Source organism: Oryx dammah, unplaced genomic scaffold (assembly GCF_014754425.2).
Source record: "Oryx dammah isolate SB20612 unplaced genomic scaffold, SCBI_Odam_1.1 HiC_scaffold_12, whole genome shotgun sequence".
Taxonomy (NCBI): domain Eukaryota; kingdom Metazoa; phylum Chordata; class Mammalia; order Artiodactyla; family Bovidae; genus Oryx; species Oryx dammah.
The window spans coordinates 57,008,645-57,297,002 of record NW_024070196.1 but is presented as its reverse complement, the minus strand read 5'-3'; the positions used below and the strand labels follow the sequence as shown (position 1 = coordinate 57,297,002).

The 288,358-nt window shown below is 48.7% G+C and overlaps 3 protein-coding genes, 1 long non-coding RNA gene and 1 other non-coding gene across 6 annotated transcripts in view; 1 reads left to right on the top strand and 4 right to left on the bottom strand.

Moving 5' to 3' along the window:
• Positions 1–5,385, bottom strand: part of TESC (tescalcin) — a 60,301-nt gene extending 54,916 nt beyond the window's left edge. The window contains exon 1 of the mRNA XM_040251630.1: positions 5,197–5,385. Coding sequence (XP_040107564.1) covers positions 5,197–5,254 — 58 coding nt within the window. The 5' untranslated portion in view covers positions 5,255–5,385. The remainder of the gene's footprint in view (positions 1–5,196) is intronic.
• Positions 5,386–21,791: 16,406 nt separating this feature from the next.
• FBXO21 (F-box protein 21) lies at positions 21,792–60,130 on the bottom strand. 2 transcript variants are annotated; one of them, XM_040251627.1, is made up of 12 exons: positions 59,824–60,130; positions 58,812–58,947; positions 56,838–56,932; positions 49,801–49,922; positions 46,656–46,802; positions 46,220–46,356; positions 45,104–45,240; positions 41,532–41,711; positions 39,657–39,789; positions 33,975–34,186; positions 32,459–32,616; positions 21,792–25,580 (listed from the first exon to the last, which is right to left on the bottom strand). In XM_040251627.1, the coding sequence occupies exons 1-12, from the start codon at positions 60,060–60,062 to the stop codon at positions 25,393–25,395; spliced, it is 1,884 nt and encodes a 627-aa protein (XP_040107561.1). In that variant the 5' UTR covers positions 60,063–60,130; the 3' UTR covers positions 21,792–25,392. The 2 variants fall into 2 exon arrangements, with proteins under 2 accessions (XP_040107561.1, XP_040107562.1); XM_040251628.1 differs by having other exon boundaries at positions 23,117–25,580; positions 33,975–34,165; positions 59,824–60,116.
• Positions 60,131–71,760: 11,630 nt separating this feature from the next.
• On the bottom strand, positions 71,761–263,661 carry NOS1 (nitric oxide synthase 1). The gene is made up of 30 exons (XM_040251626.1): positions 263,381–263,661; positions 163,224–164,381; positions 149,198–149,324; positions 131,725–131,853; positions 129,697–129,842; positions 128,244–128,406; positions 126,894–126,985; positions 123,856–123,997; positions 120,945–121,084; positions 117,825–117,999; positions 114,761–114,862; positions 112,510–112,704; positions 111,834–111,919; positions 109,436–109,580; positions 108,152–108,256; positions 107,552–107,610; positions 106,069–106,170; positions 103,439–103,555; positions 98,829–99,003; positions 97,930–98,068; positions 97,320–97,398; positions 90,339–90,532; positions 88,182–88,351; positions 86,129–86,339; positions 85,179–85,266; positions 83,539–83,660; positions 82,116–82,264; positions 80,453–80,647; positions 78,587–78,705; positions 71,761–77,602 (listed from the first exon to the last, which is right to left on the bottom strand). Exons 2-30 carry the CDS (start codon positions 163,946–163,948, stop codon positions 77,587–77,589), a joined length of 4,407 nt encoding a protein of 1,468 aa, XP_040107560.1. The 5' UTR covers positions 163,949–164,381; positions 263,381–263,661; the 3' UTR covers positions 71,761–77,586.
• TRNAG-CCC lies at positions 101,159–101,231 on the bottom strand. The gene has a single exon. It is a non-coding gene; the product is annotated as a tRNA-Gly (tRNA).
• Positions 256,754–258,896, top strand: LOC120871575. Its single transcript, XR_005723053.1, has 2 exons — positions 256,754–257,022; positions 258,667–258,896. It is a non-coding gene; the product is annotated as an uncharacterized LOC120871575 (long non-coding RNA).
• Positions 263,662–288,358: the final 24,697 nt, after the last annotated feature.

Genomic DNA, 288,358 nt, shown 5'->3' with positions numbered 1-288,358 from the left:
TACAACTAAAGAAACGCCCACACAGCAATGAGGACCCAGCCCAGCCAAAAAATAAATGAAATAAACTTTTTTTTTTTAATGAAAACAAACCATAATCTACCCCCAGAGAAAATGGAAAGGGAGCTGGGTGGGTCTTGTTTGGCCATTTAGCTTCACAAGCCTTGATGACAACAGGAAGAATACAATGGTACCTGCTGGCCCGCCCTAACCCCTCAAGGCCCCTTCAGGAGGGCAGAGGAGGCATCTGTTGCATGGGAGAAGTTGGTGAAGGGGCTGAGGCCACAGTCTGGGGCTTCTTGAAGGCTTTATAATCCAGGAGTATTGCCCAGCAGGGAGATTTTGGTGGAAAATGTACTGTGTCACCCCTAGAAGCAGGCCCAGGCCGCACAGGACTCCCTCATCTCTGGTTCCCTCCCCAAAGGATGACGTCTGGGGGTCAGACCAGAAACTGAATCCCGCCTCTGCTTCTCAGTGGCCTGTGGCCCTGGTCTGTCACGTCCTCTCCTCGGCCTTGACTTGCCCATCTACGGAACAAGGAGGCCACAGGGTCCCTGGGAGGATTCCGTGAGCCTCCACGGGGGAACATCCTGGCTCATCCCGGCGTCTGGCAGATGACGGGTGCCCGATAAACACGAGCTCCGGCCATCATGAGGTCTGAACTCCCAATCTGTGAGATTGTTTTTTCTTCTCCCTTCTGGCAGCTTCTTGGCATCTATATAGACGTGCCTGTGGAGCTGTTTTGGAGCCTGAAGGAAAAAAAAACAGACCCTTCCACCTTTCCCAGAATCCTACTCTTATTGTTTCCTTTCCAGTTCCAGGAGCAGACACCGGGCGGGGGGACGGGAAGCGGGGCCACCTCCACGCCAGCTCCAGGTGGTGACGGGGGACACGTGTCTCCTAAGGAGCTTTTCCTCCCGTCCAGGGCCCATGTCACACCCCAGGACACACACGCTGGGCTTGACTGCACACCTCCCACGGAGAAAGGCAAGCTCACCACTCAGACACACAACAAGGATGCCTTCGCTGGGGTTTTTAATAGGAATGTTAACCAACTAGGTAGTTGGCTTTGCTGGCGCAGCAAAGATGTTTGGGAATACTTGCTTGTGTTTTAAATCAACCGATGAGGCTCTTAGAGGAAAGGAGAGGTGGGTGTGCAGACCTGAGGATGCCCTCTGTGGGCGAGCTTGCACTCAGGCCTATTTTGGGGGCTGGCATGGCCCGGGCTGGCTGCTGGGGTGGTGCTAGATTTTACACCGGACACACGCTCCTGGGCTATACTGCTTGGGTTATAAAGTCCCCAGGGCCTTCACCCCCTCAACGTGAACCTCTTGTGTTCCCAGTGAGTACAAAGGTGAACAAGACCATCTTCCTCACTCTCGAGGAGCTCCAAGTTTCGAGGGGGTGGCAGGTGACAAAGCTGACAATTACAACAGGCTGTGATGCTATTACGGGAGGCAACGCAGGAGCTGCTGGAGCGCTGGGGACTGGCATTTAACACACCAAGGTTGGAAGGAGGGTAGCCAGGGAAGGCTCTCTGGGAGGAAACAATAGCTAAGCTGAGCTCTGAACTAAGAGCAAGAGTTTCATAAAGAGATGAGGAGAAGAGGAGCCACGCTCCGTCTCCTGGGTGATGGTTACTGCCACATGCAAATGCTGAATTACCTGAAATGGAAAGAGTGCTCCGGGGCACAGGGAACAGATTGTGCAAAGGCCTGGAGGTGAGAAAAACGTATGGCAGCCTGTTCCTACCCTTTCTGAGTTCCTAGAAATCTGCAAGGCGATGAAACAGTGAGGGCACAGTGGTGGCAGGACAGTGAACCCCAGGGATGCTGGGATCCCCTACTCCTTTGCTTATGCACTGTGGGATGGCAGGCAAGTTGCTTGAGCCCTCTGAGCCTCGGTTTCCTCATCTGAATTGGCCACAGTACCACCTTCCCTGGAGGATTACTATGAGGATTCCTTGAGGGTGCATGCAAAGGGATCAGGCTGATTCTTCCAATCAGGGACCATCTTGGCGCTCAGAGAGGCAGGGGTAACCTAGCAACCCCGCGGGCACCGCCTGTCCTTTGGCTGCCCTGGTCTGAGGCTCTGTTCCCTTCTCAGGGATGCTTCCCAAGGGTTCTGACGGGAACACTCCACCCAGCCCGCGGGATCCTGGGAGCTGATGTCCCTACACCAAGTCAGGCATTGCCACACACACATACATCATGTGGTTCAATCTATACCTCCACCCCAGGATCCAGGGGGGTGTATTAACAGTCAGAGAGGTAAAACAACTTGCTTCAGGTCACACAGCTCTGAAGAAGTGGGACCAAGACTTAACTCTTACTTGTGGCTCAGAGCGACCAGGATCTATCAATGTGTTTAAAGCAAGACTGAGAATATTAAATACTTGTTCTACATGTGTGCATAGTCGCTCAGTAGTGTCTCTCTGTGACCGCATGGACTATAGCCTGCTAGGCTCCTTTGTCCATGGAATTTCCCAGGCAAAAATACTGAAGTAGGTTGTCATGCCCTCTTCCAGGGAATCTTCCCAAACCCAAGAACTGAACCCAAGTCTCCTGAGTCTCCTGCACTGGCAGGCGGATTCTTTACCACTGCGCCACCTGGCAAGCTGCTTGTTCTAAATATTTTGCATATATTCACTCATTTAATCCTTCCTAACAACTCAGAAGAAGGTATGACTTCTATTCTGACTTCACAGTGCATGAAACTGAGGCACTCAGGGCATGAATGACTTGCCCAAGTCCACATACCTAGCAAGACCCCTTAAATCAGGGTCCTGTCCCAACTTGAGCCCTATGTCTGTGTCCTCACCTCAAACAAACCTCACTCATTGTCTTCCCTCTGTTCCTGCCAAAGGACCTTTGCATTTGCTGCGCCCTCTGCCCCCAGTGCATTTCCCACTGGTCTTCACACAGCTTGCTCCTTCTTATTTGGGTCTGCTCCATTATCACCTCCTCTGAGAAGCCCTCCAGGTTGACCCTAAAAAAATGTTTCCTTGTCCCATCCCAGCTCTCAAGCCATTGGGTTGTACCTTCTTCCCAGAACTACGGATTGATTTGTTCATACTGTACGTCTATCCTCTGCAATATCAGTCTCTCAGGTCTGAATGGGTAAAAGAGCTCAGACCGTGCCACCCCTTTTCACAGAAATAGGGGAGCTTTCCACCTACTTAAAGTTCAGATAACAGAAGGCAGGCGTTCATCCATCCCTCTAGTCTGATCTCAGAACACCCCTTCCTGGCTCTCCTCTGTCTCCCCTGTCTCTTTGGGGTGTGAAATCCGAGTTTTGAGCAGCAAGAAGGGAAGCCATATCTGGGAAAGCAACAGAGCATGGAACACTCAGCGTCTGTCATCCCTGTAGGAGGCTGGACCCAGGAAACTGACAAGATTCCCAGCATGCTCTGCGGCCCCATCACCTGTCAAACTGCACAAGCAGATGGAATTCCCCCAGACTGCCTGGCGTGGGGGCTGCCTGAGAGACTATAGCCAGTAGAGCCCACACTTCCTGCAGAGATCCCAGCCTCAGAGAATCCTACTTCTATCCATCCAGACTCCAGGCAGCCAGCGGGCACTCAAGAAATACAATAGAAACGGGAAGCCCAAGAAAGTCAGGTCATGGTCCTACCTGCTCTCTCACGCGAGCCTTGGGGATGAACTAGACTTCGTAAAACTTTCTGAAGAAATAGTCACACATGATTCAAAATGAAAATGTAAAAAAGTTAACAGTGAAAGGCTCACTCCTCCATCCTTTCTACCAAATCCCCTGGTAAGTATTCATTATTCTTCCTTGATGGAAATGAAACAGTTACCAAAATATACTCTTCTCTTTAAAAAGAAAGAAAGAAAGGAAGGAAGAAAGAAAGGGGTTCCATATTATGTAGATGGACCACACCTTTTTTTCCCTCCCACTGAAGACAGCTCTATATTTGTACACAGGAAGGTGTCTGTATACATGTCTGTGTATGTATGTACCTGTATACACACACACAACTAATTAAGGGCTTTCTGTAATTTTCACCCAATTCTTCTGGAAAGAGGTATTTAGATTGGGGGTCAGCAGGGGTCATTTTTCAGCCCAGGCACAAATGGCTGGATGGCTCCCTCCAGCTGATCAACCATGGACTTTGTCTGCATTAAACTCCAAGCAGGCACCAGGAGCCTGCTGCTTGGAAATAACATCTGTGGCTCCCGTTTTCATGGCCATCTAGTCTACCAGATACTAGCAGAAATCCCATTCTAGAAAGAAATAGAGACTCAGAGGAGTAAAGTGACTAGCCCAAGGTCACAAAGCCAGGAAGTGGAGCTGGCAGGGATCAAACACCATCTGCCCACTGTCAAAGCCAGTCTACCCACTCACCTAGCCTTTCATGGTCCTCAGTACACAGTCCGCTTCACAGCCTCGTAACAGAACCAGCGGCCCAGAGGTCATGGCCTACGGTCAAGTTCCCAGCCCTGCAGGACTTGGGCGGTCAGGCGCTTCCGCCATCACTTCCCTGCGGTCAGCTCGGCCCGCAGCCCGGCCTCCTGGTGCGCCCTGCCCGGGCGGACGCTGGCCGCGCAGCCTCTGCGGGGCCCCGGGAGTCCGGGCCAGCTCGAGGAAGGTCGCCGGGCTCCCGCAAAGTGCTCCTCGGGCGCTGCCTCGCTTAATCCTCCCAGTTACCCATGGAGCGGGACCCACCTGAACCCATTTCACAGACGGGAGGCGCAGAGACCTGCGCAGCCGCCAAAGGTCACGCAGCCCGGCTCGTACCCAGCTGCCGCCGATTTCAAAACTTTCCTCCCCCAGCGCATCGCGAAGCCAACGATTTTCAGGTGCGGGGCGCGCACAACAGCTGAGCGCGCCCGGGCGCTCGCTCTCCCGGGCGCCTGCTCTGCCCTGGGCCGGGACAGCCAGGACCCTGCTCCCTCCCGGGTCTGCAGTCCCAGGCGGGGCTTACTGGCCAACTCCGAGGGCGCCGGGGCACAGCGGCCCCGGCACTTACTCAGCATCGTCGCAGCCTGCAAAGCGGCCGGCGGGGAACCCATTTGAAGGAAGGGGAGACTGAGGCGCCCTGAGAGCCAGCTACTAGCCCAAGGTCACACAGCGCGGGGGCCCAGAGCCGAGCGGCCGGCCGTGGGCTGGGAACCCCAGGGCCAGCCGGCCGGCGGTCCCCGCCCCTGTCCCCGCGCGCGCGCCCCGCGGGATACTCACAGCCAGTCTTGCCCTCCAGCTCCCGCACCTCCTCGGACGCGGAGTGGGCAGCGCCCATGGTGCCCGCGGCGGGGTGGGGTCCCGGGACGCTCGTCCGTCCCAGGCCCTGGACTGGCGTTAGCTGCGCCGCGGCCGCACCGGCCTCGGGTCCAACACCGGTCGGGACGCCAGGAACGGGTCTGAGCCGCGGGTTCCGCGTGGGGCGCGAGCGCAGCCTCTTATAGCGGCGGCGGGCGGAGCGCCACGGTCCTAGCGCGCGCCGGCTTCGCGCACGGCCGGGAGTGGGCAGCGCCCCGCCCCGGACGGGGAACCCAGGTTCCTCAGTCCTTGCAGCAGCCGCCGTGCTCATCCCTTCTAAACCCGTGCCGGCCCTGGGAAGAAGCAGGTATGAGCAGAGTTGGGGTATACAGGTAGGAGGGATCAGAACGAATGGAGGTTCCACGCCCACCCCCACCCCAACCCCGGTTCCACTACACCTCCCAATTCTCAGAAAGGAAACTCCCTGGGAACAGTGAAGAAGGACAGTGTTAATTAGCTCTACGGTGAACAGCAATAAAGATAATATGATAATAATAACAATCCAGCTTGAATGCACATGGAGGGGGTGCTTTACTTAGCTTATTCCAGGAGAGCCCAACATGATGAAGTGGACACCCCCACAGACAACACTAACCAGTCCTAGACGCTCAGCCTAGTAGCTTAGGGTGGGGACCTTCTCAAACTTGAGGTTCAGGGACTCAGGCAGCACCCAGGAGGCTGCATTTCAACCTGAGAATGCAATCCTGGGAGAAGTTCTGACCTAGGCTGGCTGTAGGGAGTTGGGTTTCATTAACCAGGCTGGGTGACCCCAGCCAGTCCCACCAGCTGTTTAACTGTGACTCCTCCTCAAGATGGGGATAATAATAATTGATGAGAACCTCCATCAGAAGGGCCTGGCCTGGGCCACAGTGCAAAGGCAGTTGCTGTGGAATCATGTCCACTTCACAACAAAGGAACTGGTTCTCAGAAAGGTCACACAGCCAGGGCAGAAATTCGAAGTCAGCATATTCCCAGTCTCAAGCCCAGACCACTGCACTCCACGGTGCCTGGTGACGTGTGTTATTAGCATGTATTTGGGGGCTGTCCTGGGTGCCAGGCTCTGTTGATAGTGCTTGCTGGGGGAGACTTGAGCAGGCCCACTTACATCTATGTCATAGGAGGCTGGGGAGAGGGTGCTCAAACCAACTGCTCATATGTGCAGACCACAGGTCCAAGCTGAGGGTCACAGCCCTTTCAGAGTAGAGGAGCTGTTTAGAGTCACCAAGGAGCTTCCTGAAAACTACCAGAGCAGAGAATCAGCCCCCGCCTGGTTGAAAATCCGGCTCCCTTCACACTCTTGTTACTCACAGAGCAGGGGCTGCACCTGGAATATGCATTTGCAAAAGCTTGGCAGGGCTGAGATCTTGCCAAGCTGGGGAAATGTTGGCTGCGGGGCATCGGCTGGTCCTAGTAAACTGGAAAGTCGCCTAGGAGGCTGCACGTCAGATCAGAAGGAATCTAGAAACCCGGGCTGCCCTCTGGAACAGGAAAGGGGTCCCGGGGAACCTTGGGAATTACCCGAGGCTGCCGGACACAGTGTTGTTCTGACTTAAAATATCTGTTCCTGGAATTTTATTCTATTGAATTATCCAGTGATTTTATGCTGGGGCTTTTTGCTGGGGAGAGAGAAAATGATGTTCTCATGCATCTCCTCCCCTTGGCACGGTTGCTCTCAGAGCTGGTTCAGTGCGGGTGGGTGGGGGTGAAAGCCCTGAAACAGTGCCCAGGAGCAGGGAGGGTCACATGGCTTTGCTCTGGCCCTTGGGTGACCGCCCAGAGACCCCCCAGTGTATGGGGTGAAGGGAGGTGGTCTTTATTCCATCACCCGTCTACACGGTCAACTTCATCTCAAGCCCCGCTGGCCACTGTCAGCTCCTAGACAAGCATTTGTGCTCGTCCCTTCTGCCTGAAACTCTCCTCCCTTCCCTCCTCCCATGGCAGGTTCCTGAATCTCAGTGTAAACATCACCTCCTTGGAGAGTCCTTCTCAGGGCCCCCATCCACTGTTCTCAGTCTACTGCCAAACATGCCACCTTCACCAGCCAGCAGGAGCTGGGAGGCTGGGCTATGATGACCATGGGAAATGTACTCCTGGATGGCAGGGCTTGGAGGAGTCAAGAACTCCAGGCACCAGGGAGGCAGTGTGCAGGTTTGCTTGTTCATTCATTTATCCACTGCCCATTTATCCAGGGCCTGCTGTGTATAGGGGCCGGCATGGGTCCTGGAGCCACAACCAGGAATAACTGAGAGCCTTACTTCTGCTCTTGAGAGAGTCCTGGAGGAGTGGGAGATGGACACACAGGAGGTGACAATGCAGCGGGGTAAACAAGGCCCCTGGAGATCGGGATTGATCCAGCCAGAATGGCCCCTGGAGAGATTCTGTTACACCCTAAGCTGAGCTTTGGGGAATCTGGGACTGTCCCCAACTGTGCTCCCAAAGGGACACGTCAGAGGCACATACGGCTAGACAGGTTTGGGGGCCCTGCGGTCACCCACCCTCTGCCTGGGCTTTGCCTTGTTCTCTGGCCGTGATGCCCACACACCGCAGGGCTCTCTGCACACAAGCCTGCTGCCACTGCTCTGGGACGTCAGGCCTTTAATTCGATCCAGCTAATGGCGTCAGAGCATGCAGGAGGCCTGGAGTGCTGCATGGGGTCTGGCTGGGCTGACTGGCTCTGTGGTCTGGAGCCCTGGAAGTGGGGGCGCCCCCTGTGGCGACCTTTATCCTCCCCCTCACTCAGCGTGACCTTCTTCGGAGGGCCAGGAAAACACTTTGGTCACCAGGCAACTGCTTCTCTTCTCCCAGAGGAGCTGATTAAAAACAGTGGCGGTGAGAACAACTGGTACCTGTGAGGCCACGATGGGCAGCCGAGCCCAGGGATGGCGAAGGCCGTCCCCGTTCACCTAAGTGAAGCAGACCATCGAACCACTCGTGGGCAGGTGGCTTTGCTCCCTGGGCCTCGGCTTCCCATCTGTAGAGTGGGATAATAATGGTGCCATCTCACGATGCTTGCATGGAGTCGTAATGTGAAGACTGGCTGACACAGGAAGTGGCATCCAGCAGGGTGCAGGCGAACAGGCTCTGAGGAAGCAGAGGGGAAGCTCGACTTTACAACATTGTCCATTGCCCTCATGTATCAACACTCCCACCACAGTCGGTTTCAAGCTACCAGTAACTGAACAATGGGCTTGCAAAACTCTTGAATGTTTAATCATTTGTTCTCACAAGCTGGTCTGCGATAACTCGGTACACCACTAAAGTTGGCTGTTATGATTCTTATGTTCATCTGTCCAGTCATTCATTCATCCACCCATTCACTACTGAGTGCTGGGCATTCCGATACTAGAGCGAGGTCATTGGTCTCTGACCTCCGAGTCTGGAAGGAAAGAAAGAGGAACAGACCATCACTAGTGGGTATCCAATACAAGCCCATTCTATTGATAGGAAAACCAAGGTGTTCAGAATGGATGGTAAACCAGAATCAGAGCACATATATGGAACTGTGTAAACAGCAGTTCCTATAATTCACCTGTACTGCCCTCCTGTCTCTCTCATCACTTAGCTTGGGGGATCTCCCCCAAGACCTGGCAATGTTCTGGGAACAACAAAACACTTTTAACTTGGGGACCACTGACCCTAAGAAAGCTACAGGGATTTCAAGAGCCATCTTGCTTGGCCTCTGACTTAGAGACCACCACACCTAAGTCACTTCAAACAAGGAAGGAAGTGGTGCTCTCATAAAATACATCCGGGAAAGGAAACCCCAGAAATGGCTACACCAGCATCTCGACTCTGAAACAATTTTCCTCTTACCCTCATTTAAGTTCCTTACTGCTGCTAAGTCACTTCAGTCATGTCTGACTCTATGCGACCCCATAGACAGTAGCCCACCAGGCTCCCCCGTCCCTGGGATTCTCCAGGCAAGAACACTGGAGTGGGTTGCCATTTCTTCTCCAATGCATGGAAATGAAAAGTCAAAGTGAAGTCGCTCAGTTGTGTCCAACTCTTCGCGACCCATGGACTGCAGCCTACCAGGCTCCTCTGCCCATGGGATTTCCCAGGCAGGAGTACTGGCGTGGGGTGCCATTGCCTTCTCCGTAAGTTCCTTACACTGGTCTCATATATTTGGGCCTCTTGGTTTCAGTGTGAATGGAATGAGAGAAGAATCAACCCCAATTTGCATTTTGAATTAAAGTTGGCCTTTTGGTAATCTGTTAAACAATCCCTTCTCACCCAAGGCACCTTAATCTTTGAAGCTAACCTTGGGTGACAGTGCCCTGTAGGAGATGGATTCAGATCTGAGTTGCATCCAGGCCCTGCCACTCCCCAGGTAGAGTATGGCCTTGGGTTGGTTCCTTTGCAGCGCTGAACCTTGATGTCCTCTTCTGTATAATGGGTCCACAATCCCATCTCTATAAATAGGATTCAGCAAGGGGGTTTCATGGCCGGGGTGGATCCACTGGGGGTGGGTGCTGAGCAGGCCACCTTGGCGACCACAAACTTGACCAATCAGGCAATACCACTGGCTGGGATCCTACCACCTGGCTCATCTTAGCACCTCCCTCGCCAAGAGGAGGGCGTGGGGGCAGACACAGCTATCTCTGCCCTCTCCCCCTCCATCCTCTCACTCCTGGAGTGGCTGAAAGTACAAGCAGGACCCAACTGAGGGCCTGGGCGGTAGGGTGATAAATATATGCTGGGGTGCAGAGCCAGTGCAGTCGATAATTTGGAGCTGATTTGGGACAGGATGGAGCAGGTTACCTCCCATCTGGGCCAGACGGAGGGCAGAGACAGGCTGGGGCGGATGGGGTTGAAGGTGGAGGTGAGAGGTAGGCCCAGGTGCCCCGCCCCACGCTCCCCTCCCCAGGCTGTGCTGACTTGGCAGCACCCGGGGCGCTCCCGCTCACTGGGCATGCTTCCCAGATGTCCACCCAGCAGTGTCCTCAGGCTGCGGACAGCAGGGATGGGAACCGCATCCAGCTCTACCCTTCGTGGAGAATTACGTGGATGTGAAGCAGAGACAGGCAGCCCTCCGGCTGTTCTTTCGAGACTCCTTAAGTAGAGGAGGCATCCCCTCTGCCTGAGACACTCCAGGGCAGGGTAGGGGATGGCTGGGAGAGAAAGGTGCTTTGGGGGCTTCTGGGTTCCTCGCTGCATGTAGTAGAGGCAGCTGAAAATCCTGGGCAGGGTTGAGTGTTCTGACCTGGCAGAGGGGCTGCTGGGGGGAAAAACTCGGGGAGGAGGGGCCCCCCTCCTTCTCCCACAACGGAGGGAGCCGAGTTGGGGGCGGCTCCAGGAGGGATCAAAAGGCCCCTGGGAATGGGAGGAAGCTCAGAGAGGTCAAGGTCACGGGGATCTAAGGCCCAAAGAGGGAGGGCATGCAGAGAGGACCACGGGCCTCAAGCCCAACCACCAGATATCACAGGGTGAGGGGAGGCCTGGGGGTCCTGGGGAGGGGGCGGCCGGCGCAGACAGCAGGGAACTCACCTCTGTGGAGCCCCTGGGCTTGCTGGTCAGCAGAACAGCAGAGCCCGTGCTGGGCAGGGGTTCAGGAGAGGGGCTTCTGGAAAGAGCCATCCTTCCCGGGGGAACTCGGTCACCCTGAGGCCAGGGCAGACGGTGGAGGCACAAGTGACACAGCGCTGGGACTGCCCTGAAACCCGTGGGGCTCAGACACTGCCCTGTGCCCTCGGGGCTGAGGAGCCAGGACCCTCCAGAGGCTTAGGGTGAGGCCTGGGGCTTGGCTGACCACAGAGGTCCCCTCTCCCATCTCTGTCTTCATGCTCTACAGACTGAGCCTTTATTTCCTGCTCAGGAAGGTGCAGCCAGAGGACGCATCGCTTTGGATCACCTTCTTGACATTCAAAAGTCAAGAGCAGAATTTTCTCGAGATGCAGAGAGAGAGATTTAGAAACAGCAGCGCAAGGCTACAGTCTCTCCGGGGAGGACTTGGGACCTGCAGGGTGGCCCTGGCTGCTGGGGATCGGGTGGCCAAGAGACCAGGTGCAGAATGAACCACAGCAGCGTCCTCAGATGTGGCCGCACCTCTGAACCACCAGTGTGTGTGCGTTTAGTTGCTCAGTCCTGTCCGACTCTTTTGCAATCCTGTGGACTGTAGCCCGCCAGGCTCCTCTGTCCATGGGATTTCCCAGGCAAGAATACTGAGGTAGGCAGCCATTTCCTCTTCCAGGGGATCTTCCCGACCCAGGAATCGAACCTACATCTCCTACAAGGGTAGGCTGGGTTCTTTACCAAGCCACGTGGGAAGTGTTGATAAACCCCTAATGCTCAAGCCACACCCCAGACCCCAGTTAAAGCAAGCTGGGGATGGGGATCTGAATTTTAATCCCCCAGGTGATTCCAAGACATTACCAAGTTGCAGGCGCACTGTCTCCACCCTAGCTGTGGTGACGTACAGCTGGGGAGGTTATTGCCTGCAATCAGAATCCCTGGGGGTGCCCAGCTGTTGGTGCTTTTATACAGTGGAGTATGATGAACCACATGGACAGGGCGGTGTGACTCCTGGGCCACCTGGGTGCACAGGTGCGCCTGTGTTTTCTTGGAAAGTCCTGGTAGCATGACCTTCGGCTGAGACCGTCGCTTGGCAGCTGTGCAGAAAGACGCAGCTCGTTAACTGTGCATCCAGAGACAAGAGCCTTGAGGGCTGTATCACCAGTGCACCCAGGGACGGCTCACAGGTGGCACCATGTTAGCCCTTCTCCAGGGCCGGTCACCTAACCTCCGCCTCTTTAACCCAGGGAACATCTGGGGCCTCCCAGGGAGAGCCGCTCTCGGTAGGGACAATTCTGGTTAAGGAAGCCTCAGGAACGTAGGGAGAACATCAGGGTGCCCTTGGGCAAGTCGCTCTCTGGCTTCAGTGTTTCCTTTGTTTTTTAAAAAAGACTGACTTGCCCTTTGCCCCTCCTTGAAGGATGAGAGTGAATGCTTGGGGCTCTCTGAGTGTCAGATGCAAAGAGTTTTTAAAAGATGGTTTCTCCAGCCCCTCCTAGATGTCAGAAGACAAAAACTGAACTTCAGAAAGGGGGAAACTGAGGCTTGGGGTGGGGGCTCAGTTTTGTGGAGCCAGGGTGCAAGGTCAACAACAGATGCAGCCACAATAACCCCAAAGATCCCCCTGTGGACATAAACTATGAACCGCACAGTTTCATGCACAGGCCTGGCGCGGTAAAGATGCAGAATGTATACATGCAAACGCCCAGTTACATACCGCGCAGGAGCGCCGGCAAGACATAATTTAAAGAGTGTATTTTAAGTTGGCACTTCCTTTTTCTCTCTCCCCTCTAGTACTTCCACTGAAAGCTCACAGCTCTTGGCGAGGAGCCATAGTTTAACCTCAGTTTGACTTAATCTTTGTACTTTCTCTCTACCCAGAATTTATGAACTTCAGAAAAAGTCAGCGGTTACCTGCTCGGGCTTGGAGCAAGCTCTGGAATGGAGTCCTCCTTCCCTTAAACAGCAGGAGCTCCCACACTCAGGAGCGAATGAGAATCCCTCCGCGATGGGCTGGGCTGGGTGCCTAGGGTCTACACTTGTTAGAGGTCCCTCAGGAGCCAGTGAGGCCGGGGGTTGGTGGGGGGCGGCCCGCAGGATGGAGGCACCTGAGCCCTCTTGCTGCCCAGGAAGCATCTAAATCCAAAGCGGCCAGGGACCGCCGGCCTCTCCCCTGCTGACCTCTGCTCTCCGTCCCCAGTCTACTGGTCAAGTGGCCAGCGTGCAGCCAGCAGCGGAGTGGTGAGGCGGGAAAGTGACAGGTTGGATCGGCTTCTTGACATTCAAAAGTCAAGAACAAATTCCATCATGGTAATCACCTGGCCCCGTTCCAACCCTCCAGTGAATTCCCCAGGCTCAGCGCATCCCTCTGGAAGGGGGCGGGGGTGGGCAGTGAGGCTGTTCCGGCAGCTGTTATCCCCCACCGCCCCCCGAGATGCTGCTGCTCTGCTCTGAAGTCACCAGAAAACATCTCCCGTCAGGCCTAGGCAGCTATTCTTAGTCTGGAGAACACACCTCTGCCTGTTACAAGTCTCTAGACTTGAGCAGGCTTTTTATAAATCACTTAGAAACTTGCAGCCTGCCGGGCGCTGGTTAAGTACTTCTTTCTTGTACGCAGGATGTTCGACCATCTCAGGGGTGGGCGCACCCCGCCCCCTCCCTCCCCCGGGAACCTTGCAGACAATGTCATTACATCAGCAGTGATCACTTCCAGCAACTGAACTTGCACGAAGCTCTTCAGTACTAGCAGCAAACTGGGGGTGTGTTTTGTGTGTGGAGCAGCGTGTGAGTGATTTCAGGGTACAGAGCGGCTGGAAGATCTGGTTCAAATCCTGCCGGCTGGTCATGTGACCAAGAGGCGTTCACTTTGCGTGTCTTTGCGGCTGGGGACCCAGGATGCTCACCATCGCCAGGGCGCTGGGCTGCTGCGAAGGTGCTCCCACTGCTGGCGCTGCCCGGTGGACAGCAGGCCGCCAAGGCTTCTCTGTCCGCGCGATTTTCCAGGCAAGAATACTGGAGTGGGTGGCCATTTCCTACTCCAGGGGAATCTTCCCTCGCCAGGGGATCGAACCCGAGTCTCCTGCATCTCCCTGCATTAGCAGGTGGAGTCTTTATCACGAGTGCCACCTGGGAAGTCCAAAGCGAAGATGTCTAGACCTTAAACACCGAGTCTCGGAGCTAGGTGAGCCCTCGGGGATCTGCTGCTCCTGACGCGAAGGTGAGTAACACGCTCCACCGAGGTCCTCGTCTCTCTGCCAGCCCAGTGGAAACAGAGACGCCGCTGCAGGCTAAATGACCAGCCCACGCTAGTTAGTAACAGAAGCCTCTCTGGAACTTGAGTCTGGTCCACTGCAAAGCAAGGTCAGTTATGACGCTCTGCTGCCCCCTAGGGCCTGGGGGGAATCAGACACCATTGCGGGGTTCCCAGCCTCTCTCAACCTGTAACCAAAGGAAAATCAGTGCCGCTCAGTCCCGCGTCCCCTGGGGGAGCCATCCTCCTCCACCACGTGGTTCTTTCCCCTTTGAGATCTGGAGTGCCTTGTCACTGAGCCTCAGTTTCTTCATCTGTAAAGCGGGTTGATAATAACAGCATCCGCTCTGCAGAGTAGCACGAGGACTAAATGATGGGGCTTTTCTGAAGGCACAGTCCCCTGTCTTCTCCTCTTGGCCCCATCAGGCTGGGGGGCATTGTCAGCCTCCTGGATGAGGCAGCCCCCCAGCCCTCACCCCACAAGACCAACTGATCTCCAAGATGTGCTAAGGCTGGGAACACTCAAGTCTTTTTCTGGATCTCCTCACAGACCTCTGGGTGTCCTCTTAGGCACAGATCCTCTGGGGATTCGTACTGTTCTGTTGTTAGGGTGTGTGACTGCCTCCCTCGATAAGACACTGAGGCTTGGTGATGACCTCACAGAAGCAGGTGTCCAGGAGAATCAGAATGATGCTGGTTTCCGTCTGCTCCCCTCACCCCCAGCCCCACAGGCTTGGTGAGGCTCCATCTGGGGACTTGATCCAGGTGTTTCCCACATTTTTTCACATCTGCGAGGGACACCACCCTTGCTGAACTCACTTGCCAGCACCTCCTGCCGGCTCCAGGAGGGAGTGCGGAGCAAAGAATGCACAGTGACACACACCCCGGGGTCTCGTCCAGGCCCCTCCAGTCTGGCAGGTTCCATTTATCAAGGGGGCTCCTCACTCCATTTCTGACCTGATGAAGGTTGAAACGTGAGTCAAAGGGGTGAACCCTTCATCCAACAATCAGGACTCAGCAGACCCCTCCTGAGACAGGAGGCAGTCCTCATTTCCTTGTCTGCACTTCCCTGACACAGGGTGGGAGACCACACAGCCAGTTTCCTTCCTAAGCCCCCTCGATTCATCCCATGAGACCACCGTCTCCTCCTCGTGCCTCCCACAGCCATGGATGGGGAGATGGCAGGGCACTCCTGAAGCCCGGATGGCTCTACGCCCAGGGAGACACAGCCGGCCCTGGTCCTTGGGGCTGTGGGGACAAGGAACTGAGTGCCGGTTCCTGAGTCACTTACTGGAGCCAAGGAAGGGCAGGCTTGCTCAGCAAACATGATCCCAAAGAGAGCATTTCGGAAGCTACTGCCCCTCTCCTGTGACTTTTCCCAGCCCGTTGTGTTCTCGTGGAATTGTGGCAGCGATGTGTGGCTGAAACCTCACCCCCGAGACCTGCCCATCCCTGGACTAAGGGAGGGGCACTTCCATTTAAAATGAAAGGACCACAGAGACGCAGCGTCTCCAGGCGAACAAGCAGGGCCCTGGCAGATGCGAGGTGGAGAGGAGGGCAGATCGCAGAAAGAACGGATCAGGAGGTGGAGTGGGTGTGGAGAAGTCTCCCTCAGCCTTCAATCTGCGCTGCTCAGCAAGAGAAATGACAGTAGTAGTAAAACAAGCTGGGAACAGATTTTGCTTTCTTCTGAGTCACCCAGGGAAGGAAAATGGAAAATTACCACTCTCTCTCTCTGTGGGAACACGGGTTACTCGGAGAGGACAGCGGAGCCTGGGGTGTGCGACCAGCTGGCAGGATCCCTGGGCCATCCTGAGTGGCGGCCGCCCCATCCTGGCTGTCTCCGTGCGCCTGTTCCGTGTCTTCAAGTCCTGGCGGGTCACACGGTGCTGGAGCTTAATGCGCGTTTAAGGCTAGGGGTACAGTTGGCCTTGGGGAGCTGTGCCTCCTGATTGGGGGTGACATGCTGGATGCACCTTGCCCAGACAGTGACACTTAGCAGAATCTGTCACTCCTAGAGCAAACTACAAAACATATGCCCCAGCCCCCCTCACCCCAGAACCATCTGTCTCTATTACCGCAGGAGGATGCTGCTGAGGGAGACTTCCACCTCCTCTCCCTCCAGTGGGGCTCACTGTGGAGAACTGCAGCTTCACACATCAGACGTGTGCACCTCAGCCCCAAGAACCAGCCCTCTGTCCTCCCCTCACCCCCACCCTCAAGCTCCAAGCAGAAGGCAAAGCAAACCAGAGTCAGAAAGCCAGGATAAATGGTGCTTGGACGATTTCTAATTGAGAGAAAAGTCACATGCAAGACTTAATACGCAAGGAGAAAATTTAGCTGTAGATACATAACACACCCATATAAACGTGTGACCGAGTCACCATCTTGAGAAACCAAGGACTCAACAGGCAGTCCTCTGAGCATCTTTGGCTGGCAGCTGCTAATCCCTCGAAAGGCTAAAGGTGTTGAATGCACAAGGAAATCACACTTTGCCAGGCGGTCACACAGTGTGTGCCCTGAGACCACCCTTCTGACCTTTACCAACTCCACCCGCCTGTTCTCGCTGAAACTTTCTCACAGGGAACGTCACTGAAGGCCGTCGACATCTCTAATGGGAGGGTTGCCTTTTTTCTGTTTCCGGGAGAGCTGTTATTTTAGTTTGGGCTGCTTTAGCAAAAACACCAACAGACTGGGTGGCTTCAACAACGAACACTTACTGTTCTGGAGACGAGGAAGGCCAAGGTGCTGGCAGATTTGGTGTCTGGTGAAGAGCAGGTGTCCTGGTTTGGAGTTGGCCAGCTTCTTGCTGTGTCCTCATATGATGGCGGGGGTGAGGGAACAGTCTGAGGTCCCTTTTTATAAGGGCACTAATTCTACCACGAGGGCTCCACCCTCGTGACCTAATCACCTCCCAGAGGCCCCACCTGCTAACACTCCCACCAAATGGAAGATGTGAACTACATCATGACCACAAACAAGGAGTCCTCCAGACCTACAAGTGTCCAGGGATGGACAGGTAACACCTGTGACATCACCCATTACCTCACCGCCACCCAATCAGAGAACTGTGCACTAGCTGATCACAGACCCTGGGATGCCCCCGTGTCACCTGGCCTTCAAAAATGCTGTCTTGAACCCTATCAGAGAGTTTGGGGTTTGGGGGCAGCAGCTGTCCTGGAAGTCCTTGCTTGACACCTACAATAAACGCTGCACTTCCCTTCACCACCACCTGGTGGCACTAGATGGGCTTTACTGCGCATGAGCAAGCCCCCGATTTGGTTCAGTAACACGCACATGGGCAAAGCTGAGGTTTTGGGGAATGAAAACCCCAAAGCCCAAAGGGATAAAGGGAAACTTTTGGAAATGATGGATCTGTTTATCACAGGGATTGTGGTGATGGGAACACAAGTGGATGCATATATCCAAAGTCAGCAAATTGTGCACGTGAATTACGTGCAGTTTTTAGTATACCTGTTATATACCTCACAAAGGCTGGAGGAGTGAAAAGCAGCTTCCTTGCAAAAGTCTCTACCACCTTGGAATAGGGTATCCCAACTTCAAGAGCACACATTGCTGGGATGGGGAGGGAGAATAACACGTCCTCATTTTCCGTCAACAGAGTCAATGCAAGTGAAACAGAGTGGCTGAAGGTGACCAGGTGGTTGTCACAGCACAGTTGGCAAAGAAATAACAAGGTTCTGAATCCCAAATAATGAGATGGTATTACTAGTAAGGCGTTTTCTGAGGTTAAGTCTGAAGGCCCAGGCTCTAGTCCCTGCTTCGAGACCCACACCAGATCAAGTCACTTGAACCTCAGTGGGCCTTATTACTTCTCTCTGTAAAATACCAGGAGCCGGGGTTCTAGCAGCTGATTCTTCAGAGGTCCTTTAGCTTTCAAATTCTCTGAGGAGGCAATTTAGGACATAGTGGCAAACAAAGGCGGCCATTACTCAGAAAACTTTATAACTACATTTAAAAAAAATCCTACTTTTATAAGAGGCAAATAACTCTCTAATAGTTTGTTGTTTTGTTTTTTTTAAGGAACACGTTCTAAGAGATATTGGTTAAAGTGTTAGTCGCTCAGGAGTGTCTGACTCTTGGTGACCCCATGGACTGTCGTCTGCCAGGTTCCTCTGGCCCACTGGGATTCTCCAGGCAAGAATGCTGGAGCAGGTTGCCATTCCCTTCTCTAGGGGATCTTCCTGGCCTGGGGATCGAAGCCCTATGTCCTGTACTGCAGGCAGATTCTTTACTGTCTGAGCCACCAGGAGATTGTGGGGTCAAGTCAATATACTAAGCAAAGACTATTATGCAATACATATCAAGAAAGTTCTCTGGAATACACATTTTGGCACTTGCAGATGACATAAATTTACTTCTGTATTCACTACAGCTCCTGGCACAAAGATGGGCACACTAAAAGACACTCCAAGACAAGACAGCAGTGGTCAAGTAGGAAGGGACAGATGGACTTTTCCCAATGCTGCCTCCCAGGTGGGAGTGAAAGAACAATTACTCTTGATGGACAGATACACATACGACACCTCAGTGGATATACAATCTGGTATTAAAATTTCATAGCAGTTTGCAGCGGCTCTATTTACAGGGGTTAAAAAATGAAAACAACGCAAGTGTCCAGCGTCAGCTGAATTGATAAACAGAGTGTGGTCCATGCATAAATATTACTTGGCCATAGAAAGGAATACTGCTTCATGCTACAGACTGGTTGGACTTTGAAAACATGAGGCTACGTGAAATAAACCAGTCCCCAAAGGTCCCTATATGATTCTCTTTATATGAAATGTCGAGAATAGATAAGCCCACAGAGAGAGAAAGCAGACTGGGGTGGTGGGGGGCAGGGAGGAGAAACAGGGAGTGGTGGTTTCACCGGGTCAGTGTTTTGTTCTGAGGCAGTCAAATGTTTACATCTAGATAAAGGTGGTGGCTGCCCAATATAGTGAATGTGCTAAACGCCACTGACTGTATACTTCAAAATGGTGAGGGACTGCCCTGGCAGTCTAGTGGTTAAGACTTTATGCTTCCAATGCAGGGTGCGTGGGTTTGATCCCAGGTTGGGGAATTAAGATCCCACGTGCTGTGTGGCATGGCCAAAAGATTAAAAAAATAAAAAAATAAATTGAAATAAAGTGCTGAATTTTATGTTCTATGAATTTCACCTCAATTTTTCAAAAAGAGGTCAAAACTATTTCATGGGGTGAGGGCGTTTAGGAAAAAATTAAGTAAAAAGGGTCCTGGAGCAGGGCGGGGAGAAATTACTGGGAAAACAAAGCTGAGAAGCACTGGGGTGGAGACAGGCAAGAGACACTGAGGGGAAGCCACCTGTGCAGGAGCAGCCAGGAACGACCGTCGTGATGGCAGATTATGAAAGACCCTCACCACCTTGAGAAGACTGGTGTTCTGCAAACAGGGAAAACTCAGAACTCTCAAAATGCTCTCAAATTGCTCCCAGATTCAACAACTTAAAATACCAACACTTCCATTAAGAATTCTGTCATGTTTAAAAGTAGATGGAAATTTGATCTAACCACACAAGGAGTCTAGAATGAACTGGCTCTTCCCCTCTACATTTTTCTTTATTCTGTACAACTTCTTTTCCAAAGTTTCCAAAACAATGTGCTGTATAGCTCTTTCTACTCCCCAGAAGACACTGACATCACTGTCTTCAGTTTGTCTTTTTTTTTTTTTTTTCCCCACAGTCAAACAGGAAATAGAGCTTCCTCTGGAAAAATTAGCCCACTTTGAACTTAAAACCAAAACGAAGAAATCCCCCCAGAAACCAACACTTGAAAGAACTGCTGTGCCAAACCCCACACTACACGGTGTCAGCAGCTGGGTGCCTGGGAGGCTGGATCACGGTGCTGGGGGTTATATTTGGTGAAATTGCTGCTTACAACTTGCAAGGTGGAGCCGCAGGCACTGCAGGAGGTCTAGGGGAAGTCGTCAAAGACACTTGAAGACAGGGTGCTGGTTGCTCTTTGCAGCTGATAGCAAGGTACCAGAGGGATACTCAGGCCAAAACATGCTGGTTTAGGCCCCAAACAGAAGAGTCAGAACTCCCAGGCTCCCTTTGTTGGGAACGTCACTGTTTCAGGACACTGCGGCAAGAGAGGAGGATGGAAATCAGTTTGAGCCACAAAGGCCCCTTAGACACTTGCCTGTTACAGTGAGACTCAGCTCCGGCCAGTAGCAGAGTCAGGTGGCTGCCATCTACATCAGGAAGAAGGGACAGGCACTGGGCAGAGAAGCGAGGAAAGAAAGCGGATTTCTGGAAAAGAACCTGACCGGCAGAGGTAGCCTGCTAAGTTTTTGAGGGAATTGTTGCCGGAGGTATCAAAAGCTTGTAGAAACAAATGGACATCTTGGAGTGGAGCTGTGAAGAACACACAGCTTGCAGGAAGGGGGCACCCCCAGCACCCACTAGTGAAGTGACCAGAGAGGATGGGCCCCAGAAGGCAGGATGGGGCGAGGGAGGCAGTGGACGAGGGAGTCCCTCCCGGAGGCGCCACCACCCCCCGACACACCCTGCAGGGAGGGGGGCCTCACCCACCGGCCCCGCAGCATTTCATCACCCAGGCCCAGGGCCCGCTGTCTCTTTCTTCCTCCAAGTGGCAGTTTCCACTGCACTTGCCCTGTCCCTGCTTCCCCAGTGAATGGGCACTGGGAGCGGGGTGTGGACTGGTGGGGAGGACAGCTGAGCTCCGAGAGAGCCGAGAGCTGGGCAGGAAGTGGCTGAGAGGCACAGATAAGGCGGGGACCCCACACACCTTTCACTGTCCCCACCTCCTCTGGAATTAGGCTGTGTGTCAGTGACCTGAGTTCTCGCTACGGAGGCAGGAGTTCTGGGCGTGACTCACCTCGTGAAGTCTGCGCTCCTCCCCCTGAGGCCATCTGTCGCAGGGACGATGGGTCTGAGGTGGCAGAGTGGCCAGCAGGAACACCCACTGCTGGTGGTCACGCTGGGCCAGGAGCCAGCAAGGCAATTCTGGACTGGGCCGCCTGACTGCAGCGGCCAGCTCCCTGGGGATGGGCACACCCAGAGCAACAACCAGCTGGCCACCTCTGTCCCCTCACCTCCATCCTGGCCTCCCTGCAGGAAGGACAGGGGAAGCAGTGAGCGCCACTGCCCGCTTCAGCGCAAGGACCCTGCATCCCAGGGCCCTTCCAGACAAGTCCCTCCATGCTCCCTACTCCTACTGGATGGCAGGGGGCCCGGGGGCTTCGGGAAGCCAAGTGTGGTGGTCCTGGGTCCTTAGGTGATGGCGTGTAGGGCCGCCCACCAACCCACTCCCCCTGCCCCGTGTTATGTCAGCCAAGAAAGTTCTTCTGTGTTCAAGCCATTGTACATTTCTGGGTCTATTTATTACAGAACTAGCGTGACCCTAATACAATCATTGCTATATGGCCGTAATACATCTTTTCTGTATTTGCACATAAATTTTATTTACCGAAGGAATGTTCTTTTCTCTCAGGACTCTCTTAAATTTTCAGAACTGAAACATGGGAAGTTAAGGGTGCGGCAAGGCAGAGGGTCGAGACGTTTGTGAGGTAGCTGCTGAGGTTGTCTGCAGCACGGCTGCGGGGAGCTGGAGCTCGGAGGCCGGGCTCTCCACCTGGGAGCGGTCCGCTCGGGGAACTCGGCGGGCCTATGCCTCAGTGGGGTTCAGCGAACTATAGCCCACGGCCATCTGGCCCCCTCGAGCCTGCCGCCTCACAGCCCTCAAGCTAAGAATGCTTTTTTTCCTTACATTTTTCCAACCAAGAAGAATATGTGACAGAGACTTTACACAGCCCGCAAAAATATTCACCGCCCGGCCCGCATCCTAAAGGATTCCTGTGAGGGTTATAAACAGTTGTGCCTGGTGCCCGGCCTGACGTAATACAAGGTAATACATGCAATACGGCTGTTTTCTCCAAAACCAAACCATCATGGAGCCAAATTCTCCATTTCTTCTAGGTGAACAGTCTCTCCTTCCCTTCAAAAAAAAGAAAAAACCGCCAAACAAAAACCACAAAGAGCAACAACAGCTTGATTATTATGACCACGAAACACTTCCCAAAGAAAAGGCTTCTGACAGTCCGGCTTCATAGAGGAAGGAAAGACACATCCCTCACCTCCCCCTTTACAGCAAATGGGCCTGGTGGTAGCAGACCAGCGCTCAGGACACTAAAGCACGACTCAGTGTATACGTTAAGACTCGGACGGTTTAAAAGTAGAAACAAGACTTTAAGCGGATATTCAAAAACATAAAGCTGATTGAGGGAGAGTATTAACACAGGTTTTTGAAGTAACACGAATTTGCAGTGTGAGTGTCACTTCCAATGGAGATCTGTGAGGCTCTGGCAGACAGGCCACAAAGCCAGCCTCTCAAACTGCGATTAGATGGATCGTACTTTCAAATGAGATGCTTGGCCAGACTGGTCTACTGGTGACATGAACGAGGTTGGGTGTAACTGACACCTCGCTGAAAGTGTTTCCCAAAGCATGCCTGCAAAGCTTGGGCCTCAGGGTGGGCAGGGAGGGTTGCAGTGAGTATGCAGGTGTGTTGCGGCAGGAAAGCTCTAGGACCTGAGCAGTTGGGAAGACACCACCACAGGCCCCTTCTGGGGAGTGACAATGAACAATAGCATGTGAAAGGTTCCGAGTGTGCAAACCTGGGGACTACTCAGCTGCGACGAGTGACAGCATGCGTGTGACCCCAGGGGAGACACAGTGCTCGGTGCGAAGCTGTGGACGTGCAGCTGTGGGGTCAGCATCGACACCCTGAGAACCTGGGTTTCCCTCACAAGGCATCCACAGCTCTTGCTTCAAGACATGTGGCTTGATGTCATTAAAAAGCTGCAATCTTTGTGTTACAACCACTCTCAAGGTGAGCAGCCAGCTCAGGTTAACATTTGGCAGGGAAATCACAGTATAAAGGTACTCTGTTCGCTGACGGATGTTAGAAAAAGGCAGGAGAGTCAATTCTAGCCCATTTCAATCAATGAGAACCAAGCAAGACTCTGCTGTTGTCATGGCTGGGCTGTCTACCTGGAACGAAACCCGGCAGGCCATTTGTGTGGTTTCTCTGGATAAGTTCCATTTATTAATTATTGTACAAAAAAATCTTGGCATTCATTGGAAGAGAAAAGAAGTTACTATATCCAAAGAGTGAGGATTTCAACATTGTGAAAGTTCTACTTTTATAACAGGGCTTTTTTTTTTTAAGTGGAGAAAACATTTGGAAAAATTTTAAAAAGAAACTTATGATTTATTAGAGTACAGGATCCAAAACACGTTTTTAGAAAAATATAAAGTGCCCAAAGACCAACTTACACAGGTGTCACAGGCTTCCTGGAGCCAAATGAAGCATTCATGGAGAAACACATTTAGAAACAGTCTAGATACATATTTACATCAGGTCAGTCAAGGTAAAACCATCTTTCTTGGCTTCAGTGTCACTCTAAGAAAAAAGGAAATCAAACCAGAAAACCAACAATTTTAACTCTCAGCATGCGCCACAGATTCTTAGTAAAGCATCTCATTAATATTAATGCCATAGTATCTAATTTTCACCTTTAAATGAGAGTAGTGTAAAACGCCCCTAACCTTGGGCAGGCCAGGTGTTGTGAGTAGTCACAATCTCCAATGCGCGTCCAGACCATCTGACTTTGGATTGGACCAATGAGGAACATGGGCCCTGGACCAGAGCTAATTGGGGCGGGAAGGAGCTGGCTAGCCAAATCCCCATCTCTTTCTACTAACTGCTCAGGAACTGTCACTAGCTGGGAAGTGGTCTCAGGTGGCTTCTCCAAACCTCAGTCATCCCAGGGTTTCCGAAGGGTAAACGAGAAGCGGTCACCAAACGTAGTATGGAAACACTGCGTGCAAAGGGACAGATGGGCGGCGAGGCGGGGCTGGGTCACGGCCCCCCGAGCTTCTTTCACTAGAGCAACTGGAGATCTTTCAACTTAAGAGAGCAGAGTAACTAGGTCCTAACTTCAGAAGTTAGCTACTACAGTAGGTCAACTACAAGGCTGGCCCACTGGAGAAGGGGCAGGTGGAGAACGGCAGGAGTCCACAGCTGCGTTAGGACAAGGTGCCTTCCTGCTTGGGGACCACAAACGTGGAAAAGATGGGTGCCGGCAGCACCTGGGTGTGAAGCCGGAATCCCGGGGCTTGAGCACAGGCTTCCTCCTGCTGCTGTCATGGCAACGGTGACTCGAGCATGCCGGCCACGCTGTCTCCTTTCCCACTGAGCTCGCGCTCTTACACCGGAGATACGTCACTTACTTCTACCCTGCCACGTTCAAAAAGGCCTTGAAATGATTCTAAGGGAGAACAGGGAGCATGAGGCCTCCCCTTCCCTTTTTAGTTTCTAAGCTTCATTATTTCTTCTTGTTTCTGGTTATAAAAGTAAAACCTCATTTTCAGGTCTTTGGAGACCACGGAGCATGGTTTCTAAAAAGCAGACATTTTAACAGCAGATTGTACTTTCCTACTACAAAGAGAACTCATTGCTGATTTAAGATCTACTTACGATTCTGGAGTAGATTAAAAAAAAAAAACCCACTTGTTTTTAAGGGAGGAATAGTAGATGAAAGTGGGAAAACCCATTCACAAAGACTATTACTATGCATTTCTTCAAAGAATTTTATGTAATAAAATTAAAAAACCTAATGATTCTTAAGAGATATGAGCGTAAATCCGAGAGATGAATCTGGGAAAGCAGAACTGTGCCATGCTCTCAATTCATATAAAGAAAAAGATAAAATGCCAGAAATCGGAAAAAAAATTCGAATGATTCTGATTACTGTTAGTTTGTTAATGACTCCAGATCCACTATGCGGCCAAGATCACTTAGAGCTTCAGCCCTGGGTAAAAGGACAGACCATCCTGACCGAGGAGCACACACGGTTCACAAAGAGATCAGAGAGAAACGATTGCAAACGGACAACTCCACCTGCCCAGCAAGCGAAACGCTCTGAGATGACGTAGACAGACATGATGCGGGGTGGGGAAGGCGTGTGAGGAAAAAGAACGGTTGTAAGTGTCAACGGTGAGACGTCATGAAGACAGCATGTTACAAACGGTCACCACAGGACAAGCATACAAGCCATGCCACTGAGACAGTGCCTGTCAAATGAATCACTAGTGTAGGCGGAGAGCAACATTGTCTTTGCAGCTGGCGCAGAGAGCACACGTGATTTCCACTTGGTAGGAGGCAACCAGCGTGACCAGTTGAGTGGCCTGCCCGGTGGTCTGAGTCCAGAGGGATCCAAGGGGACGTCTGCACCCCGAACCCCGTCGTCTTGGAAAAGAGCAGCAGCAGCAAAGGTCTGACGTCCCCGAGACTCTACTCCGCGTTCTCTTTCTTTGCGCTGTAAATGTTCTGCACCGTCTCATACACAGACTCCAGGTCCTCTGGGTACCGGATCTCTAGCTCTGCGTTAGGGATGTAGTGAGTGCCTGTGAACTCCGAGAAGTAGCGTCCAACATCGGGGTGGGAGATCTCCTGAGGCTCCACGTTATACTCCAGGTTCTCTGTTGGCAGAGAGGCACACGGACATTCTCATTAAAACATCTTTTCTCCAGAGGACCTCTGGAGAAGTCTCTGAGTGCATTTTTGAGGTGGCGGGGGTGGGAGAAAGAAACAGATGTTTTTGGAAGTTGGGAGAGAAGAGGTAGAGGTGGGGGGGCACTGGAGGATGGAGGGAGGGGGCACGGGGCCCCTGCCAGCTCTGCACAGAACACCAATGTTTTCCTCCTCTCTGAGCGGAACTCCAGCAGCCCTTCGGGGTCTGCAAGCTAGAGGTGCAGAGGGCTTGTCTCACCTGATCCAACACACACACACACAGCGGGGCGAAGGTGTCCTAGCCTGTTCTGTTTTCACGAGTGAAGTTTCTGAAGCCTTCACAGCACTAGGTCACAGGTCTCTCCCTGCATCCTCTGTCGCACACCCCCTTGGCCCCGCCACCCCAGAGCACCCTGCAGTGCTGGCTCCTGCTTCCGAGGGTGAGGGCCCAGCTCCCGGGGCTGATGTGGGGTCCGGGGAGGAGTGGAAAAGTGGCTCGCGCCCCTAGACCCTAGAGGGTAGGGGTTATGCCATCTGTATCAGCTCTTAGGAAAACCATGCCCCCTCCCTTCTCTGCTCCATGTTTTGCCACTAGAGACAGCAATAGAAAATGACTCCTTTAAAAATGGAAATAATAAAAAGAGGTGACAGCATGTGTGAGGTATTTTAAAGACCGACATCCTTTCAGATGGCTTCTCCCTCCCCAAGCTATCTGAGCAACGGCTCCTCCGTGGACCCAATGAGAAGACGGTGGGTTGTGGGCCCTTCCCCCGAGCCATGGAGGCCTGGCCTAGACTGGTTGTGGGCCCCCAGCCAGGAGGGCCCAGCCCCGTCCTCCATGACCTGGACCAGAAAGCAGCTAGCCAGGCAGGCCTGCCTGCTCTGACTGCATCCCAGGGTGCTCTTGGTTCTGATCAATGAGTCACAATCAATTCAGGGAGTCCCTGCGCACACCCAGTCGACTGGCTAACTAACACCAATGGTGCAGCAGGTTATCTCTTACACCGCTCGTTAAACATCCTGAAACACACCTGCAGGCCCTTCAGCGCCCTGCACCCCGAGAACACAGGATAAACACCACAGGATAAACACGAGTGCCTCCCAGAAACACTGCCTGTGACTTGTAATTGATGCTTTGTCTTTCAGGAGAGGGGGAAAGAGTTTGTAATTCAATCTGTAACATATTTCTTCAACCCAAGAAGGAACATTTAGAGAACTTCTGTGCTTATAGCTGTTTAAGGCTCATTCTTCAGATTACGTGGGGACATACCAGTTTGAGAAATCACATACCAATTACAAGCAAAGACGGATATCCACAGACTACCTCAGCATCGCTCAGGAGAGCAGAAGAAAAGAAAAAAAAAAGGCAGCAACAGTCTACACGTCCACCTGCAGGTCACTGTGTAAATAAACAACGGCACGTTAACTCAGTACATCCCAGGCAGCCAGGAAAATGAGCAACGACGCAATGGGGGAAGCGGGAGTAAAAACACATCTTATAAAAGGGTAGGAAGGCCAAACACCTGCACTGCTGCGTGACACGTGCATACAGCTACACGTTTTAAGTGACCTCTTTTAAACTGGGCATGTACGGTGCGCCAGGCACCACGAGACCTGCCTGGGCTCCAGCTCCTGTGACCCTCTCACAGGGCTCCGCGAGAGGCCCCACTCACGATGCCCTCTAGCGGCTGGGCCAACAGCAGCAAGAGTGAAGACTCAGCCCAAGGCCTCCACCGGGGCTGGGGAAGCAGACCAAGAGCGGCGCCCCTGTGCACTGTCCTGCCAGCAGCAGTCAGGGAGAACGGGCTGGGACAGACCCCAGGGCCCGGAGAGGCTGCCTCGGAAGGCAGGCTGCAGGACAGGCGCCTGGGGAGTCCAAGAGGAGACTGGGGGCTCTGCTAACTGGTTTCTCCCTGCTGTGACCGCCAGAGTGTGGAGATGACTTCACTTCCTTCTTTACACTTGTTTTCGACATTACAACAAAGTTGGACTTTCTAAAATGCCGCCAACTGAAAAAATCTGCTGTCCTGCCCATGCGGCCCTCCTGCAGTGAGTGAGGGGTCACAGGCGTACCCGCCTTGGGGAGGCCAATGGGGATGCGAACACGGCCACGGACCCTAACCTGGCCAGCTGCCTCCCTGTTGGCTTTTCTTGCCCCAGAGATATTCAAGATGATGGCAGGGAATCTGGGATCACCAACAAGAGATCAAAGTCCCTTTTGTTCTCATCTGAGGGCCACTCTGCCTCACACAGGATGCTCGGCAATGTCTGAAGACATTTCTGGCTGTCACGATTGGGGCCTGTCATGATCTCATGGGCAGGGGCCAGGATGACAGGAAATCCCCCCAACACAGAACTGTCTGGACCACAATATGTCCAGCACCTGCTCAGAAGAAAGTCAGACATGTGCTTCAGCACCGCTTCTTTCCCCCTCTTTTTCTAGGGATCACTAAGCAGCAGCTTGGTGTTGGCTGACACTTGGCATCTGAGTGTTGGCAGGAGGGCAGAAAGGTTGCTGTCAGGCCATGATCACCCATCTGCTTAAGGACGGCACGACTGGGCAGGTGCACGGAATTCTGAACATGGGCCCAAAACAAGAGGCAAGGGGCAGTGAGAGTCCACGGGGTGCTTTCTGCCCCACTCCAAGCTGTCCACCAGGAGCACAGACTGAATGTGGTGTGTTTGCCTGCCTGGGCTCCCAGTAAAACAGGAAAACTGTACTAACAAAAGACACTTTTTTTAGGAGAAAACCAGACGCTGAAGTTGGCAGCTACGAGTTATGAGGGGAAGATAATTCCCAATCCACTATATGAGTTAAACAATTTTTTTTGAAGTTTTAAAAAATTTTGAAGGAAGAAATCTAAGTGAAATAAAACTTAAGAAAGAGCCAACTATTAAACAGGGACTACTTAAAATGGCTGGAAAAATCGTGGGAAGAATTTGATTCCCCCAATATTTTCTGAGAAATGTTTCTGATTGTATTTAAAATTTTCAGCTACCTACATCAAAATATACACATACCTCCCTGTAAAAGCCTAGAAACAGTACCCATGAGTCCTCTGGGGGCACCTGTCAGGCCCTCCCAAGAGGAAACCACTAGGACTGCGGGTCTAACTTCCCAGTCCTTGTATAAACACATATACGTGCAGTTAAATATACTTTAATGCACTCAGAAGGTAACTCCGTGTTGTCTAGCGTGTGTTTATTCATACAAAGCATCCAGTAAGCACTGACCTGCACGTGGTTTACTTGGCTGCAGCTTAGCGTACCCAAGTTTGGATACACCTCCACTGACCAGGTGAGGCCCATGCATGACTGTTTCTCTGTCATAACAAGGGGACCGCAGGCCCCGTGTGAGGATGTCTCTAGTGGAGGGACCGACTGGGGGAGCTGCCAGGTCAGAGAAAAACGGGCACTTGAGATTCTGACAACTTAAAAGACAGCAACAAACCGCCCTCTGAGTTGGCTGCAAATTTACACTCCAGCCCCAACATGGGGAATCATTGCAGTTAACAGCGCGTGCAGACTGCTGCAGGTGGTGTCCATGCAGGGGTGGGGTGGAGGGCTGTGGAGGCAACTTTAGTTTGGAAGTGGAGGACAAATCATGGAGAATGAAACTGACGCTGGCTGGGGGTGCACTTGGACCCAAGCATTCAACCAGGTGATTTACCGTCACACACAAAGCACGCAAGAACCAGGTTTTCACAGCACAGCCCAATTCCTGACTTTGCAGTGTGGCAGCTGGCTTAAATTCAGAGCATCTGGGATAGTCACTTTCTCCAGGATCTAAAAAGCATGCAGGGAAGCTGAGACAGGAGTTCCTGCTATCAGAAAAATACTAAAGCACGCCTCCTAGTGGTAGGAAAAATTACAAACACGCAAAATGCTGTAGAGCCTATTAAAATACTGATGGAAAACATCTTTTAATGCTGCTGGCTAAAACTATTTGAGGATGGCACATACATATGTGGCTTATAACTCACTCTTTTGTGGAGAGCGAAGAGAAAGGCATTCATTAATGGGCTCTGCCCAGATTACTAGGATCAATGCAGCCAAAGGTTGAAAATTTAGAAGATAAAAGTTTAAAAATAATTTAATGCAAATGTATTAACTCATAAATGTTCAAAAATATATTTAAATAAGTGCTTTTAAAATGTAGCCTCTCAAGATCACTCCCTGGCTAAATATGGGCTAACCTGAGCATAAAATTGTTCCAAATGATTATAACACATTGACTAAACAAAAAATCCAGCAATCCTTGGGAGGAGGCGGGAAAGAGAGAGAGAGGAGACAGCAAGGGAAAGGAGAGGGGAGAGAGGTGGCGGCGGAGAGGAAAGCGAGAGGAGGCAAAGCTCTGCTTCACTAGAGGGCACACTCACAGCAGAAAATCACCATTTTGCAACTTTCATATCATGATTTAGGCAGGAAGAGCCACCAGGAGCTAAAACAAACATAAGGACAAAGGTCATCACTGGGGAACAGGTTATACCCAGGATTGGGTCATAGTTTGACCCCATGGATTTCTTGTTAACTGCAGATGTAACACTATCCCTTACAGGGTGTCACTGTCTTGGCCAAGTGACCAAACTCCGCCTCCCTGACAGTGGACATGGAACCCCACAGCCTCTGGATGAGACGCAACATGAAACACATAGCACCCGAGAGCAAGCTCGCCAGGCAAAAACCCCAACTCCATCTAACACAACCTGAGATTAACTTCTGGTTTACAGACAATACGCAAAGAAACAGCGAGACAAATCCAGATTGGTAAGACAATTTATAAGCCAACTGGTCTGGACTCTTCAAAAAAGTGAAAGTCATGTAAAAAGCGGGGAAAGATGAGAACAGAGGAACTGTTCTTTACCAAGAGAACAGAGACATAACAACCAAACACAACCATTAAGGACACCATGGGAGTGAAGGGCAGGCCTGGGAAGAACCCTGAGGAGAGGGCCCCTCGGGCAGGGCGAGCTGGCCTCCAGGGGCTGACAGAGCTCCTCCTCAGCGCTGAACGCCAGAGCCCAGCACCCTCGGGCACACATGTGCTGGGCAAATGCAGACCTCAGGCCAGCAAAGCACTAGCAGGCATCACACAGGAATGCCCACGCTCAGTCCTAAGAGTTTCCTGCAAGTCCCAGCATCTAACCTTAAAAAGGGCAATTTGCTACCTTTACCCATGATCCTTCAATCTCAGTTTTAGAGAGTGCGAAACTGATAAGCAGATACTACATTTATAAAACAACAATGTCGTTACAGTATCCTTGCAGGGAGCCTTATAGCACATGCTGGCCCCAGATATGATTAGGACGCATTCCTGAATAGCTGGGACACTGGACAAATTCAGAACACCTTGAAACCAAACACCCAGCTTTACCTACTCTAAAAAGCCTGTTTCAAAGTTAATATGGCTGTTTCTAGACACCCAAATATCAGATACTACAAGTCTTCATATCAACCCCATGTAATGGGCAACGACCGGATAAGGTGCGGGCGCAGACACGGCCCCCAGAGCTGACAGTGTCCTCTATTCTCGTGACATGCTCCATGACGTGCAGTGTGAAATGTGCACTGAGTGATTGGTGGGGGTGCAAACCGGCCATGAATCATTCAGCAATTCCCAAATAACTTGATTGCTAACATTTGTAGGGTTTTTTTTTCTGACACAGCTTCTTATGTTAAATAAAACCACTCTCAGTATCTCCGTCTGACATGGGGTACACGCTGACCCCTCTCATAACTCCCCTTGTGCTGATGGAGGTTAGGTGACCTCTGGTCTCAATAAAGGGAAGTTCTCTTTTATAAGATCCTCTCTCATAGCCTGATGAATTAATAGTAATTAACATGAGCCCTTTTCTAGTCTTGTTGGCACTTCTGGGATTTTTATACATCCAACATTTCTATTACTGGATTTACCAGAACATAATACTGACTTAGGTCAAACCTTATGTTTTAGGTGAGATGCAAAAAGGTTCAGCATGATGGTTAGGGAGAAGGCTCTTTGCCAAGGTGCCTGTGTTCGTACTCTGTAAAATTTACACATCTCTACATGCTTCAATTTCCTAGCGTATCAAATGCGTATGACAACAACGATGACAGCAATTTAGAGTTCTCAGAGAAGTTAATACACATCAGAAGGCTGCTGTCACAGAGCAGCACTGCAAAGCATTTGTGTTAATTTTTATGAATAAAACCAACAATGTGGATGCCTTGACAGGCAGGCATGCAATAAACTCATCCCATTAAATGGAGAGACAAAGACGACGAGGGCCCTGGGTGAGCACCCGTCAGGGCTGGCAGTGGCCCCTAACACCTACTGAGCACCTACCTGCTGACTCCCAGCTGCTCTCAGAGCCAGAGCTGTGACCTGCAGTTCCCACGATGGCCACTGGGGGTGTAGCTCTCCCAAGCACAGCTTAACTGGCTGCCAGTTTCAGGGTGCCAGGGCGGCTCCCCCAACAGAGCCCATTCTGTGCCCTCCAGTTCAGGTAGGCAGTACGAGCAGGGCAAAAACTGACCCTCCTTGCCTGGAGGGAGCCAAAGGCAGTGGCTAGGAAACAGGACTTTCACAAACTAGGGCTGGCAGAGGCAATGACCAATCAGAAGAGAAGTGGGCAACAGCTTGGAACAGGGGTGCAGTGGTGATCAGGGGGAAGACCCTGGGGCAGTGACCAGCTAACTGGTCGATATGGCTGCAAAAATACATACCCCACCTACGTTTAGCTGAGTATCAGCCCTGATGAGGCTGATGGCTGTGTGACAACTGCCGACTCTCAAACCGACCACCTCTGCCCGCAGTATCCGAGTGCTCAAACGTGTGCCTGAGGTACAGACAGAGCCCGCCACTCACCCTGGGCGGCGTACCGACAGGACCCGTCCTCCACCAGGACGTTGTAGAAGGGCTGATGGTGGCCGTGAGGCAGGCTGTGGACATTCATGTTCCGGATCCACTCGTGGCCCATCATGCAGGTGGGGTCCCAGCCGTAGATGACACAGTTATAGCCGTACCTGATCAACACAAGGGCAGCCACACGTCAGCTTCCTGTCGTGGGGGAGTGGGACGCAGAGGCGATGGTGTGGCTTCTCGAGGCTCGTTCTTACGGATCTACCTGCCTTCACTCTACGCTGAATCAATTTCACTCCTGACCTCTTTAAGAACCCCTCTTACTGACAAGCTCACTCTATCTCGTTGCCGCTGCTGTTCAGTTGCTAAGTCATGTCCGACTCTTTGTGACCCCACGGACTGCAGCAAGCCAGGTTTCCCTGTCCTTCACTGTCTTTCAGAGTTTGCTCAGAGAGTAGTACAACTGGGGAAACACCAAAGTCCCACTAGATTTTTGATGAGGTTAACAAACTTGATTTTTTTCTGAATTATGACAACAAAATGGTAAACGTCTTTTGAAAAAAAAAAAAAGAGAGATCCCTTACCTTTTTAGTGCTACTAAAATAACTACAGATGAAATGACCTCTGGTATTTGCTCCAGGGAGGAGGAGAGTCAGGGGGTGGAGGTGAAATGAAAACTGACCTCATAATGATAACCTTTGAAGCTGGACACGGGAACATCACCTGGTTCATTACACTCCTCTCTCTACTCTCACATACACTTGAAAACTTCACAACAAAGTTAAAAAAAAAAAAAAGAATGCAGTAAAAGAATGGAAAACACTGACCAAAAAATGAGAAGAGACATTTGCAATTTATCTGCCCATAGAGACTAATACACAGAATAAAGAAACTGCAAATCAGTAACACTAACAACTCAACTGAAAAACACGCCAAACGCCCGAAGAGGCACTTAATCAGAGGAAACTTGAAAGGCCAGTAAACACAGGAAAAGAACTTCGATCTGCGTGGCAACCAGGAAAATGAAAATTAAAACCACAACGAAATGCCATTTGCCACTTACTACAGAAGCACACTTTTCAAGGGCTGGCACTGCCACAAGGTGGCGAGGCTCAAGCCTCTCAGCGCCTGGCCTGCTGGTGGGATGTGAATCAGCACAGGTGCTCTGGGGGACAGCTTAACTGTGCCTCGTCCACCAGCCATAGGACCCACCAGGTAAGTCCCTACCGAACTCAGATCCAAGGAGCTGAGACAGCGGGACAGAGAGGCTGATGAATAGGGGAAGCATCCGGCCAACAGGACTTCCACTCCCTAGAGACGGGATGCTACAATCGTTATAAGAGCTCCCGGTTAGGAAAGCCAGTCGCTTCTTAACAAACAAAAAGGTCAGATACATGGTTTGGTCTTCGGTCCTTGCCGCGATGGGCCTTGGTCTCTGCTGCACCGAGTCAGGTCCCCACAGCTCACGGCGCTGTGTCCTCGGCAGCCACACGGGGTGGGGGCGGGCGCCAGGAGCACTCACCTCTTGTGCTTCATAATGAGCCCAATGGAGTAGCAGACGTCCCTGTGCTTCTCGTGGGAGCGAAGCTTGACCTCCACCCCCACCTCCTCCTTTTTCCGCTCAATGTGCTCCAGCGTGTGCTGCACCAGGTAACCCACTGCCCCGTGCTGCCCCGGGTCTAGGGTCTGGATGTGCTGGAGGATGTCAAGCACCTTCAAGACAAGACAGAAAGACTAGGAGATAATATTTTCATTTAGGCCTTTTCGGTTTCCTGGCGATAGATTTAAACCTGAATAACCTGATGAAAGGCGGCAAGGTGGGCTGGGCTAACAGCCTGAGTCTCTGTGACCCACAGGGGTCTCTCCCTAATGGTGCCATGTACACCCAGAGTCACTTCATGTGCTGGGAGCTGACCCCGGCATCCGAGTCCAACCAACCTGAGTAGGAGGAACTCTATTTAAAACATGAGGCGCTGGGGCCCACACAGGACGGGGAGGCCAGGGCTGTCATCCGTGAATGCACTGAGGCCAGGTGAAGCCTAACAGGTCCACACATTCCTGGGCAGTGGGGGGACTCGATGTCTTATACACAGAAAGGAAACCTTTTCAACCTGCCGCTCATGAATTGGAAAAAGAAATGCAAAGCTGCTTCAATCAAGATGGAAAGGCTGAGTGCAGAGTGGCCTCGGGGCTGCAGGAGAGGGGAGGGGTCACAGAGAGGGCATGGGGAGATGGACGCACATCAGCACAGCACGTTTATGATGCTCTATATAAGAAGGAAGGCGTGTAGGTCCAGGGCTTGGAGAGCCTACGGGTCGTGTCAAGTACGCTAACTCAGTGGACTTTAGTGTTCAGGAGAACAGGGAGAAAGCCCTCTCCTTGGGAGTTACGTGATGAGCTGGCAGAGCAGAACTGCCTGAGCCGGAGGTTCTATTCTCTTTACGGCACTCAGTGCCTCTATGGAAAAATACAAGTTCAAGGAAAGCTAACTCACGTGAGCAATTACCAAGCGCCTACTGTCTCAGCTGTCAGATGAGGGTCTCTGATGCGTTTCTGTTTTAGAAAAGGATCTCTTCCTATTTATTGACACTGGATTCTAGCCCCAAATCTGCCAAACTCAACTGCTTTTGTCTTTGAATTAGTTTATCTACTTATCAAATAATGATTAAAAACTCCCCTATTTCCTGACACACAGTGAGCCTGTAAAAGTGCTGTGAAAACTGCAGTTTTCTGCAACGCAAGGTATTATTTTAAAACCCAATCTTGTCTTCCAGAATGAGATTTGCAAGATATCAGTATTTCCTGAATATTCTTCTCCTGCTGGTTCACTGTGCCAAGCCTGTCACACGTCTTTCTTAACTTCATTTAATCCTCCCAACCTGGAGGTCAGCAGTCCAGTCACTGCCAATTTCCAGAAGAACCAGGCTTAGAGAAGTTAAGCAAGGTGCCTGAGGTCACGGGGTTATGGAGACATGCAGTGAAAACGTGGACCTGGCGCTGACTTGCAGCCCCAGGTCTCAGTCGCCTTCACACCAAAGCAGGAAGAAGAGGATTGTAATTAACTGTTAGGTAAATTCTCAAACACGTATCAGGTGGACAGAACGGCACGACCCCAAGTAGCAGACCCAGCTCGGAGCCGATCCCATCCACCCGCCACCCCCAGCGGCAGCCTTGTCATGCAGGGGCACTAGCAACAGTTCTGCCTTGTAGCTAAAAGCATCGGATTTCACAGTAAGCTTCTTGTGTGCCCCCCTGCAGTTCCAACTAATTACTTCTGACAAGTTTTCTATAGACACAGACTTCCTCTCCTTCCTGGCAGCCCCTTCCTACCAGATAAGTGAAAGAAATGTTAACTTGGAATCTTCAAAGCACAAACGAAGTCTTGAACTCAGAGTGTCAGCGAAGAAGATAAGGTTCAGGGGTAACTACGTCCTTCCCTTGGTGGGAGGGGGGAATGATGGGGTGAAGGGGGAGGCCAGAAACGGAGAAGGTGCCATAAGACATGCCCAGTGTGTCCTGAAGGCCTGTGCTGACGTTGGGCCACCATGACATCTCCAGCTAAATGTCCAGGCTAACGAATCCCGTCATTTCTTATTCATTCAAATAAAAATTCTGTGAGTACCTACTGGGTGGGAGGAATTATGTTGTGAGCCAAGGGAATAACTATAGTAAGGAACAAAACAAGGACGTCCCTGGTGGTCCAGGGGCTTAAGAGTCTGTGCTGCCAATGCAGGGAGCTCCTGTTGACCCCTGGTCAGACACCTAGATCCCACAAGTCCCAGTTAAGAGTTCACATGCTGCAACTAAAGATCCCTCCTGCCACAACAAAGACTGGAGGTCTTGTGTCCTGTAACTAAGACATGGGACAAAAAAAAAAAAAAAACGAACAAAGCAGAAGGTCCCGGTCCTTAAAAAGCACCGTCTAGTGTGGAAGCTTGGGTGAACAAGCAGCTTCAGACACCATGCATGAGCATGTGGAAGAGCGAGCACAGGGCACAGCGTGGAGAGCTGGAGGGGGTTCAGAAGCGAGAGCTAGGCTGACATCTCGTCTCAGCAGCCGTGAGCTGCAGAGCTGAGGGACAGGAAGGAAGCTCTAGGCAGAGCTGCAGCGTGTGCAGAGGAAGAATGCAAGAGCACGGGGGTGGGAGGACGACGCAGCCCGGAAAGTGCAGAGTGGACGTGAGGAAGCACAGGCTGGTGGAGCCAGGCCACCAAGAACCTGGCAGGCCTCGGCAGAGAGTGGGAGCCCTGACCTTGTAGGCAAGGAGGGAGCCACTCGGAGGGTCCCAAGCAGGGAAAGGCTACGAGTGACATTTGGTTACGGTTACTCTGACTCCAGTGCTTAAAATGCGTTCAAGGGGTCTAAGAGGAGAAGGAAGGAGACTGCGCAGGCAGCCTCTGTGGTCACAGAGGGAACACAGGCGCTGGCAGATGTGTGGTGGACGTCTGCTGGCGTGGCACCCAGGGTCCAGGCAGGAGGGCAGGGATTCAGGAGCCATCGGCCTACAGAGGGGAACGGAGGACTGGAGAGCTGGTATGATCGCCAAGGGGAACGGCAGAAGGAAGTCTAGAAACTGCCCCACCCCCCCTCCCCGCCCCCTTGCCCGCTGTGTGGAGCCTTTAATGGAGACCGGGAGGACAGGAACTAGATTCAAAAGAACAGAGCTTTCTGAGTGGTGGGGAAGTGGCCTCCATGATGGAGAGAGACAAGCAAAGACGAGTATCCACTGCATTTGGCAACAAGGAGAAAAGTTTAACAAGAGGGGTCATGGACTTCCAGTTCACGTGGAGGAGGGGTGGGAACAGAGCCCCGGGTTCTGAGCAGCGGGAGGAGGCGAAGGGGAGGTCAGCCCCAGGACCCTGGCCAGGCTGGGAGCAGATAAGGTGGAGCCACCGGGCAAAGCAGAGGGCTGCCGTGGGAGGCTTTGTCTTTTCTTTTTTCAAAGATGAAGAGAGACCTGAGTGTGTTTAATGCTGACAAGAGAAGTAGAGACAGGGACCTGCAGATCCAGGAAAAGAAGCAAAGGTGGCTTAGCAGTCCCTAGACAGGCAGCAGGCTGGACCCAGAGCCCGGGGGTATGCACCTTGGGAAACCGAGGGGCTTCTTTTCCACTGAAATGTGGAGAATGGAGGCAGGAATAACTGGATCACAAGGATGCAGGTTTGGCAGCAGGAAGTGCAAAGTGCCTGTCTATTGGCTTCTTTAGAGACCATTTCGCCTGTCCCGGTCCACAGGGGTGAAGTGTGTGGGTGGGCTTGGAATCTGAATACCTGGTGCCATCAGCTCCCGTAGGAACCCCTGGCAGGTCAGTAAACTTCTCTCAATGCCTGTTTCATTATTTACAAAAGGGCAAAAAAGCTTGTAACCACCCCGAGGGGCTGGCAGGTGTGGGAAGCATGAAGCCTAAGCTCTCTAGCTGTCGCCACCCCCAGCCCTGGAGGAACCTACTCCTTGCTCTGAAATCCTTCCCAGGCCTTCCAGGGGCACCTCAAACCTTCCTCTGGAGCAGACCCTCTTCTAACTGCTCTGCACCCCTGGGTGTCTTCCTTACTGGGGGCCCAGCATTCCTTTCTTGCTGCAGCTGGAGTACAGTTCACGGAGCTGGGGAGGTGAGCTGTGGGAAAGGAAACGGCCACTTTTCCCCTCCTGATCTCAGACATGGAGCAGAGGGGGCTCGGGGTACGGGGGGAATCCCAGCAGCCCACGTCAAGGAGAATAATGTTGTGTGAGACAGGTTTTGGAACTTGGTCCAGTGACATCTGCTTGGCAGGAAGGCAATCTTGGCCATCTGAGGAGGAAGCTGAGGAAACTCCCCGGAAATGGCAGAGGAGCCCTAAACGGAGCCCAGCATTAAAAGAAGGGCGCCACGGCTTTGGCAGGCGCTCCTCACAGAGGGGACATCAACCCCTCTCCTCCTAAGGCTGATGTGTGATTTCAATACAGAATCTACTTGGGAGGAACAACACTTTGAAAGCATCTATAAGTCTCACAAACTATCATGAAATTCCTTAACCAACATACAGTAAAAAGTGACAGGAATTAGTTATGTATATACTGGTATAAAAAATAAAGTAAAAAGATAAAAATCAACTGTTCAATTCTGGACAAGGTGCTAGGAGGCAGGTGGTGACTTGGGGGGGGGAGTCTCATTTTCCTCTATTGGGTCCCATGGGGATCCTGAGAAGATAGATGGTTGCTGTCTGGGCTGGAGGCAACATCTTAAGATAGGAGCCCAGGACTTTTCCTACTGCCGCGTCCTTTCCCAGAACTACGGCAGATGTGTGATGCTATGAATACACAAGACGCCATAAATCTAAGCTGTGCTGAGTCACTGAGACTATTTCCTTTCTTACGGAAGGCTTTCCCACTCTCCAGTGACAGGGCTGACGATTTCTTGCTGTTGGTCCTGAGAGTGCTCAGAAGTCAATTCTCTCACCAGGCTGTCCAAACAAAGTGGACTATGACCATATTCTCAGGGACATGCAAGGGCGGGACGGGAGTGAGCAGCTGCCCCAGCACATGCATTGCACCTGGAAGCCACACATGCTGCACCCCCAGCTCGCCAGGAGCAGGGCTGACCGCAAACATGGTCAGGAGGCGCTGACAGGGCTTTCTGCTGGCCAAGGGGGCGTCACCAGCCTGCAAGATCCACATGGAATGGTTTCAAAACCCAACAGCTTCCAAAGGTGTGCACTATCCTTACTGCACCCAGCAGCTAGACCTGAGCAAATCTGAGATCTCCTTTTCCTACATCTCCAGGTCGGTTTAGTCTCTAATAGCACAGCTGGAGGATGAACATTTCAAACTTCTGCTTCCCCTTGAGGAGGGGGACTTGGGGAAAAGACATCTTTGGGCTACCAGAGATGGTGGCCCTTGCATGTCCCTGAGAATATGGTCATAGTCCACTTTGTTTGGACAACCTGGTGAAAGAATTGACTTCTGAGCGCTCTCAGGACCAAGCCACCATCTTTGGGAGTTTAAGATGCTGATCACAAAAGAGAATGGGCAACTCCTGGCAGGATAGCCAATTTTCAGGAGAATAAAAGGAGACAAAAAATTCAGTCGATGGGTCAAAACTGTGACGCTTTGAGTAAATCTGTGTTTATCCCCCAGGTTAATCCAAGGATAAACTGGTAAGTGCCGCCTTTCAATTAGGATTTCTCTCTCTATGGCAAGGGGAGAGCATCAAGATAAAATAATTACCTTCTCTGGCCAGATGCCCAGGTGGAAGTAAAGCCTGGCTTGGAGGAGGAGCAGCTGCACCTGGTCAGGGTACATCGCCAAGTACAGGTCCAGAGAGTCCCTCAGGAGCTGGTAGGACTGGTCGATGCCCTCCCTATGAGGAAGAAAGCTTCATATTAGCCTGCTGGCTTCCGAGTTAGGGTCTGCTTTTTCAAAGACCAGGTTTTAAAACGAATGAGACACAAATCCCACATGTTCTCTGATTCTGATACTTCCTCTCTGTTTAGCAAAGTTATAGTGCTCTTAATAAAAAGAAGAGACAGAAATTTTGTACCCCACTAATTTAAAATTGTCAAGTGCTTTCCTTGGAAGTCACCTCAACAGCACCATACATAAATTAGAAGCGGATTCTGAATAGGTGGTGCACGGAGGTCTTTCAGGACAGCGAAACTATTCTGGACGCTGCTATAGTGGCGGGCGGGTGTCATCACACAGTTGTCAAAATCCACAGACTGGACACCATCTCGAGCAAACCCTAATGTAAACGATGGTAGGTTCACCAACTCTAACAAATGCCTCTGGAGGGGATGCTGACTCGAGGGAGGCTGTGCGTGTCTGGAGGCAGGGGGTAACTATTCGGGACTTTTTGCTCAGGTTTTGCTGTAAACCTAAAACTGCTTTTTTTTTGGATCCAGACCATTTTTAAAGTCTTTACTGTATTTGTTACAATATTGCTTCTTCTTCTTCTTTTTTTTTTTTAATGTGTGGCATGTGGGATCTTCGCTCCCTGACCAGGGACCTGCATTAGGAGGTGTAGTCTTAACCACTGGAACACTTTAGAAAAGTGGACTTTATGGGAAGTCCCCCTAAAACTGATTTTTGTTTCTTTTTCTTTTTTAAAGAAGACTAAAGTCTATTTTTTTTTAAAATTCTACCATTAGAAAACTATGACTCCAATGTATAAATTTCTTTTTTCCCTGTAAGACAATTTTCTTTGGACTCAGAAGCCAGACTGTTTTGTATTTTTGCTTGTTTCCTTAACTGCTGCTGCTGCTGCTAAGTCGCTTCAGTTGTGTCCGACTCTGTGCGACCCCATAGACGGCAGCCCATCAGGCTCCCCCATCCCTGGGATTCTCCAGGCAAGAACACTGGAACAGTTTGCCATTTCCTTCTCCAGCATGAAAGTGAAAAGTGAAAGTGAAGTCGCTCAGTCGTGTCAGACTCTTTGCAATCCGATGGACTGCAGCCCACCAGGCTCCTCCATCCATGGGGTTTTCCAGGCCAGAGTGCTGGAGTGGGGCGCCACTGCCTTCTCCGGTTCCCTTAACTGAGTGATCGGTATTGTTATTCAGTCACCAAGTCATGTCCGACTCTTTGCAACCCCAAAGACTGCAGAACATCAGACTTTTCTGTCCTTCATCTTCCAAAGTTTGCTCAAAACTCGTGTCCATTGAGTTGGTGATGCCATCTAATCATCTCATCCTCTGTTGCCCCCTTCTCCTGCCCTCAATCTTTCCCATCATCAGAGTCTTTTCCAATGAGTCAGCTCTTTGCATCAGGTGGCCAAAGTACTGGAGCTTCTGCATCAGCATCAGTTCTTCCAATTGCCAGTCTAAAATGTTTTTGTTACAGGAGAATGCGTTCAGCTTTTATAAAAGAGCCCTTGTCTAAGTCCATTGCAAAGACCTCAAGGAAAAGTCACTGAGCACATCCAAAGTCTGGACAGTATTATGTCATGGGAACTGGTTCCTCCCCTGTGGTCCCAATGGTGCTGAGCAGCATCCAATGCTTCTCAGTATGGCAGGCAGGCTCGTGAAATAAAATTCTCTGTAAGGCAATTTGCGTCTCCAAAGATGCACACTCTACAAAAGAACTGGAAAATCGAGAAAACCTTACCGCTTCCCCAGACTTAACAGGTTTCCCACCATTCGCTGCAACACCTTCTTCACGTTCACCACCCCATACAGTGCTGCGGTCACGTGCTGGCCGATCAGGTATTCACACTCTTTCACTGTCAGCTGCTTGCCTTTCCCAAAAGCATCTATGTAGATGTAGTCGAAGATGTCCAGGGTCGTCCTGCCCGAAGAGCAGCAATGTAGTGAGCTGTCGCTCAGGCTGGAGCTGAACCAGTCAAAACCCCCTAATAAACAGCTCAAATCAGAGACAGAATGTTAACACAGTTGCATTTCTGCTGAAAATATCAAGGCCTTGTTCAAAGTCTGAAAGCTGACCTTTATACATACTCTGATGGAATAAGATGCTGATACACTGGTATTTAAGAAACAGCACTGGTTTGTGCCATTTAATATAGGTTTTTAGAGACAGTAATCCTGAAAACTCACTGTCAGGTAGATCTATCCAAAATCCAGTTGAGAGAGGTAATTCTGGAATGCCTGAGGCAGTCAATAAATTCCACAGAGCAGCAGTTACTATGTGTGGAGCCCGGGCCCCTCGAGGCTGTGATGAAAGTTAGAGGAGTCTGGAGCCACAAGGGTTCTGGCCTCAGCTCTGCAGACACCCTCAAGCAGCTCAGGTGAGAACCTGCTCCCGACCACAGAGAGCTGTGTCCCTGGACTCCATCTCCACTCCTCCCTTGGAACTGCTCTGCACGAACCCAGCTCTCGCATGAGGTGGCGGGGTGAGGTGGGGGTGGGGGGTGGCTAGCAACATCAGAGCCAGGCAGGGAGGTGGTCCTAGGAGGCGCGTTCTTACTGCCATACCTCTAACTACACGACATTTACCCGAGGAGGATGCCTGAAGGGCTGGGGTGGGACTCTCAGGGAAAGCTGTGTTTTCTCCTTTGAGCAACTATTTCACTTTGATCTTATGCTGACTGCAAATCATGCAAGAGACTTTCTCTTGGGCTGCTAGAAAGTTGTCAGATTTCTTCCTTGAGTCATATCAATAGCCCAGCTTTAGCAAGACATATATAAATGTTCCAGAAATAAGGAATGCTCTTCAATCCCTTTTTAGTCTAGGAGAACCACACAAATGGACACAAGTTTATGGGCAAAAATTCTAAATACAATATGACCAAATCAAATACAGTGATGTATGATCAAAATCTGTATGACTGAGTTAGATGTTCCCTAAGAATGAAACGAGGGTTGAATGCTAAAAAACTTCAGCACATGCAGACTACAAGAGCAAAACTATATGATTGTATCTGTAGACACAGAAAAGAAATTTGAGGGGATAAAAATCCTAGTTATTAATAAAACTCTCAGGAAATTACAATTTTAGAAGGTAGTTTTGATCATCTCAATGAAAGGTACTGCTTCCAAACATCATGTCTGAGGTGAAACTGTAACGTCACACCCAAGACAGAGTGCCTGCTATCACTGTTTCTATTCACTGTGTTCAAGAGGACCTAGCCAGCACAGTAAGTGAAAGAGACAAAAACATATAACAGCTGGGGGAAAAAAAAGAAACAAAACGTCATGATTCAGAAAATATGATTATCTACATAGAAAGGCTGAAAAACCTAACAAATTATTATCACTAATAATTGATTCAGCAGAGGGGCCAACAATCAACCCAGATTTATACCCCTGTACACCACCAATACATAAAAAGTGTCATTTAAACAATGACCATTTTCAATAGCAACAAAAAAGTGAAGGTACCCAGGAATAACTAATAAGATGTCAAAGAGCTGGCTATAGAAAAGAGTGAAATCCTTTGAAGGACATTAAAGATGACTGCAACGTGGAAGCAGATGTGCTCACAGATAGACAGACGGAGCAGGGACACTCACAGCATGCTCCTCACGTGAATCCGTGAGTCCAGAGAACCTCTGGGGCCAGCTGCCACACTAGAGCTTCAAGGGCCTGACCACGGACTCTAACGCTGTGTGTGGGCTTCAGGCTTAGAGGAGCCAGGGCAATTTTGAAGGACTGCACGCGGGTCTCAGCCGCCTGGTTTTTAAGACTCACGATACGGTCACAGTCAGCAAGCACTATGGTCTCGGTGCAGACATGGAGGCTGAGGGCCTAGCAGGCGCGCGCGCCCCCATGGGCCACAACTTCACGGGTCTCAGTGTCTGCCAGGTGTCTGTGGTGCTAACAAACCCCTTCACTGTTCGTCTGCAATGTGGTGTACACTCACTGGAGCCTAAACAAGGACACACAATCCTGTTGGCACACGCAAACGTGCCCAGCAATGGGTTACTGTGGTCAATAACACGGTAATTGGTGTTTTAAATGCTCTGTATCATGCGGAAGTCCTTAGTGGACCATTAAATAATATAAACATTTAAGGATGTTTTAGATATTTGGGGAAATTGGTTGAGTTACTCAGGGAGAGGGAATGGGCTGGAAAAGCATTTTTTTCATTTAAAATAATGGAAAATGGGTGCCTACTCTCCCACAGAGAAACTATCCAATACATCTTAAGAAACAGATTATATTTGGGAAACAAGGGAAGCCTGTACTTCCTATTTAAGGAAACACACACATGTCATAGAATATAAAAATATGCATGGAAATAACAAATACTTTCAAACTAACCTCTAGAAAGGAGAAGAGGGAGAAAAGAATGGAGAATACCACCAAGGAGGTGTTTTATTTCCCAAATCCAGAGGTGGAAACACAGAGACCAGCGTCAGAATTCCACCACTTGTGCAAAGCATTTGGGTTCTCTCACTGAACCCTCCAAACCACAGTATGAAAAACATCGGCCCCATTTTACAGAGGAAGAAACTTAAGCCCAGAGGAAGCTGAGGTCTGAACCCAGTCGAACTTCAAAGCTCAGCTACTTTCTTTCATTCTGCTCATCACTTCAGCAAAGGGTACCAGGGCCAGTCATCAGGAAGTAGTCTCAAATAACAGGATGTAATCAAATAACTTTGTTTCTTTTCCCTCTAAAGGGCACTTTTAAAGAGAGGGCATCTCTACCCATTTGATGAACTGCTTTCCAAAAAGCTAGACTACTGCTGTAAAGGAGCTTTACGTCCAAGAGGACAGCAGGTTTAAAAAAAAAGAGAACAAAACAGAACTCTTTAACCTGGTCTGCAAAACAGGCACTAACCTTGCCTGAAGGAGCTCCCCTGCTGAGAACATGCCTATTGGCTTTTGCAAATGAAGAACCTGGCAGCCCAGTTCCCTCTGCGTCCCCCACCCCACCCCCACCTCCCTTCTGTGGGAGGTTTTATGGAAGACTGGGAAGAAACAGCTTAAGAATTCTTTGTCACTGATTTGCTTTGGAACAAAGAGACTGAGATTCATACAAGACTCTAAACTGTTAGTCCTTCAAAAGTAAACTGTTTTCTTTGAGATAACTGGAGAGTCACACACCCCTTGGGAGAAACAAGGCAGAAGAATGCACACTGCCCTTCTCCCCCGAAACAGATTATGGACCTGGATACAATCAAGAGCAAACCAGCTCTCACCACCCTGGTCCCCTTGATAACTTCTGCTGCTACACTTCTCTTAGCACAGGGCAATCACGTGGGGTCGGAGATGGCTTACCCTTCTGCACCTTGGCACCACCTTAGTAAGAAGTGGCTGGGGAAGTTGACAGGCTCCAGTGGGACCCCCAACTGCCGGGCAATTGTCAGGTAGAGCAGAGACATGCTGATGGGGATTCCTGTTCTGCGGATTAACACCTAGGGAAGAAAGCAGGCTTTAGCTTCACACAGAAAACCACACCTTCTCACCTCTTCCACATGCCTTCCCAGTCGGCGCCCATTGTGTAGCAGGTGCGAGGATAGGTTTTCAGACTTAAATGGATGAGTATTTTATTCATTTAGATCACGGCTCTGCAGGCTACAGTCCACATCAGACCGACCAGCTGTTTTTGGATTGCCTGCTTAAGAAGAATTTTAGCGTTTTTTTAATGTTTACAAGAAGTTGACCGAACACTATTTCATAAAATGTGAAAACTGAGAAATTTACGTGTCCACGTCCACACACACAGTTTTATGGGGACACAGCCACACTCCTCTGTTTCTGGATGGTTTGCATTTTCCTTCACATGACTAGGGCAGAACTGAGCGGTTAGGACAGAGGGCATTTGGCCTGAGGAGCCAGGTCGAGAGAAGTCACCGTCTGGCCTTCACAGCCAAAGTCTATAGACCTATGGTTAGGCCCTCCTTTTTCTAGGAAGAACTTAAGGGTATTTCAAAGAAAAGTGTGTAAGATATGACAAAAGAAAATACAGGTCTGAGAGAGAGCAACAGAACAGATATAAAAACAGAGACAGGTAGAATGCAAACAAAAAATAAGCATCGATGGCACAGTTGGTCACTCATTTCCTCCAGTCTTCCTGGAGGCTACTGCAGAAAGGGAGACCTGCTTAGTTTCACTGTTTACTGTTCACAAGAAGCTATCTGACCACACTGAGTCAGAGGCGTACCTATTTCTAGCCAGGAATTTACTTCCAGGGTTTTCAGACAAAAGGGTGCTCTGTGATGAATCAGATAAAATCCACAGCAATACCCTCATAGGAAAGGCAAAAAATGAGTTTCACCAGGCATTGGCAGACCAACAAAATCTAGTCCTTGCCCTCAAACACTGTACGATTCATCAGAGATAAGCTCCACCTACATATATTATAACAGTATTTTCTCGCACCCCCACATTTACCTGGTGCATATATAAGTTCAAGGCGTTGTAGTAATCCATTCGGTTCCCCTTAAACTTCAGCTGGTCATATAGGACGTGGTTCATGGCATCCAGCACCTGACTCTGGAGCTCTATTTCCATGATCATGGAGGATTCGCCTGAAACACAGAGACCTACTCTGAGGACACAAGCACATATAACGCCGTGAGGAGTGTCCCCAACAACCCGACGTGCAGACACTGGCCACGTCCTAGGAAAGCTCATCAGGTGTTGCCAATGCTGGGTGGAAAAGAGACTATGTTTTTGAAGCCCCTGACATCATTCGGGTGAACAGGTGGTTGTGTTATCTATCGCTTTGAGGGGACATAATGGGAACGCAGTGCAGAATTTTCCAAATTAACCAATCACTCTAGGTTTTTCTTTTACAAATACAGCTGGATCCAAAGCAATTCCACACCTGCCTTGAAGGCCAAGCTGGGGTGGCGACTGTTTATGCCCCGGAGGGTTTTGCAAACAAGCTCCACGATGCTGTCAATCTGAGCCTGGATGTCCTTGAGACTGATGTCAGAGAGAGGGTTGCAGTACTGGTCAATATACACCGCGCCTGAAACGAATAAGAATCACGGGATAAGTTCTTACATTTGCCTTTTCTTAACAGTGGTCATTCGTCCCAGACTCCTGAGGCCATACTCCTCGGATGGTTCCTATCCTGGATGTCAGGCCTGGCTTCTAATCCACTGAGAAGGGGCAACGTGCTTACAACCAAGGAGCTGACATTTCATTATTAATATACCAAAACTCTCAGAGGTCAAGGACTTACTCTGACACATATACCCATGGTCTACTGCCAAGAGAGATAAATACCATAAAGGAGCTCTTTTCAGGCTACTTCTCTCCCCCTCTTAATTATAATTCAAAATCCCAACAACTCTTGAGAATTCAATAGTATATGACAGCATTTTGACTTGGAAAAAAAAAAAATCATTGAAAGTCCACAATGTCAGATATGCCATTTCCACAAACTATTCCCCTGAAAGGTAAGCCAGTAAATGGACTTTGGAGATAACTGGAGTTTGAAGTTAAACAGTTACACTCAAGAAACCCACAGCTAAAAAGTTGTACAGAGCACACCAGAGACACTGTTTGTCAAAAATCATTACTTTACTGCCTCAGGTCACTTTTTAACCCTAGAATCGAATAACTAACTTGCTTATTTGTCATAGGATATTTTCACTTGGGAAGTTGTGGAGCCCCTTAAAATCCACAAGGTCTCAAACCAGCTCAGGACCCAGATTCCCTAACTTGATCCCCAAGTGACCAGGGTATCAAGTGACCAGGACCCCAGTTCTGGTTTTTCCACCAGCCCAGGCCTGGCTCCTGGGCCTCCTTGGGACTGAGATCCCTGTCAGCCAGGTGACAAGGCTTCTGCTGCATGGCTCTGGGATCCGCCATGTCTGACTGCTGCTCCCTAGACCTCATCAATGGCATCAGACGATTCTAGTCTGCCACTCAGAACCAGGATCCTGGAGCCAACCTCTATTCACTCAACTACTTAAAATATCACTGCAGATGTAACTGCAGCCATGAAATTAAAAGACACTTGCTCCTTGGGAAAAAAGCTATGACTAACCTAGACAGTATATTAAAAATCAGAGACATTACTTTGCTGGCAGGTCCATCAAAGCTATGGTTTTTCCAGTAGTCACGTATGGATATGACAGTTAGACCATAAAGAAAGCTGAGTGCCGAAGAATTGATGCTTTTGAACTGAAGTGTTGGAGAAGACTCTTTTAAGAGTCCCTTGGACTGCAAGATGATCAAACCAGTCAATCCTAAAGGAAATAAGTCCTGAATATTCGTTGGAAGGACTGATGCTGAAGCTCCAATACTTTGGCCATCTGATGTGAAGAAATGATTCAGTGGAAAAGACCCTGATGCTGGGAAAGACTGAGTGCAGGAGAAGAAGGGGATGACAGAGAATGAGATGGCTGGATGTCATCAGACTCAATGGACATGAGTCTGAGCAAGATCCAGAAGTTGGTGAGAGACAGTGAAGGCTGGCGTGCTATAGTCCATGGTGTTGCAAAGAGTCAGACAGGACTGAGCGACTGAACTTAAAAAAATGATATTACTTTATAATATTATAAAGATGAAAGAGAAGTTAATTGTTTTCATAAATTAAGCTCATCAAGTTATTCTTGACTGTGGAATAAACAAAAGATGACTCTCAACTCCAGGACACATATGCGAAGACTCCAGGGCACTGAAGATATTTTAGTGAACTGAAGCAGTCACTTCAACTCCTTCTGGATAGCATAACCAACAAGATCAATCAGCAAGAGCTTGCGCACAGCACTGCGGAGTAGATCTTGATTCTAAGGCCAAAGAACCGAGAAATACAGTGACCACTGGAGAAAGGATGGGCAGGGTTTACCAGCCACTGCGGCTGTGTTAGGCAGGAAGAAGCAAAATCGGCAAGTGCTGCAGCCATCAGAGAAACTTCATGCAAATGAAACCTGGAATGAGCCTGGAGGGCGAGTAGGACATAGAATGGAATCCTAAAGAAAAGGGATACCATCCATGAGGAAGTGAAGCCAGGTACCTGTGCATAGGGTGCCAGTAAGGAGAGTGGCCTGGCTGGAGCAAATGGCACATTTTGGAGAGTGATGGAGAAAGGCCTGACCAAACTAAGGAGGGGACTGAAAGCAGGCAGAGAATTTTAAAAAGGACGTCAGCAGGCCATGCGGCAATATCACGGGGATTGCAGGGAAGGCTGGGTTTCAGACGGGGCCGGCACTGTATGCTGGTGCCTTGGGAGCGAGAAGGGGCGATGCCCATGAAAGCAAGTATTGCTTAGAAAGCTGCTGCTGGGAGAGGCAGGGAGGCCTGCAGGAGACCAGGAAGAGAATGGAGACGTGACTATGAGCAAGGGAAAAAAAAAAAAAAACTAATGTACTGGGTATATCACTGGGAGTAGGGAATGAAAGTGAATGAAGAGTCACACATATATTTCATAACCATAATCTGTGGGAGTGTCTGGGTAATATGTTAGGAATTTAAAATCGTTTTTAAAAAATGAAGTCACATTGTGTTCTTGTCCAACTGGACAGGAACACAAAGTTCTACCCATCATCTTGCCTGTCCACAGGACTTCTTTCCACTCACTGCTCATTATGGACGGGCAGACTCACTGACGTGCAGGAACATTTTGTCCTCATTAAACTCCAACCAGAAAGGTTAAGGGATTTGCTCAAGGTCGCGTGGAGACAAAACTGGACACTTTTGTTTCTGATGTGGAAATGAGACTTGAAAACTTAGAAAAACCGGAATTAACCTCCTTAGCTAAAAAATCAGCTTCATACTTTGAACTGACAGTGCATCTTTAGAAAACACTCTTTAGCTGACAGCTGAAGATTCTGACCAGATCTTAGCTCTAAACGCAATCATTTTGCTTAGCTAACTGATCAGACCACATATCCCAACCTCCAGAAGCCCGTGCAGTGCCGTTTCCTTCTCCACTGCTGCTTCATCAGGGCCACTTTCCACCGCTGCTCTTAAGGGCAACTTAGCTGACTATCACAATATCAGTGCTGAAGTCTCACCTTCAAGATATGATTCATAGTCATCAGGCTGTTGAAGAAAAGCCTTAAGATTATTTAAAATTTTCTGTTGTCGTAGGTAATAAAGGATTTTTTTGGCATAGTATTTCCAGGTCAAAGCTTTTCTGGAAAAAACAAACAAGTTAGCAATAAGTCAATAAGAATTAAGATATTAAAACTTTCCATTATCCATTTCTTTATGTCATACTAATCATACTGTGTTAAGAGTCTTCTTAACAATAAAAGTATAACTGGCTCACAAGCACAGAGTACTTATCATGGAAACAGCAGAATTTAGGACTTGGAATTTGTAATTTACCACTAAATTAGCTGTGCTGGAGTTCAAGAAACAGTTATCCATTTGGCTTCAGATATACTAACAGGAAATGAAAGAGAAACCTGAAAAGTCAGGGGAATTGGGTGAGTCTCAGGAGACAGGCGTGAGGCATTTGAAAGCTTGCTGGCCACTTGGCACCTGCCAGCGGTTAACTCGGGCCTCAGGCTGCAGCTGTCTCATCCATTCTCATGGCTTCAGACGCCATCCATACCGACAGCCCCCGATTTATTTTCCAGAATGCATTTCTTCCCTCAACTCCACACGTGTATATCCAACTGCTACAGTGATATCCCACCTCAGAATCTGATGAGAGCTTAACTTTCTTCCCTTCCTAGGGTCAGGCCCATCTCAGGTGGCGGCAACTCCATCATTCCAGGTAGGCCGAACCTTTGGAGTCACCCTTGACTCTCTGCTTTTTCTCACAGTCATATTCAATCAATCTGCCAATAGTTATTAGTCTTACCATCCAAATGTACCGGAAACATAAACATGTCTCACTGACTCAACTAAGCCACCACCCTCTTTCATCTGTTTCATAGCAGCTTCTGCTTTGAACAGTCGTAGTCAATGTTCAACAGGAGAGCGAGAGGACTCCAGCTGACATGTGAAGTCAGCACAAAAATCCTCTGCCCCAAATTCTCCAACGGTTTTCCACCTTGCTCAAAGTAAAAATCCACGTCCCCATGATGACCGAACGGTCCTTTACACTCTTGCCCCAGTTGCCTATCGACCCCTTGGTTCCTGTATCACGCCCCACCCCACTCAGTCCAGTCACCGGCCGTGGGGGCTTTCTGACCCTCCCTTTATCCCAGCTGGTGGAGCTCACACTAGGCTCCCTCACCCTTAGGCACTCAGTTCCTCCTGACTAGAACATCCTTTCCCTGGAGATCTGCAATCTGGGCCCTCATCTCCTTTCAGGTTTTGATTCAAATGTCACTTTGAGTAAGGCTCTCTCCAACCACTCTTGTTTAAAACTGGACCCCCCCGCCGCCCCCACGACTCACTCACCCTCTTCCCTGGTTAACAGTTCTCTAAACACTTCTCATTTCCTAATAAATATTTTACGTTGTTCAGCACCTCTCTTCTCCACTCGAGTGTGAGCTCCCTGAGGGCAAGGTTTTTAAGTGTGGCTCACTGCTGTATCCTCAGCACCCAGAGTAATGTCTGACACCACAGATGCTCAGTAAATAACTGCTGAGCAACTGAATTTCTCTACCAGATCTTTCAAATACACACAGGGATTGTGGGAAGTAGCAGGGAGTTAATGATTATCTTATCTGCCTGGCTTCATAAATAAAGGACTCTTCAGTTTTTAGGGAGTAAATGAAAATCAGCAGAGGTTTTACCAGCTTTTTAATCTTTGGGTTGTAAAATATTGCAATTGAGAAAATCACATGAATCAAATAAATAACTTAATTACTATAAGGGAAACACCCCTGGATCCTCCACTCAGGCCAAGAAACAGAACTCTGAAGAAGCCCTGGAAGCCCTCCACGAGCCCTCCCCTCCGCCTCCCCCCCACCCCGTGACGACGATCACAATCTGCGCCCTATGATCATCACTACTTTGCTTTTCTCCAGAGCTTTCGCAAACATGCACCCCTAAAAACTCCAGACTAGTCTGGTAAGATTCCTTTTAAGTCACTTAAAATTCACAGGCTTCCCCTTCATCTTTTTTTCCCCTCGTATTTTATTTGTTGAAGAAACCTGGTTGTTTGACCTGTACTTTCCCATAGTCTGGAATTTGCTGACTGCATCTACGTGGTGTAGCTGAACATGTTGTTTTCTAAACTCCTGTAAACTAGATGTAAAGGCTTGATCAGATTCAGATTCCATTTACTCTTCATAGGTGGTAGTGAGTTCTGTAAGAAGGCAATCGTGCCTCGGGTGTCTCTTTCTGTGATGTCAGCAGTGATTGCTACTCAAAGGCCCAGGTCCACTCATTCACCAAAGGCCCTAAAGTGGTGATATTCTAATTCAACTATCCCTTTTCATTACTAGCTAGAATATTTTACCATAAAGAATAACTTCCCCTCACCTATTATCTGCTCCCCCAGTGGCAGCGTATGTAGGAAAAGGCAGAATAAATGCTCACTACTTTCATCAGATCCCAAAACAATACTTTGGGTTGTTATTATCCTCCAAAGGTGACCAATTAATTAGTTGTTGTTAAGTATTATGAGTTTACGTTCTAGTTACTGTCCATGTGGATGACTGAATCATCACATCTCTGACCAAAGGAAGCCTCCTCATGCTGGCTCATGAACACTTCTGGCGTGAAACACTGTTTACTTGTCTAAAGGAAGCCTCCTGTCCATCAATACTTCTGACATGAAATACTGTTACTTTCCTTGCTATCTGGCTCCAGGCTTCCAAGATGCTCCCGGGTCATCTTTTACATTTCCTGCTCTGGACCTAGAATCAGCCGTTTCTCCAGAAACCCTGGCTGCTTTTGTGGGAAGTACTGACAGAAGACCACCATCTGAGGACTCCTGATGATTGTTTCTGCTGGGCTGGCGCTTGCTTCCGGACCGTTTCAGTGAGTCTAGCGTGTGTGTGCACATGTGCATACATATATACCTAACACACATTTCAGTACCAAGTATCTTATGAGTTCATACTGATACATCTAATTTAAACTCACAATTATACAGTTTTTAGCTTCTATTATATATATATATATATATATAAAAATATCTCTTTTTTCTTCCAGGAGAATCCTATTTCTTCAGGATACCGGGGATGAATCAGAATGTCACATGATCACTTATGTATTTTATTCCACATCTCTCTCTCTTTCATACATGCACACACACACACACACACACACCAGCCTCGGAATAACAAAACCAACATTCGCATCACCTTGATGGTTCCTGAAAACAGGGAAACATTTTGCTCATACTCTCCCCCATTGTCTGTTCGTTTCTTTTGGAGAGGTGTACTGTATCTACACAGAGCTTACAGCCACCACATACAATACCTTTGTCCCTATCAACTGTCACTTGGATTTAATTCTACAAGTAAACCTATACTTAATATTCACCACTAGTCCTTGTATTAGGATCTCTCTGGTTATTTCAGTTGTTTGAAGCTTATTTTCTAGCACATTTTTCAGGCAGAGCTCCAAAGTCCGAGTTACTGCAAGTGGATAGGTTTCTCCACAGCTCTTACATCTGGAAATCAATTTGGCTGGATATAAAAATCCTTGGCTGACATTCTCCATCCTTGGATATCTTAAATGTGTTACTCTTTTTCTCTGGAATAGACTACTCCTGTTGAAAAGTCTGATGGTATTCTGACTTATTCTCCCTATAACTGGCTTCATCTTTTTTGCTTGGATTCTCAAAGGACTTTCCTGTCTTTAAAGTTCAATCTTTTTACTGAAATATGCTTCAGTGTTGGTCATTCTGGGTCAGTCGTCTTAACTATGGTGTATGCTCTTCTAATATGCTGCTTCGAATCTTTATTTACTCCTTTTTAAGACCACGAAGAATGTAAATGTAAACTGTTTTCAAATATCCAGGGATTAGTGCCTTAGCATTTATGGAAACTATGCTTCTTCCTTCCTATGCCTTCCATATCGAAACAACAAGCCATTTGCCAAGAATGAATATAAATGGGGTCATTTATGAAAACCAGTGGGAGAAGGCAATGGCACTCTCCTCTCCAGTACTCTTGCCTGGAAAATCCCATGGATGGAGGAGCCTGGTGGGCTGCAGTCCATGGGGTCGATAAGAGTTGGACACGACTGAGCGACTTCACTTTTACTTTTCACTTTCTTGCACTGGAGAAGGAAACGGCAACCCACTCCAGTGTTCTTGCCTGAAGAATCCCAGGGACGGAGGAGCCTGGTGGGCTGCCATCTATGGGGTCGCACAGAATCGGACACCGCTGAAGCAACTTAGCAGCAGCATGAAAACCAGCACCGCAAAATATTTACAAACATGAAAGTATTCTCTGTTATTAAAAAACAACCTGCTTTACGTTTAAAATATTTGTCAGGCTAAAAAGTAACATATTTATGATATTTTATTTCTTAAAAAAACTATAATAATATACTTTTTGCTGGCTATTCATATTTAGTCTTTGTAACCAATCTGGTAAGTAAAAAAGCAGTACTTCATTATTATCTAACATGATCTGAATGAATTTAAAAGTATTTTTACTAGACTGTCAGTGCCTGGACTTGCTTTCCTGAGAATGTTGTCCTCTTATCCTTTGTACATTTTAAAATTTCTTTTCAGAAATTTTAAGTATTCTACTGACTTTCTTTACAGTTCCTTTGGTCATACAAATCTTTTTTTTTTAACTGCAAAATCATATCTTTTTTTTTAAGTGCCTTTGCATTACCAGTCATGGTTCAGAAGGAATTCCTAGATTGCACAAAGTCTCCTGTTTTCTTGAAATTTTCATGTGATAATTTAAAATTTCAGATTGTTTAATCTCAGAATTTAATTTTTGTACATGATGCAAGTTTTACTTTCTTCCAGATGGATATTCAGTTATGTCCAATACCATTCATTAAATAATCCATCTTCTCCCCTCTGAGCTTGAATACATTATCTTTTATGCTGGGACATGGCTTTGAAATATCCTCTGCCACTGATGGAGCTATCCATTTTTATTCAAATTTTGTAATGTTTGATAACAGGTAGCATTATAATGGGTTTTAATATCAAGTGGTGGAAGTTTTCTGTTGTGTGCATGTGTTCAGTCACTCACTCGTGCCCAGCTGTTTGTGTTCCCATGGACTGCAGCCTGCCAGGCTCCTCTGTCCATGGGATTTCCCAGGCAAGAATACTGGAGTGGGTTGCTATTTCCTATTCCAGAAGTTTCCCATTGTGATTATTTAAAAACTGTTTTTTTCTGGCTCTTCTTGTGAATGTATTCTTCTGTGTATATTTTATGACAATACTATCCATTTAAGACACACAAAACTCTTGTTGGATCCTAAATGGAACAGCACTAAGTTTATGTACTAATTTTGGAAAAACTGACATTTTTGTGATAGTAAGTCTTATTCAAGGACATGCTCTGCCTTGTGTACTTAGGCACTGAGTTGTGTCCAATTCTTTACAACCCCATGGACTGTAGCCTACCAGGCTCCTGTGTCCATGGGATTTCCCAGGCAAGAATACCAGAGTGGGTTGCCATTTCCTTCTCCAAGGGATCTTCCCAATCCAGGGATTGAACCTGCATCTCTTATGTCTCCTATGCACTGCCTTATGTTTTTCAAACAACATTCTACAGTCTAACTTAAGAAACTCACTCCTAGGAACTAATACTTAGAAATGAAAACACTAGAAACATCACTCTCCACAGTAACACAAAATAGAGAAGAAAGTGGTTATTATCAATAGAGGGATGGTTAAATAAGTCATGGTATATACTACAAAAAAGCAGGCAGTCATTATTAAAGGTGAATTTGATTTTTACCAATTGATCAGGACAGATTTCCACAGCGTAATGTTGAATGAGGAAAAAGAGATATTTATTGAAAAGTACCTATTATATGATCTCAGTTTTGTAAGGTAATGATCCCCTCAATCCTCATGTATATCATATTAGCTACAATCTAGGTTGTCATCATAAATTATGGGAGTGGGGCAGGGAAGGCCAATGCAAATGGAGGGAGAAGAGAGGAAGGAAAAGCCACATAAATAGGAAAAAAAAAACAAAGTCTGCACTAAACATCCAACCAAACCCAAACAACCAATAAACTCAGTATGTATTGACTATTTATGTATTTAAAAGTCTCTATGTATATATGCAAAAAAGAGAGGTCGACTTTTATTTTTAAAGCTGCACAATACTATTAGATCACACTTCAATTCATTTATAGATAAACCAAAATAGAAACAGAAAAATGACCTCTGCATCAGGACTCATCCAAGGCCTAGAATAGTGACACATCTTACCTCTCCTCACAGTTGTTCCACTGATAGATATTTCGCTCTCCTAAAGCCCTTTAAAGAAAAATGCCTTACGCCTTGTTTGTGAGCTATTTCACAATGAGCTCTCTTAAGGAAGATGTTAAAATAGCATTCTTATCTTCCATCTCAAGTCAAGTTTCCAGAACTTTTAGAGCAGAAAATATTTTTCATAGGTAAGTCAGGCTAGAAGCCAAGTCATCTTTCAGGTAAACTAGAAATTAACCTTCACAGCAGAAAATACAAAGCATAAAAAACTTTAAGCAACAACCAAGACACAAAGGGTTCTTCTTGATCAGGAGAGATGAACAACTCTACCAGATATCTACAATGTCCACAGCTAAAGTAAGACCACGTCTTACCAGAATTTAGAAACTATGAAAAATTATCCATTAAATACGACATGCCTCTAAGAAAAATATTTTTTTTAATTCAACTCACAACAGGCAAGTTTGGCGGTGACAACAAAGAAAGGATAATTTCTGTTACCCAAATGACATAATAGACACAAGTACCCAGAGCACAGTATTTGACACCCAGGAGGAATAAATACTAATTCTCCCACAAGGATTTTTGCACCATTTCTTTAAATATTAATTGTCTTGGTGTATTTACCTTGTATACAAAGAATTTTTCAAAAACATACTACAGCGACATGAATGTAACATGAAACATTTGAAATACACGTCTCATTGTTCACCCACACACCTATTACAGCAATTAATCCTGGGGTTATTAGTAAAACAAACTCCTGATAGAACTACAGCTTACCTTCCTTCCATATTTAGGATACACACCAGCTCATCCTCAAAAAATATCTCGGGGCCCTCAAGATTCTCAATGTCACTGAAACCATTACAAGGGACCTATGAAGAAGACAGACACACAGAGGCCTCAGTAAGGAGTAGCAATGCTGTTGTCTCTCACACACAAAGTTACAAGCAAAGCTGTTCACTTCCAAGGAAGCGGTAACACCTCTCCCACACTATCTGGCACCACCCACCCACTAGGGGAGAAAAGGAACCTGTGGGTAACAGTAATTTGTTCAAATCATATTATTAGCTGCAAATGAATTATATTTGGAATTTATAGACTGGAATTTCTGAAAGTGATAACCCAGAGTTCTCACCTAAGGAAAAACAACTCTGAAAGGAGGACTAAAAATATATAAATCATGTCTTTCATAGTACCTATTCTGTGCTGGCAACACTGTATTCAACTAGGAGTCCAGGGCCAGAGAGAGAAGTCTAGGGGTCTGGGTGACTCTGAAAGTCGAGGCATGTTTTCTCCTCTGTAAGTTGAGGTGGTGGTGCCCATGAGCTGTAAGATCCCCACCCCCCTGGTTTAAAAATTTGATTCCTTTTCCCACTTTTCTTTCTGAAAGTAAGCAGGAAATTTCTTGTCAGCCTGTGTGCACGTGGAAAACACAGGAGCACAAGGGTCCTGAGCCAAAGTAATCATCTACCCACAGATCAATCCTAAGTACAGTCCTGCTATGTTCAAAGTCCTCAACACACTTCTAATCACACAGAGGTGCAGGGAAAGACGGATCTGGGGAAAGACAGATCTGGGGAAAGACACAACAATGCACCATTACTGGACAAAGGCTCGGCTGTTAAACATGCGCACAAGACCACCTGGACTGTAAGCAGAGGCTGCAAACGAGTGGCTCGTGTCCAGTGCATCAAGCACATCCAGCACCCCCACGTGTATGTGTGCAAACATGTTTAGACCAGTGTGGAATATCTGCGACTATGAGCGCTTTTAGCCAGCATATGGCTTATCCCAAATAGGACACAAATTCAGGTCATTCTGACATCAACAAACACTTGTTTATAGAAACAAATTACACTGGAGAACACCTAAGCTCTATTCTTTATAGGGAGAGATATTCAAATCCATGCCACATTCGAATTTTCCCTTTCAAAAACTTGAAAGGGACTGTGTGAACTCATTAAAAGTAATTAAAATTAGAAATCAGAATTAATGTTCAGTAAATCAGGATAAATCAGACTGGTTCCATTTCTGGACCTCCAATCAGAAATAAAATATTAGTGCTGTCTCTTTTCCAGAATGTGCAAAAAGTTAAGAATCAGGACCTCAGACAGAAACTTCTGTGAGACATTTTGTGGAAGGGAAACCAAACAAACCCATGCACTTTAACAACATTAAAAACAAACATTAAAAACCCCACAACTTTTCAGAAATAATGCATATGAGATGGGATCAGAGGGAGTAATAATTCTCGCTTTATGGGTAGCTTTTAATCCTCTGTTACTTTAACAAATAATGCATTCACCACTGGTTTGAACATGCAAAGCCAGAGAGAAGAACTGTATTAATTTTGTCAACCATTCTGGGAAAACTACTGGGTGAAATTTGTAGTGTTCAATCATGGATGATACCCCCAATCATGTAGAGATTGCAAAAAATACTGTCTAACCCCTTGAAAGAGAAATAGTGCTGATCTGGATTCCCTCCACATTGCGTGTGGGTCCCTCCCTCTCCATCCCTCCCCCCATTCTCTCTGGCTTTAGAAAAGTAAAGCTGGCAGGGACAAATGGCTCCGTGTTGTTGGATAGGAGGAAAGGACACAATGATTCTTGCAGCCATCTAAGTGAGGAAGGGACTGTGAGCGCAATGAACAGGGAGGTAGCAAAAAGCTGGATGAGCTAATGCCTACAGACCCAGACGCAGACCACCGCTAGCAGGCAAATGCTTAGAGCTCCATCAACGGATCCTTACGTGCTCTGAAAAGAACCTCTTTGAGAACGAGGCTACAATCTTCCGGGCTTCTAACCCAGCTTTTTGCCGAACTTTGTACTCCTCCAACCAATTGACGTAGTCGGTGGGGCTGTAGTGTTTCATAAGGGAAGGCCACCTACAAGGAGAAGAACACCCCCTCAGCTTAACAGAGACGCAAAGGCAGAAGAAACAGGAATCAAAAGCAGCTTTGGAAAACAGCGAAAGCGGTTGGGTTTAGGGATCAGGGACGGCCCTAGCGAGGGACCCAGTTCAAATCTTTACCCGGCGCGCACGCACTCGCATACACCGTGACCTTGGCTTAGCAATATCAATACTGTGTCTCCACTCCCCACTTATAAAATGGGGACAGTCGTAGCAACAACAATCACAGTGATCGCAATCACAGTTAACATTAATTGTGCGCCTCCTAAGAGCGGGGCCCTGTGTAAGGCTCCCCATGTATCAGCTCATCTAACCACCACAGTAAAAGATAGGTCTTCATCACAACACCATTTAAAGTCGATACATGAGGCTCCAAAAAGGGGAGCTGCTACCCGCAAGGTCACACGGTGAGTATGCCAGGGCCAGATTTTATCCCGGGTCCTAACCGAAATCTGTGCTCTCGGCCAACCGCCAAAGGGATGCTGCGCCCGCTTCCCTCAAAGGGCCGTTAGGATCACTGCATCACCGGGTCCGTGTAAACATTTTAGCACGGAGTCGGGCACAAAAGCGCGCAGGATGGATCAGCGGTGATAACCACGGTCGTCATCCTTGATGGGGGGCCAGGCTGCAGGGCGCTTCCCGAGACGCAATCTGGGCATCCGCGGGTCCGCCTGGCGTGGACGGAGGGGCCAGCGGCCTGGAGGCCTTTGTGTCTCTGTCCGCGGGAAGGGGTCCTCCCGGGGGTGGGGTCCGCGAGCCGGCAGGGAGGCGGCGGCGGCTCGGAGCAGCCAGGCCGGGGCCCCCGGGTGGGGTGGGGGGCGCGCAGAGAGAGGGGGGAGCGCAGGCTCACCTCACCCGGAACTGCTCCTTCCACACCTTCCCACTACCCTGGCACAGCTCGCGAAGCCGCCGGCAGGTGCTGGAGACGCGGCCGATGTCAGCGGCCGTCAGCGAGCCGCTACACAGGATGTACTCCAGCACCTCTCCGGGCAGGTTGACGAGGCAGCTGAGGCCCGCCGCCTCGGGCGCGGCCTCCTCCACCAGCGCCGGCACCACCTCCATCGCGCTGTCGACCGCTGCCGCCGCCATCTTGTCCGCGTACCTGGGGCCCTGCGCGCGCGCGCGCGCGTTTGCTCGCGCCTGGGCGCCCCCTTGGCCCCGCCTACCCGGCTCGAGGGGCGGGGGCCGAGGTCCCCCCCCGCCCGGCTCCCCACGCCCCGCCCAAGCCTGTGGCCACAGCCCTGTCTGGCCCCGCCCACTCGCCTCGAGGGGCGGGTGCCAGAGTCCCCCCTCTCCCGCTCTGCTCAGGCCCGTGGCCACACCCCTCTCAGCTCCTCTCCCCCTCTTGGCCCCGCCCACCCACCTCGAGGGGCGGGCGCTGGGGTCCCCCCACCCCCACCACAGCCCAGGCCCGTGGCCACACCCCCTCAGCCCTAGCAGCTCCGGGAGGGCTGCGCCCCTGGCCAAGGGAAGGAAATGCGTCTTGGAAAATAACGCCGCTGTGGGCCTGGGAGCTATAAGCGGGCAGTATTAGTAGCTTCCATCCTCCGCAATCACCCTAAGAACTGTTCTTCTTCCCAAGTTACAGATGGGGAAACTGAGGTTCAGGGAGATAAATGGACTTGTTGGGAGTCCCTTGTCCTAGATTCTAACCCAGATCTGCTTGACTCTGCTTGACTGGATGCTAAACCAGTATGCTCTAATAATAAAACTCATGAGTGGGTGCTGTGCCAAGCATTGTAAGCACGTTCTTCATGGCAGCCTATGTGAGCCCGGCTGTGACAGGTACCATATTTATATTTGATCTACAGATAAGGAAGACCTAGTTCACAGAGATGAGCGTACTCATTAAAAGTGACAGAGACAAAAAGTGGTCAAATCTGGATTTGAATCCTCCAAACAGGAGTTCCCATTCAGCTATGGGCAGGCACTCTCTTTTTTTCCACACCTGCACCTATTTAAGTTTTTCAGCTCAGTTTCGTGCCAGGCCCTGTACTGTGTGCCTTGGGGACACAGAGGTGGATAAGACAGTGTCCTTGTCTCCCAGGAGCTCAAAGTCCTCACCCCCTCCCCCAAGTTTACCATGTCTCTTTCCCAGTGGTTCCTGCCTTGGAAGGGGCTACCCATCCATGCATTCCTGCAAAACTGGAACCTGTTGCCATTCTTCTCACTTCTCTCTCCCTCACCATCTCGGTCCAAATGCCCAGTAGAGCATAACATCTCCAAGCCTCTGCCTTCACATCTATGAAATGGGGATAACAATAGGTCTTCCTTTTAAATGAAACAATGCACATACATCAGTTCCCGTCGCTGAGTAAGAGGTAAATCCAAAACCTAGGAGATGGAAACAACCTTGTTTCTGTGCTCTTAGTTTGGTAGGCCAGGAAACGGGGAAGAGCTTAGCTGAACAACTCTGAGTTGGAATCAGGTGGTGGCTCCAGATTTGAAGCTTTCAACCACTGCGCATGCTAACCGCGGTTAGATCCCACAGGACCTGGAAAAAGCGTTGAGCTATGTGCTAGCATACACTATTTGTATTCAGATGCCCAATACAGGTTAAGATTTCTGTGCCTCAGTTACTTCAAAGAAGCTTTTCTGCAGGGAAACAGGGAAGCAGTTTCTTGTCTGAATGATCATTCTTAATATCCATCAAATCCGTCTCTTCTCTCTCTCCAGCCACTGTCTCTGTCCATCTCTCTACTGCGGCTCCGAACAGTCCAGCCCTGGCTCCGAGAAGGTGAACATCAGCCTTGGTGACACTCAGACCTTGGCAAAGTTTCCAGCCTGTGAGGTAGAAGCTGTTTTTATGAATGACTCTTGCTTTCTGATCAATGACAAATCAAAATTAAATTCTCCTCTGCCAATCCAGAGAATCCTCCCCAAGCCCTAGGAAAGAAGAACATTTTTATTTTTGAACATGCATTAAACCAGATGGTGATATACATCACAGGTAACCCGCTAATGAGATCACAGAGAGAAATCCCACCGTTTTATAGACAGCCAAGCATTGGAGCATGTACATGCTCCCGAGATTAGTGGTGGCTTGTAAATTACCATTCACTTAAAAAGTGAGAGGATCTGAGACTTCTCTGTTGACCTAGTGGCTAAGACTCCATTCTCCTGATGCAGGGGACCTGGGTTCGATCCCTGGTTGGGGAACTAGATTCCACATGCCTCAACTAAGACCCAGCACAGCCTAAATAAATAAATAAGTGTTTTTTGTTTTTTAATAAAAGCACTAAAATGTAAGAGTCTGATTGCACTTTCCCTAGCCCAGTTCATGCTAAGGTCACCTGCTATGTGGAGCATACATTATACTACCTGCCTTTGTCTCGAGGAATAGTAAAATTTCTCATCTTTGTGATAAGCTGGCAGTTACAGTATAAATAAATACAAGTGCTCAAACTCCCACATGGCTGGGAGACAAGGACACAACCTTCCTTGACATTTACATTTCAAAGAGATGACTCCCATGCCCTTAAAAGAAGCAGTCCTGGGTTGTGATATTGGCCAGGAGGCATATTTGCAAAATGTAGTGTAGACACAGTGGAGTAATACTCAGCCATACAAAGGAATGAAGCACTGACATGTGCTACAACACGGGTAAACCCTGAGAACATGATGCTAAGTGGAAGCAGCTGCATGTGAGGGACTTCCCTGGTGGTCCAGTGGCTAAGACTCTGAGCTCTCAATGTGTAGGGGGCTCGGGTTCAGACCCTGGCCAGGGAACTAGATTCCGCATGCCGCAACTAAAGATCCCATATGCTATAACTAAGACCTGGTGCAGCTGAGTTAATTAATTTAAAAAAGAAGCCACACTCAAAAGGGCAGCTATTGTATGATCACACGTCTATGAAACATATAGAATAGGCAAATTCTTGGAGACAGAATGTAGATTAGAGGTTTACCAAGGGCTGGGAGGGAGGAGAGAATCGGGGATTCTTGCTGAATGGGTACCAAGTTTCTGTCTAGGGTGATGAGAAAGTTCTGGAAAGAGATAGTGGTTGACAGTTACACAGCATGAACGCCCTCCATGCCATTGAATTTATACTTAAAAATAGTTGAATTATAAATTTCCTGTTGTGTATAGTATGCCATAGTATTAAAAAAAATAGAACCCACAGAAAAGATTCACATCCCTATGAAAGAGACAGAGGAGGGACTTCCCTGGTGGACCAGTGGTAAAGACTCCGTGCTTCCAATGCAGGGAGCGTGGGTTAGATCCCTGATCAAGGAACTAAGATCCCACAATCCTGCGGCATGGCCAAAAAAAAAAAAGGGAGAGAGACAGAGGAAAGATTTACACATATAGAATTTATAAAGGAAATGCTCTAAGAAAGAAAAGAGGGAATGGGTCTCTTTTCCTTTTGGTGACAGGCAAGATTCTAAGTCTTTAATGTACCTTTCTGCTGAACTGCTGACTGTATTTAACCCAAAGATGGTCCCCACTACCTGTGTGTGCATGCTGTCACTTCAGTCGTGTCCGACTCTAGGCAACGCTATGGACTGTCGCCCGCCAGGCTCCTCTGTCCATGGGATTCTCCAGGCATGAATACTAGAGTGGGTTCCCATGCCCTCCTCCAGGGGATCTTTCTGACCCAGGCATCTAACCCATGTCTTTTATGGTTCTTTACCATTAGCGCCACCTGGGAAGCCACCGCCCACCCATCCCCCACCCACCCCACTCCCCTGACTACCTGAGTTCCTATTTAAAATCCCCTCACACAAGCCCCAATCCTTGACTAACCTGGCTCCCCAGAGTTCCTCCTGGGTGTCCTAACCTGATATAGCAAGAGAATATCTTCATGGACCATCAAGTGTATTTCTGGTTATCTTTGGCTGGAGGACTTCAAAATTCCTTTCCCATGAGACCACCACAGCCCAGCTAGAGAGACTATATCTCAACCCCCCTCAACATCTTCTATGGTCTTCCTTGTTCTCAAAATAAATAAACGCATCCTTTCTCTTCTGGTCCAGCCACTAGATTCTCTCTCCCACCTGCTAATCCAGGGCCACTTTCCTGGACTGTCTGCAGTTTCTACTCATCCTTTAGCTCCAACTCAAGAACTTGCCTGCAGGAACACACACCTGCTGATCACAGACTAAGCCTGCTTCTCTCTCCTGCCCTCGCAGAACCCCCTTTCATTCATTCGGTACATAGCTCAGCTGGTAAAGAATCTACCTGGACTGCAGGAAACCCTGGTTCGATTCCTGGGTCGGGAACATTCCCTGGAGAAGGGATAGGCTACCCACTCCACTATTTTTGGGCTTCCCTGGTGGCTCAGATGGTAGAGAATCTGCCCGCAATGGTGGAGATCTGGGTTCGATCCCTGGGTGGAGAAGATCCCCTGGAGGAGGGCATGGCAACTCCAGTATTCTTGCCTGGAGAATCCCCATGGACAAAGGAGCCTGGTGGGCTACAGTCTGTAGGGTTGCGAAGAGTCAGATATGACTGAGCAACTGAGCACACACATACTCCTAAACTGCTGTAATACATACATTGGCATATCGGATTCATCCACGGGCATGGCTGATTCAGGCTTTGTGGGGTGTGGACAAAGAACACTGCCTCCCGTTTCAATAAACAAAGAATGCTGCCACCCTCAAGCCAGCGCTGCCTGGATGGTGCACCTGAGGGGAATTCAGGATGGAGGAACACATGGTACCGGCCCCACATCCTTAGAGATGCCTATCAAAGGGATGATTTCCATGGGCCCGGCCTCTTGCATCTTTCCATACAGAGAAAAGCGCTAAAATCATTAACTTGAGATGTCTGCTTTTGGTTGTCGTTTTTGTTTTTTTGTGTGTGTGATTAGCAGCAATCTTTTGATGTTTGACTAATTTTTGTTCTTTTCCCTCCAGCAAAAACTCCTATGTACCCTGGCTCCTCCCTTTTTACTTTGGAACAGTTCCTCAGAGCTGAGAGGCTGACTTCCTAGGCTAGAGTCCTCAATAAGGTCCCCAAATAAAATGTAAGTTGATACTTCGGCCACCTGATGCAAAGAACTGACTCATTTGAAAAGACCCTGATGCTGGGAAAGATTGAAGGCAGGAGGAGAAGGGGACGACAGAGGATGAGATGGTTGTGTGGCATCACCGACTCAATGGACATGAGTTTGAGTAAACTCCAGGAGCTGGTGATGGACAGGGAGGCCTGGTGTGCTGCAGTCCATGGGGTCGCAAAGAGTCTGACATGACTTAGTGAGTAAACGACAACACTCCATAGGAATGACTGATTAAATCATTGGGCATTGACAGTTGATTCAACCTCCAGCCCCTCTTCCCTCTGAGGAGCTCAGGGGTATAGGACCAAAAGATCCAACCCTCTAATCACCCTGGTTGGTTCCCCTGGCAACCAGCCCCCCACCTCAGGTGCTTTCCAAAAGTCACCATAGTAACATAAACGCAGGTGTGGTTGAAAGCGGCTTGTTAGGAATAACAAGACACCTTCATCACTCTTACCATAGGAGATTCCAAGAATTCTAGGAGCTCTGAGCCAGACATGGGACGGAGACCAAATGTGTAGCATAGCATGCATGCTCAGTCATGTCTGGCTCTTTGTGACCCCGTGTACCGTAACCCAGGAGGCTCCTCTGTCCATGGCGTTCCCCAGGCAAGAATGCTGGAGAGGGTTGCCATTTTCACTGGGGAAGCCTGAGAGCAAATATATTCCTTACTATAAACCACAATATCACAGGTATCTTACACAGCAAAAGGGACTTTGCAGATGGAATCAAGTTAGGAATCTTGAGATGCAGAGATAATCCCAGACAATCCTGTGGGCTCAGTGTAATCACAAGGGTCCTTATCAGACAGGCAGGTGACTTTCCTGGTGGTCCAGTGGCCAAGACTCTGAAATCCCAATGCAGGAGGCCCCAGGTTCGATCCCTGGTCTGGGAACTAGATCCCACATGCTGCAACTAAGGGCTCACATGCCACAATAAAGATCCCGCATGCCACAATGAACCCTGAAGATCTTGAGTGCCATAACCTAGGGTCAGCACAGCCACATATATATATATATATATAGTTACATGCACGCATGCTCAGTAGCTTCAGTCGTCTCTGACTCTTTGCAACCCCATGGACTTCAGCCCACCAGGCTCGCCTATGGGATTCTCTAGGCAAGAATACTGGAGTGGGTTGCCATGCCCTCCTCCAGGGGACCTTCCTGACCCAGGAATCAAACCCATGTTTCCTGCATCTCCAGCAATGCAGGCAGATTCTTTACTGCTGAGCCACCTGGGAAGCCTTTTATATATATATAAAAGAGGGGCACAGGAGGGTTGGAGTCAGAGAGAGGGGATGTGATGATGGATACAGAAGTTGGAGTGATGTTGGGCTGTAAGCCAAGAAATGTGGACAGCTTTCTAAAAGCTAGAAAACCTAAGGAAATAGATTCTTCCTTAGATCAGTAGCAATGAGAAATTAATACAGATTTAATACAGATTTTACTTTTCTACTGCTGCTGTCACAAATTACCACAACTTAGGGTCTTAAAACCATACCAACGTGTGATTTTATTGCCCTGGATGTCAGAGTCTCAAGCGAGTCTTAGGAGACCGAAGATCAAGACACAGCAGAGCTCTGTTCCGTGTGGAGGCTCTGGGTGAAACACTCTCTGGCTTGTAGAGGCTACTTGAATCCCCTGGCTCATAGCATGACTCCAACCTCTGCAGCAATAAAGTAGCATGCCAGGGAGATGTTGTGAGTGTTTGTTAGGCAGCTTTATTGTGGCAATAGATACTGGATATGCAGAAGCAGGTAAAACAGACACACACACACACACAGTTGCAAAGCAGTACCTCCACTATGCCAAGCGATTGGTACAGGCAGGAGATATGGCTGGACGGCGGAGGAGGGCTTCCCTGAAAAGGCAGTGTTTGAATCCTGCCCTCAGCAATGGAGGTGGGATCAGCAGAAATGAGAGGGCAGGGTGGGCTCTCTAGGTGAGGAGCATGGCAGAAGCAAAGGCAAGCTAGAAAGAAAATAAAAGCTGTGTTTAGAGCCCTTGGGGGCAAATCAGAAGACTGGGTGGTTTGGGTGGAGCAGCGGCTGAAACAGAAACGCAAAAGGCTGCTTGTGGCCAGAGCAGGCACTAGCGCTGGCCAGAGGGGTTGGTCTTCCTGCTCTGGCCCCTGATGGTCCCAAAGGCCTTTATGCAAAGGCGAAGAGGACTGAAAGAGACGGTTCTGGAGAGGGCAATCTGGGGGCAATGTGTGCTTTTCAAGGAAGGTGACATTATTAGCACCAGCTTAGAGGAGCGAGGAACAGGTGTCTTTCCCCACAGATTTTCCCTGAGGCTTTTCTGCTAATAACTATATTTCCATTAGCGATTCTTTTCAAAGCCTTCGAAACAGAACTGACTCAGTTACTCACTGCTTAATGGCACAGATACTACAATTTGAGGTGGTAGTGTGTCTTAGAGGCTTTCTTGCCTTTAAGAGTTTCTTTTCCCCAATATATCCTTATGGCACGTGGGACTCATCACCCTTGAAGATCTCAAAATTCCTGGAAACAGTAAATTAGGGAGGAGAGAGTGGGGCTTCCAACATCAACTTCCAACCTCAACTCTGACTTCCAGCCGAGAAAACGAAGATGCCAAGATGCCGGGAGACCCATCTACCCTTGTCCTCTTACCCTGCCCCCACCCAGCTCTAGTAATCTAAAAGATTTGCGTCTTAAAAAAAAATCACTTTACTAATTTACTATTTAGTCTGGTTTTAATCTTCTGCTATTTGATTAACTTAATCTTATTTTCCTTCAGAGGTTATTGCTAAAGTGATTTCCTTCTACTGATGTGGGTTAAGCTCTGTATTGATTGTAAATACGCTCCCTTGTTTTCTGCCTCCTCAGCGGTTTTGCAAAAGGTACAATGAAAAACAGAAGTACATTTTTTTACTATTCAACTGACTGCGAAGTCCATATTCTGTATTGATCTGCTGTAACTCAAAATTCCTTTTTTTCCTTCCTCCACTTGTTTCCCGCCCCTTTCTCCTTTTGATTTGTGGTTGGGAAGGTTCTGTTTCGGTGTAAACTTGGATTTTTCACCTGGTTGCCAGGCAACAGAAGCCACCCCAGCCGGGAGGCACATAAATGTTGAATTCTCCCCAGCCACCTCTTGAGGCTGGGCCTGTCAAAACTCCAGTGTGTGTACGGGTCACATGGAGGAACTGGTTAAAAATGCGGCGATGTCAAACCTAAATCCCCAGCGAGCACTAGTAAGCAGGTGTGGGGAGAGGCCAAGATTTGGTTTTTAAAACCAGTGGCCCCTGTGATGGCAGGTGGGCTGGGAAACCCAGCGCCTAAGTGTCAAATGGCAAACAGCAACAAGTGGGGCTGTTTTGAGTTTCAATGAGGAAAAAGGACTGGGACCTCCCTGGTGGCCCAGCGGTTAGGAATCCGCCTGACAATGCAGGAGACAAGGGTTCAAGCCCTGTTCCAGGAAGATCCCACATGCCATGGAGCAGCTAAGCCCGCGTGCCGCAGCTACTGAGCCCGTGCTCTGGAGCCCTTGAGCCCCGACTACTGAAGCCACGTGCCCTAGAGCCCCGCGCTCTGCAACAGGAAGCCTCCACAGTGAGAAGCCCACACACTGCAACTAGAGAGCAGCCCCTGCTCGCTGCAAACAGAGAAAGCCCACGCACAGCAATGAAGACCTAGCACAGCAACAAATAAATACATGGAGAAAAGCAATGGGAAAGTTGGAAGGGACCAGAGCTAGTTTACTCATGTATAGGACTACTTTATTCTGTCCTATTCTATTCCATTCCATGCTGTTATGTTCCGTGAGTGTTGTATACGTCAACTCACTTAATCCTATCAAAAGGCAATGAAGTAAAAATCATCACAACCTATTTTACAGTGAAGAAATGAAGGCACAGAGAGGTTAGGCAACTTATCCAAAGTTGCACAGCTCAGAATTGGACGAGCCCAGATTTGAACTGTGACAGTCTCTTAGCAGCAGCATTGTATCAACTGGAAAAAAAAAAAAAGGCACAACCTAAAAGATTGCCAGGAGAAATATCAATAACCTCAGATATGCAGATGACACCACCCTTATGGCAGAAAGTGAAGAGGAACTAAAGAGCCTCTTGATGAAAGTGAAAGAGGAGAGTGCCTTAAAGCTCAACATTCAGAAAACGAAGATCATGGCATCCGGTCCCATCACTTCATGGCAAATAGATGGGGAAGCAGTGGAAACAGTGGCTGACTTTATTTTGGGGGGCTCCAAAATCACTGCAGATGGTGACTGCAGCCATGAAATTATAAGACGCTTACTCCTTGGAAAGAAAATTATAACCAACCTAGACAGCATATTAAAAAGCAGAGATGTTACTTTGCCAACAAAGGTCTGTCTAGTCAAGGCTATGGTTTTTCCAGTAGTTATGTATAGATGTGAGAGTTGGACTATAACGAAAGCTGAGCGCCAAAGAATTGATGCTTTTGAACTGTGGTGTTGAAGAAGACTCTTGAGAGTCCCGTGGACTGCAAGGAGATCCAACCAGTCCATTCTAAAGGAAATCAGTCCTGGGTATTCTTTGGAAGGACTGATGTTGAAGCTGAAACTCCAATACTTAGGCCACCTCATGCGAAGAGCTGACTCATTGGAAAAGACCCTGATCCTGGGAAAGACTGAAGACAGGAGGAGAAGGGGACGACAGAGGATGAGATGGTTGAATGGCATCACTAACTCAATGGACATGGGTTTGGGTGAACTCTGGGAGTTGGTGATGGATAGGGAGGCCTGGCGTGCTACAGTTTATGGGGTCCCAAAGAGTTGGACACAACTGAGCAACTGAACTGAACTGAAAAGTTAAGAATTATGTTTTATGTGGGACCTTGCTGAGAACTCTAGCCTGGGAAAGGCAACATCTCAGATTGGTCTGAGGAACTGTTCCAGGGAAGAAAGGGGGAAACTGGGGTAGGTAGGCATTTTTGCTGAAGACAAATGGACACAAAGTGGAACATCAAAAGATTGCTGCTAGTCACACACATGCACAAAACCCAAGCCCTCTGAAGTTAATGATTTTAGCGCTGTTCTATGCATGGGAAGATGTAAGAGTCTAGGTGCACTGAAATTACTCCTCAAATATGTATCTTTTAGCAGCAGCAACTATCTAGGGTCAGCGTTCTGGTTTTCTCTGTCCTGACTCCCCATCTGGGTGCACTGAGGGGGAGGGGCGGGTTGTCCAGTTGTTTATACAGGAATGGCAGTAACTGTCTTTGTTTACTGAAATGGCAGGCGGCATTTCTTTTTTTTTTTTTTTTTTTTTTTGGTCTGAAACCAGGTGGTGGTTAAAAATGCAGATTCTCAAGCCAGACAGTCTGGGCTCAAACTCCATTTCTAATACTTACTGGCTGTGTTGACTGGTTGAGCTGCTTACACCTTGAAAGTGAAAGTGTTAGTTACTCAGTCGTGTCCAACTCTTTGTGAACCCATGGACTGCAGCCGCCAGGCTTCTCTCTCCATGGAGTTCTCCAGGCAAGAATACTGGAGTGGGTAGCCATTCCCTTCTCCAGGGGATTCTTTCTGACCCAGGGTTTGAACCTGGGCCTCCGAGTTCAATTGCAGGCAGATTCTTTACCATTTGAGCCACCGGGAAAGCCCCAAGCTCTTGCCTTAGCTTCCCAAGTTTTAAAGTGCGGAGAGCAATGGTAACATGTCAGAGTATTCTTGTAAAGACTGGCATTTGATAACTGTTAGCCATTATTTTAGTTCATTTCTGAAGAGCAGTGTGGATCGAGTGCTGACTTTCTGCTTCCTTGCTGATCAGCATCTCCTGTTTGAACTTGGCCCTGAGGCTCAGAGATGGGGCAGAAGAGTCAGGAACAGTGTTAAGGGTATCTTTGCTGTTGGATAAATAACTTTGTAATTTAAAAGGTTGAGTACCTAATAGCTTATGCTTTTTGGCTGGGAAATAGGTGTGAAGGTCAAACTGGCGACAACATCTAAATGGCCACGTCCAAAAGGGCTTGATAAAGGCCACCGTTTGCTTGATCCTTTCATAGCAGCCACTCCATCAAGGTATTTGGGGTTGCTTCTTTTCATCTGTCCTTTAAATACTTTTTGGTTGTTTTTTTTTTTTTGATGTGGACCAATTTTAAAGTCTTTACTGAATTTGTTACAACATTGTTTCTATCTTTTGTTTTTTTTGGCCAAGAGGCATGTAGGATCTTACCTCCCAGACCAGGGATTGAACCCACATCCCCTGCATTGGAAGGCAAAGTCTTAACCACTGGACCTCTGGGGATGTCCCCTTTTATTGCTTTGGAAGTCTCTTCCCTTTGGAATCGAGTCTGAAGTCAGTCAGGGCCTCGGGCTCGTGTGTACAGGGAGAGAGGGCTGAGGGAGAAGGCGATACTCTCCCTTTGGGGTCCTTTCTAGGGATGCAGCCGTGATAGGGGCAAAGGTGTCAGGAGGAGGGTGGACAGGACTCTGAGAATTGCCCTCCAGATCTGTGTCAGGAGTCCGCAGCTCTTCCTCTGGACTCTGAGAATGCCCTCATGCCCTTGGGAGATGGCTTCAGCTGCAGAGCGCCAGGGCTCCTTGTCCTATATTGGGGACAGCCCTGCAAGGCCATCTTTGGAATTCCCGGCAGGGTTGGAGGAAGTTTCTGTTGAGACAACGTGGCAGCTCAGGTTCCCTCCCCGCCCCATCCCCATCCATCAGCCTCCTGCCACCTCCATCTCAGACTAGGTTTCCTGGGGGCACCCGGCCAGCCGCACGCAGTGGGCAACAGGCATGAGAAATTCTAGGCCAAACAAAAGACCACAACCAGTCAAGTTGAGTCCACTTTTTAATATTTTGACCATGATGCAAACAGGCATAAATAGACTTTTGTTGAATTTCATCAAATTAGAAGAATGATACAGAAGAAGAGCATGCGGCGAGCACAGCCTGGACAACCTCGCAGAGCGCGTTCTGGGAAGGTGCTGGAGCGCATGGGACACTTGGCGGCGTTAGCAGCATCGAGAGCTCAGAGGTAGGGGGAGGTCCGAGTTTTCTGACGGTGCAGTGTGGCGAGAGGCGACGACATGCGCTCGGCCCACCTCCCCGGCTCCCCAGACCCGGAACAGAAACCCACCACGTGCACAGTGACACAGGGCGACCCCCACCCACAAACCCGTCCGGTGCCGCCTGGAAAACCACTGCTGAGCCCGGAGTGGGTCTTACAATCACAATGACAAGTTGACAGCAAGGACAGAAGGGTGGAGGCGGGGAGGAGGGTGGGCACGGGAGGGCACTGGGCCTCCATGAGTCTTCGTCCAAACTCTGGACGCCAAGGGCACAGTATCTTACTCCATCGGGGCTGTCAACTTTCTGTCCTGGGAGGGAGTTGGTGAAACTGTACTTTTCCATTTCCTCTTGAAATCCTTCGAGTCTCCGTTGGGCAGCAGATAATGGAAGGAAAACCAGAGGGCTGAGAAATGCCTTGCTTATTCTAGAAGGTGGATGGTAAGAAGGCCTGGGGCAGCCAGTAGAGAGTCTGTTGTCCTCAGGGTTCATCTGGCAAGGTCTGAAGACACAGTTGGTTGTCACGACTTTCGGGGGGGAGGTCGGGGGGGTGGGTGGAGGCCAGGGATGCTGGCCAACATCCTACAAAGCCCTGGGCAGCCCCCCACCCAGAGAATTCTCCAGCCCAAAATGTCAACAGTACTGAGGTTGACGGACTCTGGACTAGAGCCTCCGAGCATCTCCTAGGAGCCAAGTCAGGGCACTTTGATGTCCTGGAGCCAATTTCTAGAAGACTCTGGAAAGCTCTATCTTTGGGCAGATTTGTTCCCGCCTGCCAGGGCCACCTGCTTAAGAACGGTCTCTGCTTGGGACCAGACACGCATGCCCTGCTTGCTCAGATATTCTAGGAAATAGTGAATTCAGAAACATGCTGAGGTGTGTTTACTCCCAATCACCTCCCGTGCACACGACTCAGACAGTATTAATAGGGAACAGACACCCCTCACCCTGCAAACAGTTCCTGCTTTCCTGGCGTAAGAGTTTACCTGAGTCCTTGGACCTGAGACACATCCGTGTGTTTGTGCCGCCAGGCAGAGACTGGCAGGTGGACCAAGGTCCGGGAGGGTGTGGGAGAAAGAGGAGAGGCCAGGCTGCTGTTAGTCCCCCAAGGCTTCAGGTTTGTGGGGACCATCTCTGGTGAGTCCCTAGGGAGGGGGGCAAGGTTGTTTTCACAGCCTCTCAGATTCCTTATCCTCCATCCCTGCTTTTGGCCTTTCATCCTTGAGTCGAATGGCACACTTAGATGCAGGAGAGGGCTGGGAGAAGCAGGGAGTGGGGGCAGGTCCCAAGGGAAGCCCAGATTAATATTTCTTTTTCCTCGTCTCTGGCAGGTGGTCTCAGATTAACGTGCCTATTCAGACAGCAGTCTTCGAGGGTAAGGTGGGCACAGCGCCATGCTGGATATTGGTGGCAGGGGCGATGGAAATATACAAGGAAACACGGCCAGCCTAAGATCTTAAGTCTACACTTTTCCAAATGGCATGAATTAAAGGGACCAGAGCCATGGTGATGAGGAGTCCAGACATCGGCTTGCTGATAATCATTCTGGCACCGTGATCTGGGTCAGAGAATCTTGCTTGTGGCAAACCTGACTTAGGGCAAAACCTGACCTCCTTTTGGAAGTCCCCAAGCAGGTGGCTGCAAAGAGTGTTTGGCAAGAAATTCCTGTGTTCTCGGGCCGATGTCTGGCGGCCTGGGGTCAGTTCTCTTTCTGCCCATCTTGGTGTGGAGCACCCTGTTGACTTGAGGTGGGGGGAACCTGGCTCCCCTGTCACCTCTGAAAACTCAGTTCTCCTTGGGGCCTGTTTTTCCCTCCTGAGACCTGTTTCTCAGCCTAGAGGCAAAACTCTTGACTTTGCGTTTGTTCTCCTTGTCCACACCAGGTCGGAGTCCAGGTCCTGGTAATTCAACCCCTGGAATGTCTTTATCGCTATAATCTGCCCCCTTCCCTCATTCAAGTCTTGGCTTTCTGCAATAACTAGCCAATAGTTCAACAGGTCAGCAGTCTATGCTCTATGCTGTAGCCAGAACATTTTTTTCCAAGCATAACTCCCATCAGCTCATCTTCCCCTTAAAAAAAAAAAAAAACACTCCTAAGCACTCTGTGTTGCCTACCAAATAAAGACAAAATCCCTTGACAAAATTCCATCTGTTCCCCGCCTGTCTCTGCTGTGTACCTCCATCTTCCTCAGCCTCCCAAAGCCAGACTATGTCAGAAGCCAGACCTGATCCCCATCCTGCGTGCTCTCCATCATGCTTCACCCCTGCTCCCCTGACCTCCTACATCCTGGCAATCTCATTTCCCCAAACCTGCCAGGGGAATCCTGGCGATCACTCAAACCGCAGGCCTGAACATTGATTCTAAGACCTGTGTCTCTACATCACAGATCCTAACCTTCTGTAAGAGAGGAACTGTGTTTTGCTCTGTACACTTGACTGTGCCTTCCAGATACCGGAGAGGTAAGACATGACACCGATTAAGTGAAACAAGATTCTGTTGCTCATCATGGGCCAGGTATGGTAACTGGGGCATTTTCTGGACAGTATCTCATCTAGTCCACTTTGTGATAAAGGGGGCTATGTATACTCAGAAAGATTAGGTCACCAGCTCAGGGCTGTCTGCAGAAATGACGGCAGAGTTACTGTTTGGATTCAGGGCTGCTTTTAAAACTCCACTTTGGTGGATCTGAAGCATTGCCCCCAAAGCAAAGACACCTGACTGTCTCACTCCATAGAAGCCAAGGGGAAGCCTGTATCCTCTTTGGGAAGTTAATGACTTCCGCTTCTTTTGCAGCACAACCATAGGAATAGGATTCACAAGGACAACCAGAGAGCATGGCTGTCCCACTTTCCTGTGGCAGGGGATTTCGTGTCCCTCCAGGCCAAACTCACTTTTGTTAAATCGAGTTGGAGTTACTTCTGGCCAGCTCGAGAGGGAGGGGTAAATAAGAGACCTACAACTAGGGTGAACCTCGCCCCTGCCAAATCAAATGCCCAGCCAACCCCATATTTGCTCACTAATTGTTAACACCAAAATTTGCAGGCTACTGGGACTGAACTACACAGACCACAAGAGGGCAGTGTTTAGCTATTGTGGATCAGAGCTGAGCCTGAAATCAGGGTCCCACTCCTGGGCTCATTACAGAGAGGCTTTGGGTATCAGAGATTCTGTCAAATGAGAGACACACATCAGACTAATCTCCTGTCCTCTAGCCAGCAGTTATGAATCAGCTTGAGTTGAGGGTTGAAAGGAACTTACTTAAAAACCAAACCAATCATTCTTGGGAAGAAAGATAAATCCTGGTGATATGATTATTTCTTTAGGCTACCTGATAGAACAAGATGCTATTTCCCTCACCCTGCCTGCTACTAGATGAGCAGGGCTATATGAGGAAGGTGCCTGGCATGGAATAAGTGCTCTTAAGTATTTATCTGGCGATGGAAAAGCATTTGTGCATGAAACTTGATTTGGAAAGGGGAGCACTGGTTCATTTCTCTGTGATGGGGGTCAAACACAGCAGTTCAGTCCCCCAGAAGCTAGTGACATCTTAGGAGCTATCTCCAAAGGGCTCAGATGGCTGGAAAGAAAGCTGCTGGGAGGAGAGCTACTAGCCAGGATCGTGTTTGCAGGAAAGAAAGGATTTAAAATGGGCTTCCCTCCAGGTCAGAGAGGGTCAGCTGAGCATGCTGAGCGCTTGGTCTCTGTACCATGGAAGCCTGAGCAGGAGAAAATAGGATTAAAGGCAGGCAGGGTAATCAGAACTGGCATGAAGTTGAACTCCGAGTGCCAGGGATATGACACCAGCGGGGGCTGCCAGGAAGGGTGGAAAAAGGGAGACAGAGTTTACCCTTTGTCTTTAAGGGCACCTCCTGGGGACACCTCTGGCATCCCAAATCTAAGGCCCTTCCAGAGAAGGCCAGGGCTCTCTCCCTTTGGCAGAGAAAGAAAGAAAGAAATGCTTGTGTACTGTATAGAAAGAAAAGGGCTAGCTTTCTGTAGGACAAGACAAAATGAAATAAGATGGAAGTTCCAAACTGGCTGACTGCTTGTCTTTTAACCTTGGGGAAGGGGTTCTTGGGAGCATCAGCTGTCTCTGGGCACTGCTTACCATTGACTTTTAGCATGTAAGTGTAGAAAGGGACCTTTCCATCCCATTTCCTCGGAGAAGGTGAACTCAGCAGGTTGTCTGCCTGGGAGAAACAGTACCCACCTTGATGCTTGCCAATGACTTTGCTGCCTGTTTTTTTTTAATCTGAGTTGAGAATAATTTGTCAAGATGATCTTATCAGGTTAAAAAATGGGGGGACTCTCTTTCAGAAGACCAAAGCATGAAGGCAGATCCTCCCCACCCTGGCTCTAGAGGGAGCTGTGAGATGCCTCATGACAGATTCCTTCTCCAACCTATCTGCCTTCACTGGCTTCCATGACTTTATCCCCAGGGGTGAAACAGCAAGCCCCATGTGGGAGAATTAAAAAATATATATATAAGTGATATTCTTCCTTGATATTGTTTCCAGTTTTCACAACTTTAAAGTTTGATCCATTCACACTTTTTAGCTTCATAACATTACGATTAGGGGAAATTAAGCAACAACTAGTGTTTCCAAAGTTACCCAGCGGCAAAGACAGGAAGACCCTTATTTCCAGCTCATTCCCTTGGATGATGTTACTTCCGGTCTTGGGTGAGAGTGCCCAAGAGGGCCAATTAAGTGATCCTGGCTGCGGTGGGTGGGGCTGGGAAGTGGGTTTGCCCAATCCATCAGATGGGTTAATCTCCCAGTAAGAGCTCCGCTAACTGGTGCCACTACCTAAATGCATCTAATGCCCTCTTTCACTAGGGATTTCTCCCTTGGTCATCAAACCCCACGTCCATGCCCTGACCCTTTATAACCAGGACAATTAGGATGCGTCCATGTGTTTCAGGCATACTGGCACAGACCCTTAATTATGGATGTGTGAGGCTCCAATACGGGTTGGGGCATATTTCTTGGCACCGAGGGTCTGGAGGCAACATGCTTCCACAGGCAAGAGGACAGAGGGTGACCCAGGCCCATCAAGCATGCGCGCGCACGCACGCGCACACACACACACACACACACACATACACACACGCGTGCGGGCGCACGCACAACCGGAACGTCATCATGAAAAAGGATCAGGTGGGATTCAAATGGCTGAGGGACTAGCTCAAAAACCTCTTCTGTCTGGTCCCTGCAGCCTCTCCAGGACAAACCCCAGAAAACACCCTAACGCGAGCCCTGGCCATGTTCCAGTGGTTTCATGCACCTGTGATTTGCCCTTGTCGGAAAGAGAGGGAGAGGGAGACGGTTTTGTAAGAGCCACTGCGGATTATAAAGGCATTGCACTGCAGCACGAAAACTCAAGGAGAAAACCCAAGAGGGCCGGGAAACCACTGAGAGGTGAGGACCCGGGGGAGGAGGACCAGGACGCAGCGACAGGACGAGAGGCAGAGCGGGGGCCACGTGGGCTGCCCGAAGGGGAGGCTCAGCAGTGTCCGTGCTCGCAAAAGCAGCCGCCCCGGCCGCGCGCAATGGGGCGGCCGCCCTGCCATCCGTCTGGGCAAGAGGGTCCAGTTAGGAGCTGAAAACCCTGTAGGAGGAGAAGTGGGGAGGGAGTTAGTGCCCGAGGAGCAAGGCTGCTCTGCTTCCTTAAAGAGACTCAGGGAAAAGCTCCTGAGCTCTGGACTTCGTCTCTTTCACTTCCTCGGCAGCCCCAGTGACGGGGACAGGCCCTGGCACCCAGGTGGGACTCATCTTGAGCGAATGAAGAATGAATCAATTAACAGATGAATGGGCCTGGCTCAGCCACACAAGAGGCCAGGATGAGCTGTGATCTTCAAGGCAATAATGCCAGCTTGCTAGACCCCAAATTTTGTTTTCAAGACTGCTGTGTTGTCATAAGGGGGAAAACGACGAGGAAGCTTAGGAAATGGAGTGTGTGCGCCCTAGCCTGCTGAAAACACAGCAACTGAATTCCCACCTAATTTAAAGGGCACTTGGTGGTGGTTTTGAGGCAGACAGTGCAGGGAGTGAGCTTACAATCAAGGGTGACGTGTTATGGCATTATTGTAAGGTTTAAAGAGTTACGCTCAATCCCAGTTGTGTGGTATACCTCAGACCATTTCCAGCAATTTCTAGAGGACAAATGGAATCGTCAAAATAATAGCGATTGGAATTTGCATCCATGAGAATGCTAGCAGCATTTGAGGGGTGAGGGAGGTAGTATAAACCCTAGGAGAAGTGAATAGGAACACAAATCTTGCAGTGGCAAGAGCCATCATTCAACTTGGGGCTGCCCCGGTGGAAGTTGACATCCATAGCCACGGTTCCCACACTTGAGGGGAACTCAGAATGCCCTGCAGGGGTCGTAAAAACACCAACTGCTCAGTGCCCTGACCCCAGAGATTCAGATTCAGCCGGGCTGGGGCAGCCTGGGAATTTGGATTTGTAACACATTCCCAGGAGACGCTGGTGCTGCTGGTCTGGGGCCCCAGCGTGGGAAAGCCATGGAGTCAGACATCTCTGTCTGTCAGGGCTCTGCCCGCCCCTTACCCCTGGGAAGGAGCCAGCTTACTCATCGGTGTCTTTTTTGCTCTCCTCAATGAAGGCAATGGATTCAGATCTAAGGCGGTTGGTCACTTCATATGTGCGCAGGGTGACCCCGAAAATGTCCTCATGGTAGCGGTTGTCATCCTAGGCAACAGAAACAAGCAGGGATCAGATTCCAAATGCCAGCCGACGGCATGGAGAAGGGTGGACACATGGACATCCTGGAAGGGAACATCTGTGGAGAAGATGGTTCCTGAAGATACCGGGCACAGGGAGTTCCCTGGCGGTTCAGCGGTTAGGACTCAGTGCTTCCATGGAGGGGCCTGGGTTCATCCCTGGTCAGAGAACTAAGGCTTTGCAAGCCCTGCGGCATGCCAAAAAAAAAAAAAAGAAAGAGAGAAGATATGAGATGTAACTCAGGGCCCCCTGAAGACCCCTCTGGTCTCCAAGACTGTGTTTTAGCAAGAGCCTCTGCCCTGTAGGGCATGAGGTCTCTCTAAGCCCAGCTGGCAAGAAACATTTTTGTTCCCAGCCAGAGAGAGTGCTGCTGCTTTGTGGGTGCAAGGACAGAAGAGCTGAGGGGGTCCAGGGGACCCCATTTCCCCATTTCCTCCCTCTTCCTTGTTCCTGCCAGTTCAGATCTGGGGCTCGGCTGGGTTTAGTGTGAAACATCACTGTCCGTAGAGACCAGCAGCGATGGAAAAAAGGCCAAAGTGCCCACTTAGCATTCAGAGAACACCACAGTTGCCAAAGTGGAGACTTCTCCGGACATAGTTTATCTGATGATGAGTATCTTAGCTCAGCTAAACAAACAAAAAAGAAAAGTCGAGAAACACCATGAGTGAGGATGAACTTAGGGCATCCAAGGGTTTTTTGGAGCGCCTGGAGCTCCTTTGGCAGAACTGACGGATGGGCATTAAGGAGATCCCATAGGGCAGTGTCGCTGAGAATTAAACAAGGGGGTAAGGTGTCCCCCTACCCCTTGCTGAGGAAAGACAGTGTTTGGGGAATACACATTGAGCAGAGTTTCTGGCATCCATAGTCCCAAAGGTTTTGAAGAAACTTGACCATCTGTAGAGTGGATTCATTTTAAGTTGGGGTGGTTTTTTGACCTTCTTCTGCAGAATCTATGAAAATGTGTCCCAAGGACTTACAGCAAAGAGACAGAGTGGTAGGGCACTCTGCAGTTCTCCAGGGTGCTCTGGTATTTCTACTGGAAAGCTGTTGTTACTGTTTTAACCTAGTAGGGGTTTAGTATCAAAATTAGAGCAAGGGCTTCTTCTGAAAAAATGTTTGATTGCTGCTCATTTAGGGAAGCAGGGAGAAGAATGGGGTCACATTTGGAGATTTGTGGAGGCCTGGGACTTAGTTTATTCTATTTGGGGCAGTTGACCACAGAGTTGGGACTTTGCTTCCTGGGCTGCTACTAGCCTTTTTGCAAATTAGGAAAAGACACCCCTCCTTCTGGGAGGAGCACAGTTCCATGCCAAGGCGTGCTGCTTGGGAGGCCAAGCCTGGTGGTGACTTTCATCCCCTACTTGCCCCCTTTGGACAAACCCTTTTGTGCAGGGCAGTCGTGCAGCTTGGTTCTGGGCATAGGAATGGTTGGGTTAGGATCGTTTCTGTCTAACTACTAGTGGTCCACCCGCTTTGTCATTTTCATACATCACAGCTCCCCATTCTATTTAATATACACACTGCATGCCCAGCTATCTTTCCTTCTCTCTCTACTATGGTTTGGGGTCACCTGCATCCTCTACCCCCAAGTCATAAATGGGAAGATGGGAGCAGGGATGTCATCATGGGTCCTCTGAGTCACTGAGACAGGTAAGATGAGGAAGAGGAGACAGGATGCCAGAAAAGGGCTCCCAGGAGCCAGCCCATCGCTCACCCTCAGCCTGCTGATGAACACGCCAGCGTCCTCCACCGAGAGCTTGCCCTTCTGGGTCATGATGCGCTGGATGGCTTTGAGGACATCGGCCGCCATGGTGACATCCCCGCACACGTAGATGTGGCCCCCTTGCTCCTTCAGGGCTCGATACACGGGTTCTGCCAGCTGCTCTTGTAGGATGTCTTGCACATACTTCTGCGGGGGTGTAGGGGGTTGGTGAGAGGAGGACTGGTGAGGAGGAGCCAGGCTGTGTAGCTCACCCCCCTCCCCCCACCACCCTGGGAACAGAGCCTGACCCAGGGGCTTGGGGGCAGGTCTGTGTTTTGTGCAGCGATGCAGGAGACTGGGAAGAAGGAAGCAGGGGAAGAGGGACTGTCCATCTGAGAGAGTGATGAGCTGCGCCTCTGCTCTGCAGCTCGCCTCTGCTGAGGACCCTCGAGGGAGCCATGCCGCCCACGCTCCAGAGCTGTCTGCCGGAGGCAGAAGAGTGGGGTATTCTCTACCAGCTCCTCTCTCCCTGGCCAGTGGTCACCCCGGGGGTGTTTACACTCATGCACCTCTAGGTGTGGGGCTGGTACTGCAGGCATCCTAGGCCTGGGTGCAGGAGAAGCCCCAGACAGACAGCAGGAAATGGGGTAGGGGCTCGCAGGTGACACCTGCACAAAGCCAGCTGCTGCAGGAGTTGCTGCAATAAACAGTGGGCTAAGGAAATATCGGGTGGGCACAAAGGGTGTCCAGTGCAGCCTCTAGGGAATTTGTCTGGGTTGCTCAGGAAGCTTCCCCCAGGCGAGCCTGGTGTTCAGTTGCTACTTTCAGGCACCACCGTGCCAGCTGCTGAGACACTGATGAACTCTCATGCCAGGTGCCTAGTAGCTGCTGCTCGGGCCCTCTGGGTACCCCTTCCCCAGCTGTCCTGGGTCCTTTCCTGGGATGCCCCTGGGGGTGCAGTTGAAGTTCCCCAAGATCCAGCAGGGATGTGCCCCTGTCTTGTAGCCCATATCCACTCTGACTTGGAGTGCCTCTTATGGCCTGTTTAATTTTTTACTGGGGTGGGGAGGTGCTGTTTAACTTTTAAAAATTAATATTTAATTATTTTAAAAGTTTGTTTTTTGGCCTTGAGGCATGTGGGATCTTAGTTCCTTGACCAGGGATTGAACCCGTGTCCCCTGCACTGGAAGCATGGAGTCTTAACCACTGGACCACCAGGAAAGTCCCTTTTAATTCATTTTATAAATATTTTTATTGTGATTAAAATAAACATAATGTAAAATGCAGGTGTGTTTTAAAGTGTGCAGCCCGATGCAGTGGGATTGAGCACACTCACGGTGTTGAACAACCACCCCCTATCTAGCTCCACAAGCCTTCCCTCTGCCCCACAAGGATGCCCTGTACCCATTAAGTGCCACTCCCCATTCCCCACTTCCCACAGCCCTTGGTGACCACAAACTAGCCTTCTCTCTATGGATCTGGCTGTTCTGGATATTTCATGTAAGTGGCATGACAGAGTATGGGCTGTTAAATATTTTAGGTCGCATGTTTATGCCTCATGCTTCCTGAAGTTCAGAGCAATGTCATGGAGGAGAATTCAGAAGGGGTGAGGGTGTTTCGGGAACAGGGTGTGCGTGTGTGGACGGGCACATGTGTGTGACGGGCTGGGGCTTACCTTTGGTTTGTCTGGCTCCCGGGAGTAGGCTGTGTACAGTTCTCTGAAGACCCCCTTGCTCTTGGCCTGCAGGGTCTCCTCCCTGTAGATGTGGTCTATCTTGGACTGCCGGCACCCGAAGACCAGGACCATGGGGCAGGGGCTCATTCCTAGGGGCGGGGAAACCTGTCACCACCAGCTCTGAGGCCGGATGTGGGGGTGCCGGGGCGCTGGGAACTTTAGCACGCGTGACATAGGCAGAGGCATGCAGACGCTGGGGCAGGGGTACATGTTCTCTCACACACATGCACACATGTACACACACATGCACACATGCACACACACATGCACACACTGACGGAAGTAGGCAAAGTGTGTTCAGACTTCAGCAGACCACTTTTCTCTGGGTCTCAGTCGTTCCTCTGCCCCTCTCCCACACGGGTAGCACCAAACCCCCAGACTTGGAAGCTAGACTGCCTGGGTTCAAATCCCAGCTCTGTGTGATGCTGAGGGACGAACTTTCTATTTCTCCGTGTTGCCATGTGAAAAATGGAAGTAATAACAGCATCTAACCTCATAGGGTTATTTTAAGAAGTAAATGTACATCAGACCCCTGCCCAGTACATAGTGAAGTCCTTTGGTATCCCAAGGGGTCACTTCCAGGACCCACCCCGATACCAAAATCCACTGATGCTCAAGTGCTATAGTTGGTCCCCTGAACCCACTGGTCCTCTGTATCTGTGGTTCCACATCCATGGGCTCTCAGCTGGCCTCGGATGGTATATATGGATTTAATGACAAAAACTTTTATGAAAGTTGACCCACGCAATTTCCATGTCTGTCAAGGGTCAACTGTACTTTGTGAATCTATGTTTGCTATTCCACTAGAATGACACCTCCCTGGGCAAGTGTGTGTGTGTGTGTTTCCAGTTGTTTCTGCCTTGTTCATTGCTACGCCTCTAGCACCTACAATAGTGTTTGGCATCCATGAGATGCTCAGTAAATCTCTCTTTAATGCATGTCAGAACTGTGGGTTTTTTTCCCCTCTCTCGTCCCAAAGCTGATCTGTTGTGTTTCTTGCACAGCAACCGCCTCTGTGACCATCCCAGAAACACACATCCATTGGATAAGGCTTAATGCACACCCCTTCTAGGATTGCTTACATTTTAAGATGGGGGCCCTATCTTAACAGTCCAGGAAATGTCTTCTGGGGATGGGCTTTCAGGCCTTGCAACAAGTTGTGTGGATGACTTGTTTGGATGGGTCCTTGGAGTTGCACCATGAACTTCACCTGTGGATCTGGCTGCTACAGTATTCCCCGCCCCTCCTCCGGCAGTGATGCAAAGGAGACGGAACAGCGTCACGCCTCCTGGCCACTGGGATACAGGCGGCCCTCCCAGGATCCAGGGGGAGGAAATCATGTGCTTGCTGGACCTCAACCCACCTTTGTGCTGGATATCAAATTGCCGCTGCTGCCAGAAGCTCCGGAAGGGGGCGATGCCAGTGCCTGGGCCAACCAGGATACAGGGCACTTGGGGATTTTGGGGCAGGTGGAAGCTGGGTGCTCTGGACAAGGAAGGGAGAGTCAGGAGGCTGGCTGAGTTCAGATCTGATCAAGAACTGTTGGATATCTGCTGTATACACCAACAGAGATCCAACGGTTCTTGATCAGATTTGAGCTCAGCAACAGCACTGTGAAACAATCATCCTCCAATAAAAAAATTAAAAAAAAAAAAAGAAAATCCCTGTTGGATCTTAGGTAAACCAGATGGCCGTCCTGGCTAGAAATACAATGGGACTTAAAGCTCTTCAGCTGTGGTCAGGTGGCCCTTTTCATGGTTGGGAGGGCCCATAAATTTGGGGAATTTCCCCAAACAGGAGCTCCTCAGGGTCTGCCTATTGCTCTACTTTCTAATTATCCCCATTAGCTGAGCTAAGCCACAAAGGGAGTGGGATGGATCAAATGCAGGGCTTCCCTACCTCAGCCCTCCTGACATTGGGGGCTGCATAATTCTCTGTATACAGTCCCACGACCAAGAGGTGGGGGCTGTCCTGGGCACTGTAGGATACAGACTAGTGCCCAGGCCTCTATCTATTAGAAGTCAAGAGAACCCTCCAGCTGTGATAGCCAAAAATATCTCCAGACTTTGCCAAGGGCCCCTGGGGGGCAAAATCACCCTTGGCTGAGAACCACTGAATTAACCATCTATGAGATTTTCCAAATCTGGGAGCTGCAAATGTCAGTGTACAAAAGAATCACATGGGGATATTCAAAGAGGGTGTAGATTGTTGGCGATGCAGTAAGTCTAGGCTCAGGACTCAGCATTTTTGAAGCACCCCAGGGGAGTCTGGTGCTGGTGGTATGTGGACCACACTATGACCATTCTACCCTTCACAGCTGAGAAAGATGACTGTCCAAGTCCACAGTTTAGGTCGGGAAGTTATCAGTTGATAAAGCAGGTAAGTACAGAGGGCCTAAGCTCAGGCATATCAGTGATTTTTTAATTTCTATGTTTTTAAGGCTATATTTTTCTTATTTGATTGACTGATTATGGTAGGAACACTTAACACGAAAATAATCCTTGTAACATGTTTTTAACTGTACAATACAGTACTGTTACCTGAGGGCAGAAATATCCTTTAAAACTGAGTTTGGAAGGGGAAGGTGATTGACAGGGAGGGTGGTTAAATCTTCCTGGTCTCTAAGAAACTGGGAACCCATGGGGTGGCCAGCAGGCTTCGGATAGGAATTTCATTGGCCTGAAAAGTCCATTAAGGCTGAAACTGCCTTTGCCTGGTTGGCTGCGGTGGCCCCAGCTGGCACAGGACACGCACTTGATAAATATCTGTTGCGCTGACCTGAATTTGACTAGAGGACTTGCTTAGTTCCTGCTAGGCTGCTCTGCCCCCATGAGCCAGTTGCCTAATAGCTGGGAGTGATGCCGAATGTTGATCTCAGCCTTGCCTGATTCAGCCACCTCTCTAGAACCCTTCCGGCTGGTCCACTGGCCCCACCCACCCCATCTTAGGACCTCAAGATGCAGATTTGGGATGGCTGCTTCTCTCTCTTCATTTGCTACTCACCCTCTCACGAAACAGGGCACCACTTCGTCAGCCTGGATCCGGTTGAGCCAGGAGGAGCACACGCCGTGGTGAATTGGTCCTTCTCCATCTACCAGGATAACCGAGGCGCTCTGGCTCACCTACTGTCCCTCACGCTACCCCACCCCTGGCCTCCCCAGTCCTCCAGCACAGAAGGCTCACAGCCCTGACGCCAAGCTTCTGCCTTAGGGCTCCCTGTCTGGATCCCTTGCTCTGATGGCGAAGAGGAAATGGTAAAGCTGGGGTGGGCCTGTGGCTGTGAAACCGTTGGGTGGGGGCGGGCTGGATTCCAATCCTGTCCACTGCAAGGGCCTTGGTCCATGTGCTCTCTGTGGCCTGCCAGGACACTGGTCTCAGCACTCTCTCAGGCACCACATACTTTTTTTCCTTTGGCTGTGCCTCGTGGCTTACAGGAGCTCAGTTCCCCGACCAGGGATTGAACCCAGGCCCCAGCAGTAAAAGCCCACAGTCCCAACCATTGGACCGCCAGGGAATTTCCAGGCACCATGCATTTTCACCTCTTTACCAAGGATGGAAAACACAGGCACAGAGGTCAGGGTATCTGGCTGCCCTACAACCAGCTGGGTGTCATAGAGCACAGAGCTCCCCTCTCTGAGGGAAAAGAGGGTGGCGGTTTGTTCTAGCTGCTGCCTTGCGGGTACAAAGGGAGGAAGGGAGTAGAAGGGGGTCTCGGGCTTTGGGAGCAGAGGCTTCCAAATGCACAGCTCATTTCTTTCCTAATTCTGCACAGAGCTGGCTCTGCCTAAGGGGCAGTTTGCTGCACTGCTTCTCGCAGCTTTCCTGACCTTGGAGAGGGGTGGGTCTCCTCCCCGGGGTTTGGGTCTTGGCAGAGGTTTAGGCAGCTGTTCAGGGGCCCCTGGAAGCAGGGTGAGAAATGCAGAGCCGGGGGCTCTCCCAGCGCCTCTGCCCACCTCGGGTGCGGTAGGAGACAATGGCCACGGTGAGGTGCACCTCGTCGGGGTACATGTCCGGGGAGGAGCTGATGGAATAGTAGCGAGGCTGCAGCAGGGACAGCTGGGTCAGGAGCAGGGTGGAGGGCATCTGGATGGACGGGAACTCCTCCAGCACCTCCACGATGGTGGGGTTCTTGCCCCATTTCCACTCCTCGTACTCCTGCAGACCCTGAACCGTGGACAGGGACAGAAGGCAACTTGCAGCCAGACCCTGGAGTGACTTTCAAGGCAGGCTTGCTCGCGGAAGTTCAGGGAGAAGGGAAATTAAAAAGTAGTCATAGTTAAGTCTTACATAGGAATTATCCTGTGCCAAGTTTTCACTGTTGCAAGGATATTGTGAAATAAGCCTGGTTGTCACCCCTATTTTATTGATGGGGAAACTGAGGGATATAGAGATCACACAGCTACGAGGTGGTGGCAAGTTTAGCCCACAAGCCACCTGCTCATATGGTCTGTGAACTAAGAGTTGTTTTTATATGTTTTAATGGCTGGAGGTAGAGAATCAAACGAACAATACTATCATCTGATGTGAAGAACTGACTCATTGGAAAAGACCCTGATGCTGGGAAAGATTGAGGGCAGGAGGAGAAGGGGACGGCAGAGGACGAGATGGTTGGGTGGCATCATTGACTCAATGGATATGAGTTTGAGCAAGCTCTGGGAGATAGTGAAGGACAGGGAAGCCTGGCGTGCTGCAGTCTGTGGGGTCGGGGTCACAAAGAGTTGAACACAACTAAGCGACTGAACAATAAGGGTTCCAAAGGAAGGAGAAAAAAGCGTTAGCAATTTCTACTGCCGTCAGAGAACTTAGAGATTCAATGGGGTTGCTCAAAATCACTGCAGATGGTGACTGCAGCCATGAAATTAAAAGACGCTTACTCCTTGGAAGAAAAGTTATGACCAACCTAGGTAGCATATTCAAAAGCAGAGACATTACTTTGCCGACTAAGGTCCGTCTAGTCAAGGCTATGGCTTTTCCTGTGGTCATGTATGGATGTGAGAGTTGGACTGTGAAGAAGGCTGAGCGCCGAAGAATTGATGCGTTTGAACTGTGGTGTTGGAGAAGACTCTTGAGAGTCCCTTGGATTGCAAGGAGATCCAACCAGTCCATTCTGAAGGAGATCAGCCCTGGGATTTCTTTGGAAGGAATGATGCTAAAGCTGAAACTCCAATACTTTGGCCACCTCATGCGAAGAGCTGACTCATTGGAAAAGACCCTGATGCTAGGAGGGATTGGAGGCAGGAGGAGAAGGGGACGACAGAGGATGAGATGGCTGGATGGCATCAGTGACTTGATGGAGGTGAGTCTGAGTGAACTCCGGGAGTTGGTGATGGATAGGAAGGCCCGGCGTGCTGCGATTCATGGGGTTGCAAAGAGTCGGACACGACTGAGCGACTGAACTGAACTGAAGCGACTGAACAATAGGGTTCCAAAGGAAGGAGAAAAAAGCGTTAGCAATTTCTACTGCCGTCAGAGAACCTGGAGATTCAATGGGGTTGCTCTTTTGTTCTGTTAGACCTCTGTTAGAAGGAGGGGAGATGGCCAGGTCTAGCCTTGCCTGGAGAATCCCAGGGACGGGGGAGCCTGGTGGGCTGCCATCTATGGGGTCACACAGAGTCGGACACGACTGAAGTGACTTAGCAGCAGCAGCCAAAATGGATTAGTTAATATGGTGACCTGCAAACTAGACCGTGGCAGCCCTCACTCAAGGCTGCCATCTGCTGAAACACTGCTGCAATAACCATACAGAGAAGAAGTGAAGTTGCTTAGTCATGTCCGACCCTCTGCGACCCCATGAACTGTGGCCTGCCAGTCTCCTCTGTCCATGGGATTTTCCAGGCAAGAATCCTGGAGTGGGTTGCTATTTCCTTCTCCAGGGGATCTTCCTAACCCAGGGATTGAACCCGGGTCTCCTGCATTGCGGGCAGACTCCTTACCAGCTGAGCCACGAGGGAAGCATAAAATTCTCCAAGGAGCAGGTGGTGAGATTGAATGAGGCCAGGGACCCACCTTGCTGAGGACCAGCAGACGCTGCCTCTCCTTCTCACTGGTGGCCAGGGAGGCGAACTGCTGCAGCTGCAGTGGCGTCGGAGGTGTAGTGATGTCCAGGTAGTACCTGAAGGCCTGGAAGATGGTGCAGGGCGGCAGGCGGTGCTCATCGGTCCAGTTACTGATAACCCCTGCAGAGGTACAACAGAGGTGAGAGATGGGTCGGGGAGGGACAGTGTGGGCTCTGAGGGTTTGGGTCCAAGTCAGGGAGGCCAGACCTGCTCCTGGAGCAGAGGATGGGGCCCAAAGAACCGACTGCCCCAGAGCCAACTGACCCCTTGGCTGGCCACCTCCATCCCACATCTGCAGCCAGGTTTCCTGGGGACCCTGTGATCACCTCCTGTACGCAAGGAGCATGTCCAAAATCAGCTGAGCAAACTAGTGCCAGAATTTAAGAGTAAATATTAAAATAGCGTGAGACCGTCCCTTGATATTCTGAGCAATGCTCCACCAACTGAGCACGAACTATGAGTCCATTTTTTCCTCCGTCTCTCTTCTCATGGTGTCAGCCTTTCACCCCTCTGAGTGGGATTCTAGCATTTAAAATGACAAAAATGCCAAACACTTACCTAGCCCTTTCTATGTACCATGTCGTTTCCTCAGCACTTTCTATTAGTAACTCTTTTAATCCTTGCCACAATCCTAGGTGGTGGGTACTATTATTATCTCCATTTTGCAGTTGAGAAAATGGAAGCACAGAGGGGTTAAGAATTTGCCCAAGGTCACCAGGGGGCACCAGTGAAAATACAGGAGATGTGGGTTCCATCTCTGGTTTGGGAAGATCCCCTAGAGAAGGGAATGGCAACCTGTTCCACAGTATTCTTGCCTGGAGAATCCCATGGACAGAGGAGGCTGGTGGGCTACAGTCCCTAGGGTCACAGAGAGTCAGACACGACCGAGGGACTGAGCTCAACAGCAACACAGCTCAAATCCATAAAGTCAGGCAGTACTGCTCCAGCCCATGTTTGAACTACTGCCTCTGTGTACTTTAGTCCAATAGAGGCCCTAAACACAAGCCTCTGCTTCATCAGGCGCTCAAGATATAAAGCACTGTTCCAATATGGAGGAAGAACTGGCTGGGTTGGATTTCATAAGAGAAGGAGCGTCTCTCCTAAGCAGGGTTTCGACTACGTACTGTTTTCACATTCTGCGCTGACTTTATGTCCTGGCTCCCTTGTAGAGGAGATGTGTCCCTGTATCATGGGCTACCACGGGCGGTCATCGCAGTTCCTTAAGTCCTAAGCTCACTCACGGTTACTGAGATCAAGCATGCAGACCCATTTGCCTTGCAAAGTTCTTTAATAGGAATGTCAACCTGCTGCTGCTGCTGCTGCTAAGTCACTTCAGTCGTATCCGACTCTGTGCAACCCTGTAGACGGCAGCCCACCAGGCTCCCCCGTCCCTGGGATTCTCCAGGCAAGAACACTGGAGTGGGTTGCCATTTCCTTCTCCAATGCATTAAAGTGAAAAGTGAAAGGGAAGTCGCTCAGTCATGTCTGACTCGTAGTGACCCCATGGACTGCAGCCCACCAGGCTCCTCCGTCCATGGGGTTTTCCAGGCAAGAGTACTGGAGTGGGGTGCCATCGCCTTCTCTAAGGAATGTCAAGGCTGGCCCCCAAACAGGTTGGGACTTGATCTAATGATATCAGAAATCGGGTTCAATCCCAATGGGCCACCGACCTTCATTTAGATGCTTTTAGATTCTAAGAGAAGGCAGGAGTGGACTTCAGCTGCTATTCCCTTGATGGGCGGTGAGGCTGGGGTGAGGAAGGAAGTCAGACAAGTAGCCTTTGCTAAGATCGGTGTCTAGCTGATGAAGGAAGGTAAGACTCTTTCCCTCAAGGGTGAACCATCAGTGTCCTGGCTTAAATGGACACTTGCTCAGCTAGTTGGGTCAAGGCTGTTCAGCCATGAGGAAGGGGAGCCTTCGTTCTCATAAGCTGAGGGTGACAGAGACCCAGTCTCCTGCCTGGACTGGCAACTGGGCAGAAGAATGGGTTTCCTTTCCCCTGGACACCCGCGGGGGAAGGGAAGGCCCAGACAGCCTCTGGGACTCCTAGGAGAAGGAGAGGGCCCTTGGGAGTGGCTGGGTGGGGTACTAGCATGGCCGTAGTTACCCAAAGCCGTGTTCCGCTCCTCCAGCAGCTCCACCTTCACCAGCTGGTTGGCAGGGGGGGCGTCCTCCAGCCGCTCAATCAGGGCATTCACCAGGTCCTCGTGGTTGCCGGGGAAGACGCCCAGGTGGTCCCCGGGCTGGTACTGCAGCTCCTGATTCCCGTTGGTGTGGAGACGCACGAAGATGGTCGATCGACTGGAGGGAAGGGTGGGGGAACAATGGGGTGAGGGCCACCAGCTTGTGCCCCTTTTCCTTGCCCCTTTGTCTGTCTTTGTGGCTACACCTCCCCTCCTTCCATTTTCCTTGTGGCTCAGGCCAATCAGACTTGCACCCTCATCAATTCCACAGGGCAGGTTTTAGCAAGGTCACCCATGAGATCCTCTTTGCAAACCCAACAGCCAGCTCCCAGCGCTCACTGTGGTCATCAGGGCAGTACTGGTCGTGGCTTCTCACTTCTTCCTTCTCAGTCCCCTTCTCTTGAGCTCCCCAGGCTCTCCTGGTCTCTTTCCTGGCTGCTCTTCCTCGGTCCCCTGTTGGTTCCTTCTCATCTCCCCTAACTCTGGACATTGGAGCACCCCGAGATTCAGTCCCCAGATCTCTTTGCTTTTTTGACTTTCTGTCCCTGCTCTCCTTTTCTCCATAGTGCTTACCAACCTCCACAGAATGGAGAGTTCACTCCATCCTATGGCATGTGGTCTGCCCCTCTGCCTGCCCCTTCCTCATCCCCACCCTGAGGACAATAGAGGGGACTAGGAATCTGTCTAAACTCTAGAGGGCGAGGAACTTTTCTATTTTCTCCACTGCTCTATTCTAGCACTTAGGACAGTGCATGACACATAGTAGATACTCAAGAAATATTTATCGATTGAAGGAACCTCAGATCCTAGGGTTAACCAGATGCTCGAATAGGCTCTATTTTTGATACCAGATTTCTACCAGGAACCACTAAACCCCACAGGAGCCATGGCAGTGATGTCCCCGTTCTGTGAAATTCTACCTCTCCTGGGAATCCCAAGTTCCACCTCCATTTACAACTGGGGTCTTCACCTTGTCCTGGAAAAGGGAAAAGGGCTTGACCTTAAGCTCAGGTTCTTATTATCCCCAGTCCTCTGATACTATAAAGTTTATAGAACAAAGGAGAAAACCCAGAGGGAAACTTGTTTAGGCCTGCCGAGTCATGCCCTTTCCTTTGATAGTTGGATTTCAAGTGCAGGAGGTCTATGAATGAATCCTTAGAATAGGATTATTCTGGTTCCTTTAAAGTTTTAGTATCAATACACTGCATTTTTATGCCTGAAAACTTTGGGATTGATGACTACACTTGGGTAAATCAAATCTTTTTGTATTCTTGGAGTTACATTCGCATTTTCAGATCCACTTTTTCTTCCTTGCCAATTGGTTTTCAGTTGATAGAGACACTTGATATTCAACATGAAGTTTCTACATTCTCCGTGGTATGTAAATCAGCACTTGAATAGACCAATGGGACTCGCTATTTGAAGGAGTTTTTGGCACAACCAAAAGTTCTTTTGTGCTGCAAATAGCCACCATTATTAAAAATAGTTGTGCTGGCATCTCTGCTTTTTTGGGTGTATTTTCTTGAAACATGACACCCCTGTCCTTAGTAGGGTGGGGAACTCTGTGACTGAGCTTGTGAATGATGGTGGTGGGGGCCTGAGCTCCCACTCTCCTTCCCTGGGCAGATTTTGCCCTCCCTCGGGCACTGATCTTATCTATTAAATGGGCTTGTGTGAATGACTCTGCTCTGAGCTCATGCCAATCTGTTGGTTCCTGGAGAGCGAGAGAGATATCGTCACCCCCTGCCAGCTCCAGGAAGGGAACAAGCAGAGGCTGACAGCCAGCAGGGGGCGCTGTGGGGTTGTGAATTTGGGAACCTCCAGTGCCAACCACGGGAAGCCTTTGAAAGGCCCGCAAATCAATTCCTACTTTCTCCCTGATCATCACGAGTCTTTTTTTTTTTTTCAGAAGTATATTTGCCTCCGTTCCAATGGCCGGTACAAAATAGAAACGTGGAGGCCCCAAACTTGCTGAGCTGGCTCGTGCTCACAGCCTTTTCCCCTAAGTCCTCTTGAACACAGCTGAGGGTGGTCAGGCAGAGAAGGGCCAGGGATAAGAATGGAGCTGGCCTGTGGGCCATGAGGTGGGCGCAGGCTCTGCTGGGAGGTGGACCACGGACGCTGTATGCCTCTGACTGGAGAACCCAGCCCTGAATGGCTGCATGGCCCGAGCACCCCTCCGTGAGCTGTCCTTGAAGCTTTGCTGGGAGCTGATCCTCCAGTGGGTAGCACTAGCCTGCAGACCTACTGTCTTATATCTCTGTTCTGCTGGGGGTTTCTAAGTATAGGATTTTCTAACCTTCTCCCTTTAAAAAAAAAAAAAGGCTTGGGATATACATGGGTTGTCAGAAAGTATTAGGGGAAAGACTTCCCTGGAAGTCTAGTGATTAAGATTCCACACTTCGACTGCAGGGGGCATGAGTTCAATCCCTGGTTGGGGAAAGAAGATCCCGCATGCCACGTGGCATGGGCAAAAAAAAAAAAAAAAAAAAAAGTCCTTTCCCAAGCTTAAAAAAAAAGTAAGTATTTGGAAAGGGGAAAAAAGGTAGCATTGGAAAGGCAACAGCCATTCAAATGCCTGCCCCCTGAGTATGGCTTGCTTGTGATATATTTACATCCACCTACAGCAATATCGTAGGCACACACACTCACTCGTGCACATATACAATCAGCAATGGTTCAATGACAGGTTCACAGGGGAAAGAACAGTCTGCTAACATCCAGCATTAAAAGGGGGACGGGGTGGGAGACAGCTCATATTCGTTTGTTCGTCAATGAAAAGAGTAAGCATGGTCTCTTGTGAGCAGTTTGAGGTGATAAGGCTTCAATGAATTTGTTGACACTTTCTAGGCACTGGTGAGACAGTGATGGATAAAGAAAACACAGGGCCCTATTCTCATTAAGAAGCACCTGAAAAAGATCATGGATGGGGCTAGTGATATGGATGGGTGGGTGCTGACAGGTTGGGGGCAGTGGGCTCAGTGACCAGCAGATTAGGATGGTCGGGGAGGCCTTGCTGGTGATTTGATGTTGGAGCAGAGATCTGAACAATGAGGAGGAGGGGACGTGCAAAGATTTGGGGGAAGAGTGTTCCCGAAAGGGGAAGAGCGTTCCCGAAAGGTGAAGCAGTACATGCCAAGGCCCCGAGGTTGGAAAAAGCATGGCATGTCTGAGGACGGGAAAGAAGGCTGGAGGATTTGGAAGAGGGGTCAACACAGGGCTGACTGGCACAGGAGGAGGTCAGAGAGCTAGGAAGAGGCCAGATCAGGAGGGTCTCATTGTAATCTGTCCAGGCAAGGAGTTTAGACTGGCACAGGAGGCGGTCAGAGAGCTAGGAAGAGGCCAGATCAGGAGGGTCTCATTGTAATCTGTCCAGGCAAGGAGTTTAGAGTTTAGTGGGAAGCCACTGGAGGGTGTGAAGCTGCAGGAGGATGGGCTTCCATTTACGTTCGTAAAAGATTAGCCTGGCTGCTATTTGGAAGATGAATCTTTGAGAGAAAAGGCAGAAAACAAGGAAGACAAGTTAGGTGATTTGGGGAGGCCCTCAGAGCACAGATGATTGTGGTCTTTCTTATGGTGGCGGCTGTAGATCTGAAATGTATTTGAAAGACAAGCCCACAGTATCAGCTGAGAGTTGGATGGATATTAGGAGGGAGACGGAGGAGGCAGAGAGGGAGCCTGAGTTTGGGGCTTACACTGTGTGTTGATGTCCTATGTTGAGATGGGGAAGGCTGGAAAGAAGTGATTTTATCCAAGAGGAGCTGGGAATTGAGAGTACTTCCATGCAGAACTCTCCATTACAGTGTCCCCTCTTTCTCTGATACACCCCAGCACTCAGGCCCTTTCAGCATCTTTGCTCCTACATGGCCCTGTCAGTTCTCTATCTTATCTAAAGCTGACCCTGTGTCTCCCCTCCTCCTCCTGACTTCTAGGACTTACAGGGCCCACACCCCACCCATTAGTGCTCCATTATACTCTTTTCTGTATTGTTTGCTAATTGCCTCACACAGAAAAGTTTATTTCCTGGCCAGGCAGTAACTGCGGTCAGGCGCTTTTCTCTTTAGAGTTGCAAGGATCACCCTCAAAAAGTGGTTTATTTCCTCTTAAGCACTTTGCTTACTTAAGGGTCTCTTGCTATGGGTGGGAGCAGGGTGGGGAGAGTGTTTTGTAATATGTTTATGTGGTCTCCTGGCTCAAACATCCTGACTTTGGCTGTGGGCAGGGGAAGATGGGAGAAAGGGTCATACTTTTTTACTCAATCCTTAAACACACACACACACCCCTTATAAAGCTGGAAAGGGTAGTAAGGCCTGAAAATAGGTAGTGCTGTGGAGTCTGGTTTTAAAGGGTTAAATACCGAGACCCCATTTGATTCTTTTAAAGCTAATCTGTAACTGATTTTCATACTATCTTCTGGTTACTAACCTTTCTGAAATGCCCTCTTGCAAGTCGCTCAGCACAGAGTCAGCTGCCCTTTCCAGAGGTGGATGGTTTGGTGGGGGTAGAGGGCATTTATTCTGGGACTTGGTCCAACTTAGCATAAAAACATTTGCAAATTATCTTGCTTTTTATGTACTGTGGTTTGGGAGTAATTTTTATGATCTGGTCTTTCATGGTTGGTCACTGAGAGAAACATCCAGTAGATTCTTAGTCCCTTCTTCTCCAATGCCACTGAGATTGTACTTTTCCATGGGACAGAAATGGGGAGTAAGATGTGTATTTCAAATATAGTCCCTTTCTATTGAGTTGGCCAGAAAGTTCGTTCACATTTGGGCCAACCCAATATATCAGAGATTATTATGCTCTGAATATTACATGTAACAAATTCTTCAATTTATTAATTCCCCAATCCATTTCTTCGGCGTTTGAGGGTCTGGGGGAGAACACACGTGCCCTGGGGCTCCATCCTGTTGACCATATTGACCACTTTATCGTAAGTTTTACATTGGGCACAGAGAAGAGACTTGTGTTGCCAAGGGGGTGAGGGGTTTGGGGGGATGGAGCGGGAGGCTGGGGGTCACAGAAGCAGCTTTTATATGTAGAATGGCTAAACAAGTTCCTACTGTATGGCACAGGGGATTATTTTCAATATCCCATGATAAACCATAATAGGAAAGGATATTTAAAAAGAATGTGTGTATATATGTATAACTGAAGCACTTTACTGTACAGCAGAAATTAATGCAACATTGTCAATCAACTATAGTTTAATTGAAGAAAAGTTTTATACCCACGTAGAAAGCACACATATTAAAATGTGCAGATGTATGAAACTGGGATGGGTAAGAAACAGCAACACAAACAGCATACCCTAGCTGCTCTGTGTGTGTTGTCTTTAATATAGCAGTCTTGTGATGCTGTTGATGCCACAGGTATAGCCATTGGGAGTTTTTGACTTTGGAGTCAGAGAACTGAGTCTGTGTGACCTTAAAAAGGCCACTTGCATTTTCTAATTGTCATTTTTCCTATTTAAAACATGGGTGATAACAGTACCTATTTCCTGGGCTGTTCCGAACTCTGGGAGAGCCCGCAGAGAGAGAACTCAAAACTGTGCTCGGAACACAGAAAATACTAGATAAGTACTAGTTCTCATTTTAGGTAAGGAGACAGGTGTTCTGAAGACCTAAGGGACTTGTCCAAGGTCACATGGCTGGGGGGTGGCAGCACTGGGGTAAGAACCCAGGGTTGTCTGGCTCGAGAGGCCACCCTTTGCACCATGCCGTGCAAAGAACGAAAGATCTCAAAAGATCTTCATGGGCTAGAACCGCTAAGTGAAGAAGATTCCATTCAATGGGGATCCAGGCAAAGACTTTCATAACTGCTAAAAAATGTACTTATACATGGAGTGATGCAGAGATCTGGCTTGATCATTTTGAAAAGACTTCAGGTCTGAGAGCAGAAAGGACATAAGCTTAATGGAAGAGCGGCAAGGCTGTTAGGACAACCCCGGGCTGCTTTGGCACCTCCTGTCCGGATTGAGAATGGTAATAATAGCCTCGGCCCACTTGGTAGTGATCACAGGACCTCCACTGCTCTGTGACCGGGTCTGAGAATGACACTTCCAGTAGGACAGCGTGTCCTTCTACTATAGCCAAAGGTTTGGGAAACCAGGTCTCAAGAGAAACAGCTGGAAGGAACGAGGATCAGGGAGAGTGGCTGCTGTCCTTGGCTATTGGCAGCTCTCTTGTTTGAAAGAACTGACTTTGTTTTGGGTGTCACTGGAGACTGTAACATAGGATCGAAATGGAAGTGCTAGGAACACATGCTTTGGTCATAAACAATAGGAAGAGAATTTCTAACAACTGGGACCTCAGAATGCAGAAGGGGCTTTTCTGTAGGTTAATAAACCTCCCGTCATCCCAAAGGCCTTAATGTAGAGACTGAGCAGGCATTTCTCAGGACACCAGAGAAGAATTATCTGCAAAGAGGAGCTGTCTGGACTAAGTGATTTCTGACTAAGGTGCACGTTAGAGTGAATATTAGCAGTTCGACAAAGGTGTGGTCTCTATTAAAACAAATTCCTCACAAAACCTTTCTCTTTCCCCTTTCCACAGAGATCATCACTGTTCATTTTTTTTCTTTTCTTTTTGGCTGTACTGAGTGGCTTGTGGGATCTTAGCTCCTTGACCATGGATCAAACTTACACCCCCTGCTGTGGAAACCTGAGGTCTTAACCACTGTATCACCAGGGATGTCCCAACCATTTACTTTTTTCATCCCTGCAGGTTGGAGCTTGGCAAATGGAAAGCAGTAAGCCAAGAGGCTGCAAGGCAGCAAAGTGGGTCTGGAGGACCCTTCCAATGGTAATAGGAAGTCAGTCCTCGGAGTCAACAAGGGTTCATTCCTTGCCGTGGGTGGCATCCAGGGCAGAGGTGGGGAACCTGAAGGGACCAGGGTGTTCCTACCTGGATTTTGGACTCTGAAGGTTTTGGCGGCTGAGGAGTCGAGCGGCTGAGACCCGCTTTTTGTGGACATTGGATAGACCTAGGGGGAGAAGAACAGAGGTGCTCCTGAGATGGGGTAAAACAGTTGTCAATACAGAGTCTCCAGCTTCTCCTGACCCTCTGGAGTGAAACGAAGAGATAAAAGAATAGAGGTCAGGCAGGCATTGGGGTGGGTGGTTGTGGATACAGTCGAACAGAAAGCAAACCTGGCTGAACTTAGCAGAGAAGAGGAGGTTTAGGGTAACATGCTGCCGGGCTGGAGAGAGAGCCCAGAGCAGCAACAGTGTGTTTATTTGGGTGGCCTGCACTACAGGGTGGAGGTGGGCACAGCAACCCGCTCCAGTATTCTTGCCAGGAGAATCCCATGGACAGGGGAGCCGGTGGGCTGCGGTGCATGGGGTTGCACAGAGCCGGACATGACTGAAGCGACTGAGAACACACGCAGGTACTCCAAGGCAGACATAAGCAACGAAGCCCGCCTTCTCTAGGGACCTTTCGGAGGTGAGAACAGCCGTCTCCCGTCCCCACCCCCGGGTCCTGGATGTCTCCCCGGGCGGGTGCTAGGAGGTACCTTGTGTGAGCTCCGGAGCTTCTGCCACGTAGGTGAGACGGAACTTGTTCCTCTTCCAGCTGCGGTCATTGCTGATGAGGGAGTTGTTCGCCTTCTCAATGTTGACGTCATCACCCACGCAGAACACATCACAGGCTGCCTGTGGCACACATCACACCCGTTAGGAGGCGCTCCCATCTTCCTCTCCCCTCCTCCCCCGCCCCTGGGGACCACTAGCCTACTCCGAGTCTCTCTGAAGTTGCCTGTTCTGGACGTTTCGTGTACGTGGACTCAGACAGTGTCCTTTTGTGTCTGGCTTCTTCCACGTTTTCAAGATTCATCCATGCCGTAGCATGCTTCAGCACTTCATCCCTTGTTGTGCCTGAACATTCCATTGCAGGGACACGCTACATTTTGTTCATCCACTCATCATATGTAATGCTAACCAGTTTACATTTAAATCTACATGGCCACGTGTGGCCAGTGGCTACTGTACAGGTCACTGGAGATCTAGCACAAGAGCAACAAGACTGTCAAAGCAGACAGATTGGTGAGATCTGAGATCCAGCCCGAGGCATGGCCCCCTGGGTTGGTTAACCAACTGTATGTTTTTTATTTACTTGTCTATGGAATGTGAGTGAAGGATGGGTTCCTCCCAGCTCTAAAATTCCAAGGCTCTGTAATTTTTTATAGACCAACTCTTTACCCTTAATACAGGAGGCTGGATTCCAGGTGGAAAATGTGTCTTAGGACCACCCAAAGTCATCTGACTTGTTTAAAGCTGTCTCCTGGTTGGATACATAAGGGATAGTACCAAAGATTTTCTCAAGTTTTTTCTATTTCTGATGGTTCAGGTGATCTGTCCTTGGGGGTCCCATGGGGATTCCTCATAGGTCTCTAAGACTGGGGCAGATGGTTACCTTGAAGACCTTCTTAGCCCAGGTCCTGAAAGCCTCTTCCTGCCCACAAAGCTCGTCCCCCTCCCTCATCTTCAGTATCCTCTCTCCTCCAAGCTCTTCCAGGAGGGTGTCCACGGCGTGTCCAAAGGCGCAGAAGTGAGGGTATGCCCGCGAGCCAAGGCCGAACACAGAGAACCTGCCAAGAAGACAACAGAGGCTCTAGAAGAGGGGGCTGGGGGGAACGTGGCAGGGGTTCCAGGGTCACGGACTGTTACGTCCCCCTAAGTGCACATGTGACGCCCTGTCCCCCAGTGTGACTGTATTTGGAGATGGGGCCTTCAAGGAGGCAACTGAGATCAAACGAGGTCATAAGGGTGGGGCCCTAATCCTTCTAAGAAGAGGGAGAGACACCTGAGAGCTCTCTCCTCCACCCCCAGTGACAGGCCCTCAGAGGAAAGGCCACGTGAGGACGCAGCAAGAAGGCGGATGTCTGCAAGCCAGGAGGACAGGCCTCACCAGAAACCTTGAGCTTGGACTTGCAGCTTCCAGAAGTGTTAGAAACAAGTTTCTGTTGTTGAGGCCCCCAGCCTGTGGTACGTTGTGATGGCTGCCCAAGCAGATAAAGACAACTGGTACCTCAGAAGGGCAGACCACCCCACACCTATTTGGGGAAGGCCATCTTTAAGCCTGAGAACCCCTAAACCCTGCTCTCCCTTCCTTCTGGTCTCTGCTAGGTACCACTGTCCTCAGGAGAAAACTCCCAGTTGGTCCTTAGGAGGATGGGTGACCCAGAACCACTGGCTGTTTCTTGAGTGTCCCTTTCTAAGCTAGACTAATTGGGAAAATGAATCTACTGGATTAGCCAAAAAGTTCGTTTGGGTTTTTCTATAAGACGTCACGGAAAAGCCTGAACGAACTTTTTGGCCAACTCAATACATCAGTGAAAGACTTGACTCTACTCAGCATACAACTAAATTAGTTTCAAGTACAAAGAAAACGAAAACTCTAGCATAGCAATTCTTAGGGACCTGTGCTAACGAGGAGATCAGAAGAACTTGTCATTAATACATCCAGTGCTGGTGTGTAAACAGGTTCTTCTAAAAGGAATTGAAAGATTTATATATATGCTGGCTCCACCCTTTGCAGCGTCTGTGAAATTGATTTGTTTCACAAAGCCTCTTTGCTTGGAATGGACATATACACTCTGCTATATTTAAAATGAATACAACAAGGACCTACCATAGAGCACATGGAATGCTGCTCAATGTTATGTGGCAGCCTGGATGAGAGGGGAGTTTGGGGGAGAATGGATCCGTGTATATGTATGCCTCAGTCCCTTCCCTGTTCACCTGAAACCATCACAACACTGTTGGTTAATTGGCCATACCCCAGGACAAAATAAAAAAGTTTAATTTAAAAAAATGTCTGTTTGCATAGATGCCACAAGAAAATGTTGGTGTTTGAATCAATGGGGGTCAAGTTAATGAGAATTTTCTAAAGTCTGGGAAGTGGAGGGCTGTGTCCCAGAGGACCCCTCACTCCAGCAGAGACTTGACATCATACTTCCAGGACTTGGTCCTGGCTGTGGGTCTTGACCTCACTGGTCCTAGATGGACAAGTGAACAAGTGGGATACGAACACCACCACAACTTGCATTTTTTTTCCAGGTTGGAATATGACTATCCTATGGGCAACTGTCATTTCAGACAAGTCAAGGAGTGGAGCTATTTAACTTGCTCCTTCCAGAGTCTGACTCCGTCCCTGAATCTTTCTTATTAAAGAATGATGGAGCCAGCCATCACATGAAAGACTGCAATGGGGGTGAGGGGAAAACAGCAGGGCAAGTTGGGAAGGGCCCTCTTGTTACTGGAGAATGAGTTTGAGATGGGGTCCAGGTGTCTCAGAGATCATGTGAAAGTTAACACAGATTAACATCCCCGCCTCTGAAATCCACATGGATGCTTCTTCATCTTATTCTCCTGCCCTTCTTTCGGGGGCTCCAGTCTTCCCAAGGGAGGGATGTAGGATTAGGTAGCATGTTTCCCCATCACTCCTTCACCCACAATCCTCCTTTACCAAGATTCCTCACCTTCTCCCTGCAGGTGGTGAGAACTGGTGGCCAGCATGGGGCTGCTTGGATGGGGGCCAAGAAGCTGCACTCCTGCCCCCAGCCGTCGCCCTTAGCCTAATGCAGGTTTGAAAACTCAGTGCTAGTCAAGCCTTGTGGTTAGGGAGTTGTTCCCCAAACCCCTACTATTTATTTACTTATTTTAATATTTATTTGTTTATCTGGATGCACTGGGTCTTAGTTGTGGCACATAGGATCTTTAGTTGTGACATGTGGGATCTAGTTCCCTGACTAGGGATTGAACCCAGGCCCCCTGGATTGGGAGTGCAGAGTTTTAGCCACTGAACCACCAGGGAAGTCCCTCCAATATTGATTATGTTTGAGATACTCGCCGTACTCTCACACTGTTATTTACTTAATAGTTGCTATTTAATCTGCTTTTAATTTGCACTCTATTTGCACAAATTATTTGTACAGTTATTTGTACTAGCTATGCAAACCCACTGGTGTTCACTAAGAGATGGCCCGGGGAATTAACTCATTAACATGCTTCCCAATCTCTGAAGGCCTGTGTCGCAGTCATCTCCTATTTCACATTTCATCACAGGCTAAACCTTGTGATTGTAAAATTCCTATTTCAAGCTTTCAAACCAGAAAACCTGGCAAAATTATTATAATTGGAGCCAGATAGTAAATATTTTCAGGCTTGCAGGCTAAGAAGCAAAATTGATACTATTATGCAGATATCTGTATAACAAGGAAGAAAATAAATTTCTGCATGCTTTTGGATAAAATTAAAAATATGATAGCAATAGTTATGGGGTACATTTTTCTAGTTATATATAGCTACTAATGAGAAGACTGGAACTCTTTTTTGAGAAGGGTATAGCATTCTGCTTAATTGGGGCTCGAAGGGAATATTTTCTATCATCAAATAAATGGTAGAAGGTCATCTGTAAAAACCATCCTGGGTTGTACAGAAATATACAGTGGCTGGGCTGGATTCAGCCAATGGGCTGCAGTTTGCCAACCCCTGCTCTTAAGAATGATAGATTTAATAAGGAAAAAATGGGTCTGAATGTCAAACCATGGATGTTTCAATGTCAAGCTAAAGAACATGAACTGATGTCAAAACCCATCAGTTCGAGGGTGAACCAAGGGGGAACCCTAATGTAAACTACGGGCCCTGGGTGACAATGATGTGTCAATATAGGTTCATTGACTTTATAAATGTATCACCATGGTAGGGGATGGAGGGGTGGGGGTGGGGGTGTGGGTGTGGGGGGGTGTGTGTGTGTGGAGGGGTGTGTGTGGAGGGGGGTGTGTGTGTGTGTGGAGGTGTGTGTGTGTGGAGGAGTGTGTGTGTGTGCATGCACGTGCGCGTGCACTGAGGGTTGGACAGGTAGTGCATGCAAAATCTCTGTGTCTTCCCTTCAATTTTGCTGTGAATCTAAAGCTACTTTAAAAAAATAAAGTTTATTAAAAAGTGTGCTGATGGGGAATTCCCTGGTGGTCCAGTGGTTAGGTCTTTGTTGTACAGTCGCTCAGTAAAGTCTGACTCTTTGCGACCCCATGACTGCGACACGCCAGGTTTCCCTGTCCTTCACCATCTCCCAGAGCTTGCGCAAACTCATGCCCATTGAGGCGGTGATGCCAACCAATCAAGTTACATGGCATGGCCAAAAAAGGAAAAAAGTGTACTGATAGAAACAGTACTTGAATATCTAGGAACCCTGTGATCTCTGTCATCTTCTAAGCATTACCCTGAGCCGGTATGGAGGAGGTTGCATTGGTGACTGTCTAAGAGTTTCCTGGCCGGGCCTGAACACTGCTTACAGAGTAGCCTCGTCTTGACCAGTATCTATGAAACCAAGGGTTTGACATCCAGTTTTCTTCCTTTCCAAATACCCACGAAACTGAATCCACAACCACTGAAGTAGAAAATATCTGTCCACATACTGTCTAAAATGTTCTTGTGGGATGTGACTATGCTTTGGGAAACAAGGAGTCGTGACAATATTTTTTGAATCTGACTGTACACTGGAGGCAATTAGGGAAACTGAATAATAAAAAACGAGCAAACCCTGGGTCCAAGTTTAGACCCAACTATACCAAAGTCTCCGGAGGTGGGGCTCAGGCATCTGTACACTGTAAACATTTCCAAGTGATTCTGAGGAGCACCCAAGGTTGGGAACCACTGGGTCACGGTGGGGTGTCCCCAGAAGCTTCTAATATATAAGGTGTCATAGCACTTATGAAGGGAACTTGCTGAGTTACATCTGGGGGATTAGCATCCTTTAGCACAAATGATATGAAATTCATGCAAAGAGGTGATGGGGGCTCTGAAGGAGTGTGATTTTGGAAGAGGTCATAGGAGGGGGTCCAGGTAATGTGCTTTAATGAAGCAGGGGGACATCCCCAAACAGCGAGAGTGCAGCTGGTTATTCAAGGGATGAACGGACACGGAAGGGAGACCCCTCCCCAAACAGAGAGCCCACTTTGTTACTCTGTCCAGCTCCCCAGGAGCCTTCATCATCCCTGATGCCCCAGGCACCTCTCTCACCTCACGTTGGCCAGGGGTCCAGTGCTCTCAAAGTTGTCTCTGAGGTCTGGCCCATCACCCGATGATTTGCGGGAGTCAGAGTACGAGGAAACGCTGTTGAAACGCACCTTGTAGCTCCTGCCAAGATGAAAGAGAGTCTGTGAACTCTGGTTCAGAGCCCCCGTCCTGGGGTCAGCACCCCCGTGGCTGGCTCTATTACCAGTCCTGGTTCTAGGACCTTCCCTTGAGTGTTGAGTGAGATCATAACACATCCATGGCCTTGACTAGAAGATATCAACTCACCCTCGCCCACCACATGGACACCTAGACATCATCTGATGCTGTGCGTATTGCAAAGGTTTCAGCAGAAACAGAATCCTGGACACACAGACAACAGCCTGGTGGGTGCCGAGGTGGAGGGGGTGGCAGAGGGATGGAATGGGAGGGTGAGGTGGGCAGGGGTAAGCTTTCACACAGAGAAAGGATAAACAACGAGGTCCTATGGTACAGCACAGGGAACTATATTCAATAGCCTATGATAAGCCATAATGGGAAAGAAAATTTAAAAAAGAATGATTATATATAACTGAATCACTTTGCTGTACAGCAGAAATTAATACAACATTGTAAATCCACTATACTTCAATTAAAAAATATTAAAACTGAAAAGATTTAGACCACATTAATTGTCCATTCCTTAACCCATTAGACCATGTTTCCTTACTTCCCACATGTTATCCAGGACAAGAATCATTCTGGGATCTTGTTAAGATGCAGATCCTGACTCAGTAGGTCCAGGGTAGGGCCTATGGTGCTGCATTTCTGAGAAGTTCCCAGGAGATGCCATTGGTCCCCAAACCTCACACTGACTAGTGAAGAATTACACTCCTGCTGTCTGCTATAGTAACCATGAAAGAATTACATTTCTGCTGTCTGCTACAGTAGCCATGGGTTGTGTGTGACTATTTAAATTCATTCAGATTGGATACGATGAAACATTCTGCTCCCCATGTGCACTAAACTCATGTCAAGGGCTTAACAGCCATATGCGGCCAGTGGCTGCTGTACAGGACGACATAGGTATAGAACATTTACGTGCTCATAGAAAGGCTTATTGGGCAGTGCAGGACTGTCTCACTCAATATTCTCTCTTCTTTTTCCTATTCAAAAAAATTGAAGTATAGTGGATATACAGTATTATATAAGTTACAGGTGTACAATATAGTGATTCACAATTTTTAAAGGTTATACTCCATTTATGAGCTTCCCTGGTGCCTCAGTGGTAAAGAATTCGCCTACCAATCCAACATACGCGGTTCAATCCCTAGGTCAGGAAGATTCTCTGGAGAAGGAAATGACAACCCACTCCAGTATTCTTGCTTAGGAAAGCCCATGGACACAGGAGCCTGGTGGGCTACAGTCTACAGGGTCAAAAAAGAGGTCAACACCATTTGGTGACTAAACAACAGCTCCATTTATAGTTATTATAAAATATTGACTACACTCCCTGTGTTATACAATACAACATTGCAGCTTATTTTACACATAATAGCTTGTACCTCTTAATCCTCTACCCCTATTTTACCCCTTCCCTCTCTCCACTGGTAACCACTACAACATTCTTTTTCAATAAAGCTATCATCTTTAGACATTTCAAGGGTCTTTCACATTTCTCATTTCAAATAAACATGAAAAATGTTCAGACACAGCCTGGAAAGAGATTGGATTTCTTATGACATTGTTTCAAAGAAGGAGAAAAATGCCACTGGGACTCAAACCTCGGCATCGGAGGCTCAGGAGCCTCAAAATTAAAAAAAAAAACAAAAACGGTTTCCCAGTTTTCTTCTAAAAGTGGTAAGTTCTGTTCTCAGATAAGGCAAAAACCAAACCAAACCAATAAACCTCCAAGACCAACAAAACAAAACAAACCCCCAAACAACAACAACAAAAGACTTCCATAAAACCCTCAAATCAAAACCCAAAACACAAAAACTCAACACACAAATCTGAGTGCAAAAGACAAAAAAAGAAATTGCGCATTCTGGCAGCAGGGTTTCTAAGCTGGATGTTCTTCAAAGTTTTTGCTCCAGCATCAGGAAAGTTCTAAATATATGTAAGTGTATTTTCTGCCCTAAAATAGTCTCACATTGAGTCACATCTCCAAATAAGTCCTGTAACATATCAGGGGGTGGCTGTGTTGTTAGTGTGGGAGGTAGGGTTGATGGTTGTGGGGTAAAAATATCAGCACATGTATTTGTATGAGGTTTGAGGCTTTTCCAAATGTGTTCCTCTTTGTTATCATCCTTCGATCCCTGCACCAGCTCCCAGAGATGGTTGGGGCAGAGATAGTTTCTCCCTATTTGGAAGGTGAGAAAGACGGAGAAGCCCAGAGAGGTCAAGTAACAAGCTCAAGGCGACTCGGCGTGTTAGTGGCATGGCCTGCGTTAGAACTCGGGTTTCCTTGAGACCGGGGCGTGGCCTTCGATGCTGCAGCACTGGGCATGCGCACGTACATACTCATCGCCATGCGCGCGAGCGCTTACACCATTCACGCACGCACATGAACGCCGTGCAAACGCAATCACACAGGTGTATCCTACACGTGCATGTGAGCACACACACACACACACGTGCACATACAGATGCTCTACCTGCGCTGGCTGTCACGAACTGCAGCCAGACCGTGGACTTCCGTGTCACCACGGGAGAGGGGAGGCCCTTTACGGGGAAAGAAACGCAAGGGTTCCGGGTACCTAGAGGGGAGAATGGATGGTGCCCTATCTCTCCCTGGAGGAGGGGTGAGGGGGACCTGCTGAAGGCCACCAGGATCGGGTGGGGAGGAGAGAGGCAGAGAGGGTGAGGAATAAGATGCTGGTCTTAAAATCAGGAGGGCTGACCACCAGGGACTCAGCTATCCCCTGGGTATGGGATATAGGCAAGTTTGGCAACGTGTGCTTGGCTGAAAGAGAACAAAGAGGGATATTCTGCAGAACACAGCCTCTGAACGCCAGTCAGGGAATTCCCTGGCAGTCCAGTGGTTAAGACTACACCTCCACACGCAAGGGTGCAGGCTCGATTCTTGGTCAGGGAGCCAAGATCTCACGTGCCTTTTGGCCAAAAAACCAAAACATGAAACAGAAGCAGTACTGTAGCAAATTCTATAAAGACTTTAAAAACAGTCCACATTAAAAAAAAAACAAACAAAATAAACGACAAATAAAATGCCAGCCAGCGATGACATCCAGTCCTCAGCTTAAGACCTGCTCCATGGTGGAGGCAACACCACGTGTGATGCTCTCAAAGAAAGGCAGCTTATTACTCACAGGTTATATGTTCTCTGCTTTGAGGGGATTTAAGGGCTTTTCAAGGGTAATTTTGGTTACGAGTGTTTGTCACCTTATGAAATATCTGTAGAACCCAACCCCATGTTAGGTGCAGTTTTACCAGTAACATCTTTTGGCCTCAGGCATTTTTTTTTTTGGCCTTAGGAGGTATCTTGTTTGAAGTCAGCCTCCACGTTAGTGCATGCAACTCCACCATGAACATCAGATGGAAAAGTTCTAGGGAAAGAAGCTCACTGATTCTGAATGTAAGCTTCCAAAGGGTGGAGTAATAAGAACTATATTTACATGGCATTCAACTTCTCACGGGGCGTCCCTGATGGCACAAGCACTAAAGCCCCTGCCTGCAATGCAGGAGATCTGGGTTCCATCCCGGGGGTCAGGAAGATCCTCTGGAGAGGAAATGGCAATCCACTCCAGTATTCTTGCCTGGGAAATCCCTTGGAGGAACCTGGCAGGCTACCGTCCGTTGGGCTGCAGAGTTGGACATGACCAAGCACACGTGCACAGCTTCTCACAGGATGCTGATATCTATTTTTTACCTTGATTCTTACAAATTAGAAAGTTCACGCAGGTAGAATAAACCCAACTTGATGGAAAAAGAAACTGAGGCACAGGGCTGTAAGGTGATTAAAGACCAGAATGCCACAGACACCCACTGGCTAAAATAAGTCACAGATGGACTTCAGGTCACAAAAGTATCCAGAGCTCAGAGCTGAATCCCAGATGCCAAGAGACAACTTTTGGTTTCCCCCACAGAGTGTCAGGGGACACTGGTGGGTCGTTTACTTACTTCCTTTCCTCGTGCACAGAGTTAGGGTTCCTCATTTCCATCAAAGCACAGCCAAATTTCTGGAGGTCGAAAGACACAAGCAGGATGTGAGGCAGATATGATTAAATTGGGAATGGGTTTGGGCAGAGGGTCTGGGGGTCCCGACTGGCAAAAGAGGAGCCTGATGCCTGGGGGCCAGAGTGTCAGGGGCTCGGGCCAGGCAGCAGTGGTGTGAGTGGAAGAGGACTGTTTATAAAGGGCTATAAGTGTGGATGCCCCCCGCCCCCACCTCAGCATGCAAATTCCCTTTGTGATGGTTTTCTACAAAATATTGTCCCTGCTTCTCTCAGTCTGGAGCAGGGGACACCAAGCACTTGACTGGAGCATCCATTCCAAAGTAGTGAGCTCAGGTGACAACATTTTCAGGAGGGCTCGGCTGGTCAGCGGACGCCAGCAGACTGAGGACTTGGAGTTGTCCAGTCTTGGCACAACCTGGACCCAAATCGAGGTCACTGGCTTTGAGACTCTGGGAGGATCTGCTACTGAAGAGCAGGGCAGGTGTCACTGCTGCCCCTCTTCTCTGCAGGTGGAAACAGGTGCCAGAATAGGAGCTCATCTCACCTCCCCATTCTCAGGGGGGTCTCCATTGCCAAAGGTGCTGGTAACCACCAGGACCAGAGTTTCATGTTCCAGGTGTACAATGTCATATTCTTCCATGGACATCACCTAGGTGGGAGAACGAGACGGGAGAAGAAGGGAGAAGGTGATGAGGAGAGAGAAGGGGTCAGAGAGAAAAGGTGATGGGGGAAGAGAAGAGAGGAAGAAGAGGAGTTATCTTGAGCCATCTCCTTAGGACAGAGATCCAAAGGTTCTGGGTGCCTCTGTTTCAATGGGCTCAAGTGGGTAGAACTAAAACCTTGTTGGTAGTATGGGCTGCCTTTGGCCTGAAGGACCACAGAGAGTCTGGGGCAAATGCATTGACTGCCAGTAGAGACGGATCTTGACTGGGACTCCTGGGCTTCTTACAACCAATGGATGCTGGAGTCTTCTTGACCACATGTAGGCTGGGAGTGGCCCAGCTGGATCTGACTAACTGTGTGCTCAGGTCCCTTTCCAATCCTCCATTCAGCAGTGAGGAGGACCTGGGCCAAACACATCTGTGTGCTAAGTCGCTTCACCCTATAACTGTTTACAACCCTATGGACTGTAGCCCACCAGGCTCCTCTAACCCAGGGATTCTCCAGGCAAGAATAGTGGAGTAGGTTACCATGCCCTCCTCCAGGGGATCTTCCGACCCAAGGATCAAACCTATGTCTCTTAAGTCCTGCACTGGTAGGCAGGTTTTTTTGTTGTTGTTGTTTTTTGTTTTTTAAACCATGAGCACCACCTGGGAAGCCCACTGTAAAGACTGCTTTGCCCTATCTCTTAGAATTCCTTGGGTACCATTTCTCAAAGTAGATCCTAGGAAAACAGTGTCTCCTTAGATGTGCTTTAAAAATAAGTGAGCCATAAGCAAACATCTTTGGGATACATTTATTTTCTCTCCTTTCCTCTTTTGGAGATGGTAACACACATGTGCAGAGTAAAGGCTCTGAGAATTCCTGCAGCAAAGAAACCCACTGAATTGTATGAAATGCGGGGCTTCCCAGACTGACTTCCAGATTTGTTTTTTCAGAAACTCTCTAACATTTTGGTCTAGAACTGGGGGTTATGATTCCTGAACTCCTGGAGAGTTCACGGGGAGAGAAGCATCACTGTCCCTTGAAATATGTGCAGGTGGGCTGATGGGCGTCTCTAGATGGGCTGCTACCCACTCTCAAAGGGTTCTTCTCTGCTGACTTCCTCTGTCCCCTCCCCAGCTTCACCAGGAGGGCCCAAAGAGCATGGGAACCGCCTGCTACCCACCTTGGCATCAAAGGCATGTTTGAAGATCTCACACAGGGTTTTGGCATAAGCCTGCGACTTGCCCGTCTCTGTGGCATAAAGGATGGTAGCCTTGACCCTCTTGGCCATAGCCTGCCCCATCAGTTTGGCTGAGAACTTGACTGCTCTGTGGGGGAAGAGGGTTGAGAGAAAGACGGGAAATGTAGAAGGGAGGGAGGGTGTCAGGCTGGGACTTGGGGGCAAGAACCACGATCCACGAGATACAACAGGAGGGAACATACTCTCCTCGTCTCTGATGGCATCAGGGATACTCAAAGTGTGAGTTGAGGCGCCATATTGATTCCTTTCTTAAGTCCCTCCAGAGCAACTAGTCATGAGCTAACATGGGTTGTGAGCTTTGCTAGTTTGTTACTTGATGGATTGATCTCAGCCGTGAGAACCTTGGTTTGCCAAGCATTGCCCCCAAAGATGACCATTCATTCATTCACTCACTCATTTGGCTATTCATCAGGTGTTTTGCTGAGGCCTAGCTATGTGCCAGGCATTGTTATAGGAATGGAAAAACAGAGAAATGGCTGTCACGGGGCTTCCATTCTTATGTGTGTGTGAGAGAGACGGAGAGAGAAAACGAATCACTAATAAATGAACAGGCATTGAACTTGAGGGGATTTCAGAGGTTTATAACTCCACAAAAGAAGGACCAGGTCTGGTGTAGTCAGCCATGCACATCCAGGGTTTTGCACAGGGTGATTCTTAATAGGCACTAAGTATCTATCAGGAGCAGGAATGGATTTTAAACCTGCTGCTACCACCAAAGCCCCGGGGAGCTTAAATGTCAAGTCGGGGCTCTTTCTGGTTAAATGGAGAGTCAAGAAATAATGTTTTCTTCCTTCCCATCTATGAGGGTGTAGGCTTGGCAGGTGGGCCAGAGGCTCAGGAATGCCTGGGTTCACCTTCCAAGAAGCATCCCTGTTCAAAGTAGGAATCTCTTTGAGTATATAAATTGCTAATTTACCCCCACCCGGGGATTATTGGTGGTAAATTCATCATTTTTTAGACTCAAGGAAACCACCCACTCTGCCTGAGAGTTAAGAGGGAGAAACAGAAAAGAATAAAAGGCACCTGGAGGGTTCCCTTTGAATAATCGGAGCAGAAAAAAGCATCTGTAATTAACTCCCATTGTTTCTACCTCAAACTTAATAGTGCAATTAATGCTTTAGATTTTTCCCTCCCTTCTTCCCTCAGAGACAGGTTGAACGGAACTGAAGCCAAAGGCTGCTATGCCCGAGAACTGGTGATGCTCTCGTTAGAGAAGGGATGGCTGCTAATGTGGTCCAGCTTGGCTGGAAGATAACTGTTAGGCAGAAGGAGATGGGGGAGGGAGGGAAGGGGAGATCCCGTGGGCCATACGGGTGGAGCCAGGACCTAGGTTTCAGTCCCTGCAAGATCTACCAGTCACCTGTAGAGAACAGAGAGTTCTAGAAACGAGCGGCTGAGGAAAGTGAATGAGTAGCTTGGTGCACAATAGCTCCTCTGCCAAAAAGTGAGCTTCAAATAAGGGGTCTGTGAGGAGTGGATCAGGGAGTTCTCTGTCTTTAGACAGAAGGCAGGCATTCCCATTTAAGCATCTCAGTCAGCCCCACCCCACTTGTCCCTGGCTGACCACAGGTTCTTCAGGTCAATGACTCTTCAGTAGCCTTGGTCCCTAATCCTCTCCCCTCCCTCCTGTTCTCAGTGAAATCTTATTAATTTCATTCATTAACTCAATTGGCATCTCCTGAAGCAAGCCCCCTTTGACCTCTCAGACGCAGTGGCGTCTATATTAGGCTTCCATGACCCCTTCCTCGAGGGTGGCTGTGAGCTTCATGCGGGCAGGATCACGTTATTAGGCTTGTCATGGCATCTCTGGGGCCCAGCACAGTGCCTGGCACTGAGTATCCATTTTTGTTGGCCAGATGAGTGAACTGAATGAGCGAGATGAGATTCAGCCCTGATGAGCACCACTCTAGGCAGTGGCGTGCTGGAGCCAGCTCATCCCAGCTCCTCCTGACTCTGGCTTCAGTGACTTCCTGTTGGGAGCTTGAAACTGGCTATAGCAGGAATACAAATGTTACATCTATTAATGTTATTATTACTGTGGCCACAATCATCATTAGGAGAGCTGATTTATCAACACAACACTGCCTCCAGGACAAGAATTTGGGAACCTGTGGGTGGGAAGAGAGGTTGGGAAGGAGAAGGGTCATGGCAATGTTTACATCCCAGATCTGGGGCAAAGGAGGGACAGGAATGTTGGAGACAATGGAGAAGTCACGTCACACAAGAGACAGAGGCACAGCATCCTCCTAGCCTTCTTTTCTGGGGCTTTCTGAATTTGGGGACACATCCATCCACCCCCCTCCAGCTTTAGGAGACTTACTCTGCCAGCTTCTTGAAGCCGATGGCTCGCCGCTTTGTGGGGGTCCCGTTGGTGCCTTTCCAGACATGGGTGTTCCAAGGGTCAGGCTGGGGAGAGAGGAGCATGGTCACTATAGTGAGGGAGACTGGTTCCCCTTGGGAGATGCCCAGGATCCCTGGAGGCTTCTGGCTGCCCGGCCACGCCCAACCCTTAGCCCTCGAAGGGGGTGAGTCTGCTGGTGGTGACCCCAGGGAACCTGGCAGAGCGGCTGGCCCAGCCTCCCTGCACTGTCCTGCTAGACCTTCCCACTCAGAACCTCTCTGACTCATGACCCCTGACTATTTGTTTCCGTTTCATTCGTCTTTCAGCTCGAGCTGTATTGTCCAATCTGATGGCCGCACTGAGAGTCTGAAACGCAAGTCTGAACTGAGGTGTGCTCTAAGCCAGCAGACCCCAGCCTTTTGGGCACCAGTTTTGTAGAAGGCAATTCTCCCACAGACCCGGGTGGGCAGGGGATGGTTTGGGGATGATTCAAGCACACTCCATTCACTGCGCACTTTATTTCTATTATTATTACATCAGCTCCACCTCAGCTCACCGGACATTCAATCCCGGAGTCTGGGGACCCCTGCTCTAGTTGTAACACGCACACTGGCTACTGAAGATTTAGGACCAAAGAGGCAGAGAGGGGCAGGACCTGGTATTCGAAGGAGGGTGTGAGCCGGTAGTTGAGCATCTCCTGGTGGAAGACGGGGGTGATACTGCCGGACATGGGGGGCACGATCCACACCCAGTCAGCGGGGCAGCCCCCCCGGCAGCGGTACTCGTTCTCCATGTGCTTAATGAAGGACTCGGTGGCGGAGTGGTGGTCGACGATGGTCACCTTGTCACTCTGTGAGAGGAGAGGACACTGGGGAGTCAGGAGGAAAGACGAGCCGGGCTGTTTCAGGCTCCCTCACCCCCAGAGCATGTTTCCCGAAGGCTGGTCCTGGGGATGATTCTAGGCAGTGTAAAGTGATTCTCTGTGTGTTTTTTTTTTTTTTTTTTATCCTGATCATATCCAGGAGAAAGACTTTGCTGTGCTTAGTCACTCAGTTGTGTCTGACTCTTTGTGACCCCATGGACTGCAGCCCACCAGGCTCTTCTGTCCTTGGGGATTCTCCAGGCAAGAATACAGGAGTGGGTAGCCTTTCTCTTCTCCAGGGGATCTTCCCAACCCAGGGATCGACCCCAGATCTCTCTCATTGCAGGCGGATTCTTTACTGTCTGAGCCACCAGGGAAGCCCAGAAAGACTCTATTTGATGCTAACTCATTTTTAACATTTTTCTTGCCAATATTCCTCTCTCCTTCCTCCCTCCATTTTTTTTTTTAAACAAGAGAGGAAACTCAGGCAACTAGAATCTGACAACTTTGTGCTGTTTCCCTTGTGTGTATTTGTTTATATATTTATTTAAATTTACCATTCTCTTCTGTTTATGGCAAATGATACTGGTTCTCCATTTGTGAAAGTGACACAAAATCCTTTTTTTAAAATTGGAGTATAATTACTTACAATGTTGTGTTAGTTTCTGCTGTACAGCAAAGTGAATCAGCCATTCGTATACATAGAGCCCCTCCCTCCTGAGCCTCCCTTCCTCCCCATCCTCCCCCTCTAGGTCATCACAAAGCACGGAGCTGAGCTCCCTGTGCTTGACAGCAAGTTCCCACTAACTACCCGTTTTACACACAGTATATGTGTCCTCTCACATCTCTGCTGTCTCTGGCTCGCCAACCTTCACACCAGTCCACCAGACCCCCAGAGCATCTGCCTTCATTTTCAACAACTCCCCAAACTTCACTCCTCCATGGTCAAGAGTGAAGGGAGGGGGCTTCTTGCCCCTTCAACCCCATCTCACCTGGTTTCTCCCCTGGGATATACATCTCCCAGTTTGCCCAGTCTCCCTGTTCCTGACATGGGGACCTATGGTTCATATTCAGATCTTTATATGACTTGATATGCTCCTTCTACTGCCTGTGGGTGCCTCCCACGTATGCATCCTAGAAGACAGAGCTGGTCTCACTATAGGAAGTGACCTCGATTCGATGGGTCTCCTGCTTTGCCCAGGAGAATCCCACCACAATTATTAGTGGTGCCTCCACTTTGCTCTCTAAAGGGTCATGGTTTAGCAGAGAATCTTTTACTGGCTGTGCTGCATGGCATATGCAGGATCTCAGTTCCCTGACCAGGGACTGAGCCTGGGGCCCCTGCAGTGGAAGCTGGGAGTCCTAACCACTAGACCACCAGGGGATTTCCTAGCTGATAATTTTTAAAACCATCATACTATATATATATATATAAAATGGGCTTCCCTGGTGGCTCAGTGGCAAAGAATCCACCTGCCAATGCAGGAGACACAGGTTTGATCCCTGGGTCAGGAAGATCCCCTGGAGAAGAAAATGACAACCCACTCCAGTATTCTTGCCTGGAGAATCCCATGGGCAAAGGAGCCTGGTGGGCTACAGTCCATGAGGTTTCAGAGAGTCAGACATGACTTAGCAACTAAACAACAACTCAACTATGTATATTTTAGCATTTACCACGGAGCCACATGCACTGGGGGGCCTATATGCCTCTGATCATGATGATGAATATTTGTCTCTGCTATGTGAAAGTCTGAGTGTCTAAGAGGTCAAGACACAGAGGATGTTTACCATTTCAATTCTAAAAAAATCAAGCAACAAGTCACAAGCCCTCTATCTTTTTGTCTCTCCCTCAAATGGTCCCCCTCCTCCCAAGTTCCCTGATGGAGAGTCAGGCATACATGATGGGAAGGACACCTCACTTATGAGCAGAGCCCTGCAAACAAGGTTCCTGGGAGCTGGACCCTTGATTTTCTGCCCTAAGACTCTGCAAAGTTTTAGTTCGCCTTTTGCTGCTTGGCAGCTGGGAGGCGTGTCCTGGTGCTACCTGGAAGCTGTACAGAACCGCGATATTGATCTCCACCAGTGCCTGGTCCTTCCACAGAGAGGATGTCTTCCTCATGTCCAAGTTCATCTTCTTGGCCACATCCTGAAAGGGGAAGGAAACACAGACTCACAGGCTGGGCTACCTCTGGGTTTTAGACTAAAGAGGGACTGGGCTAGCATCACCAATTAAATTCTTCATTAATTAATGAACTCATATGCAGACTAATTCACTAAACTTTTTTTTTTTTATTGAGGACATACTGGTGGCAGGAAACTAGAGGGACTTGACTGGCCCTTTGGTTACTGAGCTTACCTTCTAGAGCGGGGAGAGACAGAAAATAATACAGTGATGAGTGTCAATTCCTAGGAAGAAAATAAGGCAAGGAACTAGGAGAAAGAGGGATATAGGGGCAGGATGAATTGAACCAGGATAGTTACTGAAGGACCACTGCAAAGGTGGCACACACATGAGATCCAAATGATGAGAAGAAGCAAGACATTTGAAAATCTTGGGAGGAAATGTTCTAGGCAGAAAGAACAGTATGTGCAAAGACCCTGGGGTGGGATCAGGCTGGTGTTGAGATACAAAAAGAAGGTCAATGTATTTGAATGGTAGGGAGTCAAGGGGACGCAGGACTCTGATGAAAAAGAGAGATGCAGGACTGGATTATGCAGGGTGTGCAAAGTGGTCAGGATTTTATTTCAAATATGATAAGGAGAGTCTTTGAAGGGCTTTAAGGAGCTATGTGGGTCTGGGAGTGATAGCAGTTGCTTTCTATCTTTTTAAAAAAATTCTTCTTTTTCTTTCTTATCATCACTACTTTCTATTGGGGAAAGCTCTCCACCGATTCCGTTTCATCTCCGGAGCGGCGACTACTTGGAATCTAGATCATGAGTATTTTGAGTTTATGGAGACACCTGTCGACTCCATTTGACAGATGAGGAAACTGAGGTTCAGACTGCTGCACAGACTTGCTTGCAGCCTGCAGAGCCAGTTGGCCTCATAGCTGGAGCCAGGCAGCTGAGTAACACCCAAGACCTGGGAGCGGCTCCCCAGTCAGCCGACTCCTTTGGCAAAACTGCTTGGCAAAAACAACCCCTGACATTTAAGTTACGGCTCCAGCTCCAGTAGGAGCTGATGTCAGGAGCAGGGAAGACCCAACAGCAAATCCATTAATTAGAGCCTGGCTTCTCACTTCCTCTGTCAATTCTAATCATTTGTGGGAACCTAGGTCTCATTATGGGGCTAGAATGTGACAATTTCTCAAGTTTGAGTAAATTGCTTCGCAGGCCCAGCTGTCAACATTTGTGCATGATGGCAGTTAGAGTCGGAAGGCTGGGGCGGGAGTCAGTCTCATTTAAGTTACCCAGTGACTACTTTTTGCAATCCAAATGTGAACCTGAGTCATGAAAGCAGGCATTAATTTACTCTTTGGAGAATGGGGCGTTAGGTTCTGTTTGGGGTCTTTTAGCGGTGACACAAATGCAAAGAGTAAGAAATTGGCTGCTTTACATAAATACATACAAAACGAGTTATTTTATAAAAGAGAGTGTGTACAATCAGTCATGCTGCTATTGTTATTTCTACCACATTATTTTGGTTAAAACAATAGAAATTAGTTGCAGTGTCATCTAATGACTTCTTTTAAGTCATATGTATTAAGTCAAACATATATGACTTAAAAAAATCCCCAAACATGACTTGAGCCACATCTCTGGAAATTGCCTAGAACTGTTTTTTCCTTTCCTGTCAGGAGTTTGTATAGATCAAGTGTCAGAGGTATTGGTTTGATAACATTTATATGTTGCAGTATAATTACTGCTGTAGGGTGACTTAACACCTCTATCCAGTCACATAATTACCATTTCTTTTTTTGTGGTGAGATTAAGATATAGTTTCTCTGCAACTGTGAAATTCATAACACAGTATCATTATTGACTATAATAACTACCTGTGCATTAGATCTCCAGGACTTATCTGCAAGTTGTCAGTCTGTACACATCAACAAACATCTTTCCCAGTTCTCCTGCTGCCTCCCCCTGCCAACCACCCTCCCCGCGCCCCTCTTACAGCCCCTGGTAACCACCACTCTCCTCTCTGTTTTATGGAGTGTGGCTTTTTTTAGATTCCATATAGAAGTGAGATCACCCAGTATCTGTCTTTTTATGTCTGATTTATCTCATCAGCATAATGCCCTCAAGGTCCACGCAGGTGAATGTCCATGGTTTTTAACACTAAAAACCTAAAGCTTGACTCTGGATGCAAACTTTGCTCTCTGCTTTGTTTACTGTGTGACAGAGGCTCAGTGCTTAACTTCTCTGTTTCTCAGTGTTTTCTTCTGAAATAAGGCCAACCACAGCAGACTGTTGTTAGAAACAGCATTTGCTGACAAAACCACAGCGCTGCTGACACATTCAGCAAAGCGGAGCTCCAGGGAGCAGTCCGCCCCAGCAATGTTCAGTGGATGAAGATGACTCAGCCCAGGGTGGGGGTAGAAGGGGAATGGGGGGTGGGGAGTCAGACCCTCCACTGAGAAATGCACATAGTGGGAAAAATCACTGCCAACCCTCCCTCCTTGTTGTTTCAGAAAAGAGACCAAAAATGCCCCAAGTTCATGCCCCTTCCCAAAGCTTCTAACCAGGTTTGACCTTGACAGGCAGGGCAGTAAAATGGTAATGAACTTGGGTCATAATACCAGCCTGGGTTCACACCCCAGCTCTGCCACTCCCTAGCTGTGTGACTCTGAACTTGTCATGTTAATCCGCCAAAAGGCCTCAGTTTCCTCACCTGTGAAGGGGGCATTTTCACACCCAGAGGATGTGATGAAGATCAAATGAGCATACAGTAATCTCCAAAGCGCTTGGAGTGGCACTCAGCATATAGCACACGTACTCTTAATGCCACGGAAGCCTTCAGAAAGGCCAGGGGCTTCCTTATAGCTGCAGGTTCTGTGTTAACCTCTTCCAGTTTCTGAGCCCCAGAGCTCAGCTGTGGGGAAGGACCACTGAGCCCACGCCCTCCACCCCATGCATTCCCCGTCAGGATGGCCCGGGAGGGGCTTCACCTCCAGGATGTTGTATCGGGAGCTGTCGCAGTAGTCGCGGACGCCAATCTCTGTGCCCATGTACCAGCCGCTGAAGGGACAGGCGCTGAACTCCAGGCCGCCGATCTCCAGGAGCATGTTGGACACAGCAGGGAGGCCGTACCACTTCAGTCCCAGATCCTTGAACCACTCGAACCTGTGGAGAGCAACATAGCCCAGCTCACTGTGGGATGTGGGGCGGGAGCCTCAGGGAAAGACACGTGGGCGGGATCTCCTTAGCCTGGGGATGCCGAAATGCCCGCAACTGACTGGGGCTTACTTCTTTGGAACCTGATTCCTGGGCTCACGTCTGACCTGTGGAATCACACTGCCATCCACATCAGAGGCCTGAGAATATTCACTTTCACTTATTTCCCAGGTGATCTGCATGGATATCCAGGCCTGGGAACCACTGCCAAGGGCTGCTATTTATCCCCTAAACTCACCTGGAAGGTGAATTCAGGAGAAAGTGAGCATCTCTGAGTTCCTTTTTCTTTTTTTTAAATTAACTTTTTGTTTTGTATTAGGGTATAGCCAATTAACAATGTTGTGATAATTTCAGGTGAACAGTGAAGAGACTCAGCCATACATTTACAGGTATCCATTCTCCCCCAAACTCCCCTCCCATCCAGGCTGCCACATAACATTGAGCAGAGTTCCCTATGCTACTCAGGAGGTCCTTGTTGGTTATCCATTTTAAAAATAGAGCCGCTGAGTTCCTTCTGACCTCAGGGCCTTTGCATGGCAGTTCCTTTCTGCTCTTTTCGCTTTGTGTCTGTCCAGCTCTTACACTTTCATTCTCAGCTAAAATGCTGCTTACTCTGGAAGCCTTCTCTGATGCCCAGTCTGGGTTGGGTCAGGCAGCTTTACGCCTCTAGGTACCATAACATTATTTTGCAACACTCGATTGGAATTAAGTGGTTTATTTGGGTAACCAATCTCCTCTTTGAAATTGAAAGCACCACAGAGGTGGGGACCAAGTCAGTGACGAAGGCCTGCACAATGCATGACCCAGAGTGGGAATAATAAACAGTTTTGAATGACAAGTGAATGAATGAATGAAGGCCAAGTTTCACCACTGAAGCTGGTTGAGATCCTAGATACCTGGCAGTGTTTGGAGCCTTAGGACACTTGCTCCATCTCCAGGACCTGGACCAGGATGGGGCAAGTAAGGCACTGGCTGTGGGCGCAAAATTGAGGAGCACCAGCAAACCCAGTAATCAAGATCAAATATTCTAAATTAATTCAGTGTCTCAAAAAAAATTAACACAAAACCGCCATGATGAGCAAAACGTCAAAGCTTTACATAAAGACAGGATCCCACTCTGCACTTGTATACTTTACGTCAGTTGCTTACCCTAATCTCAGCCCTGAACTGGTCCTTGTTTGAGAATTCTGATACATTATGCATCATGGATTTAAAAAGCTAATCTTGATTTTTTTAAACTACATTAAAATACTATTAATTTGATGGTTGATTATTTTTGGTGCTTCCTCCATCAATTTTGCTCCTGAGGCCAGGTCTTATTGTGGAGTTCTTTTACTCTCAAAAAGTGTAAATTTTATTTGTGTTGCTAGCCTCAGCCCTCACAGCCCCATCCCAACTCCAAACTACTTTTGAACTTGAGCTGCATCAGGTCACATAGAGTTTTTAATGGTTCCCTCTATTTAAAATTCGCACCCATAACAATACAGGAAGCGCTTCTGCTCTTTTGCCCTTTGTGTGTGTGTGTGTGCGTGTTGATCGCTTCAGTCATGTCTGACTCTTTGTGACCCCATGGACTATAGACCACCAGGCTACTCTGTCCATGAGATTCTCTAGGCAAGAACACTGGAGTGGGTTGCCATTCCCTTCTCCAATTTCGGCCCTTAGTGTTGGAAAATGGATAGGTCCAGGTTGATGGCTTAAAAGAAGTGGAGTAAAGAGGGAAATTTTTAAAGAACTGAAGTATAGTCAATATATATTATTATATATTATAATATGTAATGTGTACAATATAGTGAAAGACATATATAATCACTATAATATGTAAGGTGTACAATATAGTGACTCACAATTTTTAAAGGTTATATTCCATTTATAGGAATGGAATGTTGTAAAATACTGGCTATATTGGGGCTTCCCTGGTGGCTCAGACAGTAAAGAATCTGCCTGCAATGTGGGAGACCTGGGTTCAACCCCTGGTAGGGAAGATCCCCTGGAGGAGGGCATGGCAACCCACTCCAGTATTCTTGCCTGGAGAATCCCATGGACAGAGGAGCCTGGTGGGCTACAGTCCATGGGGTCACAAAGAGTTGGACAGACTGAGTGACTCAGCACAAAGCACTGGCTATATTCCCTATGTTGTAGAGTATATTCTTGTAGCTTATTTATTTTATCCATAATGGTTTTTACCTCTTTATCCCCTATCCCTTTATTGCCCCTCACCTATTCCATCTCCCCACTGGGACCCCTAGTTTATTCTATCTGTATTCTCTATGTTCTGTATACCTGTATTCTCTATCTCCTTCTTTTTTGTTATATACACTAGCTTGTTGTATTTTTTAGGTTCTATGACTAAGTGATATCATATAGTATTTGTCTTTCTCTATCTGACTTATAAGGAGGGGAATTTTGATTCAGAAAATATGATGGTCCTTCAGTGGAGAAGGCAATGGCACCCCACTCAAGTACTCTTGCCTGGAAAATCCCATGGACGGAGGAGCCTGGTGGGCTGCAGTCCATGGGGTCTCTAAGAGTCGGACGCGACTAAGCGACTTCACTTTCAGTTTTCACTTTCCACTTTCATGCATTGGAGAAGGAAATGGCAACCCACTCCAGTGTTCTTGCCTGGAGAATCCCAGGGACGGGGGAGCCTGGTGGGCTGCCGTCTAGGGTCACACAGAGTCAGACACAACTGAAGTGACTTAGCAGCAGCAGCAGCAGCAGCAGCTGCTAAAGGAGGAATTACTGATCTCGAGGGAACCTGCTTTGCCTTGGCCCCATGGTAAGGATAGGAACCAAGACCCCCTTTTAGCCTCTGTCTGGGCTGGAGAGACAGGAGGGGGACACTGGATAAACCACTCCCCTTCCCTCACCCTCCCCACGCCAGGCCCTCTTACTTGGGGTGCCTGATGGGGACTTCCAGTACCAACTCTGGAGGGATCTGGAAGAGCTCTGGGTCGTTGCCGTTCGCCTGGAGCAGGAGCGGCAGGACATCGAAGCGGCTTCGTGGGGGTTTCCAGCCCTGCTGTATGCAGATCTGCAAGCAGAGCCACCAGGTCAGACCACTGAGCCCCAGGCCCTCCAGGGGCAACAGGGGTGCGGGGAGGGGCAGAGGGCCCAGGGCCCGCCCCTCAGCGGCCCCTTCCTCTGGAGGCTCCGGGCCACGCCACCTCCTACATGAAGTTCTCCCTGATATCATCACGTAACTAGTACAACTTCCCGTGGTTCCACAGGACAGAAGACAAACCCGTCCTCCGGCCCCCGACTTGGTGATGTTTTCTGGGCCTTCCCTGACCTCTGGGAACTCCCGGAGCAAGGGTTGAACTGACACTTGCATTGGAAGTATCTGCACTCCGTGCCCTGAGTGCAAAGACACGAAGAAAATGTACCAGATTGGATGAGGACAGATCTCTCAGAATGACCACAGAAAAATGCACCTGTTAGAGCAGCTATCCATTGAAATATAAAGCCAGCCATGTAAGTAATTTAAAAATTTCCAGCAGACACATTTTAAAACGTATTAAAAAAAACACCCCAAAACCCTAAAGCAAAACCAGACAAAGATAAATTTAAATAATATATTCATTTGAAACAGTTTAAATTTCAATAATATTTAATTAAATAGTTATTAATTTCAACATTATATTATTAATATTTATATAAAATATTAATGATATAGAAATATTATGTAATATTGATAGCATATATAACTATACACTATAATATTAATATTTTAATAGGGGCACAGTGGTAAAGAATCCACATGCCAATGCAGGAGACAAAAGAGTCAGACATGACTGAATGAGCATGTGCACACAAGCGTGCGTGTGCGCACACACACACACACACACGTGGTGTGGTTCAGTCACTAAGTTGTGAATGACTCTTCTGTGACCTCATGGACTGTAGCCCACCAGGCTCCTCTGTCCATGGCATTTCCCAGGCAAGAATACTGAAGTGCATTGCCATTTCCTTCTCTGGGAGATCTTCCCAACCCAGGAATTGAACCCATCTTTCTTGCAATGGCAGACAGATTCTTGATCCCTGAGGGAAACCTTATTAACAGTATATTTGGCACTAAAATTAAATATGAAATATATTTATTAATCCAATAAAATATAAAAATATATAATTAAAACACCATTAACTGATTAATGATAAATAATTAATATTAATATATTCAACAAAATTAACTATATGTGTTAATACAATAAATGTATTAATTTATTAATAAATAGAAATAGATTAGTCCAATATTACCCACAACATTATTTTTCAGCAGGTAATCAAGATACAGATTACTAATGAGACCTTTCCACTCCTTTTTTGTTCTCCATCTCAGAGACCGTGTACCTTACAGTTAGGGCCTGTTTCATTTGGACTCACAACATTTCATGTGGTCACTGGCTAGGTGCAGCCAGTGGCTGCCATGCTGGGGCTTTCAAAAGTTACAGTTATGTGGTTATGTTTGGGGTGATTCCCTCTGCTGGGCTAGTAGACAGAGGAAGCACAGAAGTATGGGTTTAGGAGAACATGTGGTATCTGAGGTTTCTGGGGACAGAAGGAGAGGAAGAGGCTGTGGCATGTCTCCACAAGGACAAGGTGAGCCAAGCATACAGTTAGAGCTCAGCCAGGTGGAGCAGAGAGTCTGGCTAAGCCTAAACGGCACAGGTGTGACTCCTGTTCGCCTTGCTTACAACCCCCTCCCTGGGATAATAACATTTTAGTAAGAAAAGCTCCCTGCAAATGAAGTCAGCAGCCATGAGAGTGGGGGCAGCCCCCTCATGGGGAAGGTACTGGGGTGGAGCATGAAGGTGGTTTGAGGAAAGAACAAGATGAAGCAGAATGGCTGCTGAGTTGGTGACAAATAAAAGGGGAACCAGGCCTGTATGCCTGAGGTGTTCCAGGCGTGGGGTCTGCCTATGATACCTCCTGTGGGCATAGATGCTGGAAGCTTCCAGGCCTTACCTGTGCTACCTGTGTACATCACCACCTGGAAGGAACCTGGATGGGGAGAAGGTGGGGTTCGTGTTCCCAGTGGCTTGCATGAACTGACTTGGGCTGCCAGCAATAGTGGGGTGCTGGAGAGTCAAGTTCATGCAGAGAGGGGTTGCGTCGGTGGGCAGCAATGTTGTACAGAGAAATGAATGAATGGATGAAGGGGATGAGGCTGACATACACCTCACTCAGAAAAGGTGGCACCAGGGACTCCCTGGTGGCTAGGACTCTGCACTGCCAATGCAGGAGGCTCGAGTTCAATCCCTGGTCAGGGAACTAGATCCTACATGCCGCAACTAGGAGTTTGCATGGCACAACTTAAGATTCCACATCGACTAAAAGATCCCACATGCAGCAACTAAGACCCAGTGCAGCCAAATAAATATGTATTTTTTAAAAAAGAAAAGAAAAGATGATGCTAGATATGACTTCCACATATTAGTTCCCCCCGCTCCTGGGGGAAGGCAGGAGATTTGGCCTGTACTTCTAGCTTTCCCTTTGCTATTGCAGTAGCCTTGGATAATGCATTTGGCCAGTCTGAGTGTGACTCAGTCTACTCATCTGTGAAATGGGACAACAGTTCCCATCATGAGGGTTGGGTGAGGTAATGACATGAAAATGACCAGCTGTAACAGGACCAGCTGTAACAGGACCAGCTGGACTGCAGGCAGACAGAGCAGGAGGTCTGGAGATGAGTAAGCTGCACCTACTGCCTGCTCTCTCTATGATGATATTAAACCAAGAAAAGTCTGGGGATAAAGAGAGTTTGGGGGATGAGAGTTTGGGTGGGGGAGAGGTGGGGGCACCTACCTCCGTGAACTCCACGTTGGCTGGGTCCCCCAGGATGGAGCCATCAGGCTGCTTGTAGCCAGCATAGCGGATGAGTTGGGAGTTCCAAACGCGGAAGTCGTGCTTGCCGTCGGTCCTCTGGGGAAATATGGTGATCGCAGATCTGTGGTGGAGAGAGGGGGACATTTGGCATCGGGGCTGGGCTTGCACTTCAGAGAAAGGCTGAAAGAGGAGCTGCTCAGGTCAGCTGTGCACAAGGCTCAGGGTGGATTCACATCTGCTCCGAGGCCCCCAGGGCCCATGGAGCAGCTGTTGGAAGGGGTGGGACTCTGCTCTGTCCCTCCACTGACCACTAGGTGAGGAAGGGTAGAGGAAGGGACGCCCCGGGCCAGCTCGCAGAAGGAAACAAATGCTTCTCCAACTGGAGTCTTTTGAACAATCTTGACTTGGGCCATTTTTCCAGAAAGTTCTTTTGCAGCAGGTAATCCTCAGGGGGAGAAAAATCATCAGGCTCTGTTTCCCCTTAAGAACTCAGCACTGATTCCCAGTTTCAGTCTTTCTTTTACCACCATCATTATTGCCCCAGTTGCTCACCCCCTCTACAGATTTATGATTAATAGGGGATCAACTTTCATTTGTACTGATATTTATTTATTTAAAAACAGTGAAGACTGCCCCTGGCCTCACTCACCCAAGCAGGCAACTGTGAGACCCTGTATTATTAGCAAATTGAAGAAAGACGTTGTTGCCTGCAGAAGGCACCTCACTGGAGCCCTGCCCTCTTTTTTGTTAAATGGGAGACCAGCAGTTTGGAGAGATGTTCATGATGCGTTATTCTCTTTGGCACCATCAGAAAGACTGAAAAGAAGGAGAGTAACTTTTTCACAAAGTGATTCAATGTAGGGACCACCCTGGTGGTCCAGTGGTTAGGATTCCGTGCGCCCAAAGCAGGGGGCCCGGGTTCAATCCCTGGTCAGGGAACTAGATGCCACATTCCACAGCTAAAAGCCAGTGTGGCCAAATTAAAAAAAAAAAAAAAAAGAGTGGTTCAATGTTATCTCTTGCCAGGAGCTCTTGTCACCTGGACTCATCAGTTCCATCCATGGACCAAACCCGAGGCTATGGAAGCCATGTCCTGGCTTATGTCAACATGGGGGTGACACCACAGGTCCAACTCCATGCTCACAGGTCTGCTCCCATTCATGTCTTGCCCTGGAGCCCTGCTTCCGTTGCCTGCCTTGGTTGGGGAGTACGTTTCTGCTGTCATGTACCTGATTTCAAGGCCCAACTCAAATCTGCCTTCTTCACACAGCATCGCCTGTCCTATCTGGTTCCCAGGGCCTCCTCTGTGAGCACATTTAGATCTTGCTATCTGCACAAGACCGCATTGCATTTAATTCTGCAGGGAGTGGTGTGTCCCACCTTGGGGTGAATCTGGAACCCAGGCTGAAGGTGGAGTCACAGAGGGCCAAAGGCGCTCTTAAGAATCTCTTGGCAAGGGTGCTGCATTGTAGATGGACACAGACTGAGTAAAATTGTCAGCCTTTCCCTCCAGTGTTAAAACACATGGCTGTTTGGCTGAGCAGCAGATAACACGTGTTTGTGTTTGTTTGTATTTGTTTGTTTACATCTATTTTAAAAGTATGTTTAGAAACTCCAGAATGACACGCAGTGGGATGGGATGCTTACTGTGTGCAAGAATGAGCCTGGAGGAGGACATGGGACAGCTTTACACCTCCTGTCTCCCAAGTCTCCTGAGCTTGTCATGAAGTGGCAAGTCAAATGCCCCATCCTGTTTAAATTTCATCTCTCTCCCTCTCTTCCTCCCTCTCTTATTTTAGATTATTTCTATATATGGCATATATATATGGCACATTCTCTTACAGCCTCTCATTGTGTCCAGATGTGTAGTTTAAAACTTGTTTAAAAAAATCAGCTGAATATTTCATCAATAGAAGGTCTCATTTAGACCTCCACCAATAGAAAATTGAAAAAAGTAAAGGTGCACTGCCTGGCCTGATGACCCCCATCCCAAATCACTCCATCACAGCATCATTTGAAAACTATCAAAATAACTCACAAGCTCTTTGAGGCTAAGACCTTGGCTAGGCCATGCTTTAACACTTAGGATATGCAGTTGAAGGGAGTTCTTTGTTGTTCTCTGAGGGGCAAGGTCTTTTCGGAAAAAGATCTGAATACTAATTTCCCTAGCAGGCCTTAAATGACAGGCTCTTTTCCCACTGGTGGGCTCAGGTGGTAAACACAATTTCCTTCTCAAGGAAGAGACACGTCCAAGAAAAGCCATGCTTAATGCCAATAAGCCACTTCATGGATGAGCTCAGCACAGCCCAAGGGCTTGTGGGAAAATCTTTGCAGTGGTCCTGTACAGCCCCAAGGTGAGGCTGGTCCTCAGCTGCTGGGAACAGATGCAGGGGCAGGACGGAGGGAGTATGATTAACAAGTGTCACCGCCTGTCTGTGGGGCCTCAGCTGTTCCTTCTCAGCTGTTCCTCTCCCAGCTGAGACTTGCCAGCATGGAAGCCACTAGCTCACATCAGCACCTGTCTGCTTTGGCCTGCACCCTGCAGCTTTGTTCTTGGTGGGAGGTAAGAGAAGTCCCAGATGTGGCTCAGCTTGGTGAAACCGGAAATGGTAGTCCCCATGGCAAAGGGAAGAGATGTTGCATTTGAAACCCTGGAAACCTCGGAGGCAGCTCCAGGCAATAGAGGAGGTGCTGGTGAAAGCAGGTCACCACCAGCAAGGAGGTTTTCCTCTTCCTGGGAATCTGAAACATCTCATCCTGCTTCCTCTAGAGGTTGATATGAAACGGTGGGATGAACGTGACTGTGGTTGCTATACTTCTGCAAACCACGGGGGAGTCTGTGTCTCCTGGGAGAGAAGGCACATGGAGGTCAGAATGAGGAGGCCAGGCCAGCTCTCCCCACGTGGCAACGGCCCTGAGGAAAGAGGGGGAGCAATTCCATGGCAGGGGAGCCAGCTGATTCAAGGGTCCGCACTGTGGGGGCGCCAGATTCCCTTTCGCCCAGCTGGTCGGCTCACCTGAGGTTCCCTTTGTTCGTGGCATACTTGATGTGGTTGCAGATGTAGTTGAACATCCCATGGGCAGTGGCGCAGTCTCGGGCATCAAACACCTGTAAGGAGTACAATGCGGTGACGAGCACCTCCTCTTTCCCCTTTCAGCCCTGCCCAGGGCAGCCCCCCTGACTGGAGAAGCGCGCAGAGCCCACCCTAGCTGCTGCCCCTTAGGGGTAGTGAGCATTTCACTACTGAGCCCACCCCCACTGTGTTTATAGTATCTTTTTATATTCTAATAACCATGGCTAATCAAACCAGGAAAAATCCCCTAAAAGTAGGCACGGGGTGTAAGTGACCATGGGAAGGGAATGCTGAGCAGAGGAGTGACTCGTAATGGGCTGCCTGTATCTCCCGTGAGGTTGCTAGGGATTAGGGACTTCGTCACTTTGCCAACAATGGTCCGTACAGTCAAAGCTATGGTTTTTCCAGTAGTCATGTATGGATGTGAGAGTTGGACCATAAAGAAGGCTTGAGGGTGGAAGAATCGGTGCTTTGAAATTGTGGTGCTCAAGGGACTCTTGAGAGTCCCTTGGACAGCAAGGAGATCAAACCAGTCAATCCTGAAATAAATTAACCCTGGATATTCATTGGAAGGACTGATGCTGAAGCTGAAGCTCCAGTACTTTGGCCCCCTATTGAGAACAGATGACTCATTGGAAAAGACCTTGATGCTGGGAAAGATTGAGGGCAAGAGGAAAAGGGGGTGACAGAGGATGAGATGGTTGGATGGCATCATCGACTCAATGGACCTGAGTTTGAGCAAACTCTGGGAGATAATGAAAGACAGGCAAGCTTGACATGCTTCAGTCCATGGGGTTGCAAAGAATCATACGACTTGGTGACTGAACAACAGCAATAGGGACTTAAAAATAAAACAAACAAAAATCAGACAAACTCCCCCCGAGACCGATAACTAATCCATTTCCAACTTACAACTATTCTCCAAGGGAAAAAAAATCATACCAGGAGACGCAGAATCTGATGCTTTCAAGGAGTAAGCAAATAACGTAAATAAGGAAGGAGAGTAGGTGTAAGACAAAAGGGAGGAATGGGGTCTGTGGTAAACTGGAGAGTATAAGCCCTACCTAGAGACGTCAAATTCAGTTTTTAAAAAAGATTGCTCTGGCTGAATAAAACATGACGACAAGCCAGATTTGGTCATGATCTGAGAGTCTGGGACCCCATGATGACCATCTGATAGCTCCCCATGGCCACCAAGGGCCCTTGGTAGAAGCTGACCACTTTTAAAGCTCATTTCCCCTCCACTGGCTCCCACCAAAGGGCTCTTCACAATATCTGAGCCTGACTGCCCACCTGCAGCTTGGACCACTGGATCCTGCCGACGCAGCGGGAGGCATTCCGCCAGGCGTGCTTGGCCCCGTAGATGAGCTCTGTGTCCTTGAGCTGGTAGGTGCTGGTGGTTTCGATCTCTTTGTTCACCTCTTCCAGCCTCTCCATGTGGGCTTTGGAGCCAAACCTGAGGGAAGAGGGAAGGGACACAGGAACATTACTTTCTCTCCTCAATTAGAGGTTGGTAGAAGGAGTGAGCTATTACAGGAGGCCAGAAGCCACGGAGAGTCTGTGATATCCAGACATGATAGTTTGTGCATAAAGCAGAGGCTGGCAAATTCAAATGCCTTCAAAGGCCCAAACATGGGACTGACCTGGCTGGGTGGGGACTGTGGCAAACAGGCCAGCCCAAGCCTAGTCCCCAGAGGGCAGCCTCAACTTTGTTCCAGACTGCTGTTGTCTGATCGGGGGCCGGTATTGCCAGGTCTTCTATTTATAGAAGATAAATCTGATTTTTAAAGGGAACTCGTCCTTTTTCTAAACAAAAATTTAAATTCGTTTTAAAATAAATTCACTTGGAGAAAGTTAAAAAAACGTTATGAAAAGTTGCAGGCTGACAAAAGGTGTAGAAAATAATGAACATCTGTGTCCCAAGCCTGAGAAATCACTAATAAACAAGAAAATATTTTACAATTCCTTGGGGACTACTCCTTACCATAGCTCACTTTCTTTCCAGAAGTGGTTGCTATTTTGAATGTGGCATTTAGCATTCTCATGCTTTTGTCTAGATTTTTGCCACTTGAGCATTTGGTTGACCAAAAAGTTTGTTCAGGTTTTCTGACGTTATGAGAAAATGAATGAACTTTCTGGCCAGCCCAATATATATCCCCCTAAATCATGTATAGTATTATTTTTTATGAATGGTGCTGTCCTAAATGTATCTTCTATAATAGATACACTGTGTCTATTGAGTAGAATGTATCTATCTTTTCTTCCCTTTGCTCAAAGTTATTTGTGAGCTTCATTTCCATGAACACACAGAGCTTTAACATGCTCATTTTCATAGCTGTATGGTATTCCATTACAGAAACTGCCACAGTTCACTTACACATTCTCCTAACAATGAAGTTGAGGTCATTTCCAGCTGGGTGCTTAATTTCATTTTTTCCCATAATAGCTATGCTTCAGTGAACATTCTTATGCTGACCTTCTTGTGAAGAGGTGTGAGAGTTTCTTTAGGGAATATACCCAGGTGTGAAATTGCTTGAAGAGTTTCAAATTTAAGAGACACTCTTCAGGCTAAACAAAAACATTTCTAGGGGCCAGATCTGGCCCTTGTACAGGATCAGGCCCAATTTTCAACCTTTGTGCATGGCGGGCAGAGGTGCTATGCTCAGTCTTGGTTCAACTGTCTGCAGAGTTGGACCTGAAGTCTTTGTACCCAGTACGGGGCACCCCAGTGTAGACATGAACTTGCCTTTTAATTGATGAGTAGTACTGATCAATGAACTCTTTGGCAAGAGGAAAGAGCTGTTCTTTTGTGCGGACGTCTTCAGGCTTTCGTATTTGCTGAGAAGGGAGCATGACGGACCCCATACAGATGTGCTCAGTACATCCCGTTCCCTGGAAGGAAAAGAGGTTTGGGCTGTTACCTAGTTTCGCCCAAGTGTGGCACGTGGAGGGCTGTGGACTTGGCTAGACATTCGTGGTAGAGTTTCCCCAGCCTTTAATTCCCAAAGTGAATTTCTCACATACCAGCTTCCAGTCACTGTTGTACCTGGTGACTAGCCCAGGTGAGGAAAAGATAACCAGCATTTTAGTGTGTGTGTTAGTCACTGAGTCATGTCTGACTCTTCGAGACCTCATGGACTGTAGTCCATCAGGCTCCTCTGTCCATGCTCCACAGGCAAGAATACTGGAGTGGGTTGCTGTTTCTTCTCCAGGGTATCTTCCTGACCCAGGTATTGAACCCAGGTGTCTTTCATTTCAGACAGACTCTTTCCCATCTGAGTCACATCTGAGTTAGGGGACGCCCTAACCAGCATTTTAAGGTTCTGTAATTATTTGCTCCACTCAGTGAGGCGGGGTGAGGAGAGGGGCTTTATGACTGTCATTCTCTGGGAATCAGAACCATTGATGCTGAATCTCCCAATATTTAAAAATAATTTTTTTTTTTTTTGGCTGCACCATGCAGCATGTAAGATCTTAGTTATCAACCAGGGATCGAACCCATGTCCCTTCATTGGAAGCATAGAGTCGTAACCACTGGGCCATCAGTGGAGACCTCTCCCAACTATTTTTTGATCCCATGTTGATCAAGAAGGACTAGTAGAGTGATCACAGTAGCTCTTTTGAACAGGTCTACAGGATGTTGATTGCAGAAAATCGCCCCAATTCTTCCCCTCCATCTATTCACGCCCTTTACTATGTGACTTTACAGCAATTCTCATCAAGAGGTGAAGCCTCCTCCCTCTCCTTTTGAATCTGAGCTGGTTTGGGCCAACAGAAAATGGCAGAGGTGACACTGTGCCCATTCTGATTCTAGGCCTCGAGGTATCTTATATGTTTCTGCTCATTCTCTCAGGACCCTGCATCCAGGGCATGGAGGAGACCAAGCTACTTTACTGGAGGCTGAGAGGCCCCATGGCACAGAGCTGCCCCCTCAGATAATCACAGAAGCATGAAATCAGCAGAAGCATGAGAACCACCCTGCCAATCTGTAGGTCCTGGAAAATAAGAGTAGTAGTTGCTTTCAGTTCAGTTCAGTTCAGTCGCTCAGTCATGTCCGACTCTTTGTGAGTAGTTGCTTTAGGTCATTAATTTTGGGGTGGTTTGTTACACTGTGATAGCTTACTGATATAACATTCCTCCTAGCGTTAGTTGCTCAGTCACGCCTGACTCTTTGTGACCCCATGGACTGCAGCCCACCAGGGTCCTCTGTCCATGGGATTTTCCAGGCAAGGATACTGGAGTAGGTTCCCATTTCCTTCTCTAGGAGATCTTCCCGATCCAGGGACAGAACCCAGGTCTCCTGCACTGGAGGCAGATTCTTTACCGACTGAGCTATGAGGGAAGCCCGCTTTCTACAATATAAAGAAACTGATTGATTGACTTTAAAATATATAAAAATCTAGAGGACAGATTGATAACTAAGAAGGGTTTGTTCAAAACTCCATCAGTGGTTGGATTGTGAGATGTAAAAAGAGTATACTTAGCAGCAGCAATCCCCTTTTGGGTACAGGGACAGAAATAAATAGTATTTGCACAGCTAAGTATCTACCAGTGGTCCTCAAATGGGGGTGGATTTCCCACCCAGGGCACATCTAACAATATCTGGAGACATATTTGGTTGTCACAACTGGCATCTGGTGGGCACAGGTCAGGGGTGATGCTCAACATTCCACAATGCACAGGATGGTCCCCACAACGAGAATTCTCCCATCCCATGTGTGGATATTTCTGGGGTTGAGAAAAGCCTGGTCTCCCCCCATGCTGGGACACTCACCAACGTGCTCTTGAGGTGGAGGGTGTCAGAGAGAACCACATCGGTCTCCCAGTTCTTGACCTTGAGGAAGCGAGGGCACTTGGAGGGGCTGCCATTCTTCGTGGGAGACTGTTTCCCCGAGGCAGGGGGCTGGAAGAGAGAATGAAGATGCATATTAGGCACTGGAAGGTTGTCTCCACTGGGCTGGGAAGAGGCGGTGTTCTTCCTGGAACCTGCCCCTAGTTACCGCCTGCCTGTGACTCTCTGGGGTAGGCATGCGCAACGTGCCTGGGACCTGGTCCCTCTGCCCGTACAGGAGGAGGTGCCATGGAAGACTGTCTCACGTTTTGTCCTGGGGAGAGGTGTCAGGAGCTCAGAGGCTGGTCTCTCTGGCCTCTAGCACAGGGTCTGGCACGTAGCTGGGACTCTGTGAATGCTTGTTGAATGAATGAGTGACTGAAAGAACACTGTCAGTCTCTCAAAATGGTAACAGCCCTCAGGGCTGAGGAATCAAACGTGAGGTTGGGTCAAGTTACTTGGATTTTTGGGCTTTCTTGCCATAATCCAAACTCACCATTTTTGGCAAATACTAGGGAAACAAGAAGTTTAAGTGAGAAAGGTTTGAAGCATAGCATGCTCAGCCATGTCTGACTCTTTGTGACCCCATGGCTTATCCTGCCAGGCTCCTCTGTCCATGGGATTCTCCAGGCCAGAATACTGAAGTGTGTAGCAGTTCCCTTCTCCAGGGGATCTTCCTGACCCAGGGATTGAACTCTGGTCTCCTGCATTGGCAGGTGAACTCTTTCCCACCGTGCCCCCTGGGAAGCCCTTGAAGCATAGGATACCTTCCTCCAATTCCAGGTTTCTGTTTTTCAAAAAGGCCAAGCATGTCCCTGCTCAGGGCCTTTGCACATACTGTCCTCTCCATCTTGAACATCTTCAGCCCCCCATTTGTCTTCACCTCTGTAAGCAAATTTCCCAGTAGGTGAGAGGGGAAAGGCCTGGCTGACAAATGTTGCCCATCCATTTTAAGCCTCACTGATAAGGATTGCCTTCTGTTCCTGGGTCTTTCTGAGCGGTCGTCTACCAGCCTGGAGACAGGTGTGCTCGCGCATCAGAAGAGCATCAGCAGCTCTAAGGGAGAGGTGTCAGGCACACCCTGAGGCAACAGCTGAGCAAGGGAGGAGAGAGGATGAGACAGTGCTGAGAGACACTCATGCCTAAGAGTGGCGTAGTGGTCAGTGACCTAGAGCCAGGGTATTCACAGATTCAGATTGTATCTCTTGAGCACCTACTATGTGCTAGGCACTGCTAGGTGCTGGGGACACCGAGGTGAACAAGGCAGTCAGGATCCTTGTTCTTCTGGAGCACTGTTTTTGGAGAAGTGGAGATAAATAATAAGTAAACTAATACATGGATAATATAATTTCAGGAGGTGATAAGAATACAATATAGAGAGAAGTAATGGTGACAAAGTGGAGCGGGTGGGGGAGAGGGGAAGGCACATTTTGCAAAGGCCCTGAGGCAGGGATGAGCTTGTAAGCTTAAAGGACCAGCAAGGAGGCCAGTGTGGCTGGGGTGTTTGAGTGTGAATGAATACAAAGGAGATGAAGTCAGAAAGGAGGCAGGATCCACATCTCATCAGCATGGAGGTGCTCAGGCTGCTGAGAGAGCTATGAATTAGGACTGAACTGGGTTAAGTCTGGGACAGAAATCACAGAGAAGCCTGAAGGACAGCTACTGAAAACTAACATCCACTGGACACTTGCTATGTGCCAAGCAACCACCTTATCACCCCCATTTTACAGATGAGGAAACTGAGGCACAGAGAAGTTAACCAAGTTGAACAAGATTGCAGAACTAATAAAGTGGAGCCAGGAGTCAAATCCTGGCAGCCTGGCTTTCTAACCATGCCCTCCACTGTTTGACCACTCTGCCTCTTGGCCATCATGTACAATTCCCTCCCTCCCTCACGCATTCGTTCGTTCACCCAGCCCAGGTTTACTGAGTATCTCCCATGTTCCAGGCAAGTCAGTAAGGGCAAGGGCTACAGTAACAAACCCAACAGACATGATCTGTGCCCTCATGGAGTTTATGTGGCCCAGTGGGGATGGTGATTGAATGAGCTGTCATCGTTGAATGAAATGAGCACCACAACCTGGGATGTCGGCAGTGTGCAGGGGACTGTGAAAGCACTCAGAAGGGCATCTGACCGGGGTCATTTGACTTCTAAGTCGAGACCTGTTGATCAGGTCAAGAAGAGGGAGCAGAGTCTTGTTGGTAGAGAAGTGAGAGGCACAGCCACCTTTCTGCCAGTGGAGTGCTCTGCTGAAGCATCCGTGCCACCATGTTGGATTTTGGGGAACGGGAGGCAAGTGACAGCATGCCGCCACTAAAGACTGCCAGACAGTGCAGGGAGCGAGAGCAAAGAACAAAAGGAAGGTACCATGACTCATGATCTTCCAGATCCGCTTGTCCCCAGCGGCTCTCATCTCGGTGCCGGGTACCAGCATCCACCCACCACCTGTGCACGCCACAGGAAGGAACTGTCCTGAATATCATCTTTTTTATCCCCCACACCCAGACCATCCCTGACTCCCATCCATTTAGCCTTCTAAATGGCTCCAGAATCCTCATTCTCTCCATCTACTGTGTAGCACTCTATCCAAGCTTCCACCACCTTTCATTCGGGTGATTGCAACAGCCTCCTAAATGTTAGCCACTCCTCATCACCGTTGGTGTCATTATTCTACCACTAGTACAACTTGAAGTCCTACTGCAGCTGTGCATGCGTGCTAAATCACTTCAGTCGTGTCCAGCTCTTTGCAACCCCCATGGACTGTGGCCCACAAGACTCCTCTGTCCATGGGGATTCTCCAGGCCGGAATACTGGAGTGGGTTGCCATGCCCTCCTCCAGGGCATCTTCCCGATCCGGGGATTGAACCCACGCCTCTTACGTCTCCTGCATTGGCAGGTGGGTTCTTTACCGCTAGCGCCACCTGGGAAGCCCTGTTATGACTGCTACTGCTTTACATGTTACCACTATCACCCTGGGAGCAGGAGAAGTATTGGAATGAATTCTTCCCTCCATTCCCTATCTGCCCTTCTATCCCGCTAAACTCTTAAGTTCTTTCACTTATGTCCCCACACAAAGCCATGTACAGACGACTCTACTTCCTTTGAAGGTCTAGACATCCTGAACTTCTTTATTTAGGATTTTATTTCCACTCCCGTCTCTCCCAGCAGATGTCCAGGTGATGGAGGTTGCCTCTAGGTGGGCCTTTCTGATTAGAAATTCCTCTGATCATGCTGGCAATCTGCATCCTTAGGAAAATAAAATCCTCCCTTGTCCATATGGGAGACACCCTAGCCATCCTCCCTAAATACTGGGCATCACTTAGCCAGTAAAGAAACTCTCTCTTGACACCCCAAAGTTTGAGGAGCAGCTGCAATCCCAGAGTGGCATTTGGGGTCAGGCCCAGGGTCCGTGGAGGTGACAGAGGGGCAGAAGGCAGCGGTGAGGGGAGCCTGACAAGGTGGGAGGAAGCCGGAAGTCTTCACAGGCAGGGTGGATGGAGCGAGATATAGGCAATCAAAGAGGCCATCTGTTGAGGGTCCAGATGTACGAGGGGTGGTCATTACGAGACAACTAATTGGGGGCCCAGGCATGAGCCGTGCCACTCTCCGCCCCGGGCTGTGTGAAGGGCACACTTGAAACCAGGTATTAGGAGGCCTCTGGCAGGGCTGTTGTACTTGAGTTTTGATGTTTTAATTAGCCAGCAGTAATACTGGATGACTCAGAAGGGGACAAACGAGGAGATTAATATAGCAGTCGGGGGCCCGGCGTGGGGGATGCAAATAACTTTTCTGAGTGGGGACTGAAGTGCTTGGTCTAAAAACTCAGGATAGTGGCACTTGTGGGTTGTTAGGCTGGCGACAGGGCACTAGCGGGCTTGGTAACACAGTGTATTCTTCCCTGGATTTGGGTTCAGGGTAGACAGTGGAAGCTTTTCAGGTGGTGGGAGACACTGACTCGACTTCAGTGGGTTCAACAGGAGGACTCCTGAGTGCCTGCTCCTAAATTTGAAAGCAGGCTCTGAGCTCCTGGGCATTTCAAAGGCTTTGTCAACATCTCTTCACTCTGGGCGTCTTTAGAGAGGTCCTGAGGAAATGGAAGGAAATGATCTTGCAGCCCGAGAGGAGACAGCAGGTGAGGTGTTGTCAGCCTTGGGCTCTGAGCCAGGAATTCAGCTTGTAGGATCCCTGGCAACTTGATTTCCACACCCCCTCCATGCCTCCCTCCCTTCTCTCTTTCAGCAAATACACACTGAGTACCCACCGTGTGCTATGGACTTGTGTTCTAGGCTCTACCGTGATCCCCACTCTCTTGGCAGCAGCATCTTGCAGCCACATGCTCTGAAGCAGGGGTTTGCAGATGGTGGCCCATGGGCCACATCTGGTCTACCCTCTCTTTTGGTATAGTCCATGGGCTAAGATGGAGAAGGCAATGGCACCCCACTCCAGTACTCTTGCCTGGAAAATCCTATGGACGGAGGAACCTGGTAGGCTGCAGTCCATGGGGTCTCAAAGAGTCGGACACGACTGAGTGACTTCGCTTTCACTTTTCACTTTCATGCATTGGAGAAGGAAATGGCAACCCACTCCAGTGTTCTTGCCTGGAAAACCCCAGAGACAGGGGATCCTAGTGGGAGGCCATCTATGGGGTCACACAGAGTCGGACACGACTGAAGAGACTTAGCAGCAGCAGCATGGGCTAAGAATGGTTTTCCCATTTTAAACTTGTTGAATAAAACAGTCAAAAGAAGGATAATGCTCCATGACATGTGAAAGTTAGATGATGCTTGAATTTCTGTGTCTGTAAATAAAGCTTTATTGGCGCCCAGCCACCCTCATTTGTTTCCATATTGCCTATGGCTGCTTTTGAGATACAATGGCAGAGTGGGGGTAGTTGAGATGGAGATTCAGATGGAATGGCCCACAAAGTCACATATATTTCCTATTACCTCCTATCCAGGAAAACTTTGCAGACTCCTGATCAAAAGGATTGAATTCCAGTGGCTGAAAGCTAACCTATCTTACTTAGGTCTCCATTAACTTAAACATTAGTTATCTGTTTTATACATGTGAAAGTGAAAATGTTAGTTACTCAGTGGTGTCTGACTCTTTGCGACCCCAGGGACAGAGGAGCCTGGCAGGCTACAGTCCATGGGATTTTCCAGGCAAGAATACTGGAGTGGGCTGCCATTCCCTTCTCCAAGGAATCTTTCTGACTCAGGGATCAAACCTGCATCTCTTATGTCTCCCGTATTGGCAGGCGGGTTCTTTACCAGTAGTGGATATATGTCAATCCCAATCTCCCAATTCTTCCCACCCCTTTTCCCCCTTGGTATCCATACATTTGTTCTCTACATCTGTGTCTCTATTTCTGCTTTGCAAATAAGATCATCTCTAAAATTTTCTAGATTCCATATATATGTGTTAATATACTATATTTGTTTTTTCCTTTCTGACTCACTTCACTTTGTATGACAGTCTCTAGCTAGGTCAATTCACATCTCTACAAATGACCCAATTCCATTCCTTTTTATGGCTGAGTAATATTCCAGTGTGTGTGTGTGTATGTGTGTGTGTGTGTGTGTGTATACACACATATCTTCTTTATACATATATCTTTATAGATGTTTGTATATAGATACCACTTTTTGCCAACACATCATTCACTTTGCTCTACCTCCAGTGCCAAGCCGGAGAAGGCAATGGCAACCCACTCCAGTACTCTTGCCTGGAAAATCCCATGGACAGAGGAACCTGGTAGGCTTCAGTCCATGGGGTCGCTAAGAATCAGACACGACTGAGCGACTTCACTTTCACTCTTCACTTTTATGCATTGGAGAAGGAAATGGCACCCCACTCCAGTGTTCTTGCCTGGAGAATCCCAGGGACGGGGAAGCCTGGTGGGGTGCCGTCTATGGGATCGCACAGAATCGGACATGACTGAAGTGACTTAGCAGTAGCAGCAGCAGTGCCTGTTCAACAAACATTTGAGGTCTGCTATGAAGTGAACTGTATCGTCTCAAATTTGTATGTTGAAGCTCCAGCTCCCATTGTGACATATTTGGAGATAGGGCTTTTAGAAGGTAATTAAGGTTAAATGAGGTCACAAGGGTGGACCCCTAATCTGATAGGATTAGGGGTCTTTTATGAATAGGAAGAGACAGCTATTTCTCTGAGTGCACAGGCTGTTTAAGGACACAATGAAGGTGGCTGTCTACAAACCAGGAAGAGAGCTCTCACCGAATGTGACCACACTGGTACCCTGACTTTGTTTGTTTGTTTGTTTGGTACCCTGACTTTGGATCTCTACCCTCCATAACTGTGAGAAATAATTTTCTATTGTTTAAGCTGCTGGGTCTATGGTATATTATTATGGCAGCCTGAGCTATTTAACATAAGATCTAAGTGTATTTCTAAATTGTGGAGTCCCTTAAATGCTAAGCTGAAAGCTTTGGCCTGGAATGAGCAGACAGTAAGAACCCCTGAAGCTGCCCGGTGAAGAGGGTGGCCTTATCAAAGCCATTTTAGGAAATACATGAGTGCAAGGACTGTAGGAGGGAGAGGGTAGAGGCTGAGAGACCCAAGAGGGGGCAGCTGCACCAGTGCAGGAGGCCAGGAGAGTGGAAGATACGGCAGTGGGAGCAGATGACAGGAAGGGAGGAGATGGGAGTCGGGGCGTCAGGAGCAGGACAAGAGCTCTGTGGCTTGAGAGGACGGGAGAGAAAAGACCAAGTCAACACTGACGCAGAGACTTCCCATCTGGGTAAGTGGGAGGATGTGAGGCTTTTAGCAGAAGTTGGGAAGTAAGGAGCTGAGGTGAGGGGAATGTGGAGGATTTTAAGGCTGGAAGATAGACACTAGACATCAGAATCTTGGTGGTCTACAAAAAGAGGGCAGGCACCCTGTCCTCCTTCAATTGTGGGCAGGAGGCTCACAATGAAATTGTGACAAGAGCTTGACAGAAAGGAGAGAGGGAGGTACCTGTGCACCGCAGAACATCATAGGGTGTCCCTCCAGTGCATACGTTGATGTCCTAATCCCCAGGATCTCCAAATGTGAGAGTCTTGAAAGAGGCAGTTAAGTTAAAACAAGGTCGTTAAAGTGGCCCTAATCCAATGTGACTTGTGTCCTTACAAAAAGGGGGAAATTAGGAGACAGACGTGTACACAGGGAGAATGCCACATGAACATGAAGACTGTCATCTACGAGCCAAGGAGAGAAGCCTGGAGCAGAACCTTTGCTCACAGCCCTCAGAAGGAACGAACCCTGTAGCCACTTTGATCTCAGACTTCTGGGTTTCCAGACTCAGACAATAAATTCTGATTGTTGAAGCCACACAGTTTATGGTGCTTCCTCTAGAAAACAGCTCGAGGAGATGAATCCAGGCGCTGGGGCCCAAACCTGTTCAAAGCGAGCCAGTTCTTATTTCTTTCACAGTTGGTACCAGCGCCAGCTCCTCCCTCTGAGGCCTGCAGCAACTTGCCCTGCTTGGCTTGCTCTAAAATGAGGGCAGCACGTTGGGGCTGAGCCGGGCAGCAGGCCATCCACACCAGGGGCCAGATGCCACACACCATGCCACAGCCCCTTCGCTGCAGCTCTAGGCAGTGCTGCTCCAATCTGTGGGCACCACCTTTTAGAGCAGCGAGCATACCTATTAGGAGCTGTGGCAGCTCAGGTTCTAGAACCACAGGCCTGCAAACCAGCAGGTACGCACCCATCCATGCAATTAAAAAATTGCTACCTATGAAACTTAACCAACAGTGTTAAGTAAACTGGAGTATAATTTCCTTGTAGTGTATTCAAAGCATGATTTCTAAAGTGATTCATTCTTTATAATAACTCCACAGAAGCTTGAAATCGCTTATTCTTCACCCCTCCTCTGTCTTTCCCCCCTATTCAATGGTCCATGTTCTCTATGGAGGATGGTTACAGAAGGGAGTGCTCGGGAGTCAGACTCATCATGGTTTGGGTTCACAGACAAGAGCCTCTGGAGATGAGGATTTTTGTTTGTTTGTTTTGGCCATCCTGTGGCATGCAGGATCTTAGTTCCTCAACCAGGGATTGAACTCATGCCCCCAGCAGCAGAAGCACTGGGTCTTAACCACTGGACCCAAGGGATCTTTAAGTTAGATTGTTGATGCTTTCTCTAAATGAGGTGATGCTTACAATCATGATGATCTCACAAGATAATGAGATTATTAGACAACTTTAAACCTGATCCCATTACCAGATCAGAATGTACACGTGCATTATGAATTAATTTTGAGAAATCCTGTGATTATCTTGGGGCCCATCCCTCTTATATTGCATTGTACCGTGTGTGTTGATTAAAAGCATTACACTGCTGAGTGTAAATATTTAAAATGTATAGCAGAAATAGAGACAGAGATGTAGAAAACAAACTTATGGATGCCATGGGGGCAGGGGTGAGTGGGATAAATTAGGGGATTGGGATTGATGTATATACACTACTATGTACAAACCATATAATTAATGAGAACCTACTGTATAAACCCTACTCGATGCTCTGTGGCGACCTAAATGGGAAGGAAATTTTAAAAAAGAGGGGATATATGTATACATAGAGCTGATTCACTTTGCTGTACAGTGAAAAGTAACACAACCTTGTAAGGCAACTATACTGCAAAAAAATTTTTTTAATTAAAAAAAAATGCACAACAAGCTTTGTGATTATGTTTTGGACTTTTAACCTTTTAAAACATCCTGGGACCCTCAGAAAATAGAAGTGGGTTGTGGCTCTGTGGGCCTCTGAGAATCTCCGTGTGAAGGGAGTTTTGACAACTGATATCCATTTGTAAAGAGAGGAAGGAAAAAATGACTTTGATCAAGGGAAAGAATCTGAATATGGTTTGAAGCAATAAATGAGCATACAGAATGTCACTGTCCTTCTCAGACAACACTCAAACAGCCTGCGTTAAATATGCACGCTCAGTCACTCCAGTTGTGTCCAACTCTGCGACCCCATGGACTGTAGCGCACCAGACTCCTCTGTCCATGGCACTTCCCAGGCAAGAACAGTGGAGGGGGCTGGGCTGCCATTCCTTCTCCAGGGGGCCTTTCAGACCCAGGGATGGAACCTGGGTCTCCTGCATTGGCAGGCGGATTCTTTACCACTGTGCCATCTGGGAAGCCCCTCCATTGAACATGCTCACTGTTAAAATAAACAGGTAGCAAAATATGTGGAAATTCCAGAAGGGCTGAACCCAAACACCTGTCAATTCAGGCCCCACTTCCTGGTTCCACCCTGCCTCTGACGGGAACAGGTGGAAGGGACATGGAAGGCTGGTCCCCTGATTAAGTGACCTGTAAAGACCCTGGGAGGTCACTGGGCAGGTGATGGTCCAAGTGGAGGGATGGGAAACATCAGCAAGACTGGGATTCTGTGCCAGTGGGAACTGAGGGACTTGGTTCAATCTAAATTCCTGGAAAGCATACCTTTGTGCCTGTTTGAGGGTGCTCCAGAAACCCTCAAACAGGTGGAGGAAGGGGTAGAACATGCTTTTTGGAAAATCTGACCTGAGTGTCTCACTTCAGCCACGAGCCACATCAAGGCCAAGGATATCTGACCAGATACAGTTGGGGGCAGAAAAGGGCTTAATCGCAGCTTCTAGTAGGGATTGGGACACTCTCACAGAGAGAAATGAGGTTCAAAATAGAGGAGGTCTCTCAAGTACTTAGAGACAGGCTTAGCGCAGGGAGTAGTGAGCAGGCGCCCCCAAGGTGTCAACGTAAATGCGGCCGACGGAATCTGCTGGAGCCAGGCAGGGGGCACCCTGTATGGCATGTCTGCGCATGATTCTAGAGAACCCCCAAAATCACGGTGTGCCGCCTACTGTGTATGTGTCTGTGTCTGGAGCTTGTCTAGGGAGTGGGAGTTTCTGGACACTGAGACAAATATGTATGTTTTAGTTCTGAACTAATGTCTAGGTTCTGAACTCGAGGGCTGTGATTTCAATTTCATTTTGAGTGACATTTATTAACTACCTATTGTGTGCCTCCTCTCGGCTAGGCCACTGCGTACCCACTGGTTCCTGGATTCCTCATGGTAACCCATTTTTCAGATGAGGAAATGGAGGCTCTGAGATGTAAAGTGACTGTCCCTAAATTAATAACTGACAGGCCACAGAGCTGGGCATGGACTCCAGGCCCTTGAAGTTCCCATTTTTTCCCCCATCCAGGTCTTTACTGCCTCCCCCCTCTGCATATTCCTAGAGTCTGGCCCCAGAAGATAAAGACTGAATGCTACATTGGCCTGAATGATTGACAAGGATGACGATGTCGCCATAAAGACAAAGAGGTGTGCCTTTGCCACCAAGACTCCGCGGGTGGTCACCTTCCCTTTCTGGGCCATAAGGGTGTCTCCTTCAGCCTCACATGAGCAATATAACCATTGGCAACACTTCTTTACCTAAATACACAGTATGATGCCTAGATCAGCAATATGATAATTAGCCAAATAACAATAATGAACTTTGTATGGAGCACTTATTCTGTGCAAGGCCTTGTAGAGTTGAGAGTGGGCTGTAGGGATCTATGGCCTGGGTTCAAGTCCCATCTTGCCCACTTACAAGTCAAGTGACCTTCCTCAAGTTATTAAACTCTCTGGGCCTCAGTTTATTCATCTGTAAAATGGGAGCAGTAATAGTACTCCATTGGGTTGGGTTGGCGATTAAATGAGATTGTGGATCTAATCTGCTTGACACAATGTCTGCCATTGCTCAACATATATTATTTCTTATCATGAATAGCAGATGCAATCATTTTGTATGGTATCTTATTTCTTCTTCCTCACAACTCCACGAGCCTATTATCCACTATGAGCTTCAGTGTGGATGCTAATCAGCTGTTTGACCAAGGTCACCGGGAGGAGGAGACCAAACCCGGGTTGACCCCTGAGCTGAGATCATGACCCCAGTGCTGGTGGGTGAGCCCAGGGAATAGAACGGCCGCACCCCCACAAGGTGGTATTGTTGTCAGCATTATTGTTATTTTTATCCTGACATCATTAGCGTGCAGTGAGTCAGGGCTGACTTAGAAAGCTTCCCTGAAGCATGCTGGGTTGTTGCTGAGAAGCAGAGGGTTGGGCTGGTTTGCCTTCATCCAGACACAGCTTGGAGGGGTCTGGCTGCCTGCTTTCGGTCTTCAGCAAAGCCAGCAGTACTGGCCGCTTGGGGTGCTTGCTCCTGAAGAGAGGAGCCCTGGACACCTCTGACCCTCTGAAGATTGGGAACCCATAAGCACTCCCCTTTATGCCTTATAATTTGGAGCTCTGCAGAGAGGCTAGTCGGGGAGCCGACACTTCCCTGGAAGAAGGGAAAAGCTTCTCAACAGATTTTGACATTTTGAAAGGCAACAAGCCCTATGTCCCCAGGGGTGAGGAAATGCCAGGTTGCTGATGAGGTGGTGGGGATGGGGCGGGCAGGGAGATTTTGAAATGAAAATCAACTCTCTGACTATCTGGCTGCCTTTGTCAGCAAGAGGCTGGAGAGAGGGGCAGTGGGCTAAGTAAGAAAGAAGAACCCAAATGGAAATGCCACTTCCCCCAGACCCAAGACCTCTCACACTCACTAAGGGTTGGATGGATACTTAATTTGTATATGAAAATAGACATTCTACCTCCAAGCATGACACAGTTCCACTCCTACCCCTTAGGAAAGCAAATCAGGAAGGCAAGAGAAATAGGTGCTTAATAAGAAAGGAAGCAGAGAAGGGTTTGAATCAGATCCTAAGGTTTTGTGGGAAGAATGAACACATAGCACTTTCTTACTAATCTAGGGGAACGTTTCCACTTAGGAGGGTTATTATGTATGGGGCTTTGAAAATGGTGTCAAAACTCAAAGTGGCTCAGGTGGAATTAGCATCAGAGACAACCTCAGCAATCAAATAACAATCCTTAGTATGAAAAAGAAACATAATTTGTCCGCCCTGGCGGTTTCTTTTAAAACTATAATGCTTTCCCCAACTTTCTTCTAGGCAAACTCCTACATGATCTTCAAAACCCAGATCAAAAGGTCCCCTCTTCTGGTAAATCTTTTCTTATGCCTGCCGAGGTATCTATGGCCCCATAGTGTATTGTGCCCCTCTCTATTTTAGGATTAATTGCACTGTCCGTGTGTGTTATCTCCCCACATGCATCCATGAAGGTCTTGAGGGCAGGGAGGGCGAAGTTTGCTCGCTTATGCTTCTACCCTAGAGTTGTGCGTGTGGCAGTATTGAGTGACTATGTATCTGTGTGATGGGTGAACGGATTCATTCTATCCACCAGTGCAGGCCAGATACAACTTGTCAGGGGATGTTAAAGATGAGCATCCCCAAGTCATTCATACACTATGTTCTAGTGACCAGGAATTTGGGTCTCACTGGCTCTACCCACTGCTGACCCAACAAGAGAGATGACCACTAGGTATAGGTATGCATCTCAGATTTCTGAGGCTAACTTAAGAGAAGGTGCTTCTACGGCAGAATTTCTGTTGAATTTGGCCAAACGAGAGTATCAAGGAGAATGGGGCAGACCATAATATTCCTTCAGGGACCTAATAGTTGTCTGAGTCAGGAAGTCCTTTCTCATGTCTATCCTGCATCTCTCCCACTTTACCTGCGCTCTGTTGCCTTTTGCCAAGTCTTTGCCGGGAAAATGCAGACCAGCTGCCTCCTCCACCAGCTCCTACTGGCAGGTAGTAGCTGGGCCTCTCTTTGTGTTATTAACAATGCTCACCCCCTCCCTGGATTTCTAAAAAGCAGCAAATGTGGGTTACAACTGGACAGAAGGGAGCCGATTCCAGGTGCTACAGGTAAAGTGGCTTTGAGCAGATAGAGAAGAGGCTGAACATAGGAGCTGGTCTTCTAGGCCAGAAAGAAAATCATTGGGTTTCCTATTAATTTGCTTCACCTGGGAAATGTTTCTGAGCCCTATGGCTATGGAGGTGTCTAGCAGGAGGTAGCTGAGCTGTTTGCTTAGCTCTGGGACTTCAATATAACTGAGCACTTGGGTCTCTGCTTCCTTTTAGCTCTATTTCTGAAAGGCATTTGGAAAATTGAGTCTCAAACAGCAGAGCCTGGATAATCTCACAGGCCAGTGATTTCAAAGCTTATTTTGGGTCACAGACTAACAGCAGGGACTTGATAACATTCAAGGAGTAAGTCCAAGCACTACTGGTCTGCATGTCACAGTTCCAGGAGCTCCCATGTCTAAAACTGTTTGGCCGTCTTAACCTCAGGAAGACTATCTTTTCCCCTTTTCTCCAGCACCCTTTCTCCTCCACAGAAATGGAGTTTCCATTTTAGAGGCAGCCTTAAGGCAAGTTCTCAGCACCTCCTCCTAATTGCTATGGATTGAATGTTTATGCCCCTCCTCCGCCAAATTCATCTGTTGAAACCTAACCTTTGTGTGATGGTATGTGGAGGTGGGGCCTTTGGGAGATGATGAAGTGATGAGGGTGGAGTGCTCATGAATGGGATTAGTGCCCTTATAAAAGAGATCCAGAGAGATACTTTGCTCTTCTGCCACGTGAGGGCACAGTCATAGGAAGCAGGCCTGCACAGAATGTAGAGTCTACCGGTGCCAGCCTCCAGAACAGTGACAAATATATTTCTGTTTTTTATAAGCCACCTGGTCTATGGTATTCTGTTATAGCAGCCCAGACAGACTAAGACACTGATCATTTCATCATGATACCCCACAAAAGTCCCTGGGCCTATTAAACCCCCTGTCCTGTCCTCAGTATTGAGCCCTACTACTCAGGCTTGAAGTTCGAGGTTATGTTTTTTAACTGGTCACTGTCTGACCAAGGTGAAAGGAAACAGTCATCGGACTACAATGGCTCAGATTTCAGCAGGACGATAAGGGTCTTTCTGGTGGGCTCAAGGCCTCCTCTGCTTCTTCCCTACACCCCAGATCTCAGGAGTTACTGCAAACTCTGATACCTAGAGCAGGTAGGTAAGGTAAATCAGTAAAGCCAGCTGGGTAATCTTGAGACAGAACACTTGGTTGCATAGCAAACACATAAGAATATTCTTCATTCTTACAAAACATGAACTCTTTCTCATCTTCCCTGAAATGTGTGAATCTCTTGGTCCATACCTACCTACCACTTATTCTATTATAAGAAAACCAACAGTACTAATGTTTTGATAAATGACAATGAACAGTTGGTGGTAATGAGAGGGGCACACTAGGGAGTGGTGGAGATTGTGGCAAATTGGAGAGCCCATGCCCTGCGTAGTGGGAGCAGCGGTTCCTCAGTATGAGCAGACTATTTCCCCATAAGAATATAGGCTCAATGTGGTCAGATTGTCCATATTTGTAAGAGAAGTTGCAAATATGATAGTTACATAAAAAACTGAAACACTGGCAATAAATTCAAAGTATAAATATAAGTTGTCTATAGGACAATATAGTGCAAGCCTAACAAATCACGTCTACAGCCTGGATCTCGCCTGAGTCTGCCTCTCTGTGCCCTTCTTTGTCTTGGGAGGGGTTGCACTATGGCAACACCCTTTACTTTCAATTGAGAAAATATGAAGAAAACTCAAGCTCTATTTGTTCACTTAATCATTGATGGATAACAACAGTCCTCACACTCACAATACGGCCTGGACTTTTGAGGACAGCATAATAGAGAACTGAAATGGTGCCTTGTCCACCAAACATTCCCAGGTGTCACTGCAGCAGTCAGAGAGCTTGGCCACTGACCTACTATGGGATCCTGATGTCCTTCTTTTCCTGGCCAACCCCTGGCAGCTAAGGACAGCAAGTTCCACTGACACTCTGGAGTGTCCCATCCTCCCCCATGAAGCTACATACAGAGGCTCTGAGTCACTGCTTACATGAGTTGGTGGTGAAAAGTGCTGTCCCAACACTAAGCACCGAAAGAAAGAGCTTGGCAACCTGGCCTGTGCCATCCAAGGCTTGCGGTGGGTGGAGGGAAGGAAGAAGACGGCCATTCCATAGTACTCTGCTGCGGTGCAGGGGAGGGATGGGAAACTCACATGCTTCACCAGGGTTGCTCTGTTACCTGCCTGGGCAGGTGAGAAACAGGCTCTGCTAATCTCTAGCCAGATCTAGACACTCTCAGGAAACCATATTGACTCTGCTGTTAAAACACTCCTCAACAAATTGGCCAAGTCTGGTAACACTCCAAGCTGGGAAGGCTGTGGTGAAATAGTCATTCTCCTACTTAGCAGATAAGAATGGTGCAACCTCTGTGGTGAGCAATCTGGCCATTTCTGCCCAAGTCACAGCTGTATATGACCTTTGACTCAACAGCTGCTTCTAGGAGTTTATTCTTTTGATAAGCCCACCCATGTGCCAATGAGGTATTAGCACAAGGTCATTCATTATAGAGATGTCGTGGCAAAATATTGGTGATGGGCCACGTGTTCATTTTGGAGGCCTGGTTCAATAAATAAATAAAAGGGAATATTATGCAGCCATGAAAAAAGAACAGGACTCTTCAACTACCAACTAGGAATAGTCTCCAAGATACATTGATACCTGAAAGAACAAGGTACAAAACAATACAGGCATACGGTGGAGATAGTGTAGGTTCACTTCTGGACCAATCGTAATCCAGCAAATATCACAATAAAGTGAGTCACATGAGCTTTTTGGCTTCCCAGTGAATATAAAAGTTACATGCATTTTTACACTGTACTAAGCGTGTGTGCATCTTAGTCGCTTCAGTAGTATCTGACTCTCTGTGAGCCCGTGGACTGTAACCCACCAGGCTCCTCTGTCCGTGAGATTCTCCAGGCAAGAATACTGGACTAGGTTGCCATACCCTCCTCCAGGGGATCTTCCCAACCCAGGGATCAAACCTGCATCTCTTACATCTCCTGCATTGGCAGGCGGGTTCTTTACCACTAGCGCCACCTGGGAAGCCCATTCTGTACTTCTTACACTGTAGTCTGTATGCTGTGTAATAACCTTTTGTCTAAAAATGCACATACTTTAGCTTAAAAATAATGCAATCAAAACCACAATGAGTTACCATCTCACGCCAGTCAGAATGGCTGCTATCAAAAAATCTACAAAAAATAAATGCTGGAGAGGGTGTGGAGAAAAGGGAACCCTCTTACACTGTTGGTGGGAATGCAAACTAGTACAGCCACTATGGAGAACAGTGTATGGAGATCCCTTAAGAAAAACTGGAAATAGAACTGCCATACGATCCAGCAATCCCACTGCTGGGCATACACATTGAGGAAACCAGAATTGAAAGAGACACGTGTACCCCAATGTTCATCGCAGCACTGTTTACAAAACCCAGGGCATGGAAGCAATCTGATGTCCATCGGCAGACAAACGGACAAGAAAGCTGTGGTACGTATACACAATGCAATATCACTCAGCCATTAAAAAGAATGCATTTGAATTATTTCTAATGAGGTGGATGAAACTGGAGCCTATTATACAGAGTGAAGTAAGTCAGAAAGAAAAACACCAATACAGTATACTAACACATATATTTGGAATTTAGAAAGATGGTAACGATAACCCTGTATGTGAGACAGCAAAAGAGACACAGATGTATAGAAAGACTGTTGGACTCTGTGGGAGAAGGTGAAGGTGGGATGATTTGAGAGACCAGCATTGAAACATGTATATTATCATATGTGAAATAGATCGCCAGTCCAGGTTCGATGCATGAGGCAGGGTGCTCAGGGCTGGTGCACTGGGATGACCCTGAGGGATGGGATGGGGAGGGAGGTGGGAGGGAGGGTCAGGATGGGGAACACATGTACACCCATGGCTGATTCATGTGAATGTATGGCAAAAACCACCACAATATTATAAAGTAATTAGCCTCCAATTAAAAAAATGCAATTGGAAAAATGGCACCAGTAGACTTGCTCAATGCAGGGTTGCCACAAACCTTCAATTCATACACACAAACATACACACAAATAATACATGTAATAAAATGAAGTGCAATAGCATGAGGTTTGCCTGTATGTATGATGTGTTCTCATTTGTGTAAAAACATATGAAAATAATGTGTATGTATTTGCTTGTTTATGCATAAAACTGCTAAAAGGACCACAAAAATGATGGATAATGAATACTGCTTGCTTCTGGGGAGTGAAGCTGTGTGGCTGGGATGAGGGAAGAGAGAAGAAGCTTTTACCACCTATCTTTTTTACCTTTTAAATTCAGAATCACGTGAATACCTTTCTTGGTAGAAACAATGAAAATTTGAAAACAGGCACGCTAGCAAACAAAACCCACCAAATCAAAGCCCAAAGCCACAGTCCAGGGTAAGTGCTGCTGGCTTAGCCCCCACGCCATTTCTCCAGCCACAATGGCTGGTTTTCTCCCCAAGGTGGTTTGGCACTTGTCTTCCCAAGAACATTCAGGGAACCGTGGAGTGTAGGCACCAGGCTGACACCGCCACTTACCTGCTCCTTCTCGGAGTACGGGTTGTTGAGGACGACAGGCATGTTGCCCTTCCCCCACAGGTCATTGAAGACGCGGTCGTTCTCCACGCCGAGAGGCAGAGGTTTGTGTGACTTGCCGTCCAGGTCTCTGAAAGGCAAGGCAGGAGAGGTTGAGGAAGACGCAACACCTGGAGTGGCCGGCTGGTCACCCTGGTCTGAAAGTCCTGAGTCTGTGAAGAACCCTCAGGGTTCACCCACATGACCCTCCACGGAGCCAGTGAGCTTTGGGTCCGCAGTCTGCCGCTTCGTAGGATCAAGCGTGAAGGTGAGCTTACTTGACTTGACACCCCTGGCTGGCACATACCTGTTGTACAGAGATAGTTTCAGGACGTCTGTGACAGAGACTTTGTTCCTCCCTCCCCTGCCCCCGATTTCCTGATCTAGGAAGCCAGGAGGCCTCTCTCCTAGCAGAATCCCATGCAGAACCCCTGGACAGCTTAGCATCCATGAAACCTAATGGTGGAAGATACAGGAAGCAGGAGGGATAGGTCAGAAAACCAGTCCTGTGGGCCAGGGTGGTGAGTCACACCAACGGCAACTAGAGCACTGATCACAAGGCTAATGGTACCAGCCCAGGATACACAGGAATGATTCTGAAAATAAGGGGAACACAGCGACAAAAACTATTAATACCGTTGGTGTTGATTAAGCACTTACTGGTGTGTCAAGCACTTAACATATGTTTTAGTGAATTTAGTCCTTGGGACAACCTGATGAGGTCGGTATGAATGTTTGTCACTGCTGTGCAGATGGCATAAGTGAGACAGAAGCTAAGTCACTCAAGGTCACAGTATTGCAGTCTGTCGCTGTTGTTCAGTTGCTAAGTCCAACTCTTTGTGACCCCATGGACTGGAGCACACCAGGCTTCCTTGTCGTCCACTATCTCCCAGAGTTTGGTCGAATTCATGTCCATGGAGTTGGTTTTCCAGCCTGCTCTTCACATTTATTCTGAAGTGGAGGCTGTTACTATCACCCTCACTTATCATCACCACCATCAGCACCATCATTCTCACGACTGTCAACACCACCACCCAATGTTTCCTTATCAGCATCAGCATCACTGTCACCACAGCCATAAGTGTGCACATCAACACCAATGCTGACATCATTTTCATTATCGCCAACATTATTGCCAAAATCATTCTCATCCTTCTCATCACCACCACCTTCATCCCATCAGAATCTTCATGCCCATCACCATGTTCATCACCACCTTGCACTCATTATCAGACGCGGAAACTGAGGCTCAGAGAGGTTAAACCACTCACCTAAGTCTCACAGTCAGGGTTGAAGGAGTTGGGGTTCAAACCCAGGCTTATTCCTGACTCTAACCGTGAAGCTTTCCTGGCTCTCTGCCCTTGAACTCGGATAGGTTCAGGAAGAGGCTATCTTGGCTGGACAGGCTGACCATCCTCTGAGCTGGAGGGAAGTCGTGGCTGAGATGGGACTGACTGTATCAAAACCCAGACCTCCCCACCTGCCTCACCTCACCTCCATCCTTCTGCCCTCCTGCTTTCTAACCGTCCGCCTCTTTCTAACCCTCCCACCCAATTTCACTCGATGGCACCTGTCTGTTCCCCAGCTTTGGGCAATGCGGCTTGCTCTGTGGTCCATCTCACTTTTGGTCCCAGGGGTGGAGGCGGGCCGTATCCAGCTCTCCATCCTATGTTCCCAGCTGTGGGGACTCTTGGCTCCATAAATTCCCCCAGCTCCCAACCTGGTGCTGATGGTCATTTGGGATGAATCAGAGGCCAGGGCCCAAACTCTGAGTGTGAGGCCCTAAGTGGCCCCTCTGGCTGCTCGGATGGGGCTACCCAGAATCTCCTCCTTGCTTTGTCTCACAGCGTCCTGGGGGCCCACGCTGAAGCCACTTCTGCTCATCTTGCTTGGAGAGGTCTGCAGTTTTAAAAGGGAACATTATGTTTTACTCTCTTAAAAATGTCTCCAAAACACACCAGGAGTGGTTCTTGATTACAGATATTTCCCAAGTCAATGGTTTACCTACGTGGTAATAAACAGAGGCATTGTCTGTGGAGACGGCTGTTCTAAATGTCACGCAGCCCCTCTCAGCGCTAAAACTCCAGTTCCTAGGATGTCATGTGACCATAAGTGGGGAATCAGCAGAGAAGAGAGGAGTTTAGTGCTGTTTGAGTGTTGGTAATACACCAGGTAACAGCACAGAAGTTATTTCACTTCCTCTCAGCAGATATTAAAAACTTCCCTATTTTACAGATGCAAAAACTGAGATCAGAGAGGTTATGTCAATTTCCCAAGGTTTCTCAGCAAACACAAAGCAGAGCTGGGATTTGAAACTAGGTCTGACTGATGCTCGGCCCAGATCCTTCCTTTTTTGTAAACAGACTGGGAAAATGATTCAGGATAAGTAGGATAAGCCAGAGGCTAAAGAGCTAGGAATCCAGCATCTCTCACTGAATGAGGCCAGTTTACAAAGATTACAGGGTACGATTGCCCAGATGACTCTTAAATGGCTCACACGGCTTGTCTTGTGTGGATCTGCAGGGAGAGGTCCTTTTATCATCATCCTTTGCTTTTTTAATTTTTTTTAAAAGCCTTTAACACTTTTGTTTAAATAATATATTTGAAGTGTTTTGTCAACACAGACAAAAGAGCCCTGTGATGAGCTGGGGAAGAATACTTTTATTTGAGACAACTGTCATGAGGTGAATGAAACTAGAGCCTGATATACAGAGTAAAGTCAGTTAGAAAGAGAAAAGCAAATGTTATGCGTTAACTAACACACATCTACAGAACCTAGAAAAATGGTACTGATGAGCCCGTTAGCTTGGCAGGAATAGAGATGCAGAAGTAGATGATGGTCTTGAGGACATAGCAGGGGAAGGAGAGGGTGGGAAGGATAGAAGAGAGTCGGATGGACATATATACACCACCACGCGTGAGAGAGACAGCTAATGGAAGCTGCTGGACGACGCAGCGAGTGATGACCCAGAGGAGTGCGATGGGGACGGATGGGAGGGAGGCTCCGGAAGGAGGGGATACGGCTTGCTCTATCGTACAGCAGAAACCGACACAACATTGGAAAGCAATCATCCTCCAATTTAAAACAAGAATGTTTTTAACATGGGACCACAGGGAACATCCTTCAGCATCTGACAAGGAGTTATTTTGCCTCTCTGCACCCAGGGACAAAATCAGGAATAGATTTAGGTAGACTCTAAATTCCCACTCCCCACCCCCAGTTTTCAGTAAAAGTCAGCTCTGAGGGAGATAAGCAGTTTATTGCCATGAATTTTCTCAGCCTGGGACGTATCTGTTTGCTAGGTTTGAATGGGCAGTGCGATCCACGGGCTGCGGATTGGGTGGAGCTCGGTTCAACTCTCAGCTTTGCTGGTTGTAAGCTGTGTGACTTTGGATATTTTGGCTACTTAACCTTTCTAATTCTCAGTATACTCATCTCTAAAATAGTGTTGATAATAAAACCCAGTTCCCGGGGTTACTGCAACAATTACAGGAGGTAAGGCTCACAGCACTTAGCCTGTGGCATCTGCTATTGCTTTGACTACTGATGTGTTTGTAGGCTGATCAGACAGAAACAGAGGAAGGAAAATGCTAGTTCTTTCTAAAACAGTCAAGATTCCTCTAACTCAGCATGGTCTAGGAGAACTTTCTGAGTCAATGGAAACATTCCACGTCTGCTTGCGTTTTGGGTATTTTAGCCATGGCCCACATAAAGCAGCTGAATACTTGAAATGTGCTTAGGAACTTCCCTCGTCATCCAGTGGTTAAGACTCTGTGCTTCCACTGTAGAGGTCATGAGTTCAATCCCTTGGTGGGGCACAAAGCGCCCCTGTGTGGCTTGGCTGAAAAAAAGCACCTATTGTCACTGAGGAATTAGTTGAATTTTTAATTTCATTTCACTTTAATTAGCCATATATAGTTAGTGGCTATAGCGCTGGGTGGTGCTGGCCAAAGCCTTAATGTCTCTAAAGCCTGAAGGCACGTATGGCTCCTGAGAAAGGGGTGTCTTCCCTGGGGGCTTATGGGGACACAGGCAGGGATGTCTGCACTCAGACACTTCTTTTTTAATCGAAGGAGAGTCGACTTACAATCCTGGATTAGTTTCAAGTGTATAGCACAGTGATTCAGTTATACATACATATACTGCTATTGTTTAATCACTAAGTCGTATCCGACTCTTTCAGGACTCCATGCACTGTCGTCTGCCAGGGTGCTCTGTCCCTGGGGTTTCCCTGGCAAGGATATTGGAGTGGGTTGCCATTTCTTTTTCATGGGTTCATATACATATATATGTGTATATATATTATACATTATATATTTGTACATATACGTAGAAATGCACATATGTTACATACAAGGCTTCCCAGGTGGCTCAGTAGTAAAAAAAACCTGCCTGCCAGTGCAGGAGCTTTAGGACCCATGGGTTTGATCCCTGGGCTGAAAAGATCCCCTGGTGTAGGAAACGGCAACCCACTCCAGTATTCTTGCCTAGAGAATCCTGTGGACAGAGGGGCCTGGCAGGCTGTAGTCTATGGGGTCACAAAAACTCAGACATCACTGAGCTACTAAGCACAACAGAGAGTATATCTGATTTACAATGTTGTGTTAGTTCAGGTGTAGCAAATCAATTCAGTGATACACACACACACACACATTTTCAGATTCCTTTCCATCATAGGTTATTATAAGATATTAAGTATAGTTTCCTGTGTTATGCGGTACAACCTTGTTTTTAAAAACTATTTTCTATACAGTAGTGTGCAAATGTTAATCCCACACTCTTACTTTATCTCCCCCCTCCCACTAGATGTTTGCTTTCTATACCTGTGAGTCTATTTCTGCTTTGTAAATAAGCTCATTTGTATCACTTTTTTAGATCCCACATATAAGGGGTATTATATAGTATTTGTCTTTGTCTGACTTACTTCACTCAGTATGATAATCTCTGGGTCCATCCATGTTGCTGCAAATGGCATTGTCTCATTCTTTTTTATGGCTGAGTAATTGCCCATTGAGCTATTATGTCTTGTTCACAGAGCCCAGGAATCTGGGAATTCTCTGCTTCCTTTCCAGACTCCCCCCTTCCATCACTCTTAGCCCCGACCTCCACTCTCCTCTCTTCCCAGGGAGTATACCGTGTCCATCCTTGCCCTTCCTGGAATGCCCTTTCATCTCCCCTCTGTCAAGAGTCAACTCCTACTCACCCTTACAAGGCCCACTTCACACACCCCCTCTCCTGGGGGTTAAATAAGATCATGCTTGTCAAATGCCTAGTATACAGTCAGCTCTGACCAAACATGAACTGTATTTGATCCCCGGGTCAGGAAGATCCCCTGGAGAAGAGAATGGCTACCCATTCCAGTATTCTTGCCTGGAGAATCCCATGGAGAGAGGAACCTGGTGGGCTACAGTCCACGGGGTTGCAAACAGCTGGACACAACTGAGTGACTAACATTTAACTTGTGGCGACTGAAGTCCAGAGAGATTAGGTAACTTGTCAAGATCACAGCACCAGTGAGAAGCAGAGGAAATTTTGCAATTAAATGTCTCCTCCTCGCTGCCCTCCTCATTGAGAATCACTGAGAACAGGGCTTGGGGGCGGGGCATTTGATTGGATTTCACACTCATGAAGAACCTCAAATTTAGATGTCGAATGTTTCCCCCCAAATGAGGTGATGGTAGTGAATGTGTTTATCCAGTAAATGCAATTCTGCTAACTCCAGGTTATCATTTCTTCATTTAAGCAAATACACCGGGAGCCCGCAGATGGAGGTAGATGGGGCCTGGCTTGACTTCTGAGCTGCCTGAATGGTGACTCTCCTTGGCCAGTACTTTTGAGTCTTGGTCCTGCCCAGCTGTCTGAAGGATTTTGGTTTAGATCAGAAATTCTCAGCCTGTAACTACCGATATTTGGGTTCAGATAATTCTTTGTGGTGGGGACTGCCCTGTGCATTGGAGAATGTTTAACAGCATCCTTGGTCTCTCCTCACTAGACACCAGTAACATCTCCATCACCAGCTGTGACAATGGAAAACATCCCAGGAGATCAATCAATGTCCCCGTGGGGAGGGGAGGAATTAGACTCCTCCCTACTGAGCAGCAGGCTTAGCTTCAATCAAGGACCCAAACCCATGCTTCCCAGCTCTCCCATCCCTGTTCTACACCCACCCAGGGGGTCTATGAGGATTTATTTACTAGTTGTTCCTTGTTCCCAGACGGGACTGAGAAACCTGCCTTCGCTCAGTGGCTCCCACATCTGCTTAGTGTCCTTATTCTCCTGAAAAGACATCCTCCAGTGAACCTGGCATTGTGGCAGACCAGCGAGGCCAGAGCCATCCTGCGGTCAAGCTTGGTGGTTCTCCAACATCAGGGTGCATCAGAATCAATTGAGGGGGGCTTGTTAAAATTCCTCCCAGCCCATCTCCAGAGAGCCTGAAATAGTGGGAAGCCTGGAATCTGCATTGTCAAAAGCACCCACATCGGCCAAGGACACCTGTGAAGACCGGTTTCCCTGGGAGAGCTCTAAGCTAGGCTCGTGCAGTGAGCAGCCAGGTGCCTTCCTGGCTAGGGGTGCTCTCTTCCCCCAGCTCTTCTCCTCCCCCTGCCTTAGTGTGAGGCTCTCCCTCCTACCTGGCGAGCATCTTCTGTGCTTCTTGGCAAGAACTAAACTAAAGCCCTTTCCTTCCACTTCACTAGTTGGATCCTCAAACTCAAGCCAAGAGCCGGTCTAGCATCTCTAAACCTTCTGAGGATCTTTGCCAAATCCTTCCAACCGAGGCTCCCCGATCTCTCGGGTACAAGGATGGTGGTCCCAGGCCAGACTCCACAGGCAGTTTGCACATGTGTCGGTTGGCCCCATGCTGACCACTAACCTCCCCTGACCAAGGACCCAGGATGGGGAGCAGGTGGGCCAGGCCTGGGTGCAGGGCGCAGCCTGGAGGTGGGGGCCACCCACTCTGGCCCAACCAGGCGAGGAGGCTGCCGAGTAGCAGCTGGTCCTGGCAGGAAGCCCTGCTCGCATCTCTCGGCAGACACCATGCTCTCTCCAACTCCCCTCCTCGCCCTCCACACTCCAATGGTCTTTGGCTTCTGCTTCTACCTGGTTGCAGATTCTGCGAGCTGAGTTGGAGCAGGAAGATTTTGGGGGCTGTGCAAGCGGGTGTGGCGTCTCTGTGCAGCTTTCCTTCTAGATTCCATCATGCTGGAGTTTGGGGGGTTGGTTCTTGATAAAGGTATGCTCTTCAGAGCAGGAATTCCATGGTGAGTGTTGTAGCTGAGAAGTGAGGCGAGGGCCTCTGGGCTCCAAAACAACCACGACTCTCTTTCCTAAAATCACAAAAGCTGGGCAGGATTCTCCAACTCATGTCTGTAGGCCCCAGGCTAGGGGGGATGGGGCTGAATTTGGGTTCCAGCTCCTAAGGCCAACTGTCTTACTGGGATGTGACTTCTTGCTAACAGCCCCTCTGATATATCTTTTTTTTTTTTTTTTTTTGAGAGGCTGGGAATAGGTTTTAATGTAAAATATCCTGATGTATCTATTTTGCCACAAATTCACTTTTGAAGAAAAAGTTTTTTGGCCATGCCCCATGGCATGTGGGATCTTAGTGCCCCGAGCAGGGATTGAACCCACGTCCCTTGCATTGTAAGGTGGATTCTTAACCACTGAACCACCAGGGAAGTTCCAAGGTGTGTTGTTTTAAGGCACCAAGGTTGTGGTCATTTGTTAACAGCAGCCACAGGAATGATGGCAGATACAATGAGCGGGTGTTGGGATGGTTGATGGCCCTGCCCCTGTGTCTATGTCTGATCTCACTGCCTATCGCTCTCCTCCTACTTGCTACACTCAAGGCCTCCCTTTAGTTCCTTGAACATCCCAATCTCGTTCCTGCCTCAGGACCTTTGCTCCTGCTGTGCCTCTTCCAGGAACACCCTTGCCTAGACTTCGCAAGGTTCTCACCTTCTGGCCTTGGTACAAATGCCTGCAGAGAGGTTTTCCCCAACCTTCCAGTCTAACGTGCTACCCAACCCCAAGCCACTTGTCTGGAAGTCACTGCATCATCTCCTTCACAGCACATACTGCTATCTAAAACGACTGCACGTGTCTAGTCATTATTCCTTGCGTGTGGTCTATGAGATGACTCTGTAGTGGATCATCAGCGGGTCCCCAGCTCTGAGGACAGTACCTGAGGCAGAATAAATGCTCCATATATATCCAGTGACTGAGAGATGCTGAGAAGCCCTCAGTTACATGCAGTGTGAGGTGGGTGAGCTTATTTCCCTTCCAGAATGAGGGGCTGGGTGCCCACTAGGCCAGGTGGCAGGGACATGCATGGGAGAGGTCACAGAGCAAGTGCATTAACTGGTGTAAACAGGACCCCCTGTCCCCTGCCTGGGAAAGAATGCATGGTGACGGGGGCAGGGCAGTGCTGGAAGTCACTCACACTCAGACAGTCAGGGTGAGAATGAAAAGTTGCTCCCAGATTCTGCATGACGGCAAAGTTACCAGAGTTAATTCCTGAGTTGAAAAATGCCAAAAAAGAAAGAGAAAGAATCTAAAAAAAACAGTAGAAAAGAAAAAATGAAAAGGCCACCAGAGTGATCCACAGCCATGAGAAAGGTCAAGTGCAGCCTAGGAGGAGGGTCTCTAAGGCATCAGTGCTGACCTTGGTTGATCCGAGGTCATCTCTCTAGGGAGGCTGTCTTTAGCAGACAGCAACCTCAGGGCCTTGGTTTCCCCTCCAGTCTGAGAAAATACTCTGATAGCCTCAGGAAGTTGACGGCTAGTGGTTAAGGGCACTGTGGCCAACAGCGCAATCTACAAGCTTCGTAGAGGTCAAGAACATGGGCTTAAGGTCAAGTTCTGGCTTTGCTGCAGGCTGGCTGTGTGACCTCGCGCAAGTGACTACACCTCTCTGAGCCTTGGTTTCCTATCAGGAAAATGGGGTGCTATGTGGAGGAAGTGAATTACTTGATGTGAAGACCATAGCCTGGGGCCAGGCCCACCTGGAGTGCTCAGCAGAGGCTGGCTAACATGATGGGGATGAAACTCAGGCTTGTCACAGGAGGAGGCCTCTCCCCCCAAAAAGCTGATTCTCTAGGGTTAAAATTGACTTGTGTTCCTCCAGCCACATTCACTTGTCTGGTTTCTTTTTAAACTCTAGACACTGTGAGATTGCTAGGCAGAACCTGGATAGAACCCTGTGGGCAGTGCTGTGTGACCCTGGGCAACTAGCTTCACCTCTCTGAGCTTCAGTTCCTTCCTCTATAGGTGGGAGCTAGAACCACAGGTCCTACTTCAGGAGCTGCATTCGTACAGGTTCTAAAGAGGTGACTGTTGTGAAGGTACTCCTATAAGTAATCAAGGGAGGGCCCTGCAAGCGGATGAGGAGTTATCAGAGCGCAGGGCGAGGTGGCTGGCCGGCTGGTCCAGATGGAGGCTGGACCGCGGACCTTGGCCTCTTTAGAACCCTCCTTCAGGGCAGCAAGCTGAGCAACCTGGATATCCTCTGACATGCAGCATTTTAAAGTGACCGCTCCCAAGTACAGAAGGCCCCGAATTTGCCGCCTCCCTTCCTGATCACCCTTCACCTGCTGTCACTGCCTGCTCAGGGCCCCTTCCCTCCTCCTGGGATGAAGGCAGGAGACTGTGTCTCAGATCAACATCACTTATCTCCCCAAACACGGGCCGACACTCCAAACAACAGGACAGGGGTGCCCCCTGAGGGAAAGGGACTAGCTGGAGCAGGGGAATAAGTCCAGGTCCAAGAGGAAAGAAGGACGGAAGGAGGAAAATAAGGCCAAGAGAGCAGAGGAGTCAAGGTCGCTGCTGAGAACCAGTGATGGTCCAGCCTCTGCTCAGACCCAGAAGCCACGGATGCCGAGTGGGACCCGGATGTGGGGCTCTGGGCCCAGTGGGCTGCTGGCTTCACTGTCACCCCGCATCTAGGATGCTAGTCTGACCCCACCCCCAAAAGCAGCCTGGAGGGAGAGGGGCCTGGGAGGATGAGTCGTTTCCAGGCACCTGTGTGTGCTGTGAGGCTTGAACATTCCCAGGCCAGCAGCCCCGAGACTGGCTCTGAACAACATGCTGCCTCTGGGGTTGCGTTTCCTGACTTGGGACACTGATTCGTAACGAGACACTTATTTTAGCCGTGAGCAAACAGCTTTGCAATCTGTGGGGGTGCTTTTGTGGTTGTTACGACGATGGCCGATGCTTCTGACATCACAGTGGAAGGGAGGTGATGTCAGGGGTGAAGGACACCCTGGCAACACAAATGACAAAGCCACTCACGGAGGAAGGGTCCTGACTGCCTCGCAAACTTTGGACATCTGCTTAGATTAAAAACAAAAACACGAAACACGCTTCAATTTCTCAGCCAAAATCTCAATGTGGGTTTATGTATAAATTCGGCTTTAAATCCTACTGAACTTGCAACTAGTGGGAAATCAAAGACAGGACATCGTTTTACCAGGAATCATTCACCATTTGGGAAAATCACGTCACCAAGGCGACGCGGTGCCGCAGGTGGTGTCTGAGTCGGCAACACAACACACCTGTGTCAATCTGCATCGTGTTTGCCTCCATTCTATCCTTAGGTGCCAACACATGACATTCTGGTGGGGCTGTGCCTATGCGCTGATGCGTTAAGTTATAGGCTCTTTTATTATAAATGACTTTTATGCTCTATAGCCTTGATTTTATCGTTAGGGCATTATACTGATTTAAAAAATGTAAAGTGTGGGTAGGCTACATGCTCCATGAAGGAGCTTCTGGTTAGTGAAGGGGGCATTTCAAAATATGTTAAAAAAAAAAAAAAACAGAGTGAAGGGGGAGAGCTGTGCATCAAGCCATGGAGCCGGGGTGGCAGGGGGACCACAGTATTACTCATCCTTAGAACCATTCATCTCAGTGGGTTTCATGGAGGCATATACTTGCCCTGGGTCACTTTCTCCCAAAACATATCTCCACCAAAGCAGTTTTTTCGGCTACTTGTGGTCAATCACACTGCAGGTGATGCAAGGTCTCTGGAGGGAGGACCCTGATGGATGAGGGCGGCTGAGAGCTCAGATGTCACCTCCTGAGGCGGGAAATGGGTCTGTGAGAGCAGTGCCCCAGGGCAGACAGTTCTATCTCGCCCTCATTCTTGGGGACTCAAAGGCTGCTTCCCCAAGATGGTGTTTGGAGAGGCCACTTGGGGCCTGGCTACCAAGTGGGCTCCCATTAAAGCTCATGGGACTCAAGGACCTCATCCCAGCCTGGGGTCCTGTCCGCAGCCTTTATGTCTTGGACTGCAGGCTAGGAGAGGGTTATTTGCTAGTATTTGCTCCTTGGATAGAGCGTGCAGTTCCCAACTATAGAAGGTACTTCTCTACAACATAACCAGAGAGTCAGACTCCCAGGCCCGGGTGGGGCTGAAACAGAGCCCTCGGGGTTCTGAGGCTCACACCCTATGCCTAGCTGAGAATCAGAACCAAGTATACGGGACATTAGAGCCAGGGGTTCCACTGTCATGCAAGGTGAGACGGTCCTATTCATGGACTCACTGCTGCTTCTGCAAGAGGTGGTGCTGAGGATGGGCGGGGCACGTAAAGGATGGGGTAGGGGGAGAGGCCAGGCCCAGGAGCCTCTGATGGGCACTTCTGATGCCGTCTAGAAAAGAAGGCCAGTGATTGATTCTGGAGTGTCTAGCTGCCTTAGAATTCAAGCCCACGGGGTGAGACTTGGGAGTGCCTATTGGCTGCCCAGAAACTACCTCACGGCTACACCGGCCATCTCCACCAAGTATGTCACAGTGGGGACCCCTGGGAAGTGGGTTCTAGCCTGGGGGGGGAGCTCCTGTGCTGGTTGTGGGAGAATGAGGTGCCAGGTCACTGCCACTGGGAGAACCCTGAGCATGTGATTCTGGCCTCCAGCTCTGGAAATGGACATTAGGCCACTGGGGACCCCCAATCATCTGTCCCACCAAGAGGGTCACACCATGCCCTGTGTATGTGGCCTAAGACTCGCGGTCTCTCATGGAGATGGGACCCAGGGTGTGGCAGAGACTCCAGGGTGTCTGTGGGGAGCTTGCAGGAGAGAGGAGGAGTGGGTGGGAGGGGGGAGCTGGGCAGGCAGGAGGTGCCCTCTGTTGCCCTCTGCCCAGGCCTTCCGACAGAGCCTCCACTTTCCTCCTTGGGGGTCTTGCTGGCATTGGCTCAGTTTTTAGCCAGGCGTGAGATGCTGGAAAAGCCCCAGGATGCAATGGTGGCCAGGGTGGGCTTCCACATACTGGGGGTGCACAGTGGGTGGTCTGGGGGCTGCCCTGCCAGGGCTGGGCCCCATGCAGGCACAAGTGCACCTCAGGACCTTCGCACCTGCTGCTCCCTCTGCCTCGACACCCCTCCCTCTTGCAGCTGTGAGCCTCCCCCAGCCCCTTCCTCCGGGTCCTCCCACGTTGCCTTCCTAGTGTGGCCTGCCAGCTTCCCACCTGCAATGTTACCCTCCCCAACACTTCCTAGCTCTTCCCCCCTCTATTTATCTCCTCAGTGCATATGACTAATGGTTTACAGCGTTAACCTCTCGCTTCTTCTTTGGCTTCCCCACTGTACTGCAAGTTCCCCAAGTCAGGGGGTTTGTCTATTTCAGTCACTCCCCCAAAGCCAGAGGACTTGTCCATTCATTGCTCTAGCCCAGGGCCCAGAAGAGTATCTACACAGAGTAGGTCCTCTGTGAACACTTCCTATATGAATACACGCAGGGGCCTGGGAGCTAGTCAATTCAGGCCCCCACAGGATTTCCCAGTGACCTCTAAATGCCCTTGGGACTCTCAGGGGTCCTTGAGAAGAGGACTGGGAGAGCTTGGCCTGGATTTCTGGGGACCTCAGGCCTGAGCCTCCCTCTGTGGCTCCTAGGATCTGCCTCGTAACATTGTGGGCTGTAGCGTCAGTGCTAGACCTTAGAGGGGAGTGGAAGAAGGCAGAGAGAAAACCTGCCCTCTCCAAGTATGTGTTTGCTCAGTCGCTCAGTCGTGACCCACTCTCTTTGCTATCTTTTGGACTGCAGCCTGCCAGGCTCCTCTATCCATGGGATTTTTCAGGCAGGGATACTGGAGTGGGTTGCCATTTTCCTACTCCAGGGGATCTTCCCAACCCAAGATCAAACTCGTGTCTCCTGGGTCTCCTATTTCCCCACCACCTGGCCCATCTGCTCGTCACCGACTGTGCAGCCAGCCCTCCTTCCCCGGAGGGTCGGAAAATGCCAATCCAGCAAATACAGAGGGGCTGGTACCCAGTTCTATTTTTTTTTTTTTTTTGCCACACCACTTGGCATGAGGGATCTTAGTTCCCTGACCAGGCATTTAAGCTGTGGCCTCTTCAGGGGAAGCATGGGGCCCTAACCATTGGACCCAGGGAAGTCTCTGGTATCCTGTTCTTCAACTGCTGGCCTTAGCTTCCATGTAATCGGAGCAATGCCAGAGTTTTGGGGAATGGGGACTAATTCTCTACTTTGTCTCCAGTTTCTCTTTTGAAGTTTTCTTGCCCTGGATGGGCTGCCCCCAGGAGAGAGCCAATTTGGGCTGAGGGTCGCCTAGCACCCAGCTCTTCCTCGCTCTCCCCAGATTCTAAGCATCCATCCACACCCAGGTCGGCCATGCCCAGGCACCTCTCCTCATGCAGTGACCTCAGGGAAGGCCCCACCATCTGAGCCTTAGTCTTCTCACTCTTGAAATGTGGGTTGCAAAAATACCCACCTTATGAGGGTGCTGGAAGATGGGGCCTCAGCTACCATGATTATGAGCTCTGGGTTTCATGGCAAGACATACGCACTAGACGTGCCCATTCCATTCCAGGCAATTTCAGGGCAATGGCAATTCCAGGGCAAGAGGCAAGGGGGGTTGAGCGGGTGTATGTGTGCTTGGATGCCTGAGACACTCAGCTTGGCTCCCGGGCTGTGAGACCATGCATGCTCGCATACAACACATGTGCGCGCACAGGCCCCCCTGCAGCTTACCTGTCCACCTGGACTTCCACGTCCTTGGTCTCTGTCTTGGCAGGTCCTCCTCCGTTGATCGCTTTGCCCCCACTGGTGAGAAGGTTCAGGACAGGCTCTATCTCTTTGAGCAGTTTATTGTTCTCCCCGCTGCCCTGGAGGGCGACCCCAGTGCTTTTCTTGGCTGGGTCCTGGCCTGGGGGCCTGGCAGCCAGGCCGTTGGCTTGGGTGAGAGAGCTGGCTTCCTGCCCTGGATCTGGCGCATGCTGGGGACCATTTCCGGGACCCGTGGCCCCGTCCACCGCCAGCGTCTGCTCTCTGCCGGCCGACGCTTGGTGGGACAGGTCAACGGCTGCTGTGGAGGGACCCAGGGGCCGGGTCACCCGGATGGTCTTGGGGGTCCCGTCCCCGGTGAAGGTGGTCTCCAGGTGTGTGGTGAAACCCTCGGGGCCCCTGAGGATGAGAACCACGTGGGTCTCGGAGGCAATCCCCCTGAGCACCTCCAGGGCGCTGTCGTAGCTCAGGTCCACCAAGGGCTGGCCGTTGACGGCGAGAATGATGTCCCCGGCCTGGATGAGGCCGCTCTGCTCCGCGGCGCCCCCTCGGATCAGGTCAGAGATAATCACGGGCGGCTTGCTCACCCTCTCCTTCACCAGGAACCCCAGGCCCCCAACTTTGCGCTTGAAGAGGCGGACAGAAATGACGTTGGGTTGGATCTGCTGAACGCTGAACATGTGGCTCTCCATGGTGTCTAGTGTCCCAGAGTCCACAGACCTCAAAACGGGTCCGGCCGAGGTCAGGTCCCCAGGAGTGGCCGGGCTTCAGGCGGCGCCGGGAGGAGAAGCCGGAGGCTGGTGCTGCGGGGCTGCAGCCTGGCTCGGGAGCTGCTCTCGGTGCTGGCCTTCCGTGCCTCTGACGTCAACTCGGCGTCACTCGCTCATTGCTGTCGGGCCGTTGGTGGCATGATTTCCTGCGTCTGCCTCCTTCCTCGGTCTCTAAGGAAGCAATGGTTGATCAGGCAGACGTCAGGGGAAGCGGTGGGATGAGTCCCTATGCCACAGGTCAGGCGGATCTGGGAGGAGACGTGTCTGGTGGCTGTGCCTAGGGGTGACGCATGCTAGCATGGACTATCCACTCGGCATCGTCAGCCCGTCAGAGGCAGATCTGATCCAGGTCTTCCTGAGGTCAAGAGAAGGAACAGGGAGGGGAGGAAAAGGATTAAAAAAAAGAGAGAGATGGATGTGGGATGCCCAAGACCACCTTTAAAACTAACATGGGAAACAGCCAACTGAGAAGTCAAGCCATAAGATGCTCTGGAGTTCTGAAGATAACTAGACAAAAAATTCTTCTTCTTCCAGGGGGACACACTCGTAGGTGGCTGCATATTGCCTGGTTTCATTTCCATGATCAAAGCCCTGTGAGACCGGGGGGCTCTTTGGGGAAACCACTGAGGCGTCAGCCCCAGAAATCAAATGGCAAGAACCCTAAGACCTCTCATCTTTTTTTCACCGGAAGAAGTCAGCACTCCAACCCTGTCATGCAGCCTTTGCCTCTCTGCTTTTTGCAACATTTTTCCATCCTCAGGTCAGGAGCTTGGCCAACAAGGATCGTGGGGTGTGGGGCTCTCCATTCCCACCAATCCCAAAGCCCCCATCACAAACCCATCAATAGGAAATGATGTCACCTTCTACAGAACTACGGATGAGGGAGGTCAGCTGGACTTCAGGACCGTCATTTTTGTAATGATTCACTTATTTCAGGTTCAAAAGGACAGACTTGGCCATACTCCATCCCATGATAAGCCAAAATTGGTATAAGAAATACCAAAGACACAGGTCCACGTCAAACTCTGGAGGGCATTTGTGTATCGCAGACTGTCTGAAATCCTAACAGAGAAACATTAGGAGGTGTGGACTGTGTCCCCCTAGGATTAGATAAACACAGAGCTGGTGCGCAACAAATATTTGTGGAACAAGAAAAAGCCCAAAAGACGGCGGACACTCATTGAGTGCATATGTTCTTACTGTGTATTTTTTTCCTCCTTTGATCTTCACAGTTAACCCTTCCACAGACGAGAAGACTGAAACTTGGGAAGGTTCAGGGACTTGTCCAAGGTCAGGTGGAGAAGGATGGTGGGGGGAGGATTTGAACTCAGATCTGCTCTATTCTCGAGTCTGAGCTTTTAAAAAAATACTCTAGTTTTTAACAATTTATAATCTAGTGATTTTTGCAACTCCCACCTGCTTCACCAGACTCAGAGAAGCGGCTGGAGTGCCGAAGAACCACAGGGAGGCCAAGTGAAGACGCAGTAGCCCAGGTGAGGTGCGTGCGCCCAGCACCCACGGCATGAGCCCAAGCAGCTATGGAAGCACATCTTATGCGTCTGGGCTGGGGCAGGTGACCTGTGGGTTACAGGTGGAGTGGGGCAGGGTGGGAGGTAGCAGAAAATCCCTTCATCTCTGTTCCTACCCCCCAGCTCCAGCCGCAGTTTCCTCTCTGCCCTGGCACCCCTTGTCATCAGCATCCTCAAAACTCCTTCACCCAAGGAGGGAGCCCTTACCCGCCACTACTGACAAAGTGACACTCCTTTGTTTCCCTTTCAGCGGCTTTCCGGGGTCACCCCAGGGCTGAGGCAGCGGATAAACTCCTGCCGCCTCTGAAAGCAGGGGGTGGGTGAGGATAACTCTCCCCGCACCCCAAGAAAGAGGCGCTACCTCCCAGATCCCTCACAAGGGAGGGCGGTGGTTAGCAAGTTCAGCCTCTCCCTTTTGCAGCTTGCGTTATGTAACTCCGCCAGCCCCTCTGTGTGGGTGAGGGAGTCATGAATACCCAGACCCAGCCTGGGCTGCTTTCTCCATCTGGCGTCGCTGTGTGTGTGTGTGTGCGCGTGTGTGTCTCTCTGTGTATTCATGCATCGCCCTCCTGCTGTGTCATTTCCCTGCTGTGTGTATGAGCCTGTGTGGCCCGTGTGTTGACAGGCTGAGTGTCTTTCGGCATCTTGCTGCCGGCCTTCTGGCTTGCAGAGAAAACCAGCCCAAACTGCTATGTCCTTCCTCACTGGGGAGGATTGGTCCACCTCCCTACCCGCCCCACTCTGGGCTCTGGTTTCTTAAGTCTCCCGGAGCTCTCGTGGTACCCATTTCTTCTGGGTACCAAACCCAGGATTTAGTTGAAGGCAGAGACAGCTGGGACCTCCAGATCTCTTGAGTGTTCTAGTTTGGCACTAGGCTCCGTTCTTTAATTCAAGAAGGGACTTGAAGGTGAGCTCTTTGGGAGGTGGAGGCCCCCAGCTTGCTTCTACCCCATACTGGCTTCAGCCAGAACTTACCAAAGGGACTTTCCTGGTGGCTCAGTGGTAAAGAATCCACAGATGACATGAGTTCAATCCCTGATCTGGGAAGACCCCATGTGCCGTAGAACAACTAAGCCCGTGCACCACAACTACAGAGTCTGTGCTCCAGAGCCTGGGAACCGCAACCACTGAGCCCACGTGCCACAATTACTGAAGAACCCCCGGCTCTGCAGTGGGAGAACCACCACAATGAGAAGCCTGCACCGCAGCTAGAGAGTAGCCCCCACTCCTCGCAACCAGAGAAAAGCCCTCACAGCAACGAAGACCCAACACAGCCAAAAATAAATAAAATTATTAAGAAAAATAACTAGTTGAGGCATCACATTAAAAAAACACTGCATTAAAAAATAAATGCTGGAGAGGGTGTGGAGAAAAGGGAACGCTCTTGCACTGTTGGTGAGAATGTAAACTGATAAAGCCACTATGGAAAACAGTATGGAGAGTCCTTAAAAAACTAGGAATAAAACCACCATATGACCCAGCAATCCCGCTCCGAGGGACATATCCTGAGGGAACCAAAATTGAAAGAGACAAATGTATCCCATTGTTCACTGCAGCACTATTTACAATAGTTAGGACGTGGAAGCAACCTAGATGTCCACTGACACATGAATGGATAAAGAAGTTGTGGTGCAGATACACGGTGGCTCAGTGGTAAAGAATCCGCCCACCAACGCGGCAGATGCAGGAGACGCGGGTGTGATCCCTGGAGGAGGAGATGGCAACCCACTCCAGAATTCTTGTCTGCGAAATTCCATGGACAGAGGAGCCTGGCGAGCTATAGTCCATGGGGTCGCAAACAAGTCGGACACAATTGAGTGACATGGAATATTACTCAGCCATAAAAGGGAACTCATTTGAGTGAGTTCTAATGAGGTGGATGAACCTAGAACCTATTATACAGAGTGAAGTGAGTCAGAAAGAGAAAGATAAATACCATATTCTAACGCATTCTAGAAAAATGGTACTGAAGGATTTTCTTTTTTTTTTTGCAGGGCAACAATGGAGAAACAGACATAGAGAACAGATCTATGGACATGGGGATGGGGGAGGAGAGGGTGAGATGTATGGAAAGAGTAACATGGAAACTCACATTACCATATGTAAAATAGATAGCCAATGGGAATTTGCTGCATGGCTCAGGAAACTCAAACAGGGGCTCTGGATCAACCTAGAGGGGTGAGATGAGGAGGAAGATGGGAGGGAGGTTCAAGAGGGAGGGGATATATGTGTATCTATGGCTGATTCATGTCGAGGATTGACAGAAAACAATAAAATTCCGTAAAGCAATTATCCTCCAATAAAAAATAAATAAGTAAAACACAACTTACCAAAGGACAGAGCTGGGACTTGGCTTAAGAAAAAAGAAACAAGGCAAACCCGCAGATCTCCCTGGTCACTCCTAGCTTCTCCGCTCTTTCTCAGCTGCTTTCTAAATCAGCAGCAGGGAGGGGGGGTGGGGGTGAGGCTGCTGGCTGGCTGGGAATTGGGAAATTGAAGTGCTGTTTTTTAGACCTTGGCCCTAGAAAGACAACTTGATCTTTAGAAGGAATGGAAAGAGGCAGGGCTTCAAAGAGGCAGTGAAATTCAGTGTCTACTGAGACAGGGTGGGGTAAATAAGCTCTAGGTCTAAGCAAGTGGATTCTGAGCCTCCATCAGGGTCAATCCTAATCTTAATGACAACCCGCCCTAATAATATCCCTCTTTTCCCTCCCCAAACACATCTTCACCCCCATCCTGACCAGGATCAGGTTTGACATCTGCAAAGAATGTACTAAGATGCCAGATGGAGACACGTTCTGTCCTGCTTTGTGAATGTCCAGTATCCACAGTGTCTCCTCAAACCTGGGCCTCCAGGATGGCTGGCCACCCTTCTGCCACAGGGAAGATTTTTAAGGCCCTTTCTGGCTCTATCTGTGTGTTTCTGGGTGAGTTCTTTATTTTCTCTGAACCTCAGTTTCTGTATGTGTAAAATGGGCTCCTTAAGTAATTCTTCACATCCTGGGTAACTGGGAGGACTGAATAAAATAGTTAAGTGCATGGGTTTCAGTAATGTCACAGAAGGAATGCTCAGAAGAAATGTCTTCTTACCACTGTCGTGTAACATGTAATAGGTGTTCCGCTTCCTGGCCCTTGACTCAGGGCACTTGCTACTCTGTGGCAGCCTCTCCAAAGGCACATCATGTGCCAGGAGGGGGCCGATGCTTGAAAGCACAGAGAAATCTCACGCCGCTCATGATACGAGGCGCTGAATACAGGGAGACGGGTGCTGGGTATCCTGCCAACCCAGCCTCCGACTCTTGGAGCTTTGATTTTAAACACGGCACGTGCGCACGCACACCACGGCATATACCATGGAAACAATACTTGGACCCAGGCCTCCCTGGAGTAGTTCAGTGGTTTCGGGAGTACCTTGCTGTGGAGGAAATTCACGGCTGACTTTCGAGGACGACTGCCAGGGAGAAGGAGGGAGCCAAAACAGGCCAACGTCTGCTACTACCATCTCACTGTGTGACCTTGGGCACGCCACCCCCGCCCCATTCTGGGCCCACGTCTGCATCCAGAATGGTGGTGGGAGCAGTTCCCAGGGATGGAGAGTTTAGCCTGCCAGTGCAGGAGACGTAAGAGACATGGGTTCACTTCCTGGGTCAGGAAGATCTCCTGGAGGAAGGCATGGCAACCCACTCCAGTATTCTTGCCTGGAGACTCCCATGGACAGAGGAGCCCGGTGGGCTCCAGTCCAGGGACACAGAGTCAGACATGACTGAGCATGCACGCAAGCACAGCACTGAGTCTTCCACACGGGTGTCTTATTTCATCCTGACAGTGACCATGTAAACCACATGTCATTTTTACTCCCGTTTTACAGAAAGACAGGCTTCCCAGCTGGCTCAGCAGGAAAAAAATCTGCCAGTGAAGCAGGAGATACAGGTTCAATCCCTGGGTTGGGAAGATTCCCCTGGAGAAGGATATGGCAACCCATTCCAGTATTCTTGCCTTGGATATCCCGTAGACAGAGGAGTCTTGTAGGCTACAGTCTTTGGGGTCGCAAGAGTCCGACATGACTGAGCAACTAAACTACAACAATTACAGAAAGACAAGGTGACGGGTTCAGAGAAGCAAACTGGAAGACTGCCCTGGCTCTAAGCGAGTGGGAGCTGGGTACACACCTAATCCTAAAGATGATACCCTAAGACGATGCCTCCCCCCAACACACTCTCATTGGCTGCCATACTTTTTATTCTCACCCTGATTCATCACATTCAATGGTCTCCATTTTACAGAGGTTGAGATTAAGCTACCCACTCATTTCATTTTTAGCACTGAAAGTCCACGGACACGAGGATGATGAAGAGCCATTAAAATCCAAAAGACTGTCCAACTCCCACACTCAAAAATAAGGAAATAGAGGCCTGGAGAAGGGAGGAGGGTACTCATTCAACATGGATCGGCCATAGTTGGGGTGTCAAGAGCTGTCTGTCCAATAGGGCAGCCACCAGCCACATGTGGCCATTGAACCCCTAAACTGTGACTGGTTCCTGGAGATGTGACCTAAGGGTGAAATCTACATGGGGTCTTGAAGACTAGGAGGGAAAAAAAGAATGTCAAATAGCTCAATAATTTTGCAATATTGACCACATGTTGAAAGGATAATACTTTGGGTATACTGGATTAAGCATAGTTATTATGAAAAAATAATTTCAACGGTTGCTTTTGATGCTTTTATATGCAACTACTGTACAGTTAAAAAGTCAGATATGTGCTCACATTGTATTGCCGTTGGGTAGTGGAGGTCTAGAGTCTGACCCTCATGGTGCCTGGACCAGAGGGCTTCCCTGCACCCCACTGCCCCTTAGGTCCCCTCAAGCATCTACTGATAACCTAGGCAGGAAGAAGATAATTATGCTTTCTAAAGAAGTCAGAAAATGACATAGAGGGTAAAAGCAAACATCTTGCCATTTTTTAAGGTTGACCACTGGATAGCAGGAGTCGGAGGAGAAAGAAAACCTACCTCTAACCATGTAAAGAGAGAGAGTAGGGTGTCACCTAGGCTGGTTGTCCAGAACCCAACAGCTTGCTGTCTGAATGTCATTTGAAATCTAACCCACCTGTGCAACAAATGTTTCATTTAAAAAGTGACACAGATCTCTTTTTACAGGTGGGATATGAGCTCCAAGATATACCACTAGGTGAAAAAAGAATAGTGCAAAGGCATATATTCTGTACAGGTAAGTGGAGAGAATGTTCTGGAAGGAATGGGTGTCACTGGCTACATCTTAGATGGAATTCTGGACATCACTAGTAGGAGGGAGGGAGACATTTTACACTGACTACTTTGACAGATTTTATTTTCTTGGGCTCCAAAATCACTGCTGATGGTCACACAGCCATGAAGTGATGCTTGTTCCTTGGAAGAAATGCTATGACAAACCTAGACAGTATATTAAAAACCAAAGACACTTTGTGACAAAGGTCCATATAGTCAAAGCTATGGTTTTTCTAGCAGTCATGTACAGATGTGAGAGGTGGACCATAAAGAAAGCTGAGTGCCAAAGAATTAATGCTTTTGAACTGTGGTGTTGGAGAAGACTCTTGAGAGTCCCTTGGACTGCAAGGAGATCAAACCAGTCCATCCTAAAGAAAATCAACTCTGAATATTCGTTAGAAGGACTGATGCTGAAGCGCCAATACTTTGGCCACCTGATGCGAAGAGCTGACTCACTGGAAAAGACCCTGATGCTGGGAGAAGGGGACGACAGAGGGTGAGATGGTTGGAGAGCATCACCGACTCAACGGACATGAGGTTTAGCAAACTCCGGGAGATAGTGAAAGAAAGGGAAGCCTGGTGTGCTACAGTCCATGGGGTCACAAAGACAACTTAGCAACTGAACAACAACAAATTATTACTTTAAAATCATCTAAATGTGTATACCATTAAATATTAAAAGGAAATGACACTCAGCCTGTAAACTGGCTGTTTTCACTTCAAGCACCCACAAAATCTCTAAAGGAGTCACAACTCTGGTTCCCATGTCCCTCCAATCTCATTTAAAAACAAATCCCAAGCCCTTCATGTCTTGAAAAGCAAAACAGGATACTGCCACCCGCAACACAAACAAAAGACCAAAACTGTAACCCAATTGTGCTCTTAAAAAAAAAAAACACAAAACACCAAACCACAAAACACAGCAACCAACCGACTTCCTTACATCTCCTGAACTGCTAATTTGCAGTCTTTCCCCAGAGAGAACACCCCCCGGGGAATCAAAATGACGTGCTTTCTCCCACGCTGGCAAGTCATAGCTACAAATCCTCCAACCTCTGCAAGCTGCTGGCGGGGGGTAGGGGTAGGTTGGCATTCTGTGTCTTGGGGATCCCAGAGACACAAACACCCTGGTGCCAGGGGGCTCTCCCCAGTCACATAATTCCCCAGTTTCATGGCTACAGTTTGTTCCTGATCGTCTCAGATCTAATGCTCACAGATCACTGGGGCAGGAAGGAGCATCATTTAGTCAGGAGCATGAGGATGAAGGACCGTTTAGAGTCTGACAGTACACTCTGATGTGAGGCTTTGAGAAATTTACACTCTCATCTATCGTGCCTTGTATAGCCTCTTTGTACAGCAGATTGACAGTTATCTACACCAAAATTGAAAACGCATGCATTGTTGGCCTGGCAATTCAATTCTTAGGATAAACTGGAAGGAACATCCTTACACACACATACACACAACACACACACACACACACAGGGTTGTTCAGAATATCAAGAGACTAGAAAATCTGAGTATCCATTAATAGGGAACTGCTACATAAACTATGGCACATCCATGCAATGGACTACCGTGCAGGCATTAAATAAGGGGAGATTAGATCTATAAGGACCAATAAGGGGGCACTTCCCTGGCCATCCAGTGGTTAAGCCTCCCAGCTTCCAATTTAGGGGGCGCTGGTTGGATCCCTAGTTGGGGAACTAGGATCCCACATGTTGTGTGGCACAGCCAATAATAATAATAAACAATAAAGGACCAATGGGGAATGATTCTTAAGACATAGTTAAATTAAAAAGCAAGGTAGAGAACACCAATACATAAATATATTTGTAGACCCATTGCACGTATTCGTCTATACTTCCATGTAAGCTTGGAGATGTACTCAATATCTCTGGAAAAACACTCAAGATGTTGGTCACAGGTGGCTGCTGGGAAAGGAGACCGGGAGGCAAAAGGTTAGGTGGGAGGAGGAAGTTCACTTTTATTATATATTCTTTCATATTGTTTATTTTTTACTATGCTTTTGTATCAGCTTTAATAAAAGGACAAATCTAAACTCCAATGAACAAAAAGATTGTTAGTGAACTTAGACAAATAACTATATTGTTATGAAAATAAGAATACTCAGTCTCTGAATTCTGGGGTGGGGGGATCAGGTAGGGAAAAAAATAAAAATGTTTCATCATTTTCCCAAAGATACGTTTTATCCAATTGCTGTAAATCAGAGATAGCTTAAGAGAAAAGAGAAAAAGGTTTCCTTAAATCTGGAAAAACAAAACATTTAAAAAATCAGCAATATTTTAGAAAATATAATTTTTTAAAAAACTTAAATAGAAGTCAGATTATTTTGTATTTGAACCCTAGCTTCTCCATGTAGCTTTGTGATGGTCAGCAAGTTACTTAACCTCTTTGAGTCACGGTTTTTCATCTATGAAATGGGAGTGATAATAGCATTTCCTCAGGGCGTGTGTGTGTGTGAGGATGGCATGAGATAATAATGAGTGTTTTCCGAGTTCTTACAATGCACCATACAGAATGGTAAGTGCTCAGTAAATGGGTCCTCCCCCGCCTCACTTCTTTTACCAATTATTAAAATGCAAACAGATGTTATTCTACTGGCTGGCTGGAGCATCCAATGGACATATGTTGCTTAAAGTCCTTTGTGCAGGAGGACCAGGTCAGTGCTGTGGACACACAGGTTGGTCCTGCTTGCCAATGGAATGGGAGCCTGTCACGGGCTCCTTTTTTGGAATACCAAGAGAACGAGATTTGTTGTGTCGGAATGTGGCACTCGAGAGACAGCCAGGAAATCGGGCCCTGGGACTTCGTGATGAGTCATCACCAGTGGGAGGGGGGTGGGGTATCACTGGTCCAGTCCATCATCAGGAGGGAGTTTCACAGCTGTCAACCCCGTGTTGGAATAGATCTGGGGAATTATGAAACCTTCATTCCTCTTCATTTTGCAAAGCTCATTTTTATGAACAAGTTCAGCCGGCTGTAGAACACTATATCCATCACACAGACTGAAAATTCCAGGGTTTGGGGCTGGGGTCTTAAATTCTTCCATCTGTGGACCCCTCAGGGGCGCAAAGTCCACAAGAATGTACCTCTGCCCCTGTCCTTGCCAGACACATCCCACCACCGACATTGTCAGGTAGAGGCTGAAGGCATTTGCACTGTGGTTGCAAAGACAAGGGTTTGTGACCCTTCTCCACCACATATTAGCCTCAGATTCCTCATCCGTCAAGCAGGAGAAATAAGTTACATGGAATAACTGGCTGGAAAACATCTGATGGGATAGTCCACGTAAAGTGCATGGTGCTTCTATTATTTTAAGAGTCACTTTAGATGACACCTCAAGGAAAATGAAGTATGTCAGCCCAGATAGGTGAACAGAATCATGGGCAAGAGGACAGCCTCCTTACTATAAAAAAGAAACAAACTGGGACTCCCCTGGTGGTCCAGTGGCTAAGACTATGCTTTCCATGCAGGGGGCCTCAGTTCGATCCCTGGTCAGGGAACTATTAACAAGTTCCACAACTAAAGGTTCAAATGCCACAACTAAAGATCCCCAGTGCCATAACCAAGATCTGGTATAAATTTTTTTAAAGGAAACATATATTACCCGTGGTCTCTGAAACATTTCTTAAGAATCATTACAAGAAGATGGCACATATTTCCTAACCTCAATAAACCTTACCCTCTTTTACTTTCTTTTCTTCTTCCACTTCTTTTTGCTCCTTCCCTTCCTCTCTTCTTTCCTTTGTCATTCACATCATCTAGTCGTTCACTAACCCTTACGAAGATCTCAACTGGGCCAGCAAGAAGCTTGGCACTGAGAATGTAAGGTAGACAAGACAGACAGCATTCCTACCCTCGGATCTCCCAAGCCAGGAGGGAAGCCGGGAGTGGAGAGAGAGATTAATGACAAGTATAGTGAGTAGGACAAAGTGGAAAAACAGGGTGCTAATGGGAGCACGGGGGGACACTTAACATAGTCAGAATGGTGGTAGTCAGGGAAGGCTTCCTGGAGGAAGAGTCAGGAATACAGAATTGGCCAGATGAAAGGGTGGGTGGTGGGAGCAAAGGATGGGAGAGACAAAGCACTGAGGTGTGGGAGGGAGCAGGTTGGAGGCACTGGACAAAGTCCACTGTGACAGGAGAAGAAAGCCAAGGTCTTATAAAGCTGGAGCGATCTCCAGGAGCTAGATCATGCAGTTATCTTGAGGGCCAAGAGAAAGATTTTGGATCTTATTTTCACGGCGATGGCAAACACTGCAGGTATTTGAGAAGAGATGTTCTGTGGTTAGATTTAGATTTTATTAAGATGCTGGATGGAAGATGGGTGGAAAAGCAAGGCTGGCTACGGGGAGCTCAGTTAGGAGGCTGCTGCAGGCCAGAGGTGAGAGATGGTGGTGGTCAGGATTAGGGAGAAGGAGGAAAGTGGGTAGATTTAAGAGAGATTTGGGTCCAACTCATTGCAACACCATGGACTATACAGTCCATACAATTCTCCAGGCCCGAATACTGAAGTGGGTGGCTATTCCCTTCTCCGGGGATCTTCCCAACCCAGGGATCGAGCTCAGGTCTCTCATATCACAGGCGGATTCTTTATCAGCTCAGCCACCAGGGAAGCCCAACAATTTTTAAAGGAATATGATGATACAGGGTGCTTAGGGCTGGTGCACTGGGATGACCCAGAGGGATGGGATGGGGAGGGAGGTGGAAGAAGGGTTTAGGATGGGGAACACATGTACACTCATGGCAGATTCATGTCAATGTATGGCAAAACCAATACAATATTGTAAAGTAAAATAAATAAATTTTAAAAAAATAAATAAAGGAATATGAATCTGAAAAAAAAGAGATTTGGGAGGTTGAGTCAATAAGATTTGGTGACTGAAACCTGGGGTTTGAAAGAAGGAGGTATCCAGAATAACTTTTCAGCTCTGGCTTCTACAAGCAGATAGAACACGATGGGGTGAAGGAAAGGAAAAGAGTGAACGAAACTCATTTGACAGAACTGTCCTTCTTGGGCAGTAATAAATAATTTAACTGCATTTTAGTATATTTCAAGAGTCAACATTTCCTGATGCCATTACTTTCTTAATTCTGAGAATTAAGGGGGATTATAGCAAATAGAATTGATTTGGCTCATTTCCCCAGCTGTGCTATTTACCGGGCATTTGATCTTGGGCAAGTCATCTTTCACATTTTGAATCTCAATTTCCTTTTGTGAAATTGAAAAGGTAATAACAACTACTTGGAAGGTTTTTGTGAAGATTAAATAAGACGGATGCTGGAAAGAGCACTTTGTGAACTGTAAATGTCAACTGCAGTGGTAATGTTGAGTCTTTATTTTCAGGAGGGCATCAAGAACAGTATCATCCAGATAGCAGCTCACTGGTAATGGAGATTTAATTTAGTTTCTCCTCATGCCTGGCATCCTTGGGTGCCTCTGGTACAGGGAAGCTGGGTCAAGAGGATGGCAAAAGGCGCTCATGGAAGGAAAAAGAAGAAAGAAAGATTATATCTGCTCCCTTAACTCAAAGTGTTAGTCGCTCAGTCATGTCCAACTCTGTGAAGCCATGGACGGTAGCCTACCGGTTCTTCTGTCCACAGAATTCTCCAGGCACGAATACTGGAGTAGCCATTCCCTTCTCCCAGGGATCTTCCTGATCCACGGATCAAACCTGGGCCTCCCACACTGCAGGCAGATTCCTTACCATCTGAGCCACCAGGAAAGCCCTCCTTAACTCGAAAGTTCCTCGCAAATAGATAACAGCATCCACAGAGGCTTGAATCAATTACAAATGAATTTCAGCAAAGGGAGAACACATTAAGTAGAAAACACAAACTTGCAATGGCAGGGATAACTCTCATATGTCAGCTATATCAGTAATAATAATAAATGTAAATGGATTAAACTTAAGTAAAAGATCAAGACAGATTAGCTAAGTGGAATTGCAATTATCTTGTATTAGCATGGATGTAGGGACAAGAGCCAAGGACAGAAAGGAAAATAGTTTACTAAGGGAAGTATGAACTTGGTGTACATCTGCTGGTCACTTAACTCTAAGGCAGCATAAGTCTGATTTGATTTGAAAGACACAATTGGCTCTCTTCTTAGATTAGCACCTAGTAAACACAGAGTAAATATTTACTGAATACATGATCAGCTAGCCAAGCAATATCTTTTAGTAAATTTGTATTAAATAGGCTGAAATGTATGGAATTAGCAGTTTTGAAAATATCAAATACAATAATTTCCTATAGTTCAATCTAATATTTCAACATTTTTATATGTAACAACTTTACTGAACTCTAATTTTGTTCTTGCAACAAATATGAAGGATGTGATAATAATATTCACATTTTATAGATGCTGAAACTGAGGCTCAAACATATTAATTAAGTCATAGAAGTTTATCCAGCTAGTGTCAACGGTGGGGAGTCCAATCAAGTTTGTTGGAACTTAAAATCTTTGCTTTTTTTGTAAACTGTTAATAGCCACAAGAATTTTGTCTCGGATTTTTTAAAGCAATCATATCACCTACAAATAATGACAGCTCAAAGTCTTTGCTTTTATCACTTTCCAGATACTACACTGTATTTTTGTTTCAGTTGCCTGATCACCAGCTATAATTTTAGTAACTGGAAGTTGAAAGGGACTCCAGGCATTTTCTATTCCATCATAATATGGAGTCTATGGGCCCCCTACAGGGCTCAGGAATCCCTGAAAATCCTGAAATTGTGTGCCAAAAATTTTGTGAGTACATGAATATGTGCATTTACACGAGAGGGGGGCAGAGCATTAATATGATTTACTAAGCACTCCTTGACCCAATAAGCAGTAAGAGTGGAAGTTACTAGATTAACCTTACATTTTACAGATGAGGAGACTGAGGCTCCAGATGGGGAAGAACTTGCCATAAGTTCTTAGAGACAGAGTCAGATCTCAGATTCGGACCTCTTGAGTGATTTTTTCTCAAACTAAGGTTACATCCTCATTTTCCTCACCTCTCTTGTGAAATTAGGAAATTCTCTCAGGGTCCTGTACTCAACAGCAATGCTAATCTCAGGATGTCAGCTGCAGCCTTTTTGGTACCTGCCCCTTCTATCTAACTATACTATTTTTTGATTATTCAAAATAAGCCCAAGGCGTCAACAATCTCTTCATCCCTCCCCTCCTGGTGAGCCACCTCCAATTACTTTATACTTCTCCAGGACTGGCGTCGGAGGACACCCTGACAGGTGAGAGTTAGGGGCAAATTGCCATAAAAGATGTGCATACAATTCTAGGATTTTCAGGTAATCCAGAACCCTGGAGGGATCCACAGATCCCATACAGATTGCTTACCAAGGTAAATATTTGTCGACCAATACGTTCCATCTACTCACCTTTTAGCAAGTAACTACTTTGTTCTCAAAAAGGATGACTCTAGTGAACTGTGAGATTGTATGCACTGTGGAGACAATCTCTCCATGGTGATCTCTCCAGAGATCATGGGTCCCTGGTTTACTCGGACCCCTGGAGCACAGCAAAGCGCTGCGCACATAGTAGGTGCTCAATATACCAGAGTCTCAATCCCCATGTCTATGACTTGCTATGTAAGGTGTGGCCCATGGACTACAGACATCATCTGAGAGCTGGTTAGAAATGCAGAATCTCAGGCTCCACCCCAGACCTACGAATCAGAATCTACATTTTTAAGAAGACCTCTGGGTGATTGGTGTGTACATTATAATTTAAGAAACACTGTCTGCTTTGGCTCTAAATGCCTGTGTTACATTTTCACAGCCAAATGAAGCTTCAACCAGAACATTTCAGTCTAGGGTGTGCGGTACTATTACACGGAACCACGTACAACTGCAGATACTCAACCATTTCGTGACCTACAAAAATGGCAATTTCCAATGAAATTCCAATTTCCTTCCAACTATAAACTGTTCTGCACAAAACTGTCTGCTTCAGAGAGGCAGGATATCACTTGCTTCAAAAAGGCTCTGGTCAGATTTTACAAACAACAGCCCACAGGCACACAGATGATGTCCGTTTAGTTAACACACTTAAAAAATTTTTTTTTTCCAAATTGGTTACCACTGTTAAAAAACTGTAAGTTTCACATGAAAGCCAAATTTTTGGCTTTCTTGGGTTCCTGGCAGGTGCATTCACACTGGGTCTGCATTCCTCAATGTTGGCCAACAGCTAGAGTGAGAGGTGATGCCCCTTTTAAGTGGGGCATGAGCTCCTCAGATCCCAGCACCTGTGAAGCCCCCTCACTCATTTCTTCCTTGCCAGGACCCTGCAGGTCCCCTGCAGGGATTGACAATGGGACCCTGGATAGATACTGTGTTTTAGAGGGGAACAAGGAAGGTCACCTTTAGAAGCTGCTCAGTGAAGGTAGGTGCTCTCAGTTGGTCCAGGTGTTTGATGAGAAGCTCACCTTCCTGAGAGCTCTCTGCACTTGTCCCAGCCTGTGCACTCTGGTTGATGCTCACCCTGCCCTCGTCTCCCTGGGTTAAAGCTACTGAGAATAGGACAGCATTTCACATAATGTGTGTGTGTGTGTGTGTATGTGAATCACTCAGTTTTGTGACCCCGTGGACTGCAGTCCACCAGTCTCCTCTGTCCATGGAGTTCTCCAGGCAAGAATACTGGAGTGGGTTGCCAATCCCTTATCGAGAGGATCTTCCTGACACAGGGATCGAACCTGAGTCTTCTGTGCTGCAGATGGTTTCTTTACCGTCTAAGCCACGAGGAAAGCCCACTCCACAGGGCAGTAACCCCAACTCCCTATCTGCTTCTTCTCATACCTCGGGGTTGTTTACAAAAACCTTTCCTGGAGCGACACCTCTCTCTCTAAATGGAGCTTTTTCTTTTGATGTCAAGCTGGTCTGTGCCTACTCATTCCAATGAGAGCTGAAGAGAAACCAGTGTCCTTCCTCTATTGGGAGGAAATACACAGTCCCAGATTCTATACGTTTTCCTTGGTGACTCCACCTGGATTCCCTGAGCTGGCTGAGAATTTATCTCCTGTTATGCCAGCGCACCTGGTAAGCCCCTCGAAGACATCCCTTCCTTGGCACTGAGGGACACATTCCCACCTGATTCAGCCTTACCGGACAGAGTTCTGCCAATTTCCCCCTGAAATAAAATCACAGGGAAAAAAAGAAAAGAGAGAATGATGTCACTGGGATCAGCAACTACACATTCATCACAGAGGTGGGAAGGAAGGCTTATGGGAGAAGATCGTGGTTAAGATTTTAGATTCTGGGTTCAAATCCTGACCCTGCTAATGACTGACTGTGGCTTTGGACATGACATCTAGCATCTCTGTGCCTCTATTTCTTCATCTGGAAAATATCAAGTATCGACAGTATCTACTTCGCAGGCCTCTGGCGACGATTCTATGAAATCACATCACGTTTCCCTGACTGGTCTTGCCACCTTCATAGCTTTGTGCCATACCTGTGCCTTGTACTATGCAATTATTTATTTACTAGTTTCCCTTAAAGTCGACTCATTTTTCCCTTAAAAACATACCATGGCCTCATCCAAAGGAATAACATTCATGAAATTATGGTACAGAGGTGCCAGCTACATTTTTCTATTAACAAAACAAATATTGAAGGAGTGAATTTGAAAAATGGATACCGCTTTGCTCCAATCATGAGAAAACATTGAACAAAATCCAATTTAGGGAGTTCTAGAAAGTAACCGAGATTTCCCTGGTTGCTCAGGTGGTAAAGAATCTGCCTGCAATGCAGAAGACCACGGTTCAACCCCTGGATGAGGAATATTCCCTTGGAGAAGGGAATGGCAACCCACTCCAGTATTCCTGCCTGGAGAATTCCATGGGCAGAGGAGCCTGGTGGGTTATATAGTTAATGGGTCACAAAGAGTCAGACAGGACTGAGTGACTAGCATAACAACACAGAAAATAACTGACCATTCATCTTTAGAAGTCTCAAATGCACGAGAGGCAAGGAGAGATTCACAAACTCACAGATCAGAGAAAAGAAAAATCATGCATTAAAAGCGCTGAGGGATCCGGGGCCCTGGAACAGGAAAAGGTTATCAGTGGGAAAAGTGGTGAAATTTAAGTAAGCTCTGTTGTTCAGTTAATAACTTGCTTCATTGTCAGTTTCCTGCTTTTGATAATTAATTGTATTGTGGCTGGGAATGATGATAACATTAGGGGATGCTGGATAAGGGATAATAAAGAAAATCATTATACTATTTTGCAACTTTTCTGTAAGCCTAAAATTACTTCAAAATAAAAAGTTTGAAAAAGCGGGGACCAGTGAATCGGTCTCTGTCGTTTGTCCTCTCCCTTCAGTGCCTGGCAAACACTAGGCTGCTTTTTGTTTCTATGGATTTGCCTGTCCCAGGCACTTCCTTTAAATGGAATCCTACAATTGGTGGCCTTTTGTGTCTGGCTTCTTTTACTTCCCATGATGTTTTCAAGGTCCATTCATGTTGTAGCAGGTATTAGTACTTCATTCCATTTTTTACAGTTGAATCATATTCCATTGAATGCACAGACCACATTTTGTTTATCCATTCATCCGTTGATGGCCATGTGGGTAGTTTCCACCTTTTGACTGCTGGGAACAATGCTGCTTTGAACATTTGTGTTCAACTTTTTGTTTGAACACTTGTATTCAAAACCCAAGGGTATGGGGTTTCCTATTGGGATGATGAAATGTTTTGGAACTAGACAGAGGTGATGATTATAAAATATTGTGAATGTACTAGAGCTACTGATCTGTATATTTTAAAATGATGAAGTTCATGTTACGTAAATTTTATCTCAATAAAAATGGGCACTACCGGTGGAATAAATATCATATTTTGGAAAATCTGTGCTTATGAGACCCCAGGACTTAACATAGTACCTGGTCCTCAGAAAATGTGTGAAAAATGTTGGCCAGTGTTAGTATCTTTGCGGGAGTAACATAAGACTCCCAGCTCCCACCACAGGAGTTCTTCCAACAACACGACATTGCTTTCACCAAGAAAGTTCCTCCATGTTTAATCTACTACAGTTCTTGAAGGTACCAAAAAAAAAAAAAAAATCTCAGGGACCTTGGGATACCACCACTAGAATGCCTTGTTTGGCATTCATGAACTTCTCCTATTTTCACAAAGTGCACAGCTGGCTGGAATGACACAGCCGCCCACTGCCCGACATGTGCTCAGAATGCAGAATGGAAGTTCAACAGATAATAAACCAGTTACCTGTTGACTGAATACTGAACCTGTTTCAGCAGCTTATTCAACAAGTCTCTTCAACAGACCAAATGCCTTATTGACCCAGGACTCCACCCTACAATTTGCTGGTTAAGTCTCAATGCCCCAGCACTCTTCATCTGATTTTCTAATGCCCAGTCCTATTTCCTCAAAGTACCTAGGGATGTACTCTGAATCATTCTGAGGCTTTTATGAGGCTCCTCCAGGAAGCTGGGGACACCCCAGCACATCCCAGATCAGGGAAGCATCTCTCTGTTCAGAGCTAATGAACTGAGCTCGGTTGTACTGACCATTACCAGCAAACTCGTCCTCTTTGTCTCCTCTGTGCTGGTTGTTCTCCATCCTTTGTTCCCAGATCTGTTGTCCAACCTTCTCTGGGTCCTGGGAGGAGGCTGAGCTCTATGGGTATCAATAGGCTCCTTGTCCTCTGGCTTTTGACTGGAGGCCTCCAAGGGGACACACAAAGAAGATGAGACAGACAGAGGAGAGATAGGCTGCTTTCTCCCATCTCAGTGCTGTGGTCTGAAGAGGCCTACCACCCCCCCTTCCCTGACTCTGCCAGCCCACCCCATGGTCCAAAGGGCTTCAGCAACACTGGATTTCCTGCAGCTATATCAGGCCTCGGGTGATCCTCACTCCCCTTGCTGCTAGCCCCTGGACAATTCACCTTCTCTGGTTGGTGCCTAAAACCATGTTCTTAAGTAATTCTTCCATTAAATTATCTGGGAATAAAGTCTCACAGCCACAGGTGCCTTCTGTTTCTTGCTTGGACCCTGTCTAACAAAACTTCATCCTCAGTGAATGCTGGGTTCAGGGATGAGGCATATAAGAAGTGATGCCATGGTCAAGGGCACAGCAGGTCCCAACTGAAGCATCCTAAAGGCCATCCCCATGCTTTCTAAGGGCTTCTCGTGGCACAGTGATAAAGAATCCACCTGCTAATGCAGGAGATGCAAGAGACCTGGGTTCAATCCCTGGGTCAGGGAAGACCCCCTGGAGGAGGAAGTGGCAATCCACTCCAGTATTATTGCTGGGAAAATCCCATAGACAGAGGAGCCTGGTGAGCTATAGACTCCATGAGGTCAGAAAGAGTTGGACATGCCTAAGCACATACACATCCTTTCTAATAAACATACAAGCACACAACGCGAGTCAAGCACTGACTGGTCCCAAGTACTCAGAGAAGTGGGGTCAACCTCCTGTTAATTGAAGAGGAATTCCATCATCTCCACTAGCTTTGCTCATAGTGATGCTTCCCAAAACCCACTTGACTTCGCATTCCAGGATGTCTGGCTCTAGGTGAGTGATCACACCATCATGATTTTCTGGGTCACGAAGATCTTTGTACAGTTCTTCTGTATATTCTTGCCACCTCTTCTTAATACCTTCTGCTTCTGTTAGGTCCCTACCCTTTCTGTCCTTTATTGAGCCCATCTTTGCATGAAATGTTCCCTTGGTATCTCTAATTTTCTTGAGGAGATCTCTAGTCTTTGCCATTCTATTGTTTCCTCTATTTCTTTGCATTGATCACTGAGAAAGGCTTTCTTATCTCTCCTTGCTATTCTTTGGAACTCTGCATTCAAATGGGTATATTTTTCCTTTTCTCCCTTGGCTTTTGCTTCTCAGCTATTTGTAAGGCCTCCTCAGACAACCATCTTTCCTTTTCTCATTTCTTTTTCTTGAGGATGGTTTTGATCACTGCCTCCTGTACAATGTCACGAACCTCCATCCATAGTTCTTCAGGCACTCTGTCTATCAGGTCTAATCCCTTGAATCTACTTGTCACTTCCACTGTATAATCGTAAGGGATTTGATTTAGGTCATACCTGAATGGTCTAGTGGTTTTCCCTACTTTCCTCAATTTAAGTCTATTTGAAATCCTAAAAGATGATGCTGTGAAAGTGCTGCACTCAATATGCCAGCACATTTGGAAAACTCAGCAGTGGCCACAGGACTGGAAAATGTCACTTATCATTTCAAACCCCAAAGTTTGCCAAAGAATGCCCAAACTACCACACAATTGCACTCATCTCACCCACTAGCAAAGTAATGCTCAAAGTTCTCTAAGCCAGGCTTCAACAGTACGTGAACAGTGAACTTCCAGATGTTCAAGCTGGATTTAGAAAAGGCCGAGGAATCAGAGATCAAATTGCCAACATCTGTTGGATCATCAAAAAAGCAAGAGAGTTCCAGAAAAACATCTACTTCTGCTTTACTGATCATGCCAAAGAATGACTGTGTTGATCACAACAAACTGTGGGAAATTCTTGAAGAGATGGGAATACCAGGATACCTGACCTGCCTCCTGAGAAATCTGTGTGCAGGTCAGGAAGCAGCAGTTAGAACTGGACATGGAACAACAGACTGGTTCCAAATTGGGAAAGGAGTACATCAAGGCTGTATATTGTCACCCTGCTTATTTAACTTACATGCAGAGTATATCATGAGAAATGCCAGGCTGGATGAAGCACAAGCCGGAATCAAGATTGCCAAGAGAAATATCAATAACCTCAGATATGCAGATGACACCACCCTTACGGCAGAAAGTGAAGAAGAACTAAAGAGCCTCTTGATCAAAGTGAGATGAGAATGAAAAAGTTGGCTTAAAGTTTAACATTCAGAAAACTAAGATCATGGAATCTGGTCTTATCACTTCATGGCAAATAGATGGGGAAACAATGGAAACAGTGACAGACTTTATTTTGGGGGGCTCCAAAATCACTGCAGATGGTAACTGCAGCCATGAAATTAAAAGACACTTACTCCTTGGAAGAAAAGCTATGACCAACCTACACAGCATATTAAAAAGCAGAGACATTACTTTGCCAACAAAGGTCCATTTACTCAAGGCTATGGTTTTTCCAGTAGTCATGTATAGGTGTGAGAGCTGGACTATAAAGAAAGCTGAGCGCCAAAGAATTGATGCTTTTGAACTGTGGTGTTGGAGAAGACTCTTGAGAGTCCCTTGGACTGCAAGGAGATCCAACCAGTCCATCCTAAAGGAAATCAGTCCTGAATATTCATTGGAAAGACTGATGTTGAAACTGAAACTCCAATACTTTGGCCACCTGATACAAACAACTGACTCATTTGAAAAGACCCTGATGCTGGGAAAGATTGAAGGCGGGAGGAGAAGGGGCTGACAGAGAATGAGATGGTTGGATGGCATCACCGACTTGATGGACATGAGTTTGACTAGGCTCCAGGAGTTGGTGATGGACAGGGAGGCCTGGTGTGCTGCAGTCCATGGGGTCACAAAGAGTCAGACATGATTGAGTGACTGAACTGAACTGAACAGAAGAGCAAAAGGACATTTCAAGAGAGATTAAACAAACTTGCCCAAGGTTACAGGGTGAAGGGCACGGGATGGACTCCAATCCAGCTTGGTCAGAATCTTGCCTCCTCCGCCTCCCCTCATGTCCAGAGGCCTCTGATACATTCAAGACTTGATGTCATGGCCAACTAGACCCCAGTGCCTGGGAGAAAAGCTTGCTGACACTGAGAGGGATGTCAAAGCTGCGGTTTTGAATCACCCTTTGGAGCACACACACATTCAGGCATTTCCTGGCTGTAAAGCCTGTGGTGGAAAAGGCACCTATGGAAGATATTCCAGGGACAAATCTCAAGCTTATTTCTCAACTCCTCAAGAGGCCCAGAGCCTGCTCTGCGGCTGACAGAGGAACTGTCGCCTGCTCACTGCCCCTGATGTAATGAGCACCGTGGAAGAGGGCTCGACTGGGATGCTAAACAGCCGTAAATGACATTGTCACCAGCCTTCATAAGGCACAGTGACTCACAGCTCTAATTAAAATGCTGAGGGAAAAATGTAAAGAAAGGCTGCCATGGAAAAACAGTGCCATTCTGCTAAACTGCAGGATTATTTTCTTCCAGGAAAAGAGGTGCTTATGAGTGTGTGTGTGCATGCATGCATGTGTGTGTACGTGTGTGCGTACATATGTCTTAATGGGTGTGTGGGGGGAGGGGGGTTGGAGGTGGGGAGGCTGAATATTATTCTCTTAAGAAACTTGGGTAATTTAAATACAGAGCAAAGTCTAACTAAAGCTATTCTTGCCACCCAACTTTTTATTTTGAAATATTAAATACAGAAAATGTAAAAGGAAAATGCAATAATATCTATAAGCTTTCCAACTATATTCAACTGTTATTAGCATTTGCCATATTTGCCCTGCCTATTGTATCTATCATCTACCTATCAATCCACCCATCCATTCATCCATCCTCTCTTTGACTCTACCTGCCTACCTATCTATCCATCCATTCATCCACCCATCCACCTCTCTTCCTACCCATGTATCTATATCAGTTATCTCCCATCTCTCTCTATCATCTTTGCACTGAACCATTTGAACATAATTTGCAGACGTCATGATGCCTCAGCTCTAAATTCTGAAGCGTGCACATCCTAGACAAAACTCACAGCACCATCATTACACCTAAAGATACTTGCAAATTTCACCAAATATTCAGCTAAAGTCATGTTTTAAATAATGGCAACCAAAGTAGTAAGTCCAATAGCTACTGCTCAGGAGAGAAGAGGCAATCTACTGCACAGAAACAGGCTGTCAGGGGTTTCTTAAACGGGAAGATTTTTGGCTTCATGGTTGGGTGCCGTCATCACGGTTTCAAGGTGAAATGCACAGGACATGATGCTTGACTTAGATGCCAGTTTAGAACTGGACAAGAAACTCAGTGTGATTATACGATATTATTTTAGAAAAGAGACCCCCTCCTAACGAAATCATCACCTGACTTCATTCAACGCAACCTCTGCTTTTAACAAAATGTGGCTCCCAATGCCTTCCTGCTATTTCTGAAAAGCAAATGAACTCTTAAAAGCCCAATGAGGTAGCACTGGTAGGGAGATTCTGAAAGAAATATTGTAATTTCTGAAGGCAAGTCTTGAAGAAGATACCCCCAAGAAACCCTGGACATTGAAGGCAATTGTTAAGGAAACAACCTTTATCTGTAAGTAAAAGTTGTGCATATTTGTTAAAAAATAATCAAAAAAAAAAAACCAAAAATAGAAAGCCTCCAAATTCAGTCAGTCTCATCCTTTTAGAACACACATTGTGAGAAATCAAGGGGTTTCAGTTCAGTGGTGACCATGATATTAGGAGAGAAATGACAAATGAAGGTCTTTGCAGCTAAGACTTATCTTAATAAACTATCACGGACATATTATTGACTCTTTCCATTACCTGAATTCTGGTACATGAATATAATTGGTTTTCATTTGCCTTATTGAATATTTCAAAGAGACTGCTTCAGAAATCAAAGAGAAAAGCCTGCCCAAAATATGTCAGTGGCTATCGAATACCATTTTGATTTATCCCTGTGGGTTACATTTTTATGCTTAAAATTCCTGGAATGAAATATAGCACAATGAAATCCATGCAGCTATTTTCATGACCAAATAGGAAGGATTGCTTGCATCGCCTGCCCTGTTGCATTCCAGTTGCTGGCGAGTGGATCCCTTTCTTGGGCTTCAGGAGCTGCTTGGGGCACAGATGGTGTCTTCCACTTCTTTTTGCCTCAGCCTGTCCTCTAGGTTCTGCCTCGGAGCTGGGAGCTCAGAGTTTGCTTCTCAGATGAAGGAGCTGCTGCCCCAACCCTTGTTCATGACAAGAAATCCTTTAAGTGAGAAACAGTGCCTGCTCAACACCATTTAAAGTCAGGCAAACTGTCTGAGTTCACAAGCTCCTTTCCTCATTCCTACCTGCAGCTGGGTCCCAGACAGACTCACGTCTTCAATCCCCCATGGGGGCAAGTTAGCTGTCGGGCTTGGAATAAAGAAAACAGTCCTGAGTATTAATGCTGGTGGGTACAGTTCCCAGCAGCAGCACTTTCTAGGACACCCCTGAAAATCAGGGGAATTTCTTTCAGGTGCCTTTAGCCCATGCAGAAGCATCTTGCGTGGCCAAAGAAAAGGTTTATGTTTTCCGGGGATCCTGTTTGAGAAGAGGTGATCTAATGAACATACAAACAAGAGGTGGGGAAAAAGAAGACACTTCCCAGGCTGCAAATGGAGACTCTGCAAAGGGCATCTGCTTTCAATCCTAACAGAACCATTCTTTTTTAAGGAACTGTCAGCAGAAATCACAAATGCCACTGATGGACAAGAATGTTTTTCTCGGGTGAGGCACAGAATGTAAGGTGGAAAAGATCTTGGGAGGAAGTTAGTCCAGGGTTCATACATGGAAACATCTCAAAGCAGGCAAGTAATACAAACAGTATTTAATGATAGGGGTCTGTGACCCAAAGGCGAGAAAAGTGACCAAACCAAAGCAAAATGCAAACTGTGTGCCAGCCAGATAGAATGTATTTGCACGTCTCTGAATGGAGTTGCCCTTGAATTCCAGCTCCTTCATTTCACATATGAGAAAACTGGGGCTGAGGGAGGGGAGGGGCAGGGCCCACATCAGCTAGCTAACTAAAAGGGCTCTCTTTCTTGCATTTCTTTTCTTTGATCATTAACTCAGCTCTGATGCTCTCTGTCCCCTTTCAAGAATTACATTTACACTACCTCCCTGAATCCTTCCAACAACCCCATGCAGTCGTTATAACCTCTATTTACTGATGACAGGCCTGAGGTTCAAAGAGGTTAACTCACTCACCCTGAGTCACAGAATCCACAAGTGCCTGAGCCTGGCATCAGACGCTTTCCCAGATGACATCCTCATTCGATTTTCCTCTGCCTTTCGACCTGGCTGCACTTGACCCAGTTTGGTATTGGAGACCCTCCCACTGAGTGGGTGCTACCCATCAGACAGCTACCAGTTCTGAGGTCACCTCCTCTGTGAAGTCTTCCCTGATACCTCCAGTCACCTGCCCTGAGCACTGCAGCAACATTTCACCTCTCTTGTCAAAACTTTGAGCTTGGTATAGGGCTAGCCTGGTGCCCACTACCCAACCAGACTGCAGGCTGTGTTAGAGGAGGGCTCGCACCACCTTAATCCAAGCACCTGCCCTTGGGGCCGGACTCTGGGTCTGCCATTTAGCACTCGTCATTACACATTTGACAAATGTGCTGACGTTTGCCGCAGAACCACAGAGAACTGCTGCTCGTCTCTGGCTGATCATTGCTAAACACAGCTATGCCAAGATCCACGTCCGCTGCACCCTGTCAGCTACACTTGCACTGGGGACTGAGGGGCGTTTTCTGTTGAGAGATCCTTTTCATTTGGTAGATTCACATGGATTCAATTTTCCAGCATTGCAGGACCCTGCTCACCATTCTCCGTCCCTAGGAACAGGCATGTAAGCAGCATAAAGGGACACGGGACTTGCAAAGCTGGGCTAGGGGCTGACTTGGCTGCTGAAATGAGCCCAAATCAATGGCTTTGGTGAAATCAATGATAGGTAGGTAATAGGTAGACAAGGTTTATTAGCTCCTGTGGTAACCTGGTTCCTAAAGTCATACCCACTAGCTCAATTTAAAAAAGGAATTTCCTCTTTGGATCAACCAAAGGGGCTAAAGCCCAACATTAGACAAGGACTCGGGGCTTCGTGCACAACAAGGTCAAGGCGGCCGGGCTCACACTCAGTCTTTCCTGAACAGTTTATCCAACCTATGATGAAAATCGGGAAAGAAACGGGGTTACATTTCCTTTCAGTACTGAATCTGCAGGGCTTCTTTACACTGAAGTGAATGTGGCGTTATCATAAACAAGCACTGGGCAAAGAGCCAAGACACTGAGGTCCTTTCCTAGCTTTGTCAATTCTGTGCTGTGTGACTTTCAGCAAGTCATGTGTCTTCTCTGGGCTTTGGATTCTTCATCTGTAAAACAAGGGGACTGGACAAGAGCTGAGAGCACTGGACCCTCATGGAGAAGTCTCGTTAAGAATACAGAAACTGCATGTTTCCCCTGGGGATACTGATTAAGGAGCTCTGGGGTGGGACCTGGCATCTCTGCTTTTGCTCAGTTCCTTGGTGGATTCTGATGCTGATGGTCCACTGGGCTGATGTTTGGCATCTACCGGATTAGATATGCCCAAATGCTATCCTGTATTAGAATGAGGAAATGGTCATGTTTATGGTTGTTGCAGCCTTCATGCTGGTAACTATGTAAACCCACACTGACCAGTGGTGGGAAGAATGCCTGGCCAGATGAAAATTACTCCCGGAATGATGCCAGATTCAACTTCTGAGCGTTCTGGTTTCTAATAGGAAAAAGCTCCAGTTCTAAGGGTCATGATTGTTGCCTGCAGCTCTCAACCACATTCCAAGGCTCATCACGGCATGTACAGACCCAGGAACCTGAGTGACAGGCAACATAAGCCGTCTTGTCATGAAGACACCTCAGAACATACACTAAAGAAGGCAGCACAGCTAGATCCAGGTGGGCTCACAACACGTGGATGAACTGCCCCCCAAGTCTCCCTGTGTGCTAGGAAATCGGCAAACCCCACCCCCTCCACCAGTGGGTGGGAAAGTTTTTGGATAACTGCCTGGGTGGTACCTTGGACAGCTCCCTGTGGCTCAGCTGTGGAGACCCTCAGAGAGCAGCCTACCCCACCACACAATTTCTAGCCTCTCATTCTTTCTGGCGAGGTCTTACCCCAGGGAAGATAGAGCCTTTGGGGAATGGGGAGGGTCAAGGAGGTGGCGGGGTGGAGCTGGCTTTGGCCATTTGGGGAAAATGAAGAAGAGGCAGGAAGAACAAGCAAACAGCAGGCTGATCTAGAAAAAACATCAACACCACGGGACCCAAACGGTGCCACAGACTTCCCTCTTGGGTTCTTCTATTATCACCAATCTTGGTATAAAACCATTGTTTCCAGAACACTTGTCACATACCTTTTCACAAAATCTTCAGAGCAAGCCCTTGTGGAATTTATTGCTCTCATTTTACAGATAATGGAACTGAAGCCCATTATCAGGTCAAGTGTTCGGCCAGAGGTCACACTGCCAATGGAGTGAGCTAAGCTTGGCCTCAAGCAGGGGTCCTTACCAGATCTCTCTACTGTGCGGCCTGCTCCTCTCCATACATGGCTGGGATTTTGCGGGGAACTCACAATTTCTGGGGATGCAGTCAGGTCTCTGACTATTGGGGTAGCCTCTGGCTGTGCAGACGTATCAGGAAATGAAGCTGTGGGTGCTAAGGCAGGAGCACAGCCTGCTTGTGAGCCCAGATGTGGGCAAAACCCCCCAAATTAAGTAACTAAAAAACGGCACTGAGGTTTCCAGTTGTGCCACTTACCAGGTAGATGGCTAGGGGTGGGTCTCTTGGCTTGCCCTGCCTCAGTTTCCAAAGCTGCCAAATGGGTCAGATCATTGTGCTGGTGACCTGGGAGAGGTTTTAAGAGTATGTCTGGGTGGGGGCGGGGTGGTGTGGTGGTAAACATTGTATGTAACAGCACCTTGAAGATGACCCAGAGCTGTGAACCCTTTCAAGGGCTGCTAGAAATTGGATTGGTGGAAAGGACTGGGGTGATGGTGGTAGAAATGGTGGGGTGGAACGACTCCCTCTGGATACACGCCAAGCCTTCTCAAATCTGTCTGCTAAGATCTTGAAGGCAGAGGAGAATGGATACCACTCCGCTGCCAGCGAGGGCACAAGAGGCTCCTTCCCTGTTTTATCTTAAATTCAAAATGACAATCAGGGGAAAATTGATGCTCCCTTGCACCTTTGTGAATGCAACCTGTTTGCCCCAATCCCAATTAGAAAAATGTACAAGAAAGAGAGAAGCTTTCCCTCATTCCTCTAGGGCCTGAGAGATCAGTTCCTTCCTTCTCTCTTCCAAGGTTCTGGACCACCAGAGACCAGACAATGCATTCTGGGCGTCTTCCTAGCCCTGCACGCACCTCTGCCCATGGACACTGTCTCCTCTGGTTGTTTGCGTGCTCTTCTGGGGTCCAAAGTCAGGGTTTGAGCTGGGCTATGTGATTTTTTTAAGGTTCTCACGACAGTTTCATGGGAAAGGTACTGTTTTCCCATTTTACAGACAAGAGCACTGAGGCTTAGAGAAGTAAAGGGACTAACTTAAAACCATGGGGTAAGTAAAAAGTAAATCTAGGATTAGAACCTAGGTATGTCACTCCAAAGATGCCTGCCCTTGCTCTAGTGACTCCTGGGCCGAGCGCTTCTCCTTTCTGGGCTCCAACCCAGGCAATGCTGTCCGAGTGAGCGCCTCTGCCACAGCGCCCAGGAGATGGAGGTCCCTAGAGCACAGCTCAGAGAAGCCTGTCCGGACAAGGACCCCTCGGGTGGCTCTAGAAGTTGGATCTCACAGGGACCCAGCTCTGGCCTTTGGCTACCTGGCAGTAAAAACTACCACTCTTGGTGATACAAGGCCCGGCCCCGAATCCCTGCAGAGTGCGCCCCTCGCCCGTCTGGGAGCTCTAGAACCTCTTTCGAGCAGGAGGCACAACTTTCCTAGGTTCCGGGAGCCAGAGCTTTTGCACCCCAATCACGCCCGGACGCTAGAAGTAAGAGGTGTAGGCGGCCCCACCGTTACTGGGAGCGCAGCAAAGTTGGAAGCCAGGCGGGAGCAACAACGTACCCCACGCAGGAGCACAACCCTCTTCGGCCTCGGGGCCCCCCACCGAGGGTGGCGAGTGATGCCGAAGAGTCCGCCATTACCGGGCTGGCGGTGGCCGTGCCTCTGCCGAGCCTGGCGCGGAGGAAAGCCGAAAGTTGAGATTGGGCAGGTGCAACGATCCCGATCCCCGGGGACTGGCGTCCCCCAGCCTCCGGCTGCCCGCGGGGGGTAGCGCGCCTTGCCAAAGGGGCCGCCATTACCGCAGGCGCGCAGCTCCGAGCCGAGCGTGCAGCAGAACGGGGACGCTGGTCCCCGCAAAGTTGGAGCGAGAGCGCAGCGGGCGCGACGATCGCTGGGACCTGAGCCCGCCGGCCTGGGGCTGCCGGCTGGGGAGGAGATCGAGGCCACTGGGACCAAGTTGGGACGCAAGCAAGCCCCCCATGCCTGCCCGTGAGCACTGGGGGCTGGGAGCCCAAGGGGACACCGAGGGGACGCGGGACGCCTGGGCCGAGAACTCACCTGCTGCCGAGTCGGGCAGTGCTGAGGCTGCCTCTTTGCGCTGCGCACCCGCCAGCCCGCCGGTCCGCGAGCCTGCCCGCCTCCTTCTCCTCCTCCGTCTCCCTTCTCCTCCTCTTTCTCCTCCTCCTTCTCCCGGGCTCCTGCAGCCACCGCGCTCCCGGTTCCAAACCCTCCCGGCCCGACGCCCCGCGCGGCTGTAAGGCGCCAGTCGTACCCGCTCACCTCTGGGTAGGAGCCGCGCGCATCCCTCCGCCTTCCCCGCCGCCTTTCCGATCCCTTCCCGCCCCCTCTTCCCGAGCCCCAACCCCTCCCCAAGTCCCCTCCCCTCCCTCCGCCCCTTGCGAACCCAAGTTCGGGACGGAGGCTGTGGGCTTCCCCGGCGCCGTGCCGGGGCGCCCCGCGCGCGCGCCCCTGGCTCACCCTGTCCGCCCGGCAGCCGCTCGCCGCCTGGCTGCCCCTCGGAGCAGCCCCGGGGCTAAGTAGCTCCTCGCCCAGAGGCCGGAAACGCGGCATAAATATGTAGGGGCAGAGCCGTGAGCTCAGCGAGGGTCGTGAGGGGGAATTTATTTCTTAATGTCCCTCCTTTATCCTATCATCGCTGAAACAAATTAGCGGTGACGTCCAACCCGGCTGGTTTATGGGTGTGGGGAGGGAAACGTCGCAACCCTCATTAAAAGAGCCGCTCTGGGCTCCAAAACATACATCTTTTATATAACCTAATTTCCATCTTTTTTTCTATCAGGAAACACACACACACACACACACACACACACACACCCCATGACAATTTCTGGGAGCCTGGAGGGGACTCAGTGTAGTAGCCACAGGGCAGCTCTCTTTGGGCAGAGAGGGCCCCGTGGAAAGGAAAGATGGTTATTTCTGCCTCTCCATCAGCCTTGGGGTAACGTTCCTCAATGGGACAGTGGGGTGCGCTGCCTTTCACTCTAGACAGGGCCAAAAGACACCCCAGCCTGAATTCTGGCTCTGCCTCTTGGGTGGGCAGCCAGGAAGAGAGGGGGCCGGTGGAGGAAATGTTGCCTTGCTCTGGTCTTCCTGCCCTGAGTAGCACTTAGTCCTGACAGCTGGGGAGGGGAAAGGACGGGAGGGCACGGGCTTGCTCACCTGTGGCCTGGAAAAGCTGCAGGTAAACCTGCGGGTGGGAGACGCCCAGGGCTGGGCTGGGAGGAGGGGAGGAGGCAGAGAAGCAAGCTTTCCTTCCTTTCTTAGGGGCCCTAACATATGGGTAACCATATAAACCCGGCTCAAAAGCTGTCTTTTCCCGGGCAGATTGCGAAGAATTTTGCATTTCACTGTTGCTGCTGCTCACACACTCTTGGGAAAATGGGAGAAAACCAGGGAAAGAGAATACACACACAGAGAGACACACACACACACAGCACCTGGCTCTAGATAGATGGCTTGAAGAGGCAAACAGGAATCCCCCAGTTTGTCATTAATAAATGCTTTTTGAATCGTTTTTTCACATCAAGCACCAGGAGAAGGGGGTGTGACTTCGGGCGACAGGAAGAGGAGTGTGGGGATGAGGAGGGGAGGAAAGAGTGAAGAAGCTGGCAGAGAGGTGGCTGCGTAGCCTTCTGTTGGTCTTCAACACACTGGAAGGAACACACGAGAAATTCCCTCTCAGCCCCAGGGCTCTGCCACCTCCGGACTGAGCCACGTGGTGCTAAGTCCAGAGCCTGTTTTCCCAGCGGTGAAACGGCCCCGGGGTCATTGTAAAGATGCCGACAGCGAGGTGATGCTGGCTGGGGAAGCTCTTGGCCTAGAGCCTGGCATATAGTAAACGCTCAGTAAACAGTAGCCCCAAGTAATAGCCATGATGAGAATCAGAACAGGAGCATAAAGGCTGGATAGGGTGTCCCAGGGAAGCATTCAGCCTGGGCCCAGCTTCCCCTGCCTGAACCATTTCAAAGTTAAGCGCTGGGCTTCAGTGCTATCAGAGTCAGACTCGGAATACTGCTCCCCTCAATTACCATGGCAACTGGGGAAAATCAGAAAGCCAGAGGAAGAGAAGCTGCTCTTCCACTGGGCTGGCCCTTCACCTGTTCAAAACAGCTACCATGTGCGTGCCTGTCCATGTGGGGGTGGGGCCGGGGGAGACCCCAGGTGAGGGGGGCACCTTCTCTTCTGGATCACCAGCTGCTCTGACTTGGGGAAAAGGGTGGTTGGTAGGAGACAGGCAGCCACAAGATGGTGGGGTCCAGGCCAAGGCCGGCTGTTCTTACAGTAGGCAGAGTTAGCCTGGGTTCAGGGGGAGGGGGACAGACCCCCCGCCCCCTCATCACCTGCTGTCCTCACCAGCAGGTGTCTGAGAGCAAAGCACAGGCACGCAGGTCCTGAGAGGAGATTTGGGAAGGTGGGCTTCCAAGTCCAGGGAGGGAGCCAGTTACCACCATGGGTTTTGTGAGTGTGTATGTGTGTGTGTGTGTGTGAGAGAGAGAAGGAGAGAGAGGTAGTGAGAGAGGAAACGAAGAGAGAAAGAAACAGATCCTCCCCTTCCTCCCTTACTCTGGTTGTTTCTGTAGGGACAAGGGGACTAGTAACAGTACTAATTGCGGCAGAAAGGATAATGACTGTCTTGTATCGAGTATGTCTCATTTTGCCAGTCTTGAGCCAAGCCTTCTCTAGGTGTATCTCACTGAATGATCACAGAAATTGTAAGGGGTGATTGCTTTCTCTTATTCCCATTGTACAGAGGGGAAAGCAGAGGCTCTGAGAGGCAAAGTGACTCACTCCAGTTAGCTGGTGGTAAAAGCAGCTATTAGCACTGGTCCATACTGACCTCAGAGTGAGGCTCTTCCTGCCTCCCCACCGCCGCCTTGTGGAGAAAGAGGGAGTGAAGATGTTGCTGTTTTTCCGGGTGGCAGGGGAGTGTCTGGCGTTTGGAGGCCCTTCTTGCTTGTGCCAGTTAGCTTCAAAAACTGGTGCTTTTAAGCCACGTGGTGGCCCTCGAACTGTGCAGAGGGACTGCCCCTCAGACGCTCCTCAGGTGTGGTACCCTGGGAAGTCTTTCCTTTTCCTAGGCTGCTTGGGGCTTTCCCTCTAAACTGATTCCTCAGGACTGCCTTGGTGTCAAGGGAGATGTTGATAATGCTTCTCTCCCCTCACCCACAACCCCACCCAGAGCACTGTAGTGCTCAACAGCCAAGACCTACCCAGGGGTCAGCCCGGAGCAAGCTCTCCATAAATGGTCACCATGATAACGATTATTCTTGGATCTTCTCTCGGGCCCACACCCTCCACCCCTGTGTGCTCGGCAGGTGGGTAAAAGTCTTCTCCCGGCTGAAGAGAGGGCCGTCTCCTTTACCTGCTCTCTGCCCCTCTGGACCCTAACCAGTCGCCATCCCAGCAGCTTAGAGGTGAGCCTGGGGGAGCAGAGGGCTCTGGGGTGGCCAGGGGGAGGAGAGGGAAGGAGGAGTTGGCCAGTGTGCTGCCACCAAGGGGGTAATACATTATCCAGGGCTAATGAAAACATAATTATCTTCTTTTGGCTGCAGAGAGGGTCTAATTTAATAGGCTGCGATCGAAAGGCATCTGCTGAATTCACCCAGCAGTGAAAACACTTGAAGGGCTGGGCGGAGCGGGGACGGGGGAGTGGGCCGAGCACGCCTGGCTGGCAGAGCCCTGCAGCTGTGTCAAAGTGGTAGCTCTCCCGGGGGAGGGGAGCCTGGGGGCTGCAGGGCAGAAGCAGCACAGAGGATGTGGCAGCTAACAGGTGTCCTTATTACAAGCTGGGGCTCCTTTCTTGCTCTTGAACTTAGACCCGTCCTTTGCCTCTCTGAGCCTCAGCTTCCCCATCTGTAAAATAGGGCTAATCCTGACTCCCTCCCATTAACTGGGAGGAATAGATGAGAAATGAGAGAGGAGTCCTGGCGCCTACTCAGTAAATATTTAACGAAACCTCCCCACTCCCCTGCTGCTTTGCTGGGTCAGTTCTACTTAGCCTTCTGGTCTTAGCATAAACAGTCCCTCTTTGGAGAAGACCCTGCCCCTCCCCTTTCATATCACAACACACTTTAGAATGTTTGCTGGTTCACAGCTGGACTGTTACAGCTCCACAAAGGCACGGCAGGTCTGTCTCATTTGTCACCGGAAGCCAGTGCTTCTCAAAACATGTTCCCTGGACCAGAGGATTCAGCATCTCCTGGGAATGTATTTGAAAGGCCAGTCCTTGGGTCCCGTCCCAGATCTGCTGAACCAGACACTCAGATGTGGGCTGGGTGCTCTGTAATTTGCCCAAACTCTCTAAGTGGTCCTGATCCATACTCAAATAGGAGAACCTCTTCTTCAGCCCCAAACCCTCAAAAATGTTTGGTTGAATAAATGAATGAAGAGCTTGCTGGGGTCCAGCTATGTAACAGCCTTACCTCCCTTATTAGCCATCAGCTGCATACCAATCCACCCAGGGCCCCTGATTCTGGAAGAGAATTCAGCTTTCAGGCCTGCTGCTGGGGTCTTGGCTGGGGAAGTCGCTCAGATGTGCTTGTGAAGGATTGTGCCTGGTGGTCAGTCTTGAAAAATTAGAGTGAGAAGCCCCGGCACTGCGGCAACCTTGGAGATGACTGTCCTCAACCCTGGTTTTTTACACAGGGAAGTCAAGGTCCAGGGAGGTCTGGCAGCTCATCCAAGGGTAAGAGCCAGCTAGTGGCCCATCAGATTCCTGCTGTGGTTCCCAACTCAGGATCCCTGAGAGGGCTGGGATCCCTGAGAGTGTAGCCCTGGAGGATCTCAGGATGGCAGGCCAGCAGAGCCAGGGTACAGGAAACAGAATTGTCTAGGAGCCTGGAACCCCTGGAGGGTGTGAGGGTGTCACAGTCCCTGGGATGGCTGCTGTGGTCAGATACCCTGCAGACATTTGCAGGATTCTGACAGGGAAGAAAGTAGGAGGAGCCCTTTAAGGCTTAAAGAGGCAGCCTGAGCATAAGACGCACTAGAGCATCTGACTCTCAGACTTGGCTTTGCCACTAGCGGGTTGTGTGAGTTTCGGCAAACCCCTTGGAATCTCTGGGTCTCAGAGGTGATCTTAACCCAAGGATAGTCAGCTCCCTGGAATCATATGCAAAATCAAGCAGAAGTGTATTTTTCTGGGGTAGAGGATTCATAGTATTAAGTGGTTTTTTAAAAGAAGGCTGAGAGCTGGAAAAGGTTAATTGGAACTGAATCAAATGATATCTCGGGGCGCTTTAATGGGCAGAAAAAAGAGATATCATTGCTGAGAAACCTGGCGGGGAAGTTTGCCCGACACCCTTTGCCCCACGCAGCCTATTGGGCAGAGAGGCAGTTCCCCAAATGACCGACAGATGGCGCTAAACCTTCACTGTAGCTTTCCTGTTCTCCCCAAGACTTGCCTGGCTTCTGTTTACTCAGCTTTGGGGACCAGGGGCCTGGGTCCTTGCTCTGCGGGGCTGACTTGAGTGGGATGAGAGTGCTGGGCCACCTCTGGGCTGTTGGTATCTCCTGGTTGCTACCCTGTCTTGCAGCGTCTGTCCACAGAGGAGGCATGGAAAAGGACATGAGTGTAGGGGCATTAGTGCGTAGGGGAGGGGTGAGGGGAGGTCTCTGCCAGAGGAGACCACCTGAAAAATGGGAAGGGACCTTAAGTTTGGTGTTCATATCCCTTGCAACCCAAATATAGTCCACCTACACACCTGTGCTTCCCCATTCCAATTCAACACATCCCAACTCTCAGGACCTTGTAAAGCTGGCTGGAGCATCTGATGGTCTGTCACTGGGGTCTGAGGGGCCAGAGTATGTGCACCTTGAAGCCAGTGCCACTGGGGAACAGAGGACGCCAGCTGGATCAGAGACAGCAGGGAGTGGTGGGGCCTGGGGCTAAATGGAGGGAGTGCCCCCCACTAAAGGGCTTCACGTGCAAATGTTTTCAAAGCAACATTTTCTACCAGACTAAACAGCTTTGGCCCACCTGTGGGAGAACTTTGAGCAAGAAAATGGACTTCAGCACCTGAGTGGAGGTGTTTGAGTGCAAGGGAAGTCTTACTCAGAACAAAAAAAAAGCAGAGATCCTTAACCTGTCAGGCACACAAAAATTGCATGCGATGAGGGCTGCCGCTGCCTGGACTCTGCCGCCACAGCGTATGAATCTGTAGGTCTCAAGAGGTGGTATTTTTTTTTTTAAGCAAACTCCTGGAGGAAGCTGAGGCAGGTGGCCTTCTAGCCCCAAGTTGTCTACTCTGTGCCCGTCCGTCCACCCCAGTGAGCTGGGTGGGGCCTCATCCCCAGCCTGCAGGCACTCGGAGTTCAGTGACACAGCATCTTAGCAGCAATGACACCCCCTCCCTCATCAAAGTGGCCCTCTCGTAATTCTCCTCCTCCGCACCATACTGCAGACATGCACGGAAAGGATGACACACCTGGGCTTATTTCTAAGAACTGTGGAAAATTCTGAGACCAGTCCCTGGGAGAGGGCAACGGGGAGGTGGTAGAGAGAGGGCAGGTGCAATTCCAGCTCGGATTCCAGAAAGCTCCCCAAAGTGGGGTCATGGGGTATGACTTCTCGGCTACTGTGTGTGTGACCTTGGCCAAGGTGCCTCCCCTTTCTGGGTCTCAGTTTCCCTCCTATAAAATTAAGGGGGTTGGACTGGGGCAGAGCTCCCTCCTGTGTTCCAGGACTTCCCTGGGGCTCTGCAGCAGTGTTTTGGGTGCTGGCAGTCATGCAAGTGGAGGGGCAAGGGTGCTGGGGACTCTTCGGCCATTCCTGAGTTGACCTGCTTCTGTTCTGACTATGCATCTAGCTTCCTCCTTTAGCTTTCATTTGAAAAACAAATGAGAGCAACAGGTCCGGAAGGTTTCTGTGGCATCTTCCATTGTCCATTTAATAGGCATTCATTATTGCCCCCTCTTTTTTGGTGGGCCATGGGCTGGGCCAACTGAGACCCCCCTCCTATCTAGGCAGGATTTCTGGCTCCTGGAACACTCAGTCCCGTGGGGGAAATCAGACAAACACCCAGCCCATCAGCGGTGACAAGCCAGCCTGCTGGTGAGCTGGCACCATGCCGACTATACCTCCTCGAACCCCAGAAAGGGATCCTGCTGGCTTTACTCTGACTTTTAAAGCCATAATGAGAGAACCCACTTCCTTCTCCCCAGCCTGACAGCCCAGAGTTTCATTAGCGTCATGTGTTTTGGCATTTGATTTATTCAAACTGACACTCAAGCAAACTGTCTTATACTCCTCTCTAATTGTGGGGAAGGGAAGAGTCTGCAAGTTTATGGTGTGATTTCAAAGCTTCAGAGTCAGTCTTGGGTTTTGCTACTTGCTGGCTGTGTGACCTTAGGCAGGTTAATTACCCTTTCTGAGCCTTGGCTTTCTCCACTGTTAAAAATGGGGACAATGATAGTTCCTACCTGATAGGATTGTGCTGATTAGATGAGATTGTGCTTGTGAAGTCCTTAGCAAGCACAGTCTTTGGCACTCAGTACAAGTTCAATTAATTGTAGTTCCCCCTCCTTTTGAAACTATTATTATATTATATATATTATATTGTGTGGGGTTCTTGTCTCTGTTTTGAGATCGGAAGCTCTTTGAGGGATTTGGGCTGTATCTGAATCCATTTTTGATGTTCTCCAAATATGCCTAGCAATTTGCTGGCACATTCTAGGCACTCAATAGCTGCTGCTGCTGCTAAGTCGCTTCAATTGTGTCTGACTCTGTGCGACCCCATAGATGGTAGCCCACCAGGCTCCCCTGTCTCTGGGATTCTCCAGGCAAGAACACTGGAGTGGGTTGCCATTTACTTCTCCAACTCAATAGCTAGATTTATCTAATTGCATGAAGGAATCAGGAGAAATTCTCTGTTACAGTGGTTCTCAAAATCTTGTCCTCAGACCAGCAGTATGAGCATCACCTAGGAGCTAGAAATAAAGATTTTCTGGACCCGTCTCAGACTCACTGACTCAGCAGCTCTGGGAGGTTGTGGGGTGGGGGTGGCAGTCTGGCACTTTGGGTTTTTACAAGCCTCCAGAAATTCTGATGCATTTTTAAGTTTGAGAATCACCTTTCTACACTAATGACTTTCAAACTTGTTTTGAAACTTAGCAATATTAAAAAAAAGTTCCAAATGAAATCATATTCAGAAGTCAAGATATAATAGGTGAAAGAGAAGCTACTTAGGAATCATAGGGTAAGGCAAGACCCCTGCCTGCCTATCCTTCTAGGAGTCCTCAAACACTCAAGACTTCTGGAAATAGAGTTAAAAAAGCACGGCCTTATGATTTTTCATCCTCCTACTCATCACCTACCCACCCATCTATCCACCCACTCATGCATCCATTAGTACACTCAGTATCACTTAGCACTTACTACATTTCAGCATTTCAATATGTTACCTCTCACCTACTCGGTAAGTGGCAAAGCCAGGATTTGAACCCAGCAAGCCTGGCTCCAAGGTCTATGCAATTAACCATTACACGATGGTTGCTGATATTGAGAAAGAAATGGGAAGAAGGAGCAGTTCAGGGCTTAGAAAGATAGGCTAGCAACTGACAAATAAGCTAAACATCACTTCTTCAAGATCACCATGGTTACCATTTCCAGAGCACTTCCTATGGGCCAGGCTAACCCTCCTTCATCTTCACAGCCACCTGGCAAATTGGATGTTACTGGCCTACTTTCTAGGGAAACTGAGGCACCAAGAAATAGAATTACTTGCTCAAGGACACACAGCTAAGCAGTGGCAACCCCAGAATTTGAACCTAAGTTTGTTGGACTCCAACCCCCAGAATCTTAAGGGGATTAAAAAGGTGAAGGGGAAGCCTTAGAAAGTTGGAGTGACCTCAGGGCAAGGGGGTCTGTTGACTGGGTTTGGGGACAAGGTTGGGCTGACCCAGCCTTGGAGCCAAAGAGAAGACAGAGAGACAAAGAGGATGAGTGAGAAAATCTGGGCCCTTCCTGAACTTTCTAGCCTGGACTATCCACATCACGGTTGTATCCACATCACAGTTGTATCCCTCCAGCTGAGGTTATGAAAAAGTGTGTGGGCCCTGGAGCCAGGTGGTGGTGGGTTAGCTCAGTCATGTCCAACTCTTGGGACCTCATCGACTGTAGCCCACCAGGCTCCTCCATCCATGGGATTCTCCAGGCAGGAATACTGGAATGGGTTGCCATATTCCTTCTCTAGGGGATCTTCCCAACCCAGGAATTGAACCTGGGTCTCCCGCACTGCAGGCAGATTCTTTACCAACTGAGCTATGAGGGAAGCCAAGTGAGACTGGGCCAAATCCTGGCTCTGTCTCTTGCTGGCTGTATGACCTTGGGCAAGTTACCTAACATCTCTGAGCCCCAGCAACTACTTGCCTTTCAAAACTTTGAAAATCATGTTAACACACAAGGCACTTGGGTAGGTAGTAGGCCTTCAAATAATGCCCTATTGCCAAATGCCATTCATTGATTCATTCACGGAGTAAATATTGACTGTAGCACCTGCTGTCAGCGCCTCAGCCAGATCACCTTGGGGTCCAACATTCACTCCCCTATGTGCTCACATCCCAACTTCCAGCTGTCAGTATCTGCAATGCTTTTGTAGAGGAAATAATGGGAAATTAACATCCCACCCCCCGGAGTGCCTTTACCCAATACCTGATAGGAGTTGCAGGACTTCAGCTCCCTTGAGGAGGGTAACTTTGAGACGCATGGTCTACACTGGCTCCCAGGCGCCCCCACAAGGCTCAGCTGTGGTTGCCTGCAGTGGTAACTTACTAGACAGCGCCCCCTTTCCTGGCCCCTCCCCTTCCCCATCCATCCTGCACTCTCTCCTCTGGGATTACCTCCTGAAGAAATTTCACTGTACTCCGGCACCTCAGGTTCTGCTTCTGGGACACAAAAACTCAAACGGGACTAAGACGTTGATTAAACTCCTACTATGTGCCTGCCAGGTGTCATCCTATGCCTAGATTAACCAGATAGGGTCCCTGCTGTCAGCACACTGCCTGCCGTCAGGCCATCAGAGAAACAGACAGAGGATAAAGAAGCATGTAAAGATTGAACTGCTTTCACGATATGAAGCCCCAGAATGTTAAGGCTTCTTTCTTAGAGCACATCCAAGAATCACAATTATTTTTCTCCAGTCTTTCCCTGATGACCCAATGAATAAGCATTTTGAGGCCAGAATCCACATATTCTTGTTCATTTCCTACTTCCCTGCGAATTGCCTAGCCCAGGGCTTGCCATTCACTTATCTGATAAAAATTCAGTGACCCATGGTATGTTCTAAGTTGTGGGGGTACAGCCAGCAGTAAGCAAGAGAGACCCATTCCTAGCCCTCATGAAGTTGACCGAATGCAAACACGTAAAGTGGAGAAGGAGATGGCAACCCACTCCAGTATTCTTGCCTGGAGAATCCCACGGACAGAGGAGCCCGGGGGCTACAGTCCATAGGATCACCAAGAGTCGGACATGATTGAAGTGACTTAGCACAAACAAGTGAAGGCAAACATAAAAGCCCACGCGTAGACAAAGACTGTAACGTCATTCTGTGATACACACAGTGGCAGAGACAGCAGGGTGAGGAGACAGCGAGGGAGCTGGGGCAGGGAGAGCGTCTTGGAGGATGTGCAGACCACTGGTGCTCAGTAAAGGTTGCTGAACACAGGAAGTACTAGCCTTAGCTTTTGCGGTCAATGAGTAACACCACAATGAGAAGAGCATCTTCAACACAGAAAACTGTTGCAAGCACTTCAAACCCTGCTGACCCCTCTCTGAGTTGATGCCACAGGAAAGATTTCAATGACTTCATTCAGAAATCTGTTAGGTCCCCAACACAGACAAGTACTTGGGCCAATTAACATCCCCGAGAGGAAGGCAGCCTTGATGTTTGATCAATACGAGTAGGAGTGCAGCCAGAATCAATGAGGGGCTGTCTGAGGTCTTGGGAAACCGCACGGCACTGGAAGAGCAGGTTCTGAAACAGTTTCTGCAGGAAGTCTCATGACCACGAAGTGGCTCAAACCAGCAGCAGTGAATCCTCACTTCCTGCTTCCTTGGTGCTGGGCACATTGCTAAGAGTATCATAAGGGCCACATCCGTTGGAGGCTCACACAGACCCCGTTTGCTGCTGCTGTTTATTCACTAAGTCGTGTCCGAATCCTGGTGACCCCATGGACTACAGCCTGCCAGGTTCCTCTGTCCAAGGCATTTCCCAGGCAGGAATACTGGAGTGGGTTGCCATTTCCTTCTCCAGGGGATCTTTCTGACTCAGGGATTGAACGCAAATCTCCTGCATTGGCAGGCGGATTCTTTACTGTCTAAGCCACCAGGGAAGCACAAAGACCCTGTTAGGTGGCTACTATCATAACCCCATTTTCTGGGGGAGGAAATAGAGGATGAGAGGAGGTTAAGTAACTCGATCAGGGTCACACAATGACAATGCGGTCTGTTAAGGGCCACGAGGGGGGCTGCTAATGGGAGCATAGAGGAGGCGTGCCTACCCAGTCTGGGGTAAAGGAACTCCTATGCCTGTGGGTGTAATTTCTGAGTTGAGGTATGGAGAAGGTTCAAGTTGATGCAGGAATGGTGGGAGGTAAGGAGAGAGAGAAACTCGTTCCAGTAACATCCAATGCTTGAAAGTGAGGGCAAGTTCAGGAACCTCTGGGAGGTAGAACTTTGCCAAAAGGTAGAATTAACCCCTTGCCTTATTTTGTGTGGTTCAGGGTTTAGCCGAGTGGACGTCACATTTACAGAGCTGTGGTTTAATGCTAGGTCGGCTGGCACTCCCCAGAAGGGCTGTGTGGGTGGTGTGGGCATCTTAGGGGTGATTCTGGGGGATTCCCTACTCCTCCTTCAGGTGGTGAGGTTATCCTGTGCCCGTCTCCCTGGGCACCATGGAGATCCCTGGGGTCAGCGATTGGACTCCACCATCCCAGCAGGATGAAGGCTATTTGTGCTGATTCTTAGATTAGCTTGTGGAGTCCACAGAGGTGATGAACGATTAGGGATGAACACAGCATCTGATGAGGTTGTCAGCACGTGCTGCCGCCCATACCCAGGGTGGCAGCCTCTCACCCGGGCCCTCTGAGGGTGCTGTGGACCACCTTGAGCAGCTTGATCAGTGGTCGTCTATGTATAGTCTCCAAGGCTCTGACTGTACCCCCAAGCCCCAAACTGCTTGATGTGATCCTCTCTTTCCTTCTCTCTGACCATGCTCTAGTCTGAACTGCCCTCTTCCTCATCTGGGATACTCCATCAGCCTCAAGAGGCTTCCTGCCCGCTGTGATCCAGTCTCCCCACACAAATCAGAGTCACCTTTCCAAAATGCAAATGTGACTATGTCAAAGTCTCCAGTGCCCTCGAGTGCTTAAAGTCCAGATTCTCTAGCATTCCTCGGTTCATTAATTTTTCCATCCCACAAATGGTGATTGAGCACCACTGATTCTTCTGAGGTCTGATGAGGTATTAGCCTCTCCACTGACTTGGCTGTATTGCCCTTTTGGTAGGAGTGAGTCTTTTGAGGACATCTCTTGTTTTTGTGGGCCCAGTTTTCACTGAGGAGTGCCTCCCTTTCACATACAGTCCTGGAGCCCATGAGGCATAGCTGTTTAGCCTTTCCTCAAAATCTGAGCGACTTCACTTTCACTTTTCACTTTCATGCATTGGAGAAGGAAATGGCAACCCACTCCAGTGTTCTTGCCTGGAGAATCCCAGGGACGGGGGAGCCTGGTGGGCTGCCATCTATGGGGTTGCACAGAGTCTGACACGACTGAAGCGACTTAGCAGCAGCAGCAGCAGCAAAATCTTAGAGCTACCTTGAATTCCTCCAATACATTCCTTGTTTTGTCAGACTCAGTGGATGGTGGTTGAAACCAAAGAAACCCTGATGGGTGGGGCCACCTCTCCTCTTTCAGCCTTAAAGAGCTGTGAGCTGGCTGTAGTTCCCCCAGGTCCACTTGGACTCTTCTGTGCTCTGCATGGTGCCCTTGGAGGCTGAACCAATCAGCCTAGTCCCTTGCATCCAGCTTGCAGGGGGATTCAGCCAATGGAAAGCATCACACAACAGTGTGGGTGGGAGGACACAGAGGCTGGGTTTAACCCTCCTGGGTCCCTCCCTGAGGGCTAGAGGGGCAGTGGCTGTGCCCCTCTGTTAAAGACAGTCTTTCACACACAGTTCCCTCCCCAGGTCCTGTTAACCGCCCCTTCCTCTTGCTCTTTGAGGCTCCCCCTAGTTCAAACCAATCAATCCTAAAGGAAATCAACTTAATATTCATTGGAAGGACTGATGCTGAAGCTCCAATTCTTTGGCCACCTGATGTGGAGAGCTGACTAATTAGGAAAGACCCTGATGTTGGGAAAGATTGAGGGCAGAAGGAGAAGGGGGCAACTGAGGATGAAATGGTAGGATGGCGTCAGAGACTCCATGGACATGAGTTTGAGCAAACTCCAGGATATGGTGAAGGACAGGGAAACCGGGCATGCTATATAGTCCATGGGGTTGCAAAGAGTCGTATGTGACTTAGCAACTGAACAACAACAACTAGTTCTGGGTCTTGCACTGCCTCTTGCTAGTTCCCCTTGACCTAGACCACACCTTTGTAAACAAACCCTCCACAAATCTCCCCTCCAATTACACAGTTTATATGCGTATCCTTTTCTTGCCAGGGCCTTGACTGTTTCAGGGGAGACATCTGCCACCATCTGTGCCTGCTTGTTAGAAACTGTGGAGGGTCTCCCAGGGTCCTGGGTGCATGGGGGGTTGGGTGGGGGATGGAAGGCCTGGGAGAAGACAAAGAGAAATCTCCTAAAGTACCCCTAAAATGCGAATGCTAAGAAGAGCTCCAGCTAGAACAAGCTCTGAGGTGTAAGTTCACCATTTCCTTGCTGTGTGACCTTGAGAAAAACCACTTCCTGTCTCTGAGCCACATCTTCTCATCTGTAAAATGGGAATGATAATAGAACTTCCTGCATCGGGCTCTGCTGGAGGGTCAGTGACATCATGGTATTCATCCATTCATTCATTGACTCACTCAACAAATATGTATTGAGGGACTTCCCTGGTGGTCCAGTGGCTAAGACTGCTCTCTCAATGCAGATGGCCCAGGTTTGATCCCTGGTCAGGGAGCTAGATTGCACATGCCAGAATCAAAAGAACCTGTATGCCACAAGGAAGATCAAAGATCCCACGTGATGCAACTAACACCTGGTGCAATCAAATAAGTAAATAAAATTAAATGTTTAAAAATGTATCGAGCCCCTGCTATGTGCCTGGCAATGTGCTGGATGCTGGGGACCCCAGTAGAGAGCACAGATACTGCTCTTACCCTCCAGCAGCTCCCAGCCTACATGGAGAAAGGCACATAGACAAAGAGCCATACAACCAAATATTCAGTCGTTCACTGTGGACGTCCTTCTATGGGGGGGACTGAAAATTTTCTCTGAGGAAATGGCTAGTGTGTGAGCTGAGTCTTGGAGGATTAGGAAGGCCAGCTGGAGGGTGAACCAAGATGACAGACACGTCAGGGCAGAGGTGGCTGTTGGAGGAGCTGGGAGTGACGGGGGAACAGATGATGAGGAAGAGGAGGTGTCAGAGACCAGGCTAATCCGAGCTTTGCCTCCCCCAGTGATGGGTCTGCATTTTATTCTGAGCATGAGAAGACATGGGTGGTCTAAATTATGGCTTGAAGGACCACTCTGGCTGTTGTATGAAGAACAGACTAGAGATGGGCCAGGGTGGAGTCAGGGAGGCCAGAAGGGGACTGTTGCAGTTGCCCAAATGGGACAGGATGGTGGCTTAGGCTGCAGAAGAGGCAGTGAAGGTGGAGGAAACGAGCTGAGGCAGAGATGGCCTGCTGGCCACCACAGATCCACTTCCATAGTGTATTATTGTGGCTGGGAAGCAGCTCTCTTGCCAGAGACTACACTTCCCAGTGCCCTTTGTGGCTGGATGAGGTCATGTGACTTGTTCTCACCAATGAAATGAGAGCAGAAGTGATGGCCTCACTTCTGAACTGAAGCAGTTAAGAGCAAGTGTGTCTTTTCCACCTTCTCTTTTCCTGTCCATTGGTTGGAAGCAAAAAGCCCTACAAGATGGAGGAGGCATAAGATGGGAGCCCCTTGGGTCCCTGAATCACCATCTGGACCCCTAAGTGGACTTTATTTGACCTATGTACACATTTCTCTTCTACAGAGCCACTGAGATTGTAGGGTGTAACTGTTACAGTTAGACTAAGCAATGGGCAGACCAGTTAGGAGAAAGAACCAGCAGGAGTTGGTAATGGATTGGATGAGCAAGAAGGAGGTCAAGAATAACGTCTATGTTTTGGCTTGAGCAATTGTGCAGAGGAAGTTAATGTTTCCTGAGCTGGGGAAGATGAGAAAGATGGAAGAGAGTTTTCTTCTCCCCCTTCTTTCTTCCTTCCTTTTATTTCTTTGTAGGAGTGAAGAGTTAAGTTTAGAACATGATGTTTGCAATATTTGGGAGACATTTGAATGGAGATGTTAAGTAAAAAGTTAGATGTAAGAATTCAGAAGAGGTCTGAGCCAGTGATGTAGTTTGGGATTTGTTGTTTCGTAGACAGCGTTTGAAGTACATAGTAGGTCCTTGATAAATGTTCTCTGAATCGGAATGTGAGTCATGTCTTCTTCACTTCTACTCAGCATTTGGAAGTCGATGAGTGCAAATCATCCCAAAGTAGTTAATGACCTCTATCCCCACCCCAACAGCAAGCTGAACAACCACCCACTCTCTGCTCTGCGCTCCTCTGCTCATTGAAGAAGAGTCCCTTTGAGCTCAGAAAAAGTTGAGAATCTAGCTATTCAAAGGCTGAATGAAGGTAATTCTGATGACGCTTGAAACTGCCTTCCTGCTGTGTTGGGTAAAACACTCCTCTTTGATGCAATGAAATCCCTTGTATCTCTGCCTTTTATGTCCTCAAGCAACTTCACCTAATGGGCTGGGGTATGAAAACAGAGTGTGAAAGAGCAAGGCTGGGCTTCACCTGTCTCCAGATGGGGCCACTTGTCTCTCCCTGGGTCTTTTATTCCCCAGGTTTTACAGTGCCTGCTGCATAGGGAAGGTCTTCTGGGCAGACTGGGGAGGCAGTTTGGAAGAAATATTTGGCAGAGCTGGTATTTTCGCCCAATGGCCTCTAACTCCAGGCAAGCAAAACAAATATAGTCACCCTCAGCATCCATGGGGGATTGGTTCCAGGACACCACCCCCCACCCACAGTGATCCCAGAATCCATGGATGTTCAAGTCCCTTATATACAAGGGGGAAGCACAGTTGGCCTCTAGTATCTGTGGGGTCTGCATCTGTGGGTTTTGGATTCTTGAACTCCAGAAACCAAGGACTGAAAATACAGAACTGGTGATTGCAAAGCCCTGGGATCGGCAGTTGGGTGAATCTGCAGAACTGGACGTGGAGGGCTGATTCGACCTGCAGGAGCCCACCAGTTGGACTCAAAGAAACCGGTCACGTGGGGACTTGAAGAATTGGGGAGTACAGGTTCTCTCTAAAGGGACGGGCGCAGTGGGGTTCCAGCATATTGTTGCCATGTGGAATGCATGCAAGTCCAGGACCACTGGATCTTCTGACTTCTCAAGAGATGCTTCAAATGCAGATTTTATATGAAATCTGAATTTAAAATGCTGGCAACTAATTCCATTTAAACAGTGTTTGTGGGCCAAACAAAGAACATGTGCTTGTGCATATGATGTCTTGAAACCAGCTTGCAGCCCTCAGGGACTTGTGGGGTGGACGTGTGCCTCTTTCCTAAGTAATTACCCATAGGGGGGAAATATGTAATCATTTTGGAATTGCTATTGAACCAGTGCAAGTTCATCAACTCAGCTCTATACATTGTGAACCGTAATTCATGTGGGTGTGTGTATTTTTAAGCCCCTCTTCCCTGATAGCTCAGTTGGTAAAGAATCTGCCTGCAATGCAGGAGACCCCAGTTCAGTTCCTGGGTTGGGAAGATCCGCTGGAGAAGGGATAGGCTACCCACTCCAGTATCTTGGGCTTCCCTTGTGGTTCAGCTGGTAAAGAATCCACCTGCAATGTGAGAGACCTGGATTCGACCCTGGGTTGGGAAGATCCCCTGGAGAAGAGAAAGGCTACCACTCCAGTTTTCTGGCCTGGAGAATTCCATGGGCTGTATAGTCCATGGGGTCACAAAGAGCCAGACATGACTGAGCGACTTTCACTTCATTTCACTTCACTTTGGTGAGGTAAGCCTTTTAGGTTTTTCAATAAGTGAGAAAGAAAGTCAAGATAATGGTGATGGGGAGCAAACCAGACCTCGAGTGGGAGGGCTGTGTGTCTCGCTCGCTGCTGAATCCTCGGAACTGAGCAGGCGCTCGAAAATATTGTTGGATAAAGTAATGAATGGGAAGGGATGGGCAAATGAAGGTGGAAGCAACCACAGAATCAGGTTTGCGTGTTTCAGAGTGTGGGAACCCTTAGTGGCCCAATGGTCCCCCAAGCCCCACATTTTAGTTCTGCTACATTTATTTATTTATTAGGTAAGTGTATGTGCTTGCCTACACTGGGGCTTAGTTGCTTAGTTGTGGTTTGTGGGATCTTAGTTCCCTGACCAGGGATTGAACCTGGGCCCTCTGTGGAGGAAGCGTGGAGTCTTAGCTACTGGACCACTAGAGAAGTCCCAGGTTTGCTGCATTTCAATGATCTGAAGAGGTCGCCTCTTGGGTGCTGGTGCAATGTATAATGATTGGTTCTTTCCTTCCTCCCTCCTTCTCTCCCACCCCTCTACTGTCATAAGTATTGAAGAGACTAGGAGAATCAAGAGGACGCAGAGCCCCGTGTCCACACAAGCTTCTCCCTGCCATCCCATCCATGTTTCTTACTGCAAGGAGAGTGACATCATCCCGTCACCCCTAACTTCATCAGTGGCCTCCATTGCCCTCAGGATAGAATGCACTACTAACTTCTATCACGTGCATCTGAAGCCCAGTCCTCCTTCCCCGGCTCCCCTCCCCCACCTGATGACCTAGACTCCAGCCAAACACAGACTCACAGCTGTTAGCAGGGGCTCACCCCGGGCCTTTGCACTAGTGCTTCTTTATGCCTTTAAGACATGTCCACTCCCTCTTTACCTGGCCAAACCCTACTTCTCCTTCACATCTCAGCTGGGACCTCACTGCCCCTAGGAGGCCTCTCCTATCTCCTGACACTGGGCTACGTGGCCCCCTCTGGGTTTCCTGAGTTTCCTGGGCTCCCTTCCAGCACAGATCACACGACTCTTGGCTCCTTGCCTGCCATCTCTGTCTGTCATGTTCAGGGTTGACTGGCTTTCTGTTGCCTAACAGAGTTGCAGGAAAGACTTCTGAATGAATGCCATCTCTCCTTTCCCCTCTGCCTCCCGAGCCTGCAGGGCCCTGTGGATTATAAACAGAGTTAATGGTCCTCCACAGGGTAGGGAGTGGGAGGTTACGGAAGGAGCCCCCTGTCCCCACAGCTCTAATCGACCACAGAGCAGGAACCCACACCAGTAGCAAGTCAGGGTCCAAAGAAAGCATTGTTCCCTTCTGGGGGGTCTTCAGGTAGAGACCTCACAAAGTCGGCAACACTTCTGGTGTCAAGGGAGTGTCCTATGGGACCAAAGACCTGGAAAGGGGTGTGTGTGTGTGTGTTACGCCCCAGTACTTTGCAAGGGTCTCAGATTCAGAGTCGTCAGCAGCATTGTCCCCAGGTGCTGGGTAAGAGGCTCTGTGGTGTAGTGGTTACTTCCTCTGACTGTGGTGTCCAGCTTCCAGGGTTTGAATATTGTCTCTACTGTAATTTTATTTATATAATATTACCCAGCTGGGTGCCCTTGGTCAAGCCATTAAACTTCTCTGTGCCTCAGTTTCCCCCTCATGTAAAATTGTCTTGAGGAGGACAGTATTACGTGTTGGGGTCGGAATGGGCATTCGGTGCCATGAGGTCGCTGAAGGGTTCAGTGCTGGGCCGGTGTGGGGTGTAGGAAGAGCTGAAGAAACCTCTGTGTTTGTCCTTGGTCTGCTTTGGGGACTGACACGGAGATGATTCTGCTCACCGCAAGGCCCGGCCTCCCCTCCCAGCACTCCTGGAGACTCTCCAGGCAGCCCTGAGCAGGTTCCTTCTCCTTCCAAGGTCTCCCCAGCTGCTCAAGCAGTCTCCCGCCTCAGATGGATGGGCCGTGCCAAGCATTTGGGAAACAGCTGTTTGACCGCCTGGCCTAAGCCTGCCCTTTCGGGGTGCAGATTAGAAGGCAGGTGGGTGGGAAATGGGTCTGAATCACTGCGGGGACTGACTAGTCTGTGGAAGCCCTGGATGACAGGGGTACAGGGCCAGCAAACCAAGGGAGCCACAGGCAGGGTGACCGACGGTGCCGGTTTGCCTGGGACTGTCCCAGTTTTATCACTGAACCTTCCACCTACTGGAAACTCCCTCGGCCCTGGGCACACTGGGACCATTGGTCATCCAAGCACATCAGACGCCCCCTAAGTGGGATCCTAACACTTCTTGGATAACGAGGTTGAAGGCAGATCGGGTGTGGCTACTGGGGAACCAACAAGGGCAACCCCAGCACCTCAGCCCCGGTGTTGTGGGCTGCCAGCCTTTCTCTTCTTGCATAATTCCCCCCAGATGTCAGACACCCTATGAAATGAAAGCTGAGACTTTTCCAGCCACGGGGCCTGTTCAGGCTGGACCCTCTGCCTGGACCTGCCTTCCTCCCCTCCTTTTCTCCAGCAACAAAGGTTTATTGTATAGACATGGCAACCCACTCCAGTGTTCTTGCCTGGAGAATCCCAGGGATGGAGGAGCCTGGTGGGCTGCCATCTATGGGGTCGCACAGAGTCGGACACGACTGAAGCCACTTAGCAGCAGCAGCACAGGGAACTGTAGTCAATATCTTGTAATAACTTATTACGGAAAATAATTTTTTAAAAATGTATGTGCACAACTGAATCACCTCGCTATGTACCTTAAACACTGTAAGTCAATCATACATCAATAAATATATATATATATACATATTAAAAAGAAAAGAAATCTTACTCATGGCTCAAGATCCAGGACAACTCTCAGCCCCCATTTCCTCACCTGCTGGCTGGACAGCCAGGTTCCAGGCAGAGTGGCAGTCACCCCTCCCCTCACACGACCCCTCTGGGACCCTGTGAAAATCCCTCCAGCCTGCTGCTGGTGCCCACAGGCAAGGTGCTGGGACACCTCCATCTCCTTGTCCACACAACAGAAACGTAAAAGAAGCAACCTCTTAGGGGTACCAGGACACACACCTCCCTTCTCCCCTGGTCCTTTTCTCTCACCCACTTAAGAACTGGAAGCCCAGAGTGATTTGGTGAAGCCACTATGGAGAACAGTACGGAAGTTCCTCAAGAAATTAAAAAGAGTTGCCATTTGATCCAGCAATCCCACTCCCGAGCATAGATCTAGACAAAACTGTAATTCAAGAAGATACATGCACCCCAGTGTTCATAGCAGCAATATTTACAACAGCCAAGATGTGGAAACAGCCTAAATATCCATTGACAGATGAATGGATAAAGAAGATGTGGCATGTATCCACAATGGAATACGACTCAGCCATCGCAAAGAATGACATAATGCCATTTGCAGCTACCTGAATGGACCTAGAGATGATCACACCAAGAAAAGCCAGAGAAAGACAAATATATGATGTTACTTATATACAGAATCTAAAATAAGGCACAAGTGAACCTATCTACAAAACAAAGAGACTCACAGACACAGATAACAAACTTGTAGATGCCAAGGCGGAGGGGGCGGGGGAAGGATGGATTGGGAGTCAGGGATTAGCAGACGCAACCTGTCACATATAGAATGTATACACAGCGAGGTCCTACTGGATAGCACAGGGAGCTCTAGTCAATATTCTGTAATAAACCATGATGGGAAAGAATATGAAAAAGAATGTGTATATATGTGTAACTGAATTACTTTGCTGTACAGAAGAAAATGAACAAACTGTAAATCAACTGTACTTCAAATGGAAAAAAAAAAAAAAAGAACCAGGCTTACATATGCATCCATCCCAGGCTGGCCTTTAGCTCTCTGTACACACGTGATGTTTGATTGTTAAATCGCAGATTTCAAAAACCTCCTTTCAAAGGCCTTGAAAGAGCCTTTGGCAGGACAGCTACGAGCACAGGGAACACCTGTCACATGCTATCCACAGCCCTGTGATGCTCTAGGCTGCAGCCGCTTTGACTTCAGACATCGCTGCTGGTCTATCAAGTGTTGACCACATGCCAGTCACAGCACAGAGTGCTCCACACCAGCAATTCTCAGCAGGGCTGAGTTGGACCCCAGGGGACTCGAGGCAACATCTGGAAGACCTTTTTGTTGCCACGACTGGGGGAGCGGTGCTACTGGCATCTCGTAGGTGGAGGTCAAGGATGATGCCTAATGCCCTACAAAGCACTGGGCAGCCCCCTATCACGAGCAGTTATCCAGACCAATGTATCGACCATGCCAAGGTCCGGAGACCCTGCTCCACCTGTGTGAGCTCTTGTTTCATCCACCCGATGGCCATGGGACGTGGGTAAAACAGGGGAGGAAATGGAGACTTAGGTCCTGGCACATGCCCGGAGGAGTCAAGATGGGGCCCCCAGCAAATATGATGCCGAGTCCCATGCTCTTTTTGCCCCGGCTTGGGGGGAGCAGACTTGGAGGGGTGTGTAGAGGTGGCAGGAGATGACGGGATGCTTGGCTGGAGTTGGGGGACCCTCCTGATTAGCTGAGTGCAGCCCTGTCTGAGGGTCACTAGAGGGTTGGCTTGGGGCAGAGTGGCTTGCCAGAGCCCAGAGCCGGCCCTTCGGGAATTCTCCTGGCTGGCCAGAGCCGCCACCAGATGGGAGGCCAAGTGGAACTTAATATCTGACCATCTGCAGCCAGCAGCCCCCAAGCTTGGCAGGCAGCCCTCCCCGTGGATGAAAAGGGTCTGCTGGCAACACTGTATATCCTGCTGCTGGTTCTAGAAGACCTGATCACTGAAGATGCAGTACCTCACACCCCACCCCACCCCATCCCACCCCACCCCACACCCACACACCCACACCCACACCCACACCCGATCCCTTGGGTGCCGTGAGCTCTGATGGACACTGAGCTCTGATGGACACTGAGCTCTGACGTCACACGCCTGCTCCTGCTTTTCCTTAGGAACCTGGTAGACACCAAGCTATGATAAAGGGGATCTTGGTCCCCTACATCAAGCTGAAGGGAAAGCATCAACATTTCTGGGTGCAGGACATTCATGACTGGCAAGGGGAAGGTGTCCTTTATCTCCCTCTGGCACGCCCTAAGCCACCAGAAAGGCCTGGCTGGTCCCCTCCCTCCTGTGAGCTGCCCGCCAGCACTTCACTCTCTTGATCCACTTCCGGGAAGATACAACCAACTTCACACCTTGGGGACCCAGGGGTCCTGAGGCGTTACAGAATCATTCTAAAGAGGCACAGTTCTTAATCGCAGCGGGGTTTCCCAGGAATGGAAGGTTTCTGTCAGGCATCAGGCACTGCCATCCATTGTCACCTTCAAGTCCTGAGGGTGCCTCTGATACTGAACCCCATTTTCTGATGCTCAGAGAGGTGAGGGTTTTCTCCCAAGATCACAGAGTATGTGCATGATTTCAGGGTTTTCTAGTAAGTTGAGAATGGTCACAGCGCATGCAGAAGGGTCCAGGGTAGAGCTGGCGTACGGGAAACACCCCAGACCCACCCATGTCCCTGGGCGGGCTCAGGAAGCCCTGTGCAACAAGCGACAAGGGTTGTTCCCCACTAGGCTTGCACCTGGCTACCTCCCAGGTGTCGGGGGCATGCTCTTCTTTTGCGGTGGTTGAAACACACACACTTGCCATCGATGACTCTTTTGATCAAAGCCTTCTTTAGAAATAGGGCCATGACCCACTTTGTAGCGATTACACGTCCGAGAAAGGTCCCAGCTCCTGAAGTTGCATCTTTTGTGCCCTCGCCCTGTCCAGAAGTTGCATTCTTCCCCCCTGGTTTACTTGATTAGCCAGGTCTGAGCCCAACACAGGGAACACTAGCATGAGGGCAGCACGCCTCTGCCTGGCACATCCCGTGTGCCGAGGAGAGATGGTGTTAGCTTGGCACCCACTCTCTGAGGGGTGCTTTGCAGTCTCATGCCTTCTCATCCTCTCAGTGGTCCTGCGAGGTTGGATTACCATCACTTCCTCTTTGAGGCCTGGCAGCTGGGGCTTCCAGGGGTTTGTGGTTTGCTCAAAGTCCTGCAGTCAGATGGTGGCCAAGGTAGGGCAAGGAACCAGGTCTGGGCTGGGGTGTGTGTCCCCGTCCCTGTGGGTCTGAGCTCTGGAAGCCTGCCCTGCTGCCCTGATGGGGTCAGGAAGGGATGAGATCATTCTCTTGGCCTCCTGGGTTCTACCACCTTTTGACGTTCAAGGCAGTTTCTTCACCAATGGGACCAGCTCTACACTCTTGCTTTTAACCTGAGCAGACAAGGCTGGCTAGCTGGCTACAATTCTCCAGTAACTTTCAAGTATCCAATGCAACCAAGCCAGATAAGCTAAAGAGTTTCCTTCTGCTGACCCGGGCAAGGAAATCATATTACCGAATTACGGTTCATTTGCAAAGTTCCCTTGACCAGCCAGTAGGCTGGCTTCCTGACCCCATTAATCAGACAGTCAACTTCCATGTTCAGGGTGGCCCAGATGGTCTGAGGCTGGTCCCAAAGGACAGTGGCCTGACCTTTGTGGAGTGAGAGGTCAATGATTGAAACATGGCTCAGATTTCAGTGGCTCATCTCAATTTCTGGCAGAGTTACCTAACTCCTCCAAGCCTCAAATTTCTCACTCATAAAATAGGGATGGTAACAGTATTTGGCTGTCTGGGGAGGCCTTACAAATAGCTATGAAAAGAGGAGAAGTGAAAAGCAAAGGAGAAAAGGAAAGATATAAGCATCTGAATGCAGAGTTCCAAAGAATAGCAAGAAGAGATAAGAAAGCCTTCTTCAGCAATCAATGCAAAGAAATAGAGGAAAACAACAGAGTGGGAAAGACTAGAGGTCTCTTCAAGAAAATTAGAGATACCAAAAATGGGCTTGATAGAGGACAGAAATGGTATGGACCTAACAGAAGCAGAAGATATTAAGAAGGGGTGGCAAGAATACACAGAAGAACTGTACAAAAAAGATCTTCATGACCAAGATAATCACGATGGTATGATCATTCACCTAGAGCCAGACATCCTGGAGTGTGAAGTCAAGTGGGCCTTAGAAAGCATCACTACGAACAAAGCTAGTGGAGCTTATGGAATTCCAGTGGAGTTATTTCAAATCCTGAAAGATGATGCTCTGAAAGTGCTGCACTCAGTATGCCAGCACATTTGGAAAACTCAGCAGTGGCCACAGGACTGAAAAAGGTCAGTTTTCATTCCAATTCCAAAGAAAGGCAATGCCAAAGAATGCTCAAACTACCACACAATTGCACTCATCTCACACGCTGGTGAAGTAATGCTCAAAATTCTCCAAGCCAGGCTTCAGCAGTACGTGAACCATGAACTTCCAGATGTTCAAGCTGGATTTAAAAAAGGCAGAGGAACCAGAGATCAAATTGTCAACATCCTCTGGATCATCGAAAAAGCAAGATAGTTCCAGAAAAACATCTATTTCTGCTTTATTGACTATGCCAAAGCCTTTGACTGTGTGGATCACAATAAACTGTGGAAAATTCTGAAAGAGATGGGAATACCAGGCCACCTGACCTGCCTCCTGTGAAACCTATATGCAGGTCAGGAAGCAACAGTTAGAACTAGACATGGAACAACAGACTGGTTCCAAATAGGAAAAGGAGTACATCAAGGCTGTATATTGTCACCCTGCTTATTTAACTTATATGCAGAGTACATCATGAGAAACGCTGGGCTGGAATCAAGATTGCCAGGAAAAATATCAATAATCTCAGATATGTAGATGACACCACCCTTATGGCAGAAAGTGAAGAGGAACGAAAAAGCCTCTTGATGAAAGTGAAAGAGGAGAGTGAAAAAGTTGGCTTAAAGCTCAACATTCAGAAAACAAAGATCATGACATCCGGTCCCATCACTTCATGGCAAATAGATGGAGAAACAGTGGAAACAGTGTCAGACTTTATTTTTGGGGGCTCCAAAATCACTGCAGATGGTGACTGCAGCCATGAAATTAAAAGACGCTTACTCCTTGGAAGGAAAATTATGATCACCGTAGATGGCGTATTAAAAGCAGAGACATTACTTTGCCAACAAAGGTCGATCTAGTCCAGGCTATGGTTTTTCCAGTAGTCATGTATGGATGTGAGAGTTGGACTGTGAAGAAAGCTGAGCACCGGAGAATTAATGCTTTTGAACTGTGGTGTTGGAGAAGACTCTTGAGAGTCCCTTGGACTGCAAGGAGATCCAACCAGTCCATTCTGAAGGAGATCAACCCTGGGATTTCTTTGCAAGGAATGATGCTGAAGTTGAAAGTCCAGTACTTTGGCCACCTCATGCGAAGAGTTGACTCATTGGAAAAGACTCTGATGCTGGGAGGGATTGGGGACAGGAGGAGAAGGGGACGACAGAGGATGAGTTGGCTGGATGGCATCACCGAATCAATGGACGTGAGTCTGAGTGAACTCCGGGAGTTGTTGACGGTCAGGGAGGCCTGTCATGTGGCAATTCATGGGGTCGCAAAGAGTCGGACAGGACTGAGTGACTGAACTGAACTGAATAGTATTTGGAAGACTTTTTTTCCCTTTTAGTATGCATTTTCCCACCCCCATCTTTTAAGAGGTGGTTTGTCTTTCTCTGTTGGATGATTCGTTCTGCTCATCCCTTGCCAAGGGGTGGGTAAGACTTAGCCTAGAGGGGCATAGTGAGGATTAAATGGGTGATGCCTGCAAAGCATTTAATCCAGTACCTGGCATTCAGTGAGGATGCTAACTGTCTCTCTGGGGTAGGAAGCCCCCATGGTGTCCCCGATGACCCTGCCTCCCAGTAACCTTCCTTGCGTCCCTCTGAACTCTCCCCCAATAAGGTGTGGCTGGGACCTAGTGCTTCTAACCAAGAGAACCCAGCTAAAGCAATGGATGTCACTTCCTAGATTTGGTTCCGAAAAGATAGAAGCTTCTCTCTTCTTTCCTTCTCCTGTCCTTGCCTTAGAGGGGGTTAAGTGAGACAATGCCTGAAAAGCATTTAACCTTGGCTCTCTCTCTTGGAGTCTTCACCCTGGGGGAAGCTGGGGAGAAAGCCAGGAGCTGACAATGGAGAGCCCTACATTGTGGTGAGGAGCTGATGTCTCCTGGCAACAGCCAGCCAGACCCACACTGCAGAGACCTGCTGACTAGCTGGGAAGTGGATCTTCCTGCAATGGAGCCTGGAGATAACTGCTGGTCTTCTGTCTTGCCTCACCCTTTGGGGGGTCCATGAGGACTATGGTTTTATTTTTTCTTTATTTAAAAAAATTTTTGGCTGTACCTGGCAACATGAGAGACCTTAGATCCCTGATCAGGAATTGAACCTGCATTGGAAGGTGGAGTCTTAACCACTGGACTGCCAAGGAAGTCCTGGGACTGTGGTTTTTAAACTGCTCTGTGAGCTCTGAAGCTCTCTGAGGGATATGCTATTTTTCTGTTAACTATTACTCCAGCAACTGCCAACTCAACCTCTCGAGACCAAAGTACACAGTGTTTAGCCCATTGGTCTGCTTGACGTTTCAAATTCCCAGTTTGCAGATGTGAAAACTGAGGCTGGGAGAGTTTAAGAGATGTGTGCACAGTCACACAGCCAATATGGGGCCAAACTGGGACTTGCCAGAGTGGGCCTGGTCAATGAACATTTGCCTCCCGACAAACTTGAGTCAGGCTTCTGAGAAATGGGCCCAGGGAGCCCTTTCTCATTCAAGAAACATCGTTAGCCCGTGCCAGGGTTGGCAAAGGTCATCCGTGTTGTCTTTCCCAAGGGTCCGCCGAAGCTGAGACTGGTCCCAGAGAACCAGAGATCAGTGGGTTTGCAGCATCCTCCTCTTAGGTTGAGGAGGGTGCTGGGACAGCCTGAGTGGAGGCGGGGGATGGCTGAGGTGGTCTGTCTGAGCCCTGGATGACCAGGAGCTGAACTCAGAGGCCCTGGCCACAGGCCTCTGACTGTGGGTCTCTGGAGGCTCCCCTAGTGGAAAGTGGCCCCCACCTGTATGATTGAAGGGTGAAGGATCCCCACTGTCAGTTTCCTTCCCAGGGACTCTCACCAGAGGTTCACGGTTGCTGTGACCTCATCCCCTGTGTCTGTCCCTGCTTCCCCATAATTTATGTCCACATCCACGTTAATTGATGCTGCAGAGGCCGTGAACTGGGCTAATAGTTTCCAAATAGCGGATTGCGAGGTTTCTTGGCTGATTATGAGGCATTAGAGTGGGAAGTGGCAAGGTTCTGCTGTAGGATAATTAGTGAAGGACCCGGGGGACGCCATCTGCCCGGATGGGATTCAGAAGCCTCCGTGTGGCGTGGTCACCCGGCGCCCTCTGAGGTGCTCCAAACCCAGACAGCAGGAAGGGTACATCTCCTGGGCAGAGCTGGAGAAAATCTCCTCTGGGGTGATTTCTTCAGTGTCCCCCGTTTTCGTGTGGTGATGACATGACAGACAGAAGCCTAGAGGGACTTCCCTGGTGGTCCAGTGGCTAAGACTCCATGCTCCCAAAGCAGGGGGTCCAGGTTCCATCCCTGTAGACCCCACATACTGCACCTGAAGATTGCACATGATGCAGAGAAGTCTGAAGATCCTGCGTGCCACAGCCGGCGCCTGGCGCAGCCATACAAATAAATAGACAAAAATACGTACATAAGAAAGAAGCCTAGTGATGGGCTCCCAGGATCCAGAGGAAGCAAATGCTTGTCAGATAATAATAATAACACCCATCTTAATAGTATTTGCCAGGCACCGTGCCAGGACTTTCCTTAGATCTCATCTAATTGACATGCCCACCTGGGGGAAGGGGCTCTTGGCATTCCCATTCTACAGATGAGAAAACTGAGACATGAGAGGTGATGTTACACACCTCCAACAAGAGGTGATATTTGAGGAAGAGCTGGGCTTAACTCTGTGTGGTCTGGCTCTAAACCACCACTCCCCACAGCCTCTCCAGGGCGCAGTGGGACAAGCTTTTTTTTTTTTTTTCAACTTTCTATTGCTCCCCAATTACTCCAGTTTCAGTTCATTTCCAGGTCAGCCCCTCTGTACCTGCCCTCACCAGTTCTGCCAGGGTGTCTTTCCTCCCTTGCCTGACTTCCCACCTCCTCAGGATGGATGGCTGCGGGTGGGGAGAGGATGGGAAGAAGGGAAATAGGGCTCACTGACTCGTTCCACATATATGATTCCATTTAATCCTTTAAAACCCTGTATGATAGCAGTGATGGCACTGCTACAATAATGAAAAGAAGAAACAGGCTCAGAGAGGTAGGTGACTTGCCCAAGGTCACACAGCAGACCGGTGGTGGAACCAGGAGTGGTTTGATCTCAGATTCTGCTCTTTATTGTGGCATGTGACCTTGGGACAATCCCTGTTACCACTCTGCATCTATTTCTAGTGGGGCATTTTTCTCTAGGAAGCACAGTGTTGTCCATTTGATCAGCTGTGGTAAATACCTGGAATGTATACACAACCCACTCTTCCTGTGTCCCTGGCAGACATTACTAGTGGCTCACAGCACACCTTCCTCCTGATCCTGTATCTGTGTTCAACACAGTGGTCCAGGCAGCCATTACCAAGCCCTCTGAGATGGCATTTGAGATGAAACCAGGTGTCACTCCTTTCCTAGTATTCTTGAGGACAAAGCAACATGTTTAATCCCTTGGACACCAATCTTAGGACCTCAGATAACTTCCCAATAACATGGAGGAAACCAGAAAACTCTTCCAAGATTGCTGAAAACAAACCTAACCTGAAGCTTGGCCTCCTTCCCAAACACAACTGTTTCTGGGACCTGCCCTTTCAGGAGTCAATACCACCTCAGTCCCACTAAATTGCAAATCTCAACTCTCACTCTTCTGAGACCCACAAAACAGATGAGGCAGTGCACTTTCACGGGCGCACCCGACCTTAAGGCCAGAGAAACATTTAGCAGGGAAGGAACGCAGTGCAACAGCTGGTGATCACCAGGACTGCCAACCCCCGCCCGTCAGGAGCTCACGGCGTCAGGCATGGTGTGGCTGAAGCTGGGTGGACGATGGGGTAGAGCCTCATGCGTCTGTGATGCTGCCATCCTTCCCTCATGCATGTGAAAGCTTCTCAGGGGCCTCCTGCAATCTACTTTGATATGAGTCAGATATATTGACATGCACAGGTGCTCCAGAGTCCCTTGCTTGATGACAACATGCCACTGTCCCACCCTGGAGGCGAGAAGTCATGAGGCCAGAAATGACTTCTCCCCCCTGGTGCCCAGAATCTCCTCCATGACACCTGGCACAGAGGGTACCCACCACGGGACCTGGTGTAGGGTCTGTGATCCTGGTGGGTCCTGAGTCCTTGAATCTAATCCCTGCATGGTCTGAGGAGGACACACCACCTGGATTTGCCTGACTGTCTCTATCCCACCCTGTTCTGGGAACATCTCATTATTTTCTTTTGGGACAATTCTCCCCTTGCTCTCATTGTCATGAGATTGGTGAGGAACAGGAGCCTCCAGCCAGGGCAGTCAGAGGTCCTACACATCAGCTGAATTCTCCCCTGTCTACTCCCTGCCCATTACTCTCCAACTCCCTCCCAGTTTTCACTGGTTTAGGGAGCTCATTATCCTGACTTGTTGATTGTTTGTCTCCCCCACTGGCACGTGCCCCAAAGCACAAGGACTGACTCTGTTTACTGATGATTCTTCAATTCTTAGAACAGTGCCGAAACACAGTTAAGGACTCACTCAGTTAAGACTTGTCCAGTGAATAAATGGTCACTTGAACATGCCTGAAGTGATTAGAAAAGAGAACCTCTTTTCCCACTAGAGCTGCTGAAACTTGCTCCAAGGAGACTCTGCCTGAGAATGAAGACAGCATAGAGGAGAGCAGTTTTGAGTAAACAGAGAAAGATTCCTGACGACAGCAATCACCTAGATCCAGCTGCGCCTGAAGCCAGAACTGGAGTCACTGTATGGGATTGTTGTTGTCTCGTTTATTCTGTGTAATTCATTGAGTTAGATTCTGGGTTGTACACTGATAAATAAAACATCCATAGTCCTGTCTTTTTAGTCCAAAGGAGGAACTAGACAACATAAAAGCAAGCAAGTGCACAAAAGCTATTGTTATGAGCCATGATAAGGACTAAGAAGAAATGCCATAGGGTGCAGTGAAAGAGAATGATAGGGGATTTCCTTCAGCTAGGTATTTTGGAACATTATTCTGACTTGAAGCTTAAACTTGAATGAGTCCTCCTGCGTTTCAGGTGAAGATGGGAGTATTCCAGACAAAGGAGAGAGCACGTGCAAATGTCCCGAGGTTGGAACGGATGTGGCATGTTTGAGGATGCCAGAATCCTGACTGGGACAGGGTGAGGGCCCACGTGGCTTGAGATGAGGCATGGCAGGCAGACTCAGCTCATCATTTAGATTAGAATTTGCAGATCAAGGTGAGGCTTTGAAATTTTCTCTGAGAAGCTATAGAAGGATCTGGAACAAGGGAATGGCAGTCGCCTTGACTCTAGACAGAACTCCTCTGGCACCTGAGATGAATGCACTTGGGGAGAGGCAGAGACAGGAAGGAAGGGCACCAGCAAGGTGATCATTTAAGGCTCCAGGGAGAGACGTCAGGGGCTTGGAGCAGCATGGAGAAGCTGGACTTTGCCAGGAGTGGGCAGATTCAAGGCTGGTGGTCTGACTGGACTTTCTGAGCCCCACTCATCAGCATCAACTGTTTAGAATCATTCTGGTGGCTCCCCTATGGGACACCCACCCCCAGTCTGGCCCTGAAGACACTCTTAATCATTTCCAGGCACGGCCTTCTGGGATCCTTCCCTCACCTGCTTTGCTGTCTGTGTTTTAAGCCTTTCATTATTCCTAATTGTCCTGGTTTCAGTTCTTTCTTGTTCTTGTCAAACACCAGTTTAAAATATGAGTCATCATTACCTTCACGCCACTCCTCATTTATAAGCAGGCCCATTTCCCCAGTCTTCCTCTCTCTCTTTTTAATCAGTGTTGAAAAACTAGAGGAGAAAAAGAAAACTATCCTTTTTTTTTGACATCTTTTGTGTCTCTTCTGCTAGCACAAAGGCTATTGGCTGTTCAGCTGTCTCGAAGTTCCCTTCAGCAGTTTAACAGAGCAGTCTCGAGCTTCTGGCTGGTTTAAATGCCACACATGGATCTCAGCTGGGGAACCTGAGAGGTGCCAGGATGCTTCAAGAGAGTGCCATCAGCTGTGGCCTTTGGTGGCTCCTGGGGACATGTCTCACCGAGCCCAACCTCCAGGCCCCAGGACGCAGCCTCCCAAACTGGCCAGCTCAGGTGTGAGTCAGGCTGAGGTCAGACCACTGGTGACATGATTCCATTGTTTGCCTGTGAGTAAAGGTGGCCTGGCTTTGAGCCCTGAGAAGTTAACCTAGGCTGTTTCTAATGCAGCAATTCCAGAGATCAACAGAACAGTTGCTTTGTGGGGAGGGGGTTTGTTTCAGTAAGTCAGTCAAATAACACCATCATGCTTGTCTGCTGGGTAATAAGGTTCTGTTGGGAGGGAGGTAGGATGCACTTAGGGTTAAAGGCAGGCTTTGGATTCAAACTACCTGAGGCTGCTTCTTACAGGTTGTGGGATTTGGGACAAATGTCTTAACCCCTCTGAATCTCAGTTTTATCACCTGCAAAATGCAGAAATAAAAATACCTTCCTTACTGAGAAGGAAAAAAGAACTTTTTGAGAACTGCAAAGAAGTAGAAGGCTCCAGAGGAAAAATGTGTCTTACACAGGAGACGAGGCGCAAGGAAACATGCATGGATAGTCACTTGTGGTTTCTGGACCAAGGGTTCAGACTGAGTGACGAATAAAAAATACACCGGTCAGCTACCAAGAAGGGGCCTCTGGCACAAAGAGATGCATACTGTGTGACTGCATCTTGGGAAGCTCAAGAGAAAAGAACTATTCCTTTCTAGAATACCTCTTGGGGCAAGTTACTGAATACAGGGCACAGGAGAAAGACAGCCAGGCACACTGGGAATGTTCTGCCTCTTGATCCAGGTGGTGGACACACAGGTGTACAACCACGTAAATATCCATCAAGTGTGGTCCTTTAAGGTGAGTGTGCTTTACTGGGTGTACTTATACCTGAGCCATAGAGAAATGGAGGGTCTGGGGGAGTTTGCAGAAAGGGCTGGGTGAGGGGAGCAGAGAAGAAAAGCTTAGGGATCCGGGTGAGCACCTTGAACCCCAGCCTCGCTAATGTTTCCTCCTCGTACAAAAGCTGGCCCTCTGGAATGCAGACCAGGTGAGTGGACATCAAGTGGAAACTTGGTAGAAATGCAAATTCCTGCCCTCCGGGGGTAGGGTTTCCAGGTGGCTCAGTAAAGAACCCACCTGCCAGTGCAGGAGATCTGGGTTCGATCCCTGGGTCAGGAAGATCCACTGGAGAAGGAAAGGGCAACCCCCTCCAGTATTCTTGCCTGGGAAATCCCATGGATGGAGGAGTCTGTAGGTGGGCTATAGTCCATGGGGTTGCAAAAGAGTCGGACTGAGTGACTGACAAACAACCTTCCCGCCCTGTCCCAGACCAACTGACTCAGGGCCTCTGGGGCGGGGCCCGGGCATCTGAGTTTCATAAGCCCTGGGGGTGATCCTGCTCCCCCTCCACAGGCGATAAGCTGCTCTATGCCAAGACTCTGCCAGGGGAAGCTCTGGCCTTTGAGGACCCCCATCCTCTGGAAGAATCTCCTTTGGTTTTCACCTGCTGCCCTGTCCTGCCCCTCCTCGGGCTCTCTGCATGCCTCTTCCTGTGTTGTCCTGCACATGTTTCTTTGTTCAGGGTTTTTCTCAGTCCCTCCTCCTTTCTCTGTCCTGGGCTCTTACATACTCCAGAAGCTTCAACCATCACCTTCCCCCTGCCATGTCCCCAGGCTCTCCCATCAATTCACACTCCATCTAGAGCTCCCAGCAGGTCCCTACACCCCTGCCTGGGTGGAGTCTGGGCTCCACTGTACCTGAGCAAGGAGGCAGGGAACCTGCCTCTCAATTTTACTCTCTGGGGTCTCAGCTGTTTTACCTTCAAGGGGAAATAATGATGCCTACCTCATCAGCCTGCTCTGAGAATTAAAGGAGATAAAATGTGGATTCAAATCTAGGCTCTGCCACATACCCCTGGACCCTTCTGAGCCTGTTTCCACATCTGTAGAATGGGATATTCAATGCATGTACTTGACAGAGCTGCTGGGAACACGTATCTGAGCCTGGAAGGAAATTGGTGTTGGCTGGCCTTGTAATCTATGATTTTTCCAAAGCCTGGGCTGTTCACCTAGCTGGAGTGGACTCATTGACTTCAAGGTGCTTGGGGAAAAAGGAAGCTGCTTCTGAGGTAGAAACTGGCCCCAGATCTCCCCTCCTTCATAAACAAAAGCTCTTCCAGGGCTTCAGGGTCTTCATGTAACTCCTTTCCCCTTTTCTCAAAACCTGAAAGTACCTTGGTTTCAGCAGTAAAACAGCCCCTAGGTCATGACTACACATCACCAGCACACTTAGTCATGGGTGCAATTTAGATTTCAGAAGAAGGTTTCTGGATTGTGTAATGAAATACAAGGAGTGTGTTAACAGGTGAGAGCTGATCTCTATTTAATTAGATGCCGGCTTCCTATGGCTCCAGGGAATGGTGAAAAGACTTCTGGGCTAGAGGATGACTTTTGCAGCCGCGTCTCTCCTGTGTTTCTCTCTGGGAAATCTGTTGAAATTACCCGGGGAATATAAAAGCTAGAGAAAAGCTTTAGAAACTAGGGAAGGTTGGCATTCGCAATGCCCCAGACTTCAGATAATGGTGCAAAATAACATGGAGATGGGATTAGATTGGAGGAAGGTCTGAACAGATCCATGGAAGGTCATGTGTGAAAGAATGTCACTACTAGTAAGGGCCTGCTGTATAGCACAGGGAAACACACACATACACACATGCATACTATGTTTAACATAGTTAATCAACAAGGACCTACTGTATAGCATAGGAACATCTATTCAGTACTCTGTAATGGCCTATATGGGAAAAGTTTCTAAAAAGAGTGGATGCATATATAACTGATTCACTTTGCTGTATACCTGAAACTAACACAGCATTATAAATCAACTATATCCCAATAAAATTTTTTTTGAAAAAAGAATAAGTCACTGTCAAGTCAGGAGAAGAGACCCCAGAGCATACCACTGTCAGGAATGTGGAGTAACAAGCCATTCACTTATTGGATTTTTAAAACCTTTTTTTGATCATGCCACACAGCATACGGGATGCTAGTTCCCCAATCAGACTGGGGCCCCTTGCACTGGAAGCACAGAGCCTTAACCGCTGAACCTCCAGGGAAGTCCCAAGGTGCCTCTGGGAGGGTGTAGTATGGGCCACTGCGTTGTGGGGAACCCCAAGGGGAAGCCGGTTAGCTGCTAGCATCGCCATGACTGGCTGACACTGAGGGAAGCCAGGCTTGGCGAGGAGTTAAGGGTATTGCCTTAGCTATTCCACAATTGTCAGAGACAAGACACTATTTGACCCAAAGCTGTGCTTCCTAATGAAGCTGGCAGTGTGGTGCAAATCTCCACTCTGCTCTCCTAGGTGAAGCTGGCAGTGTGGTGCAAATCTCCACTCTGCTCTCCTAGGTCCCTAGCATTCCAAACCAGAAATGTTCCTCTGTAACAACTTCATTTTACTCCATCTCACTCCCACTGTGACTGAAAGGACCGAAAGGATGCATAACCTTAGAAAAACTCAACTCAATACCCTAAAACTCGATTCAACACTCTATCAGCAGAGAGTTCCCTTAGGAAGGAAGCAGAGGAAAGATATGAAACCTAAAAAACAGTGGTGCGTCCAAGAGAATAAGATGACGCATCCTTACAGAAGGGAAGGATTAAAAGAAATCAGAAAAAAACGGGTAAATTTTTAGCTCATATTCTCGGCACAACTCTAATGGATGCTACCCCTAAGAAACTACAGGAAGTATTCATGAAAGAGGCATATCTGAGATTAAGGAAGACCGAAGAGATGAAAACATAATTGCTGAATTAAAAGCTGCAACGGATATTAGAGAAATACAAATCAAAAGACAGTGAGGCGCCACCTCACACCAGTCAGAATGGCCATCATTTAAAAAGTCTACAAACTATAGATGCTGGAAAGGGTGTGGAGAAAAGGAAAGCCTCCTTCACAATGATGGGAATGGAAATTGGTGCAGCCACTATGGAAAACAGTAGGAAGTTCCTTAGAAAACTAAAAATAGAGCTGCCATATGATCCAGCAATCCCACTCCTGGGCATGTAACTGGACAAAACTACAATTCAAAAAGATACATGTATCCCAATGTTCATAGCAGCACTATTCACAACAGCCAAGACATGGAAGCAACATAAATGTCCATCAGCAGAGGAATGGATAAAGAAGACGCGGCACATTTATTCCATGGAATACTTGCGCTCATGCTTACTCGCCCAGTCATGTCTGACTCTTTCTGACCCCATGGACGGTAGCCACCAGGCTCCTCTGTCCATGGGATTTTTCAGGCATGAATACTGGTGTGGATTGGCATTTCCTCTTCCAGGGGATCTTCCCGACCCAGGGATCGAACCCATGTCTCCTGCATTGCAGGCAGATGCTTTACCACGAGCCATCAGGGAAGCCCCACAGTGGACTACTCCTCAGCCATAAAAGGAATGAAATGAAGCCATTTTCAGCAACATGGATGGATCTGGAGATTATCCTACTGAGTGAAGTAGGTTAGAAAGAGAATGACAAACATCATATAACACAACTTACACCCAGGAGAAAGCAGCGTTCTCTTCTGTTGTAAGGAATGGGGGAAGAAGAGGTATCTTAAATATCCATTTGGTCCCTTGTTTTCCCAACTGTGCTTTTTTTCCAGAGGGCCCTGGCTATGCAGTGACTGTAAGGCCTGATGGACACGCCACGCCTTGCTTGGGTGGCTTGCTTCCACCAAGCTCTGGGCAACTCCGCTGGTCGAAGTGGAATCATGCCCTCCTCAGGGGACTGAGGAGTCACTGACAAGTTCTCACTAACATAGCATGCGGTGACCTTTCTGCCGGCAAGGGATGATAACCTACCTCCAAAGTCCCCTGCTCTTCCCTGTCCAGCCAGGAAAGGTTTCGGCACCCCAGAGCACTGGCCAGCAGAGGCCCCTCTCCAGGGGCTTAATAAGAGGATGATGCTTTCGCAGTGAACATTTCCCCGGGATTTCCCAGCAGCCCTGCCCCATCCTCTGCCTTTGAAACCAGCTGCTCTCAAACTAAGACTTAAACAGAGGCCCCCTTCCCTCTTCTTGCCTCTGGTCACTGGGGTGAGGGGGTGGTGTCCCTGGAAGTGGCCTCTCTTATTCACACATTCATGCATTAATCTATTCTCTCAGTCTCATGTAATGTGCATCGTCAACAGGCTCCGTGCCCACAGGAGGAGTGATGGAGCCCAGTGAGTAAGACCATGGCCTCCAGTCTTAGCCAGCTTGGGGTTCGAATCCTGGTTGTGCCATTTACTATGTGTGTAGTCTTGGGGAAGTGACTTCATTTCTCTGTGACTCAGTTTCTCCTGTATAATGGAGTCATAAGGAGCCCTACCTCAGGGAGCTGATGTGAGGATCTGAGCACATAAAATACTCAACCTGTGTTTGGCATTTGGTGAGAAGTCAGAATGGTAATTGCGATGATAATGATGATGGTGGTGGTAGTGAGGAAATCTTGCCTTTGCATCCCAGTGATACCCTCACATTTGGATCAATTTGGAAGCTGGCAGAATCTTCCTAGTGTTGAGGCTGGAAAACTAATGCAGGGGGAGTGCATGGAACAGTGCCTGGTACAAGCGAGGGTGTAAAAAGTATGAAATCAGTACAAAAGGGTCAAATTGGTTCTCTTGATGACATGCCACACTGGTACCGGGAGAGAAGGGCAGGATGCATTTGACTGGCAGCGAGTAGAGAGGACAGTGGCTTGGGCCCTCCTGCAGAAAGAACCCCCAGGGCCTCTGTCTGCTTTGCCTGTTTTTGTTTGTACCCCTCCCATGTCCTGCCCACAGGTCTAGACTCTTTGGAGCCAGCAGAGTTGAAGGGGTTGCTGTGTTGTCCTGGGTGTATGCACTTCAGATCTAGAAAGAACCAGTCTGAGTCTTGACTCTGCCACCTCGCACCTGTGTGATGTAGATGAATTCTTTCTGTGCCCAGGGCCCCAGTTTTCTCATCTGCAAAATACAGGTGGTAGTAATGGTACCTGCTTGGGTGGGTGGTTGGAGGATTAAATGAGATCACTCCACACCGTCCTGGATCTCTTAGACAGGGCCTGATGCCAGGTATGGGGGTATGACAGTGAATGACACAGGAATAGTCCCTGGCCTTGAGCAGGGGACATGTCACAAAGTCAGCGTTCGATAACAGGGATCAATCAGTCGTAATAACTAAATGACAGTGTTCATTCATCCCACAACTCAAAGGTCCCTTACCCCAAATGGGATGATCATGTTCTTCTTTTTGCACCTCTGGTCTCAGGTTCCCCAGGATTGTGGGAGGCTGGCTGATACCTGGGCTCCCTTGCAGGAGAGGGACCATCCACTGAGCCAGCCTGATATTCCTCCACAGACCTGGCCCCATCCAGGAGGACACAGCTCTTCCCCGCCATCTCAGAACCTGCAGCCTATAAGATGTCTCAGAGCACGCAGGCTGTATGTACTGAGTGGTGGAGAGTCTCTACTGGGTGAGAGGGGTTAAGTGAGACCAGTCTAGGTCACAGAATCACCATGTTTGCTCTTAGACCAAATAATGAAATCATAAAAGGGGCTCTTAGTCAAGGCTTAATAGTTGAACTTGAGTGAAAAAGAGCCTAAGAGTTTCCGGTGAAACCACTTGAGTTTTCCTTGGGAAAAGAGACAGGAGATTGATGGAGAATCCACCAGGAGCTTGTCAGGCTTTGGCTCCTGATAAATTGCAGGAGACGTGGCTCACGGGGAGAGAGAGGCACGTGCCTGATGTGAGCAGCTGGGCCTCCTTCTGCTTCAAGGACAGGTAATAGGATAAGAGCCCCTTCTCCCTCCACTGCGTTATTTGAGTTTTGTGATAACCTGTGAAGCAGGCAGGACGAGTGCATTTTTGCCCAGAGAAATTAAGTAACTGACCAAGGCCACATAGCTAAGTAATTGACAGCTTTGTGGAACCAGATTAAGTGCTGATGCCACCAACCATGACGACTACATAAATAGGTACCTTGGCCTGGAAGGAAAACGCCATCAGAGGAGACTGCATGGTGATAATATACTTTGGGTGGAATCTACTTCCCCACCCTGTGGGTCTGGGCTGGTCATGTGACTTGCTTTGACCAATGGAATGCAGCAGAAGTGACAATACCCGGTTACCAGCAGAGGCACCGAGAGTCCACATATCTCCTCTCTCACACTTAAAATCCTGCCACTGCCACATACATGAGCTCAGACTAGTCGCTAGAGGTTGAGTGACCAGGTGGAACAGAGGCGAGTCATTCAGCTAAAGGTCTTCTAGATCAGCCAGCCCCCAGCCAACTTGGGAGCTGACCACAGATTCAAACTGCTGACCCACAAGATGGTGAACTTCTATAGTGACTTTATATAGAGAATGAACTTGTGGACACAGCAGGGGAGGGGAAGGAAAGGGGGGGATGAACTGAGAGAGTAGCACCGAAACATATACATTACCATATGTAAAATAGATAGCTAATGGGAAGTTGCTGTGTGATACAGGGAGCTCAACCCAGTATTGTGACATGCTAGAGGGATAAGATGGGGTAGGGGGTGGGAGGGAGGGTCCAAAAGGAGGGGACATATATATATACTTATGGCTGATTCATGTTGTTATATGGCAGAAGTCAACACAACATTGTAAAGCAATTATCTTCTGATTAAAAATAAATTTTTAAAAAAGGCATTTGCTTTTGGGGTGGTTTGTTACACAGCCAAAGCTCACTGATAAATCACAAGGAGAGACAGTTTCTTTTGGCCTGACATCTGTCAGACTTGAGCATCTATGGAGTTAGGACCTCACTCCCTCATGAGGCCAGGGCCTCCATCCATGCAGTCTTCTGATCCATCCCCCTGGGGACTTCCAAAGTTGGAAACCCAGATGCCTCCTGTGCACTGAACCTATGGAGGTGTTCCCCACAAAATAGCAACCCCAATAAAAAGCAACCATTTTATTGTATCACTGATACAATCTAGCAGTGTTTAAGTGGATGGGCTTTGGAGACAAGGCCAGGTTCAACTGTGATACTCAAAAGTCACTCTCCCTCTCAGAGCCTCATTTTTTTCAATTCGTAAAATGAGGAGTTTTTAAAAACATCAAAGGATTGCTAATGCTTTAACCCGCTTGCTACAGGCTTAGCACAGAGTTAAGCATCAACATTGTGTTAGGTGATATCCCTCCTGGGCCTTTCTCTGATTATAGGTTCCAGGCAGCAGGACACATAGCGTCTTGGCTGCTCTTCTTGTATTGATATTTACAAGAGGAGGGTGTGATATCCTGATACTATAACAAAGAGTTAGAAGAAGGACTTCACTCTGCGGGCCCAATGCAGGGGTCCTGGGTTCTGTCCCTGGTCAGGGAACTAGAACCTGCATGGTGCAACTAAGAGTTTACATGCTGCAACTAAAAGACTCCAGATGCCACAACTAAGACCCGGCCGCAGTCAACTAAATAAATAGCTTTTCTTTTTCTTAAGGAAAGATGAGGTTAAAAAAAAGTAAAAATGTTGATATACGGCAGAAACCAACACAGTATTGTAGAGCAATTATCCTGCAATTAAAAATAAATAAATTTAAATTTAAAAAAAGTTAAAAGAAGTAGAGAAACACACAGCCCTGGGTTTCTTGACCTCAGCACTATTGACCTTTGGGATCATTCTTTGTGGTGGTGGTGCTTTGGAGGGCTGTCCGGTGCATTGCAACATGCTTAGCAGTACCCCGGCCCCTACCCACTAGGTGCCAGTTGTGACAGCTAGAAACGTCTCCAGACACTGCCAAGTGTCCCTCAGGGGACAAAATTGTCTCCAACTGAAAACACACTGACATAGCCACCCTCTGATGCCCAAAGAACAGGGCTGAACTTCCTCCATCCTGGAGGACAGCAGAAAGTAGAGAGGATGCTAAAAATACTGAATGCCCAATCAAGAACCATCAGTCACTGTGGAGGGAGCTCTCCTGCCCAGATGATGCCATCTGCTTCCAAGTTGGTGGTGGAGGTACCTGAGGGGGTTGTCTGGGAGGGGAAGGCAGAGAGGGAAGGGGTGATGGGGAGAGTGAGGATGGGAGGGAGGGGCCCCTGGGAGACTGAGATGGAAAGAGATACTGTCTTTGGTTGGGTTCCCCAGCATCAGACCCTGAGATGAGGATTTGGGTGGCAGTGATTTATGGGAAATGTCTCCATGAAAAGTAGTCGGGGAGGATTTCCCACTGGTCCAGTGGCTAAGATTCTGAGCTTCCAATGCAGGGGGCCCAGGTTCCATCCCTGGTCAAGGAACTAGCTCCCACATGATGCAGCTAAGAGTTCACATGCCAAGCCACAGCTAAAAGAAACTGCCTGCCACAATGAAGACTCAGCACAGCAAAACAAATAAATATTAAAAGAAAAAGAAGAAGAAGAGTGGTAGGGGAGAGTGGGAAGGAGGAGCCAGGAAGGGAAGGTGACCAAGAGAGGATTTGCTAACACTCTGGAGTTGGCCCTATTAGGACACGAGGGTGCTGCCCTCCTCAATCACTGGGTAGGGGTCACCCGCAGAGGATGTCAATTCGCGGGCACTCAGGTTCTCTCCCAGGCAAAGCAGGTTCTGGCTGTTGGGAGCTAATGAGCATGGAGAGTAGCTGTGCACACAGTGAAGGAGTCTTGGTGAACGTGCATGGGACACGGAGCTTGGAAGCATGACTGCTGCAGACAATCAGGGAAAGGACTAGATGAGAAGACGAGGAATGTGCAGACGCAGTTGTCTTTTACTGAACAGGGTGCCAGATACCATGCCTGCCACCTGACTCCATGTCCAAGCCTGTGACTTGTGATGGAGGCTGGCGCTCCAAATCCAGCCAGACAGTCAGAATCCTTCCCTCAAGAGCTGAAGCCCCCAGACACTCAGAAACAGTCCTGAGTCAGAGTTATGGAGCAGGTGCAAAGAGGAGGCGGTCAGAGGTATGGATGCTGAGAAGACAGTGGCACACACTTTGTAAACATTATTATTTTTTTAATAGCTGGTACATCCCCATGTCACCTCTGGCTGGGGGTAGTCTCCGAAGGAGCCCCTGCCTTGTCTGACCGTCAAGTGTGCAAGCTCCATGCAGGTTGGAGGGGGGTGTTCCCTGCTCAGTGCCGCCCTCTGCACACAGTACAGACACCTACATACTTCTTGTTCAACAAGGCTGCTACAGGGGCTTGACAGCGTATGACGTCTAAGGGCACCTTACCCAGGGCCTGGCACACAGCAGGTGCTCAAAATGTATGCTGCATGTGTGAAGGAGGGAAAGGGTGAATGAAAGAATGCCAGTGCCTACTCAGGCAGAGCAAACCATCTCATGCTTTTGAAGCCACAGCTTCTTATGTTACAAAATGGCTCTGAATGTCACTCAAATGCCACCTCTTCCAGGAAGACTTCCTTGCTCTCCTCCCAGCCCTCAATTCAATGAATTATTCCCTTCTGTATAAGATCATCCGCTTGGGCATATCTCTACTAATCACTCATTTATTTGAAGTGAAACTTATTTTAATGCCTGTCTTTGCTCTCTAATATGCTGGAGGCCACAGGACTGGAGGAGGTCAGTTTTCATTTCAATCCCAAAGAAGGGCAGTGCCAAAGAATATTCAAACTACCATACAGTTGTGCTCATTTTTAATGCTAGTAGGGTTATTCTCAAAATCCTTCAAGCTGGGCTTCTGTAGTACATGAACTGAGAACTTGCTGATGTACAAACTGGGTTTAGAAAGGACAGAGGAACCAGAGATCAAGTTGCCAACATTTGTTGGATCATAGAGAAAGTAAGAGAATTCCAGAAAAACATATACTTCTGTTTTATGGTCTGTACAAAAGCCTTTGACTATGTGAATCACAGCAAGCTGTGGAAAATTCTTAAAGAAACTGGAATACCAGACCACCTTACTTGTCTCCTGAGAAACCTGTATGCAGGTCAAGAAGCAAAAGTTAGAACTGGACATGGAACAACAGATTGGTTCCAAATTGGGAAAGGAGTACGACAAGGCCATACACTATCACCCTGTTTATTTACTTATATGCAGAGTACATCATGTGAAATGTCAGGTTGGATGAATCAGAAGCTGGAATAAAGATTGCCAGGAGAAATATCAACAAGCTCAGCTATGCAGATGATATCACTCTAATGGCAGAAAGCAAAGAGGAATGAAAGAGCCTCTTGATAACGGTGTAAGAGGAGAGTGAAAAAACTGGCTTAAAACTCGACATTCAAAAAACTAAGATCACGGCATCCAGTCCCATCACTTCATGGCAAATAGAAGGGGAAACAGTGACAGATTTTATTTTCTTGGGCTCCAAAGTCACTGTGCATAGTGACAGTAGTCATGAAATTAAAAGACTCTTGCTCCTTGGAAGGAAAGCTATGACAAACCTAGACAGCATATTAAAAAGTAAAGATATCACTTTGCTGACAAAGGTCCATATAGTCAAAGCTATGATTTTTCCAGTATTCATGTACAGATGTGAGAGTTGTACCATAAAGAAGGCTGAGTGCCAAAGAATTGATGTTTTGAAACTGTGGTGTTAGAAAAGACTCTTGCAAGTCCCTTGGACTACAAGGAGATCAAACCAGTCAATCCTAAAGGAAATCAGTCCTGAATATTCACTGGAAGGACTGATGCTAAAGCTGAAACTCCAATACTTTGGTCACCTGATGTGAAAAACTGACTCATTGGAAAAGACCCTGACTCTGGGAAAGATTGAAGGTGGGAGGAGAAAGGGATGGCATAGGATGAGATGGTTGGATGGCATCACTGACTCAGTGGACATGAGTTTGAGCAAACTCCGGAAGATAGTGAAGGACAGGGAAGCCTGGCGTGCTGCAGTCCATGGGGTCCCAAATAGTCAGACATGAGTCAGCAATTGAACAACAACAGCAACATGCTGGAGGGTCCTTGAACACAGACACCTTGATTTAATTATTTCTGTATATCCTCCTGCTGCTGCTGTTCCTGCTAAGTCGCTTCAGTCATGTTCGACTCTGTGCGACCCCTTAGACAGCAGCCCACCAGGCTCCCCTGTCCCTGGGATTCTCCAGGCAAGAACACTGGAGCGGGTTGCCATTTCCTTCTGCAATGCATGAAAGTGAAAGTGAAGTCGCTCAGTTGTGCCCGACTCCTAGTGACCCCATGGACTGCAGCCCACCAGGCTCCTCTGTCCATGGGATTTTGCAGGCAAGAGTACTGGAGTGGGGTGCCATTGCCTTCTCCGATGTATATCCTAGTGCCTAGTATTGTCCTTTGTGTATTGTAGGCACTGAACTGTCGGACATTAAATAAAATTTCAGAGCCTGTTGATAAAGAATAAGATTTAGATGTACATGGGAAGCCACCCTGGCAGCTTCCTCTCCTACTCCTCTGAGCCTCAGTTTCTGCTTTTATAGAGTGGGGATATGGAGAGAGACCTCTTGAAACCATTATGGGAACCTGTGATGGACAGACTCTAGGATGGCCTTCGATGGTTCCCATCACCAGGTGTCCACCCCCTTGTGTAATCCATGACTCTTGAGTGGTGGGCAGGACCTGTGATGTGCTTTCAACTAACAGAATACAGAAAAGGTAATGAGCTGTCAGTCCTGAGATTTGTTTACACAAGAGTGTGACTTCCTAGGTAACTAATGAGAACCTACTGTATAGCTCAGGGAACCTTACTCAGCGCTCTGCGCTGTGCTGGGCTGTGCTTAGTCTCTCAGTTATGCCCAACTCTTTGCAACCCCATGGTCTGTAGCCTACTAGGCTCCTCTGTCCATGGGATTTTCCAGGCAAGAATACTGGAGAAGGTTGCCATGCCCTCCTCCAGGGGCTCTTCCCAACCCAGGGATCAATCTGGGCTCTCCTGCATTGCGGGCAGATTCTTTACCATCTGAGCCACCAGGGAAGCCCATGAATACTGGAGTGGGTAGCCTGTCCCTTACTCCAGGGAATCTTCCTGACCCAGGAATCAAACTGGGGTCTCCTGCATTGCAGGCAGATTCTTTACCAGCTGAGCCTCCAAGGAAGCCCAGTCAGTGTACTGTGGTGACCTAAACGGGAAAGAAACTCAGAAAATAGGGGACATATGTATACATATCTTAGAGTCACCTTGCTCTACAGTAGAAACTAGCACAACATGCTAAAACAACTGTATTTCAATTAAAGAAAAAAAAAGAAGAGTGTGACTTCCAACCGGACAGCAGATTCTAATGCCTTTTCAGCTTACACGCTTTGATGAAGCCAATAGCCATGCTGGAGAATCCCACAGGCACACAGTCCACCAACCCTCAAGAAACTCACTACTTTCAACAAACGCAGGAGCCTGGAAACCTGTCCTTCCCCAGGTGAACCTTCGGATGAGACCCAAACCCTGGCTAACAGCCTGATTTCAGTCTCAGGAGACACACTGAAGCAGAGGACCCAGCATAGCTATGCTGGGATTACTGACCCACGGAAACAGAGATCACATCTGTGTGTTCTTATAAGCCACTAAGTTTGCAGTGACTTTATGCAACAATAGACAACTTAAATATAAATATATATATAATAACATATACTATAATACATTATCTGCTATATATGTAGTTCTGATGCTCTCAATTAATGGCAGCTATGATTTTTAATGTTATTATTTTGGAGGGAGGGAAAGAGCCACCCCATCCCAACGCCTGTGTACTTTCACACTCCTAATGACAAACAGTCCTGATCATTTTGCTTTCCCACACTTTCCCATTTGTCTACAAGGAACATAGATGTATGCAAGTTTTAAAAACCACATCGACAATATTCACAAATAAAGTTTGGCTAAACTGACTGCAGGAATTAAAGTTCCAATTTCTGAATATGCTAGAGAGGGCTTCCTTGTCTATACCTGCCTGCCCACCTCTCCATCCTCAGTTCTCATACCAAGGGCTCTAGCCTCATCTGACCAGTTTCTGCTGTTCTTCCCTCCTGGAATCTCCTTTGCACCCTTCCTTACCTGGTTCATGCTTAATCATCATTCAGGTCCCAGGTTAGAGCCACCTCCTCCAGGAAGTTCCCCCACTTTCCCCAGGCTCAGTGAGATGCTTCCTCCATCCTCCCACACTGCCCTGCCTCATCCAACACATCTCCTGGGCACTCCACCGGAATCCCACGTCTCCCTAATGACCCACCCACAGGTTCCATTCTTCAGCGAGTAGGAGCCCCAAACTCAGTCACCTAACGTGGTCTCCAAGTGTGCTCATTCATATAGTCACCAAGACACAGCCACAGGATCTCAAGTAGATGACATTCATCAAGTAACTTTTAACTTCTGCTCATGGGACACTATGAATTCATATTTTTAAAAAATCCTGTCATTTTCTTTTGGCCAGTGTGCTTGGTGGCTGTTAAATACAATTGTATTAGTTCACTGCAATCATTAAACATAAAGTGGAGAATTTTTAAACTCTGCTTTGAAATGTCCTCCTTTTTCCATATACCAGGAGCCTCAGGAAATGAGGGTGCTCTGGATCCTTGTCAAACGCCCTGCTTTGGCCACTGCTAGGAACGCCTTTCTCATTCTTTCCTGCCCATTCATGCCTGCCCTGGCCCCTCCAGCCACAATGGGCCATTTCCTTCACCAAATCCGGACACTGCCTGGGATTGTAAGGGTGGCTGGTACCCAGGCGGGGCCTCCCTGGGGCCCACGCGGAATCTTGGCAGAAGGCCTCCCATACCAGGCCAGCTGGCTGGGCTCCTCCCTGCCTGGGCCTTGTACCTGCTGAGGCCGCTGAGACCCTTCCAGTCTCCCCCTCTCCGCCTCTGCTTCTGCTTCCTCTTCAGAGCCGGCAGGTCCTGAGGACACCTCTGGCCTGGCTCTCAACAGGCTCCTGGCAGCCTGGTGCTGACCAAGTCTGACCCGGGGCCTCTGTGAGCCCTGCCCCCAGGGTTCCGGGCTGTGAGAATCAGCCCAGGTGCGTCCCCGGGGCCCTGTCTCCCAGGCCCAGCTGTGCCCGTGATGTTGCGGCTGCATGGGAGGCTTGGGGCTGCAGCTGGGCTGGGGGGTGTAGGGGGTGCTGAGATATCTCACTCACTTCGGGCAGAACACACCGTCTCCTCTGCTGTCAGAACAGGATTCCAGGTCCTGCATGGGGTATCCACAGAAGGATACTAGAAATCTCTACCCTTTAACAGGTTGCACCAGGTGAGGCAAGGGTGAAGGAAGCTTCTGGAAAGAAGCTTCTGCTGAAGCAGGACCCCTGGCCCAGGCTGTTAGCAGGACCGAAGGAGAAGCGTAAGGACAGGCTGGAGCACTGGCAGATGGACGGCCAGCCAGATGGACAGACAGGCAGCAGCCTGGTTATCTTTCCGAGAGTCTTGGCCCAGCTAGTGATGATATATTTGGCTGTTTGTTTACTTGTTATTGCCATGTCCCCTACTAGAATGTCAGCCTTGGGAGCGCGGGGACTGTGTCTGTTCCAGTGTCCCAGGCCTAGCATAGTACTAGGCACATAGTAGGTACTCAATAAATACTTGTGGAATAAATGAATGAATGAAGTGGCTGCTTGAGAGGAGGAACTGGCAGTCAGGCAGATAGAAAGGTGGGTAGATGGGTGGGTGAATGCATGGATGGCTGGACAAAGGCAGGGAAAGGCAGATGGCACCAAGGTCAGCTCTCCAGGCAGGCTCCTGCCCAGTCTCCCTCCCTGTCTCTCCATCCGGAGACCTTCCTAACCTCGAGGCTTCTCCCCATCCCTCTGCCAACGTGCCCTGAGACCCCTCTAACCTTGCAGTAGGTGGGCTTCCCCCTGTGTTGTCCAACCCCAGACAAAGAAAGTCTACTCAAAGAGAAAAGCTGCCTCCTGGGTCACACTGAAGAGTTCCATAGGCCAGGTCAGAGCTGTCCTGAGCACGGCTGGAAGCCTCAGACCCAAAGCGGAAGGGTGCACTGAGGGCAGACGCTGTTTCAGCCACTGAGGCCTCAGAGAGACCCTCTCCCAGCCTTCCAGTCTCAAGGTGGGGCAGGTCATACATTTTTAAAAATACAAAGAATAAAATACAATAACTACCCTGCATAATCCGACCACCCAGCATTAATCTTAGTTAACATTTTGGCATTCTGGCCTTTTTTCTAGACATACGCTTTAAGGTTTTATTTTACGTTTACTCTGAATGGGGAGTACAGAGTTCCCATACGCCTCCTGCCAACCCCTTCTCCCCCGACACACAGCCTCTTCCACCACTGACCTCCCTCTTCAGAGTGGGATATTTGTCAAACTGATGAGCCTACGTGGACACCTCATTATCACCCAGAGTCCATGGTTTGACATTCAATGGGTTTGGACAAATGTATAATGACAATGTAAGAGTTGGACCATAAAGAAGGCTGAGCACAGAAGAATTGATGCTTTTGAATTGTGATGCTAGAGAAGACTCTTAAGAGTTCCTTGGACAGCAAGGAGATCAAACCAGTCATTCCTAAAGGAAATCAACCCTGAATATTCATGCTGAAGCTGAAGTCACCTGATACAGAGAGCCAACTAATTGGAAAAGACCCTGATGCTGGGAAAGATAGAGGGCAGGAGGAGAAGGGGGCGACAGGATGAGATGGTTGGATGGCATCACAGACTCAATGGACATGAGTTTGAGCAAACTCAGGGTGATAGTGAAGGACAGGGAAATCTGCTGGGCTGCAGTTCATGTGGTTGCAGAGAGTCAGACACGACTTAGAGACTGAACAGCGATATAAGGACATGAATCCATCATTACAGTATCACACAGAGTAGTTCCACAGCCCTAAAAATCCTCTGTGCTCCACCTAATCATCCCACCCTCCTCCCTAATCTCTGGAAGCCACTGATCTTTTTACTGTCTCTGAATTTTAAATCTTTTCCTGAATGTCATATAATTGTAATCAGACAGTATGGAGCCTTTTCAGACTGGCTTCTATCACTTAGTAACATGCATTTCAGTTTCCTCCTGATCTTTCCATGGCCTGAGAGCTCATTGCTCTTTAGTACTGAATAATATTCCATTGGATGTACCTCAGTTGGTTTACTCACCTACTGAAAGACATTTTAGTTGCTTCCAAATTTTGGCAATTATGAATATAGCTACTATAAAATCTGTCTGTAGGCTTTTGTTTGGACCTAAGATTTCAAATCATTTGAGTAAGTATCAAGAATATGATTGCTGGATCGCATGATAAGAATATATTTAGGCATATACTTTAAAACTTACATTATTACTGTGTGAACACATGGTCCTCTAGAAACATGGCTGACATTTACTGAGCATGTGCCATAGGCCAGATGGTAACTCTATGAATTTTATGACATTCTCACTGCTCCTCTGTGAAACAGGTTTTACTGGCTCCATGTTCCAGATGAGGAAAACAAGACCAGAGAGATTAAGCAACTTGCCCAGCATCATACAATCTTGGGGTCAGGATTCAAACCCAGCAATCTGACTTCAGAGCCCATGCTCAAAAAATCAGAATATTATGGGTAAAGTTGAAGTCTCCTTTGACACCCCCAGCCCTGACCCTGGTCCCAGCAGCCTTCCCTAGCAATGGATAGATACCAAGTGTTGGGCTGAGGGGGTGGACCATCCTGTAAGCATAAAATAATGAACTGAGCTGTTTGTAGAAAAGTTTACAGTAAAGCTAAGTTGGTCTGCTTTTTATTATCACCACGAACTATGTATTCACTGATTCTAGTCGGTGATCAAATACTCCTCCACAAGAAAGTGTTTTAGGTTCTAAACCATTGCTGCATTGCTGTTAAGATTTAATAATAAGCTTCAAATTAGCCCATTTTTATTACTCATGCTTTAATGATCATAGTATCTTATGGAAGCTAAATCAGAGAACCCCTCAATTATACACTGGCCCCTGACACAGGCAAACTCAGCTACACATAATTGTTTTGAAAGTTCAAACATTCCCAACAGCTCAGAATTGTTCAAAGTCACTTTGGGCTCAATTTGTGTCTCCAGCTTCTGAGAGAATATATATTCCTATGTTTAAACCATAGATTCAAACTAAACAGTGATTATAGGCAGTTTTGCTATTCTTTGCCACCGCGTGGAGTAGTTTGAAATTAATTTGTGTTTAAAATGTAAAACAGTGAAATGGAGTACAAATTGTTAGATGTAAAATTTCTGGGGTTTTTTGTCAAGCACAAATGTTTAGTTTATTCCTGACCTATTTTACTGAATTTGAATACATTGAAATGTATTTCTTTAAACATTTTTGGTTTAAAAACCCAAGAACAAGCCCTGAAAATAATGCTTGCTATTACAGAAAATATTTTGCCCTGTAGAGGTGGGTAGTGTTAGAAAAATGACCCCCTCTTGGGGCTTCCCTGGTGGCTCATTGGTAAAGAAGCTGCTTGCCAATGCAGGGGACATAGGTTCCATCCCCGGTTTAGGAAGATCCCATACACCACGGAACAGCTAAGTCAGTGTGCCGCAAATACTGAGCCTGTGCACTAGGGCCTGGAAGCCACAGCTACGAAGCCCACGCACCTAGAGGCCGTGCTCAGCAACAAGAGAAGGCACTGCAATGAGAGGCCCATGGACTGCCACTAGAGAAAATTCCATGCAGCAGAGCCCCAAACAAATAAATAAAATTATTAAAGAAACAGTATCTTTCTCAGAAAGTGACCCAGGTATCACATGTCCTGAACATTCTTGTTCCCAGAGGAATTCTATGCTGTGAGTTTCCCGCGTCTTTCCAAATTTGCTTTATACTGATGGAAACAAGTATATATATCGATAAAGTAAACATATAGTGCAATTTTGTATATGCACAAATATTTAAATATATGGGAATATTATCACCTTTTGTACCTTATTCCATAAATTTTTCTCACTCTGCGGATGTGTTTGAGGTCTTGTCATGTGAACGCTTTTCTTTTCTAGACTAGTTTTTTAACCTGGCTGTATTCATCATAGAGAACAAACATATGGACGCTGAGGGGAAAAAGGGTGGATGGGATGAACTGGGAGATTGGGATTGACCATATACACACTATCGATACTATGTGTGAAACAGATAACTAGGGACTTCCCTGGTGGTCCAGCGGTAAAGAATCCAATGCAGGTTTGATTCCTGGTCTGCCAACTAAGATCCCACATGCTGAGGGGCAACTAAGCCTGAGTGCCACAGCTAGAGAGGCCACACCCTGCAACTAGAAGGCTTCGTGCTGCAACGAAGACCCAGCACAGCCAAAATAAATAATATGAATAAATAAACATTAAAACCAATGCATAACAAATGAGAACCTACTATCCAGCAGAGGGAACTCTGCTCTGTGCTCTGTGGCGACCTAAATGGGAGGGGGATCCAAAAAGGAGGGGATATGTGTATACAGAGGGCTGATTCACTTTGCTGCAGAGGAGAAATGAGCACAACATTGTAAAGCAACTAGACTCTGATAAAAAATTTAAAAAATAATAAAATACATGGCTGTATTCTCAAAGAGACTGCATTATACTCACATACTCTCCTCCCACCTGTTATTCAGACTGTTTTCAGTTTTTTTTTTACTATTATAAGCAATGTGTCTGGGCTAGGGTTTCTCTAGAGGTGACAAGGTCAGAGGCAGGCCAGGTGCCCTCCGGAAGTCCTCCCCAGCCTGCAGCTCCTGACGGTCCCGGGCTATTTTCACTCCTGCCCTTTCCCCGATGGCCAGGGCCAGGAAGGCCAGAGATGCCATTCCCATCTCAGGTGGCGCCTCCTGCATGGATCCCGTGACCCTGTGGCTCTCACAAACCTCGAGCCTTGTGATCTGGGCTGTTTAGGCAACCTCCCCTGCCATAGTACGCACACACGCACACCCACGCACACACACACATCCCCACGTGCACGCACGCACACACACACACACACACACACACACTCCCTCCCTCCCTCCCTCCCTCCCTTGGTCTCTTCACACCAAGGAGAGATTTCTAGCCCCAGTCAAGTTACTCTGCTCTGTGTTCTGAGGCTGGCAGCTGTGACTGGGGATCCCAAGGACTGCTCTCACTGCCCATCTATACCACAGCTTCTTCCTCTTCCCCCAAATCCCCCCTGGCCCTGGCCCACGCCTGCTCAAGAGACACCAGGCACAACTGTCTTCTCTCTTATGTATATGTCTGCCTCCCCAACTTGTTTGTGACACCCTGGAGGGTAGAGACAGTGTCTTGCTCACTCAGCCCCCAGAACTTGGCATGAGGTAAGTGCTGGGTCAGATGTGAGAGTTGGACCATAAAGAAGGCTTGAACACTGAAGCATTGATGCTTTTGAATTGTAGTGCTGGAAAAGACTCTTGAGGGTCCCTTAAATGGCAAGGAGATCAAACCAGTCCATCCTAAAGGAAATCAACCCTGAATATTCATTGGAAGGACTGATGCGAAGAACAGACTCATTGAAAAAGACCCGTGAACCATGAACTTTCAGATGTTCAAGCTGGTTTTAGCAAAGGCAGAGGAACCAGAGATCAAATTGCCAACATCTGCTGGATCATCACGGAGAAAGCAATGGCAATGAACTGCAGTACTCTTGCCTGGAAATCCCATGGACAGAGGAGCCTGGTAGGCTGCAGTCCATGGGGTCTCGAAGAGTCGGACACGACTGAGTGACTTTCCTTTCACTTTTCACTTTCATGCATTGGAGAAGGAAATGGCAACCCACTCCAGTGTTCTTGCCTGGAGAATCCCAGGGACGGGGAGCCTGGTGGGCTGCTGTCTATGGGGTTGCACAGAGTCCAACATGACTAAAGCGACTTAGCAGCAGCAACAGCAGCTGGATCATCAAAAAAGCAAGAGAGTTCCAGAAAAACATCTACTTCTGCTTTACTGACTATGCCAAAGCCTTCGACTGTGTGGATCACAATAAACTGTGGACAATTCTGAAAGAGATGGGAATACCAGACCACCTGACCTGCCTCTTGAGGAACCTATATGCAGGTCAGGAAGCAACAGCTAGAACTGGGCATGGAACAACAGGCTGGTTCCAAATAGGAAAAGGAGTACGTTGAGGCTGTATATTGTCACCCTGCTTATTTAACATTTATGCAGAGTACATCATGAGAAATGCTGGGCTGGAAGAAGCACAAGCTGGAATGAAGACTGCTGGGAGAAGTTTCAATAACCTCAGATATGCAGAAGACACCACCCTTATGGCAGAAAGTGAAGAGGAACTAAATAGCCTCTTGATGAAAGTAAAAGAGGAGAGTGAAAAAGTTGACTTAAAGCTCAACATTCAGAAAACTAAGATCATGGAATCCGGTCCCATCACTTCATGGCAAATAGATGGGGAAACAGTGGAAACAGTGGCTGACTTTATTTTTGGGGGCTCCAAAATCACTGCAGATGGTGATTGCAGCCATGAAATTAAAAGATGCTTACTCCTTGGAAGGAAAGTTATGACCAACCTACACAGCATATTGAAAAGCAGAGATATTACTTTGTCAGCAAAGGTCTATATAGTCAAGGCTATGGTTTTTCCAGTAGTCATGTATGGATATGAGAGTTGGACTGTGAAGAAAGCTGAGCGCTGAAGAATTGATGCTTTTGAACTGTGCTGTTGGAGAAGGCTCTTGAGAGTCCCTTGGACTGCAAGGAGATCCAATCAGTCCATTCTAAAGGAGATCAGTCCTGGGTGTTCATTGGAAGGACTGATGTTGAAGCTGAAACTCCAATACTTTGGCCATCTGATGCGAGGAGCTGACTCATTGGAAAAGATCTTGATGCTGGGAAAGACTGAAGGCAGGAGGAGAAGGGGCAACAGATGATGAGATGGTTGGATGGCATCACTGACTCAGTGGACATGAGTTTGAGCAAATTCCAGGAAATAGTGAAGACAGGGAAGACTGGCGTGCTGTAGTCCCCGGAGTCACAAACAGTCGGATGTGACTGAGCGACTGAAGAACAACAAGGTGCTGGGTCATTCGAGAATTAAGAATTGATAAATGAAATAATTGCAGCTACTCTGTGTTGAGTCTTTACTCTGTTGGGCACCATTCATTATAAGCATTTTCTCATTGAATTCTCACATAGCCAAATGATTAGAAGCTGTTGTTATTCCTGGGGGGTGGGCAATTATGTGTACTTTATGACTGGGGAAACCAAGGCTCAGAGAGCTTAAGCATGTTGCTCAAGCCCACACAGCAAATTCCTCCAAGGCCAGGGGCCTTCAGTGAACCACAGTGACAAAAATCACTGATCACAGACCATCGTAACAAATAGATAATCGGAACAGAATGAAACATTGCAAGAATTACCAAAATGTGACACAGAGACACAAAGTGAGCAAATACTTTTGGGAAAAGAGCTCTGAGAGGCTTGCTGTTTCCTAAAGAATCTAGTACCACCGCTGGACAGCAGGCTCCCATAGCACTGTGGCTGGGACCTTGGAATGATTTGATTTCTCAGGTAGAACTGCTCCTGGTTCAGGAGTGGGTAAGGGAGACCTAGCCCAACCCCTGTGGGTCCTGCTGAGATCAGGGCTTGGGGCTGGGGCGTGGGATGCCCCTCCCACCTGGGGGGTACCTCCAAGCTATGCACATTTCTGGGGTCAGCAGTCAGGATGGGAGGAGACTAGCCAGTTAATGGACCACTGCCCAGAGCCCCCTTCAGATCTGAGCCAAGAGCCTCTTCATTCCTTGGCACTGAATTGGGGGTGGTGGTGCTGCTGGCTGCTTTTAGCAGGTGAAGCCCCTGGGGAAGTGTCCCTTGTCTGTCTGTCTTTACTTCTCTTTAGTCTTTCCTGTCCCATGTTAAGCAATTATCCATCCCCCCAAGCCTGCCCCACCACCACCACCATGCCAGGCACTGGGATAGAGCTGACAGTGACCATGGGTTCAGAGAGAGGATGGGCCTCATGCCAGACTCCAGCCCAGGCACGGCTCTCTCAAAGCTCCAGGGGGTTCTCCCCTTGTAGCTTTCCAGTGTGTCCCTTTAAGACTGGCCATGGGGATGCCACCTGCCACCCGGGAACAACACCTGACCTGACTCTAGCTGGGAGCAGTTCCATCTCTTGTCTTCTTCCTCATGCAGGAAAACCACACTGCAAAGTCCTGCTCAAACTTCATGACATCCCTTTGGGGTCAACCTCGGTCAAAGTCACCCACAAATTGTCATGAGAGGCTGGGAGCCCAGCATACAGACATTTGTTCTTGTGAGCTTGTGTGGTCAGTTGTTTCCATTGTATCTGACTGTTTGTGACCCTATGGATGGTAGCCCACCAGGCTCCTGTGCCCATGGGATTCTCCAGGCAAGAATACTGGAGTGGGCTGCCATCTCCTACTCCAGGGATCTTCCCCACCCAGGGATGGAACCCGAGTCTCCTGCGTTGGCAGGTGGATTCTTTACCGCTGGGCCACTCAATTATCAAAGGGATCACAGATTCCAAGCCATCCTAACATGGTCCTGAGTTGCTATGAAGTCCCCTCTCATTAAGGTTGAATTAGGCTCCCCTAACCCTGCCACTTCCAATTCATATACTGATATCCTAACCCCTAGCACCGCAGAATGTGACTTTATTTGGAAACAAGTCATTGCAGACGTATTAGTTAGATGAGGTCCTACTGGAGGGGAGCGGGAATTCAGTGACTACTGTTCTATAAGAACTCCACATGAAGACAGAAAGGGAAAAATGGTACGCAGACCGGGCCACGTCACTGACAGGTCGGGGAACCCTGAGGCAGCCTGAGCTAAGCGAGGCACATGGCACGTTCTCATCTACACCCCTCGGAAGGTGTCCCCCAACCTTGGCCTTGCAGTCTCCAGGACTGTGAGATGACACACGTCTATCACCAAAGCCACCCAGTGTGTGGGAATTTGTTATGGTGGCCCTCGCAGAAGAACACGTCTCATGTCCAGAGTGTTGAATACCCTGCAGGCCAACTGCAGAGTGGATTGCCATGGTCCCCTCGCATTTCAGAAGCAGGCGCCCAGCAATGTGAGTCACATACACCCGCTGTCCCCCGGCACTTCTGGGCCTGAGCAAGGAGTAGACTTGGAACACTTCCAGGCTGCCTCTTCCCTCCTTTCTGCTTTGGTGACATCTCCCACATTCTGTGGGTAGAGATGACAGAGGGAGACAAAGGCTGATGAGGGGTCTAGTTGGCATGAGCTGGTCGGTTGTCAAACACCCTGTGGATAGTGGCCAAGCCCCCAGGAGGGGCCCGGGGATGGAACACCCTGTGGATAGTGGCCAAGCCCCCAGGAGGGGCCTGGGGATGGAAGTCACCTACGTGAGTGGCTCCCGTGGTCCTGTGCATGGGGAGACGTCACCACTGAGCCATCAGCAGCCTGGTACTTCCCTGCCTATCAGAGTCACGGTGGAGCAGAACCCGCTACTGTGTCCCAGCCAGGAGACACAGCCTCTAGGCGACCAGCTTCCTATGACTCTCACTGTTGCTCCTATTATTAGACAGTCTCAGAGTTCTAGGAATGAGATTGAACATCCGATGAAAGGAAAGAACGCCCATGTGCTGCCATGAATGGGGCTGTCCCTCTGTTCTGTGCCACTGAGGAGAGCAGCCCACATCCTGCCAACTGGGGGATATCCTGCCCTGGAAATCTCAGGGGACTTTGGGAGAGACAGGCTCAGCATGCAGCCACATGCCCAGTGTGCCCCAAGGCTGGGAGCAGAGCGCATCGCAGTCTCCTCCAGGATCTTACCAAGGAGTCCCGATGTATCTGCTCTGCTGCTGATCTACCCTCGTGAGCTCTGGCCCAACAAAGACCCCATCTTACTGCATTTATCTGTGGGCTGTGTGTAATAACATCCTCTCATGTCAGAAGCATAGGTTAAAGGGACTCAGGTTCAAATCCTAGCTCTGTGGCTTACTGAATGATCCTAGGTGAGTAACCTCACCTCTCTGAGCCTCAGTGTCTTCACCTGCAAACTGGGGCTTATTATACATGGGATTGCTTTGTCTGGACAAAACAATGTGAATGCATGTAAGAGGCTTCATGCCATGATCAGAACTTGGGAAATGTCCAAACAATGGTGGTGGTGGTGGTTTTTTCTTTTTTCTTTAAAATCAATTCGTGGGTGCTTTAGAGCATTTTTTTTGTTTGTTTGTTCATAGAGAGATTTTCAAACCAAGTCATCATCTATGGTTCCCTGGGTTTCCAAAATCCGAGATCATTAAAATGCTGATGTGAGCACCTGCATGGCTTATTCCTCGGCCTTAAGACCCGGAGGTCTGGCCCTGGGCCCAGGGTGGCGTACGAACCTCCTGAGATGACACACGCAGTACAGAGTGTATGTGATGTTTTCTTCAGAGGGAGGTTCTGGATGTTGTCAGATTTTCCAAGTAGTTCTCTGTCTACAAAGGGATCATCTCTGAGCATGCTCTGAGTAGGTTGTTTGTGCCCAAGGGCTAGCAAAAGGGACCCATTGCTTACTGAGCCTGGGCGCCAAGTTGAAATACATTATCCCTATACTAATAATTGGGCAAAGTATGTACCATCATTCCCATTTTCCAGATGAGGAAACAGAGGCTTGGGGAGCTCAATCTGACAGCCAGACACTGGACTTGGCCACTTGCTTGTCCCATGACTGGCTGGCACTGGCCTGGGATTTCAGCTCAGGACACTCTGATCCCAAGGTGAGTCCTGTTCTTAGTACTGTGGTGCCTTGGGTAAACCCAACAAGGTACCCCAGCCAGGAAGTGCCCTTGGTCAGAGCCTCAGCTCAAGCTTGACCCCATAGACCTCACCAGGCATGGAGGCACCAGAGCCCACAGGATGATGACACTCAGGTCCACGGAGACTCCACGTCCCCTCCAGGAAGGACGAGAGCACGTCCCTCTCCAAGCACTCCCCCAGTGCCTGGCTTACCCCCTCGTGGGCCTGCTCTCATGCTCTGCTGTGGGCTACAGACCCCAGTCAGGCAGTTGTTAAAAGCCTGGGTCCTGGCTGTTGATTTTCCAGCCGCTCAGTCACATCTGACTCTTTGCGACCCCATGGACTACAGCACTCCAGGCTTCCCTGGCCTCTGCCATGTCCCAGAGCTTGCTCAAACTCATGTCCATTGAGTCGGTGATGCCATCCAACCATCTCATCCTCTGTTATCCCCTTCTCCTCCTGCCCTCAATCTTTCCCAGCATCAGAGTCTTTTCCAATCAGTTGGCCCCTGGAGGCAGGGAGAATGCTGATTCTGCCACTGATCAGCTCTGTGATTGAGTGACTCACCTCATCCCTCTGAGCCTCACTTTCTATGTTTATACAATGAAGCTAAATAGTACCTGCCTCACAAGACAGGGTATTCTATTTTTCTTGTACTTTCTCCCATCAAGACCACCCTCTCTTCTTTCTCCATCTCCACCTATTTTCCTCTGAGCATGAACTCAATAAATGTTAGCAACAGTGATTGCTGTTGTTACTGTGTTATTATCTACGGCTTGCACATTCACATCCACTACTTTCCCCACATTTTAAGCTCCAGGGAGGCAATGATTGTTTATTTCCATGTCCCTAGCACCTACCATAGTTGCTGGAGCATAATACAGCATCAGGAAATGTTTACTGCTGAACAATAAACTCAAAGAAAGTCCTGCTTACACCACCAATGGTTAACATCGAACATTCAGAGCCCCAGAGGCACTTCATAAAAGTACAGTTTTCAGGAAGGTTCAGAGAAATTTTTGACTGAAATATCCCTGCTAGGTTACTGGGGAGAGCTGGGGAAAGCTGGGACATGAACTTAACCTTAAGGCTATGTGCAATAGGACCAATTAAACCATCTTGTGGCACATGTTTTGATATCTCCATCAACAATGGAATTTTAGGATGAAAGAAATATGAAGCCTGTTGATATTTCTTATTATACACTCCTTTTTGTTGTTGTTGTTGTTTAGTCGCTAGGTTGTGTCTGACTCTTTTGCGACCTCATGGACTGTAGCCTGCTGCAAGGATTAAATAGTCAGCTACCTTCCATTCTTCTAACTGTAAACATTTTGCCCACTTGTGTATCCATACCATCCTTCCAGTTATCCATCCATCCATGCCTCCAAATATCCATTCAAACACTCATCTTTCGATCTATCCAACCATTCAAATACCCATCTAAGCATTCATCTGTCTGTCCGTTTATCTACCCATTCACCCATCTATCCTTCCATTCACTCATACATCTATTAGTACATCTATCAACCTAAACACCCATCATTAATGTATTTATTGAACACTTTCCAGCTTCCAGGCATTGTGCTAGACATTGTTGTGACCTATCACTGAATCACCTATGGATCACACTTTCAAGGAATTTACATTCAAGAGAGACAGACAACAAGTAAACAGGTGTTTTCAATTTGGCATGATATGGATTATGGTGGAGTGTGTATGAGAGTCTAAGGGAGGACACAAGGCCTAGGAGAGTCCAGCAAGAGTTCCTGCCAGACGCAATGTCTGCGCTGAGGCAGGGCGGGCCAGCAGGGGATGCTCTGGGGGAGATGGGCTGTCCAGGCAGCAGGAGCAGCAGCTGCAGAGGTGAGGGCAGGAGGAAATGTGCTGAGCTGGGGGAACAGTAAGTTCTGTCCTGCCTGCATGGACTATGGGCAGTGAAGCTGGGAGGAATGAGAGAGTTGGCAAGAGTCCAGGGCCTTGAGCTGAGCCTGGACTTTGTCCCAAGAAACTGAGAAGCCATGGATCGTTGTAAAGAGGCTTGAGTGAAGGGAGTGGCTTTAGAAACTTTCCTCTCACAGGAAATGGATTCCCTTTTTGAATAGGAATGGCACATGGGAAGCAAGTCATCAAACTCTGAATGATATGAGAAAGGCTTCTTTCTTCTGAAATTTGCCGTCTGTTTTCCCAGAATCATTTTATGCCTGGCTGAAAATCCAATGATCCTGGCAGGAGGGGAGGTAATGGTTCATTATTGCTCAGTCATTAATATACTCCTTGAAGAAGCTTCCCTGAAGCTCTAATGGGAAATTCAGACCCCAAGTCCAAGAAAGAATTTCTATAGCGCTTAATTACGGCAATGATGTCCCTTGCTCAGTCAGTAGTGACGTTCCATTTCCTCCCCTGGCCATGGTGTTTGGGGGCCTGCTGCCAGGTTAGGGGTACCTACTACAGCCAAGGCACAGAGCACAGGATACAGACTCACTGCCACCTACTGTGTGCCAAGCGCTGTGCTGGATCCGTGAGAAACCACATCAGGACCCTGTCTTCCAGAAGCTTATAACCATATTAGGTAGATAGGACCCGCGTATAGAATGAATCAGTGATCCACATCGATCAGGCAAGAAAAAGAGGGAGAAGAAAAAGGAAGGAAGATAGAACATCAGCGTCTCATCTGAAATGCTCATGGAGTCAAAATACCTTGCTTGTGGCTGATGAAATAAGAAACGAAAGTGGAAGGCATTTCTTGAAGTTGCCAAGGTAACCAATGGGGACTGAAAATAGTGATAGACTTACATTGGGAGGATAGGGCAGGACATGCTGATAGATAAGGTCTAAGGTCCAGAAATCAATAAACATCAAGTATATGCGTGGCATTGAGAGATTTGGAGATAACCACAGAAGAAACTGCTAGAAGACATAAGAACGGGAACCCTTGGGAAGCTGACTAAGGGTAGGAAGGGGTGGGGCAGGGAGCGACATCCCAGTGTAAGGCTTTGTCTCCTGTTTATTATTTTTTTTTTAACCATGTGAATGTTCTTAGATAAGAGATTTTGAACACTCAAATAGAGAGAAATCTTGGCTTAAAAGAGTCAGTGGCAAAAGCTACATGCATGGTGCAGGCAGTTAACACCACTGGCTTTGGAGCAAAGGGTCTCTGGATACAATTAAGAGGGGCTGTGAACTTGGATGGGAACAAATAATTACATCTTTATGTTATTAACCTCGAGCTGAAATTTAGCATTTGCTTTCCTTACAAATACAGGGGAAAAGCCACATCGGTATTATCAGACTTGTGACTTCATCATTGATAGGAAATAGTAGGTATTTTCATATTACCTTATAGCTGTTGACAAATATCCCAAAATACTTATGCTCATCACTTCTTCAAATTCGCAGTGTGTTAGGCTCACAGCCACTCATTTAGTTAACACATAAAGAAACACACATATTCTCTGTTTTTTTATAAAAATACATTTTTGGTAACTACAACTCAACAAAATTGGTTCCTTCACAATCCTGTATGTTATTTTTTATGCATTGAAAAACACTCTTCTGCCAAGGGGTCTGTGGGTTTTGTGAGAGGGCCAAAGGGTGTGTGGCGTGAGATAGGTTGAAAAGCTTCTTTAGAGACAGGAGAGCAGCTAGGGGTGCAGGCGTTTGATAAACTGGGGGAGGAGGATGCACCTGTTGAGGGGAGCTGGGACTCAGGCTGATGGAGCGGAGGGTAGAGGGTGCTGGTGGAAGGGATGTGCTGATGACATAGAGGTATGATCACAGGAAGAGCAGCAGAAGCTGCAATTTCTGAGCTCACAAGTTTCCAGACCTTTCTGTTTGACCTTGACAATAACCGTAAGCTTTCTAATTCAGTTTCCCTTTCAGAGCCAAGGAAATACAGCTGCAGACATGTGCAGAAGCTTGTCTGAGGTCCCATAGCTGGGAAGTCATAGAGCTAGAATTCACACCATGATCACCTTATCCCCTGACTTGCTTGTCTGTACCGCCAAGTATGGTAGAAGGTCTCAGTTAACCGACCAAGAAGCTGAGGATGGGACAAGTCAAGGGAAGCCGAGCCCAGGATCCCAGCGTGCCTGGGAAAAGCTGAGCCTCTTTTCCTGCCTGGCTTCCTGCTAATTCCTCTCTCCTGGCACCTCATGGCTCTGGGAGGCTCCAGGAACCCCATGCCAGTTCTCTGAGCATTACTGTCAAGCCCAAACTCTGCCTAATCTGCCTTCAGCCCACCACTCAGACCTTCTGTCCCATTTTAGCTTTTGGAGCCCTCCCAGCATCAAATCTTAACCATAACCTCCTAACTGGGCCCCCTAACTGGAATGCACGTTTCTTCATACTACTAGATGTACCTGAACTAACATTTCTGAAATTGGGGTCCCCTTGTTGTTCAACCACTCAGTCATGTCCAACTCTGTGACCCCATGAACTGCAGCATGCCAGGCTTCCCTGACCTAACTGTCTCCCGGAGTTTGCTCAAACTCAGGTCCATTGAGTCAATGATGCCATCCAATCGTCTCATCCTCTGTTGTCCCCTTCTCCTCCTGCCCTCAATCTTTCCCAGAATCAGGGTCTTTTCCAATGAGTCGGCTCTTTGCATCAGGTGGCCAAAGTATTGGACAAATTATTGGCCAAAGTATTGGGGTCCCCACGGGGGTTCATAAGGCACTCTGATCATTTAGAAGTGTTATCACTGACGTGTAGGACATGACCATCAGCCTTTCCTGGATCTGCTGATGACTGTCTCATCACTAGGAGCTGCCACGTGATTCCAGTGACTGTTCTGTGATGATGGCAGCTGGGCTGAGCTGTCCTGCTTTAATTACCGCACAGAAATGAGAAGAGCCCACTGGCACAATACAGAAATGATCCTCCCCATGCCTGGAGAAGGCCAAAGACTGGAACACCATGTTATACAGACAGAGGGCTCTAAGCAGTGTGAGGAGGAGAGAGGGAGGGAAAATCAAGTCCTCACAGGGCCTGGCAGGTAGAACCTGGGGGACCCCAGAGAGCCTTCTGGTCCATGCACCATGTATTATTCTTATGTTGCAAACAGAACTTCACTCAAGCCATCACTTACACATTTTGAGCTCAAATCTGATTTGCTCTGTAATTGGGATGGTGTTCAATTTGTGGATTTGCTTTGGTTTTGTAGGAATATAAGCATGAAGAACTCATACCTGCTGTTCTGCAGGTACACAATTAAGCAGCATCATAATCAAAATATTTTATGACAACATTAAGGGATAGTACCTGTGAGAATGTGCCCTTGAAAAGTGTGCCATGTTTGAAAGACATGGATCTATATGCCATCTTTTGAAATTTTTAAAAGTTTTCCCTTTCCATTTCTTTATTTATTCTCTATTGAAGTATAGTTGATTTACAATGATGTGTTTCTGGTGTACAGCAAAGTGAGTCAGATATATAAATGTGTCTTTCCCATTATAGGTTAGTACAAGATATTGGTCTCTGTGCTATATAGTAGATCCTTGTTGGTTAACTATTGTTAATTAATTTTTTATTGGAGTGTAGTTGCTTTACAATGTTGTGTTGTTTTTTTTTTAATTTATTCTTAATTGAATAATTGCTTTACAGCTTTGTGTTGGTTTCTGCCAAACATGGTCAACTATTTTACAGACAGTGGCGTGTATCTGTTAATCCCAAACCCTAATTTATCCCTCCCCAACCCCTTTCCCCATTGCTAACCAAAAATTTGTTCCCTATATCTGTGAGTCTGTTTCTGTTTGGTAAATAGGTTCATTTGTATCATTTCTTTGGATTCCACACACAAGTGATAAAGGATATTTGTCTTTCTCTGTCTGACTTACTTCTCTTAGTATGATAATCTCTAGGTCTATCCATGTTGCTGCGAGTGGCATTATTTCATTTTTTTTAAAAAATTATATGCTATCATCTTGCAGGCTATACCCACTGCTCAAAAACTGTTGCTCACTTAGAATTAAATTCCAACCCTGCCAGTCCCCATGGACAGGCTCTTCACTGAATCCAAATAGTTCGATTTAATAGTTTTCAGCTAGTCTGTGCCAGTTTCCATCCGTGGCAGGTAAGGACAAAGGTTGCCAATGGCTCAAACCAGCACGTAAAACACCAATCAGTACCTGATGGGTAGCAACCACAACTAATACTAGCATCATTGCTGGCTCACGGGACTGATGGAAGTGACACCCAATGGTATAAAAACATTCTCTCCTGACATAGCAGTCTTTGCATCTCACAACCTGGTCAAGAGAATACAGGAGAATATAAGGTAACAGTGCCAGCCAGAGTGGAGAAACACCTGGGAAGGAGACATGGGAGGCTGCATGATGACACGGGGAAGAACATTCTGGACTGGAAAACACAGTCTTGAGGGGATGGCCCAGCTCCGTGTGACCTTGGACAAGCTACCTAACCTCTCTGAGCCTTTGGCTCTCAGTATATGAAGGAGGACAAAGGATCGTCCCAGTCTCCCCCACTTCACAGAGCAGGTGGGAGGAAGGTCAGGGAAGGGACACGGAAGAAAGCGGTGACGGCGACGTGAAAGGCTACCATTACTATCACTAGTGGCAGTGACAAGGCAGAGCCAGAGAGATGCTCACAGAGCCAGGGAGGGAGGGAGAGGGAGGGAGAGACAGAGACAGGAGGAGAGGACCTTCATTGCCTCGACCCTCTGTCCCCTCCCCAGTGCTAACTTGGCACGGTCCTGAGAGATTTCCCTCCCAGCTCCCACCCTTGGCTGCGTCCAGCTCACACAGGCTCCTTGGGGCTGTCTTGTCGGCTGCTGAGGTCCCAGTTGGGAGACCAGAGGGTCAGGTCACAGCCCCACTGGAAGAGGAACCTCATGGGGACAGAGCATTGACCGCCCGGAGAGGGGATGCCCAAGGCTGGGCCGTGCTAAGCTCAGACCACACCACTGGGGTCCCGGAGCTCAGCACTGACCCTCCGTTCCTCTGAATGTAAGAGAGTCACCACTTCTATCTTCCTGAGGGTACCCGGGGGGCCCTGAGGCTAAGTAGGAAGATCCTTTGAGGGCGTTAGCTAATATGCAGATCCAGTGGGCAGAAGGCAGCTTGTTTCCTAAATCCATAGAGATTGCTGGCCAATTGCACAATCGGCTTCCTTAAGACTGAATTTGTTTTCTCTGCTTTGGGATCTAAGTCTTCCAAAATATTTGGTCTTTATTTGAGATTGTTTGTTTTTCTTTGTAAGCAGTGAATGTCTCTGTATAATGCATTGTTCCAGGGGAATCCTGGTGAGCATTTGCAAACCCATTTTTCCCCCCTAAATTTTCTTGAATAATGAGCTCCACTTTGATTTAAGCATTTTTATAAGAATTTTTCCTGTTAATTCTAAAGTGATTTTTTAAAAAAGACATTTGGCAGGAGTGGGTGTGGGTGAGGAATGTGTCAAAGTTACAGACTCATTCATCCCTAATGAAGTGGAAGGGAAGTGGAACCAGAGGAGAACTAGGATAAAAAAAGAAAGTAATAGAATCAAAGGAGAAAAGAAATAGTATAATGGAGGCGTGTGGGCTTTGAATAGGCATCTTGTTACATGGGTAAGTGCTTGAGCTGGAAGAGATACAGGGAGGAGCAGTCAGAGCTGGAATTGGCCAGAAACAGAGTCCTGGGACCTGAAGGCACTGCCCCCACCTCCCTCTTGGCCTGGGGGCCTCAGTTGCCACATCTGTCGAATGGGTTGAAGCCATGTTCCCAGGGCTGCTGGGGGTGGGGGAGGGAACAATGAATAGGAAAAGTGTAAGCTGTAGAGTGCTGTGCACACATGAGGTGGCTTGTTATTGGGGTGGGCAGGTGGGGGTTGGACTGAAGGGGAGTCAAGACTCTCTCTGACTCTTAGAATCCAGAATTTGATGAAAATACACAGACACACACTTGCAAGTATAGACCCATGCACACAGATACACACACACACCACCCCCCCCCGCCACACCCTCTCACTTGCTGGTTCTCACACACCCTCACGTGTGCCTGTGTATGTACCACACACAGGCAAGCTCATTCATTACACACCCCCACACGCCCATATACACACTATTCAATACACATGTGTATCCCCCAACAACTGTCCACACACACACCCTCACAGGGGCTTCCTCACCACACGTACTCACACATGCTCATACACATACCCTCTACACTCTTTATAAAACACACGCCCTTAAACACATTCTTGCACACATATACACCCCCCCATTCACACGTCCACCTACCCCTTCCCACGATCGTCCATACACAGCCCTGCACGCACATTCTTATGTACTCACTTGATCTTCAGTTAGACAGTCCCTCCTGGCCTGCATGCCACTTCCCTTTCCCAGCCGAGCTTTGGATGCAAAATGAGGCAGGAGATGGATGGGCCCCAGGCTGGGCAGCTGGAGTTCGTCCCCTGTGGACAGACACTCCAAGATGGAGAGGAGGAGGAGCTGAGTCCTGCTCAGATGAGAGACCACGTAGTCCTCATTGTCAAGGTTAAGGTGACCTTCCTGACTACACTTGCCCAGAAAGGCTCCTTGGAGGTCAAAAGGGTGGGAGCGTCACCTCACAGTAAGTGATGTCAACCTACCCTTGCCTCTTCACCAGAATCCATCTTGGCTGAGAGATGCGTGTGCACACACGGCAGGATCCTGACTTAAACCAAATACGACCTTGGAATCAGGCAAAGCAAGGCAACTGGCCAAAGGAAACCCGGAAGAGACGCCCCGAAGAAGTGATTCAAGCTACCACGGGGGGTGCGACTCTGAGTCCACCCACATGTCTATTTACACATACAGTATTCTTTTCTTCCTAATAAACATTTAACTTGCTCCACTGCTTTCCGTCTTTGTGGGAATTCTTTTCTGCAAAGCCCAAGAGCAAGTGCCTTGTCACGGGCCACTGGTCTAGTGACTAGGACTTAGCGCTCACTGCCACTGTCTGGCTGGGAACCGAAACCTGGATTCACGTGGCTGCAGGCTGAAGCCACCCAAGGTCAAAAGCAGAGTCGCTCCTCTGTCCTCTGCCCCTGCTGAGCTCACGCCTACTGCCCTGCACCCAGGCCTCTGCCCCCCCCCACCCTTACCATGCCCAGAAACTGCTCAAAGCTTCCATCTTCTCAACCCCTTTGCCATGTCCCCCTTTCTGTCCCCTGTCCTTGGTGTTTAATGACCCCCCTCCCCACCACAAACTGAGTTCCATGAGATTAGGGATCCTTTCTGTCTTATAAACACATCCTCAGAGGCTGGCACACGTAGTCAGAGTTCTGGAAATACCTATTGAATAAATGAATGGATGGATGGGTGGATGGATGGTTGGACAAGGGTGTGGTACCTAGAGGAAGAGATGGTCTGGTCAGACCCGGGCTCTGTGTTTTGGGAGCAAGGCGTGGGGAGACCACGGGGGCCTGCCCCCTCTCGGTCAGTTCCAGGGCCCTGTTCCCTCCTGGGGGCAACTCGGCTCCGTCCACACGCATCCCCTCTCCACCTGAAGGACCCAAAGTACTGATGACACTTAGGACCTGACCCTGGCAGCCGTTTCTGGCTCACCTCCTGAGGCTCCCATGTCTCTCTGGGACTCGCAGGAAAGAACTGGATTCTGTAGGCTCGCGGCACCCTATAACCTGACCCCACGTCCATTCACCAGCTCCGCCATCCGCAGCGTCCCAGCACTTACCGTGTGTGCCAGGAATGGGGCCACTCGGATCACACACAAGTCCTACCCACTGTTCCAGGAGGGAGCCCAGGTAGCATCCACAGCAGAGAGCCGACCGAGCAGAGGCTCCAGGCTGGAAGGACCTGGCCTGGGGCCGTCACCTGGCAAATGGCAGTGCTAGGATTTGAATCCAGGCCCCAGGCTGCTCAAGGTCACGTTTCCCTGACTTCCCACACTGGGTCTGGGGCCCCGTTCTGGCCTTCCCCAGCCCTCTGTGCTTCTCCGTTGGGCCAGGGCACACTCCCTCACCTGTCCACTGCCTGCCTCCTCCACCCGACTAGGAAATTCTCAGGGGCGGCACAGAAGGCCAGTTTAGTGCCCTGCCTGAGTGTCTTTTGTCCAGCAATGTACGCACTCCCCAGCTGCTGATCTTTATTCCCGGAGAACGGCCTTATGTAGCCAAGCCGGTTTGTTGGGGAAAGATGACACCCCTCATCCTAACAGCACCAGTGACTGGCCAACATGGGGATCCTAAAGGCTCGCCCCCTTGCCTCAAGGTGGGATCAACTCCGCCGTGCCACTCACACTCCGGAGCCCCCCGTGGGGTCAGCTGAGCGTCTCCAGGCTTGTTAAGCCCTTTCGGCTGCCCTCTCCTGCTTCCCCCACTCTCCCTTTCTAGAAAGCACTCCCTCCACCTGTTAATCATTATAACCCCAGTGCCAAGATCAAGGCCAGGTGGCAGTATCCCTTACTGAAGGAAGGAGCAGTTCCTTCTGCCCTCAGTGCAAAGGCTCTGCTCTCTCAGGCTGTGTTGAGGATCAGTTCTTGGCAGAGGGAAGGAGCGTGGTTTACCATCGTCACCCCTCTAATCCTTGTGCCTTGACGAGTACCCTGCCTGGAGTAGGAGCTGAGTGAATCAGTGAATTATCAGCGAATGGCTGCCTCATCTTTCCCCAGCCCTGATGCCTGCCTTTCTCCAAACCTTTCAGGCCACCTCGCCTTCACCTGCCAGGTAACCTCACCTTCCATGTCCACCCTGGCTGGCTTTGACTTCACACCAAAGTGCTTTGCCAGCTGCCCACACACCCCAGGGGTTCCCTGAGGGACCTTGTCCTCCTCCCCAAGGGCAGGGGATCAGAGGGAGCCCGGGCTGCACTGGGCCAGACCCCCACCCGAGATTCACACCCAGGCCAGCTCCGCTCTGCTCTACTTTTGGACAAAAGTGCTCTGCGGCTGCAGACTCGGAGGCTCTTTGCATTTTCTAGCTGCCCCACCGCCCGCTTGAGTGGGGCACATCCTCCCTTTTGTCGCCCCACTCAAATTTTGTTTGTAGATGTTCTGCTCATGTCCCTGTCTAGACAGAAACTCCCTAAGGACTCTAGCCTAGAGGTTAAAAGCTCAGGCTCTGGAGCCAGAAAGGCCTGGGGCAGGTCATGAAGCCCCCTCACAGCCTCATTTTTGCTATAAAATGAGGAAGTAATAGGGCTGCCAGCTGACCTGGGCAAGACTTCAAAAAGATGAATCCTGTATATTCCTGACTTGTGGAAAATAATAAATGGCACCTTCTAGTATTTATTAGTTACCTGAGCAAGTGCCTCAGGCATACCTGGTAGTTAATCATCAAAACGGTCACACTTTCCTTTGGAAAAGGAAGTTAAACCACGTGTGTGTGTAAAGCTCACCCTGTTCTTGTCATGACCACTGGGTTCCAATGAAAGTTACTAATTCCAGGTAAACACTGGGGACATTCTAGTGGCAGCTGCTTGGCTAAATGGGGCCCTTATGCCTTGCTGTGAAAGGACCAGAGAAGGGCCCTCAAGGTTCTTCTGTTTCTTAAGCACCTGGCTTTCTCCCAGATCCAGGCTTGCTGTGTACAGACGACAAGGAAAGTTGGAAGAGATGATGATTCCCCATTTCCCAGACTCGCTGGTGCAACTGCAGTGGTGAGCCCAGCATAGCGGTGCATAGCGGTTGCTCCATAAATATTGTGGGTGAATGAAGGAATAAAAGGAAGGAATGGATTTGAACTCTACCATGAAGTGTCACCACCAAGTTCAGGGGTCTCTCAATCAATCCTTTTGAGTGAATGAATGAATTCTAGGTTCACTCTCACAGTGTCAGTTCCGAGCCCAGGTTGTAGCCTGGAGGAGGGCTGTGATAAATATTAATGGAGGAAATGAACTAGATCCAGTACTTCCCAGAAAGCAGCTGGGCTTCAGCTGTGGTCGGCCCCACTCACCCTAGGCCCACAGACAACGTTCCAGGGACCGAGCCTTCGGATTCCAGCCACCAGCCTGGCTTGGCCTCAGCCAAGTGGGAATGGTGTCTGGGACACAGAGCAAGTTCAGGGCCTGGGGTGCACGACGGGGACCTAGCTGGCTCACCAGGGAGCTCGTGGGTGCTCCCCTTGGGAAACACTGCCCCCTAACCTCCACGATGGACTGAGCTGGCAAGAGCAGACTGCAACGACCCAGGGACACTGCCAAGGAGCCCCCGTCTGCACAGCACTGGCATCAATACAACCACACACATACACACAGATGGGGACGTGTAGCTGTGCCCTGCTGGCCTCAGGGCTCTCTGCCCACGGCCCATCCTTCCTCCCGAGCCCACGTGTCGGAGCCAACCACGTGTTGGAGCCACCGTCCAGAACGGGCTCCAGTGATCCACACAGGTGATCCTCCTCAGCTCTTAAAGTCACCCCACGTGGCGCAAGCACGTGGACACACACTGGCATCGTTCCATCCCCCCAGGGCCCTCCATCCTGTGCCAAACACACCTTGCCTCTGCCCCAAGCTGGCGGCGGCCACAGACCACCCAGTGGTACTACCAAGGGACAACGCCATCTGTCACCAGGGACCCGGTTCATGGATAATAGCCCACCTCTCAGCCAGGAACTGGGGCCTACAGGTCAAAGTGGGCCCCAGGACAAGTCATGGTGTCACTGGGAGGTACCGAGCTGGACCTCTCTCTGACCGCCCCCCCCCCCAGTCTGTGCCATGGGTTGGCAGCTGTCCCCTCCTTTGCCACTATTGGGACTGACTCCCCACTGGGTACCATAGGGTGGCTCGGACCCTGCGGAAGCCTGCACGCTGGACGACGCCCCAGAAGCCTCAGGGGTCCTAGGCCAGGGCCCTACTTGCCCCGGGCCGTGCACCGACTCATGCGGCACTCTGAAACCAGAGGACTCCCCCTAAGCTCTGGCTTGGGGAGGGAGCAGCCCCCCGTGTCAGCTTCCTGCAGGGGTCTCATGCCAGGCAACCAAATGGGGCCACCCCATGACATGAGCCGGTGGGCTGGAGGAACATGAGTGGCCTTGGGTGCCCAGACGGGCTGGCACAAAGTGCCAGTTCTTTCAGGGTGAAAAGGAGAGAGGTGGGACCCTAAAGCCTCCCTCTGGGCTGACTGGCTCTTTGTTCACCCCTCAGGTCCCCTTCAGCCACAGGCCGGGGGTTAGCCCCTGCAGCTGCGCGATCCAGGGAGAAGGCCCCCATGCTGGCATTTGGTCCCTGCAGGTCAAGCCAAAGCAAAGGGGGTCAGGGATGCTAGAGGCCTGAGATGCCCCAGCAAAGCAGAGACCGCAGTGAGCCCCCCTGCCCTACCACAGCCCAGTCGGGCTCGCCAGGCCCACCGGCCTGGGAGCGGGACCCCCATCCTGGGTACTCACTGGCTCCGGCGAGGCCTCCTCCTGGCGTGGTGGCAGGCGCCCCTCTCAGGCCTTGCTCCCCATCTGGAGAGGCCGGCGGCACTAATCAGCCGCCTGGCGTGGCATGAGCCTTGTGGCTGGGGCTTAATTGACATCAGGTGGCCCCTCCCCAGGGGCAGGCTGGGAGGCGGCTCTGCCGGGGCCAGGGGGTCAAAGCCGGGGCAAGGGGGGCTGCACCCAGGCCCGGCCGGTTCAGGCCTCCCCTGGAGAGATCAGGGCAGTCAGGCAGCCACTGGCCACCCCTCCCCTCCTCGCCTGCCGGCCGCCTCCATCGCACACCCAGCCCGGCTTCCCTAGGCTCTGACCTTTCTTTCATTTCAGAGGCAGCAGTAGCAGTGACAGCCTCTGCCCAGGAGGAGGGTGGCTCAGGTTTCCCCCCAGCTGGCTGGGGGCAGCCGCGAGCATGTGCGCTGGGTCTGCAGTGGCCAGGCTGGGCCCGCAGGGTCCTGAGGAGGGCCACCCACTGCAATCACAAAGGATCCCCAAACTATCTTTTATTGAACACTTACTACATGCCAGGCCCCTGCACGGTTCCCACATGGACCCCCTCCCCCCTCCATTAACTCTCTTGGGCCCTGAGAGGTGGGTATTTATTTAACCCCACTTAGCAGATGAAAAAAAAAAAAAAATCAAAGCTCAGAGAAGCTAAGCTTTCCCCTCAAGGTCACACAGCAGGAGAGGCACCAATCAGGGAATTTAGTCGCTACCTGCAAAGTGAGTAATCATTTTTTAGATAGGGAAATCAAGGCTCAGAGACAAGAAGCCAAGGCTCAAGGTCATAGAGCGAAGTGCGGAATTTGGATTTACCACCAGACGTATTGGGTCAGGCTGCCTAGAAAAACAAAGTCTGTGTGTATGCTGAAACATAAGCTTTCTCTTCTGACCTGCACCAGTCCCTGCTTGTATTAGGACTCTGAGGTGGAGCCATAGGTGTACTTTAGGGGTAAGAACATTGGACATAGCCTCAGGAGGCCTGTGCTGAAGTTGCTGTGTGATCTTGAGCAAGTTACTCTACCTCTCTGGGCTTTGTTGAAGCTCCAGTGAACACCAAATGGGATGCCATGTCAAAAGGGCTTTGCAACTGGGACACACAGGGCAAGACTGGAGAGTTCTAAAGTGGTCCCTACTCTGTGCCCAGTACCCCTTCTCAGGGGTCCCCCACCCCTGCCCTAGCCCCTCATTGCCAGGGGCAGCAGGACCTAGCAGTTAAGAGCACCCACAGGCTCTGCAACCACACAGACATGGGTTCAAGCCCTGGCTCTTTCTCACCAACTTGGGTGACCTTCAGAGGTCACTTCCCTTCTCTGGGGCTCAATTTTTCATTTCTAAGAGATGCCAAAGAGGTGCCTCTCTGCCTGGGCTGTATAAGAATAAACAAGAAAATGCCAGCACCTGCCTCTTTACTCAGTCACATCTACTGAACTCCTACTGTGTGGGTTACCACGCTGGGCGCTCTGTGCCCTGCTGATGGAGACTGGTGATAAATTTAAAAGACACATATATACGTAATTCCTTGTAGAATGTCCTCCAAAAATCGGAAGTAGCTGTTGCTTGTTGTCTATGCACTTACTCAACCAAAGAACTTGTTGAGCACCTCCTTTGTGCTAAGTACTCTTACAAGCACTGGGCATACAGCAGTGAACAGTGAGGATAGACCCCTGTCCACACGGAGCTGACAATTTCTAATAATTAACCACGACAATCCATTGCAATAATAATTATTATAAGACCATTCTCTGGCAACACACACACACACACACACACACACACACACTGTGTTCCCTGCTGTCCTCACTGGTAGAATAACATGCCTGTCTGCTGGGTCTGCCCCTCGGGGAGCTCCAAGGTGGAGCGTGCCATTCCAGAATGTTCTTAGGTCTAATCCTCAGTGAGGTTCATGGGCTCCTTTTTGGTGTGACTGACGGGCAATCTGGCCAGCAGCCCATCCCCCTTGCCCAGTCTCAGACCCCACGTGGGCTGGGAGAAGCTGAGCCTGTGACTCAGCCGGCCTGTCAGGCTGAGAAGGAAGCAGGCAGCTGGCTGGGCTGTGAGCCATGGGGTCCTTCTGAGCCAGACGTGGGGCAGTTGGCCAGGGTGCAGACTGGGGCCTCCAGATGAGAAGGGCTCTGAGTTAGGTGACTGCACCCTGGCCCCTGGTTATCTCACTAGTAAAGAGAATATTCTAGAAAGAAGCAGTGAGAGGGACTTCACTGGCAGTCCAGTGGTCAAGACTTCACCTTCCAATGCAGGGGTGGGAGCTGTGGATTCGATCCCTGATTGGGGAGCTAAGATCACACATGCCTCATGGCCAAAACAAACAAAACGTAAAACAGAGAAGCAATGTTCGTAACAAATTCAATAAAGACGTTAAAAATGGCCCACATCGAAACAATCTTAAAAAAAAAAAAGCAGTGAGAAATCACAGGATGTTCTGCTTTGTGAGGGAATGAGTTCCCTGTCAGTCAAAAGATTCCAGCAGTATGCTGTTAAGGGGACTCCAGAAATGGGGAGAGTGTTCTAGAAAAGCTAGTCGATTTCTCCTGACATCACCGTCTCCTGGAAGCTTCTTCTGAGTCCATCTCCCATGCTAATCAGGTGTTTCCCCCACCTCCCTCCACCCCTGGGTTCACCCTTGCCCCCAGTCAGCACTTACTGCCCGTTGCCGGAAGGGCCAGTTCACTCGTCCATCTTGCCCGCAAAACTGAGCCCCATCTCCTCTGTCCCCTTTACACTAATGAAACCCTCAGTACTCAAACACAGAGTGTGGCACACAGTAGGTGCTCAGCAAATGTTTCTTGTATTAAAAAATGTATATATCGAAATGATGATCTACCATGCCCTTTCATACTTTGAGCTTTTGATACTTTGACAAGGAGGAGTCTCGCCATTTCACTCATTCATTCTTCATTCAGCAAATATTTCCCGAGCACGTGCTATGTGCCGGGCACTGACCTAGGCTCTGGGGATACAGTGGTGATAAAGACAGATAAGAAATCCCTGTCTTCAGGGAGTCTACCTCCTCATGATTGTACCTTTAATTAGGTAATCTTCACAGGTGTTTTTATTAATAACAATAATAGCATTGCCATACAGCACAGTTTCTAAACCTCAATGCTATTTATTGATTAGTGTTTGAGGTGGGAGCTGTACCCTGAATGGTAGGAGGTTTAGCAACATCTCTGGTTTCCACCATTAAATGCCACTAGCAACCTCCTCCCTCAAGTGTGACACCCCAAATGTTTCTAGACATAGCTAACTGTGGTAGGGGAAAATACCACCCCTAGTTGCTAACCTTAGTTATCTGTGAAGCACCTACTATGGGATATGCACTTGGCATTCATTCATTTACTCCATCTCTAAAATAACTCTAGGAGGCAGGGGTAATTATTTTCCTTTTACAGATGAGGAAACATAAAAGATTAGTCATTTGCTTACGGCCCCAGATTTGCACATGCAGCCCTGCACACGTAGCTTGCCAGCATCCCTGTGCAGAAGGCAGGGCTGGTGGACCTTGGGAGCCGGGGTCCCAGCTGCAGAGACCAGTCTCAGAGCGGCATAGCGGGTTCCTTGTCTGGGCTCCAGGGGTCTGCTGTCAGCCTGGAGCTGAATTCTTTTCTGGTTTCACCTTGCAGCCCCTTGCAGAGCACAGGGCCTGGCACCCAGTAGGCCTTCCAGGGCAGCAACAGATGGGAGAAATACGCTGCAAGCCAAAGACCTAATTATATGCTTTCTGCTGCTGCTGCTGCTAAGTCGCTTCAGTCGTGTCCAACTCTGTGTGACCCCAGAGAAGGCAGACCACCAGGCTCCCCCGTCCCTGGGATTCTCCAGGCAAGAACACTGGAGTGGGTTGCCATTTCCTTCTCCAATGCATGAAAGTGAAAAGTGAAAACTGAAAGTGAAGTCGCTCAGTCGTGTCTGACCCTCAGTGACCCCATGGACTGCAGCCTACCAGGCTCCTCTGTCCATGGGATTTTCCAGGCAAGAGTACTGGAGTGGGTTGCCATTGCCTTCTCCGATAAGCTTTCTAGTAGCCTGAAAAGAAGCTGAAAAGAAACAGGCAAAATTAATGATAGTGAGGTATTTTATTTAACCGGATCTAGCAATGGCAACCCACTCCAGTGTTCTTGCCTGGAGCATCCCAGGGACGGGGGAGCCTGGTGGGCTGCCGTCTCTGGGGTCGCACAGAGTCGGACACGACTGAAGCGACTTAGCAACAGCAGCAGTAGAAAATGATCACATCAATATGTAACCATTATACAGAATTGTTAAAAAGATAGTTTACATTTTGCTTTTTTTTTTTTTTAACACCTTAGAAATCCACTGTGGATTGTACATACATCTCCATTCAGACTCATTACACTTCAAGGGCTCTATAACCACAGGTAGCCTGTAGTTCTGTATTGGGTAACACCATTGGCTTCCCTGGGGGCTCAGCAGTAAGAATCTGACTGCCAGTGCAGGAGATGCAGGTTCGATTCCTGGGTTGGGAAGATTCCCTGGAGAAGGGAATGGTAACCTGCTCTAGTATTGCCTGGAAAATCCCGTGGACAGAGGAGCCTGGCAGGCTAAAGTTCAGGCAGTTGCAAAGAATCAGATATGACTGAGTGAGTGAGCACATGCATGCATTCTAGAAAGTTTGTTGATCGTGGGAATGAACACAGGAGGCAGGATATTCTGAGCACAATGGATAAGGCATCCCTGGGCCCACAGAGCCTGTGGGCTGTCGCATGGTACTGTCAGTTTTTCATTACTCACCTCTCTGTCTTCCAAGTTCATCTGTCTTGTTCTCCTTGGAGCCCAGCCCCAGAGCCTGGCTCTTGTAGGAGAAGCAGTGCCGTCTGGTGGCTTGGAATCAGAGGCCTGGTGTCTATCCCGGCTTAACTACAGAGCTGAATGGCTCTGAGCCTCAGTGTTCTCATCTGGAAAGTGGGAGTGATGACCGTTTCACTTGGTGTGGTGCACTCAGTGGACTTTCCTGCCATGATGGCCATGTGGGCACTAAGGTGGTTAAGCCCTATCCACATGTGGCAGGTCTGATGGAGACTCGCTTTTCAAATTTTAACTGTTAGTCACTCAGTCGTGTCTGACTCTAGCGACCTCATGGACTGCAGCCCACCAGGGTCCTCTGTTCGTGGAATTCTCCAGGCAAGAATACTGGAGTGGGTAGCCATTTCTTTCTCCAGGAGATCTTCCTGACCCAGGGATCGAACCTGAGTCTCCTGCACTGCAGGCAGATTCTTTACCATCTGAAACAGGGAAGCCCAATTTTAACTAAATATAAAAGTAAGTAACCACCAGTGGCTGCTGGCCACAGTGTATCAGCACAGTTCTGGAGCATCACTGCGGGGGATGAAGTCTAAACCTCCTGGCCCAGAGCAGGACTTCCCCGCTTGGTGCCTGGTTTACCAGGCTGGAGAGGCTATACAGTGTGGGGAGGTCCCTTTACAGTACTCAGAGTACTGATGTGGGTGTGAGGAAATCACCTCAAGGTCCAGAAAAGAAGCCTCTAAGGGGATTGAAAGTGAAAGTGAAATGAAGTCACTCAGTCATGTCCAACTCTTTGCAATACCATGGACTGTAGCCTACCAGACTCCTCCCTCCATGGGATTCTCCAGGCAAGAGTACTGGAGTGGGTTGCCATTTTCCTTCTCCAGGGGATCTTCCCGACCCAGGGATCAAACCTGGGTCTCCCACATTCCAGGCAGACAGTTTAACCTCTGAGCAATCAGGAATTCTGAGGGGATTCAGTTCAGTTCAGTTCAGTCGCTCAGTCGTGTCCGACTCTTTGTGACACCATGAATCGCAGCACGCCAGGCCTCCCTGTCCATCACCAACTCCTGGAGTTCACTCAGACTCACGTCCATCGAGTCAGTGATGCCATCTAGCCATCTCATCCTCTGTCGTCCCCTTCTCCTCCTGCCCCCAATCCCTCCCAGCAGCAGAGTCTTTTCCAATGAGTCAACTCTTCACATGAAGTGGCCAAAGTACTGGAGTTTCAGCTTTAGCATCACTCCTTCCAAAGAAATCCCATGGCTGATCTCCTTCAGAATGGACTGGTTGGATCTCCTTGCAGTCCAAGGGACTCTCAAGAGTCTTCTCCAACACCACAATTCAAACGCATCAATTCTTCAGCACTCAGCCTTCTTCACAGTCCAACTCTCACATCCAAACGTGACCACGGGAAAAACCATAGCCTTGACTAGACAGACCTTAGTCAGCAAAGTAATGTCTCTGCTTTTGAATATACTATCTAGGTTGGTCATAACTTTTCTTCCAAGGAGTAAGCATCTTTTAATTTCATGGCTGCAATCACCATCTGCAGTGATTTTGGAGCCCCCAAAAATAAAGTCTGACACTTTCCACTGTTTCCCCATCTATTTCCCATGAAGTGATGGGACCAGATGCCATGATCTTCGTTTTCTGAATGTTGAGCTTTAAGCCAACTTTTTCACTCTCCACTTTCACTTTCATCAAGAGGCTTTTTAGTTCCTCTTCACTTTCTGCCATAAGGCTGGTGTCATCTGCATATCTGAGGTGATTGATATTTCTCCCGGCAATCTTGATTCCAGTTTGTGTTTCTTCCAGTCCAGCGTTTCTCATGATGTACTCTGCATAGAAGTTAAATAAGCAGGGTGACAATATACAGCCTTGACGTACTCCTTTTCCTATTGGGAACCAGTCTGTTGTTCCATGTCCAGTTCTAACTGTTGCTTCCTGACCTGCATACAGATTTCTCAAGAGGCAGGTCAGGTGGTCTGGTATTCCCATCTCTTTCAGAATTTTCCACAGTTTATTGTGATCCACACAGTCAAAGGCTTTGGCATAGTCAAGAAAGCAGAAAGAGATGTTTTTCTGGAACTCTCTTGCTTTTTCCATGATCCAGCAGATGTTGGCAATTTGATCTCTGGTTCCTCTGCCTTTTCTAAAACCAGCTTGAACATCAGGGAGTTCATGGTTCACGTATTGCTGAAGCCTGGCTTGGAGAATTTTGAGCATTACTTCACTAGCATGTGAGATGAGTGCAATTGTGCAGTAGTTTGAGCATTCTTTGGCATTGTCTTTCTTTGGAATTGGAATAAAAACTGACCTTTTCCAGTCCTGTGGCCACTGCTGGGTTTTCTAAATTTGCTGGCATATTGAGTGCAGCACTTTCACAGCATCATCTTTCAGGATTTGAAACAGCTCAACTGGAATTCCATCACCTCCACTAGCTTTGTTCGTAGTGATGCTTTCTAAGGCCCACTTGATTTCACATTCCAGGATGTCTGGCTCTAGATTAGTGATCATATCATCATGATTATCTGGGTCGTGAAGATCTTTTTTGTACAGTTCTTCTGTGTATTCTTGCCACCTCTTCTTAATATCTTCTGCTTCTATTAGGTCCAGACCATTTCTGTCCTCTATCAAGCCCATCTTTGCATGAAATGTTCCTTTGGTATCTCTAATTTTCTTGAAGAGATCTCTAGTCTTTCTCAATTTGTTGTTTTCCTCTATTTCTTTGCATTGATTGCTGAAGAAGGCTTTCTTATCTCTTCTTGCTATTCTTTGGAACTCTGCGTTCAGATGCTTATATCTTTCCTTTTCTCCTTTGCTTTTTGCTTCTCTTCTTTTCACAGCTATTTGTAAGGCCTCCACAGACAGCCATTTTGCTTTTTTGCATTTCTTTTCCATGGGGATGGTTTTGATCCCTGTCTCCTGTACAATGTCACAAACCTCATTCCATAGTTCATCAGACACTCTACCTATCAGATCTAGGCCCTTAAATCTATTTCTCACTTCCCCTGTATAATCATAAGGGATTTGATTTAGGTCATACCTGAATGGTCTAGCGGTTTTCCCTACTTTCTTCAATTTGAATCTGAATTTGGCAATAAGGAGCTCATGATCTGAGCCACAGTCAGCTCCTGGTCTTGTTTTTGTTGACTGTATAGAGCTTCTCCATCTTTGGCTGCAAAAAATATAATCAGTCTGATTTTGGTGTTGACCACCTGGTGATGTCCATGTGTAGAGTCTTCTGTTGTGTTGTTGGAAGAGGGTGTTTGCTATGACCAGTGCATTTTCTTGGCAAAACTCTATTAGTTTTTGCCCTGCTTCATTCCGCATTCCAAGGCCAAATTTGCCTGTTACTCCAGGTGTTTCTTGACTTCCTACTTTTGCATTCCAGTCCCCTATAATGAAAAGGACATCTTTTTTGGGTGTTAGTTCTAAAAGGTCTTGTAGGTCTTCATAAAACCATTCAACTTCAGCTTCTTCAGCGTGACTGGTTGGGGCATAGACTTGGATAACTGTGATATTGAATGGTTTGCCATGGAGACGAACAGAGATCATTCTGTCATTTTTGAGATTGCATCCAAGTACTGCATTTCGGACTCTTTTGTTGACCATGATGGCTACTCCACTTCTTCTGAGGGATTCCTGCCCGCAGTAGTAGATATAATGGTCATCTGAGTTAAATTCACCCATTCCAGTCCATTTTAGTTCGCTGATTCCTAGAATGTCGACGTTCACTCTTGCCATCTCTTGTTTGACCACTTCCAATTTGCCTTGATTCATGGACCTGACATTCTAGGTTCCTATGCCATATTGCTCTTTACAGCATCGGACCTTGCTTCTATCACCAGTCACATCCACAGCTGGGTATTGTTTTTGCTTTGGCTTCATCCCTTCATTCTTTCTGGAGGGGATTAGGGTGGGGCTATTTGAAATGCAAATATATTGATACAATTTACTGGGATGCGGAGGGCCCTGAAAGCCTCAGAAGAACCTGCTCTCTCAGCGTTGCTGGAAGGCTCCAAGCTCATTCCTGCAAAGACCTTGCATCTTGAACATCAACCTTTGATGGGAAGATGAGAAGGAAAGAGAGGTTAGCTGGAACCAGGTAGCCCACAGACTTGAGGGGCGGGTGAGGCGGAGGCCACAAGATTGTTTAAACTGTGAGAAATGGGGAGGAAGGGTGACTGCCACCTTGAAATAGTGCTGGCCTTTCTGTGGGTAATCTATCATAAAACTGGTAACAACAGCTATCAGTTGTTGGGGGCTACCTCTGTGCCTGGCATGGAGTTAAATGGTTTAATGTGAATTATATCATTTACTGCTCACAATAACTGTATGGCATAGAGACCTGTGGGCTTCCCCAGTGGCTCAAGCAGTAGAGAATCCACCTGCAGTGCAGGAGATACTGGAGACTTAGGTTTGATCCCTGGGTTGGGAAGATCCCCTGAAGCAGGAAATGGCAATCCACCCCAGTACTCTTGCCTGGAAAATCCCTTGGACAGGGTGGCCAGGTGGGTTCAGTCCATAGAGTCACAGAGAGTCAGACATGACTGAGTGACTGAGCATGCACACGTGATTGACACTTGTACTGTCTGTTCTGTGAATGGTGGAACTGAGGTTTAGATTGGTTAAGCAACCTGCCCAACGTCACACAGCAACAGAGCTGAAAGATGCCAACACAAGTCTGGCTAACTGTGAAGCCCTCTCTCTTTTCTCTACTGTGTGATACTGTTTCCTTGTGCAACTCCCTTTATCTTTCCATGGCTTCTTAGTAATTCTGTATCAATCTTGACATTAGTTTTACAAGGTCATGTCATATTATCATTTGGTGATGATGAAAAAACTGGGCCACCAATAGGTTTAACAACATATCTAATAAAATATTAGTGTTAAGAACACTGTTAATGAAATTGACTCTGAAATTGGTTTGTACAATGTTTTTATATTTAAAAATAAAGCCTGTCATCTTCGCTCAAATTTAATCTTTCTAATTTACTTAGAGGGTCACTGTCTTCATCCTCTTGACTCTGGGTGTTTTGTAAGGCTCCTTTGCGAGAAGAAATGACCTTAAGACCTGACATCATATCATGTAAATGATGAGCCGAGATAAGGGCTAGAGCCCTGGGTTTCAGGTTTGCTTGGTTTGCAAATAACATCAACAAAAATTCTAACCGAGCTTTGGGGAAAAGAGGAGAAAGGGGGAAGAACTGATTAGAATCCAGCTGGAGAATCCAAGGAATCTGAGGAAATGCAGAAATTCTGTCAGCAGCAGAAATTCTTGAAGGTCTTTGAGTCACAGACTGACTCCTAATACTAATCAATCCCTCCCTGCAAGCCCCAGTTCAGAATTCTAAATTCCCAGGAAAAGACATCTGATTGGTTCAGTTTGGGTCAGGTGTCTACCCCTAAACCAATCAGCTATGGGTAGGCAGGGCTTAATCATATAGTCATGGAGCAGAAAGGACTGCTGGGATATACACATCTATGCAGAGAAGACAGGGTGGGCAGCCAAGGAAAAAGGGACCCTTACCTTTGGCAAAGAACCCTCTTCCCAAACTCAGTGTGGCTTGATGTCCTCTCACTGTCCTACTCTGAACAGACCTGTCTCCTCCTTCCCTAGAAAGTGCTGACAATTCTGTACTGCAGGAGTCAGCGAAAAATTTCTGTAAAGGACCAGATAGTAAATATTTTTAGCTTCACAGACCATACCGTGTGTGTTGCTGTGCCTCGGTAAAATGTTATTTATGGACACTGAAATTTGAATTCCATATAATTTTCATATGTCACAGAATCTTCTTTTTTCAACCACTTAAAAATAAAAGACTCATTCTTATGGGCTGTGCAAAACTAGGTGGCTAGTCAGATGGGGCTTGGGGGCTGGAGGTTGCTGATACCCTGTTGTCATGAAGAGTAACATTAAGTCTTTTGATCAGAATGTTTACTTCAAGATAGAGAAAACAGCAGTGGAACCAAACATCACTTCACATATGTTACAAGTGAAAGCTAAACCAGCCTTAGGAGGACTTAATTAGACATGTAATAAAACAACTGCAAATCTGGCATAAGTGAGTGATGCTGGTCAATTCACCTCCTGCCCCAGGTCAGTGTCTAGGGGACATTATTCAGCTATGTTTCACCTCTGCCTCCTTATCAAAGTGGTATTGTAATTTCTTGTTCCTTGAAGAACTTCTAGCCAGTATTCTTTACGTGGGATCTGATTTTCCTTAAAAAAAAAAAAGAAAGTCTCATTGAGGTTGGAAAATGTCACATAGAACAAAGAGTCAGGATGGTGCTGGACCAGAAAATCACAGTCCTGCTCCCCACCCTCCCTCTGAAGCCTAACCCCATAGTCAGGCTCCTGGTAGCGAGTAAGATATTAAAAAAAGGAAAGAGGAAGCGATCAAATAAATTGAAATCCTCAGAGGTATGGTTGGAGGCACTGAAGCTTTGTTCTTTCTGGATGAACAGTCAGAGGGGAAGGAGTCTGGTGCTAGAGCTTCAAGCTCTAGCCCCTGTTCTGGGAGTACCTCCTGGCAGGGAGTGGGGGCAGGGAAGGACTGGGTCTATAGGTGAGGACATTACAGGTGCACCATTGCTCAAAAGCCATTCTTTCTTGTACGAGACTGATCTCTTGGGTTTGTGAGCTGGAGAGAGAGCTGCTGCAAACTCCAAAGACACATAGGCTCCAATAACAATGTAATAACAAAGGCAAGTATCAGCTTTTTTTGAATTATGAGCTAGGCTCCATGCTAAATGGCTCACATATATCAGCTTGCTGAAGCTAAGAAGTTAGATATGATTACTGTCCCTATATGATCCCTGAGGAAATTGAGACTCTGAGACTGGCTTGGGTGACTGTCTTAGCTTGGCTTCTCCCAGAAGCAGATCCTAAGAGGTCATGAGTGAGTCATTTATTAAAGACGTGTTCCCAGGGATGATGGGTGTGGAGAAGGCAGGCAAGGAGCCATTTCAGGCTAGGTCCAGCCTCAGCCTGATCCTGCAGGGGAGGAGGTACTCCGGAGCGTAAAGTATGCCTCAGAGGTCATCCTCCTTCAAGACAAAGACTGCCTGATTTGATCCTTCTGCGACCAGCCCAGTCCTGGCTAACAGCTGCCCTGGGGGGATGCAAGAGCAGCTCTAGCAGCTGGAGGACGGTCTTCCTGAGACTACAGGTAGAGCTGTCCTTAGAGGAAGGGGAAGGGCACACAGAATGGCAGCTCTTCAGGGCCTTAGGGCAATGAATGGAAGAACTGGGGTTCAGAGTCCTGGTGTCAAACCCTAGAGCCCCGGACCTTCCACACCAAGCGTGAGGCCCCCAGACACTTGTATACGGGCTCGTGCTGCTCTGCGTCAGCGTGCTCACTGGGCTTTGGAGAAATGAAAAATATAAGGATATTTTTATTTTTATTCCCCCAAATTGTGGCTTCTCTAATTTTTAGCCTTTCTTTCATAAAACAGTGGTGATAGTAAGGCGCACACGTGCCTAGTCCCTAAGTCATGTCTGACTCGTTGCGACCCCATGGACCATAGTCTTCCGGGCTCCTCTGTCCATGGGATTTCCCAGGCAAGAATATTGAAGTGGGTTGCTATTTCCTCCTTCAGGGGATCTTCCCAACCTAGGTATTGAACCTAAGTCTCCTGCATCTCCTGTGTCTCCGGCATTGGCAGGCAGATTTTTTTTTTTTTTTTACTACTGAGCCACCTGGGAAGTATGATAGTAAAGTGGTGGAGAGACCTTATTTGGATTTTGCTGTTTTTTGACAAAACAAAATAAAAAGTTGAGACAGTGCATCAGTTACCCCATTTTTCCTTTTCATCTAACAATGCAGGAAACATGGAGTCTCATACTATATGGTCTGTAAAAGGCCCAAGAATATACTTTGAATTTTTCCCATGGCTGAGAGCAATGTTTCTCCCTTCCTTGGAATATGCATCTTCTAAGATACAGTGAACAAAGGGTTCTGGGGTCAAAAGAGTTGGGAAACCTATATACTCTAGTCCATTCTGGGAGCATAGTCAAGGCCCTGACAAGCCCTGTAGCAATGAAACGGCACCTCATTTCATTTTACCCAGTGCCCCTTTGCTTTTTGATCATGCTCACTAGCCTGCTATTGACATATTTCAGGAAAACTTTGGGCACTGGCTGAAGCCACTGTTCTCAGTACATAAGAATGCATATACCCTTGTTTGGCTTGTTAGTGGCATCGTGCCTAGGAAGAGGCTGATAGGAGACAGGAGATGAGGGTAGGCTCCGGGAAGGTCTCAGTTTGGGCAAAGGTGAGCACGACCCCAGGGGCCAGAAAGGTTTGAGAGGCCTTGTCCCTGCCACTGCGGCGGCTGGGTGACCGCCTCTGTTGTTGTTTCTCACTCCCAGGCACTTTCCTTGCAGCCTGTGCATGGTGGTTAATGAGCCGTTCAGTTCCGTTGACTTGCAAGGCCTCCCGTACTCAGCTTAACACCGGCTGTGCTTGATTGATGGTGGCCCTGCGGCCACAGAGGACCACAAGTCAGAACCGGGACAATCAATTAGTTCCAGGCCCCAGGGAAACCTCTCCCCTTCTTTTCTGCTCAAAATAGAAGAGGAGGGGATGGAAGTTTCTGCTCTGTCTCACACTTTCTTCCCACGTCAACACTATCCCAGGGCTAAATGTCAGATCGAGGCTGGAAATATATAATGTTTATTGGTTGTTTATGTCATGCAGCGTGTTAAGTATTTTACCTGTTTTTAATCCTGATCACAGCCCTCTGAAGTGAGAGCAATTATTATCCCAATTTTATAGTCATGAGAAACCGAGGCTGTGACAGTTGACATCACGGCCCAGCCAGGTCACAAGGCTGGTCTAAGTAACATAACCGGGGGCTGAAATTCAGGTGCTGTGGGAGACTTTCACTTCCTGGAGCCTCAGTTTCCCCATCTGTAAGATGAGGCAACTCAGATCACTCACCCCATTTGGTTGTTTTGAGAGGGAAAAAGAGATCATGCTTATGAAGGCAGGTCAGTGAATTTAGAGCATGAGATATCAGGTGATATTCTCTGAGAGAGACATTGAGGGTGGGCTGGTGCCTGGGTCACCTCCCAGCAGAGACGGGGCACTCTGGGGTGCAGAGACTTGGAGTGGAGATTGTTCTTTACTCACTAAGGCTGGCCCCACTCCACAGCCATATTAGTAACAAACTCTAACACTAGCAACTAACATCCGTAGAGCATTTACTAGAAGCTGGCACTGCTCCAAGTAGTTGTGTTCTTCCACGTAAGCCACAATTATGCCTATTACATGCAAATGGAGGCTCAGGGAAGCTAAGCGACTTACCCAAGGCCACACAGCTTGCATGTGGCAGAGCCAGCCTTTGACTCCAGGTCCATCAGGCTGCCTGTGCTCCTGGAGTGCGTGCTGGGAAGAACTTACTGGGGCTGAGGAGGCCAGTTCATCTCTCTGCAGCACAGCCTCCAGGAAGGGGGCTGGGAATCTGAGTCAGTTACCCTTTGGCTTGTTTCCCCAGCTCTCAGTTCCTCCTGCTTTGGATGAGTTGAATAGCCCCTGCCTCACTGGCTAGTTTTCCTGATGAGAAGCGATCTGGTTTCATAAAGGCACTCTGTAAAGTGCTGGCTTTCGTAATCCATGTGACTGAGGAGCCTGTCATGCTGTGTTTGCGCCCAAGAGAATGCGGGCTTTGGGTTCACAACTTGGCTTGGGACAGTTACTTCATCCCTCTGCACCGGCTTCCTCTGTCAAAGGGAATTGGGTGGTTGTGGGGATTAATGACCATGCTTAATACTTTCTGGGCCAGGGACAGAGCAGGTGCTCAATGTGTAGAATCATGTTGGGGGTGTGTGTGTGTGTACACAGTGTGTGCATACCTGTGTATGTATTTATACATTCTTACCATATGCATCCCTAGGGAGAAAACTCATCCATGGCTGGCCAGATGGAAGGATTCTTGGCCAGGCTGTGACAGTTTGCATTACTGTTGAGCAAACATTCACTTTCCTCCCCCTCCTACTCTGGGTAGAGTTTACGGCCCCTTCCAAATGAATGGCTAGATCACGTGACTTACTTTGGCCACTGGAATGTTAGTGAACGTGGTTTGAGAAGATGTCCTGAATGTCTTTATCTGCAGTTTGGCTTAGCATTTCTGTTCTGGGGACTTGCCAGAGAAGAGCATGCCCCAGGGAGCTTCTCCTTCAGCCTGGGTCCTGAATTAGGGAGGTGGGTGGAGCAGGCTTGATCTTGAAAGGACCCTTATTTAAGTCAATGTGGGCCTCCAGACCTAGGAGCACGAGAATAAATGCTAGCTGTTGTTGGCCATAAAGTTTGTGGGGAAATTCGTTACACAGCATTGTTGTGTCAATGGCTGACTGAGACACTGGCTGATGTCACATCACAGGATTCCTTTTATACCACAGACAACAACAGAATTCACACCTGTTTTGGCGGCAGTGCGATGCAGTAATTTTTCAAATTCTTTATTGGCATAAATAATTCAGACATTGGATTCTCACTAAACATTGCACTGAACACAAGAAACAATAGGCTTGCCGGCCCAGAGGCTCACAACCTGTCCAACAGCCCAAGTTAGAAATACTTATTTGAGAAGTGTAGAAAACTTTATAAATGATTCTGTACAAATATACACAGTGGACCCTCCATCCAGCTGGCCTTCCTTTCTTGGATGGCATCTGAATCGACAGTTCTTTCCCAGCAATGAGACATTGGCAATGAGAGAGATGGACAGACAGACAGAGACGAAGACAGACAAAGATAGACAGAACAAGGGAAGGAAAGAAGTGGCCCCAAAAGGAAAACATGAAACCAACTTCTTATATGAACTCGTTCTGTGACAGCACGAACATGAAGAAAGTATGGGCCATCGGTCCATGTCGGTCTGTACAAGAATTAGTCTTTGTATATATATAATATATATATGTATAATATTTATAGGTATATATACTTTGTGTATAGAAAAAAACAGCATAATTTACATAGAGAAAGCCTTTTTTTTGTTTGTTTACAACTGAGAATTTTCCTAAGGTCAATAACTTTGAGAGGAATCAACCAAATGAGTCATGCGGTAAGTGTGTAGAGTGGACCCCAGTGGAAGATCAAAGCTCGGGGAGGCAGAAACGAAAGGCTTAGGGTGGGACTTGACTGCCCAAGTGGGATGCTCTCAGCCTGGCCCAGCCATGGGCAAGGGCGCTCACCAGGTATGACCAGACTCATCTGGCCCCCGTGCCTACCTCTGGCTTCTGTCTTGGGGCCCTGGGGGCGGCTGGCCTTGCCAGAGGCTCTCCAGCTCCCTGAGGGTGAGCCTCGCCCTATGGATGCTGACCCCCACAGGAGTGGAGGGGGGTGTCCTTGTGAGATTTGGGCATCCCAGCCCATGTCTGTCAGGGCACCAACATCTAAGAAAACAGTTAACACCTATCATCTCTCTATTCCAGTCCTTCCGTTTTTTCAGGAAGATCCCCCTAGAGGTGGAATTACTGGGGAAGCTTCAGTTGGGTCATGGAGAAGAGAAACCACATTTACTGAGCACCTACAACTGTGCCAGGTATTGTGCGATGCTGCTGACATTCACGACGTTAGCTGCTCCCTCCAGCATCCTTGAGGGTTAGGGATATACGAAGCACTCGTAGGCTGCATGAAGCTAAGAAAATCCAAGGAATGTTTGGGGGAAGTGCTGGTGCTGAGAATTGATGGCGAGGTCATTATTCACAATCCAGCGTGGCTTACAAAATACACGTTGTCACAATGAAACAGGTGAGCAAGCCCTGTTAATTTACAGCAACACACACACACACACACACACACTCCTGGGAGTCCTGTGGTTGGCAAAGATACCATGTTCCCTATCCTTGAAGCTCTGACACATATTTATAGGGATAACGACACACACCATTCCATCACCAGGGTAGATGCATTTTCTCCCACACTTTCAGCTGCGCTGCAGACATGGCCTGTGGCCCACTAGGACCCCTAGGTCTTCTTCAGCCACTCTGCAACAAACCAATATTTCGCCCATCACACCTGTCACATCTAGTTGGGAGACCCTTAAAGTAGGGTATTTCCGTGTTCATGCCTGTGCTTCATTTCAACACCCCAGTGGCCTATGAACAGGGTGACATAAACTCTCCAGCAAAGAGGCCCTGGTGACACAGCGGAGGGAGGCTTCCTGGTGTGGCAAGACATATGCGTGGACCTCAGCGATCAGAGACACAGGTTGCAAGAGGAGGCAGAAGCAAAGACAGGGAGGACAATGCCTTAAAGAGAAGGGGTGAAGGCCAGTCCATCTACAGAAGTGATGCCCCTGAGTCCTACCCAATGAAGGGGCACTAAGAAACAGACACTGCCTGGAGACAGGAGGTACAGAGCCAGAGGCAGGGAGGCAAAGGGAGTCCTAGGCAGCCTAGGCCCTGGTCTGAGGCGGCAAGCGCAGGTCCACTTGGGACACCTCCTTCCTCAGCACAAGGCCAAGAGCCTGGACCAGGTATGACGGGGGGAGAAGCTGAGGACTCCATATCCGAGCCAGGGTACCTTCTGTTCAGGGATGAAATTTCCCAGGGTCTGGCACCACGGTTGGGGAAAGCAGGGGAAGGGCAGAGCTAGTTCCTAGGGGGCAGGCTTTCAATAAATTGAGATCTTGCCTCTGGGCCTGCACATGGGCTATTCCCTCCACCTGGCACACTGTTCCCTACCACTGACTCCCATGTGACTCAAACCTCAAGACAAGGTTCAGGAGTTCCCTCCTCTGAGGAGCTTCTCTTGAGGGCCCTTGCTGGGGCAGGGTGATCATCTGGAGCTTCAGAACCCCGTTACAACTTCTCTGTCTCCTCCTCTGGACTTAGGTCCCTGCAGGGAGGGGCCACCTCCTCACTTTCTCCAGGAACACAGGAAGCACTGGCTGAATATTTACTGGATGAGTGTATGAGATGAAGTCTTGGGGAATGAAGGGACACATGTTGCCTGATGCTGAGCTCTGCTGTATAGGCAGAGTGGCTGGGGACACGGGTTTTTGAAATACTGGGAAGACTTTCTTTGAGTCCTTCAACTGCTCAGTAGGAAGCATCTTAAACCCATCAAAGGGCCAGAAAGTAGGAGCTACAGTGATACTCAGGGACCACGACATGGAGCAACGCCTGTGGAATGTGAGCGTCTAGGCAGATTCGGGGAGCCCACAGTGGGTAAAGGCTACCAGCTGGATGACAGCTTGGGAAGGGGGCGTCAGAGAGGCCTGGGTGACATCACGCCTGACACTGTTCAGGCATCCAGCTCCAAGGCTTGGGGCTTTCTGAGGATTTATTCTGGACAGCAAGGTCAGGATGAATGGGCCAAGAAAGGGAAATGAAAATCTACTGCCTTCCCTGAGCTAGGGGGCACCGGGGCAGAGGAAAGACATGAGAGAGAGAGGAGGAAGAAGCTGGGAAAAGTCTTCAGGCATCTCACAGTTGTGCTCAGGCCAGGCCAAGGGCACCCACACTGGCTGTGCCCCCTCCACTAATGACCCAGCCTGACCCCCCACTGCCCAGCTGGCTGGGCATTTATAGGGGGGCTGAGCAGGACTCCGGGGGAGGCTGGTTGGGAGCGTGAGTGAGTGGGCACTGGGAGGGGCTTGGTGTGACAAGACAGGTACATTGGGGTAGTCTGGTATCTACACTGTAGCTACAGAGCGGTTACTTGAACTTACACGGGTTCATAGGCACCCATTTATTACTAGTAGTTGTAGCAACACAGAAAATCAACAGAGGGAAGTGGCTACAATCTTGGGGACCAATGCATGGCATTCACTGACAAGGACGCATTTAAACTGCCACTGCCCCAAGCCGGGCAGGGCTAGGGTGGGGAAAAGTCGACACCTTGGGGAATGGACCTCCAGTCTCAACTCAGCATCCTTCTTGGAAGGTGCTGGGCTGAGTGTCCCTGATTCCCAAAACAACTTTCCCAGCCCCAGTCCTTTGCGATGCCTGACTTCCTTGCACCCCCCATCCTGGGACTGTGGGAACCCCCCAGGATCTGATTGCAGGGGTAGAGCAGCATACCCCACCACCCACCTCCATCCCCAAATCAGTCACACGGCACGGCACTGAACAGCCCCCTCTTGTTCACACCATCCGTTTTATGACTCCGTTCCCACCAGAGACAGCCCTTATAACTCTCTTCCCCACAGTTAACTGGGGATTGGAAGGAGGGTGGGAGAGGCCCTCGGATGTCAGGGGACTCTCCTTCCTGGGGAGGACAGAGGGGACTTCCCTGAGTAGCCCCTGAGAGCAGCACTGGGGCTGCTGATGCAAGCGCTGAGATTTCCATTCAATAAGAGGATCTGCAACAGTAGAGGATGGGGCCGGCCACCATGGACGGAATGGAGGAGGATGCGGTGGGGAGAGCCGGGGCATCGGGTGCATGACCCGTGGGTCACTTCCTAGCCTGTGAGCTGGGATTTCAGACCTTGTCATGGTCATGTAGATGGTGACGGGCAAGTCAATTTCCTCTTCACCGAGGCAGCCTTCCAACCATTGAAGATGGCCTTTAAAACCCATTTCTGTGCCTTAGGTACTTCCTTCTTGCCTAGGCAGACTTCCAACCATTGAAGGTTGCCTTTAAAACCTATTTCCATGCCTTAGGTTTTCAAAGAGCCCCCTCCTTGGGTTTTCCCATTTCCCCTCCATCTGATTTCCCTTTTCTCTCATGAATGGCTGCAGAATGGCAGGAGGCTGAATGTGGGTCCTAGTGACGCGGCCAGAAGACAGTGTGCAAACGATGTCATGCCTCCGCTTAAAGCAGTGAAAATCAGATGGTGACGATGGAGCCCTTAAAAGCGCCAGTGCTTCCCCGCTGCCCTTCGAAGACCTTTAAGATGCTCCCCAGCCCGGGATGCTCCTACTCCCCAGCCCCCAGCCTGGTTCATCCACTGTCTACCCTGCTCATCCCCTCTCTGGTCTCCTGCCACACCTTGGCCCATGCCACACTTGTCTTCTTCTCGGGGTCTTTGTGTTTTGTGTTTCCTCTGCCTAGAATGGTGCTTTCAAATGGGCAAGGGAGGGTGATTCTATCCTCCTCCCCACCAGGGACATTTGCAATGTCTGGAGACATCGTTGGTTGTCTCAACTCAGGGGTGGCAGGAAAGTGAGGGTGCCACCAGCAGCTAGTGAGTGGAGGCCAGGGATGCTACTCAGCACACTCTAGCACACAGGATGCCCCACTCACAACACGAATTTCCTGGTCCCAAACATCCACAGTGTCGCGGCTGAGGGACCCTGACCTAGAGCGAGTGCCCCTTCCCTTCTCTTCCCTGAAATCTCATCTGAAATGTTACCTCCCGGCAAAGACCTTTGCCAATTGCTCCCTCAACTATATTCTCATCTCGCGTAACTGATCCTCTCGTGGTGGTGGTGGGTGGTTGGGGGCGGGGGAGGGATGGCACTATGTGAGTGGTAATTTATATATTTGTCATTGGCTGCCTTCTTGTCTACCTCCTCCACTAGGCTCTAAATTTCAGAAAGGGGAGAGACTTTATTTCCCTCAGCACTGAATGCCCAGGGTCTACCAGCATAGTAGATGCTCAATAAATAACCTGTCGCATACATGGCATGTGAAGAAAAAGCCCTATAGGATTCTGATCTGATCCGGCCCTTGTCATCCGTGTGGGGGTGCAAAAAGTCCGTCTCCCCGCTGGGCCAGCCCGTCGCTCCCTCCTTCACAACAGGCTTCTCTGTCTCTTATTGTCTTTCTGTTGTTGCTTGCTGCTATCCTGGCACCAGTCTCTCCAAAATTCTCACTCTAAGCGCTGGAGGTCAGGGTATTTTTAAACTACAAGAACTAGCCAAGCTGGTCTTTTTTTTTTTTTTTTTCCTTAAGTGGTGGGAAAGAAAAACTAAGATTTGTTTTTAATCATTAGACTTTCAAATCTAAGAAGGCAGGATGCAAATAGCACGTTGGCATAAACAATGACTGCCCGCTCAATGGAGGGAGGGAACTGTTCTTCTGAGCTAATTTAAGCTAAATACATGGCAGCTATTTTTCATCTCTACTATTGTGTAACTTTCTCCTCGGCTCATGGTCCGGGGGAGATGTTATCTGGCAGGAGGCAGTGGTGGTAAAGGATAAGGGGAGAAAGGAAAGGAAGAAAAGCAGCATACAGAAAGTACTCTCAGCCACCAAGCTGGTTACTAAAGACATTTCAAAAGCTCAAAGATAGAGCTGTTGGTCCACTAGGATTCCAGGGAATTTTATCTGGGTGAAAACTTGATTTTGAGCCTTCCACAGAGTGAAACAACCAAAAAACAACTGCAATTAGATTTCCGTTCTGCCTCTCTACAGGCAGCATTCCATATCTCAGAGACATCCAGATTGAACCACAGAAACTTATAAACTGCCTCAAGTGAAGAAACCCACCCACTCACATACACACCATATTTTCGTAAGGTCCAGGAGATTAAACCAGTCCATCCTAAAGGAAATCAACCCTGAATATTCACTGGAAGGACGGATGCTGAAGTTGAAACTCCAATACTCTGGCCACCTGATGTGAAGAGCTGACTCATTGGAAAAGACCCTGATGCTGGGAAAGATTGAGGGCAGGAGGAGAAGGGGCAGCAGAGGATGACATGGTTGATGGCATCACTGACTCGATGGACATGAGTTTGAGCAAGCTCTGGGGGATGGAAGAGGACAGGTTAGCCCAGCGTGCCGCAGTCCATGGGGTCGCAAAGAGTCAGACATGACTGAGCGACTGAACAACAGTGGGGCCTTCCAGCCCAGTGGGTATGAGGTCTTGAGGGGAAGCCATTCCCAGGAGGTTAAATGATTTATCTTCAAGCAAACACATTATCAAATAGGATCATATTCAAGGTCTTAGGATAGAATCTTTCTTTCTGCATTTTAAGCTACTTGACTGCAAATAAAGCCCATTGAGCCCACCAGCAACAGCCAAGACAGTTTCTGGAAATTTCTGGGGCCTTAGTTCTAAATCTGCCTCTAAGAAGGGCCCTGGCTTGGGAGAGTTCACCTTCCATGCTCTGGGTCCAAGTTCCTTCTCCTGTATAAGGAGGGGAGGCATGATATAAGGCTGGCTACTTGTGTCCACATGAAGTAGGAAGGCATGCTGTGATTGTAGCAGTATCTGCCACTAGTACGGGAGGTGCAGTGGTGGCAGAAAGGTCACGTATTTGTACCCTCTGGATCAGGTCGTCCTTCTGGATCTTCTAGATATAGATCATTGTAGACCTTTGCTGCAATGACCAGGCTGAGGTACAATTTCAGGTCTGGACCTAGCTGGCCTCTGTGAGGGCATGCTGCCCTCCGCTATTTCTGCACTGGTCTCTGAGCCATAGTGTGTGGGGAGTCGCCGGCACGCAGCACATCTGACCGTCCGTGGGAAGACACGACCAGCCAGGGTTTTCCTTCGTGGGGCCCTTGTGTGTGGAATCACTGTCCTCGTGCATGGAACCAGGCTCTTCCCTCAGCAGGCCTGGGGAGGGAATGCGAGGTGGCAGGGGCAGATTCAAGTTTTCTGGGGCTCAGAATAGCCGCTGGCCACTCTCCAGCTGCACCCCGCTGCGCAGTGCATCTTGTTCAGCTTCCAGGTTCATCGTCTTCACAGAGCCAGCCTCCAGGGGAGGTGGGGCTGATCTCCGTCTCCTAGCTCCTAGCAGGCGACGGCTAAATGCTGGGGGTCAGTTGTTCTCTTCTGTGGGCTGGCACTGGCTCTCAGAACACCGTGCAGGACATCAAGTCGAATTCACAGAGTTTGACTTTACTGGGGATTCAGAAACCAGCTGGGGAAGCTTGGAAAGAACAGCCTGTTGTCAGTCTTTTAGAGATTTAGCTACAAGGTAGTGTCTTCAAAGCTCTGATAAGCCCTGCAATCAACAACTCGGCTCAGTCTTGTCCTGCCTAAGCATTTCCAATGCGTGTTTGTCTCGAACCCTTCCAGCGATGCAACATTCATCTAATCTGCCGTGGAATTAAAGGCCTATGTGACGTACCTGGTAAACTGGGTCAATCTGGCTCAGGCAAGCTCCGGACAAAGCCCATTTCCTCCAGCTTGGCCCTCGACAGAGGGATAGTGGCCATCTCAACCCCAGGGCGACAAATCCTTCGTATTCTTGGTGTTAGGAAAAGGGGCTGGAGGATGCTAGTGTTCAGCATGACCCAGTGGGAGGGTGGGGGACTCACTGCTGAGCCTCCCAAGACAGAGGACCACAGTTCAATGTTCAGAGTGGTTAGGAGGGAGGGGGACTCACTGCTGAGCCTCCCAAGACAGAGGACCACAGTTCAATGTTCAGAGTGGTACAGCAAGAGGGCTGGGCTGAAGGTGTAGGCTGCTCAGTGCAGAGGTGTTGAAGAAACTTGGGAGTGGCTTTGCCAACCCAAAAACACATTTCCTGGAAATGTGCAGCTCCTGGCAGCCTGTCAGTCTGGGAGTGTAAGTGGGAGCTTCCATGCAAACTCCCAGAAGGGTCCCCACCCTCGCCTGAATCCTCTCCTTCTCAAGGTTAAAAGCTACAGGTAACACCAGGAGCGGGGCCTGTCACGCCCCAACAGACAGCCGGCATCTACTGCTCAAGGTGGTGGTGGGCTCCTGGGAAGGAACGAGCCCAGAGAACCACGTCACAGGCTGGTTTATGTCTGAGTCCCACCACTTCTCTGCCTGTGAAATGTGGGTGACGGTACTCGCCTCCGAGGGCCATCCTGTCAGGGGGATTCAGAGAGCCTGGCACACAAGGGCTCGGTGAAAAGCGGCTGTTAGAGATGCGTCATTACTCTGCACCCCAGGACTTAGGCACCTGCAACATCGGCCCCAGCAAGTCTCTTTGTGAGTCACCACCACTGAATCTGGCATATTCATTCGGGGTGATGTGGAATCCACAGTACAGGGCCAGGGTGTGGGGAATCCCATTACCAGCCGGCCCTGCCAGTGGACTCTCCTGGCTGCAGGGAAGGACATGCGGTCCCCTGTCTCATGCACTGACCCCCTCCAGCCCCCAGCCCCCCACATTCAGCAAGCATTTACTGAGTGCCTATGATGTACCAGGTGTTATGCTGGTGGCAGTGTGTAGGTAAGTTGAGAAAGTTGGGGAAGCTTAAAGGTCTCCTACCAACTTCGTGCCCCAGCTGGTAGACAGGAAGGGCATGGATGGCATGCCCTTGAGAGGGGAGTCAGTGACTTGGGGTGATAATCAGGAGCAGCGGCTGGAGAGGAATGGGGCTGCCCAGGAAGAACCTGCCAGACACAAGGCTTTCATATTCCAGGGCTCCAGGCTGACCCTGGCCGCGTCTCACCCCCCTTGGAGGTCAGGACTACTCTTACAGGCGTGTGCAGGTGAGGGCTGGGCTGGGGCTGGGGGCTGGTGAGGTGAAGCTGGGGGCCCAGGGAGAGTGTCCGCCTGAGTTTGCTCAAAACCTTCCTCAGTCCACACGCAAAGCTGAAAGAGGACACAGCAAATGCATGCACTGAGGTCTGTTCCTTTGTTGCTGAGAGAGAACATCAACAGAAGCCATCATGACGTCACCACCACCCTTTCGGACTGGGCTGAAGAGCATTCAATGGTCAAGTGACTGTCCTGCTACACGTGGGCTGCCCATCCTCATCCATAGAATTGAAATATGGGACTACTGGACCCCAGTGATGGAGTGTGGGAGGCAGGGGGCAGGTTTGATAAAAGTGGCAGCAGTGGGCTGACCCTTGTGGCCCAGAGGTCTGGGGAATCTATCTCTGGGGGTCTGCTACGGAAGAACAAAAGTGACCACCCAAGGCACAACCGAAAGCTTCTTGGAGGATGTCAGGGGTTTTGAAATGAGCCCCTCACCCGAAAAAAGATACATTCAAGTCCTAACCCCGACTACCTCAGAAGGTGACCTTATTTGGAAAGAGGGTCACTGCGGATGTCATTGGTTAAGATAAAGTTGAACTTGAGTAGGATGGATCCTAGTCCAACATGACTGGCGTGTCCTTAGGAGAAGATGCTGGGAGATGACAGACACACACAAGGAGAAGGCCGTGTGACGACAGAGGCAGAGGTTGGAGGGATGAAGCCACAAGCCAAGGAAGGCCCAAACTGCCAGAAACCAAGGGGAGTAAAGAGGCGGCCGGGAAGGACTCCTTAAGAACTCCTTTATGCGTTCCAGGGGAACTGTGGTCCTGCCAGCCCTTGATTCTAGACCTCTAGCC

What these genes read in the sequence shown, in the direction of transcription:
- FBXO21 (XM_040251627.1), bottom strand. Translation starts at nt 60,062, where the DNA reads ATGGCGGCGGCAGCGGTCGACAGCGCGATGGAGGTGGTGCCGGCGCTG. An exon ending in CTGTTAAGTCTGGGGAAGCG is followed by an intron (nt 39,790 to 41,531) that starts GTAAGGTTTTCT and finishes TCTTCCTCATAG; the next exon opens with GGAGGGCATCGACCAGTCCT. An exon ending in CTCATTATGAAGCACAAGAG is followed by an intron (nt 32,617 to 33,974) that starts GTGAGTGCTCCT and finishes TGTGTTGATCAG; the next exon opens with GTACGGCTATAACTGTGTCA.
- NOS1 (XM_040251626.1), bottom strand. Translation starts at nt 163,948, where the DNA reads ATGGAGAGCCACATGTTCAGCGTTCAGCAGATCCAACCCAACGTCATT. An exon ending in CGGTTCTGTACAGCTTCCAG is followed by an intron (nt 112,705 to 114,760) that starts GTAGCACCAGGA and finishes CTCCTCTCACAG; the next exon opens with AGTGACAAGGTGACCATCGT. An exon ending in CACCCTCCTTCGAATACCAG is followed by an intron (nt 111,920 to 112,509) that starts GTCCTGCCCCTC and finishes CTCTCTCCCCAG; the next exon opens with CCTGACCCTTGGAACACCCA.